At 46.1% G+C, this 258,997-nt stretch overlaps 1 protein-coding gene across 1 annotated transcript; it reads left to right on the plus strand.

The window, feature by feature from the left end:
• The first annotated feature begins 15,970 nt into the window (after positions 1 to 15,970).
• On the plus strand, positions 15,971 to 164,090 carry ARNT2 (aryl hydrocarbon receptor nuclear translocator 2). The gene is made up of 18 exons (XM_052659662.1): positions 15,971 to 16,083; positions 23,578 to 23,625; positions 34,111 to 34,324; positions 39,460 to 39,673; positions 75,580 to 75,682; positions 78,305 to 78,370; positions 78,894 to 78,979; positions 113,731 to 113,807; positions 123,660 to 123,794; positions 127,501 to 127,575; positions 134,104 to 134,255; positions 143,773 to 143,845; positions 145,071 to 145,194; positions 149,912 to 150,011; positions 152,615 to 152,753; positions 153,463 to 153,628; positions 161,526 to 161,662; positions 163,992 to 164,090. The coding sequence occupies exons 1-18, from the start codon at positions 15,971 to 15,973 to the stop codon at positions 164,088 to 164,090; spliced, it is 2,121 nt and encodes a 706-aa protein (XP_052515622.1).
• The last annotated feature ends 94,907 nt before the right edge of the window (positions 164,091 to 258,997 follow it).

Below are 258,997 nucleotides of genomic sequence, written 5' to 3' on the forward strand. Positions count from 1 at the left end.
AACTAATTCCACCATGAGGGCTTCATCCTTACGACCTTATGACCTCCCAAAGACCCCACCTCCAAGTACTGTTCCATTAGGTTTTAGAGTTTCAACATGACTTCCAAAGGGACACCCTTCAATCCCTAGCATTAGCACAAAATTATTTTTAGGATATGCACGTGAGTTTCATCAAGTCCGACTCTGCAACCCCCTGGACTGTAGGCCACAAGGCTCCTCTGTCCGTGGCATGTTCCAGGCAAGAATACTAGAGTGGGTTGCTATTTCCTCCTCCAGGGGATCTTCCCGACCCAGGGATCCAACCCACGTCTCCTGTGTCTCCTGCATTGGCAGGTGGATTCTTTACCTACTGAGTCATTGAGAAGCTTATTATAGTGATCCGTGTTTGGGGTGATAAGATCCTAGACTCCGGTGGAAAAAGTGAGAAGAGGACACCTGACCTGCAAGGTGGGGCTCTGTGGCTGTGGTTGTTCTGCTGAGACTTGAGCGTGTGTGCTTTGTGTCCCTGTCCGCCTCTCTTCTGAGACATTTAAGAGTGACTTCTTGGTTCACTGCTCAAATTGATTCTGCATTGAACCACCCCACTCCATTCTCGTTTGTGGCAGTGACTGGTGGTACCTGATAGAAGACGGGTGCTCAGAAAACCCTAGCGGAAGGAAAACAGGGAGTTTTGAGCCTCAAGACTGAAAACAAGTGAGGTTCTGCTGATGGAAAGACTGGAAATCAGCTTACCAGATGGTCTGGGAAGGAAAAACGGAGTTCCATTTTAGATTATGGAAGTGTGAATTGAAAGTTGCTCAGTCGTGTCCTACTCTTTCCGATCCCATGGACTGTAGCCCGCCAGACTTCTCTGTCTATGGAATTCTCTAGGCAAGAATACTGGGTTGGGTTGCCATGCTCTTCTGTAGGGGACCTTCCTGACCCAGGGATCGGACCTGGGCTTCCTGCATTGCAGGCGGACTCTTTGTCATCTGAGGCACTGGGGAAGCCCTTGAAGCACGGAGACTGAGGTTAGCTGTGATGCTGCTGTGGTGGTGGTGGTCTAGTTGCTAAGCTGTATCCAACTCTGTGAGATCCCGTGGACTGTAACCCGCCAGGCTCCTCTGTCCATAGGATTCCCCAGGCAAGAATACTGGAGTGGGTTGCCATTTCCTCGTCCAGGGGATTTTCCCGACCCAGGGTTTGAACCCTCATCTCCTGCATTGCAGGCAGATTCTTTACCACTGAGTCACCTCTATACATTATTGCCAAGTAGGTGAAGATCACATAGTCATACATCTTAGGAAGATAAAAGTCCTTTGTTTTAACCCTGTAGTCATGGCAGGGATCGCCAGGATAAAAGTGTGGCCCCATAGCACTCCGAGCCCTGCTTGGCACTCTCTTGGCGACTTGATCATTTATAAGGCATTAGACAGTCCCATCCTGTCTCATGGAATGTTCTCTGCTGCTCTTCAATTCTACTACAATTCCCCCTTATTCGTGAATCTGTCTTCTGAGGGATTGCAGTCTGCATCTATTAATAGCTTGGGTTTTCGCTGTTGCTCACGGGTGGGAGCTACTCTCTAGTTATGGTGCATTGGCTTCTCGTTGCGGTGGCTTCTCTTGAGCACAGACTCAAGAGCACGGGCTCAATAGTTGTGGGGCTTAGTTGCCACTTGGCATGTAGGGTCTTCCCGCAGCAGGGATCTAACATGTATTCCTTGCATTGGCAAGTGGATTCTTAACCACTGGACCACCAAGGAAGCCCCATATATCTTATCAGGAGATTTTCAACCTTAGCTCATCTAGAATGCCTGTGTACGTTTGAAACTGAATATTTGGAGAACAATAAGTTCGTGTGGCATGCCTTGTCTTGGGATTGCTGTTACTATAGTATCAATGTAGATATGATGATGACCCATGTGATCGTAGGGTCATTGATCACCCACAAGTTCAAGGATGCCAGAAATGATCCTGAAATAGGTATTTCACTGCTTGACTATTCAAAGGTTGAGCCATTCATTCAGAAGCCAGGGCCAGATGCTAGGGCAAATATTGTAAAGCTGAATTTCATCGGATCCCTGACATCTATGTCTGCCTCTAAGCTTTTGTATCCTGCCCTACCTACTAATGTACCCTGAGCATTTTCCTGTGGCAGTATTCTTTAAAATCGTGATATTTAATGGCTGAGTGATTTTTATCTGTGTGGGTGTTCCATAATTTATTAGCTTTTAACTTTATGTCAGATGTTTTAGTTCATTTGGTTTCTGTTCGACTTCAAACTGTATTTGGACAGTGAGCATGCATCTGAGTCATTCATTTTCCCCTTCTCCTTCATATCCTTGGCCACCATGTCAAGGCCTTGGCAATAATCAAGAAGTGGCCTCTTTTGCTTTATACAGGAAGGTGTCTTGCATGTTTGAAGACAGTTTCATGTCTCCTTCTGCCTCAAGGACTCTTCTTCAACCTGGGTTTTTAGCGAGGCTCCCTCTAAGACCCTCTCAGTGCAACCTGTCCATTGATTGACCCTGAGCCTGCAACCCAGGTGACCTGCCCTGTATTCTGCCCGACCCATGAGACCCACTTTCCTCTGATGGTCTCCGGCTGTTGATTTGACTCAAGCATGAGATGATCCATGGTGGAGGCCCCCCTGGGGTTAAAGACATGGGCCTTTGTTTGTTGTCTCCCAGAGGGGGCAGATTTGAGTGCTGAGTTCACACTCAACTGTCTTCCTCTAGAGTTGTTACCTTACCAGTGACCTCCCGACTTTTCTTCTGCCGTTATTGGTTACCTGTCTTCTCCCTGGGGCTCTGGGTTTTGCCCTTTTTATAAAGTTCAAGGTGAGCTTGGACAGAGCAGCAATACAAGTGCTGACACCCTAGTAGACTCTGGTCAATGTCCGCATTCCAAAGGGCACAGCACAGCCCAGGCGGGCCAGGGAGCAGGGCTCTGCATAAGCAAGCATCATTAGCTGAGATGGGAGGCCATCTCCCAAGGCTGCCTTGGGAATGGTTCCAGTTCCCTAACACCAAACCTGCCTGCCAGCGAGAAGTGACTCAGGCCTGCAGCCAGGGCTCTGTGTCCAGGTGGGAGGCATCAGCTGATGGAGGCAGGACTGGCCTCTTCTTCTTCTCCTGGGTCCGTTGGCCATCTCTTACCCTGTCCAGCACCTCCTGCCCTGCTGCAGAGAGCACCTTCCCCACTCCCTCCCACCCCCCGCACTATTGCCTGTTTGTGGATGAAGGCTGCCTTACAGAGGATGTACAACAGGTTAAAGTCTAGAAAGGGCCTGGAGTTAGAGTTCCTTGCCTCTCAGTCTGATGGCTTTTCTGTACATTGTTTTTGTTTTGTTTTGTTTTGTGGCCACACCTTGAGGCCTGCAGAATCGTCCCGGACCAGGGATTGAACCCATGCCCCCTCCATTGGAAGTGCAGTGTCTTTTAACCACTGAACTGCTAGGGAAGTAAGTCCCTTTTCTATGTTGCGCTGTGCTTAGTCACTCAGTTGTGTCTGACTCTTTGTGATCCCATGGACTGTAGCCTGCCAGGCTCTTCTGTCCATGGGGATTCTCCAGGCAAGAATACTGGAGTGGGTTGCCACACCCTCCTCTAGGGGAGCTCCCCATCTCAGGGATCAAACACAGGTCTCCCACATTGTAGGGAAGTTCTTTACTATCTGAGCCACCAGGGAGGCCCAAGAGTTCTGGAGTAGATAGCCTATCCCTTCTCCAGGGGATCTTCCCAATCCAGGAATTGAACCTGGGTCTCCTGCATTGCAGGTGGATTCTTTACCAGCTGAGACACCAGGGGAGCACCCCTTTTCTATACATTGTGCTATAAAAATCCCACCCTCCAGAGGATCTTTGGGAGTTCTGTGCCTTGCCTTCCTTCCAGAAGTGGAAGGGACCCTTTCTCCCTTGCTTGCTAGGAGTACTCCTTTTTGATCTCTCGCTGAAATATTTTGATAACAATCTAGAGATTTCAGTATAGACTGTGGTTGCACAAGAAATCCAAGTCACCAATTTTTCAGAACCTAAGCAGTTAACATTAGAAATTTTGCTGCAAATAAATTGATCAGTATGCAAGACAGTTGTCACGGCTGAATCATGGTCCACAGTTAAGGTAAACAGATCTGTGATGACATTTTCTGAGCGGAATACAAATGTAACTCATTTCCTCCCAGAGCTTTCTGACATTTCTTCTACACGGATAACAGATTCTCCCAAGAAGGTGTTGGTCACAAGGAAGAAAGATCTTTGTTTAATCCCTCTGTAAAGGTATGGCTGTGATATTTGATATGCTTTCTTTGAAAAAAAAAATTGTTCTAAGAGAGATGAATAGTGGGGAGAGCATTTTTCTCTGGTTAGCTGCCCCTCACTCCCTCCCAATCATGGGGGGAACCCTTTTGGGTTTTTGCTTATTTGAATGGTTATTAAAATATTACATTGTCGTATTGTGAAAGTTTGCATGTCATTAATCTTTTTTTTTGCAATGTGACAATCAAGGGATATTTTTCCTTATTTAGATTCATATGAAATAGTAGTGAGGGGAGACGAAACAGAATGTTTTCCCATTTTCTCACGTTCTTTTCATCTGTAATGCTCTCAAGTTTCACATTTTCCCCCAGGTTTTCGCTGCCTATACTGTGTTTTAGAAATTCTGTACACCGCCTCTGCATTTGAAATGTGAAATAGTCCTTAGCTAGATGCTGCATCGTAAGCCAGCTCTGTGTTCTGTGTTATGATGAAGCTTTCAAAAGCCTCAGCTTGTGCTGATGTTGAAATAAGCTGAAAACCTGCAGCTCTGGGTAAGGGCGGGCAGAGAGTCATTCCACTCCTGTATGTAACAGGAATCAGAGTTTCCTGGGGTGGGGGGATGGATATTGGCATTTGGGGTGAGGTTGCTCTGGATAGAGCTGTGCATGTCTGTCTGTGCATTCATCGTCGGCTACGACCAGAGATCCTGAGCGAGGAGCTATGCCGGAGGGTTGCATTTGAGCTGGGGGTTTCATTCTAGATCCTGTTGGGAGTTGCATTTGGGAGAAAATACCTGAAAAGATGTGAACAAGAGGGCATGCCCCTCAAAGCAGGGGCATGAGTGAGTCTGCTTAGAAATTATGGGGCAATAGAAGGAATCCATTTGGGAAAAGGTCATCTTTCACACCATGCTTCATTCCTTCCCGAAACATTTACAGTCCTTGGCCAGGATAGCGCAGGTGCAACCTCCTCCAGGAAGCCTTCTTGGATCTCCCTGGCCATTCCCACCACCCAGGGTCCAGTCTTTTGCACAACTCACAGCTCTCAGTGTGAAATTACCCGGCTGTGTGTCGTCACACTCAGGACTGAACTTGTCAGTGGCAGGATGGGGTCTTTTCGTCTCCAGCTTTCCCACCTGAAGCACAGTTCCTGGCTCAAAATCAGAGCTTTGCAAATGCTGTTTGTAGTGGGTACAGGCCCTGTTTTCTTACAGCAGCTTCTGCATAAAGAAGGGATGTCCTGATTAACCCCATTTCTTAGTTGAAGAATAGATGGGGAAACTGAGTCTCATGGCAATGAAGCCAGAACTGGAAGCAGATGCCTCTTGAGTGCGGAGGAAGGTGTAGACGCTCATGTCTCCACTTTTCTCCAGAGTCCCCACATATCAAGTGCATGGAGTGGTTGATGTAAATATGCGACCGAACCAACCACATTTTTCTTCCTCCTCCAGAAATTTTTTGCCCTGTGCAGTCTCAGTGTAGGAGGATCAGGTGACCAAGGCTTTTTAGAATCTTCCTTTCTGGGCTCTGACGATGACACATCATGTATTCTGAGGCATTGACATCATCTCCTTCCTCCTGAATGCCCTCTTGGTGGCTCCATCATTCAAGCTCTGTCATCTTTCACCTGGACCATCGTGACCTTCATTCATTCACAGGAGAAGTGCAGGTACAAGAAGAATGAATCACCAGGGACCAGACCTAGAATGGGAGGGGCAGGGACTGGCCAAGGACAAGCTTCCTTGGAAAAGTGACGTTTGAGCCGAATCTGAATGAGTGTTCGGAGTTAGCTTGGTGAAGAGAGAACTTTCTGGCCACAGGACACAGCGCATGCAAAGGCCCTGAGGTGGGAGGGAATGTGGTGTGTTCATAAAACCGATGGGGCAGTGCGGCCAGAGCCCACGAGGCAGGCAGGAGAGGTGGACGGCAGTCTGACCACCCAGGGACTGGCTGGGAGCTCCACATTTGTGCTGAGAGCAGAGAGAAACTGCTGGGGGACAGAAAGAAGCAAAGGCTGGACCGGTCAGCTCCAGCTCCCCTGTGAATGATGCGGGGGAAGAATAGAAGCAGAAAGGCCAAGGGAGGAGGCCCTGCGACAGGCCAGCAGCAGAACCCAGGGACAGAGGGGCTGCGGGGACGTGACGGCATGCCTTGATGGCTGGGTTTGGGAATTGCCGTTGAAGAGATGGTATTGATGCCACTGCCTGCGTGAGCTCACCTAGAGAGAGAGCAGAGCAGAGGGGGCTGTGGAAGCGCCTGGAGGCCTAGAGGAGGGGCAACTGGCTGAGAGGAGGAGGGGCCTGCGAGGCTGCAGGGAGAGGATGCGGCCCCTGGCAACCAGGAGAGTCTGGTGATGGAGTGGGCAGCCGCGCCCCGCAGAGAAGGGCAGGGGTGGAGATGAGACCCCCATGATGATGGCAGCTCCCTAGCAGCGTGACAGAGACACAGGCCTGATGGAGGGGGATTGAAAGGAGCCTGGGGGGTGAGGAGATCCTGAGGGGCACGCGACGGGGAGCAGTGACTTTGCCCCGTGTGACAACTCTTACTCTGACGAGTTCTTCATCTGCTTTTAGAGTCGATTTGCATTTTGATATGTGGTGTTTTGGTCAGTAGGACGCGTTCATGTTTCTGTGGCACTCAAGCCTCTCAGTTTAGAAATTTATTTATGTATTTGACTGCGCAGGGTCTTTGTTGCGGCTTGCAGGATCTTTAGTTTTTCTCCGTGTCCACGAGGAGGAAAGAAGTTTTCACTACTCCTAACCTGGTTACATTGTCTGTTTATTTGGCTGCACCGGGTTTTAGTTGCGGCACTTGGATCTTTAGTTGTGGCCTGGGCACTCTTAGTTGCAGCCCATGGGATCTAGTTCCTCAACAAGGGATGGAACCTGGGCCCCTGCACTGGGAGCCTGGAATCTTAGCCACTACCCTGGACGTTCAGCAGGGGAGTCCCAAGCCTCTGGTTTTTCTTTTTTCAAGGTGCTGACCATGACCTCCATACACTTCTCAGTGGAGTTCCTTTGCCGGTGCCCGCTTGGGACACCCAAAGAAAACGAGAGTGGGAAGGATGTAGATGGTTCACCCAGGATATCTGGGCTCCCCTGCTGGGCTGTGTGAACCCTTTGAAGGCCGAGTAGAGCTGTGTAGGGCCGTGGGGTTCCAGGGCTGTGAGAGGGGCACGTGCACCTCTTCAGGTGAGGCTCTCATGGTTGAGAGCATGGCGTCACCAGGAGGGAGTCGTGTCCACATTGGTTCAGGGTGGAGGGTGCGTGGGTGAAGTCCTGCAGGGACCTTGGGAGAGTGGAAGTTGGGGGCAGCCAGTGGACGTACTCTCGGGGCCTGTCTGCTGACCCTCCCCTGGGGTATGGGGCAGGCCAGCCAGGTTAAAGGCAGAACTCTGGGTAGGAAGCTGGTGTAAGGTCAGTGAAGGACAAGAATCCCAGCTCAGGCCCCCGGGGCTGTGGCAGCCCCTCTTGGCCTCCCTTTGCACGGGCATCACCCTGGAGACACTTTGTGTGGGGGCTGCAGAGGAGTCAGTCGTATGGCCAACTCCCTTCTGTGGCCACTGTCCCCTTTCCTGCACTCCTGTGAGACATAGCCATAAAAACCAGATTGCAGAAGTGATCTAACTCCTTACAGAAAGAAGTTATACTAAGTTTTGTTAGTGTCCATGTATATGTTACCTGGCTTCCCAAGTGGCACTAGTGATACGGAATCCGCCTGCCAGCAGAGGAGATGTGGGTTCAATCCCTGGTCTGGGAAGATCCCCTGGAGAAGAAGGAAGTGGCGGCCCACTCCAGTGTTCTTGCCTGGGAAATCCCATGGACAGAGGAGCCTGGCGGGCTACAGTCCGTGGGGTCGCAGAGTCAGACACGGCTGAGTAGCTGAGCATGTGCACGTGTGTGTCTCAGCGAGCGCTTAGACGTCCTTTTGTGCTCCAGACATTATGCTAAGTGCTTTACAGATGTTAGCTTTTTAATCGTCATAGCAGTGTCAGTGTCGTGAGGAATTTACTGCTCATTATTATGGCCATTTTCTAGACAGAAGACTGAGGTATAGAGAAGCTAAGTTTCGCTCAAGGGTTCTGGAAAAGTACAGTCACGCACACACAATATCTGCTTTAAAAAGCATTCTTGTCTTGGGGGGAAGTAAAAGGAGAAGAGGGACCATACCGTCTGCCAGGTATCTGACATAAGGGATCTTCCTTAAGCGCCACAGTAACTGTGGATAATGTGGGCCTTTTCGTTATTTATAGACGAGGAGTCTGTTGCTTAGGGGATGATGGCCGCAGGGCCATCTGCAGGGCCGCAGGGCACTCTTGCCTGTGGCCGCAGAGTGACCCCAAAGCATGGACACTTTCTGCACGTCACACCATGTCCACCTGGCTCTGTGATTTAGAGGCTGGATGTTACGATGCCTCCTGTTGCCCCCCCTCCCCTGCCTGGGAAAGGGTCTGCTGGCTGCCCAGCCTCTGCCTGGGCGCCTTGAGGAGGCGAGGGCCCTGCAGGGGTGGGACTGACCATGAGAGCTCACTATCCCCCTTCACAGCCCTGTAGCTGGGGCATGGCACTGACTTCTCTCTGCCCCAACTCCCTCGCGTAAAATGGGCTGATTTATGCCTCTCTTGTATGCTGGATGGAAAGCTCATGTGGAGATTAGAACAGAGGAAGCACCTAATGTAAATCTTTTAGGGAGATCTGTACCTATTAGCTATAGGCATACATTTAGCCCCTCCTTTCGGGATTTCCTTCCCATTTTGGTCACCATAGAGCGCTGAGAAGCTTCCTGCGCTGTACAGTAGGTTCTCATTAGCTATTGATTTCATACACAGTGAAAGTAAAAGGGAAGTCGCTCAGTCGTGTCCAGTTCTTTGCGACCCCACGGACTGTAGCCTCCCAGGGTCCTCCGTCCGTGGGATTTTCCAGGCAAGAGTACTGGAGTGGGTTGCCATTTCCTCCTCCAGGGGATCTCCCTGACCCAGGGATTGAACCCGGCTCTCCTGCATTGCAGGCAGACGCTTTACCGTCTGAGCCACCAGGGAAGCCCTAGTAAGTGTATATATGTTGATGTTTATCGTCATCATTAAGCCAACCCATTCCATTGTTGGACTCTCTTTCTATTAAAAAGTCATCCTCTTCCTTTGACTCGTTTGTGCACTGCTTCCAGCTCTCCAGCTGTAGATGCTTTCCAATGTGTCTTACAGTGAAACCCTTTAAAAATATTTATTTCTCTATTTGTGGTCATTAAATTAACACATCATTTGATTATTGTTAAATTAGCACAAGTTATTTGGGAAAAAAATCCTAGTATATTCAAAAATAAAAAGAGCTTTTAGGAGAAAATTAAACCCACCTATAATTCCCACAACAAAAATAGCCAAGTTTAACACATTGGTGTACTTGTATCTGCCTTCCAGTCTTTTTCTGTACATATAGCAAGTACACACACACACACATACACACACACACACACACACACACTGCCCTCGCATCCTCTTGTATATGCATGCTCAGTTGCTTCAGTCACGTCTGACTCTTTGAGATCCTGTGGACTGTAGCCCACCAGGCTCCTCTGCCCATGGGATTCTCCAGGCAAGCATACAGGAGTGAGTTGCCATGCCCGTGTGCAGGGGATCTTCCGGACCCAGAGATGGAGTCCTCATACTCCTGTGGTTCCTGCATTGCAGGCAGGTTCTTTACCGCTGAGCCACCAGGTCAGCCCTTGTGAGGCATCAGTAATTTGATGTCTCTTGATACATACTGCCAAGTCCTCCTACACAGAGGCTGTGTTCATGCACACCTCAGGGTATGACTGTGGCCAGGTCGTCACCTGTTAGGTATCTGATGCTATTGCCTGTCTGCCCAGTGCTATAGTCAAGGTTCCACTTTACTTCCTTTTGAAATGAAATTCAGAAACCCTGCACATCAATAGTGTACTCACAGGACTGCTTTCCATCTAATTGAATAGCATTTTCTATTCCACTTAAAACCTTGCTCTGCCTTGGAGACCCTCACCTCTGACACCAGGTGAGTGAACTTTCTCTGCCCACTTTTCCTGATAGATGTCCTAGGAGCTTTGCTAACTTATATTCAGATCATATGGAGAAGTTGCCAGGTTTAGGGAGCAGGTAGTCACTTATCCAAAGAAGGCTAACAGCGGAACAGTTGGTAGATATGGATGTAGGTTATAGATGAGAGAGATGTATTTTTTATATTTTTATTTGAATGTATTAAGAGTGGTTTTAAAAGACGTTAGAGAAAAGTTTAACCTTTCAAGTGAATTTTGGTCTCATTGATTGCATATTTCACTTGGTTTGTTTGGTATCTAAAACACTATGTTAGTTACCACAATGATATTTGGTAAAATGAGACATCCATTCCATGAATCAGTTAAGAAATAGGAACAGCAGCAGATTTCCTTGACGTCATAAAGTGTGTTTGTCTTAAACCCGCAATTATATTCAAAGACCAAGCAAGTTTACTTACCATCACCATAATCATGATCATTTTAATCATTGCTGCTTGAGAGTTTTTTCCCTTCCCAGACACTGTTTGAGGCTCTTTATAAACACTATCCTTAATTTTTCAAGTGATCCTTTAAAGTAGATTATTATTAAGAAGTTTTTGGGTTGTAATTTTAAAGCAGATATGTTTCACTGCAGAACCCCATGGCCTTTCTGTTCCCACTTACTGGTCATTATTATCAAATATCTTGGAAACTCTGGCCAATGAAACAAGACTTGAAAAGAAATCAAACATTTAACTATTTAAAGTGAGAAAATAGTATTATTTGTAGCCCAAAGGCTTGGTAAAATTAGAAAATTCATAAGACTTTATAACATTATTAGAGCAAATGTGAAAATTTGGTGAAATGGCAGGACACATGGCAATGGCCCTAGAAACTCTTTATCCAGGAATTCAGATTTTGAAAGGATAATACATACACAGAACAGCAAGGGAGGGGAGGGCAGCACCTCTCTTAGCTGCTGGTCAAATCGGTTGACATCACTTGCAAAGAGTTACCGCAGCACCGTTGTCGTCATAGCTACTAAGCAATCAGAAAGTATCTGGGAAAGGTGATCTCATTCACACTGGTAGCAGTGACCACAATACACAATACCGTGTCACATCATAGTAACATCGTAAAGTAGAAATAAACTGGATGCTGGGACTTCCCTGGTGGGCCAGGGGCAAAGACTTTGAGCTCCCAATGCAGGGGTCCCAGGTTTGATTCCTGGTCGGAGCTAGACCCCACGTTGCCACAAGTAAGAGTTCGCATGCTGCAACTCTAGATCCCATATGCTGCAACTAAGACCTGAAGCAGCCAAATCAGTACGTAAATAGAATGAAAGTGTTAAAGAAGTTAGTCATTATTTAAAAAGAAAAAAAAAAAACCTTATGGGGAAAAGGAGGGACTAGAATAAATGAGGTTAGGACAATTGACCTTTTCTTCTGCTGTGGACTGAATTGTATCTTCCCAAAATTCGTTTGTTGAAGCCTTAACACCCCAGTTGACTGTTTTGAAGATAGAGCTTATGGCAGGTAGTTAAGGTTAAATGAGGTTATGAGGTCATGGGTCTAGTGCCCTAGGATTGGTGGTCTTATAAGAAGAGAAAATGTGACAACATGGAGGGAAGGTGGCAGTCTGCAATCCAGCAAGAGGGTCCTTACTGCAACCAGTTTGGCTGGCACCTTCATCTTGGACTTCCCATTCTCCAGACTGTGTGGAAATACATTTCTTTTGTTCAGGCTGCTCAGTGTATGGTATTTTGTTATGGCAACTGGAGCTGACCAATACATTTTAAACTCTACCTCTTAAGGCTTTATCTAGTGTTAAAAAATCTTTCAACCTAAAAGAGCAAGCAACAAATAGGAGAAAGATTGTTAAGTATTTTCAGAAAATTTGGCAAAGCTTCAGTATCTGTCATAAAAAGCATCTTACAACTAGATGAGAAAGAACACCTGAAACTTAGAAGAGAAATGGATATAAGATATACAAATGCAGAGGGGTGGGGGGGTCCAAGAGGGAGGGGAAATATGTATACCTGTGGCTGATTCATTTCATTGTACAGAAAAATGGATGCAACATTGTGAAGCAGTTATCCTTCCATCTAAAAAAATAGAGATAAAATAAAAAAATATACAAATGCAATTTACAAGAGAAAAGTAGAACTAGAATGAGCCACATTTTCTTAGAAATGCTTCTTGAAAATGAGAAAGAAATCTAAAACAGAGGGGATATGTGTATACATATAAGTGATTCAGTTTGCCCTACAGCAGAAATTTAACAATATTGTAAAGCAACTACATTCCAATAAAAACTAATTAAAAAAGAAATGCTTCTCGAGTTGGGGAGGGGGTAGTTTTGGCCATTGTGGCGGGTGAGCCGACATCCATCTGTATTGTTTGGGTAGCCCTCTTTGCTGGGGATGCGTTTGTGCCTCTCAGTCTTCAAATTCTGTTAATGTATTTGCTCCCTTGCTCCTCTCCCCCTAAAGCCACCATGCTGTGGCTTTATGACACACTCATGTCACATGTAAAGATTGCAGCCGACTCAGCGTGTCTGTCAGGTGACCTTCATGAAGCACACGCTTTCTCCCTGGTAGAAACTACTTGTGTCTACCTGCCAACTTACATTTGGCATCTTGCACCACGCTGGGAGGGCACAAGAATATACCCAGTGGGCGTTGATGGAGGCAAGCTGGTTGTGGACCTGTCCTCACTGGCCCTTCTTCTGGGCCAATGAAACTTAATCATGGGAAATGGTCACTCAGAATAAGATGACAGCAAGTCTGGGCCCTCCCCGTGGCCCGGCCCCTGGTCCAGGGGACGCACCTCGGCAAGTCACTGAATCTCTCTTTCCTTGCATCCCTCATCTCTCTGAGGAAAGGACTGGAATTCCCAAACTCCTCTGCCCTTGCTCCATAGACAGGGTTTCTGTGGAGCATTACAGTCCACAACTTTGTTTTCCCTACATAGAATGGGACAAATATCATCTTCTTTCCTAACTGCACATTGTCTTCCGTTTTCCACTCCTTCCTCCTCCTTGCCAACCTTTGAGCCAGAAGGTGACTGCAGGTGGGCCTTTCCAAGTCTGCAGACATGGGTGAAGATCTCTCACAGCTTGACATGTCCTTAGTTCAAAGGCAGGAACGAGGTAGTTGACTTTAAAAAACTAGTCACATGAAACATTATTTGTTCAGAAAGTGCATTTTAGGAGTCTCCACATGGACTTCCCTAGTGGTCCAGTGGTTAAGAATCTGCCTGCCAATGCAGGGAATACTGCGTGGGTTCGATCCCTGATTTAGGAAGATCCCACACGCAGCAGACAGAGCAACTGAGCCCGTGCGCCAGAACTCCTGAGCCCGTGCGCCAGAACTCCTGAGCCTGCCCGCAACAAGAGAAGCCTCTGCAGTGAGAGGCCCGCACACCACAACAGAGTAGCCCCTACTCGCTACAGCTGGAGGAAGCCTGTGAGCAGCAATGAAGACCCGGTGCAGCCCCCCAAATTAATTAATTAATTGATAAACATTAATTAGAGACCTTTATGGTATCCTGGGATAGTCACAGTTAAATAAATGTCCTCCTATTAGGACTTCTCAGTCTATTTTGGGGGAACTTTGGAATCTTGGAGAAGGGAATAAGGGTGTGGCTTTTTCCTCGCCTGTTTGACCACGGAACCCTCTTCTTGGAAAATCTTAAGGGCCTGATGTTCTGTGGGACTTACTTTGGGAAGTGGTGACTTGTTTTTGCCCGTGTTTGCACGGGCAGTGACTCAGCCTTCAGTTTGAGGCCTTAATGGACCTAACCTGGTTTAGCCTCCATTTCAGGAAAAAACACAAATTTCTTATCAGAAGCAGGCAGATGTCAGATTATGAGGTCGTTGCTGGTCGTACTGCCTAGCTGTCACAAATACAGTACAGTCACTGTCTACAGTGGAGAGGATCGCATTAGTTGAAAGAAAAACCTGATAGCTCTCAAACTTGTGTGAATCTAGTGGAGTAGCTAAATTAAGATTATGCCTGTTAGTACTGTGAGATTCTTCTTCAGAAGTTTCGAGGGGACTAGTTCAAGTTGACCTTAGAATATCTGTATTAAACACAATGTCTTTGGGCATAACTGAGGATCAGATGCCTCTGTGATTTCTGGGAGGAGACAGAGCTGTAACTTCTGAGTATCACCAGCATTCCTTCACTGACAAGGGTCCAGATTTTCATATTTATCCGAGACTGTCTTTCTGAAATAAGTTTTGTAGACTCTTGCTTCCCTTCTGCCCTGGATAAGAGTCGGGCTGAGAAAATCGAGCCCTGTGCAAGTCATTCACAAGAGCAATAAACAGGATCAGAGAGGCCACTGGAGGATTGCTCTTGCCATTTAATGGTCTGAGGACAGGGCGTCTGAGTTCACAAGCTTGCCACAAAGTGGGAAGGAGAAATTCTTTAACTGTGGTTTCTTTGAAATGTAGAATGCTGATCATTGCCTTAACAAGCTTCCAAAAGTTTCTAGCTTGTAAGAAATAATATATCATGGTAACGAAGCACAGGGAAGGCACTCTCATCTAATGACAGACCTACTTACGCTTTAAATTAAGATTTCTGCCTCGGAAGGCATGGCTGTAGAGAGCCGCCGTCACTGACTTACCGTGCAGCCTGTTGTTGTTCAGTCTCTAAGCTGTGTCTGACTCTTTGCGACCCCAGGGACTGCAGCACACCAGGGTTCCCTATCCTTCACTATCTCCCGGAGCTTGCTCAAACTCACGTCCATTGAGTCGATGATGCCATCCATCCTCTGTTGCCCACTTCTCCTCCTGCCCTCAATCTTTCTCCGCATCAGGGTCTTTCTAATGAGTTCACATCAGGTGGCCGAAGTATTGGAGCTTCAGTTTCAGCATCAGTCCTCCCAATGAATATTCAGGGTTGATTTCCTTTAGGACTAATTGGCTTGATCTCCTTGCAGTCCAAGGGACTCTCAAGAGTCTTCTCTGGCACCACAACTCAAAAGCATCAGTTCTTCAGTGCTCAGCCTCCTTTATGGTCCAGTTCTCACATCCATACATCCCTACTGGAAAAACCATAGCTTTGATGATATGGACCTTTGTCAGCAAAGAGATGTCTCTGCTTGTTAATACACTCTCTAGGTTTGTCATAGTTTTCCTTTCTTGTGGCCTGAGGGGGTGTTTTTAAGGCCCTGGGACCTCACGGTCCTCATCATGAATGGAGGGCCAGGAAGGACTCTATAGTCAGGGATTCTGAGTCAAGATTTAAGCGGGGAGCAGAGTTTCTGCTTGAACACGGATGCCCAGCGTGAGGTCGGAGCATCTGTGATGCTGCTGCAGGAGACTGGCTTTCTAGGTTTGCCCCAGTGGGCTACCAGTATTTGGGACCAGCAGTGGTTCTTTCCCTGTAAGCTTTTGCCATGTGCCTGAACTTCTGAACATCTTACCTGCCTCCAGGTGACAGGAAACAAGAGTTCTTTATCAATGCTGTTAGCTGTGAGAACTTTTTTTCTTTTAACCACTGAAACTAAATACAGGCATGCTGCCTGGCATGTTGTTTTCCAGAGGAGAAAGGCAGAGCCCAGACTAGGGAAGGGCTCAGTCGGGTCACATGACTAAGGAAGGGCCAGTACCCAGGTCCCCTGGTTCTCCTCCCAGGTGGTGCTTTTGGTCAGCCGGACAATTTTTCTGCTCATTCCTGGACTTCTCTGTCATTAACAGAACTTCTCTTTGCCGAATTACAGAAATGGCTTCAGACATCCCTGGCTCAGTGACGTTGCCCGTCGCCCCCATGGCAGCCACTGGACAGGTGAGGATGGCGGGGGCCATGCCCGCCCGAGGAGGAAAGCGGCGATCCGGGTAAGCCCCCTCGGCATTTCTGGGAACCGCGTTGGATATGCGTTGCACAACATTCTTGACCTGTTAGGAAAATATTGTCTCTCCCTGTCCCGGAGAGTAAGAGCTCAGCAGTTTGCATCCTGTTTATTAGATTCCGCGGGATTCCTAACCAGGCATGTGATCGCCTCTAAGTGTTTTTGGGCCTCGGCACCCAGCTGGGGACTTCTGTTTGCTTGTCCTTGCTGTGAGAACGGCTCTGTAGTCCTGCTGGGCCTTGCTCCAGCCATCGCTCTCAGGGAGGGGGCTCACCCATCCGTCCACCTGAGCCCACCAGCCAGAGGCAGCCCTGAGGGTCGAGCTTCAGCTCCTGTGGGCAGCAAGGATCCCTCTGGTGCTTTCTGTTCTTTGCTCTGGCTACCAGTCTTTGCCAGGTGCTGTGCAGGAATTCCTCTCAAAAAAAAAAAAAAAAAAGAAAAAGAAAAAACCTGGCTCTAGTACAGCATCTAAAGGCTGGGCAGCTTCCACTGTAACCTACTCTGCCCGTAACGTTGGTAAGAGTGATGGTGGGACCAGAAAGACCATCACTCTTGAGCCGATGGAACCCAAAACAGTGTCTACTCATTATGTACCACATCTGTAACTGAGTTACAGCCATCACAGATCCTGCAAGAAGAGCACAGTCTACATTGTCAGACTCTTGTTTATCAACCAGCTCCTTTTCTTCATTGAATCAACTTCATTTTCAATGAAATATTCGAGATACAGAGTTTCTCACGTAGAGTCAGTTTGTCCTATGAATGCATTTTCCCACAACACAGGTTCTCCCCAGGAAGACAAGGCTCCTAATTTGTAAAATGGTCCAGCATTTTAAACCCTAGAGTTTCCTCTTAACCACTGTAATTCTTAAAGGCGCCTGGGCTGGCCCCAGCAGGGGTGGAGTTGGGGGGCAGGTGTGTTTTGAGGGTCTAGAATGGAATAGGGTAGGATGAAAAAGCGCCTTCAGTGTTATCATTTCAGATGGTGAAAAGACTGCTGCCTGTGTGCTGGTCTTCAAAAGAGGGGCTAAAATTTTGGTGATTATGGAGGGGGTTATGGAGCCTGGTTCCCCACTTTCCCTTGGTTCAGCTCCCTCCCACCCCTAAATGCAGCCAGAGTTCCATATTTACGGTGGGACCCACTGAGCTGTTGTGATCATTGGGGTGCTTGGGGCCACACTCCTCAGATCAGCCTGCCTCCAGGGCTTACTGCAAACCCAGATATCCTCCTTTAACCAGCTCTTCTTTCTAACTAGGTGCTAAGCTCAGTGGAGTCTGGGTTGTTAAAAGAATGCACTTGCTGTCAACATATCAGCTTACCGCATGTTTTTCTTTTAAAGAATCCAGGTCTTTAAAAAATTATTTTAAATGCCTTTGCTCTCTCACATCCATTCCCTGGGGACAGAGCCTCAGTGCAGGCCCGGTCCTTTTTAAGAAGCCGGCACAGGACTCTCTGATGCAGGAAGGTAGGGCTGGGCCAGGCACCAGGCAGAGGTTGGAGCCCAGTATTGCGGGGAGGGAAGTGGTCTCTGAGAGACTCTGCCAGGAGTCTGTGCCACTCCCGCCCCCACCCTTGCAGGGTGTGTGCTAGGCTTCAGGGAACTGAAGCTACTCCCCTCCTCTGTCCCCTAGTTCCTGGCCCCGGCCTGACGTCTGGACCCTGACTTCTGCTGGCTCCCTGAGGTGATGATCGGTCAGTGGACTCAGGCTTCTTTGTGAAGGAGTCCTCCCAGCTGCCCCTTTCCCTCCCGGATCACGTATACTCAGTGTGACTCTGGAGGTGGAGGCGGACCTTGGTGGGGCAAGACTGAGACACAGCCTAGAGCAGGGGTCCCCAACCTGCTGGGTCCCCCACGGTACTGGTCCGTGACCCATTAGGAACTGGGCTGCAGAGCAGGAGGTGAGCAGCAGTGAGCAATGCAGTGAAACTTCATCTGTGCTTGTATCCACTCCGCGTCACTCACGTCACCACCTCAACTCCACCTCCTGTTGGATTGGCGGCGGCATTAGATTCTCACAGGAGCTCAAACTCTGCAGTGAACTGCACATGCAAGGGTTCTGGGTTGCCTCACTCCTTATGAGAATCATCCTGAAACCTCCCCCTGGCCCCATCGGCGGAAAAATTGTCTTCCATGAAGCCGATCCCCAAAAAGGTGCCAGAAAGGTTGGGGACTGCTGGCCTAGAGTTCTACTCCACTTAGAACCAAGGAAGCCCAACGCCAAGCAAAAATACCAGAGGTTCAAGGGGATGAGCAGCAATTGCTGGCACACCCTCCCAAGCAGGAGGAGGAGGACGCACACCCCCGGAGGCAGATCAGGGAGCCAGCCGCCTCCCGGAGGCCTGTCCTTCATTTTCTTCATTCTTGGAGCCCTACACCTGCCTCCATTTCCCGCTTCAGAGGGAGCAGCCAGAAAACTGTGCTTCCTTCTGCTAAGCCCCTGGGACTCACGGGGGCAGCTCTGTGTCTCAGCCAAGAAACCTTCCTTTTCACAGGGAGGTTTCCAGAGTAATTCTTACCTCTGATATTGTTACACGTTTTGCTGAAATTCTGTGATGGAGGCCATCGCTGTTGTAGAGTAGCCACAGCAGTGATAAGGCTCCTCTGCTCTCAGCCCCCGTGCTTGTACCAAGGAGACCCCTATGGAAGTCACATTCCTCAAATAGCGGGTCACCCCACTCGGGGTCCCCACCCGCGAACTGTGGCGCATTTACACATGCTTCCCCATCTCTGCCATCTTGCCCCCATCCTCCTTCTCTCCTAGAGTGTTTGGCACAGTTGGAGACGCAGGGAGGGGGAGAAAAAGAGAGGAGAGGTAGGCTGTGTTGTTGTTCAGCCGCTCAGTCGTGTCCAACTCCTTGTGACCCCAGGGACCGCGGCATGCCTGGCTTCTCTGTCCTTCACTCTCTCCTGGAGTTGCCCAAACATGTCCAGTATTCTTGCCTGAAAAATCCCATGGACAGAGGAGCCAGGTGGGCTACCGTCCATGGGGTTGCAGAAAGTTGAACATGACTGATGTGACAGCATGTTAGCACACATGTCCACTGAGTCGGTGATGCCATCCAACCATCTCATCCTCTGTTGCCCCCTTCTCCTTCTGCCTTCAGTCTTTCCCAGAATCAGGGTCTTTTCCAATAAGTTCGCTCTTCGCATCAGGTGGGCAAAGTCTTGGAGCTTCAGCTTCAGCATCAGTCCTTCCAGTGAATATTTAGGGTTGGTTTCCTTTAGGACTGACTGGTTTGATCTCCTTGCTGTCCAAGAGGTGGAAAGGTCCTTCCTCCTGCTCCTCTTCCCTACCCAGGTCTTCCCACTCTGACTTGGTTATTCTGGTGGAGGAACTTGTCCCAATTCCCAGGATAACTACCCAGCCCTGGGGTTTCAGAGCCAAGTAGAACTGACCCCTAGCGGGTTTGGCTCCCCTGGCCACATGCCTGGCTGGGTGCCGAGGATCCTCTGGCCCGAATGTTCCCTCCACTCCCCTGACAGCCTCCCCAGTACACGTCTTAGCAAGCTCCGTGCTCTGCGGGCAGTGGGGACACGAGGTGAAGGTTCAGAAGTTTCAGATTCTTTGCAAAGTGATTCCACATGTGTGGGAGAAGGAAGCAGAAGCCAGTCACCTGGGCTGCATTTTTGTAGAGAACTCCCTGATCCTGGTGAGGGGGTGGGATGGGGCTGGGGGGCACCCACAGGGCACACTGGGTTCTTTTCAAAAGACAGGGGAGTGGGCTCTCATCAGGTTGTGCCCACTCCGGAGTCAGCCCCTGTTGGGAAGGGGAGGTAAGGGTGGTGGGGACCAGGAGTCCTAGCCCCTTCCTGCTGCCTTGGAGTCAGATGCTGGGCTTCTAAAACATCATCATCGAGGAGAATGATTTCCAAATCGAGTGCAGCCAGTACACCGGCGTCTCCCTGCAGCGTAAGCCCATGGCTCCTGGGATGTGGTGAAATAAAAGGCATATTACATAAGTACATGTTTCCCTTGGTTCGGATTTATGCAGTAGTGATGCTGTCATCTGGCATTTGCTGGCACCCATGTCCCCTCTTCACCTTTTGTCAAGAGCAGCTTCGAGCTGGCCCAGGGTTGCTCCTCTGGTGAGCTCTGCAAGCAGCCTAGCGGGCGCGGCCTGTCATCTTTTCTCATAAGAGCGAAAGTGGATTCTTTGATGACTCATAGTGGATGATGCATGATTATTATTACACAACCGCTGTGAGGCCGATTCACACTGCTCACTCTGAACCAGATGCAAGCTCAAAAGTGGCTTTCACGACTTTTTATTGAGGGTAGAAATCATGCTCAGAACAGGAAAGTGAGGCAAAAGGCATTTTCAGCCCACCTTTGGAGGACTCTTACCTCATCCACTGATGGTACCAAATTCTTCAAAGTGAACACAATAGGACTTAAACGTCATGTTTTGATTTCTCTCCTTTATTATCCAGATGCTGTGGTATAATAGAGATACATAAAAGATATAAAACAAGGATGATTTACTTGGCGTTTTTATAGCAGGAGAAATAAACAGAGCTATGGGAGTCGTATTTAAAGTGGAGCATTTGAGTTGGTGGCAGAAGACCCAGAGGCAGGGTCTTGGCAAGGAGTCCTCCAAAAGATCCTTCTGTCCTCAGAAGTTGCAAGTTTTCTGTGTGGCTGATGAGCAGTTAGTCGTTTTGGGGTCACGTGAGTTACCCTGAGGGTCTGAACAGTCGTTTGTGTCCTGTTTTTTCTCCTGAGTTCACCCCTACACAATACGTTTCACAATTCCTACATGTGATTGCAGCTTATATGTGATCACACACCTGCATGGGTAGAAAGGTACAGATTTGTGGTCCCTGAATTTTCATAGAGAAGTCCTGTTTCCTCAGTTTTCAGCAGGCTTCAGAAAACTGCCTCCAGAGCGTGGCACTCCGTCTCTTACACTCTGCTTGATTGGGTTGACGTGGTCCAGACTGGGACCATTTACCGTAAGGCTCTCCTCTCTACCCGTCTACTGCTTGAGGATGGGGTAAGGAACTGAGCTGTCCTTATGAAAACGAGGGTGACGAATAGTTCTGGTTGGCCCGGGGCTTCTCCGGTTTCAGCACTGAAGTCCTGTACCCCCACGGATCCCCTCCTTCTGGGAAAATCAGGACGATGGGTCACCCTCAATACCCCAAAGATCCTGCAGGCTGAGGAGGGCCGGCTGACTAAAAAATGGCATCTTGCAGGAGCCAGATGATCACACTCCTATCAACTGGAGCTGAAAGGCATTTTAAAGATAACTGATCATCTCACACCCACTTGAGGTTTTTCTAAATGCTTGCATAAATCCATTGGAATTCTGAAAATGCAATTTTTTTTTCTTAACCACTGAGCTGTTTTTGACAGCCCAGGGGTGTTAAGTAACCTTTCTGTCTGCAGCAAGTCGCTCTTACCCATGATGAACACTAGGTGACAGTGTGGTTCTGCAGCGCTGCAGAAGCCCAGAGACAGGCTTTTTGGTGCTTTCTTCTCCCAGATGTCGGAGAAGGCAGTGGCACCCCACTCCAGTACTCTTGCCTGGAAAATCCCATGGACAGAGGAGCCTGGAAGGCTGCAGTCCATGGGGTCGCTGAGGGTCGGACACAACTGAGCGACTTCACTTTCACTTTTCACTTTCATGCATTGGAAAAGGAAATGGCAACCCACTCCACTGTTCTTGCCTGGGGAATCCCAGGGACGAGGGAGTCTGGTGGGCTGCCGTCTATGGGGTCTCCCAGATGTAATTTTCAGGAAAGGTGAGACGAAGCCTTAGTAGCTAAGCAGCATATAGGTGACTTTCCTTCATTTAGAAAGTTGTGCATTCAGCCTTCATTTTCCCACAACGTAGACAACTCTGCTGCTGCTGTCTGGTACCCTGTTACATACTCTGCATTGTGGGGGGTCCTCGTCTCTCTCTTCCAGGGATGTTTTAATTCTATTTTTCCTTTCTTATAATTTTTCTTCCCTGCCTCCCCTCCTCTAATTGTGCACAAGTATTTTTGTTATCGTTACCATCATCTCTTCAGTTATATAACTCCTTTTGTTCCTTTAGTCTGAATGCAAGCCCTCATGTCTGGAAATTGGGGGTTCTAAATGGGCATAAAACCCATCAGGTCATCTCAGATCAGAACTCTGGTCACACTGCTCATAAAACAAGATAAAAATAAACAAGTGATTGTAAAAAAAAGACAGTGTTCCTTTGCCCTGTGTCATCCTAGTCCTTTGGTTCCCCAAGTAAACCCAAAGCCTCGAGAGTTTACTTCTTTAGAGGCCTCTCCCATGTGCTTGTGGAGTGATAGCTCTTCCCTTGAAAGTTGGCCTGGGAGCCCCGAGCCCTCCCTATATCACCACTACCCCCTGCGCCCCAGCCTGAGAGCTGCAGGTGGGGTCATATCCCCCATGAAGCCAGCAGCCGTGGCACCTGTAGTGTGGTTCTGGAGCACACCCGCCATTCTTGTGGCAAGCTGCTGGCCACCAGGCAGGCTGGACTCCCTTCTGCCTGGGGTCCATGGGAACTGTGTCCCACTCAATCCATCAGGCCCCCTAAGAACAAGATGGGGAGTGCAGAATGCCTGAGAAGTTCTTCCCCAAGGAAGCCCACTCCCCGTGAATGTCCGGGAGAGTCAAAACATCTGTACTGTTTCTATTTTGTTCCCAAAGACTCTGGGTACACCTCGTACTAATTAACTGTTCTGCCCTAACATCTTCAAGGAGTAAAATTAATTGACATTAGAGAGGGCTGCTTTGTTGTTTTTTTTTGAGAAGGAGAGTTTGGGATATCAGCTAAACAAATATCAGTCATAACTTTTCTATGTTTGTTTGGAGAGACCCAGTAAAGTGGGAATCCGAGTATGTCTTGGGTGAGTTTCCATAAGCAGACGGCCATTCTGACTAGCTCAGGCACTAAACAACTATATCTCCTCCCACGTCCATTTACTTGGACCCAGAGTTTATAGGGTAATGGCCTTAAATGCCTTTTCACTTAGACTCATCGAGGCCAGCCAAGTCGTCACATGGCACAACCAGCAGTGTATCTTCTTTGCCTCTAAAGCTTCTTGTTTCCAAGCTCCCTGGAGCTCTCTCCATCTGTTAATATACCACTAGATAGTCAAAGGAGGAAGTCCAGTGTTGATACACGACGTGGAGGGGTGCACGTGTCCCCAGAGATGGTGGGGGATAAGGGGTGCTGACTTTTCCAACGCAGCAGCCTGTAAAGGGTTCTTGAAGGGTTGAGTCAGTATTTCAGCACTGTGCAGAAGCCCTCAACCATGTGATTAATGATGCTGGTACCGTAGACCTTTCATTTTGCCTTTTCTTGTCCCAAACCTATTTGAGGACTGTGTAGAGATACTGTTTATTGCACTGTCAAGGGCTGGGATTGTTGGAGAGCAGTCTGACCAAATCAACCCCACTCTGAGGCAACAGCTCATATGTCCAGTTAAATGTTCTACTTCTAATGAACGCTCACTTGTGAACTTGACTTTTCCAGAATGGACTTTGATGATGAAGATGGCGAAGGTCCCAGCAAGTTTTCAAGGTGAGTTTCCTTTATGTTCCCTAGATTTAAAGAAGCCCAAACAACCAGTTATCACCTTATTGAAATGTATATGGGTTTGGATGTCTTTTGTCATTGGAAAAAACCATTGCCTGTTACATGGCATGGGAGGGGAGTTTGGGGGGAGAATGGATATGTGTATATGTATGGCTGAGTCCCTTCTCTGTGCACCTAAAACTCACACTGTTAAATGGCTGTACTCCAATACAAAATAATTTTTAAAACTTTAAAAAAATAAGAAAAAAGCCATTGCCTGTAGCTTGACGGCCTTGTCCTTCATTCTGTGCTTGGCTCAGGGACAGGTAACTCTTAGCAAAACCTGCCATATCCCAGCCTAGATTTTCAAAAGTTAAGTATTAACAAGTGATTGACTCTGTTAGCTTTTTAAATTAAACAGACTGCCAGTTTTAATGGATCCCTTTTTAAAAGACAGGCCTAGAGTTCAAGTTTAGAAAAACAATCAAGATAAAGCCTCTTTTTCTACCATGGGAAATAAAGAGAAATATGAGAAACCTGGGTGGCCCTGTTCTAGATGCAGAAAACTGGACCTTAAGTTCCTAGGATCTACGTCACTTGCTGGCCACGTGACAGCATCTCCATCTAGGCTCTGCAGGGCTGTCTGGAGTGCAGACTGCCTTCCAGAAGGATGCTAGCCCGTGGGTGCTGTGATGGTAGGTGCATCACTTACATGAAGGGTGAGGCATGCCCTGTCCCATGGCTCTTTATTATTATTATTATTATTATCTTGTTTTAAGTTACGGGAGAAAGTTTGGCAATGTTGAGAAAAAGAGCAAAGATCATTCCATCAATCTTAGCAAACTTCCCATCTACTTCTGTTTACTTATGAAAGAACCTGCCTTGACATTCCTCTCCCCTCCACCCCCCCACCCCCACCACTGCCCAAGAATTCCTAATTCTTGGTTGCTGATGAAATTGAAAACCTACCCCGGGTGATGTGTACCTTTCTCTGGTATGCACAGCCCACAGTTTGGACTGACAGCCTCAGTTATTTTATAAAAGTTTTTGAGGACTTCCCTGGTGGTCCAGAGGCTAAAACTTCACCTTCCAATGCAGGGGTGTGGGTTCGATCCCTGTTCAGGGAGCTAAGATCCCGCATGCCTCGTGGTCAAAAAACCAAAACATAAAACAGAAGCAGGATTAGCAGTATTGTAACAAATTCAATAAAGGCTTTAAAAATGGCCCACATTAAAAAAAAAAAAAAAAAAAAAAACCTTAAAAAAATTATTTAGAAGAATGATGTCTGTATTGAACCTTGTACCCATGGCCTCCCCGTTTGCTCCTTCTCATGGAAGTCACTTTTGGTTGGGTTCCTTTTACCTGTATTATAGGTGTGAATTGAGCATCCTTTCCCCAAACCCAAGAGGAACAGGCCACTAGTTCCTATTCCTGGGCTTCCCCGGACTCTTCAGGTCCATGAAAGTCTCGACCTTGATTCACTTTCCTCCCTGAAAACTGAGTTCCATCCTCCACTCAGTTCTGGTGAGACAGGAGCGAGAAAGTGGAACCCTCTTTGATGTCTGATGACCCTTCTAATCAAATCAAGACACAGGTTTCAACAACAAGAGCATGTATTATTTTCCCCTGGGTGCAGACAGAACCCAAGCTTGGATGCCCACCTCTTTCATAGGATACATATGAATAGCAGGGAGCACTGTGTTCCTGAAAGGAAGCTGGCCTGGGAAATAAGGGCACATGTCACCCCAGCTTGGTTTGTGCCAGCCTTACACAGCCTCCCTTGTGAGGAAACAAAGCCTTGTGATTCCTCTGGATCAGTATTCCCCTGGAGATAACGTTCCATAGCATGTTGACCTCAGGAAGCAACGGTTCCTGGGTCTCAGAACAGAAGGAGGAAGAGAGAGATGAGGAGTGACATTGGCTTGACATGGAAGATCAGTGTCAGTGCTGAAATAACAGTGCAGGGACACAGAGCACTCATTGTCCGGGGTCCCACCAGGAAGAAACAGAAATCCTAGACTCTGCTGTAAGCCTGCCCTTGAGTCAGGTTGTACATAAGTCAGGGTTCAAACCTGGACTTTTGTGAACCACATCCTTCCCCCTCCCCACTCATGAAAAATAAGAGGGAAAGATGAGGTGAGCTTACAACATATGTTGGTGCCGGTGGGAGCCTGGGGCCGCTTCAGTCTGACAGCAGAAGGGTTGATGGACCCGTCGGCTGCTGGGGACATCTGAGCTGCTCCCAGCTGGGGAAACCACTGAGTCCACCCCTGCCTTCGCTTTGCCAGCTGCACTGGCCACCATCCAGAGGCAGGCCAGAGAGACTGCTGCAGGCTCTCTCCCTAGGCGGCAGGCATGGCATGCCTTGGGGCGGCTTCTGTTTCCTCCTCCTGTGTTCACAGTCAGCCGAGGGAGCCCTCAGGCCAGGTGTCGGAAGAGAGAGGGGCTGAGAGGCAGGCGTCTTGCCAGCAGAGTTTGCTGTCTCAGAACACAGGCAGCACGCTAGGTCATGGTTTGTGTCACCCTGAGCTACCCTGGTGGCTCAGACGGTAAAGATACCCCCTGCAGTGCATGAGACATAGGAGACATGAGTTTGATCCCTGGGTCCAGAAGATCCCCTATACGAGGGCATAGTAACCCACTCTAGTATTCTTGCCTGGAGAATCCCATGGACAGAGGAGCTTGGTAGGCTACAGTCCGCGGGGTCGCAAACAGTCGGACACGACTGAGTGAACCAGTAGTAGTATATGTGTGTGCAGCCAGCTTTCCCAGCTTCTCTTGAGGGTGGTCCCAAATTCAAATGTCCCACCTGCTATCAGAGGTCATGTCTCAGTTTTGGATTTGGGGAATAGGGTCACATTCACATAGGAGGTACATTGTAGCCAATTAGATTTGCTTCCTATGTTCTCACAGCAGGTCTCAGATGTTAAGCTGCTTGCAGATCACACAGATGTGCACATATGCATTTTTAAATAGATAAAAGAGGATTTATTTATATATGTGTGTGTGTGCTAAGTCTCTTCAGCCATGTCTGACTTTTCGACCCCACGGCTATAGCCCTTAAGGGATGGGATCCTCCAGAATACTGGAGTGGGTTGCCATTTCCTCCCCCAGGGGATCTTCGCAACCCGGGGACTGAACCCATGTCTCTTGTCTCTTGCGTTGGCAGGTAGGTTCTTTACCACTATCGCCACCTGAGAAGCATATATACATATATATATATATATATATATATATATATATATATATCCCCTGCCTTGATCCAAAAAATCCTGATGGTGGCTTAAAAAGGGATTGCAAAAAGTTTTTTAAAAGCTTATTTATTTTATTTGGCTGTGATGGGTTTCACTGCTGTGGGCAGGCTTTTCTAGTTGCAGCCAGCAGGGACTACTCTGTTGTGATGCGTGGGCTTCTCATTGTGGTGGTTTCTCTTGTTGCCACCACCATGAGAGAAGGGCTTGTGGGCTCTAGGCATGCAGGCTTCAGTAGTTGTGGTGCATGGGTTTAGCTGCTCCGAGGCACATGGGATCTCCCCAGACCAGGGGTGGAACGGGTGTCCCCTGTGTTGGCAGGCAGATTCTTAACCACCAGGGCAACCCCAAGTAACTTTCTTGAAAAATGTTCAAAGTCTTAAAAAAATTACTCTTCCCCTAGAGCTAGCTGCTTCCAAACTTAATATTTTGCATGTTTTCTCTCTCTTGCTTGGTGACTATATTTGCTTCTTCTTTCTGCAGTTGTCGTCTTATAGCTGATCTTTGCTGATTTGTCAACAGATGTTTTACTTTCAGTTTCACCAGTTCTGGAGGAACTGTGTAGGGGTACTCAGCTGCTGGGCACATGTACACACCTATGCACACGCAATGGTGCACACACAATGCCAGGGCCAGAAATGCCCCGAGACTCACTTCATCATCCCTGTCTCAGACTTCCCTCCCACATGCAGTTGATGCTGCTCTGGGAGCTGTGACATGCAGGACAGGGCTCTGCTGACCAACGTGCTCCCCTCCCCACACACAAAGTCAAGGGCAACCTGAGGGGCAGAAGCCGGTCTGCAGGGGCCAAGGAGTAGACTGGGGATGAGGAACCGAAGACCAGAGGGGACAGTTTATTGAGCAGTTTGTGTCCAGTTCAGTCACTGAGTGGCGTCCGATTCTTTATGACCCCATGCACTATAGCCTGCCAGGCTCTTCTGTCCATAGGATTTCCCAGGCAAGTATACTAGAGTGGGTTGGCATTTCCTCCTCCAGAGGATCTTCCCAACCCAGGGATCGAACCTGGGTTTCCTGTGGCTCCTGCATCGGCAGGCAGATTCTTCACTGCTGAGCCACATGTATTGTGTAGTGGTCATTAGAACAGAAGAGTGGACACATGAAATAGAGACATTCTTCAATGTTGGGCTTACTTTTTCTTTAATCTTTGGCCGTGCTGGGTCTTCCTTGTGGTGCTCAGGCTTCTCTAGTCACGTGGGCTTTAGTTGCCCCCCTGGCATGAGGGATCTTAGTTCCCCGACCAGGGCTCAAACCCCGGTCCCCTGCATTGGAAGGTGGATTCTCAACCACTGGACCACTAGGGAAGTCTCTAAATTTGGAGTTTATATCTTAGGAACACCCAAGTGCTCACTCCCAAACCTTTCATTTTTGTTGCTATGTGCTATCACCCTGATTTTTTGCTGAGTTCCCACTCATTCTGCATCCTTTCTCAGAAGACTCAGAAGGTCTGGGAAGGAGTTCTCATACCTGTTGCTCTGAATAGTGCATGGGGCCATCTACAAACCTGGAATCAAAAGACCTGGATGGGTTTTATTAGCCTCTCTTCCACCCCTTCCTTCACCCTTCACCTTTTGAGGATCGTCTCTGACCTTCCCAGGGTTCCACCTTTAATCTGTATGACTTTCCACTGTTCCCTTGGACATGGTCGAACCCAGTGGCATTAGTCCATAAGGGGTCGTGATATTTTGCAGGGTTTCGCCAGTGAACTGCTAACATTATCTAAAAGTAAAGCTATCCATGATAGGAAGGTTTCCACAGGATTTTTTCCTTTTTTGTCACACCCATTTTGACATTTTCCTCTTGGTTTTATGCAGTATTTATGCTTGTGGACATTTTTTTTTCCCTGTCTCTCTGGGTTATGATGGTATTTTCATCTTCCCCCCTGAATTTATTTAGAGCTAAATTTATTTAGAGCTTTGACCATCAAAACCCCATTGATAAGGGGGAAACATGCAATGTGGGTGTGTCCTTCATTTCCTTCCTGGCAGAAAAAAGAACAAGATTGTCATTTCACAGAATTCTCAGTGTGCGTCTTAGCTTAGAGAACCAGGCATTTTGTTTCAAGGTGGGGGATGTCCAGAGTACTTCTGATGCAGAGAGGATGGCCAGGAGGGAGCAAGGATTACCCTCATCTCATCAGTCACCTTGTGGGGGACATCCTGACTTGGCCATGTGGATTCTGTTTAGAGTAAGGAGAATTTCAGCTGAGCCTTCTGACACTGCCGAATAAACACCCAAATGAGCACTCTCAGCCTTTCCAGACACTCTCCCTGCCTCGACAGCCTTCATTCCCGTTTTTTTTCACTGTGATTTTTTTCTTTCCTTTTTTTAATTGGAATATAGTTGCTGCACAATGTTGTGTTAGTTTCTGCTGTACAGCAAAGTGAGTCACTATACGTTTATCCCTTCTTTTTTGGATTTCCTTCCCATTTCAGTCACCACAGAGCACTGAGTAGAGGTCCCTGAGCTATGCAGTAGGTTCTCATTGCTGCTGCTGCTGCGGCTAAGTCGCCTCAGTCATCTGTTTTATACACAGTGTCAATAGTGCATATGTGTCAATCCCAGTTTCCCAGTTCATGCCACTCCCCTCCTGCCTTGGTAATTAACAAACTTGGTAAGTTTGTTCTCTGCATCTGTGACTTGAATTCTGCTTTCCAAGTAAGTTCATCTCTACCATTTTTCTAGATTTCACTTGTAAGCAGCATTAGAGAACCTGCCTGTCAATGCAGGAGATGTAGGAGATGTGGGTTTGATCTCCGGGTTGGGACAATCCCCTGGAGGAGGGCACAGCAGCCCACTCCAGCATTCTTGCCTGGAGAATCCCCATGGACAGAGGAACCTGGCTGGCTGCAGTCCGTAGGGTCACAAAGAATTGAACATGACTGAGCGACTTTGCAAGCACATACAACATTTGTTTTTCTCTTTCTGACTGTCTTCACTCTGTATGACAATCTCTAGGCCCATCCATGTCTCTGCAAATAGTACAGTTCTGCTCCTTTTTATGGCTGAGTAGTATTCCACTGTATGTATGTACCACAGCTTTATCCATTCCTCTGTTGATGGACATTTAGGTTGCTTCCATGTTCTGGCTATTGTAAACAGTGTTGCAATGAACATCAGGGTGCATATGTCCTTTAGAATTATGGTTTTCTCCAGGTATATGTCCAGGAGTGGTACTGCTGGGTCATATATAGCTCTGTTGTTAGTCTTTTAAAGAACCTCCACAGTGTTCTCCATAGTGGCTTTGTCAGCCTTAGTTCTTATGAACCAGAGAAGTCTGGCAGAGAACCTGGGTGTAGTTCTCTGAGGAACAGTGTAGCCTGTGAGGAACCAAATTACCAGGGGAGATAGCTTGAGACAGTCTTGTCGTTTCGGTGGGCTAGAGCTGAGATTAGGGCTGGAAGCTGTGGGATTAATGCTGTGTCGAGTGGAGACAGTCCTCTGCCATCAGGCCTGTCTGAGTCAGTGACCTCTTCACAGCTGTTTGACTCTCATGTCATCAGCTTCAATTCTGATGTCCTTCTCTCCTTGTTCAGCGACCCCAGTTCCTTCTGTTCTCCTGCAGAGGTTAACCTTGATGTGAAGTGACCCGCATCTCCTGCACTAAAGGCGGATTCTTTGCCCGCTGAGCCACTGGGGAAGCCAACAGTCCTGCATAACCCCAGGCTTTGTGGGGAAGAGGGGATCGTTTCTGGAAGCATAAGTGGCCCCAAGCTGTGTCTGTAGAAGCTACCAGGCTTCTCTTCCCCGTCGAGCCTTAGGTGTCTCTGCCTGTCTGTCTCCCCAGTGTTCCAGCTCTGACTATGGGACCAGACAACGCTCTGCTGGGGAGCTGAGTTCTAGTCCTGGTAAATTAGTCCCTCTCTGAGCCCCAGGGTCGTCCTCCACAAAGGACATTCCTGAAGACAGTGTGGGATGGACTTGGATCCCACTCTCTGGCTTCCTTTTGCAGACCTCCGGACACTGAGTTGGCAGAGAAGCCCAAGGCAGCGTGCAGCTGCAGCTCCTCCTCCTTGCCCTTGGCTTCCGCAGCTGTGTTCCCGGGCCAGGCGGTGGGCCCTCTGGTCCCAGCGGAGGGGGCACGGCTGATGCTGTGCTGTGTCCCCAGCGGTCACTGCTGCAGGGCCCCCGCCCTGGCGCCCATGTGCAGAGGGGCTCATTGCTTTATTGATGCTGCATGTGGGGCCCACGGAACTCAAATGCTAAGTTCACAGGCTGCCCCTGCAACTGCTCCAAGCAGGTCCCCATTGCTCCGCACCCTGTGGAGGAGGTGGCTTTGGTCCTGGAGACACTTCCTTCTGTTTTCACAAGATGGCATTGTTCCTGTTTCTTGCCTCCATTACCCTTCAAAGGAACTATATATATATATATACATATTTCATTCAAAATGAAACCATATATATACATATTTTACATATATTTTAATATATTCAGTAGCTATACTCACTTGTTTATCAGATCCTGTTGCTAGGTAATTTGCAGCTCTTCTTCATTTTGACCTTCTGTTGGTAACTCTTTCAGTCTCATTTCATGAAGTAGAGCGTTTTCTGCACTAGCCAGTCAATACTGTTTTAAACAGTTGTCCTCGTGTCTCCCTCAAGCCCCTGTTCTCGTGAGTTGGGTTGAATCAGCACGGTGATGAAATTGCTTTAGATCCATTTTAAGAATGTCACAAAGACTCTTCTCAGATGTTTTACAAAACAAGTTGGTCTGTGGGTCTTTTGCAAATGGGATCAGAAGTAGGCATGCCCTAGTCCTGCCTTGGGGTGGTCGCCGTGGTAACCAGCAGGAAGTGGGGAGGGAGGGGGCTTGGACTCTACCCTGTATATTTGGGGCATGCCTGAAGGAATGGAGAGGAAGGTCTGGGTCTGCGTTTTTAGGAATATCCACAGGATCACAGCACACAGACTGAATTGAGGGCCTGTCTGCTCCTGCCCAAAGGCTTCACCCCAATTCCAGCCCTTTCTTTGATCCCACTGATGCTCTTCCCATAGTGCACCCCCTTTACCTACTGCCAGGTCAGGGCCAACTGCCTCTCAGCTCCTCCTCCACCCTCTCAGCCCCTGTCACCCCCAGGACCACCTCCTCCTCTCCTCCCTTACTCTCTCCTGTGGGCTTTACTTTCCATGTGCCTCTCAGAGCATTTGATCACTTCTGCCTTCATTTCCACTCTTCATGTTTTAATGTCCTGACCAAACACTTCGCTCCTGTAGAACAGGAGCGGGACATTCCTTGGTTCCTTTGGCCTGTCCTCTCTGGGCACCTGGCTCAGTGCTTTCCGTACAGAGGTGCTCACCAGGCCTACCCAGGTCCACTCACTTCAGGCTTTTATTTTTTTAACATTTATTTACTTATACTTATTTGGCTGCACAGAGTTTTGGTTGTGGCACACAGGATTTTTAGTTGAGGCATGTGGGCTCTAGTTCCCGGACCAGGGATGGAACCTGGGCCCCCAACATTGGGAGTGCCGAGTCTTAGTCACTGGACCACCGGGGAAATTCCCTCACCACAGTCTCACTCCCGCCGTTTTGTTAGTGTGTTCATGTGAGACCTGCCCGCAATCAGGCCCACTTGGCATCTGCTCCTGGCCTGGAGGGCAGGCTGTGCAAAGTCCCGTGAATGCCAGTGGCGTGTGAGGCAGCCTTGCCCAGGGCTCTTCCTTCCTTGCTCTCACCGTCACCTTCATGCTATAGGCACCGTTGAAGCCCTAAATCCCGCCGCAGGCATGTGCTGTGTTTTTAGACAAGTCTTTTACCCCACGTGACAGCCTTGTCTCCGTGTCGTGGAACTGGGTTGGCTGTTACTCCCTGTCAAGCCTAGAGGTGATCATTTCGAGACAGAAACACTTTCCTGTCCCTTCTGTTCGTTTTTCATCTTAAACACGCCCCTGAGTGTCGCTCTCAGAATTCCTGGCAGTGCTGGGATTTTTTACTTGACTCCGTTGTTGGAGAGCAGGTACACATACTCTGTTACTAGGCTGTAGAAAATGTGCTGTCGAGCAGGGGCTTGTTCACAACGTGATGGGATGTGGGTCTATGGCGTGGCTGTCTGCTTAGGGATGCCAGGAATGGTGAGGAGGCTAGACGTGTTTCTCATTGTGGGTCAAAGTAAACCATTTGTTTAAGTCGGTGGTAACTATTACGTTCAATGTGTGTGTGGATATTTGTGCAAGCCTAGCATTCGTGGGCGCACTTGGAAAGTGTGTTTGGTTCAGTCTGGACACCTGAAGGGTCATGTCTTCATTCTTTATGCTTATTAAAAAGTATTAATACCTAGGTACATGGGAACAGTGAAAGCTTTGAGAACATATTTAGAGATGAGACTGAGGTATCTGTGGAAGTCTGTTCCCACCCCATGCCCTGAGACAGAAGCTTGCTAAGGTGTCCAGAAGCTGCTCTAAGATGTCTTCACAGCATGAAGATTCCTTAAAAAAAGTAAAAATAGAACTGCCATATGACCCAGCAGTATGACTGGGCATGTACCCAGAGAAAACCATAATTCAGAAATACATACACTCCCCAGTGCTCATTGCAGCACGATCTGCAATAGCCAGGACGTGGAAACAAGCCGGATGTGCATTCACAGAGGAGTGGATAAAGAAGACTGGTACATATGTGCAGTGCAATATTACTTGGTTATAAAAAGGAACGAGACTGGGTCACTTATAGAGATGTGGATGGATCTAGCCTGTATACAGAGTGAAGTCAGAGAAACAAATATGTATGCATGGAATATATATGAACACATATATGTGGAATCTAGAAAAATGGTACAGATGAGCCTATTTGCAGGGAAGGAATAGAGATGCAGACACAGAGAATGGGCTTGTGGGGAGGTGGGACGAACTGAGAGAGCAGGACTGACATACATCCACTTCCCGTGTGAAACAGATGGCTGGTGGGAAGCTGCGGTATAGCACAGGGAACTCAGCTTGGGGCTCCGTGATGACCTAGAGGGGTGGCATGGGGGATGGGTTGGGAGGGAGGCCCAAGAAGGAGGGGACATATGTATACATATGGCTGATTCACATGGTTGTACAGCGGAAATGAGCACCACATTGTAAAGCAACTATATACCCCACCAACACACACACATGAGGCATTGAGTGAGCCATCTCGAGTTCGTCTTTTGGCGACTTCGTGTGCCGTTTTACGCCATTTGATAGTAAGCCCTGGTCTGATCCGTCTCTCTTCCCCCACCCTGATCTCGTGCTTTCGGGAAGAGAGAACCACAGTGAGATCGAGAGGCGGCGGCGGAACAAGATGACTCAGTACATCACCGAACTCTCGGACATGGTCCCCACGTGCAGTGCGCTGGCCCGGAAGCCCGACAAGCTCACCATCCTGCGCATGGCCGTCTCTCACATGAAGTCCATGCGGGGCACCGGGAACAAGTCCACGGACGGCGCCTACAAGCCTTCGTTCCTGACGGAACAGGTACCCGTTCACTCCTCGTCTGTGGTGCTTGCTCCCCTGGTAACCACATTCCTGGGAGGGCAGAGAGTGGCGGGAATGACAGTGTCACCAAGGTGAGATAAACTGCGTGGGGTGAAAGGCTGAGGTGGGGACGAAAGCAGGAACTCTCATCCCTACGCTTCTCTAGGAAACTCTCTTCTGGGGACTGTCTTTCTGAGTTTGCATCCTCTGCTTTCTTCCCCCACCATGTACCTTAATAAGACAGGCTTCCCTGATGGCTCAGTGGTGAAGAACCTGCCTGCCAGTGCAGGAGATGCAGGTTTGATCCCTCAGTTGGGAAGATCCCCTGGAGGAGAAAATGGCCACCCACTCCAGTATCCTTACCTGAAGAATCCCATGGTCAGCGGAGCCTGGCTGGCTACAGTCCGTGGGATCGCAGAAGAGTCTGACACAACTGAGTGACTGAACAACAACCACCTTAGTAAGACATCACTCAAAGCAAAAAGAGATATTGTGCTTAGCACATGCTCACCCAGGAAAAAGGCAGCAAACCCAGTTCTTCTGTGCTAGACTAGCAGTGACGGTCGTCATCATGATGAAAGTTTTGGTAGCTGTCACAGCAGTCATAGTGACAAGGACTTAACAGGCAGCACGTAGCCGGCCTCTGCCCTGAGCCCAGTTGAAGTCATGTCCTTTCTGTGCAGGATTTCATTGAGTCCTTATTCTGGCTCAAGGAGGAAGCTGCTGTTATTCATCCCTGCTTTAGAGATGAAGAAGTGGAGGCTTCGAAAGTGTCTGCTGCTCAGTGCAGACCAGGAGTTGACACAGGGTGGTCAGACCCCAGAACCATGTATTTTAACAGCTATCCTGGTCTTTGCAGAGTTGGAAATAGTGAACCCGAGAGGTGGCCTGTGGGAAGTATTGATATATTGTAATTTGACCATTCCACGCCCTGGAAGGCCTGTATTCTGGGTCCTTGTTCTTCCCCATGCTGGTCAGACATTGTCAGCTTGTGTTCACTCATCTGTAGACAAACAGGAGCTTTCTGCCCTCCTGACCCTGAGGGCTTCTGCAGGATAAAGGGGACAATGGACTTGGTGCCGGCAGGGGGACGGGGAAGTGATGTGTCGTCAGGGACACAGGCAGGAAGAAGTGTTCAGGCTCGTCAGCGGCTGCCCGGGACAGAGTCAGCGCTGGCCTGCTGGGAGGGAGCCCCACATATGCACAGAAAGAGAGCAGAGGAAGGGGTTCCACATGGGGAGACTTGGGAAACCGGTGAGAACAGAGCCTTGGAGGAAGGGGTGAGAAGGTGTGTCCAGAGACAGAATCGTGTGTTTTGCTGGAGTGAGGAATCTAAGTATTAGGTTTAGAAAAAGAGCAAGGATAGAGGAGCTCACATGAATTCCTGTGTGGCAGTCTTTTTAGCAAGGGACTTTTGTCATCCCATTGCCCATGTGCTCTTCACCTCAAGGTGTGAAGAGGTGTGGCAGTGGGGTGACCCTCTCTGGGAGCCGTGGAACACGGTAGTCCAGGGCAGAATGCCCAACCCATTTCCACCTCTGTAAAAGGGTTAAGGTTAACACAGCGATGGCTCTCACCTGGCAGGGTTGTGGAGACAGGTAAGGGAGGAAGCAGAGTAGAGTGTTTAACACGGGGCTGAAGTGGAATGAAGGATGACTAGCTGGTGGATAGTGTGAAAATAGTGTTAATCGTTTGGTCATGTCGGACTCTCTGTGACCCCATGGACTATAGCCTACGAGACTCCTCTGTCCTTGGAATTCTCCAGGAAAGAATGCTGGAGTGGGTTGCCATGCTCTCCTCTAGGGGATCTTCTCGAGCCAGGGATTGAACCCACGGTCTCCTGCATTGGCAGGCGGGTTCTTTACCATCTGAACCACCAGGGAAGCCTAGCTGGCAAGTAAGCAGACAGAAATGCATTACACACGTCCTGACCACTAGGGTTAGTAAAAGGCTTTTCCTCTACATTTCTTTAATCCTTATAACAAACCCTGTTGGGATCCATATTCGACATTAATCTCTTTAAGTGACTAGGGATTAAAAACGTGGAGGGACTTTCCTGGTGGTCCAGTGGCTAAAGACTCTGTGCTCCCAATGCAGGGGGCCCAGATTTGATCCCTGGTCAGGGAACTAGATCCCGCATGCCCTAACTAAGAGTTTGCAGGCTACAACTGAAGATCCCACATGCCACAACTAAGACCTGGTGCAGCCAAATTAATAAATATATTTTAAAAATGCATTTTCAGAAAGAAAGAAAATGGAGAGAAGAGAGAAGGCAGTTATGCAGGCCACATGCATCCTCTCCCCCCATTCATCTCTTGGTTCCTTGGTAGGCTGTTGATAATGACAACAGCCACATATGTTAAGTACCTACTGTTCGCCAAGCCCTTACTGAGTCCTTCACATTCAAGATCTCATTTAACCTCACAAAATCTTCCCCCCGACCGCAAGAAAAAGACATGAAAACAAAACAAAACAAAAAAAACAGAAGCCAAAGATAATATGTCTGGAGCCCAGACTTGCACAGTGAAGTGGAAGAGCTGGAGTTGGTGGTCTCCTTTGACTCCACCATCTGTGCTTTTAGACCTTCCTGTTGGCTTAACTGGAGGATAGGGGCAAGGCTGCTTCTGGATTCAGGGCACAAGACCTTGGTCATGAGTGGGGTGCTCCCAGAAGATGAAAACCAGAGGGGAGGGTGTAGAAAGAGGGGCTCGTGAGGAGGGTGAGCTCTGGCCCATAAGCCCTTCCCACAGTCCCTAAAAAGGGCTGAAACTGTGAAAACATAAATGGAGTCAACTTGTCCACTTCCTCTCCTTCGGAGACACAGAATTCTCTACTTTCCCAGACAACCTGTTTTGTGTGTTACAGTCCTTCCTGTTGGGAAGACCATCTCAACACTGAAAATAAAACTGCTGACCCAGTCTTCTAAACTAAGTCATCATCAAGAGGGATGGCACAGCGGAAGTGCGAAGCAAGACAAAGGGGGAAAAGAAACGTTTCTTTAAAAAATGATTGTATAGACTGCTTCCGCACCCAATTCCCAGGCAAAGGATGTTAGAGTTCTGACTCAGCCGAGGGCTCGGAGACCTCCCTGGGTTCTGCTGACTCACGTTTCCTAGTCTTTGAGCTTTTGGGCGCCCTCAGGTCGGGCACTAAGGGTGGGGCCGGATGCTCCAGGCTCCACACAGGTGGCCCTTGCTCTGTTACAGCAGGGCTCCCGCCTACAATTTTTGTTGTTGTTTAGTCGCCCAGTCGTTTCCAACTCTTTGTGACCCTATGGGCTCCTCTGTGTCTGCCAGGCTCCTCTGTCCTTGGGGATTCTCCAGGCAAGAATACTAGAGCGGGTTGCCACTTCCTACTCCAGGGGATCTTCCCAAGTCAGGGATCGAACCTGAGTCTCCTGCTTTGGCAGATGGATTCTTTACCACTGGAGCCACCAGGGAAGCCCAACTGCAGTTACACAGAAGCAAGGAATTTGGGGCTTCCCAGGTGGCTCAGTGGCAAAGAATCCGCCTGCCAGTGCAGGAGGTGCAAGAGCTGTGGGTTCAGTCTGTGGACAGTCCATGGACAGAGGAGGCTGGCGGGCTACAATCCGTGGGGTCACAAGAGTCGGACACAGTTTAACAACTAAACAACCAAACAGCAAAGAATTCCCAGCAAGAATTGTTTGCCAACCGCTGACCGGAAGAATCCCATTTTCCTTTGGGGCCTGAGCAGTGTGTGAGGTGGATGAGAGCTGGCTGTGGACTCCGGCACACGTGGAAGAGTCGGTCCCCAAGTCCTGCAAGGACGGAGCCCCTTGCGTTCAGCAGGAAAGGGGCCCTGAGCCTGACGGGGGAGACAGCTGCGCCTGGGCTGCCTGAAGGCACTGCAAAGAAAAGGCATCTCATTTGGACAGAGTTGATCCTGCCCACTCTGCATCCCTCTCGGGACGTTGAGGGCTTCCTGCAGCCCATTCATCCTTCCTGCCGGCACCAGCAGTCATGAGCTCTGTGAGTCAGCGTGACCCCAGGGCTGGCACAGCTAAACACTCTTCTCACCGCCAAGGGACACGGACAATGTTGGTATCCCTGCCACCTCCTGGGATTACCCTGGGACTCTCTTGAGATGCCGGCTGTCACAGAGTTCTGGGAGTTTGGCAGACAGTGTAAAGTGGTGCCCTGATATCCACTGCCAGCACTCAGCTCAGACAGGAAGAGAAGAGGAGTGAGAGCGCTGGCAGCATGGCAGGCGGTGGCTGGGGAGACGCCTGGAGCCTTTCCTTCTCGCTCCCCACGTTCCCGTGGGCCTCCCCTCCCTTCCTGGACCATCTTGTGCTCCAGTGACATGACTGCAGTTTGAAAATGTAGGAGAGGCCATTCGCACCTCTGGGACCCAATACCTTCTGATTCCACTGGGCTGGGAATTTCCTGTTTCCTTAAGAGAGAGCAAGTTAAGGGACTTCCTTGGTGGTCCAGTGATAGAGACTTCGCCTTCTAATGCAGGGGCTGCGAGTTTGATCCCTGGGCAGGGAGCTAAGATGCCACATGCCTCATGGCCAAATAAAAGCATATTTTAAGAAATTCAGTGAAGACTTTTAAAAATGATCCACATTTTTTAAAAGATCATAAAAAAGAGGACTAGTTAAAGACAGTTAACTGTGTCTGGAGCAGCTGTACCTTAGAGCTTAGTATAAGCTTTCTGAACTTCTTTTAAAAAAATAACCTGCTCATTTATTTTTGGCTACACTGGGTCTTCGTTGCTGAGTGGACTTTCTCTCGTTGTGAACAGCAGGGAGTACTCTTCTTGTGGTGTGGGGGCTTCTCACTGCAGTGGCTTCTGTTGTTAACGGAGCATGGGCGCTAGGCGCATGGGCTTCAGAGTTATGGCGCACAAGCTTAGTTGCTCCTTGGCATGTGAAACCTTCCTGGGCCAGGGATTGAACCCGTGTCCCCTGCATTGGGAGGCAGATTCTTATCCTCTGTACCTCCAGGGAAGTCTGCTTTGTGCACTTTTAAAGCTCATTTTCCGGAAAAAAAAGAGTTCCCCAAAGCCTTTGTGTATCAGAATGAGCTTCTGAATGAAAGTTGAAGGTTGCTAATAAGACTGTTTACCTGGTTTGTCCATGTCGGGTCCTCATCGTGATCTTCTCTTCCCAGGAACTGAAGCATCTCATCCTTGAAGCGGCTGATGGGTTTCTGTTTGTAGTGGCAGCAGAGACGGGCAGAGTGATCTACGTGTCCGACTCTGTCACCCCTGTGCTGAATCAACCCCAGTCAGAGTGGTTCGGGAGCACCCTCTATGAGCAGGTGCATCCTGACGACGTGGAGAAGCTGAGAGAGCAGCTGTGCACCTCAGAAAACTCAATGACAGGTCAGTGTTGCTCTCTCCATGGAGCTTTCTCCCTAGAGAAAATCTTCCTTCCTTCAACATACCAAGGAATAACACTGGAACAAATATATTACCATATGTAAAATAGATAGCCTGTGGGAGTTTGATGATGATGAAGGGCACCCAAAGCTGGTGCTCTGTGACAGCCTGGAGGAATGGGGTGGGGAGGGAGGTTGGGGGGGGGGTGTACAGAATAGAGGGGATGCAGGTATGCCTACGGCAGATTCACCCTGATGTATGGCAGAAACTATCACAATATTGTAAAGTAATTATCCTCCAGTTAAAATAAGTAAATTTTAAAAGTAGTGGGAAGTTTGAGGTCAGAAAATGTTGCCTACAGGTGAAGGATATATTTGACTTAGCTTGTTTAATAGCTTCATTTATCCTGTAACATGTTAAAATTTAATTTTTAATGCATGATTTTTTTCCTATATTTTACCTCCAATTATGGGATGTTGCCACTAGGAGGCATTGTTGACACGTTAGCCACAACCCACTCAAGTGTGTGATTATTTGTGAACCTAATCATAGGTGTTGATTTTCCAGGCCTTACTTATGGGAAGTGAAATTTCTTATTGAGACATTTAAATACAGTTAGCTCTGCTATACCACAAAATAATGTGTTATAAAAATCACTGCAAGAAACAAAATCATGAAATAAAAACCACAGGGCTTGGGAGGGGAAAGTGGGCTAACCATGACACTAAAAATTTGTCAGGGACAAAATGTTTAGATAAGAACAAAACTAGGAACCTAATAAAAATGAGAGCATTGCTTGACACATTAAGTGGTTAAGAAATTTATGGCACTTGACCTTGAAACCCAACTTGAAGTTGACTTGTGTAGTAAGAGAGCATCAGAACTTGGGTGTTGGTGTGAAAATGGTCCAAGGACCATCGTATGAAATCAGGCAGAAATCAAGAACTGTAACATAATACGTGGATAGTGGTGGCTCATAACACACGTGGTAAATCAAGGCAGCCTCTGTGTGCCACAGTGTGTACATTTTGTGAATTCCTGTGTGGCTCTCTTCAGCTGGGTGCAGTTTCTGTGTTCATGTAGTACTTCTTACAGATAAAATCAAGCGTAAGCAAACACAAAATTCGCATTCTGATCAAACTGTCACCCAATGTATCTGTGGCACTGGAGCAGAATTGCATTTTTAAGTATTTTGTTTATTTATTGGGCTGTGCTGTGTCTTAGTTGCAGCGTGTAGATTCTTCGTTGTGTCATGCGGAATCTTCTGTTGCAGTGCACAGACTCTCTAGTTGTGGCTTGAAGGCTCAATAGTTGCAGCCCGTGGGCTTAGTTGCTCTTTGGCCTGTGGGGTTTCAATTCCCCAACTAGGGAATGAACTGCCTGTGGGGTTTCAATTCCCCGACTAGGGAATGAACTCGTGTCCCCCTGCATTGCAAGGTGGACTCTTCACTGCCGGACCACCTGGGAAGTCCCAAGATTTGCTTTTTCAAAAAAGCATTATAGTAGAGCCGAGTATACCATGATAGGGCTTCCCTGGTGGCTCAGACAGTAAAGAATCTGCCTGCAATGCAGAAGACCCAGGTTTGATCCCTGGGTCTGGAAGATACTCTGGAGAAGAGAATGGCTACCCACTCCAGTATTCTTGCCTGGAGAATTCCATGGACAGCGGAGCCTGGGGGGCTCTAGTCCATGAGGTTGCAAAGAGTTGGACGTGATTGAGCAACTAACACTTCATACCATGAGCCCTCCATTCCACTTTATGACAGATCTGTTTGTGCAGCGTGTTCTTCCTGCCACACTGAGAGCCACTGGAGTCTCATTTTCTTCTGTGTCTGCCTAAAGTACCTCCTTCAATGCTCGGCACACAGTAGGTGTTCAGCAGAAGCCTGGTGAACAGTGAGGCAGTGCTTTTGTACTGTAGTAATCTGCTAGGGTTGACATAACGAAACACCACAGACTGGGTGGCTTAAACCCCTGTCATTTATTTTCTCACAGTTTTGGAGGCTGGAAGTCCAAGATCAAGGTGTTGACAGGTTTGGTTTCTGGTAAGAGCTCTCTCCTGGGCTGCAGACAGCCACCTTCTCACTCTGTGTTAGGGTTAGTTTCTCAGTTGCGTCTGACTCTCTGCAGCCCCATGGCCTAGAGCCCACCAGGCTCCTCTGTCTATGAGATTCTCCAGTGAGAATACTGGAGTGGGTTGCCATTCCCTTCTCCAAGGGATCTTCCCGACCCAAGGATCAAACCTGGGTCTCCTACGTTGCAGGTGGGTTTTTTACCGTTAGAGCCACCGGAGAAGCCCCTCCCTCCAAAGGGCCCAAATCTCTGGATAAGAGTCCCATGTCCAATCTTCTCACCACTCAGGATGATCTGGGTCTATACTATACTCCAATAAACCAAACTATACCCCAATAAAATTAATTTTTAAAATGTTTTTAAAAAGTGACAGGAGTACCGCTATTTCTGAACAATAATAGTAATTTTCTCAGTGTTGGTTATCAGTGACACACACAAAGGAGGAAGATAATGAAGGATTAAGGTATGTGGACAGTCTACGATGTACGGGGATGAGCTCTCCGTATGCGTAAAACAACGGTGCTGAAACAGACTCAGAGAAAGACATGGTCTGCCATCGCACAGCTGGGACTGAATGAGAGAACTCCCTACAGACATCGTAGGGGACACGCCTTGGGAAGTTAACGATCTTGGAAGGGATGTGAAAGGGGGAATACATCAGCCAGGAAGTGTTGGTTTGACAGCTGAAATCACCTTCCCTGAAAAGAGCTGTCTTTTTTTTCCCCGACTCCAGTATGTGAACACAGGATGTGGCTTTATGAAAGCAGTCAGGAGACCCAGCTGGGGCAGTCAGTGGGTGGGGGAAGTGATGGTCAAAGGCAGGTCAGTTTCCGGATCAAGGGTTTAACAAACCAGCTCGCCAGAGTTGGGTGGACACGTCTGTCTGTGGGAAGTCTTAATGTGTGTGGCAGTGTTGAAAGGGGCAGCGTGAACACATTTGGAAAGAAAGGTCCCTGGAGTGGACGCTGGATGGTGGCCTTGGCAGCAAGAGCTGGTATAGTGGAGTGAGTCCTCCAAGACGCCAGAGAAGAGCCAGTGAACCCCGAGTGGCTGGGCTCCATGAGGTCGGGTGGAGAAGGGTGGTGAAGGGGACTGGGTCTCTCCTGGATCCAGAGAGCATGCAATGCGAATCTCCCAGGACACACAATGTAAAAGCGTATTGATCCAGTGCCGGAAGCTTGGGATAGCTCACTGCAGCCAGGCTGCCGCTGGCCTCAGGGTTTTGCTGGACCAAGGACTGGAAGGGAGCTGGGCTTCGTAGCCAACCAAAGTGCAGATGTAATGAAAACTAGTAATAAAAAGCCACAGGGATGATATGATGCCTTCAGTGATTGGACTAGGGTTTCTCAACCCTCCTGTCTTTAGGCATGGTGGGTTTCAGGCCCGGAGAGAGATGACATGGCCCATTGGATGGGGCATCAGAGTGGGAGGCAGAGTGTGGGGGCAAGGAGCCAGGCAAGGACTGCTGGGGGGGGAGCTGGTTTAATCAGGGCAGCCTGGAACACTTGACCCAATGAAGTTCCCCTTCTCTGAGCCTCCCAGTCAGTAAAGAGTCCCTGTTCCATGCATAGGTTTTGCAGGGCGGCCTGGACTGAGCATGTGGGGCCTTGCATGTGCGTGGTGACCGGGGGACAAGACACCGAATGACAGTGGGGCCCGCAGACGCCCATGCTGATTTGAGGATCCCAGAAAAACAATGCTTGCACAGAATTGCAGTCCTGAGGGTGGTGGAGATGAGGGAGTTCTTCTTTGTGGAATTAAAATTTTCCCCCTGGCTGGAGGAGTGGTGACAAAGAGTGGGAGGAAGATTCACAGAGTCTCCTTAGAATGGAAACCAGGCGTCATGGAATTGTTCAGTTGCTAAGTGGTGTCGGACTCTTTCTGACCCCATGGACTGCAGCACGCCAGCCTTCCCTGTCCTCCAGTATCTTGGAGTTTGCTCAGATTCATGTCCATTGAATTGGTGATGCCACCCAACCATCTCATGGAGTGGTATGGACCAATGCAATGATGTGACTTGTCTGTGAATAAAAGCTGGGGTTTATCCATGTGAGGCGGGGCTAGGGGAACCCTCACCTAGCAGCAGCAACGCTGCTCATAAAGTGCTGGGAGGGCCTTGGGAGCCCCTTGCTGGTTTGCACTCTGCGATCTTGGCTGGTTCCTTTCTTCTCTGCCTCTTGTTCTCCTTATCTCAGCCTAGGACACTGCTAGGCCCCTTCTAGCTCTATTCTACGCTCTTGCCCAAGGCCCCGGTATAGAATCTAATCCACCGATTGGAGAAATGGTAGGAGGTTGGAGAAGAGGAACTAAAAGCTGCCACCAGGTTCCTGGCTCAGGGCCACACCCACAGGCCCCTCTGGGCCCCATTCCCATGAATGCTTCCTTGTAGGCTGTCACAGCCTGGTGGGCAGGATGGCAACATTGGCCCTGGAAACCCAAGAGCTATGCAGAACACAGGACATCAAAAGTAAGTGGGGAAATGTTTTCAGATATCTAAGAAAAAGTTAATTGAATCTTAGCTTTCCATGAAAATTAAAATTATACTTTAAGTATTATTTTTAAATATTGTTTTAAAAATGCTACACAGAGACATGCATCATGTAATAAGGGTGGAGTTTTCTGTCTCTGAACAGTTATATAAGTGGATTTTGAGTAGAAGGAAAAGAGGTCGAGAAATGACTGAAACTGTGTGCATGCCGAGTCTCTCAGTCGTGTCTGACTCTTTCTGACCATATGGACTGCAGCCTGCCAGGTTCCTCTTTCCATGGGATGCTCCAGGAGAGGGTTGCCATGACTTCCTCCAAGGTATCTTCCCGAGTCAGGGATTGAACCCACGTCTGTTATGTCTCCTGCATTGGAGGGTGGGTTCTTTACCACTAGCGCCACCTGGGAAGCCTGGCTGAAACTATAAAGGAATTCTCAATGGCTAGTATCCAATCAGTTGAAATTGGATAGCCAGTAACCAGGAGATTTTGCACATCCAGCTTCTTAGGTTCGAATCAATAAAGTTCCCAAAGGGAAAAAGAAGAGCCATAGAGAAAGCATATTCATTCTCCAGGACTCGGATTGGCTGTAGCTTGAGGGGGATCCTGCTGAGGAGTGTTTACTCACAAGAAGAACCCAGCTCCTTGTGAGAGCTTGTCTTGGTAGGAGGGTCAAAGGGATCTGTCATCTCATGCTGAGTGACTCTGGATGTAAACCTGGAAAATCTCTTCGCAAACAATGCCTGGGGGCTGGGGGCAGGCGGTGCTGAACTTTCCCTTTGCAGGGGTCATGGGGATGTTGAGGGTTCTAAGGCTAATGAGAGGGAACCAGTGCCTTTCTCTCAGAGACCTGAGTGTCAATAGCAAAGAGCAGCCATGGAACCGGCCTGGTCCAAGTGACAGAAGATCAGCTCCAGGGAATTGAGTGAAAAAGGAAATTCAGTGGCTCGTGGAACTGAAAGGGATGTGTTGGCTTCAGGCTCAGAAGGATCCAGGTGATTTGAACCCTGCTAGCGAAAGCACAGTCAGTCTCTGTTATTCGCACATTCAGTGTGGATGAATTTGAGAGTAGCAAAATTTACTTGTAACCCCAACATCAATACCCACGAAGTGTTAGAGATCATTGGAGGACTGGCACAGAGGCCAGGGTCACACGGGATGACACCTTGCCTTCTGGTCTTAGCCCTCATAACTAGAAACACGTGCTCTTATGTTTTGTGCTGTGATGTTTGGTCTCTTCGTGCTTTCTGTCGGTAATTTTGCTGTTTAACGTGACCCTCTAGAGCAGTGCTGAAGTCTCTCTAGTATCCTTAAGCACAGGGCTGTAATGTGCCCTCCGGAGAGAAGACATGTGTTGGATAAACCTCGTTCAGGCATGAGTCATAAGTGCTGTTGACTGTGAGTTCAGTGTTATGAATCAAAATATGTTAAAGAAAGTGTCTTTAAATAGCAACACAGAAAATAAGACTCTGTGTCCATTGATTAATAAGAGTGTTGTGACCAGAGGCTGGCGGGAACATAACCCTCAATCTCCCTTAGGAGCAATGGTTCAGTGTTTGCTCATTCACTATTTGCAGTGACTTCACAGAACAGAACTACTGCGAATGGTGAGAATCAGCTGTGTGTCTTTTCTCCTAGCTTTTATTGTTTTTAAAGCTTTATTGAGGTGCAATTGATATACCGAAGATTGCACATATTAAATGTATACAATTTGATGAGTTTGGACTTAGGCCCACACCCATGATACCATTACTAGCTTCAAGGTATTAAACATAACCTTCACCTCCAAAACTGGAGAAGAGAATGGCTACCCACTCCAGTATTGTTGCCTGAAAAATCCCATGGACAGAGTAGCCTAAAAGGCTACAGTCCACAGGGTTGCAAAGTCAGTCAGACACGACTTAGTAACTGAACAACAAAGCTTTATAACACCAGCAGAAATAGGTTGCCTCTTCAATACTTCCAGCAGAAATCCTAGGACTGGCTCTCCTGGATCAGCTTGGGCCACCTGCCTTGCCCAATTTCAGTGGCCAGGGAGGCTGAGCTGGCCTATGAGGCCAGCATCTCCACCCAAGAGTAGGGGACCCAAGAGTAGGGGAGATGTGATTTCCTGGAGGAAGTTAGTGCAGTCACTCAAAGGAAGAGGGGAATGCCGAGCAGGCAGACCACAAGTTGGCGCTGGCTGGGAGAGCCAGGCTCACGGTGATGCTCCTGGGGAGGGGTGGGTGTTCTCCCAGAGAATGGGGAGCACCTCCTCTTACTGGGAATGCTGGGGACACTGGGGTGACAGGATTCTGAGCTGAAGATGGAGCGAGTGTCAGGTATGAAGGAGGGCATACTTGGTCAGGTAGAAGTCTGATGGAGGGAGGGGCCCTCCATCAGAAATAATTATTATGGATCTCAGAGTGACCTGAGCCCCAGCTCACTGTGTGGAGGGAGAGCAACCAAGGAGAGGTCCAGTGGTACCAGAGTCTGTGACTAACAGGATGCGCCCGAGGGGTGGGGCTCAGAGGGCCAGCAGTGCAGCCAGCTGCCCAGGAGAGCACAGAGCGGGCAAGCCCTTCTCTGTGTCTTACACCATGTAGCCCAAGACCCCTCCCATCCCCCAACCCTATCCCCCGACCCTGTCCCTGTGGGTACTGAAATCTGGACAGCCCTGGTCCTGGCTAGCAGACACTGGAGACTCCTGCTCAGTGACCTCGAGCACTGCGCTGTGAAGGAAGTGCCTGGATCCATGGACTTGTCAGACTAGGTTTATCGGTCCCTTTCCCCACTTTGATTTTCTGTGGCTCTGTTTCTGCTTGGCTCTTCCTTCATTCAGAGAATTGGGTCAGCCTTTTGGTTCAATATAAGAAAAACTTTGCAGTTGTTAAAAGTGTCCAAAGGCAGAGAGTATAAGCAAGGCTGGATTATCTTTCTTCTTCCCTCCTTCGTTCTTTCTTTTCCTGTCTTCCCTTCTTTCCTTCCTCCTCTCCCTCCCTTCTTCCCTTTCTCTCTCTCTTCCTCCTCCTTCCCTTCCTTTCCTTCCCTTGTCTTCCTTCCTTCTTTCCTCTCTCCCTCTCTTTCTTTATCTAGTCATTACTTTTTAAAAGTCATGTATGTGGGACTTCCCTGGTGGTCCAGTGGTTAAGACTTGGTCTTCCAATACAGGGAGTGCAGGTTCGATCCCTTGTCAGGGAGCCAAGATCCCACATGCCTTGTGGTCAAAAAATCAAAACAGAACAGAAACAGTATTGTAACAAATTCAGTAAAAGCTTTAAAATTTAAACCATGTATTCATTCATTCATTCATTCAACAAATACTTGTTCTGCACGGTTGTAGAAAGCTCATCTTGGACACAGCCTCTCCTCTCATCACCGACAGGTGTTTCCAGCTGTTGTTGGATGAATGGACCCCCATTTCCTAACTGTTCCGAATGATTTGTGATAATCTGGGGCGAGCCCCAGCAGGGTTGCTCCCCAAAGGCGTTAGCCGGAAAGCTCCCGTGCGTGATTCACATGTCCCAGTCAGCTGTGGTTAAGCTTCCCTATCCTCCCGAGAGCTTTGCCGAAGTCCAGAGATGCTTTCAGTCTTGGATCACCGGGTTTGGCCGGGCCGCGGTCGGGCCACAGGGAGCAGCTCCCCGGGAAGCCTACTCAGCCAGCTCGGCTTGAGGACCTGTCATCACACCGCTCCTGGGAGGGGTTAGGATGCTACGTAGGCTCTGCAGTCTCCCTGCTCGTCTGCGGGAGGGGATGACGCCTGCGGGACTCGGTGCTCGTTTCACTTTTCTTTTCTCACCCAACCCCAACAGTGAACTATTCATGCTGCTGCTGCTGCTAAGTCGCTTTAGTCGTGGCCGACTCTGTGCGACTCCATAGACGGCAGCCCACCAGGCTCCCCCGTCCCTGGGATTCTCCAGGCAAGAACACTGGAGTGGGTTGCCATTTCCTTCTCCAATGCATGAAAGTGAAAGTGAAGTTGCTATAGCAAACTCTTTTACCTTTTTAAATTAATTAATTAGCTAATTGATGTATTGTTTTTGGTCATGCTGGGTCTTACTTTCTGAGCACGGGGTTTTCTCTAGTTGAGACGACTGGGGGATACTTCCTAGTTGTGGTGGCTTCTCTTTGTGGAGCACGGGCTCTAGAGCATGCAATCTCTAGAATGTTGTGGCACACAGGCTTAGTTGCTTCGGGGTGTGCGGAATCTTCCCGGACCAGAAGTCAAATGTGTCCCTGCATTGGCAGGCGGATTCTTAACCACTGGACCACCGGGAAAGCCCCTGTCTTACATTCGTATAGCACGTTTCTACCCTATGTTAGTAGAAACGTGCTGCAGATTAGACCCAATCATGTGAGGAGAGGTGACCAATACACCTGCCCAGGACTGGGGGAAGGTGTTGGCACTGGTACTTTATAAAAGCTTTCTGGTGACTCTGATGCACAGGTGGGCTTCAGAACCCTCACTCCTCTGGGCCTGAGTGCAGTTCTGTTCAAGGAGCGAGGGCAGGGGGTGGTGGTGTGGAACTTATTTCGCAGGTGAGGAGCATGGTGCTTGATGTCAGTGGGAGCTTCCCAGGACCACACAGCTGAGGCCCAGCAGCTCCTACAGACGGAGCTCGTCCTCAGTGCAGACAAAGCGTCTGTTTCTTCGGAGGCGTTGAGATACAAAGAAGCCTGGAAAGCCTTGGCCTGGCCTGATGCAGCACACGCAGAGCAGTCCAAGCCTGGACTCTGGGCCCTGCTCAGAGGGAAGACAGGGCAGCAGTCCAGTTCAGGGCCGCATGAGTTGAAGATGGTGTCAGAGCTTTGCGACCACACTCAGATTCCCCAGGGGTCTCCAGGGTCCCCTGGTCTAGCACGGTGGTTCTCAAAGTGTGGTCCCTGGTCCAACTGTGTGAGCATCACTTGTGAACTTGTTAGAGATGTCAATTGTGGGCTGAACCCCAGACCTACTGAATCAGAGGGTCCGGGGGCCCAATTATCTGTATTTTTTCCCACCCTCCACATCATTCTGATGCATGCTGAAATCTGAGAATCACTGGTTTCCAGAAACCATCCTGGAACTTGAGTTCAAGTCACCCGGATTGAGTCCACCTCTATTTTGACCTTGTCAAGCTCTTTGATGTCTTGAGTTTAGCATTCCTCCTCAGAAAGATGGGGATACATGGTTTTATAAAGTGTCTTATGAACAATGAACCTGAAGGCACATGCGTATTTGACCTTGGAAGGTAGACTCTAGTAAGATGTAGTAAGTGTGCTCTGTGAACCAGCAGCACCTTTGTCTCCTGGGAGCTTCTTAGAAATGCAGTCCTAGGCCCTATCCTGAGCCTGCCAACTCAGAGTCTATTGGGTTGGTCAAAAAGTTCATCTGGGTTTTTCTGTATGATGTTATGGAAAAACACGAACAAACCTTTTGGCCATCCTAATACATTTTAGTGAAATGTCCAGGGGATTTATGTGCATAGTCTAGACTGAGAAGCCCAGAACTAAAGAATTCAGCAAGTTGTGGTTGGGGGCTTGCAGCAGCTGGGCTCAGGGGCATCCTCTGACTGCTAGCATGGCTGGGTGCTGGCAGGAAGTGGTGGAATTGGCCCCAGCAACTGTTTTTTTTTTAAGGCTTTTTTGATGTGGACCATTTTTAAAGTCTTTATTGAATTTGTTACAGCATTGTTTCTGTTTTATGTTCTGGCTTTTTGGTCCTGAGACATGTGGGATCTTAGCTCCCTGAGCAGGTATTGAACTCACACCCCCTGCATTGGAATGCAGAGTCTTAACCATTGAACCACCAGGGAAGTCCTGGCCCCAGCAATTTCTGCTGACCAGCTTGGATTTGCCCAGCTCTGGGATCCAAGGCCAGGCCTTCAGGGAGAGCAGTTGGAGGAGCAGCCTTTGGAGGTTTGCAGCCCTGGGGCCTCACTCAGTAATCCACACATGGCAGACTCTCCATCAGTGTGAGGAGGTTCGCAGGGTCGGTGGTTAGCGTCCTCCACCGGGGAAGAGGAGGGGAGCAAGGAGATGAGGATGGCCTGTGAGGACCCGGGCTAGAGCAGAAGCAAACCCAGTTATGAATGACGCCACAGATGACAGCAGGCACACCTGGGAAAACAGCCAATGGTTGTCAGCATTGAGCCTCACCCACCGAGCCAGCTGGGCCTCCTTCATGACACTTTGCATGGGAGGGCGAGGACAAAATTGTGTCAGACTCAGCTACACAGTTGGGTCCTTCAGGGAAGAATGTCAGGCTGATAATTGGTCCCACAGGGGTCCCTGAACTAGGAAGTCCACCCTGGTGGTATCAGTTCTGGAGAAAGATGGTCTGTTTCCAAATGCCAATCATAAAGGTAACTTCATGAAAACCAGACTTGAAAATCTATAGCTTATTTTCCTTGGAATACCCAAACTTCATCTTTGGACTGATGCCAGACCCTGAAATCCTAAACATCTTCAGCAGTCTATCTGTTTGTTGCCATATTAGGTAATGTCAATACATGTGCCCCCTGCCAAGAAAAAAAAATCCCCACTTTATCCAAGTCAACTATGAGCACTGTTATAGCATTCTGTTGTTTGAAATCAAAATAAAGTGTGTTAGTGGCAAGGAAACCATGTTTATTTGATTCCAGCTCCTTAGAAATTGCCCACTTGTGTAATAAACACTTAGGCCACTGGAAAAAGCGTTTAGAGTTGGGTCGCCAGAGGTGCTTGGTGCATGTACGTGAGAGTGAAATCTGAACCTCGCGGGCTGGCTGTTTTCAGGGCTTCCTAGTGCCTTTCCCACTGGAAACCACAGCCTGCTTAGATGTGTTACCCCAGATGTCTCTCTGGCGCCTGTTCAGTTCTTTCTAATTGTTAATATTTATACAACCTGCCTTGTTTTGCTTTCCTGTGTCCGTAGCTTGCTGATGCTCCTCAAACATTGGTGTGTTTCTCTCCTGTTTATGGTGAAAGTTATTTCATGAATCTGGACAGGTTTCCAACTGGGGCTGCTGGGTTCATTATCACTGTGGTGTCACAGCAGATAAAGGGCTCGGGCAGTGTTTGCACATACATCCACATATTGTGGCTGGAGAGTCAACTTCTCCGCCAGCAGGGAGAGCAGAGAGAGCTCCCCCAGCCCGCGTGTGTGCTCAGCAGGGTGGCTGGAGGATGACGGGGGTGGGCATGGGGGTGAGGCGAGGCCCCTGGGGCTCATGGAAGGCTCCCTGCATGTGGAGTCGGATGCACCTGGCGACAGTCATGGTTCATGAGCCTTTATTTTGGTGAGTGACTTAACCCTCCTGGGCTGAGTTCCTCACCTGTACATACAGACCTACAGGACTGTGGTGAGGTTTGCATGACATGACACACGCATGCGTGCTAAGTCACTTCAGTCATGTCTGACTGTGACGCTATGGACTGTAGCCCGCCAGGCTCCTCTGTCTGTGGGATTCTCCAGGCAAGAATATTGGAGTGGGCTGTCATTCTCTTCTCCAGGGGATCTTCCTGACCCAGGGACCGAACCCGCATCTCTTATATTGCCTGCATGAGCAGGTCGGTTCTTGACTACTGGAGCCACCTGGGAAGCCTGACATGACACGTGGGATAGCATTAGTGATTGCATTTGAGAACTGGGGAGATTTCGCTCACTTTAAAAAAATCACTTATTTACTCATTTTTGGCTGTGCTGGGTCTTTGCTGCTGCACGTGGGCTTTTTCTGGTTGTGGCATGCAGGGGCTACTTTCTAGTTGCGGTGCTCGGGCTTCTCATTACAGTGGCTCCTCTTGCTGCAGAGCAGCAACTCCAGAGCACAGGCTCAGTAGTCGTGGCACAGGGATTTAATTGCCCTGAGCCATGTGGAATCTTCCCGGACCAGGGATTGAACCCACGTCCCCTGCATTGGCAGGTGGGTTCTTAACCGTTGGACCACCGTGGAAGTCCTCATTCACTTTTAAATAATTGAAAATTAGATTCAAACATCTATCTGAATCAGTGGTTTTCCAGAGTGCCTTGCTTGCTTTATTCCTCTTCTTGCCCCAGGAAAGGGTCACTTAGGATTTTGGCACTGTTGACAAGGGAAGGCAGGTAGACTGTGATCTTCCTGAGTTTTGTCCAGCTCTGAAAGGATGGCTTCCTCCTCCCACCCTGTGCGCGAGATCATCTATTGGGCATTCAGGAGGAGGGGGTGTGAAGATGTGCATGCTCTCTTTCTCTCTTTGTTCTGCTGATTAATTCGTTCATCCAGCACGTATTTATTGAGTACCTGCTCACTTTGTGCAAGATGCTGTGCTGAGTGTTGGGGATACACGTGTGATCTGTTGCTTCAGTCGTGTCCCACTCTTTGCGACCCCAAGGTCTGTAGCCCACGAGGCTCCTCTGTCCATGGGATTCTCTGGGCAAGAATACTGGAATGGGTTGCCATGCCTTCCTCCAGGGGATCTTCCCAACCCAGGGATCGAGCTTGTGTCTCTTACATCTCCTTCAGTGGCAGGCGGGTTCTTTACCAGTAGCACCACCTGGGAAGCCCCACGAAACTGATGCAGTCTGTAGCAGACTGACGCTCTCATGGGGGTTACAGTTCAGTGGGGAAGAGAAACAGCAAAGAAATGATCACTCGCAACACACTATGACAAGTGTTAAGAAGGCAGAGGCCGGGGGTCAGGGAGAATGAATAATAAAGGATCTGGATCATCGGGGCAGGCTGGAGTGGGCTCCTGTGAGTGTGTGAGGCTTTGGGAGACCTGGCAAGGAAGCTGAAGGCTACCCATGGAGAGGGTGGTGGAGGGTGAGGAGCGTGGATACTTATTCCCAGAGCAGTACATACCCAGGTCACTGTAGGTCTTTAACCAGAAGAGTCCTGGCTTCCATATTGCTTCTGAGAAGCTCATTGCAGCTACAGAGTGGAGAACATGTAGGGAAGCCAGCCTGGGGTGTGGGAGGAGTCACGGTAATGAGGGTGTTGGAATTGTCCAGGGGAGGTGAAGGAGGCAGGGGTTAGGATGGTGTCCTTGAGTTGCAGTCACAAATCACCACAAACTGAGCAGCTTAAAACAACAGAAATTGACTGTCTCCCAGTTCTGGAGGTCAGGAGTCCAGAATCAGGATGTCAGCAGGGCTGAGTCCTTCTGTAAGCTATGAGGAGACTGTACCAGGCCTCTCTCCTGCTTCTGGTGGTGGCCAGCAATCCTGACATTCCTTGACTTGCAGACAGTCACTCCCATCTCTGCCTCCATCATCAAATGCTTGTATGTCTCCACGTCCACATTTCTTCTTCCTATAAGGATGCCGATTGTATTGAATTAGGAGTCTCCATGATAAGAGGATGACCTCATTTTAACTTGGTTATAGCTTGATTGGGCTTCCCCAGTGGCTCCGACAGTAAAGAATCTGCCTGCGATGCAGGAGACCTGGGTTCGATCCCTGGGTCTGGAAGATCCCCTGGAGAAGGAACTGGCAACCTACTCCAGTCTTCTTGCCTGGAGAATTCCATGGCAGAGGAGCCTGGTGGGCTACAGTCCATGGGGTCACAAAGAGTTGGGCACGACTGAGCAGCTAAACAACAACAACACAACAGTACGTTTTCCATCCCATTAGAAAAGCATGTGAATTAGACTTGAGAACTCTGAATCTTGCTTCAAATTCACTCTGAGATTTCACCACATAAAAGGACCACTGGTGCATTTCTTTGAAACTCAGATCACCTCCTAAAGATCTGTTTTCTACAGGCCCATTTTTGTATCCTGGCTTTTCTTGAACCGAGGAACAGGAAGTGCTTGAAACACAACCACTTTGTAAATACATTTTTAAAATTCCCAGCTCCTGAAACAGTGGTTCTCAAATCTCCATGCACATCAGAATTTCACTGGATATTTCAACAATTGTGATATCAGGTCTTCACCCCATTTCTCTGGATTCCACTGTGTCAAGCCCCGCATCTGTTTGTAAAAGCAGTCCTGGTGATTTCAGCATGAACTAGATGCTGCACCCTGGGGCATCTCCTGCCAGATAAAACCCCATCTAATCAAATAATACAGCCTCATCTGCTTTACACCAGGAGAGAGAGTTCAGCAAGATCAAACCCACAAGGAAACAAAATATTAAAAATGTAAGCAGTTAGCAACACCATTGAAAAATGAGCAACTCCAGCATTTTTGAACCTCTTTGCAAGAGTCTTGATTTCCTTTTATTTTTTAATGATTTTTTTTCTTTTTTTTGGCTGCGCCAGGTCTTCATTGCTGAGCTCGGGCTGTATCTCACTGTGGCAAGCAGGGTCTGCTCTGTATTTGTGGTATGTGGGCTTCTCAGTGCAGTGGCGTCTCTTCTCGCGGAGCACAGACTCTAGGTGAGCGGGCTTCAGTAGTTGCAGACATAGGCTCAGTAGTTGTGGCCCTGGACTTAGTTGCTCCAAGGCATGTGGAATCTTCCCAGACCAGGGATGGAACCCGGGTCCCCTGCATTGGCAGGTGGATTCATATCCACTGGACCACCACAGAAGTATTTCTTAATGAAGTATCTTTTGTCCTAACTTTGTGTCTTTTTTCTTAAATGTATTTATTTGGCTGCAGGAGGTGTTCGTTGCGTCATGCAGGATCTTTAGCTTTGGCATGTGAACTCTTAGTTGCCGCATATGGGATCTAGTTCCCTGACCAGGGATTGAAACCAGGCCCCCAGCACTGGGAGAATGGAGTCCTAACCACTAGACCATCTGGGGAGTCCCTTTTGTCCTAACTTTGATGCTCAAGAAATACAGACAAGGACCCTTTTCCCCCTCCATTGTATCAATATAAGAGGTAAATGTAAAAAAAAATAACCCAGAGTAGCATTGTTTTTGGACAGATGAAATTATCTGGACTCATCGCTTCCTGCTGGTATGATTTCAGTTTCAGTAATATTCTCACGTGATGGTCATATTTTGTAATGCTTTGGTTAAAAATAACTCAGTTGCAAAAACCCCAGTGTGATCAAGAAAATTAAAATAGTTTCCTTTCACTTCACTAAAAAAAAGAGACACATTCCCCTCTGAAAGGTTGTGACTCACGCCTAACGGTTAAAGAAAAATGCACATTTAGCACTGATCTTTCCTGTTTGTTGCTTGCTCAGGAGACGTTAGTTGAGGAAAACATCTGCATACAGTTTTCCCGTTATTTTTGTAGATTCTTTTCTTATCCTCCAGTTTTCTCAGGCAGCCATCCGGGTTTCAGTTCTCTGCTCTCTGGTGATGACGTGAATTACTCTCCAGTGAGTAGCTGACAGTGTCATTCTTTAACCTTGAGGTGAAGGCTTGTATGCTGGGGACCTAGAGTCACCAGAGCAGTGTGCTGTGTGGACCCCAGAAGTCACAAGGCCGACATTTCTCTGGGTCACACTGTGCCTTCCAGAACACACCTGACTCTTTGAGGAGTGTCCACAGGGGCAGAGCTGACGGCCTCGGCCGTCAGTCCCATCTGCTTTGGAATAATATTCTTGTGCTCAGCCAGTTTGGTCACCCCTGTGGTGGTGGTTTAGTTGCTACGTCGTGTCTGACTCTTTGTGACCCCACGGACAATAGCCTGCCAGGTTCCTCTATCCGTGGGATTCTCCAGGCAAGAATACTGGAGTGAGTAGCCATTTCCTTCTCCAGGGGATTTTCCCAACCCAGGGATTGAACCTGCGTCTACTGCATTGACAGGTGGGTTCTTTGCCACTGAGTCATCTGGGAAGCCCTAGGGCCTGGAGTGGCAAGCATTCCCTAGCCATGGGACTGACATGTGCAAAGGCCCTGTGGCACGGAAGCTGCTGTAGGGTTTGGGGAGGTGAATAAGGCCATGCAGTGTGATGAGGGGAAAGACCAGGCCACGGTAGCCCCCTGGAGGACAGTTATGCACTAGAATTCAAACCATGTGCAAGAAATGGTCCCTGAAAGCACATTCACATAATCTGTTCTTCATGTTTATGCCTTTTTTTGCTCCAGGGAAGGAAATGGTTTCATTTGGAATCCAAGAATGAAGGGAACTAATATATAGAGAGATGCTCTGTGAAGTAACTTCACAAATATTTCTCATTTAATCCTCATGACAAGATGTGGATTTTGGAGGTTGGTTTTCTTTTTTTTGCATATGGATATCCAGTTGTACTTTGGTCGCCCGATGTGAAGAGCTGACTCATTGGAAAAGACCTTGGTGCTGGGAAAGACTAAAGGCATGAGAAGAGGGTAACAGAGGATGAGATGGTTGGATGGCATCACCAGCTCAGTGGATATGAGTTTGAGCAAGCTCCAAAAGACAGAGCAGGACAGGGAAGCCTGGCGTGCTATATAGTCCACGGGGTCGCGGACTTGGACTTGGCAGAGTGACTGAACGACAGCAATCCATCTGCTCTAGCGCCTTTGTGGAGAAGATTGTCCCTTTTCTACTGAATTTTCATATAGTTTTTTTTTTTTTTAATGTGGGCCATTTTTAGGCTTTATTTAACTTGTCACTGTATTGTTTCTATTCTGTGTTGGTCTTCTCTGTCAACTCTGTTTTGCAGTTCCTGCAATGATCTCCTGATGATTCCCGCAAAATGTTAGATGTTGGCTTGTCACACTCACCTCCTTTTTCTGTTTTTCCTATAACTTCTGGGAAAATTTCTCAGTGGGTCCTTCTAATTCATCGATTGAGCTTTCCGCAAGGTCACTCTGTACTGCCTCCACTTGAGTTTTCAATGCCGAAATCGTGTTTTTCATCTAAAACTAATCTTTTCTGGTCTTAGGTTGTTCCCTTTTTTATTTATAGAAGATCTCCTCAAATATCACTGAGATTTGGTATTCTGAAATATTGTTTTCTTTCTCAGAATGTGTTTCTTGGAGTGGCATGGTATCCTTCTAACTTTTCAGATCAACTTCCTTCCTTTTGGAGTATAATTTTTTCATCTTTTAACGATTTTCATCTATTAAGCTAACCTTGCCCACTCCCTCACCTTTTTAATCCTGGATTCCTAACATTTATTAAGACTTGAAATGATTCAAGTCACTGTATATTTCTTTGAAACTTTATTTGTTTAGGTTGAGGGCCTGGCTGTCTCGGAAGGGCTGAGGTTTTGCAGGCAGCGGCAGCTATGTGCACTGGGCAGCCATAAGCTGGCAAGAGCGTCGCCCACTGCTCTAAACAAAATGCTGCCCCTTGGAAGCAGCCTCTGCTCTTTATGGGGTAGGTGGCTGCTGTAAGTCAAGGTAGTGTGAGAGCTCTGCCCTTGGCCTTTCTGGGTCCAGACCCTGGGCGACCTCTCCTCTGCTTTCTGACCCCCTGTCCCTTTCCTGCTTGCAGAATTTGTTGTTGGTCAGTCACTAAGTCGTGTCTGACTCTTTGCAACCCCATGGACTGCAGCACGCCAGGCTTCCCTGTCCTTCACTATCTCCCACAGTATGCTCAAACTCATGTCCATTGAATCGGTGATGTCATCCAACCATCTCATCCTGTCACCCCCTTCTCTTTCTGCCCTCAATCTTTCCAAGCATCAGGGTCTTTTCCATAGAGGCTTCTATTAGGGAACTCTTTCACATCCTTCTCAGGCAGCCCATTCCTTTGCAATTGTTGGACTACAAGACTGCTCATATCCATTCCCATCACATCCTTAGATGTACAGTTTCTTGTAGAAATCCCTCCATGTTTCGGATCCCTCCATGTTTCAAGGCCCCTTCCACTGTTTTTCTACATAGGTGCAATTTTCCCCTGCTACTTTTTTTTTCCCCTTAGGTTTTTTTTTTTAAATTTTTGTTGGTGTATAATTGCTTTACAATGTTATTTTGGTTTCTGCTGTACAGCAAAGTGAATCGGTTATATGTATACATATACATTCATGCATGCATGCTCAGTTGCCTCAGTTGTGTCCGACTCTTTTGAGACCCCGTAGACGGTAGCCCACCAGGCTTCTTTGTTTTGGGGATTCTCCAGGCAAGCATATTGGAGTGGCTTGCCATTTCCTCCTCCAGGGGATTTTTTGGACCCAGGAATCGAACCCAGCATCTGCTGTATTGCAGGCAGATTCTTTATTACTGAAGCCCATACGTATACACATATGCCCTCTCTTTAGATTTCCTTCTTATTTAAGTCACCACAGATCGCTGAGTAGACTTCCCTGTGCTGTACAGTAAGTTCTCTTGTTATCTGTTTTATACATACTGATGCATATATGTCAATCCCAATCTCCCAATTCCTCCCACCACCACCACCTTACCCCTTGGTGTCCATACCTTTGCACCCTGCATCTGTGTCTCTATTTCTGCTTTGCAAATAAGATCATCTGTACCAATTTTCTAGATTCCACATAAAAGTGACAGTTGTTTTTTTCTGACTTACTTCAATCTGTATGACAGCCTCTGGGTCCGTCCATGCTCCTTTTGTACTTCTCTCATCATTTCAGGAGCAAGTTTCAGGGCAGGTGATGCATGACCTGCATTTGCCTTCTTGAACTGCGTGTCAGCCTGGGCTCTGTTCACACCCCAGGCAGAACCTTCTCCAGCCGAGGACAGAGAGTAGGGTTAATCATTCCCCCTTGGGCTTGCATTTCTGGCATTTTTGTAGCATGATACCCTGAGAGGAATGTATTTCTTTAAATCACACTCCAGCATATTCCAAACAGGATGAGGAATTTGTACTTTGTCTGCAGATTAAATAGCAGAAGAGATTCTGGCTGCAGGGGGGCTGAGGGGTGACGATTTTATAATGAATAGCAGAGCCTGGGCTGAGCACGAGGCACTCATGTGATTCATGTTTGGAATGCAAGCACTGGAGAAAGTGGTCAGGCTCTTCGTCTTTTCAGGGACTTCTGAGAACTGTTATTCGGGTGACTGAGGTTGATGTGGCTAGTCACTGGTGTGGAGCTCTGTGCTTTGGATTTACCCCAGATGTTCTGGTCTTGGGCTTGTTGTTGTTGTTGTTCAGTAGCTAAGTCATGTCCAACTCTTTGAGACCCCATGGACTGCAGCATGCCAGGCTTCCCTGTCCTTCACTATCTCCTGGAGCTTGCTCAAACTCTTGTCCATTGAGTCAGTGATGCCATCCAACCATCTTATCTGCTGTTGCTTCCTTTTCTTCCTGCCTTTGTTTTTTCCCAGCATCAGGGTCTTTTCCAGTGAGTCAGCTCTTCACATCAGGTAGCAAAAATATTGGAGCTTCAGCTTCAGCATCAGTCCTTCCAATGAATATTCAGGGTTGATTTCCTTTAAGATTGACTGGTTTGATCTCCTTCTTGTCCAGAGGATTCTCAAGAGTCATCTCCAGCACCATAGTTCAAAGGCATCAATTCTTCAAGCACTCAGCCTTCTTTATGATCCAACTCTCACATCTGTACATGACTACGAGAAAAACCATAGCTTTGACTATGTGGACCTTTGTTGGAAAAATGATGTCTCTGCTTTTTAATATGCTATCTAGGTTTTTCATAGCTTTTCTTCCAAGGAGTCTTAATTTCATGGCTGCAGTCACCATCTGCAGTGATTTTGGAGCCCAAGAAAATAAAGTCTGTCACTGTTTCCATTGTTTCCCCATCTATTTGCCATGAAGTGATGGGACCAGATGCCATGATCTTAGTTTTTTGAATGTTGAATTTTAAGCCAGCTTTTTTACTTTTCTCATTGCACACAGTGACTATCCCTTTGATGCCCTCCTTTTGCAGAGATGTCACCTACTCCCGCCTAGTTAGTGGCTCATTAGCACCTTCCCCAGATGGTGGGGTGGGGGGAAACAGAAAGACTGACATGAAAACCAGACTGCCTGGCAGGGAGGCTCCTTCTCGGTGTCTGCTCGGAGCCTCTTAGTTACTGCGCTCAGTCCTTTTTGCCAGCTCTAGTCAAGGGTTCCCATGAGCCCTTTTTTTAATCTCCCTGTTTCACAGCTACAGGCTAGAGTTATAACCCAAACTCAGTCACTAGTTCCCTCAGTCCAGAAAAGCTAGAGGGCTCAGAGGATCGATGTTACCCCTCAAAACTATCTCTGCTCCTGAAAGCAGTCCACTCTGGGGCTGCCCAGGAGATGGTTCTGCTCAGTGGACATTGTTCCTGTTGCCAGTTACTTCTCAATGTTGATTTAGGAAAAAAACACAACTTAAAGGTGAGAGTTATGTTTTATCCAAGTACCTTACTGAGAACTATGGCCTGGGAATCAGCCACTCAGATTGCTCTGAGGAACTCCTCCAAAGACATAAGGGGCGAGGCAAGATAATCAGGTGCTCCTGTGCTCAGGCACTAACTTGTGTCTGACTCTCTGTAACCCCATGGGCTGTAGCCCGCCAGGCTCCTCTGTCCGTGGGATTCTCCAAGCAAGAATACTGGAGTGGGTAGCCATTTCCTTCTCCAGGGGATCTCCTCAACCCAGGGATAGAACTTGCATCTCCTGCGTTGGTAGATGGATTCTTTACCACTGGGCCACCAGGGAAGCCCCGGATATATAGGAGTTTTTGCTAAAAACAAAAACAAATGCAGCCAGATAGTTGAACATGCAAACATTTTCATTAATCACAAGAAACAGACATCTCAAAGATGTTAGTCCTTTCTTTGTATGGGAAGATGCAAGAGTCTTGGCTTAATGAAACCATTACCTCTGATCACATCTCCACTATCTGGGGCCAGTATCCTGTTTCTCTCCATCCTGAATCCCCTCAGGGCACACCATCAGGCGGCTGCAGATGCTGATGGCTTGATGGCAGGCAACATTTGTTGTTTACCTGAAAGACAGGCGACAATTTTCTGTCTACACCAGCCAGCTTTTTCACTGCAGACTGAATGCTGTCTGTGGAGAGCTGGGGCCATGAATCCCCAAGTCTGGCATCTCTCTTTCCCTGAGTGGCAGAGGTGGGCAACATTAGAGAGTCATGCTCGCCTTACAAGTTTTTTGCTTCTGAAATCGAAACAATTGTTATTCTTGCACTTAAAGTATAAATCACATGAGTTTCCCCAGGCAGTTCTGGGGCAGTTAGAAGGTTTTCTTTTTCAGTATGATGTGGCCTTTGCAAAGCATGTTCAGTATCTGTTGCCAGCAACATCAGAGCATGGGTGGGTCTGTACGAAGCACATTTCCTAAAATCTGGCAACTCTGGCTCCTCTGCCTCTGTGTGAGAGATGGTGGAACAGCCCCGAAGGCTGGGCTTCTCTGTTCGCTCCTGTTCATGCCTTCCTGGCCCCTATGGCTGGGCCTCAGCCTCTCACATTGAGGTCCATCTGGACAGGACTGCAGCCCTTTTGCAGCCCCTCAGTCCACTATCCCTGGGCTTGGGGCATCCCGCCTCTCCAGCTCCACCTCTCTGGACTTCCAGGGCTCCTCTTCACACCGCCTCTTCCAGGAAGCTTCCCTTGATACCCCTTGGTGCTCTCTGACATGAAACACTCTCTGCTCTGTGCTGCCCTTGCATTGTCTGTCTGCCTTGTCTGGACTGTTCCTCCTTAGTTGAGTCGGTTGAGTAGCTGGATGAGAATGGTGTCTTGTCTCCCCCTAACTGTGAGCCTGCTGAAACCTGCACTTGGAAGTTTCCATCAAGTGGAGCCGACTTGTAGATTCCTGCTCTCTGTGAGCTTCTAGGTGTTCATGCGCTTTCACGCACCTTCTGTTGACAATATTATTTTGACAAAAAACTACTGTGTGGTTTATTTCCATTTTTGGGTAATTGGGCTGCCTTTTGTAGTCCATTCCTGTCCCAAACTCATTGGATGGCTACCGCCCTCCTCTCACCTCCTTCTGTGAGTTGTGAACACTGGATGTGATGTGGGAGAGCCTGCACAGCACATGGTCTCTATGGGCAGCGTGTAACTCTAGCTGGGTAGAATGGCCTCCCTTGGTTGCTGCCATTAAACCACATGTCCTTTCTCATAAAACACCTTCCAGAGTCAAGTGGCAGTGTTCCCAGCAGATAAATAGCTCTGAATGGGCTAGTGTGACACTCATAGCCTGCCATTTACTGGAGAAGCGGGTTTGAAGGAGATACAGCTTTGATCCCTGGGTCAGGAAGATTCCCTGTGGGAGGAAATGGCAACCTGTCCCAGTATTCTTGCGTGGGAAATGCGGACTTCCCTGGTGGTTCAAAAGGTAAAGAATCCACCTGCAGTGCAGGAGATACAAGAGACAGGGTTCTATCCCTGGGTTGGGAAAAGCCCCTGGAGAAGGAAATGGCAACCCACTCCAGTATTCTTACCTGGAGAATGCCACAGACAGAGGAGCCTGGTGGGCTACAGTCCATGGGGTCGCAAAGAGTCAGATATGGCTGAGCACCCGCACATCCAAAGCTTTGTTCTCAACCATTCCCTGAGCTGTAGGGGATTCCTGGAGGAATAAGACAGTGTCCCTTGTGACTTCCCTGGTGGTCCAATGGTTAGGACTTCTCCTGCCAAAGCAGGGGGTGCAGGTTTGATCCCTGTTCTGGGAGCTGAGTCGGACATGACTGAGCGCACGTACACACGGAAGCTAAGATTCCCCACATGCCTTGCAGTCAAAAAACCAAAACATTAAACAGAAGCTATGTTGGAGCAAATTCAATAAAGACTTTCAAAATGATCTACATTAAAAAAAAAAAAAAAAGTCCCTGTCCTGAGAAGCCTGAAGGCTGTCATCACTAGTAAATGATTGCATGTGGATTTGAAAGAGTAGAGCAGTGTTACAGATGAGATAATTATGAATGTATTCTTGATGAGAAAAAAAAATGTGGAAAAGAAAAGTCTTCTTTCCAGAGCAAGAATTTTAGAGATGAGGGGAAAGGGAAGCACTCTCTGATACATTTCCTCTCGTAGCTTCAGCTTCATGTTCATCTCCAAGCATTTGCAACATCAGACCCCTGAGTGTGTCGGGCAGTGCTTCTGGGTGGCGTTAACCTGGCATCGTTCGGAGCAGAGCAGCAGGAACCCAGTCAGCCACTCCTCCCGGGCCCCCAGAGGCTTCTCTAGAGAGAGCTTTCTCACTCTCCTTTCCCAAACCCGAATGAGCTTTTACTCTTTGTGAACCTGTCCCACTGAACCGTGAACTGCATGCTAGCCCACCCTATTCTCTGAGAGGCTCTTGGAGAACTGCCCTCTGTTCCTAAAGACAAACGGAAACCTAGTTTTTAAAGGAATCTCCACGCTGTTCTCCATAGTGGCCGTTTACATTCTCATCAACAGTGCAGGAGGGTTCCCTTTTCTCCACATCCTCTCCAGCATTTATTGTTTGTAGACTTTTTGACGATGGCTATTCTAGCTGGTGTGAGGTGATACCTCATTGTAGTTTTGATTTGCATTTCTCTAATAATGGGCAAGTTGAGCATCTTTTCATGTTTATTGACCATCTCTACCATATGACCCAGTAATCCCACTGTTGGGCATGTACCCTGAGATCACAATTCTGAAAGACACGTGTACCCCAATGTTCACTGCAGCACTATTTATAATAGCCAGGACATGGAAGCAACTAGATGTCCATCGGCAGATGAATGGATAAAGAAGCTGTAGGGCATATATACAGTGGATTATTACTCAGCCATAAAAAGAAACAAATTTGAGTGAGTTGTAGTGAGGTAGATGAACCTAGAGCCTTATAAGAGGCAAAGTAGTCAGAAAGAAAAAAACAAATATCATATATTAAGGCATGTATATGGACTCTAGAAAAATGGTACTGATAAACCTAGTAGAGAAGAGACTTGTGGATACAGTGGGGAAGGTAAGGGCAGGACAAACTGAGAGAGTAGCATTGATATATATACACTATCATGTGTAAAACAGATAGCTAGTGGGAAGTTCCTAAATAATAGAGGGAGCCCAGCCCAGTGCTCTGCGATGACCTAGAGGGGTATGGTGAGGGGAGGAGAGGGAGGCTCAGGAGGGAAGGCATATATGGAGATATATATAATGTGACTGATTCATGTTGCTGTCAGGCAGAAACCAACACAAAATGGTAAAGCAATTTTCCACCAATTAAAAAAAAAGGGAAACCTGTCCAGGAGCAGAGGGGCCAGAGCGTGGGACCGGAGGGCTAGGTAGCCTCAAATGTAGCCAAGTTTCTCCGTCTTCCTAGGTAGGGTAGGATCCGTCTCTCACCCTGATTTCTTCTGAGGTCACCTGTAAAGAGAGACCGTATGTATAGAGTCTGTCATCCAAACGTGGACACTTTGAGAGTGAAAAGAGGCCCCACTAATAACCATGCTGGGTCATTAGGCAAAAGCTGGCATGTGCAGGTGTGGTCATTCTAACCACACCTGCCCTGTGGGGTACTGCCCCTTCCAGAACTCCATCCAAATACAGATGTAAATCCCTTCCAGTGGTGTCCTTGGGATGACTGAGATGGGCTAGCATGATCTACAGGTCTCTAAAACCACAAGGAAGAGCTGAAAAGCAGTAAACACATGATAAGAATTACAAGGGGGAAAAAAACTGGCATTTTCCCAGTCTACGTTTCTGATCCTGAAACAGCTACTGGCTAGCTACCATCCCCTGCAGGTGGCTGACCTCCTGTCCCCTCACTGCCCATCTGCTTCTGCTTGGTGGGTGCTATCTTGTTTTCTGCTGAGGGAAGTATGCTGTGAAGAGCACAGACTTTAGATCAGATCCTGACTCCCTACTCCCCTGTGATGAGGCCCATCTTGGCTGGGTTTTTCAGTATCTTTGGGCTTCAGTTTCCCCATGGGAACAATGCAGTCCTCCCAGGGGCTAGCAAGAAGAGGATGTTGTTGTGGGTCTCTGCCCAGGGTGCCAGGAATAAAGGGCTGCATTGTTTATAGAGAATTACAAAACACATGTAGAGAATGGACTTGTGGACTCAAGGCAGGAAGGAGAGGGTGGGATGAAGTGAGAGAGTAGCATTGACATATATACACTGCCAGGTATGAAATAGCCAGCTAGTGGGAAGCTGCGCTGTCACACAGGGAGCTCAGCTCGGTGCTCTGTGATGACCTGGAGGAATGGGATGGCGTGGCTCAAGAGGAAGGGGATACATGTATGCATATAGCTGATTCATGTTGTTTTATAGCAGAAACTATAGCAACATTGTAAAGAAATTTTGTTGGAGGGGGGTGGAATAAAGCCTAGTAAAAGTTAATGGCTGTTTGTGATCACCCTGTATCAGCAGTTCTTGACAATATCAGTGGTAAAATATTTCTCTACTCTGAGGCTGATGGCTCCCAACACTCTTCTCCCCAGTCTAACTTGGTACACCACTATGACCTAATTCTTCAGGTTGTGATGCAGATCAAACAAGTAATGCACAGAAAATGCTTAATAATATTTTATGATGATAACCGGCCCTTAGTAAAATCCTCTAAAAGTTAATCCTTTGTCCTTCCTTTTCTGTCCAAAGTCAGAGATGGTTGTATTGATCTGGACTATTTGGTTGCACGCTTTAGTTGTGTCCGACTTTTTGCGACTCTATGGACTGTAGCCCTCCAGGCTACTCTGTCCATGGGATTCTCCAGGCCAGTGACAGAAATTAAAATTGAACTAGTTTAAGCATTAAAAGAGGGAACTTTCTGGCACCAATGATTTGAACACTGAGAGGGGTACTCTTTCACTGGTTTATGTTTTCATTGCTTTCTTAGAATCAGCTTCATTGTCTTAGATCCAATTCTCCATGAAGTTGGACTCATTACTGCTGAAAAAATCATATTCAGATTCCTAAAGAAAAAGAGGAGTGGTGGAAGTGGTCATATTTTTACCTTTGGAGGATTCTGATTGACGTGGCTGGATCATGTCCTAGTCTTCCGGCCAATCACTAAGGAAGGAGAAGTGAGGTATGGTGACTGGTCCAGCTTATGTCAGGTTGCCCTGCCCTCACCCAATCACTATGGGCATAAGGTGGATGAGGTGCTAGGATTGGCCTAGCTTGTGTCATTTGCTCAGTCCTCAGCCAGTCACCATGGACATAGGGTGGATGAGGTACTATGATTGGTTCAACTTGTGTTAGGTACCCAACACTCAACCCAATCATTGTAGCCTGGGAGATGGGATCTTACAAGATGACCGCTTCTTGTTTGACTTTCATAATAATGGAATATAATACTTGTTAGTTGCTCAATCATGTCCAACTCTTTGTAATCCCATAGACAGTAGCCTGCCAGGCTCCTCTGTCCATGGAATTCTCCAGGCTAGAATACTGGAGTGGGTTGTCATTCCCTTCTCCAGGAGATCTTTCCAACCCAGGGATTGAACCCAGGTCTCTCGCACTGTAGGCAGATTCTTACCCATCTGAGCTACCAGGGAAGCCAATAATGGAATAGCACAAGGTAACCAACAAGGACCTACTGTATAGCATAGGGAACTCGACCCAATATTCTGTGGTAAAACCTATATGAGGCAAGAGTGTTAAAAAGAATGAATATATGTATATGTGTATGTATAACAGATGGACTTCCCAGGTGGTGCTAGTGGTAAAGAACACACCTGCCAGTACAGGAGATGTAAGAGACCTGGGTTTGTCCCTGAGACAGGAAGATCCCCTGGAGAAGGAAATGGCAACCCACTCCAGTGTTCTTGCCTGGAAAATCCCATGGACAGAGGAGCCTGGCAGGCTATATATAGTCCATGGGGTCACAGAGAGCTGGATACAACTGAGGAGATCGTGCATGTATAACTGAATCACTTTGCTGTACACCTGAAACGAACGCAATGTTGTAAATCAACTACAATAAAATAAAACTTTTTTTTTTAAGAGAATAGTACAAAAGCATTGTGGTGGAGGAAGTTCTGGGTAGGCGGAGAAACAGATGTCCTTAGTAACTCTACTGCCCAGACACCCTCCTCTTCTAGTTTGAGAGGAAAATAGTTTGGCTACAACTTGAGTACTGAAGAAGAATCTTGAGGGTTCCTTGGAAAACAAGGAGATCAAGCCAGTCAATCCTAAAGGAAATCAATCTTGACTATTCATTGGAAGGACCTGAAGCTGAAGTACCAATACCTTGGCCACCTAATGTGAAGAGCTGACTCATTGGAAAAGATCCTGATGCTGGGAAAGATTGAAGGCAGGTGGAGAAGGGGGTGGCAGAGGATGAGATGGTTGGATGGCATCACCGATTCAATGGACATAAGTTTGAGCAAACTCCAGGAGATGGTGAGGGACAGGGAAGTCTGGTGTGCTGCAGTCCAAGGGGCCGCAAAGAGTCGGACGCGATACGACTGACTGAACAACAATAGCAACAACTTGAGAATTGGTGTATTTGTACCCTTTGGCTGTGCCAACACCTGGTAGAGATAGTGAACTGTGAAGAAGATGCATCCGCCTCAGTGGCAGAAGGGCGGCTCTCCCAGGCCCCAGAGATGCAGATCACGGTCTGGAGCAGGCTTGGCGCACACTGCTTAGATTCCTGTGTTGTGGAGGTGGGGTGGGGGGTGCTGTGTGTTCCTGTGTGCACAGCTGCTCTCGTGGCTGGGCTCAGCCTCTTGAGAATGAGGACACATTGTCACTGGAACAGCAACAGAAGTCTCTTCCAGCCCCTGGGCTCCCCTTTCAGGGGCCACACATTTTTGGAACAACATCAAATGTTGTCCATCATGGAGCCATCACTGTGCTTTGGTTGCTAATCATTTTCTCTTGTTTTCCTCCCTTTTAAACCAAGATAAGATGTTTCCAGTTTTCTTAAGGATTCTTTTGATGAAATAATTCTAATTTATATTTGTATTTCTGTGGTAGCCTGGGGAGCTGTTTTATGAGCACAAAGCTTTCTTTTGTGATCTTATCCAAGACAAACTTAGGATCCTTCTTTGTTTCAAAAAGTTACTACCGACCAAAATAGTACTTAAAAAATCAGCTTACTGAAAACAATTATAGAAGGGCCCTCTGCCCATAGAAAAGGCTACTCTCTTGTTGGAATCGTTATAATCATTGCTCTTCTAATGTAAGAGTCAGCAAATGTTTTTTTGTAAAGGATCAGATAGGAAATATTTTTGGCTTTGTGAGCCATGTATTTATTCTCTTTCACAATTAATTACTCAATTCTGCCTTCATAGCCTGGAAGCAACCATAGGCAGTAAATAAGTGAATGGCCAGGGCTGTGTTCCAATAAATATTTAAAAACCAGAGACTGAGCCAGCTGTGGGTCATAGGTCAGAGTTTGCCAACTCTTGTTCTAAAGCATCTTTTCTTTTTAACTGTCTTTGAAAAATTGTAGTTAAAATCTGAGATGCGTCATAATTCTTTCCATTCCATGGAATGGAAACCCTGAATATTGGTCAATGTGTTGACCATAGGGTTCACTAGGAGCTGGTATTAAGAGCCTTAAATTTTTTTTCATTTGATGCAGTAATTCCATTTTCAGGAACCTGTCCTAAGATGATACGGCTATCTTTTCCTATATAGTTATTTACCACTGCATATTTGCTGTGGAAAACCTAGGAATGACTTAATGTCCAATAATAAATTCTCTACTCAAAATAATACCACAGAGCCTTTCAAATAACATTGATGATTAAATCCTTATGAGTTTATATTGTAATATAAAGTGGAAAAATATACACCATGAAACCTCATTTAGTCAAAAGAAATGAGCAGACACGCATAGAAAAAAGATTGACAGAAAATATGCCTAAGTGTTGATATTGGATTGGTCAAAAACGTGCTTTGGGTTTTCCTGTACAATGTGATGGAAAAATCTGAACGAACTTTCTGGTAACTCAATAGTTTATAGAGAGGAAGATTATCTGGGCTTTTACTGTATGTATGGTTGCTTGATTTTTTTTTTTTAAAGATCACTTTAGTTTTAGAGGCTTTCCTGGTGGCTCAGACAGTAAAGAATATGCCTGCAATGTGGGAGACTCAGGTTCAATCCCTGGGTCGGGAAGACACCCTGGAGAAGGGAAAGGCAACCCACTCCAGTATTCTTGCCTGAAGAATTCCATGGACAGAGGAGCCTGGTGGGCTACAGTTCATGGGGTCGCAAAGAGTGACTAACACTTTAGTTTTATAATTTAAAACAATTTAATTTTAAGGAAAAAAGTAAGGAGTTCTTCAGCCTTTTAGCCTGAGACAGTGTTGTGTGCATTATTCTAGAACCTTCCTTAGCGAAGCCAAGAGGCAGGGGCTGGGCCAACTCTAAGAGAGCTTCTCAGACCTTTGCTCTGTATTTCAACACAGTTATCTTAAAGCTCACAAAGTGGCTGCCTGGAGCCTGCCAGTCACTTATATTCTAATTCTCAAAGGAGGTTATTGAGCTCCTCTGTTTAAGTCTTTGAATCCCCACAGAACCGTCAAAGCAGGCAAATCTGATGCTGTTTCCAGTGAAGGAGACCAAACACAGAGAAAGGAGGTGACCTGCTCCTCTCCCACACTTGCACACACAGGAGCTGTGACTCCTATTGCTGCTGCCCTGTTCACTTTGAAATACCAAACCCAGACAGTATGTTAAAAAGCAAAGCCATCGCTTTGCTGACAAAGGTTCATATAGTCAAGTCTATAGTCTTTCCAGTAGTCATGCATGGTTGTGATAACTGGGCCATAAAGAAGGCTGAGTGCTGTAGAACTGGTGCTTTTGAACTGTGGGGCTGGAGAAGACTCTTGAGAGTCCCTTGGACAGCAAGGAGATCAAACTAGTCAATCTTAAGTGAAATAAACCCTGAATACTCATTGGATGGACTGATGCTAAAGCTGAAACTCCAGTATTTTGGCCACCTGATGTGAAGCGCTGACTCATAGGAAAAGATCCTGATGCTGGGAAAGATTGAAGGCAGAAAGAGAAGAGGGCAACAGAGGACGAGATGGTTGGATGGTATCATCAACTCAACTGACATGAGTTTGAGCAAGTTCCAGGAGATGGTGAGGGACAGGGAAGCCTGGTGTGCTGCAGTCCATGGAATCACAAAGAATTGGACATGACTGAGTGACTGAACAACAACTTCAGATTTGGGCTATGTCATCAAATCTCTCCCAGATTTGGGCTGTGTCATGAACAGTTCTCTTTCGTACATTGAATTCAGACAAAATACCTGCTTCCATAGCTGCCTGTTATGTGGAACATTTCTGGGCTTCTTTGGCAAAGGGGCCATTGTGTAATGTGAGCCCTCTACCCTGGTGACCAGTTTAGAGAAAAGCTTGTGGCTTTTGCCCTAAAAGAAGGAAGCTGATCGGGTGGGAGGCTTTGGGCACTGGACTGACTGCGTTCACAGAACGATGAAGCCAGAGAGCCAGAGTGAAGGGACTAGTGGATGTGGGAGTTGTGGTCCAGAAGGGGATATCTGAATGTAAAGCCTCAGAGGGAGCAGTTGTGGATGCCTGTGAGTTCCACAAAGTGGTGGTGGGTGTACTGTGCCATGGAGTGGGGGAGCATGCTCAGAGTTGAGGAGGGCAAGGACAGAGGCAGCGAGGTTGGGTGGATCCTTCACATGAATGCTGAGCCCATCCATGGTGGTAGCAGGTCTTGGGGGCAAACAGAAAGAGTATGAGTGGTGTGCTGATGTCTAAAATGAAAGAAGAGAGTGACCCTGAGGTTGGAAGACTACAGAGACCATGAGGGCTTGTGGGTGGATGAGGCTGACCTGGTGCGTCTGGGAGGAGCCAGGGTTATGTGAGAGGAGTGCTGACTTGGAAGGGCTCTGGATGCCCAGGAAGATGGCAGACCTGCCTCTGAGCCCATAACGCACAGGATATGGGAGAACAGGTTTCTTCTGAGTAGTGATGCCACCAAGGAAGGAGAAGGTCAGGCTTTCTGAAAGGAGTTGAGGATGTAACAGTTGTTTATTTCAGAGTGGACGTTCCAGAGGGCACCCTGGAGGAGATTAGGGAGGAGAGGAGCAGGGGGCTGGGATGGCGGGAATGAGGACAGAGAGGAGAAGTGACCGGAGTGGCCAGGAGCTTAGGCACTGGCTGCAGGAAAGCAGGATGGGATTCATGGTAGGATCAGAAAGTGATGGCATTGACAAGGAGGGAGTCCTCCTGACCCAGTGGATGAGGTTGGGGGTGGGAAGAGATTCTGGAAAGGGTGGCCTGGTTGATGGTGCTTCTTAGGGACCCACTGGGGACCTGCCCTAGAAATCCAGACCCCTGGTTCAAGACAGAACCGAGGTTCCTGTGGGTCAGGAAAGAAGTAAAAGAAGTGTGTGTGTGTGTGTGTGTGTGTGTGTGTGTGCGCTCAGTCATATCTAACTCTTTGTGATCTCATGGACAGTAGCCCACCAGGCTCCTCTCTCCATGGGATTCTCCAGGCAAAAATACTGGAGTGGGTTGCCATTTCCTACTCCAGGGGATCTTTCCAACCCAGGGATCAAACCTGTGTCTCTTGTGTCTCCTGCCTTGGCAGCTGGGTTCTTTACCACTTGTGCCACCTGGGAAGAGCAGTATAAATAGTAGCTATGTCTCCATATTCTGGGGAACCCTATCATAAGTAAACCCAATTCCCAGGTGTCCATGGGATAGGGAGTGATTCTCAGTCTATCATGCTGGGACTCACTGCCCAGGGCCAGGGGTTGGTCTCATACCTCCATACATCTTCCCTGCTATTAAATCTGTCAAAAATCTAGTTTCCATAAGCCCTTCAGGAACACACCTACTGCAGAAAGTAGGCATGCTTTCCATTCCTAAGGAGCCTGGAAAGGGGGTTCATTGTGCCAGAGGAAATTGTAGAAGCTCACAGAGAAATAAACTCCGAAGGAGTCATCCCTCAGGGTCATGACAGCAGACCGTGGAAGTGTGTTCTCATTTCCTCATGTTCCAGGGCTCATATGCTTCGCAGCTGTGATTTATTTTCAGAGCACACTTTGGAATTTGACAGACTCTCAAGCTGGCCTTCTTCTCAGCTGAAGCCGTTTGCCATTTGGTAGATGACAAGGCCAGTGACAATTTCCACTAAAACAGCCTTGAAAAGAAGACATCTGATAGACAGGTGTCAAACCTGGGATGCAGATAGCACTGAATCGCTGACAGACACCGAGGGTCTCCACTGCATGGGAAGTGCCAGAGTCTCTCCCACCCCCGACCAGCAGACTGAGAGCTGGGCCCCTGATGGGCTTGAATTCTGGGGTACATGTCCTGCTTAAATATGTGTGGCTTTGTAGTGGGCATGATGTGATTGCTGGTGTTTAGAGAGCTGAGTGTCCCACACCCTACAGAGCCCTGGTCCACATGGAGTTTGAAGGCTGCAGGGTCCCAGCTGCTGCAGCAGAAGGTAATGGGGATAGAGAGCTGATCCCGCCATTCAAAGCCCCTGCTGCCTCTTCTCTGCTTGGGGCAGTGCAAGCCATTTTGGCTAGGGGGTGCCTTCTTCAAGGACCTTTTGATTTCAAGTGATAGAAACCCATTCAGGGACTTCCCTGGTGGTCCAGCGGCTGGGACTTTGACTTCCACTGAGGTAGAGGGTGGTGTGGGGTGGTATGGGTTTGATCCCTGGTTGGGGAGCTGGGATTTCACATGTCTCATGGTCAAAGGACCAAAAAACTTGGAGCAGAAGGGTTATCGTGGTAGACTCAATGAAAGAAAAAAGTGTTAGTTGCTTGGTCGTGTGCAACTCTTTGTGACCCCATGTTCTGTAGCCCACCAGGCTCCTCTGTCCATGGGATTCTCTAGGCAAGAATACTGGAGCGGATAGCCATTTCCTCCTCCAGGGGTTCTTCCCGACCCAGGGGTTGAACCCTTCTCTCCTGCAGTTCCTGCATTGGCAGGTGGATTCTTTACCACTGAACTGTCTGGGAAGCCCCATACTAGCATGTTACTTAATGCCAGTTGTGTTAAAGAGTCCTTTTGTGGATTGGTAAAAATGACTCAGTCCAACTAGCATATATAGTCCTGCCTCAGAGCCCATGCAGGACCTGACAGAAAGCAAAATCCACAGAGGCTCAAATCTATGAAATGGGGTACTATCTCTTACATAAAATCGTATAGCATTTGTACATATCCTTGGCTGTGCCTCACATCACATAGGGTCTTAGCTCCCCAATCAGAGATCAAACCTTTGCGCCCTGCAGTGGAAGCTTAGAGTCTTACCCACTGGACTGCTTAGAGAAGTCCCCCTCCTGTACACTTTAATTCATTTCTTGATTACTTGTAACAGCTATATGTAATAACAGTATAAATGTATGTGCGTGTGTACTGGGTCACTTCAGTCATGTCCAACTCCTTGGGAGGAAGGAAGGAAGAAAGGGAGTGAGGAAAGAAGGGAAGAAGGAAGAAACAGATATGAAGCTCTACATGAAGAACCTAGAAAAGATTTCCCAGAGGCTGCGCTGTATGAAGTGGTCCTGAAGGATAAGTTCACCAGGACAACAGCTTGTGTGGAACAGGGAGAGAATTTCTGGCAGGAATGACCACATCTGCAAATGTGAGAGGGCACAGGGCACTTATAGAAACACCTGCCTGCTAAGGGCTCTGATGAGGCCACGGCCCACAGAGCTGCTCCCTGTACTGTGTGGAAGTCTCTAACCACATCTGGTTACTGAGCACCCAAAACGGGGCTAGTCGGAATTGAAATGTGCTGCTCTTGTAAAATACACACCTGTTTCAAAGTTATAGTATGAGAAAAACCGACATAGCCCATTAATAATTTTTGCATGAATTACATGTTGAAAGGATAATATTTGGGGTATATTTTTAGAAGTAATTTTACCCATTTCTTTTAACTTTTTAAAAACTGCTTCTGCTAGAACATTTAAAATTACATAGGTGGCTCTTAGTATGTTTCTCTTGGACAGGAGACTCGGAAGTGTAGGGGAAATGAGGTTGAGTGGCAGACAGGGACCAAAGACTCTCTAAGGAGCTCCTGTAAGCAGTGCAGTCTTTAAATTTTTTATTTTATATTGGAGTACAGTTGTTTTTCAATGTTGTATTAGTTTCAGATGTACAGCAACGTGATTTAGTTACACATGTATCTGGGCTGCTCTGGTGGTGCAACAGTAAAGAATCACCTGTCAATGTAGGAGACATAGCGGATACAAGTTCTACTCCTGGGTCGGGAAGACCCTGTAGAGTAGGAAATGGCAACCCACTCCAGTATTCTTGCCTGGAAAACTCCATGGACAGGAGAGCCTGGCGGGCTACAGTCCATGGAGTTGCAGAGTTGGTTATGAGTGAGCAGCCGAACAACAAATACATGTATCTATTCTTTTTCAGATTCTTTTCTCTATAGGCTATTACAGAGTATTGAGTAGAGCTCCCTGTGCTTTACGGTAGGGATACATGAAGAGGTCGGGATATATACACCACTATATGGAGCTTCTCTGATGGCTCAGATGGTAAAGAATCACGTACAGTGCAAGAGACCCAGGTTCGATCCCTGGGTTGGGAAGATCCCCTGGAGAAGGGAGTGACAGCTCACCCCAGTATTCTTGCCTGGAAAACCCCATGGACAGAGGAGCCTGGTGGGCTACAGTCCATGGGGGTCTCAAAGAGTTGGATGTGATGGAGTGGCTAATACACACACACACCATATAAAATAAATAATCAACAGGGACCTTCATCTAGCAATGCAGTTTTAAGCCAAGAGGTGCACAGTCAGATATGTATTGTCTAAACAGCCATCAGCCATGTGAAAGGTGAATCAAGGAGATAGGATGCTGAGGGCTGGAAGTGAGACTCCCTTGAGGAATAAATGATGAGCCAAACAAGATGGCGAGACTGAATGTGCAGGAGGTGAGGTGAAATGACGTTTAGAATTCTGACTTCGATTGTTGTTGGCTGGAGATGCTTTAGCTGGTGTCTGGGTGGGGTTGATGCTGCCTTTGAGGTGTGCAGTCATCCACTGGTGGTTTAGACCTTGGTGCTGGAGGTGTAGATGTAGGTTCGTTAGGGTAGAGGTGATCCTCAAAACCTTGGAGTGGCTAAAATCACATAGGACAGTGGTCTCCAACCTTTTTGGCAACAGGGACCAATTTCATGGAAGACAGTTTTTCCGCAGACTGGGGAGGGGTGGAAGGATGGTTTCGGGATGATTTAAATACATTACATTTCTTGTACACTTTATTTCTGACCTGCTGCTGCTGCTGATCTGACTGGAGGGACCAGTCCATGGCCCAAAGGTTGGGGACTCCTGGCAGAAGGGAAACATAGAACAAGAAGAGAAGATGGCTGAGGTTGGAGCCTCTGGGAGAGGGAGGAGCCTCTGGGGGAGGCGAGTGGAGAGTGTTGTCAGAAGCCAAGGGGAGGGAGGATTTTCAAGAATCATTGTGCCTCAGCAAAAGCAGTCAGATAAGTCAAAGGGAAAGCATGTTTTGGATTTAGCAATAAGAATGTCGTTAGTGTCCTTGGTGAACGCCGTTTCCATGAAGACAAAGCTGAACTGGGGGGACTTGTGATGGAATTGGACAAAGCAGAGACGGCGGGTGTGGACCACTCTTTGAGAAAACAAAGCGTTAGGATTGTGTGGATTTCATTGCTTTAAGAATGTTGGGAATTCCAAGAAACAATTTGCATGGCCCCATGTGTTTTCACTTGGAGAGCTCTCCCCTCACCTGCACCCCACAATCAAAGACAGAGGTTCATGCAAATGTCTTTCCTCTCTCTCTGTCTCTGTCTCAGGCCGGATCTTGGACCTGAAGACCGGGACAGTCAAGAAAGAAGGGCAGCAGTCATCCATGAGGATGTGCATGGGTTCCCGGAGGTCCTTCATCTGCAGGATGAGGTCTGTTTGGGGCAGCAGTGGGCTGGGGCTCTGGTGGGGCTACTCCCTTCCCCCTGCTGCTGAGCATCCTGGGCGGCTCTCAGATCACACCTTCACCCTGGTGATGTCACCTCCTGACTGCAGCCCCACGTCATCTCCTTCTTGGTCTGTCTCACCGGTAAATGGAGAAGAGGAGTCGGCAGTTGGACATAGAATTCTGGAATTCATGGGAGAGCTTGGGGCTGAAGATACAGAGTTGAGGGTTGACATCAGTGAGATTGGAAAAGACCCTGATGCTGAGGGCAGGAGGAGAAGGGGGCAACAAAGGATGAGATGGTTGGATGGCATCACAGACTCCTTGGATGTGAGTTTGAGCAAACTCCGGGAGATGGTGAAGGACAGGGAAGCCTGGTGTGCTGCAGTCCATGGGGTTACAAAGAATCAGACACAACTGGGCAACCTAACAGCTGCACAGACTGTCTTCCCTCTGTTCAGCCGGCAGGGAGAAGCTGAGTGGCTCAGACTCACATGCATTAGTGTCCACCCAGGGACAAAATGCATCAGTTAGTGCAGTCCAGCACAGCAAGGGCTTTCCTCAGTGCTTTGGCCAGTAGAGTAAATGCCCGTCCTAGCTAGAAGGACATTCAGTGTAGCACAGCAAGGTGGATTCTTCATTGTGCCATCTAAGAAGTTGCCTTGTGCATAAATTTATTGGAAGCATCAAGTATTCCATTCCTAAGTAGCCTCCAATGCCCTTATTTAATTAATTTATTTTTCTGTGCTGGGTCTTAGTTATAGCACGCAGGATATTTGATCTTCATTGTAGCATGCGGAATCTTTAGTTGCAGCATGCAAACTATTAATTGAGGCATGTGGGATTTAGTTCCCTGACTAGGGATTGACCCCGGGCCCCCTGCATTGGGAACACAGAGTCTCAGCCACTGGACCACCAGGGAAGTCTCTCTAGTACCATTACTGTGCTGTGCTTAGTTGCCTAGTCGTCTCCAGCTCTTTACAACCCCATGGACTAGAGCCTGAATTTTCCAGGCAGGAATACTGGAGTGGGTTGCCGTTTCCTCCTCCATGAGATCTTCCCGACCCAGGGATCGAACCCCGGTCTCCTGCATTGGCAGGCAGATTCTTTATCACTGTGCCACCTGGGAAGCCCTCCAATACCATTATCACTGACCTATTGACCAGAACCAGGTGGTCCCCTCCCTGCCTTGGTACCTCTGGGTTGCTTTTCCCAGTGCCACACCCACACTACCTGGATTTACCTGTGAGGCAAGGAGCACTGCCATCTGCTGAGAGCATGGCCTTCCCCTCCAAACAAAGCAGCTCAATTTCAGGAAGACACCGGGCACAGCCTGCCAGAGGGCAGAGGGCTGTGCCAGCATCCCTAGGCGGCTACCTCTTGGATGGATCCTGCTATGAAAATATGCCCATTCTGGCAGCTGCCCCAGGCCTCAGAGTGTAATTGGACTCTTGTCTTTGCTGCACTGAATACTGAGGCATTGAGGACATCATCTACTGTGAAGCTGGGAAATGGAAGTGCGAACTGAGAACACAGGTCAGAGGTTGGCCACAGTGCAGGCTGTGGATGCTTGGAGCCTGGGATGCAGAGACAGTTATGGAGCAGGGAGGCAGAAAAGATGCTGCTTGAAAGGGCAATGGGACACCTCACACCCCCTGCCTCCCAGAGAAGGACCCATAGAAAGATCCGATTCCAGACTCGTCCTTCTCCTGTCCCCAGTTTGTCCGTTGCCATCCGCAGGCTCACAGTGGTCTGCTCATTCCTAGTGCCAGAACATTGCCGGGGAGGAGGGACTTTCTACACTGTGAATCTGAAGCCTGAGAAGATGATTCTGTTAGTCAACTGGTAACATCTGTTTTGAGTTGATGCCTTTGCTCAGGCCTGAAGAGACACTGTAGCTGTCATCACCACCCTTCCCTTGTTCCCTGAAAGCCCCCAAATTACACTGAAATGATCTGCAGGGTGGAGCATGGCCAAGGTCCTCCAAGTGTCTGTCCATAGTTCTCTGGCTTCTGGGCTGGACCGGAGACCGTCTACCTGTGCACTGAAGAATGGGTCCCCTCCCTTGCCTTCGGTGATGATAGGAATTCATCGACATGCAGCCCTGCTTCTGCACTTTGGAAAGAAATTAGCTATATGGCTCACCTGAGTAAGTGTGGTCACATTAGATAAGGTCCATATACTTGCCTTAAGAGTTGATTGGATTGCAAGGAGGTCAAACCAGTCAGTCCTAAAGGAAATCAACCCTGAATATTTGTTGGAAGGACTGATGCTAAAACTGAAGCTTTAGTACTTTGGTCACCTGTTGCGGAGAGACAACTCATTGGGAAAGACCCTGATGCTGGGAAAGACTGAGGGCAGGAGGAGAAGGGGCCGGCAGAGGATGAGGTGGTTGGATGACATCACTGACTCAATGGACATGAGTTTGATCAAACTTCAGGAGATAGTGAAGGACAGGAAGGCCTGGTGTGCTGCAGTCCAAAGAGGGTCGCAAAGAGTCAGACATGACTGAGTGACCGAACAGCAACAAATATACTTGCCTGCAGCGCTGTGGGGTTTATATGCTTGGCTGGCTCTTCACTCGTTCTAATGTGTTTCTCACATCTTAGGTGTGGAAATGCTCCTTTGGACCATCTTCCTCTAAACAGACTAACCACCATGAGGAAGAGGTTCAGGTCAGTAGGCCTTTCAGTTTTTATCTTTATTTTTAAAAATATTTATTTATTCGGCTGTGCTGGGTCTTAGATGTGGCACATGGGATCTTTAGTTGCAGCACGTGGGATCTAGTTTCCTGACCAAGGATCAAATCTGGGCCCCCTGCACTGGGAGCACAGAGTACTAGTCACTGGACCACCAGGAAAGCCCCAGTAGGCATGATGGATGTTTTGGGGCTATGCCAGTAGATAGCTTCAATGCACTAAGCTAAGGAATAGCTGAACTTAAAGGCAAGCTTAGCTGTAGAAAGCACCAAGAGACTCACACATCAGAGTTACTGTGGCTCAGCTGAGAAAGGTGTTGGGTAGATTTATTTTGGACATGCATACTATGAGGGAGGAGGGAAAGGGGGATGGTGGGAAGTGAAGATGCAGAAACACAAGGTCAACAGGTGAACCCAGAAGCTTAGGTACTAAAGGAGTCATGGGCATCCTTGCCTCACCCCTAGGTGCTGAAAGTAGGCTCATGATATTCTTTCTCTAGGAATGGCCTTGGCCCTGTGAAGGAAGGAGAAGCCCAGTATGCTGTGGTCCACTGCACAGGCTACATCAAGGCTTGGCCACCAGCAGGTAAGGAGAACCTGCATCTTCATTCCCAGGGGATTGAATGCTGGTTCACGTCACCATGGTATCCTGTTAGAAATGCATTCTTATAGAAAGAGACTGGAAAATACTCTTATTTTCCATTGCAGTTAGAATGTAATGGTCTTTGTAATGGAAAAAAGTCTTGCTACTTGAAACAAAGGTTTGTAAAAGAGCAATCCTGCACAGGTGATTGGCGCCTCACAAATCCTTTCTGTGATCTTTCACTGAGAGCACTCTGGAAAGTCAGAGGGACATTTGAAATGATAATTGTATTCAAGTCACTAGAGACATGCAAATCAAAACACAATGATGAAATACCTCTCACACTCATTAGTATGGTTAAAATAGACAATAATGCATGTTGGTAAGGGTTTGGAGCAACTGGAACCCTCATCCTTTGCTTGTAGGGGTGTAAAATGAAGCAGCTGCTTTGGAAAACAGTCTGGAAGCTCCTCAAAATGTCGAGCCTAGAGTTGCCGTATGACTCAGCAGTTTCACTCCAAGGCATATACTCAAGAGAACTGAAAGCATATGTTCACAAAGAAAATTGTACCTGAATGTTCATAGCAACATTATTCATGGTGGCCAAAATGTGGAATCAAATTACACATGTACATTTATGGATAAATAAAAAGTGGTATACCCATATGATAGCTTCAATGCACTAAGCTAAGCTAATAATAATTCAGCAATAAAAAGCAGTGAAGGAGAAGGACAGGGTGGGACAAATTGAGAGAGTAGCATTGATATATACATTAATACAATACCATGTGTAAAATAGCTAGCTAGTAGAAAGCTGCTATATAGCACAAGGAGCTCAATTCAGTATTCTGTGATGACCTAGAAGGGTGTGATGGTGGGAGTGGGAGGCAGGCTCAAGAGGGAGGGGGGTTATATGTATACTTAGAGCTGATTCACATTGTTTACAGAAGAAACTTACACAACACTGTAAAGAAATTGGCTGGCAGATGCCAGGGCTGGAGAGGGGGGAAAAAAAGCAATGAAGTACAGATTGATGCTATAATATGGGTGAACCTTGAAAACATCATGCTAAGTAAAAGAAAGTTAGACACAAAAGGCCACATTACAGTTCCATGTATGTGAAACATCCAGAATAGGCAAATCCATTGAAACAAAAAGTAGATTTGTGGTCTCCAGGTTCTGGGGGGAGAGGAAAATTGGGAGTGACTGCTAATGGTTTGTTGTTGTTGTTGTTCAGTTGCTAAGTCGTGTCCTACTCTGTAACCCCATGAATTGCAGTATGCCAAGCCCCTCTGTCCTCCACTATCTCCCGGAGTTTGCTCAAATTCCTGTCCATTGAGTTGGTGATGCCATCCAGTCATCTCATCTTCTGCTGCCCCCTTCTCTTTTTGCCTTCAATCTTTCCCAGCACAGGGTCTTTTTCAATGAGTAGGGTCTTCTCGTCAGGTGGCCAAAGAATTGGATCTTCAGCTTCAGCATCAGTTCTTTCAATGAATATTCAGGGTTGTGTTTCCTTCTGAGGTGACAAAAATGTTCTAAATTTAGATAGTAGTAATAGCTGTACAACTGTGCAAATCTACTAAAACCCACTGAATTGTATTCTTTAAGATGGCAAATTTTATAGTATGTGAATATTTTATTTTGCCTTAATTATATTCCTTCTCTGATGCTCTTTCTTCCTTTGTGGAGATCTGAGTTTCTGATCTGTATCATTTCCTTCTTCGTGAAGACCTTGTTTTTAACATTCCTTGCAGGACAACTCTGCTGGTGATAAATTCTCACCATTTTTGTTTTTCATAGAAAGTTATTATTTCTCCTTCACACTTGGAGGACAGTTTCTCTGGATATAGAATTTTAGGTTGGTGGTTATTTTCTATCCACACTTTAAATATTCACTTCACTTTCTTGTTTGCGTGGTTTCTGATGAGAAGTCTATATGATTCTTATCCTCATTTTTCTGTATGTAGTGTGGGACTTTTTTTCTGGCTTCTTTCAAGATTTTTCTTTGTTTTTGCATTTTTGAAGTTTGAATATGATAGTATAATTTGTTTAGTTTTTGTGGGATTTTTTGGTTATTATTGTTGTTGTTTTTTTAGTCCCTGAATTGTGTCCAACTCTTTGCAACCCCATGGACTGTAGCCCACTAGGCTCCCCTGTCCATGGGATTCTCTAGGCAAGACTACTAGAGTGGGTTGCCATCTCCTTCTCCAGGGGATCGCTCCAACTTGGGGACTGAACCCGCATCTCCTTCTTGGCAGATGGATTCTTTACCACTGAGCCACCAGGGAAGCCCCATTGATTATTTGTACTGGTTGGTATTTTTTCTGAGCTTCTTGGGTCTGTGGTTTGGGGTCCGTCATTAATTTTGGAAAATTCTTGGACATTATTTCTTCAAATATTTCTTTTGTTTCATTCTCTTCTCCTTTTGGTATTCCAATTACATGTATATCTTTTGAAACTGGACTACAGTTTGGGGGTATTCTGTTCTGGGCTTTTTATTCTTTTTGTCTTTGCATTTCAGTTTTGGAAATGCCAGTTGCTATCTCTGCAAGCTCACTGATTCTTTTCTTGACTATGTCCAGTCTACTGATGAGACTGTCAAAGGCACTGTTTTCTGTTACAGTGTTTTTTTGTTTTTCTACCATTTCCTTTTTATTCTTTCTTAGAGTTTCCATTTCTCTGTTTACATTACCCATATGTTCTTTATTTTATCTACTTCTTCCACTAGTGCTTTGAACATATTAATCATAGTTATTTTAAATTCCCAGCCTAGTCATTTCAAAATCCATGTCGTATCTGAGTCTGGTTCTGATATTTAATTGTCTCTTTGAGCTATGTTTGTTCCTGCCTTTTAGCATATCTTGTAAATCTTGGTTGAAACCCAAGTGTGATATATCAGGTAATAAGAACTGAGGTAAATAGGTCTGTACTGTGAGGTTTTATATTAATCTTGCAATAAGTTGGCAATGTTTAATGTTTGAGATATAGACAGACAGGTATCAACATCAGTTTCATGGTATATCTTATTTGTATATGTTTTTCTACTTAGACCATGCTCATGCCTGTGCTCAGTTGCTCAGTCCTGTCCTACTCTTTTCGACCCTATGGCTGGTAGCCCACCAGGCTCCTCTGTCCATGGAGTTTTCCAGGCAAGAGTACTAGAATGGGTTGCCATTCCCTTCTCCAGGAGATCTTCCCAGCCCAGTGATAGAATCTGCATCTCTTGTGTATCCTGTATTGGCAGGCAGATTCTTTACTACTGCACCACCTAGGAAGCCCATACTTAGATCATAATGCATAAAATCAGGTGTTGCTTGCCTTAAGGTTGGGCTCAAGGACAGAAACTCAGAAGGCAGTGATTCATTTACAGTGTCCAGAGCCTGGACCTTAGCTTTGTGGATCCATAGTCTTGACCATGCTGCACAACTCTTCAGACCCAGGGTTCTTAGAGACAGTCCTCCAAAGCTGACGTGTTAATCAGGTACAACTCTGTGATGCCCTGGGGCTTCCTCGTCACTGGCGTGGATGCCCATGGCTATTGTCCAGGAAATCTATGAGGTTTGAAAGTACTTGAGACAACAGATTTGTGCTGGAAGGTTGTTTGATGAGAAGCAAAGAAGAGCAAAGGGCTGTGGGCAGCCTGGTGAAAGACTTCTAGCCGTGGCTCACTGGGACACGTGATGGCCTCATCCATGCCATCTGCTGAGCAAGGCTCTGGGGCACTAGACAGAGGCCCAGCCCTTGGGGAATGCAAAGATGTGTTGGTGGGGGACAAGCAGGTACACAGATGACTCCAGGAGAGTGTGGGCAGGAAGTCAGCCCTGTGGATGGAGGTGGGGTCCTTCACCTGCCCCAGGGTCAGGAGAGGCTCCCCAGATGAGACTCTGTAGAAAGCTACCCCAGTCCTGCCAAATTCAGCCTCTGGACCAGCAGATCATCTCCTTCTTGATGCTTTCCTCATTTGAATTCATCGTCCTTATTATACCAGGCAAACTTCTCTTCCCATTTCTGGCCTCAAAGTGCTCTTTTTCTACCATTTTATTTGACTGCCATGCCTGCCTATCACAGGAAAGGAGGCTGAGGACCAAGGTGCAGGCAGATGACTGCATCCAGAGAGTCTGCTAGGAGGATTCAGGGCAAGACTTCCCTGGTGGTCCAGTGGTTAAGATTCCACTCTTCCAATGCAGGGGACGTGGGTTCGACCCTTGGTTGGGGAGCTAAGATTCCACTTGTCATGTAGCCAAAAAGAAAAATTCTAAAAAAGTGATTCAGAGCCGGCTTTTCTGGAGTCCTGTGGAGTTCTATACATGAGAGGGCTGAAGGGTACAGGCTAACAGGGCGGAAGGAGTTGTGAGGCATTACATCTCCAACAACCGCCCTTGAAACTTTGCCACATAAGAAACAGTTGAAGGAGCCGGGAGTGTTTATCTTGGAGAAAGCAAGACATGATTTTTGTCTTCAAGTATTTGAGGGGGTGTCATATGAAGGAGGAATTAAACTTACTTAGGATAGTTCCAGAGGGCACAATTTGGACCAAAAGGCGGATTTTCACTGAATAGGAAGAAATGAGCAAAAGCTCTGAACAGGGTGTTACATACATTTACAAATATGAATACACACACATGGTAAGCATCTGGAAGGAATTCAGCCTCCTGTTCATCAGAACTGCAAGTTAAAATAATTTTATACCATCTTCTCTTACCTATCAAGTAGCAAAATATTTATAAGACAAAATACACAGTATTGGGAAGGTTCAGGAAAATGGACACTTTTGTGTTCTGCTGTGCCTGTGTGCTCAGTCGATTCAGTCATGTCCGACTGTTTGCAACCCTATGGGCTGTAGCCCGCCAGGCTTCTCTGTCCATGGAATTACCAGGCAGGAATACTGGAGTGGGTTGCCATGCCCTCCCCAGGGGATCTTCCTGACCCAGGGATCGAACCTGTGTCTCATTAAGTTTCCTGCATGGCAGGCTGATTCTGTACCCACCTGGGAAGATCAATGTTCTGCTGATGGGAATTTAAATCAGTACAAACCTTCTGTAAAATAACTTGAGAGTATATATTAAATGCCTTAAAATGTGCAATCAATATATAGGAATTAATCAGAGATGTGTGTATTGTATGGTTAAACATTGTTGTGAAAACCTTGAATTGTTTTAAATTTCAAAGTCTAAATATTGTAAATATCTAAATTTCAACGATAAAGAATTGGCTAAAACTAGCATGTAATGTCTATATGATAGGATACCGTGCTGTGTGCTATGCTTAGTTGCTTTAGTTGTGACTAACATCCAAGTCTATGCCCCAACCAGTAACGCTGAAGAAGCTGAAGTTGAACGGTTTTATGAAGACCTACAAGACCTTTTAGAACTAACACCCAAAAAAGATGTCCTTTTCATTATAGGGGACTGCAATGCAAAAGCAGGAAGTCAAGAAACACCTGGAGTAACAGGCAAATTTGGCCTTGGAATGCGGAATGAAGCAGGGCAAAGACTAATAGAGTTTTGCCAAGAAAATGCACTGGTCATAGCAAACACCCTCTTCCAACAACACAAGAGAAGACTCTACACATGGACATCACCAGATGGTCAACACCGCAATCAAATTGATTATGTTCTTTTGCAGCCAAAGATGGAGAAGCTCTATACAGTCAACAAAAACAAGACCAGGAGCTGACTGTGGCTCAGATCATGAACTCCTTATTACCACATTCAGACTCAAATTGAAAAAAGTAGGGAAAACCACTAGACCATTCAGGTATGACCTAAATCAAATCCCTTATGATTATACAGTGGAAGTGAGAAATAGATTTAAGGGCCTAGATCTGATAGATAGAGTGCCTGATGAACTATGGAATGAGGTTCGTGACATTGTACAGGAGACAGGGATCAAGACCATCCCCATGGAACAGAAATTCAAAAAAAACAAAATGGCTGTCTGGGGAGGCCTTGCAAATAGCTGTGAAAAGAAGAGAAGCAAAAAGCAAAGGAGAAAAGGAAAGATATACACATCTGTATACAGAGTTCCAAAGAATAGCAAGAAGAGATAAGAAAGCCTTCTTCAGTGATCAATGCAAAGAAATAGAGGAAAACAACAGAATGAGAAAGACTAGAGATCTCTTCAAGAAAATTAGAGATACCAAGGGAACATTTCATGGAAAGATGGGCTCGATAAAGGACAGAAATGGTATGGACCTAACAGAAGCAGAAGATATTAAGAAGAGGTGGCAAGAATACACAGAAAAACTTAACAAAAAAGATCTTCACGACCCAGATAATCATGATGGTGTGATCACTAATCTAGAGCCAGACATCCTGAAATGTGAAGTCAAGTGGGCCTTGGAAAGCATCGCTAGGAACAAAGCTAGTGGAGGTGATGGAATTCCAGTTGAGCTGTTTCAAATCCTGAAAGATGATGCTGTGAAAGTGCTGCATTCAATATGCCAGCAAATTTGGAAAACTCAGCAGTGGCCACAGGACTGGAAAAGGTGTGTTTTCATTCCAATCCCAAAGAAAGGCAATGCCAAAGAATGCTCAGCTACCGCACAATTGCACTCATCTCACATGCTAGTAAAGTAATGCTCAAAATTCTCCAAGCCAGGCTTCAGCGATACGTGAACCGTGAACTTCCTAATGTTCAAGCTGGTTTTAGAAAAGGCAGAGGAACCAGAGATCAAATTGCCAACATGTGCTGGATCATGGAAAAAGCAAGAGAGTTCCAGAAAAACATCTATTTCTGCTTTATTGACTATGCCAAAGCCTTTGACTGTGTGGATCACAATAAACTGTGGAAAATTCTTCAAGAGATGGGAATACCAGACAACCTGATCTGCCTCTTAAGAAATCTGTATGCAGGTCAGGAAGCAACAGTTAGAACTGGACATGGAACAACAGACTGGTTCCAAGTAGGAAAAGGAGTATGTCAAGGCTGTATATTGTCACCCTGCTTTTATTTAACTTATATGCAGAGTACATCATGAGAAACGCTGGGCTAGAAGAAACAGAAACTGGAATCAAGATTGCTGGGAGAGATATCAATAACCTCAGCTATGCAGATGACACCACCCTTATGGCAGAAAGTGAAGAGGAACTAAAAAGCCTCTTGATGAAAGTGAAAGAGGAGAGTGAAAAAGTTGGCTTAAAGCTCAACATTCAGAAAACGAAGATCATGGCATCTGGTCCCATCACTTCATGGGAAATAGATGGGGAAACAATGGAAACAATGTCAGACTTTATTTTTCTGGGCTCCAAAATCACTGCAGATGGTGACTGCAGCCATGAAATTAAAAGACGCTTCCTCCTTGGAAGAAAAGTTATGACCAACCTGGATAGTATATTCAAAAGCAGAGACATTACTTTGCTGACTAAGGTCCGTCTAGTCAAGGCTATGGTCATGTATGGATATGAGAGTTGGACTGTGAAGAAAGCTGAGTGCTGAAGAATTGATGCTTTTGAACTGTGGTGTTGGAGAAGACTCTTGAGACGCCCTTGGACTGCAAGGAGATCCAACCAGTCTATTCTGAAGGAGATCAGCCTTGGGATTTCTTTGGAAGGAATGATGCTAAAGCTGAAACTCCAGTATTTTGGCCACCTCATGCGACGAGTTGACTCATTGGAAAAGACTCTGTTGCTGGGAGGGATTGGGGGCAGGAGGAGAAGGGGACGACAGAGGATGAGATGGCTAGATGGCATCACTGACTCCATGGACGTGAGTCTGAGTGAACTCTGGGAGTTGGTGATGGACAGGGAGGCCTGGTGCGCTGGGATTCATGGGGTCACAAAGAGTCGGACACGACTGAGAGACTGAACTGAACTGAACTGAACTGAACTGAACTGAACTCTTTGTGACTCTATGAACCGTAGCCCACCAGGCTCCTCTGTCTTGGGGATTCTCCAGGCAAGAATACTGGAGTGGGTTGCCATGCCTTCCTCCATCGGATCTTCCAAACCCAGGGATGGAACCCTGGTCTTCTGCATCTCAGGCGGAGTCTTTCCCGTCTGAGCCTCCAGGGAAGCCATGATGGGATACTAGACCACCATTGAGCAGGCGTGCTTTCAGAAGGCACTTGAGAATGGAGCATGAGACTCCCCTCATGGTCTAGAGACTAAGATCCTGCTCCCAGTGCAGGGGGCCTGGGTTCAATCTCTGGTCAGGGAACTAGGTTCCACATGCTACAGCTAGGAATTCACGTGCTGCAGTTAAAAGATTCTGTATGCCAAAATGATAAAAGATCAAAGATCCCACATGCCATAGGCAAAAAAAACAAATAAATCTTAAAAAGAAAAAGAGTGAAGCAAAGTGCTAAGAAGTATTAAAAAGAATGACTGACAGATTATGCAGTCATGATCCCAATTTTATTTTTAGATTGAGTGAATGGTGTATCTACGTGTTGAAAATTTGTACATAGAATAGTAATCATATTTCTGTGTAGTTGATTGTTGGTTACTTTTTTCTTCTGTCTTCGGTCTTGCATTTTCCAAATTTTTACATGACTTTCATCATCAGAGAAAATGGCATTTTTAGACAATCAAGCAGAATTTTCTAAACAGCATTTCATACCACTGGATTGAGTGGTTTGCTATGAATTCAGAAATTGTGTCTTTCTTTTTTTTTTGGTTTGGTTGTTGTACTTAGTGGCTGTGTTTCTATAAAGATGGAAGTTCTGGAAGTTAAGCTTGTATGCACACATGACGATTCAGTTGTACCTCCAGCACCCTGAATTGATATGTATCTTGTTCCATGGCTGTTAATACTCTTTCTTGATTAATAACTCCATTCTTTTTTCTATTTGAACTTTTTTTTAATATATTGGAGTATAGCCAAGTAACAATGTTGTGATAGTTTCAGGTGCACAGCAGAGTAACAGCTATTTTTATACTTGTACCCATTCTCCCCCAAACTCCTCTCCCGTCCAGGCTGCCACATAACATTTTACAGAATTCTCTGTGCTATACTACTCTAAGTCCTTGTTGGTTATCCATTTTAGACATAGCGTGGATTATATTTACTTGATTCATAACTCCATTCATTACACATATCTCACACTATTTTGCACTTACATTTTGAGCTCTCAAGACCAAATGCATGCTTCATTTTCTCATCCCAGTGGTGAGCTCAGACCTGGCATGTAAAATGTATTACACTACACACAGTCTCCAGGAGATTGTGATGGACAGGGAAGCCTGGTGCGCTGCAGTCCATGGGGTCACAAAGAGTCGGACATGACTGTGTAACTGAACAACAACAGACCAGATGGGTGGATGGATGTGTGAAAAGAAAGAAGAAGAGTCTGCCTCAATTAAAAAAAAAAAAAGTTGTTAACCTAAGGGGAATGGGTTTTGAAAGAATTCTTTGCCAGAATTTCCAAAGATGTTTATAGAATCCACTTTCCCAGAAATCTTCTGAGATGGCACAGACAGTCATCTGACACAGATGAGGTGGCTGGAATGAGGTCATTGGCACACTTACTCTATAATAAGGTCATGGTACCGGAGCACTGGAACAGCCACTCATTTGATGCTTGAATGATGCCTTGTAAATGTCCATGAGGAATGCTGTCCCTGCTTGCTCATGGGCTCAAACTCCTTAATTATAAACAGTGACTTGGTCAGGAGGTATGAAGGTGCCTCAGCACCGAAGTTGCTCAGAATACCTACAGGCGACCTGAGCAGTCTCTAAAGGTGAGTAGAAGCAGTAGAGTTTGTGAGGCAAGCAAGGACCTTATGAAGAATTCTTTGATAGCCCGCTGGCAACACTTGTGCTTATTTCTGCACCAACAAGTTGTGCAGGCAAACTTTTACCTGGTACCTGTTGACTCCATCGAAAACACAGACGTCCCCCAAAATTCTGCTGTATTCCAGAAACCCTTTCTATTACACAGTGACTTTCCCAATTAGCCTCACAGCATTGCATACCCTGTGCAAGTGAAATGTTTGTTGCTCAGTCGTATCTGACTCTTTTCAACCCCATGGACTGTAGCCCACCAGGCTCCTCTCTCCATGGAATTCTCCAGGCAAGAATTCTGGAGTGGGTTGTCATTGCCTTCTCCAGGGGATCTTCTGACTCAGGGATTGAACCCGGGTGTCCTGCACTGCAGGCAGATTCTTTACCATCTGAACCACCAAGTATACTGTATAAGCTTCATTTAAAATATTTGAGCTAGGGACTTCCCTGGTGGTCCAATGGTTAAGAATCTGTGCTTCCACTGCAGGGGGCACAGGTTCCATCCCTGGTTGGGGAACTAAGATTCTGGCATGCTACATGGTGCAGCTAAAAAAAAAAAATCTGGTGTATGACTAAAGGAAAAACAGAGTTCTACAGCTGCTCTGTCTAATCCTTCCTTCTAAAGAAGTCGGTATTCTGTGTTCAACATAGCAAAGGAGACATCACCCTTGGTGCAGAAGAGATCACCCACGGCAGGTTGCATTTTCCAGTTTGTGAGGTATGCTCAGAGTCCAGGGGTAGCTTTGAAATTCTGAAGATGGGAATTGCCTCCACCCTATGGTCACTGCCCCAGCACCTTGCATTTTTCAGATTGGCATCCTGCTTTGAGCCAAACTCCATGTCTATCACAGGGACCTCTCCTCTACTCATCATCATCTGATGTGCTTGTTCATCACCACAGAGTAATCCGTGGAAAATGTCTGATTAACTGGCTGCGTGTCTGCACAGGAGAGCCAGGATCTGCCCTGGTGGAGGGGGTGTGCTTGACTAAGATCAGGTTACCTCCCTCTGGGACCATCCTGATCAGGAAGAGGCTTGGTTCTTGGCAGCCTCTGGTGCTTTCTCATTGGCGAGGCTGATGCTTTCCTTCACGATGCTGCTGGACTTTCAGTAAGCCTCGGCCACAGCATGCCAGAGGCCTGAGGTTATTTCGGGATTTTGGCTAGAGTCTGCAGTGGTCAGACCAGTGTTGCCGCTTCGCCAGACAGCTCAGCCCCACCGTGAGCTCATCCACAACAGCGCCACGCTTCTCACAGTTTGCTGGTTGAACACAGTGTGTGTTTTTTCCCCTTCATTTGAAAGTCTCCAAAGGCTGCTCTTCTGTGTGGAAGCCATGCACCCACAAGGCTGGATTCCTTCCTCTCACCAACGCTCAGCCATTCTGTCCTGCCCAAGCTGGACATATTGATGTTTGATATTCTGGTTGGACATCAGAGCCATGACCTTAACTTGTGAGATGGATCATTGGCCACCTCTTCCGTCCTCCTCATTCTCAGGCAGGGCAAAGCCACTCTTCCATTTCTTTTAGTGGATACTTTCTGAGCACCAGCCATGGGCCAGTTACTTTCCTAGTTCCTGGGGACCCTAGGGGGAGTCTGATATAGCACCTGCCCTTTAGGAGGTCACAGTGTGGACTTCCCTTGTGGTCCATTGCTTAAGAATCCGCCTGCCAATGCAAGGGACACTGGTTCGATCCCTGGTCTGGGAAGGTCCCACATGTCTTGGGGTAATTAAGCCTGTGCACCACAACTACTGAAGCCTGTGCTCTACAACAAGAGAAACCACTGCAATGAGAACCCTATGCTCCACAAGAGCGTGACCCCACCTCACAGCTGCTGTAGAAAGCCTGCACACAGCAGTGAAGACCCAGCACAGCCAAAATAAGTAAACAAGTTAATAGTTAGTTAAAGTCACAGCACAGTGGAGGAGACAGTTAGGCATGTAGGTCATTGCAAAGCCCTAGATCAAGGGTCACACAGAGGACTCATGAGAGAAGCACATGGACAAGAGATCCCATCTACTGGGAGTGTCAAGGTTGTCTACTCTCTCCTATGCTCTGTGGCCAAGCCTCTCTGAAAGCCTAATAGGTAGAAAGTAACGTTTGAGCTGAAACATGAACATAAAGGAGTTTTCTAGGTGGAAAAAGTTGCTTTCTAGGCATACAGAGTTGAGTTGGTGAGTGTAGAGGAAGTATGTAATGATCACAGTCTTCAGAGTGCTCACAATGTGCGAATCACTGTGCCAAGGACTCTGTGCATTGTGCTTCAGTGTTTGTGAAAGTGTTTGGTCGCTCAGTTGTGTCTGACTCTTTGCAACCTGATGGACTATAACCTTCTTCTGTAGGCTCCTCTGTTTGTGGGATTTTCCAGGAAAGAATACTGAAGTGGGTTGCCTTGCCCTTCTCCAGGGCATCTTGCCAAACTGGGGATTGAACCCAGGTTTCCTACATTGCAGGCAGATTCTTTAACATCTGAGCCACCAGGGAAGCCCACTTCAGTGTTCACAACAACTCTCATAAGGTCCAGGCTTTGTAATTACCTCCATCCTGCAGGTGACACGCTGGAGGGTCAGCATAGCAACTTAATCAGCCCAGTTCACACCGTTAGTAAGCAGCCAAGTCTGGGAATGAATCTAGGCCTTACTGATGCTCTGATGTCGGGTAGAAGAGAGGTTGCTGCCTTGGGAATCGTGTGTGATTGACTGTGGCTGGAGGGAGTGTGGCCAGACAGGTGGGTAGAATCAGATCCTGGAGGCGAGGCCTTGTATGCTAAGCCTGGGGGTTTGGACCCTCCTCTGCTCTCTATGGAGTGTTACTAAAAGCCACTGAAAGTTCTTAAAGATCATTCTAGAAGTTGGATTGAAGTGAGAGGAGGGGCAAAGATAGGCTTGACGGTGGGGGGCCCATAGAGGGCTGACTCAGGAGAAACTGTGAGGCCTGAACAAAGGCAGTGGCCGTGCAGGTGGAGAGGTACATGTTGAGTGTACGGACAGCGGGGAGATGTGAGCTGATGGGAGAAAACGGGTAAGGGCTGGGCCATGCTGGGTACACAACTGGTGGGTGAGGAGGCTGGAGTTCAACCCCTTGGAGGCCATACCGCAGAGTCCATGTGTTTTAAGAACTATGAGAGATGGCCTACCCCACCCCCGCCAATTAATGTGTAAATAACATGGGACTTTGGATCTGCAATTTAGATTTTAGATATATTGTTGTTGTTGTTGTTCAGTCGCTCAGTCATGTCTGACTCTTTGTGACCCCATGAACTGCAGCATGTCGTCATTATTTTATATTATTCATCTGTCTTTCAAGAAACAGGTTTGCCATTTGCAGTCAAATCCAGGACTCTGTTACTGACAATTCTTCCATCTTCCTGGTTTACTTGCTCACCTCTTCTGGCTTCTGGACTTTGTTTCCTCCATATCTGATATCACGTCTTAGTGCCAGGTAGGCCCTTTCAGTTTGCAGACTTAAGCCCGTCCTGTGTGCATGCTCAGTTGCTGAGTGTATCTGATTCTTTGCAAACCCTTGGACTATAGCCTGCCAGGTTCCTCTGTCCATGGGATTCTCCAGGCAAGAATACTCGAGTGGGTTGCCATTTCTTCCTCCAGGGGATTTTCCTGACTTAGGGATCAAACCCACATCTTCTGCATTGGCAGGCAGATTCTTTACCACCTGGAAGGGTCGTTCCCTCAAGACTTGCCCCCATTCTTGCTACTGTCAAGCCAAAGCAGTTCTGAGCTTATAGTTTGGTCTTGCTGGGGTCCCTTCCACAGCCTCCCTTATCCTTCATGTGTAGCTTCCTCAGCACTTCCCTTCACCCCATCTTGCCCAAACAGTCCTCCCTGGTTTCTGGTATTGAGATGTTCATCTCTCATTTCAGACTCTGGGAGTTTCCACAGTAACTTGGGAGGGACAGGTAGTTACTCATGTGGTCTCAGGTTGCTCTTTTGACCTCAAAGCACCTGTTGTACTTCTGAGCTCTCCTTTGTAAAGTGGGAGAGCCAGGTCTTTAAGGTCACCAGCAGGAACCCTGAAATGCAAAACACCTATAAGTCAGCATTTCCTAAAGTGTGTCCTGAGATCTCAGTCTCAGAGATACTTCATAAAGAAAGGAGTCCCTGGTCAATAATTAGGGTACCTTTCTCTCTCTTAGAGACTCATACTCCGAAGTTCTGTGTTTCCTGAGCATGCCTACAATGATGACACTTTTTTGTCTTTGTTTAAATGATGTTTCCCAAATGTATTTGGCCAGAGAATCATTTTTTTCCCCTAAAACTTTTTACTGTCTCCCAGAGAATACTTTGGAAACAGGCTATGAACAAGTGGCTGTTTTTTTAAGGTCTTAATTCTCATGTGAAGATGTGAGTCCCAGAATAGACTCCACCCAGCATTATTGAAAAACAACCCAACTTTCCGTGAATCTTTGCACAGGGTTAATGCAACCCTTTAGTTAAACATGAAGAAGTCTTTCTGGCCAACAACTCTAAGCTTCATCTGAGACAGCAGTCTCCAGTTACATCTCACTTGTGTGTTGTTTGTATGACTTAGGGGTTTATTTAGACCTGGCGTTAGTAGAGCATGTTTCCAAAGAAAAGGTAATTGAATGTGGGGCAATACGGGCTTGTGAAACCAATTAGGAAATCATTGAGATCTGTTTAAATGGCTGGAATTATTCCGTTCCTATTAAAAACCACTTTGAGAAATGCTGAGGTTCCTGCCAGGAAGCATTCCCTTCTGACACCATCCCTGCCAGCCCTGGCATCCAGCCTTGGCCACCCGCCCTTCCTCAGAGCAGCCTGTTCTTTTCTCTGTTGTAACACTAACCACCTGGCATTGTAATGCTCTGGTTCTCTGCTTCCCCCACCTGCTGGCAACTCCTTGAGAGCAGGAGCTGGTGGCATGCACGCTGAATCCCTTACTGTCAGGCACTTAACAGGTGATCAACAGGTATGTCAAACTGATACCATGGCCAAACTCTGAGCTGATGTCTGGCCAAGAAAGTTAGAGTCAAAAAGGACCTTCAGCATTACCCCAAGCCAGCCCCTCCTCTCCATAGAGGGGGAATCTAAAATCCTGTAAGACTACGCATCTCAGCTGACCCCAGCACTTCTCCCCTCCCCTTGACTACAGCCTAGACCCTACAGGGGAAACCTGCAGCCAGGCAGAGTTCAGATGCCAAGAGGCCAGCTCAGGAATGTGATAATTCTGTGTCTATTGACTAGTGCTGGGGAAGCCTTCACCAGCATCATAGCAAAAACTAGAGCTGGACATATTGAGCCCCATCTGCCAGTTGTTGTTATTGTTCAGTTGCTAAGTCATGTCTGACTCTGCGACCCCACCGGCCCTGAAATTGGTGACCATTGGGGAGCCTTTGAGGTGTTTTGGAAAAGGAGCTTGAAATATGGTTGAGGCTGTGCTTTGGCGAAATGGAAAGTAGCAATAGCACAGGGAGAGGTGGGGCCAAGGAGGGAAGATGGTTGGAGTGCGTGCTAGAAGAGGGGATGTTTGAGCACTTGTAACAGGGAAGATGGTTGGAGTGCGTGCTAGAAGAGGGGATGTTTGAGCTCCTGTAACAGGGAAGATGGTTGGAGTGCGTGCTAGAAGAGGAGATGTTTGAGCACCTGTAACAGGAGGGTCAGGCTCACCCGGTGGTCCAGGAAGAATACGCCTGTGCAGGAGTGCAGGAGATGCTGGTTCGATCCCTGGGTTGGAAAGACCCCCTGAAGGCAGGCATGGCAGCTCATTCCAGTATTCTTGCCTAGAGAATGCCATGGACAGAAGAGCCTGGCAGACTACAGTCCATAGCGTCGCAAAGAGTCGGACACGACTAAAGCAACTGAGCATGCACGCAACAGTAGGGTTGTGTGAAGGCAGTGTCTGGAAGGGTCCAGTGTCCGTGACCGGGGGCTGTTGGAAGAAGGAACATCCTCTCCTGGGGAGGGGGTCACAGTCAGGGAGATGGAAGCACCCAGATCGCAGAGCCCATGAGATGCAGACAGCCACGGATGCCAGTCTTCAACTACAAAGGATGAAGTTCCCAAGGATCACGTAGAAGGAGGTTATTTGGGAGCTAGTTACTTTGAGACAAGTTACTTTGAGCAAGGCCAGGTGGAGGCTGGTCTTCATTGGAAAGGAATGTGAAGCAGAAAGCAGCAAGACACTGATGGTGGTGAGAAATGACAGCAGAATCAGGATGTGAGTGTTACTGGGGGACTGACTACAATGCGTGGTGAGTTGTCATCATGGCAGAACTCTTGGTGCTAGCCAGTGCCCAGCCTGCCCAAGACAGAAGTATTGCGACCAGAAGCTGGAGAGACAGTGTAGCCCCAGAGCAGGGATGGGTGATAGGTGGGCTGTTGGACACAGCCCTACCTTTTAGATGCAAGTTCTGCACCAGTGAGGATTTATAGCTTCTAGGAGCTAGAAATGGGGGAGAAGTCAATCAGTGAAGCATGTTATTTATTTCTGAACTTTGTATGTGCCTGCATGCTAAGTCCCTTCAGTCATGTCTGACTCTGTGTCACACCATGGACTGTAGCCCACCAGGCAACTCTGTTTGTGGGGATTCTCCAGGCAAGAATACTGCAGTGGGTTGCCATGCCCTTCTCCAGGGCATCTTCCTGACCCAGGGATTGAACCTGAGTCTCCTACTTTGCCAGGCAGATTCTGTACCGTCTGAGCCTGAACTTTCTATAACTGAAAGCTAAAGATAGCAGGGAAGAGCCACAGCTAAGCCACCAAGAGAATGAGAGAGTCAGTCTTCTGAGCTTCCTTTGGAAAACAGTCCACTGCTTTCCAATGGCATCCCTCTTCTGTCAGGGGGAGATAACAGGGACTCAAGAGTCTCGAGGTGGGCAGGAAAACTAGGGGAGCCTTGTGGCCCATTCCTCTCTATACCCCTGGTGAGACTCAGGCTTGGAAAGGGCAGTCCTTGTGCCCCCTAATTTCTTTTTTCCTGACATCCTGCTGGACCCCAGTGTGGCTTTATTGTTACAGGCCCTTAGCCCTTTGTTTATAGATGACGCCTTTCTGGAAATGAAGGTCTATCTTCTGAGTCCAAGTTTATACAAGAAATACTCATTTACAGCCTTCCCTTTAGGCGCAAGAAGATGGCGTGTTAATTTTCATGATTCAATGGCAGTTAATTTGGAAATAAATGTTGCATCTCTGCCAAATATTTGACAATTAAACATCCAGCATCATCATGTGCATTTTCCCTCAATTTGGTAATAAGGAGCAGGATTCTAAAGGCTGGATTTAAGTACAACATGTTCATGTTTCTGACATGGTTGGAGAATGAGGTGTGAACTGGGAAAATTCCCCAGGTGTATGAAGCCCACCTTTTTAAATACAAACATCACAGGCCAGCCTTTTTCCTTAATCATTTTTTATTATTATTACTATGAAACAGCCCATCTTATTAAATTTAGAAGTCTATAAAACATTAAAAAATAAAATTCACCTAAAACCCTTTTTTAAAATTTATTTATTTTTATTTTTACTTTATTTTACTTTACAATACTGTATTGGTTTTGCCATACATTGACATGAATCCACCACGGGTGTATACAAGCTCCCAATCCTGAATCCCCCTCCCACCTCCCACCCCATATCATCTCTCTGGATCATCCCCATGCACCAGCCCCAAGCATCCTGTATCCTACATCAAACATAGACTGGCACTTTGTTTCTTACATGATAGTATACATGTTTCAGTGCCATTCTCCCAAATCATCCCACCCTCTCCCTCTCCCTCAGAGTCCAAAAGTCCGTTCTATACAGATGTATAAAACCCATTTTTTAACAGATTTTTTTTGTTGCAGACCTTTCTTAAAGTCTTTATTGAATTTGTTACAGTATTGCTCCTGTTTTTATGTTTTGGATTTTTGGCCATGAGGCATGTGGGATCTTAGTTTTCCAACCAGGGAATCGAATCCACACTCCCTTGAATTGGAAATCAAAGTCTTAACCACTGGACTGCTGGGGAAGTCCACTGAAAACCCATTTGAAAAAAATTTTAATGTATTCTGAAGTAAAAAAGAAGTTTCCCTTTCCACCCTGGTTCTATTCTGCTGCTGCTGCTGCTGCTAAGTCGCTTCAGTCGTGTCCAACTCTGTGCGACCCCATAGACAGGGGCCCACTGTCTCTGGGATTCTCCAGGCAAGAACACTGGAGTGGGTTCTATTCTAGACATTTTAAACTTTTCATGGGCATCATAAATGTTTCCAAGTTAGTACTGAAACGGCGCAATCCCTGGTAACTCAGACGGTAAAGCGTCTGCCTACAATGCCAAAGACCCAGGTTTGATCCCTGGATCAGTAAGATCCCCTGGAGAAGGAAATGGCAACCCACTCCAGTGTTCTTGCCTAGAAAATCCTATAGACTGAGGAGCCTGGTAGGCTACAGTCTATGGGGTCGCAAAGAGTCGGACACGACTGAGTGACTTCATTTTCACCTACTTAATTCTTTTAAATGACTGCATAGTATTCCATCAGCTGCTCCCCAAATTGGAATGTTAAAATGGTTTTCAGGGACTTCTCTGACAGTCCAATTGTTGGGACCACCTTCTAATGCAAGGGACACAGCTTCAATCCTTAGTCAGGGAACTAAGATCCTACATACTGAAAGGTATGGCCAAAAATTAAAGATAAATCAAAAAATTTTTTTGAAGATTGTTTTCAGTTTGGGGCTCTTGCAAAGAGTACCATAGTGGATGTCCTTGCACATGATTCTTTTCCCATGAGCACTTCCGTTTCTGCAGGATGGTCTCAGAAGTGGAATGAGATGATGCAAGTACATTTTAATAGATGTTATCAAATTACCTTACAAGGCAGATTGCAAGTGGGTCCATTTTTCCCCTCTCCTCCCAACTCTGAATGTTTTCATTCTTTTGTAAGTTTTGCCAATCTGAAAAGTATTCTGGGGGGGTGAGGGGAGATGATGTATTTTAAATTGGATTGTCTTCATTAGTGAAATCGAGCATCTTTCTGGATATATCAACTATCTGTACTTTACTGTGAGTTGCTTGTCCATGGTATATATGCACATTTTCCTGTGGAGTGATCTGTGCTTTCCTTATTTACTTGTCCAGATGTTAGTTGCTCAGTCATAGCCGACTCTCTGTGACCCCATGGGCTGTAGTCCTCCAGACTCTCCTGTCCTTGGGATTCTGCAGGCAAGAGTACTGCAGTGGGTTACCATTACTTGTAGGGTGTCTTGATAATATTATGAATAATACACCTTTGTCTACTGTATGTTGCAAATCTTTTCTTCCAGGCTATTGTTTCTCTTCTCGTTTTGTTTGTATTATCTTTCATCGCACAGAATTTCTCATCTGCTTACATAAGGGGCCCAGAACATGCTCTTGTCTTTTCCCCTAATAATTCAGAGTTGGCTTGACAAATGTCTAGAGCTGGATGAGAATTGAAAAGATAATTCAAAGGTGTCCTCAAGGTTTTTCAGCTCACTGCTGTCTCCCTGTGGCTATTGTTTTTTTGTGTGTGGGTTGTTGTTTGTTCCTTTTTACGCTCCGTAAGGATTCCCTGTCTTCAATTCACCTGCTGGTAAATAACTTCATTCTTTCCAGGTGTCTCTTTTTATACTGTGCTGTCCAATCACAGATTTCTGGTTCTCATCCTTTCTGATCTAAGCCAGGGGTCTCCAGCCTCTGGGATCTAAAGCCTGATCATCTGAGGTGGAGCTGATTGATGTCCCAGGTGGCGTAGTGGTGAAGAATCTGCCTGCAAACACAGGAGATGCAGGTTCAATCCCTGGGTTGGGAAGATCCTTGGAGGAAGAAATGACAACCCACTCCAGTATTCTTGCCTGGGAGATCCCATGGACAGAGGAGCCTGGCGGGCCACAGTCCATGGGATCACAAACAGTTGGACATAACTGAGTACGCATGCCACGCCATCCTTCATGGTATAGACCAGGGGTCCCCAACCTCTGGAATCTAATGCTTGATGATCTGGGGTGTAGCTGATGTAATACTAATAGATATAAAGTGCACAATAAATGCAATGGGCTTGAATCGTCCTGAAACCATCCCCACTGCCTTGCATGAAAAAATTGTCTTCCACAAAACTGATCCCCATTGCCAAAAAGATTGAGGACTACTGGTCTAGACCAGTAGTAACTTGTTGGTACTATGGGCAGAAGGAATGAAATAGACTGTGAGTGGGGCTGACAGCCTTTCCTGAGAGCGAAGTGCCCAGACTGTAGTGAATGACCTTTGAGATCTCTGTTAGGGCTAGTAGAGACCTTGTTCTGGTTTGCTGAGACTGATAAACATAAATTTGTTCACGGAGGAGGTGGCTTTTGTAGGCTTTTTTCTTACTTATTTGGTGCCTTGGCCTTGACTGCATGGGACTCAGAACTGTGATGCTGTAAAGGAACTGTGCTAGACTTGTTAAGACACCTCCTTCCCCTGACACATCCCCAGAGACATCTTTCTCTGGCCAACGCTGGTCCCACCAGACACAGAGACACACCCGACTCTGATGAACCCTTGGCTATAAAGCCTTCAGGAGTATTCTGCCAACAACTTCCCAGCCAAGAGGTGTGTCATATGGTACTTCTTGTTATAGATATTTTGCATCTGTTTGTCTCTGCTGCTTATGACAGGACCAGATCATATGCATTGCTGTATTATTTAAGCTACTGAGCACAGGGCTTAGATCATAGAGGGGCCCCAGTGAGTGTTTGGTGACTGAGTTTCTCTTCCATCTCCTGCTTATGCACCCTGCAGAACCTACCTAGAAGGAACCCAGGTTTACTAATACCACTGTTTAACACTGTTATTTAGTCATTGCTATGGAAAGAATTTGTGAACGTTTATAATAAAACACTAAGCTAAGAAAACAGAAGCAGCAAACAGGTTTTATTTTATGGCCTGCTGTGATGAACTGTTTTGTGTCTGCTTCAGTAACTGGTCTGGTGGTCCAGTGGTTAAAACTCCAGGTTAGAGTAGGACTTCCCTGGTGGCTCAGAGGTTAAAGCATCTGCCTCTGATGCGGGAGACCCTGGTTCGATCCCTGGGTTGGGAAGATCCGCTGGAGAAGGAAATGGTAACCCACTCCAGTATTCTTGCCTAGAGAATCCCATGGACAGAGAAGCCTGGTAGGCTAGGTCCACGGGGTCGCAAAGAGTTGGACACGACTGAGCGACTTCACTTTCACTTTCACTTTCAGTAACTGGTGGGAGGGATATCCCTGGTGGTCCAGTGGTACAAGATCCACCTTGCCAATCAGAGGACAAGGGTTTGATCCCCGGTCAGGGAACTAAGATCCCACATCTCTCAGAGCAACTAAGCCCACACACAGCAAGTATTGAGCTACCTGCTCTGGAGCCCACTTGCCACAACTAGAGAGGCTGTGCATCACATCAAAAGATCCCACATGTGACTAAGACCTGATGCAGCCAAATGAATGAATGAATAGATGGATAAAATAACTTGGAGGGGGGAAATATGGCATTATATATTAGTGATTAGTGATGCTTATCTTGGGTACAGAAAGGGGGTGTCTCAGTTCACATGTTAGATCTGTGTCATGGCTAACCTATATGTTAAAAAATGAACATGTAGAACATTCACAGAGGTGTTATGGGTTGGAATGAGTTCCCTACAGAATTCATGGGTTGAAGCCCAGTATTTCAGAATGTGACCTTATTTGGCAGTAGAGCCCTTGCAGATGTAATCAAGTTAAGATGAGATCATACTGGTGCTGTGTGGGTCCCTAATCCAGTACGACTTATGTCCTTATGAAAGGGTAAACCAGCTACTACCTTTGTGCAAAGAAACCTATCTTTGAAGGGTGGAAATCAAAATTAAACTCTCATTACAGACTATTTTGTAATTAAAAACTATGGCCCCATTCCATATCAAGACTTCATGGATGTGACCAAAACACTGCTTATAGGAAAGCTGTGGTTTGAAGTGATTTTCTTATTAAATGTGGGAAAACTAGGATTTGCCTTATGAATTAGAAATTTAACTTATGAAAATAGAATTTATTTAACTTACAAAAATAGAATAACAAAATGACATGAGCAAACTAAAAGGATAGAATTAATGAACAAATATAAATGAAAAAGATTAAATTAGAAAACACAATTATTATCCTGTTGATAATAGTTATTCATCAAGATTGGTAAAAGAAAACCTATAGGGGTGGGATGGGATGGAGAAGATGGGAAGGAGGCTCAGGAGGGAGGGGATATATATGTACATATATGGCTGATGCATGCTATTGTACAGCAGAAACTAACACAACATTGTAAAGTAATTATACTTCAACTGTAAATAAATCGGTTCAGTTCAGTTCAGTTGTTCACTCAACTCTGACTCTTTGCACCCCATGGACTGGAGCACGCCAGGCCTCCCTGTCCATCACCAACTCCCAGAGCTTACTCAAGCTCATCTGCACTGAGTCGGTGATGCCATCCAACCATCTCATCCTCTGTCATCCCCTTCTCCTCTTGCCCTCAATCTTTCCCAGCATCAGGGTCTTTTCAAATGAGTCAGCTCTTTGCATCAGGTGGCCAAAATATTGGAGTTTCAGCATCAGTCCTTCCAATGAACACCCAGGACTGATCTCCTTTAGGATGGACTGGTTGGATCTCCTTGCAGTCCAAGGGACTCTCAAGAGTCTTCTCCAACACCACAGTTCAAAAGCATCAATTCTTTGGCACTCAGCTTTCTTTATAGTCCAACTCATATCCATACATGACTACTGGAAAAACCATAGCTTTGACTAGATGGATCTTTGTTGGCAAAGTAATATCTCTGCTTTTTAATATGCTCTCTAGGTTGATCATAACTTTCCTTCCAAGGAGCAAGCGTCTTTTAAATTTCATGGCTGCAGTCACCATCTGCAGTGATTTTCGAGCCCCCAAAAATAAAGTCTTTCACTGTTTCCACTGTTTCCCCATCTATTTGCCATGAAGTGATGGGACCAGATGCCATGATCTTAGTTTTCTGAATGTTGAGTTTTAAGCCAACTTTTTCACTCTCCTCTTTCACTTTCATCAAAAGGCTCTTTGGTTCTTCTTTGCTTTCTGCCATAAGGGTGGTGTCATCTGCATATCTGAGGTTATTGATATTTCTCCCGGCAATCTTGATTCTAGCTTATGCTTCATCCAGTTCAGCATTTCTCATGATGTACTCTGCATGTAAGTTAAATAAGCAAGGTTACCATATACAGCCTTCATGTACTCCTTTCTCGATTCCGAACTAGTCTGCTGTTCCTTGTCCAGCTATAACTGTTGCTTCTTGACCTATATACAGATTTCCCAGGAAGCAGGTCAGGTGGTCTTGTGTTCCCACTTCTTTAAGAATTTTCCATAGTTTGTTATGGTCCACACAGTCAAAGACTTTGGCATAGTCATTAAAGCAGAAGTAGATGTTATTATTGAACTCTCTTGCTTTTTCGATGATCCAGCGGATGTTGGCAATTTGTTCTGTGGTTCCTCTGCCTTTTCTAAATCCAGCTTGAACATCTGGAAGTTCACGGTTCACCTACTGTTGAAGCCTGGCTTGGAGAATTTTGAGCATTACTTTGCTAGTGTGTGAGATGAGTAAATAAATAAAGACTGGTAAAAGAGAAAACTTCTAATAAGTCTAATCCTTATTTTTTAAAAAAGAAAATAAATGCATGTTAATGGTAAAGAGATTTATCAAAGAAAGTTTAAAACCTTATAAACATAGTGTGCATAATTTAAATTTATACATGTTAAAATCTCTGGGAAGAAAGTTAATTTCTGGGAAAATTGAATCAAAGAAAGGTCTTTTTTTTTTTTTTTAATGAGAGGAAATCAAAACTAGGCAATAACTTGAAAAAGCTATTTTTTCAAGAACAAAGTACAGCTCTCCCAATGGTGCCAGGCCTCAAGATTTTATGAGCAAATTATTTAAACACTTACAAAGCATAGGAAGACAGCAAGTGTTTGGCTTTGTTTCTTAAAGTTCCCAAAACTTTAATACAAAACCTGACAAGGGCACTTCAAAAAGGAAAGCAATGAACCCAACTTCATTTATGAACATACAGGTGCTAAATACAACATTAGCATATTAAATTATATATTTATTAATTATAAGACTACTTGAATGGTTTAATATTAAGAGATCTTTTAATATAATTAATTAATGGAGGGGAGTGAATTAATTTTATCTATTAATGTTTTTAAATAAGTATTTATAAACCAATAATAGAAATATGTTTTCTTAGTGCAGACAATACAAATATCTGAAACAATAATCAATATCTTACAGACTGGTGAAATATTAGAAGGGTTTTTATCAAAATGAAGACTATAAGAGGAATGTTCACTACTACCTCTATTAATCAGCATTTGTGTTGGAATTTTTACTCCAGGCACTAAAATAAGAAAAAGAAATAAAGCATAATTACTTGAAAGGGAGAAAAGAAAGAAAAGTATAGAATTAACATTACTTGCAGATAATATGATTACCTAAAATATAAATCAAATCTAAAAATATTTTAGAGAATTGGGTACAAAGCCATTTATAAAACACTAATAAAATCAGTAACACATTCCAAAATAAAATGTGAAAAGAATACTCATCTATAAAAATAGCAACACTTTATATATAAAAAACTATAAAACACTGATGAAAGAAATCAAAGATGACATGATAGAAGGAGAAATATATCATGTTCATGGATCAGAAGAATCAGTATAGTGAAAATGAGTATACTACCCAAAGCAATCTGTAGATTCAATGCAATCCCTATCAAGCTACCAACGGTATTTTTCACAGAACTAGAACAAATTATTTCACAATTCGTATGGAAATACAAAACACCTCAAATAACCAAAGCAATCTTGAGAAAGAAGAATGGAACTGGAGGAATCAACCTGCCTAACTTCAGACTATACTACAAAGAAACAGTCATCAAGACAGTATGGTGCTGGCACAAAGACAGAACTATAGATCAGTGGATCAAAATAAAAAGCCCAGATATAAATCCACACCCCTGTGGACACCTTATCTTTGACAAAGGAGGCGAGAATATACAGTGGAGAAAAGAGAATCTCTTTAAGAAGATGACACCACTCTTCTGGCAGAATGTGAAGAACTAAAGAGCCTTTTAATGAAAGTGAAAGAGGAGAGTGAAAAGTTGGCTTAAAGCTCAACTATTCAGAAAACTAAGATCATGGTATCCGGTCCCATCACTTCATGGCAAATAAATGGGGAAACAGTGGAAACAATGGCTGACTTTATTTTTGGGGGCTCCAAAATCACTGCAGATGGCGATTGCAGCCGTGAAATTAAAAGACGCTTGCTCCTTGGAAGCAAACCTAGAGAGCATATTAAAAAGCAGAGACATTACTTTGCCAACAAAGATCCGTCTAGTCAAAGCTATGGTTTTTCCAGTAGTCATGTATGGATATGAGTTGGACTATAAAGAAAGCTGAGTGCCAAAGAATTGATGCTTTTGAACTGTGGTGTTGGAGAAGACTCCTGAGAGTCCCTTGGACTGCAAGGAGATCCAACCAGTCCATCCTAAAGGAGATCAGTCCTGGGTGTTCATTGGAAGGACTGATGCTGAAGCTGAAACTCCAATATTTTGGCCACCTGATGCAAAGAGCTGACTCATTTGAAAAGACCCTGATGCTGGGAAAGATTGAGGGCAAGAGGAGAAGGGGATGACAGAGGATGAGATGGTTGGATGGCATCACCGACTCAGTGCAGATGAGTTTGAGTAAGCTCTGGGAGTTGGTGATGGATAGGGAGGCCTGTTGTGCTGCAGTTCATGGGGTCATAGTCAGACACGACTGAGTGACTGAGCTGAACTGAACTGAATTTAACAGGTGGTGCTGGGAAAACTCGTCAAACACTTGTCAAAGAATGAAACTAGAACACTTTTTAACACCATACACAAAAAATAAACTCAAATGGATTAAAAATATAAATGTAAGACCAGAAAATATAAAACTCCTAGAGGAAAACATAGGCAAAACACTCTCTGACATAAATCACAGCAGGATCCTCTATGACCCACCTCCCAGAGTAATGGAAATAAAAGCAAAATTAAACAAATGGGACCTAATTAAACTTAAAAGCTTCTGCACAACAAAGAAAACTGTAAGCAAGGTGAAAAGACAGCCTTCAGAATGGGAGAAGATGAAGGCAAACAAAGCAACTGACAGAATTAATCTCAAAATTACACAAGCAGCTCAGGCAGCTCAATTCCAGAAAAATAAGCAACCGAATTTAAAAATGAGCCAAACAACTAAACAAACATTTCTCCAAAGAAGACATACAGATGGCTAACACATGAAAAGATGCTCAACACCACTCATTATCAGAGAAATGCAAATCAAAACCACAAAGAGGTACCATCTCACGCTGGTCAGAATGGCTGCTAACCAAAAGTCTACACACAATAAATGCTGGAGAGGGTGTGGAGAAAAGGGAACCCTCTTACACTGTTGGTGGGAATGCAAACTAGTACAGCCACTATGGAGAACAATGTGGAGATTCCTTAAAAAACTGGAAATAGAACTACCGTATGACCCAGCCATCCCACTGCTGGGCATACACACTGAGGAAACCAGAATTGAAAGAGACACATGTACCCCAATGTTCATCACAGCACTGTTTACAATAGCCAGGATGTAGAAGCAACCTAGATGTCCATTGGCAGATGAATGAATAAGAAAGCTGTGGTATATACACACAATGGAATATTACTCAGCTATTAAAAAGAATGCACTTGAGTCAGTCCTAATGAGATGGATGAAACTGGCCTATTATACAGAGTGAAGTAAGTCAGGAAGGAAAACACCAATACAGTACATTAACGCATATATATGGAATTTAGAAAGATGGTAATGATGACCCTATATGTGAGACAGCAGAAGAGACACAGAGATAAAGCATAGTCTTTTGGACTCTGTGGGAGAAGGGGAGGGTGGGATGATTTGAGAGAATAGCACTGAAACACGTATATTACCATATGTGAAATAGATCACCAGTCCAGGCTCAATGCATGAGACAGGGCTCTCAGGGCCGGGGCACTGGGACGACCCTGAGGGATGGGATTGGGAGGGAGGTGGGTGGGGGGTTCAGGATGGGGGACACATGTACACCCATGGCTGATTCATGTCAATGTATGGCAAAAACCACTACAATATAGTAATTAGCCTCCAATTAAAATAAATTAATTTAAAAAATAGCAACACTTTAAAACGCATGTTAGTAACCTTAACATGAAATGCAAAATGTTTCTTAAACTACAAAATAATATTGAGGGATATGAATGTAACTAATATGTGAATTATGTATGAATATAGCTAAGTGGAGAGTTGTGTATTCTTTGATATAAAGGCTTAGTATTACAAAGATTTCAGTTTTTTCTAAACCAATCTATATGTTTAATACAATTTTAATAACTGTCCCAGTGGAATTTCTTTTAAAAGAAAGTTAATTCTGAAATTTGTGTAGTTCACTAAATATAAAAGTAGCTAATAAAATTTTCATTAACAGTACTTGGGAGTAATTGCCTTATGATATGTGAAAATATCTTTTAAAGCCTAACTAATTAAGATGTGATCAATGAACTTTCTAAATCCAATTACTGAACAAACATAAAAGACCTAAAACAGACCCAAGTAGACATGTGGTGTTTGCCAGTCAGAATGGCTGCAATCCAAAAGTCTTCAAGCAATAAATGCTGGAGAGGGTGTGGAGAAAAGGGAACCCTCTTACACTGTTGGTAGGAATGCAAACTAGTATAGCCACTATGGAGAACAGTGTGGAGATTCCTTAAAAAATTACAAATAGAACTGCCTATGACCCAGCAATCCCACTGCTGGGCATACACACTGAGAAAACCAGAAGTGAAAGAGACACGTGTACCCCAGTGTTCATCGCAACACTGTTTATAATAGCCAGGACATGGAAACAACCTAGATGTCCATCAGCAGATGAATGGATAAGAAAGCTGTGGTACATATACACAATGGAGTATTACTCAGCCATTAAAAAGAATGCATTTGAATCATTTCTAATGAGGTGGATGAAACTGGAGCCTATTATACAGAGTGAGGTAAGCCAGAAAGAAAAACAGCAATACAGTATACTAACACATATATATGGAATTTAGAAAGATGGTAATGATAACCCTATATGCGAGAGAGCAAAAGAGACACAGATGTATAGAACGGACTTTTGGACTTTGTGGGAGAGGGAGAGGATGGGATGATTTGGGAGAATGGCATTGAAACATGTATACTATCATGTAAGAAACGAATCACCAGTCTATGTTCGATACAGGATACAGGATGCTTGGGGCTGGTGCACGGGGAAGATCCAGAGAGATGATATGGGGTGGGAGGTGGGAGGGGGGTTCAGGATTGGGAACTCATGTACACCCGTGGTGGATTCATGTCAATGTATGGCAAAACCAATACAGTATTGTAAAGCAAAATAAAGTAAAAATTAAAAAAAGAAAAAGAAATGTGGTATTTGATGAGGGAAGCATTTTCAAAAGGAAAAAGTAGTGTGCAGTTTGAGGACAACTGATCATTTGTAAAACTATGAGATATAGCATATCAAAAATTTCAGATTTATTAAAGGTAAATGAAACTATAAAGTGCTATATGAAAATATGAGTGAATATTTTACGTGATCTTGGGGTAGAGATTGTACTTTTCAAAGAATGACCCCCAAAGGCAAAAACCAGAGTTAAAACTGACAGTTTTGATGATCTATACTTTAATAATGCTGTAGAAATAAATGAAGAAAACACTTTAAAGGAAAGAAAAACATAAAAAATAACTTAAATGAGACCCACATATATTCTTTAAAAAAAAAAAAACTATTTTGTATTGAGTATAGCCAGTTAACAGTGTATTGATGGTTTCAGGTGGACTGCAGAGGGACTCAGCCATACGTATACATGTATCCGCTCTCCCCCAAACTTCCCTCCCATGCAGGCTGCCATGTAACACTGAGCAGAGTTCCCTGTGCTGTACGCAGTTCCCTGTGCTGTACACAGTAGCTCTGGTTGGTTATCCGTTTTAAATACGGCAGTGTTCACATGCCCATTCCAAACTCCCTATCTCTTCCCCCATCCTTCCCCCTGCCCCAGCCACCATAAGCTCATTCTTTAAGTCTGTGAGAGACCCACCTATATTCTTAATACATCACAAAACTTTTTAAAAAAATGAGGAAAAAACCCACAAACAGAACTTTTGTATTGCAAAATTGTGTGCAGGCTGTCCATAAAAGACCAAATGGAAAACAAATATATGTTCAAAGAAAAGCAAGTATAACTAATAATAAAATACCATGTATACTCTCTGAGATGGCAGTTTCATTCCAAGGATTTATATGCTAAAGAAATCATTGATATGCTCTAAGATGCTGTGTAGAAGGATGCATGGGATTGTATTTCTTGTGCGTGTGAAAAACTGGGGGAAAATAAAAGGCACTAGTATCAGAGAGATGGGGTTACAGAAATCACAGCACAGCCATACAGAGGAGAGATGAAAACACATAAATGTTTCTCAGGAAGCCGAAAAGTTTCCAAAGCAGGTTATAAAACAATAGAAGAAGAAAAAGACATTTTATTACACACATATACACACAGTAAAGGACATAAGGATTGTACTGTAATCAAGGTTAATTTTAATGCTTATCTTTTTATTTATCTATAGTTTTCTAGGGTCTTTCCTGAGATCCAGTGGTTTACTCTGTGTGTCCACTGCAGGGGACATGGATTCTGTCCCCATATCTATCCCCATGGTGTGGCCAAAATAAAAAATGGTATCATATAGTCTTCTAAATTTGCTTCAAAAAGACTGGCCAGAAATATACCAAGACATCATTTTTTTATATTCTTTTGGTAGGTAGCTTTTTACTCCCTTTATTTATACCCCCCCTTTTTTTTCAAAATATTGTTTATATACCAGCTGCATTGAAATATAATTCATGTATCACAAAGTGTACAAATTAAAATGTACCATTCAGTGGTTTGGAGTGTATTCACATAGTTTTACAACTATATCATTGCAGTTAGTTTTAAAATATATTCGTTATCCCAGAAAGAAATTGCACACCTATTAGCAGTTAGCAGTTACTCCTGTTTCCCCCCAAATCCTAGACAACCACTAATCTACTTGTTTGATTTTACGGAATCGCCTGTTCTGGACATTTCACATAAATAGACTCATGTCATATGTGACTTTCTGTGATGGACTTCTTTCACTTAGCATGATATTGTCAAGATTTATCCATATTGTAACAGGTGTCAGTATTTTCTTTTTTATTGCTCAATAATATACTAGTATCTGGATCTGCCACATTTTGTTTATTCATTCATCTCTTAACAGATATCATAGTTGTTTCCACTTTGGGGCTGTTGTTGCTGTGAACATCTATGTCCACATGGACATATGTTAGTGGACATATGTTTTCATTTCTCTCGGGTGCACACCTAGGAGTGGAATTTCTGGGGTATATGGTAGCTCAATGTTTAGCCCTTTGAGGAACTGCCAGATTGTTTTCCAAACCGACTGCACCATTTTACATTCCCGCCAGCAGTATATGATGGTTCGTTTCTCCGCATCTTCACCAGCACTTGTTATTGCATTTTTAAAAAATTGTAGCCCATCCTAATGGATATGAAGTACTCTCATTATGGTAGTGACTTGCATTTCCCTGATGACTAACGATGTTGAGTATCTTTCCATATGCTTACTAACCATTTGTATACTTCCTTTGGAGTAATGTTCACATCCTTTGCCCTTTTGTTAATTAGGGCTATATTTGTCTTTTTATTGATGAGTACTAACTGTCAAAACCATTTTAAAAGATCATCTGTTACTTGAGAATATTACCCAAACGTTTGGAAAATAGAGAACATCCAGATATCTGGATGATAATCTGGAGATTACACATCACTTCCCTGTCAGAGGCTTTTGGTCAGAAAAGCATGTGAGAGCTTGATCCTGAATCCTTTCCGCCAGCTGGTGCCGGAGCCCACCCCTGCCTTCCTGTGGTCACCCACAGCCTCCTCCGGACCCTGGTAGTCTGAGCAGTGATGATCACAGCTTCCTTGGCCCTGGGGTCCCTACAGCTGCTCGTGGGCTTGTGTCAGATCCACCTATGCAAATATTCAGCCCCAGTGTTTCAGGCGCCAGTCCTTCCATGGGAAAACTGAGCCCAGCATCCTGAGGAGAACCTTGAGACAGGCACATAAATAAATTTCTTTAAGGAAGTTTGGGTTTACTGAAGAATTTTCTGGATATTTCACAAACACTTAATTGGCTCTCATTCACAACTAAAGATTACCTGCCCACATTAAGACCAAAACTATTTATTTAATAAGTTACAACTTTCCACTTCATTTCTGCAAAGCCAAATTCAGTTTAGTTCAGTTCAGTCACTCAGTCCTGTCTGACTCTTTGCAACCCCATGAATCGCAGCACGCCAGGCCTCCCTGTCCATCACCAACTCCCGGAGTTCACTCAGACTCACGTCCATCGAGTCAGTGATGCCATCCAGCCGTCTCATCCTCTGTCATCCCCTTCTCCTCCTGCCCTTAGTCCCTCTCGTAACATAATTTTAGCTGGTGTATTAACATGCATTCTTACAAAGGAGCCAATTTATACACTTCAGTTCAGTTCAGTCACTCAGTCGTGTCCAACTCTTTGTGACCCCATGGACTGTAGCACTCCAGGCTTCCCTGTCCATCACCAACTCCCGGAGCTTGCTCAAACTCACGTCCATCGAATTGGTGATGCCATCCAACCATCTCATCCTCTGTCATCCTCTTCTCCTCCTGCCTTCAATCTTTCCCAGCATCAGAGTCTTTTTCAGTGAGTCAGTTCTTCCCATCAGGTGGCCCAAGTATTGGAGCTTCAGCTTCAGAATCAGTTCTTCCAATGAATATTCAGGACTGATTTCCTTTACGATTGACTGGTTTGATCTCCTTGCAGTCCAAGGGATTAAGAGTCGTCTCCAACACCACAGTTCAAAAGCATGAATTCTTCTGCACTCAGACTTCTTTATAGTCCAATTATCACATCCATACATGACTACTGGAAAAACCATAGCTTTGACTAGATAGACCTTTGTCAGCAAAGTAATGTCTCTACTTTCTAGGTTGCTCTAGATGCTGTCTAGGTCGGTCATGGTTTTTCTTCCAAGGAGCATCTTCTCATTTCAAGGCTCTGGTCACCAACTGCAGTGATTTTGGAGCCCAAGAAAATAAAGTCTGTCACTCTTTTTATTGTTTCCCCATCTATTTGCCACGAAGAGATGGGACCGGATGCCATGATCTTTGATTTTTGAATGTTAAGTTTTAAGTCAGCTTTTTCACTTTCCTCTTTCACTTTTATCAAGAGGCTATTCAGTTCCTCTTTGCTTTCTGCCATAAGGGTGGTGTCATCTGCATATCTGAGGTCATTGATATTTCTCCCAGCAATCTTGATTTCAGCTTGTCCAGCCAGCATTTAGCATAATGTACTCTTTATACACTTTCTAATATATATTATACATACATATATATATATATATGATGTACTTTTTATACATTTAAAGGACTTGTATCTTTGGCTCCCGTTAAGTCTTCTTCTCTGCACGTCTAGGCTGATGCACCTTCTTTTTTTTTTAATTTTTAAAATAATAATATCTATTTCTTTATCAACTGCACCACGTAGCCTGTGGGATCTTGGTTCCTTGGCCAGAGACTGAACACAAGCTCCCTGCACTGGAAGGCAGAGTCTTAACTGGACCACTGGAGAATTCCTGATGCAGCTTCTAATTGAGACATTTTATTTTGATGATAAAACAGGGCTTCCCAGGTGGCACTAGTGGTAAAGACCCTGCCTGCCAATGCAGGAGATGTAAGAGATGCAGGTTCGATCTCTGGACTGGGGAGATGCTCTGGAGGAGGGCATGGCAACCCACTCCAGTATTCTTGCCTGGAGAATCCCATGGACAGAGGAGTCTGGTGGCCTACGGTTCATGGGGTCACAAAGAGTCGGACATGACTGAAGCGACTTAGCACACACGCTTACATTTTGTTGATAAAACCACCACCATTTTATTATACTCAGATTCTGTGGGCTAGGGGTGGAGACAGGGTGCAATATGGATGACCTGCCTCTGCTCCACAATGTCTGGGGCTTATTGTCTAGAAGCCAAAGAGCATCACTTCCACGTATTTCATTGATCAAAGTAGTCTCAAGGAAATTGAACTTCAAGTCTTGATAGAAGGTACATAAAGAGCATGTGTGACTACTTTTTAAAATATACAAAACCTCTCACACAACACTGGTGGGGTGAAGAATGAATCAGCAAATGAACTGTTGAATTTTTTCAACTCCTCCATCCATGGTATTTTCTAGGCAAGAGTACTGGAGTGGGTTGCCATTTCCTTCTCCAGGAAATGAGCAAAGGACTGGTTAATTCGTTGACTGATCCCACAGGCTACGTGGTGCAGTTGATAAAGAAAAAAATGTAATTATTTTAAAAATTAAAAAAAAAGAAGGTGCATCAGCCTAGACGTGCAGAGAAGACTTAACGGGAGCCAAAGATACAAGTCCTTTAAGTGTATAAAAAGTACGTCATATATACATATATGTATGTATAATATATATTAGAAAGTGTATAAAGAGTACATTATGCTAAATGCATTATGCTAAAGGCAGATGGTCTCAGGGATCAGCCAGTGACAGCCTCGCCCTGCAGAATCCCTCCTTCCACAGGGTTAGAACAGAAAAACATGATTTTTTCATCCTGACTGGATTCAAGGATTCTTCCCACCACTCACTGTCTCCTCTGCTTCCTGTTCTGGACTGCAGCATAGCACCTTCATCCTTAGTGTGGCAAAAGTGTATCTGAACCCACTGTTCTCTTTGTCCACAAATACACTGTGCATGCGTGCTCAGTCGCCTAATTCATGTCCAAATCTTTGCAACCCCATGGACTGTGGCCTACCAGGCTCCTCTGTCCATGGGATTTCCCAAGCAAGAATACTGGAGTAGGTTGCTGTGCTCTCCTCCAGGGCATCTTCCCAACCCAGGGGATCGAACCTGTGTCTCCTGCATCTCCTGAATTGGCAGGTGGATTCTTTACCACTGAGCCACTGGGGAACCCCACAAATATACCTGCTACCAGCAGTTGGGGAGTAAAGTCAGGGAAGTGAAAAAGAAGCTGATATTTGGGTCTTGGGCTGAGGGAGGTTCCCCACCATCCTCTCATTCAAGCCTCACAGCAAGCGATGGACTATATCATACCCTTTTGGACCTCAGTTTTAATGCAGGCTGAGATGGAGCTTGGCTCAGTGGTGAAGAATCTGCCTGCCAATGCAGGAGATCCAAGAGACGCAGGTTTGATCGCTAGGTCAGGAAGATCCCCTGAAGGAAAAATGGCAACCCACTCCATAATTTGAAGTGTCCGTATATACTTCTTACCAAACTTTCCCTTAAAACCAAGTGTTTTAGCCAAGTTTTGCAAATTTATACATGAATAATTTGTTTCATCTTCCTTCAGTTTTCAGCATCTTCCATAGATGCTGATGATAATGTGCCATGAAATTATCAAAAGAGGGACTTCTCTGGTGGTTCAGTGGTTAAGACTTCACCTTCCAGGGCAGGAGGTGCAGGTTCCATCCCTGGTGAGGGAGCTAAGATCAGACAGGCTGCAATGAGCAGTTCGAATTCTTCAACTAAAAAAGATCCCATGTGAAAGATCCTGCGTGCCTCAGGGCCAAAACATAAAATAGAAGCAATAGTGCGACAGATTGAATAAGGACTTTAAAATGGTCCACACCAAAAAAAAAAAATCTTAGAAAAACAAATTATCAAAAGACATCAAGCAGAGAGCTGAGCAGGAAATGAGCAAGTGAAAGTGAAGTCGCTCAGTCGTGTCCAACTCTTTGTGACCCCATGGACACCAGGCTCCTCCGTCCTGAAAATGTAAGTAAAATGGACACCTGTACATCTTTTCAAGTCACCCTGGACATGTTGCTGACTCTGGCATCTTTCATTTCAGGAATGACTATACCTGAAGAAGATGCCGATGTGGGACAAGGCAGTAAATATTGCCTGGTGGCAATTGGACGACTCCAGGTAAGAAGGAGGTCACTGCCTTTTTAATCTCCAAGGAGGGCTTGCTATTGCAGCGAGCAAGAGTCTGTGGTCTGGATGACTTTTTCCATCTCCCGTGTGCTCAGCATTGATGAGTTCCGTGTCTTACCTTACGGAAAAGATGAGGCTGAATCTGGAAGAAGAATGGGGAGACTGTGACCTGTAAGTGGCAGTTCTCACTTCAATGAAAGTCTGTGTCAGCCCATCCTGATATGCACCAGTTATTGCAAAGTTGAGCTCTGCTCACATCACACCCATTTTTTTTTATTGAAGTATAGTGAATTAACAATTTCATGTTTGTTTCTGCTATACAGCAAAGTGAATCAGCTCTATGTATAGAAATATCCCCTCTTCTTTAGGTTTCCTTCCCGTCACCACAGAGCATTGAGTAGACTTCCTTTTGCTGGACAGTAGGTTCTCATTAGTGATCTATTTTATACATAGTACTGGGCTTCCTAGGTGGTGCTAGTGGTCAAGAACCCGCCTGCCAATGAGGGAGACACAAGAGATGTGGTTTTGATCCCTGGGTGGAGAAGATCTCCTGGAGGAGGGCATGGCAACCCACTCCAGTATTCTTGCCTGGAGAATCTCATGGTCAGAGGAGCCTGGTGGGCTATAGTCCATAGGGTCGTAAAGAGTCAGACATGACTGAAGCGATTTAGCACATCAGTAATATATATATGTCAATCCCAGTTTCCCAATGCATTCCACCCCACTTGGTGTCCATAAGTTTGTTGTCTACTTCTGTCTCTATTTCTGTTTTGCAAATAAGTTCATCTGTACCACTTTTCTGGATTCTACGTATTTGTTTTTGTTTAGTTGCTAAGTCATGTCTAATTCTTTGTGACTCCATGGACTGCAGCACACCAGGCTCCTCTGCCCTTCATTATCTCTCAGAGTTTGTTCACATTCATATCCATTGAGTTGGTGATGCTATCCAGCCATCTCAACCTCTGTTGTCCCCTTCTTCTCCTGCCCCCAATCCTTCCCAGCATCAAGGTCTTTCCAATGAGTTGACTCTTTGCATCAGGTGGCCAAAATATTGGAGCTTCAGCTTCAGCATCAGTCCTTCTAATTGATATTCGGGGTTGATTTCCTTTAGGATTGACTGCTTGGATCTCCTTGCTGTCCTAGAGATTCTCAAGAGTCTTTTCCCAGCACCACAGTTCGAAAGCATCCACATATAAGTGATATTGTATATATTTTTTTCTAATTATTTTCCATTGTAGGTTATTACAGATACTGAATATAGTTCCCTGTACTATATATTGGGGCTTCCCTTGTACTATATATACCGTCAGTACTTGTTGTTTCACACCCATGTCTAGTCACTGTGAGTGTTTCCTTGTGGTCTGCAGGATAAAGCACCCACTCACCTTACAACCCTGTCTCCTCCCTCCCATCTCTCATGCCTTATTCCCAAACCACATCTTCCCCTTTCCACAAGCCTGCCATGCACATGCCCACCATTGTGGACATCCACAGGCTGTTACTTCTGCTTGTTGTTAAAGGAGGCTCCTTAAACAGGAGAACTCCTTCTCCTCTTGTTTACTTCTGTTTCCTCATCTTTCAAGATCCATTGAAACAACTCCCTTATCTGCTTAGTCAAAGTGAATCACTCGCCTCCCTACTCACCCAGCATCGAGTTTACATGTCAGTTAAGTTTCTTCCTTATCTGTTTTCATATAGTTAGTTGAGAGTAAGGCCCTTCCTTGCAGATTCCTCAAGGGCAGGAAATGTGTCTTTTTCATCTTTTGAGAATTAGATATTCTGAATAATGTGTTAATGCATAAATCCCACTGGCTTGATGTCTGGCGCACCCAGTAGCCACTAAGTCTTTCTTCCTGTGGCATTGAGGGCCTTCCAGGTTCTGATGGTGAGGCCGTAGTAGATGTAGTTGAGAGAACACTGATACTGCATGTCTGTGGCTTCCTGGATCTCACCGTTTTCAGACAGATGAATAAGCTGTTTCATTAACACATGATAAGCATTGTTTATTCATTGCAAACAGGGAAAGAAAGAATACTTGAGTGAATTCAGTTCACAAATGTAGAATTTCCAAACAGTGTAATCAGTTCCTTAGACTTCTTTGGACTTCCTTGGTGGTTCAATGGTAAAGAATCCACCTGCCAATGCAGGAGAAGTGGATTCAATCCCTGGTCCCTAAAGATCCCATGGAGAAGGAAATGGCTACCCGCTCCAGTATTCTTGCCTGGGAAAGCCCATGGGCAGAGGAGCATGGTGGACTCCAGTCCATGGGGTCGCAAAAGAAGCTCAGAAGTGTAGAGAAAGTGGTCCACTGTTCCAGTTAGTCCAAAGTATGACCAGGGCAGTTTCAAACATTTTATTTATTTTTAAAATTAATTTTAAGTCCCTTGGCCTGCAAGGAGATCCAACCAGTCCATCCTAAAGGAGATCAGTCCTGGGTGTTCACTGGAAGGATTGATGCTAAAGCTGAAACTCCAGTACTTTGGCCACCTCATGTGAAGAGTTGACTCCTTGGAAAAGACCCTGATGCTGGGAGGGATTGGGGGCAGGAGGAGAAGGGGACGACAGAGGATGAGATGGCTGGATGGCATCACCAACTCAATGGACATGAGTTTGAGTGAACTCTGGGAGTTGATGATGACCAGGGAGGCCTGGCATGCTACAATTCATGGGGTCACAAAGAGTCGGACACGACTGAGCGACTGAACTGAACTGAACTGAACTGATGGTTGCTTTCAGGTAACGTTGTGTTAGTTTTGCTGTACAGCGAAGTGAATCAGCTACACATATACATATATCTCCTCCTTTTTAGATTTCCTTACTGTTTAGGTCATCACAGAGCAGTGAGTATCATTTCCTGTGCTATACAATTCTCATTAGTTATCTATTGTATACATAGTATGAATAGTGTATAAGTGTCAGTCGCAATCTCCCAATCCATCCCACTCTCCCTTCCCTGCCTTGATCTCCGTATGTTTGTTCTCTACATCTGTGTCGCTATTTCCGTTTTGCTAGAAAGCGTGTCTGTACCATTTTTCTAGATTCCACAGATAAGCGATATTATATAGTATTTGTTCTTCTCTTTCTGACTTACTTCACTCTGTGTAACAGTCTCTAGGTCCATCCACCTCCCTAAATGGCACAATTTCATTCCTTTTTATGGCTGAGTAATATTTTGTTGTATACATGTACCATATCTTCTTTATTCATTCCTCTGTTAATGGACATTTAGCTTCCATGTCCCCGCTATCATAAGTAGTGCTGCAGTGGACAGTGGGATGCATGTATCTTTTTAAAAAATTTATTTTAATTGAAGGCTAAGTACTTTACAATACTGTGGTGGTTTTTGCCATACATTCACATGAATCAGCCATGGGTGTACATGTGTTCCCCATCCTGACCCTCCCTCCCCATACCATCCCTCAGGGTCATCCCAGTGCACCAGCCCTGAGCACCCTGTCTCATGCATCAAACCTGGACTGGTGATCTATTTCACATATGATAATATACATGTTTCAATGCTATTCTCTCAGATCATCCCACCCTTGCCTTCTCCCACAGAGTCCAAAAGTCTGTTCTTTACATCTGTGTCTCTTTTGCTCTCTCACATATAGGGTCATCGTTACACCATCTTTCTAAATTTCATATATGTGTGTCAATATACTGTATTGGTGTTTTTCTTTCTGACTTACTTCACTCTGTATAATAGGCTCCAGTTTCATCTACCTCATTAGAACTGATTCAAATGCATTCTTTTTAATGGCTGAGTAATACTCCATTGTGTGTATATACCACAGCTTTCTTATTCATTCATCTGCCGATGGATATCTAGGTTGCTTCCATGTCCTGGCTATTGTAAACAGTGCTGTGATGAACATTGGGGTACATGTGTCTCTTTCACTTCTGGTTTCCTCAGTGTGTATGCCCAGCAGTAGGATTGCTGGGTCATATGACAGTTCTATTTCCAGTTTTTTAAGGAATCTCCACACTGTTCTCCATAGTGGCTGTACTAGTTTGCATTCCCACCAACAGTGTAAGAGGGTTCCCTTTTCTCCACACCCTCTCTAGCATTTATTGTGTGTAGACTTTTGGATAGCAGCCATTCTGACTGGCGTGAGATGGTACCTCATTGTGGTTTTGATTTGCATTTCTCTGATAATGAGTGATGTTGAGCATCTTTTCATGTGTTTGTTAGCCATCTGTATGTCTTCTTTAGAGAAATGTCTGTTTAGTTCTTTGGCTTATTTTTTGATTGGGTTGCTTATTTTTCTGGAATTGAGCTGCAGGTGTTGCTTGTATGTTTTTGATAATAATTCTTTGTCAGTTGCTTCATTGGCTATTATTTTCTCCCATTCTGAAGGCTGTCTTTTCACCTTGCTTACAGTTTCCTTCATTGTGCAGAAGCTTTTAAGTTTAATTAGGACCCATTTGTTTAATTTTGCTTTTATTTCCATTACTCTGGGAGTTGGGTCATTGAGGATCCTGCTATGATTTATGTCAGAGAGTGTTTTGCCTATGTTTTCCTCTAGGAGTTTTATAGTTTCTGGTCTTACATTTAGTTCTTAATCCATTTTGAGTTTATTTTTGTGTATGGTGTTAGAAAGTGTTCTAGTTTCATTCTTTGACAAGCGGTTGACCAGTTTTCCCAGCACCACTTGTTAAAGAGATTGTCTTTTCTCCATTGTATATTCTTGCCTCCTTTGTCAAAGATAAAGTTTCCATAGGTGCGTGGATTTATCTCTGGGCTTTCTATTCTGTTCCACTGATCTATGTTTCTGTCTTTGTGCCAGTACCATACTGTCTTGATGACTGTTTCTTTGTAGTATAGTCTGAAGTCAGGCAGGTTGATTCCTCCAGTTCCATTCTTCTTTTTCAAGATTGCTTTGGCTATTTGAGGTATTTTGTATTTCCATACAAATTGTGGAATTATTTGTTCTAGTTCTCTGAAAAATACTGTCGGTATCTTGGTAAGTATTGCATTAAATCTATAGATTGCTTTGAGTAGTATACTCATTTTCACTATATTGATTCTTCTAATCTCTGATATTTCTTCATCTATTTGTGTCATCTTTGATATCTTTCATCAGTGTTTTATAGTTTTCTGTATATAGGTCTTTTGTTTCTTTAGGTAGATTTATTCCTAAGTATTTTTTTCTTTTCGTTGCAATGGTGAATGGAATTGTTTCCTTAATTTCTTTTTCTGTTTTCTCATTGTTAGTGTATAGGAATGCAAGGGGTTTCTGTGTGTTAATTTTATATCCTGAGACTTTACTGTATTCATTGATTAGCTTTAGGAATTTTCTGGTGGAGTCTTTAGGGTTTTCTATAATCTTTTTAATATGTTGTTGGATTCTGTTTGCTAGAATTTTGTTAAGGATTTTTGCATCTGTGTTCATCAGTGATATTGGCCTGTAGTTTTCCTTTTTTGTGGCATCTTTGTCTGGTTTTGATATTAGGTGATTGTGGCCTCATAAAATGAGTTTGGAAGTTTACCTTCCTCTGAAATTTTCTGCAAGACTTTGAGTAGGATCGGTGTTAGCTCTTCTCTAAATTTTTGGTAGAATTAATCTGTGAAGCCATCAGGTCCTGGGCTTTTGTTTGTTGGAAGATTTCTGATTACAGTTTCGATTTCTGTGCTTGTGATGAGTCTGTTAAGATTTTCTATTTCTTCCTGGTTCAGTTTTGGAAAGTTATACTTTTCTAAGAATTTGTCCATTTCTTCCAAGTTGTCCATTTTATTGGCATATCATTGCTGATCGTAGTCTCTTATAATCCTTTGTATTTCTGTGTTGTCTGTTGTGATTTCTCCGTTTTCATTTCTAATTCTGTTGATTTGATTCTTCTCCCTTTTTTTCTTGATGAGTCTGGCTAATGGTTTGTCTATTTTATTTATCTTCTCAAAGAACCGGCTTTTAGCTTCGTTGATTTTGGCTATGATCTCCTTTGTTTCTTTTGCATTTATTTCTGCCCTAATTTTTATGATTTATTTCCTTCTACTGACCCTGGGGTGCTTCATTTCTTCCTTTTCTAGTTGCTTTACATATAGTGTTAGGTTATTTATTTGATTTCTCTCCTGTTTCTTGAGGTAGGCTTGTATTGCTGTGAACCTTCCCCTTAGCACTGCTTTTACTGAGTGCCATAGATTTGGGGTTGTTGTGTTTCATTTTCATTCATTTCTATGCATATTTTGATTTCTCTTTTGATTTCTTCTGTGATTTGTTGGCTGTTCAGAAGTGTGTTATTTAGCCTCCTTATATTTGTATTTATAATAGTTTTTTTCCTTTTCAGTTCAGTTCAGTCACTCAGTTGTGTCCGACTCTTTGTGACCCCATGAATTGCAGCACGCCAGGCCTCCCTGGCCATCACCAACTCCCAGAGTTCACTCAAACTCATGTCCATCGTGTTGGTGATGCCATCCAGCCATCTCATCCTCTGTCATCCCCTTCTCCTCCTGCCCCCAATCCCTCCCAGCATCAGGGTCTTTTCCAAGGAGTCAACTCTTCGCATGAGGTGGCCAAAGTATTGGAGTTTCAGCTTTAGCATCAGTCCTTCCGATGAACACCCACCCAGGACTGATCTCCTTTAGGATGGACAGGTTGGATCTCCTTGCAGTCCAAGGGACTCTCAAGAGTCTTCTCCAACACCACAGTTCAAAAGCATCAATTCTTCGGTGCTCAGCTTTCTTCACAGTCCAACTCTCACATCCATACATGACCACTGGAAAAACCATAGCCTTGACTAGACAGACCTTTGTTGGCAAAGTAATGTCTCTGCTTTTGAATATGCTATCTAGGTTGGTCATAACTTTCCTTCCAAGGAGTAAGCATCTTTTAATTTCATGGCTGCAATCACCATCTGCAGTGATTTTGGAGCCCCAAAAAATAAAGTCTGACACTGTTTCCACTGTTTCCCCATCTATTTGCCATGAAGTGATGGGACCAGATGCCATGATCTTCGTTTTCTGAATGTTGAGCTTTAAGCCAACTTTTCCACTTTCCTCTTTCACTTTCAACAAGAGGTTTTTTAGTTCCTCTTCACTTTCTGCCATAAGAGTGGTGTCGTCTGCATACCTAAGGTGATTGATATTTCTCCCGGCAATCTTGATTCCAGCTTGTTCTTCTTCCACCTCAGTGTTTCCTGTAGTTGACATCTAATCTTACTGCATTGTGATCAGAAAAGATTCTTGAGATGATTTCAATTTTTCTGAATTTACCAAGGCTAGATTTATGGCCCAGGATGTGATCTATCCTGGAGAAGGTTCCGTGTGCACTTGAGAAAAAGGTGAAATTCATTGTTTTAAGGTGAAATGTCCTATAGATATCAATTAGGTCTAACCGGTCCATTGTATCATTTAAAGTTTGTGTTTCCTTGCTAATTTTCTGTTTAGTTGATCTATCCATAGGTGTGAATGGGGTATTAAAGTCTCCCACTATTATTGTGTTACTGTTAATTTCCCCTTTCATACTTGTTAGCATTTGCCTTACATTTTGCAGTGCTTCTATGTTAGGTGCATATATATTTATAATTGTTATGTCTTCTTCTTGGATTTATCCTTTGATCATTATGTAGTGTCCTTCTTTGTCTCTTTTCACAGCCTTTGTTTCAAAGTCTATTTTATCTGATATGAGTATTGCTACTCCTGCTTTCTTTTGGTCTCCATTTGCGTGAAATATCTTTTTCCAGCCCTTCACTTTCAGTCTATATGTGTCCCTTGGTTTGAAGTGGGTCTCTTGTAGACAGCATATATAGGGGTCTTGCTTTTGTATCCATTCAGCCAGTCTTTGTCTTTTGGTTGGGGCATTCAACCCATTTACATTAAAGGTAATTATTGATAAATATGATCCTGTTGCCATTTGCTTTGTTGTTTTGGGTTCGAGTTTATAAACCTTTCCTGGGTTTCCTGTCTAGAGAAGATCCTTTAGTATTTGTTGACGAGCTGGTTTGGTGGTGCTGAATTCTCTCAGCTTTTGCTTGTCTGTAAAGCTTTTGATTTCTCCTTCATATTTGAATGAGATCCTTGCTGGGTACAGTAATTGGGGTTGTAGGTTTTCCTCTTTCATCACTTTAAGTATGTCCTGCCATTCCCTTCTGGCCTGAAGAGTTTCTATAGAAAGATCAGCTGTTATCCTTATGGGGATACCCTTGTGAGTTATTTATTGTTTTCCCCTTGCTGCTTTTAATATTTTTTCTTTGTGTTTGATCTTTGTTAATTTGATTAATATGTGTCTTGGAGTGTTTCGCCTTGGGTTTATCCTGTTTGGGACTCTCTGGGTTTCTTGGACTTGGGTGGCTATTTCCTTTCCCATTTTAGGGAAGTTTTCAACTATTATCTCCTCAAGTATTTTCTCATGGACTTTCTTTTGGTCTTCTTCTGGGTCTCCTATGATTCGAATGTTGGGGTGTTTAACATTGTCCCAGAGGTTTCTGAGGTTGTCCTCATTTCTTTTAATTCTTTTTTCTTTTATCCTCTCTGCTTCATTTATTTCCACCATTCTATCTTCCACCTCACTTATCCTATCTTCTGCCTCTGTTATTCTACTGTTGATTCCCTCCAGAGTGCTTTTGATCTCAGTTATTGTATTATTCATTATTGATTGACTTTTGTATTTCTTCTAGGTCCTTGTTAAACTTTTTTTGCATCTTCTCAATCCTTATCTCCAGACTATGTGTCTATAACTCCATTTTGTTTTCAAGATTTGGATCATTTTTACTATCATTACTCTCAATTCTTTTTCAGGTAGACTCCCTATCTCCTCCTCTTCTGTTTGGTTTGGTGGGCTTTTATCATGTCCCTTTACCTGCTGAATATTTCTCTGCCTTTTCATCTTGTTTAGGTTGCTCTGTTTGGGGTGGCCTTTCTGTATGCTGGAAGTTTGTGGTTCCTCTTTATTGTGGAGTTTCCTCCCTGTGGATGGGGTTGGAGGAGTGGCTTGTCAAGGCTTTATGGTTAGGGAAGCTTGTGTTGGTGTTCTGGTGGGTGGAGCTGGATCTCTTCTCTCTGGAGTGCAGTGAAGTGTCCAGTAGTGAGTTTTGAGGTATCTATGGGTTTTGTGTGACTTTTGGCCGTCTGTATTTTTGTGCTCAGGGTTATGTACCTGCATTGTTGGAGAGTTAGCTTGATATGTCTTGCTCTGAAACTTGTTGGCTCTTGGGTGGAACTTGGTTTCAGTGTAGGTATGGAGGCTTTTGGATGAGCTCTTGTCAATTAATGTTCCCTGGAGTCAGGAGTTTTCTGGTGTTCTCAAGTTTTGGATTTAAGCCTCCTGTCTCTGGCTTTCAGTCTTATTCTTACAGTAGCCTCAAGACTTCTCCATCCATATAGCACCAATGATAAAACATCTAGGTTAATGGTGAAAAGATTCTCCACAGTGAGGGACACCCAGAGAGGTTCACAGAGTTACATAGAGAAGAGAAGAGGGAGGAGGGAGATAGAGGTGACCAGGAGGAGAACAGGGGGAATCAAAAGGGGAGAGAGCAATCTAGCCGGTAATCAATTCCCTATTTGCTCTCCACTGCATGTATCTTTTGAATTATGGTTTTCTCAGGGTATATGCCCAGGAGTGGGATTCCTGGGTCATACGGTAGTTTTAGTTTTAGTTTTTTTAAGGAACCTCCCTACTGCTCTCTGTAGTGTTTGCACCAATTTACATTCCCACCAACAATGTAGGAGGGTTTCCTTTTCTCCACACCGTCTCCTGCATTTATTGTCAAACATTTTGAACTCATTGTACTCATGACCTGGAAGGATCTGTGAAACTAAATCCACGTGGATTGTTCTCTAACTCAGTCTCCATCACTGTCTCTGTCTGTGTTAAAACTGCCTCCCTGTGGATTTCTCCATTCCAGGTGACCAGCTCTCCTGTGTGCATGGACATGAGTGGGATGTCAGTGCCCACGGAATTCTTATCACGGCATAACTCTGATGGGATCATCACGTTTGTGGACCCAAGGTGCATCAGTGTGATTGGCTACCAGCCTCAGGTAGGTGGTTTTGAGCTCATGGAGTCGGCTGGAGATTTAGTTTAATTTAAAATGTACCTGGGCTTCCCTGGTGGCTCAGATGGTAAAGAATCTACTTGCACTGCAGGACACCTGGGTTCAATCCCTGGGTTAAGAAGATCCCCTGGAGAAGGGCATGGCAACCCAATCCAGTATTCTTCCCTGAAGAATCCCATGGAGAAGACCCTGGCAGGCTACAGACAATGGGGTCACAAAGAGTCGGACATGACTGATCGATTAACACTTTCACTTTCAAAATTCACCTACCTCATTTGTTAAAGATATAATACAGGGACGATACAGGGAAAAACAGCATAAAAATCCATCTCCTTGCCTGGGTAATGGCCTTCCAAAGCAAAAAAGGTTATTGTATGCAACTGCACTGCTTAAAATTAACTCAGTTTTTTGTGCTAACCATTTTGTTTAATCTAGCTCTAGATTTTTCTCAAACTAGAATTAAGATGTTCTATGAAAAAGAGACTCTCTTATCAATTAATTTTGATGAATACCAAATAGGAAATCTCCTTAGAAACTTTAAAAGTATATTCATGTGAAAGACCCTGAAATGTCTTAAAGATGTTCCCTGAATTTTGTCTCACCATTGTTTCTCAAATGTATATGGATCCTCTTTTTACAGGATTTTCAAGGTCTTTTTTTTTTTTTAAGTGAAAAACACAAAAATCACAAAAAATATCAAAAGTCAGGAGTTCAGTTCAGTTCAGTTCAGTCGCTCAGTTGTGTCCGACTCTTTGTGACCCCATGAATCGCAGCACACCAGGTCTTCCTGTCCATCACCAACTCCCGGAGTTCACTCAGACTCACGTCCATGGAGTCAGTGATGCCCTCCAGCCATCTCATCCTCTGTTGTCCCCTTCTCCTCCTGCCCCCAATCCCTCCCAGCATCAGAGTCTTTTCCAGTGAGTCAACTCTTCGCATGAGGTAGCCAAAGAACTAGAGTTTCAGCTTTAGCATCATTCCCTCCAAAAAAATCCCAGGGCTGATCTCCTTCAGAATGGACTGGTTGGATCTCCTTGCAGTCCAAGGGACTCTCAAGAGTCTTCTTCAACACCACAGTTCAAACTCATCAATTCTTTGGCACTCAGCCTTCTTCACAGTCCAACTCTCACATCCATACATGACTACTGGAAAAACCATAGCTTTGACTAGACGGACCTTAGTCGGCAACGTAATATCTCTGCTTTTGAATATGCTATCTAGGTTGGTCATAACTTTTCTTCCAAGGAGTAAGCGTCTTTTAATTTCATGGTTGCAGTCACCATCTGCAGTGATTTTGGAGCCCAAAAAAATAAAGTCTTTCACTGTTTCCACTATTTCCCCATCTATTTCCCATGAAGTGATGGGACCGGATGCCATGATCTTCATTTTCTGAATGTTGAGCTTTAAGCCAACTTTTTCACTCTCCACTTTCACTTTCATCAAGAGGCTTTTTAGTTCCTCTTCACTTTCTGCCATAAGGGTGGTGTCATCTGCATAGCTGAGGTTATTGATATTTCTCCCAGCAATCTTGATTTCAGCTTGTGCTTCTTCCAGTCCAGCATTTCTCATGATGCACTCTGCATATAAGTTAAATAAGCAGGGTGACAATATACAGCCTTGATGTACTCCTTTTCCCATTTGGAACCAGTCTGTTGTTCCATGTCCAGTTCTAACTGTTGCTTCCTGACCTGCATACAGATTTCTCAAGAGGCAGGTCAGGTGGTCTGGTATTCCCATCTCTTTCAGAATTTTCCACAGTATATTGTGATCCACACAGTCAAAGCCTTTGGCATAGTCAAGAAATCAGAAATAGATGTTTTTCTGGAACTCTCTCGCTTTTTCCATGATCCAGCGCATGTTGGCAATTTGATCTCTGGTTTTTCTGCCTTTTCTAAAACCAGCTTGAACATCAGGAAGTTCACGGTTCATGTATTGCTGAAGCCTGGCTTGGAGAGATTGTTCCAAATTAAGATAAACCAAAGAGATAAAATAACAGTATGCAACGTAAAAGCCTTCCTTGGGTCCTCAGCCTGAAGATGTATAGCTATAAAGGACAACTGGGAGACAAGTGAGGAAATGTTGATGTTAGGTGATTTTATCAAATAATTATTGATTTTTAAGGTATAATATGGTACATTATGGATTTGTAAGAAAATGTCATTTATATGGGGCTTCCCTGGTAGCACAGATGCTAAAAATTCTGCCTGCAATGCAGGAGACCCTGGTTCAATTCCCTGGGTCAGGAAGATCCCCTGGAGAAGGGAACAGCAATCTACTCCACTGTTCTTGCCTAGAAAATTCCATGGATAGACCATGGGGTCGCAAAAAGACACATATTTCATATATGAGGAGCATCGTGATTCCTGCTAATTGTTTTCAAATGATTCAACAAAAAAATTAAATATATAAACATATTTTAAATATAATTTAAAATAAGATATGTAAATATATTTTAGATATATTTGTGCATAGGTATGATATTTCATTTGTATTTACTTTTATGTTTCTTATATATTTATAGTTGCATATATATGAAAGAAAGAGAAAAATGCAAATATGGCAAAATACTGACAGTTGATGAATCCAGTTAAAACGACCCACAGGTGTGAATTACACTACCCTTTCAACTTTTCTGTAGATTTAAATTTCTTCCAATATAAAAAGCATTGGAACAAACAAGAAAGAAGAAAAAGAATCTTTGTTCTGAGAAACAGAGTTTGGGTGACATTGATGGGGGGTTTTTTAATTACATGTCTGTTTTATAACTAGAAACAGACTAAATTGAAATATGGGAACCATTCATTGAATTCTTCATCTCTAGACTGATGTAAACCTCAGAATTCTGGGATGGAATGAAGGGGAAAATTAATCTCTTTCCAAATTCACTGTGACCTCTGATGACTTGTCTTTCCAGCCTGATTCATTTATCCGCCGGCCACCTTCCATGGGCATCTGGATCTAGGTGTTTCTTGGCACAGATAAGAGTCCTTTCCCCTGCCAGCGTCAGCACCCACTGAGGCCATTTGCTGATTTGGGTTCTGATCGATGACTTTGTTGAAACTCTTTGCTGCTGAAGATACTTCCAACTGGACCAGTTTCCTATAACCCATTTGCTTTTGGACGGTTTCTCTCATTCCAGTTGGTTTCATTGCAAAACACTTTTGTTTGGGGTTATTGCTGGGTCCTTTGAATAAAACATAGATGAACGAAGGTAGGTAGTCAACAGACTTAACAAGTTTAGTTATTTTATGATAACTGCTTTTCTCCAGGCACAAGAGAGCTGCAGTTCCCCCCATTTAAACAATTCCAGGTTTCATAGGCTACACATCCATCTTCATGCTACCACTTGTGTTCTTTTTATGTTTATTAAAATGTTTATTAGAGCTCGACTGTACAGTCTGCCTTTCCAAGGCAAACAGAAATAAAATTGCATTCTGAAGCTGCTGCTCTAGTTCCTTAGCAAAATTAGAAGTCCGTACTGAACATGCCAGAGGCACTGAGGATGGGGCACCAGATGCCAGCTCCTTAATCACGCAAGGAAAACATTTCCATCCACTTTTTTCCCCCTTATGATGGTGTGCGCTAAAGGAGATGAGTTGAAGGGGATGTATGTGAACACTCTTGTCTAACAGTGATATATAAACAATGAAACGTGGGGTTGGGGAGTATTAAAGCTTGTCTCTCTCTCTAGGATCTTCTAGGAAAGGACATTTTGGAGTTCTGCCACTCCGAGGATCAGAGCCATCTTCGGGAGAGTTTCCAGCAGGTACCATGAATGTTCATTTCCAGCTGATGTAGAAACTGGGTACACATGGATGTGGTCCTTCCATGTGCCAGGCAAGCAGCAGGGACCCCCTCTCCAAGGCATCAGAGGCCCCTGGAATGAAGGAGCTCGCAGTCCAGTGGGGAGGGCAGGCCATCAGTAAGGAATTTCTGTGTCTTGAGAGAAGAGCAGAGGAGGACAAGGTTGACAGGGTGAGGAACAGTCTCTGAGGGGAGGCAACAATCAGGATGGGTCTTAACAGATGAGCAGAGAAGAAATGACAGAACATTCTAGACAAGGGGCCAGCACCAGAGATGCAAAGAAGAGCACAGCCTGTTGGGAGAGTTTTAAGTAGTTCCTCATGGCTACAGCGACACTGGCCGCCTTGTCGGGAGGAGGTGGGCAGTGGTCAAAGAAGAGGCCGATGAGGCCAGATTCTGAAGGGCCTCATATGCCATCACCGGGAACTTAAATTCTCTCCTGAGTCGTTTAAGTAAGGATTCCCTTGAGGATTTGAAGTGGAGCGATGTTTTGAAAAACCCAGGTATGGCAGCCCAGGTATGTGGAAGAGACAAGGATGCGAAATAAATGGAACAAAAGACAAATCAGAAGGCTGCTTCGGTTGCCCTGGTGATGAGACAGAACTGGGGCAGGAGCAGCAGAGGAGGTGGTTGCTGGGTCACGATGCTGACAATGTGAACAGAGACAGTGAAGGAGAGAGAAGGACCGAGGGTGACCGTGGAGGTCTGAGAGAAAGGCCACTATGCTCACTGCATCCAGAGCGTCGTTAGAACTAGATGCTGTTTACTGAGCACCTACTATGTGCCAGGCAGTGTGGAAACCCCTTTTGCACACACTGCTTTCCTGAAACTTCACAACAGTCACAGGAGTGGGTGTTATTATCCTCACGCTACAGGCGAGTCGAGTGAAGCTTCGTGAAGGAATTCCATAAGGTCACATTGGTAGGGAGTGAGAGAAGCAGGACTGTCACTGCGGACCTGCCCCCTCTTGAGTATGGGTCCACCTGGGAGCAGAGAGAGAGCCAGTTCCTCAAAGGGTTCCAAGGACTCGCTTCAGCCCCTGCAGGGAAAAGGATGGGTAATGTTACAGAAGGGCCTTTGAATTGCTTTTTAAGAGGGAATCATGGTTTGTCATTCATCTGAGAGAATAAGTCCTTGACATTCTGCTTTGCAAGTGGATCAGAATGAGTGCCTCCACACTGAGCTCTCCTGTGAAAGGCATGGAGCTGTCTGCACGCACAGACCTAGGGCTCCAGTTATACCACACCTGTGCATGCAGATCACATGACCCGACTTGTGCCCTGCTGCTCTGTTCTTCCCAAATAGCACCAGCTCCTGGTTACCTTTCCACCTGTTAGGCTGCTTTGTTGTCCATCCTTCATCTCTGCCTGCATCTCCAAGCCGTGATACTCTGAGGCTCTGTTCCTGGCACCTTCTCTCCTTCTCTCTAGTATTCGGGTGATTGTACCTACTGGATGAGTTCAGTCCATATCGTCACCTGTGGATGTGCAGATACCTAGCCCACACCTGCACTTGAGTGCCCACGAACCTTCCAACACAGTGCTCCACTCTCATCTCACAGCCCCCAGTCTCCTTTGTACCACTGGTCTTCTGGATACAAAGGTCAGAAACCAAGAAAAAGTCTTCATTCTTCCCTTGATCTCCCACATCTTGCCCGATCGGTCCTCCTGACTCCAGCCCCCCTCAAAGGACACCAGTAACCTGCCCTCTTCTCCCTCTCTTGTTCTTACTGACCTTGCCCAGGCCACGCGTCCATGTATTTTGAGTGTTGCAACAGCTTCCTTGGGCTTCCCAGGTGGCTCAGTGGCAAAGAATCTGCCTGCCAATGCAGGAGACATGAGTTTGATCCATGGGTTGGAAAGATCCCCTGGAGAAGGAAATGGAAATGCACTCCAGTTCTCTTGCCTGGGAAATCCCGTGGACAGAGGAGCCTGACAGGCTGTAGTCCATGGAATCGCACTCAGACACGACTTAGCAACTGAACAACAATGGACCCTTCGTCACACATATTTTATCCTGTATAATCCTCGATCCTTCGCAATATCTTATCATTCCTACTTTTTGCAGTGAAAACCAGGACTTAGAGAGGTTCAGTCACTTGCTCCAAGTCACACAGCAAGGTGATAACAGAACTGGAATCAGAGCCTGCCTCCTTCCGAAGTGTCCGCCTCCATCCCCAAACTCCCCACACAGACCTCTCCATCTGACAGCACCTCAGAGATTTAAAACTGCTGACACTATCAGAACCTGGTTAGTTTAGAAAAGAAAGAGAAGGAGTAAAACATCGATCCCACCCCAGGATTCTGCTTAAGTAACCCTGGCTCTGAGAGCAGCCACCTCATTCCTGGGGCAGGAGGTGAAACCAAAGCAGCCCCATCCGATAGCCGGCAGCCAGGGTGGGTCACCTGGCTCAGCAGGCAGCAACCAGCAGCCACACGGACGCGCTGAAGAGCCAGGCCAGGGCTCCTTGCCTGTGTTCATTGGGTTCCAGCCACCAGCGGTCAGGGTGGAGGACAAATGTTGATAAAAGGAAGTGACTTATTTTTGCAAAAAGCCCAGAGGAGGCTGTGTGAGTTCAGAGCAAGTCCTTGAACTCTGGATTTAAACAGACATTTTGAATGATCCAGATATGAGACTTTAGTGTGGGATCACGAGTTTGTGAGGAATTTGTGGTTGGTGGGATGACAGCATGCCAGACGGGGCCCCAATGGGGTGGGAATCCCGAGTCTGCTCTGGACTCTGATGCCCTGTCTGGATCCCAGGTGACCTGGATGTCAGATGGAAGAGTGGGACCCAGGGAGATTAAGGCAGGCTCCTCCTTCTCTCTGCTCAGATGTCTTCCACAGTGATGGTGGTGGTGGTGGTGGTGGCGGTGGTGGTGGTGGTGGTGAGTAAAGGTGTTTGCAGGAACAGCTGGGCTGGGCTGGCTTTATACCTGGCCTTGTTGGTCTCGAGTACTAGCATCATACCTGAAGAAAGCACAGGTGAATGCACCAGCCTTGTCTCCAGGCCTGGACTGTGACACCTCTACTGCCTTACATGCGTGGTCCCACCCACATAGCACCTTAGGTCTCCCCACCCCCAGACATGTGCTCATCTGCGCCCTCTGCCCCAGGGAAACCCTCTCCAAAGCTTTGTCATTGTTCAGTCACTCAGTCGTGTCCAACTCTTTGCAACCCCATGGACTGCAGCATGCCAGGGTTCCCTGTCCTTTACTATCTCCCAGTTTGCTCAAACTCATGTCCATGGAGTTGGTGATGCCATCCAACCATCTCATCCTCTGTCAACTACTTCTGCCCTCAATCTTCCCCAGCATCAAGAGGCTTTAACAGTGAGTCAGTTCTTCGCATCATGGGGCCAGAGTACTGGAGTTTCAGTTTCAGCCAGAGCTTTACCAGCCAGCATGTCACCCAAACCCACCTCCCTCCAGGAACCCTTTCTGGATCCTGAGAAAGCCTGTCCCTGACTTCCTGGTAACCCATGGCACCTGATCCTATGTTTCTGTCGTGTTTGCTCTCCGAGTTACAGTTACCCACGCACCCACCCCTCCTGTGCTGGTGAGAGGCTCTCTGGGGACGACACAACGGTTCTGTCTCACCTCTAGCGCGTCGGGGAAAGACAGAGGTCAGGTAGACGTGGGGTCCCATCCTGCCTCTGCTCCTCCTCAGTCATGAGGCTTTGGCAGGAGAGTTCCCTATTTTCGTTGTTGTTGTTCAGTCGCTCAGTCAGGTCCAACTCCTTGCGACCCCATGAACTACATAATAGCACACCAGGTTTCCCCATGCTTCACTAGCTCCCTTAGTTTGCTCAGACTCATGTCCATTGAGTCGACGATGCCGTTCAAGTGCCCTGTGTTATATCTTTTTTAGTTCTCTAATACTTCAGAGATCCTTGGCCAGATGCAATGGAGGCTAATTGTTTCTTGGGACTTTCCTGGTGGTGCAGTGGTTAAGACTCTGAGCTTCCAATGCGTGGGACCCGGGTTTCATCCCTGGTCAGGGAACTAGATCCCACATGCCACAACTAAGACCCAGCACAGTCAAATAAATAAATAAAAAGAAACTAACCTTTCCTTTCATGGTGCCCAATGGGCAGAATCAGATTTCTCTCCCATGAGAATGGGATGAATGGGGCTCTTTTCATTTCCAAGCTGAAGACAGCAGACCTTTAGTTTTGAGATTAACCTCCTCTGTCACAAGGCTTTGGCAGGAGAGTTCCCTCCTTTGAGGTTCAGCTTCCAGATACACCAGGCACTGTTGTGAGGACCACGGGAGGTGACACGCACAAGATATTTGTAAGTCAGCCCCTGGCAGGTGCAAGGCTGGGCTCCCTCCCGCCCTTGCTCTTTACCCATGGCTCCAGGGGCCAAGGGGCTTCCTTGGTGGCTTAGATGGTATAAAGAATCTGCCTGCAATGCAGAAGACGCGGGTTCAATCCCTGAGTCAGGAAGATCCCCTAGAGAAGGAAATGGCAACCCACTCCAGTATTCTTGTCTGGAGAATCTCATGGACAGAGGAACCTGGCAGGCTACAGTCCATGGGGTCACAAAAAGTTGGACACGACTGAGCGACTAACAGCAGGGGCTGAGCTCTCACACAGTCGGTGCCTGAGAGTGTGTGTTCCATGGAATCAAAAAATTTCACACCATCTCAGGCATCCTGGTTAGAGGAAGCAGGAAAAGGCACCATCCTCAAGCTTCAGAACACAGTAGACATGGTCTCACCACGGGGGCGCTGCCTGCATCCCAGGTGCTTTGTGCAAATTCAGAGAACCCCCTTGGAAAACGGCCCTGAAGAGCACATGGCCTTGACCTCTGGCCGGCTTCCTGTTGAGGCTGCAGTTTTGCTAGCGGGCACCCCTGGGCGTCCTGGCCTGGCCTCCCCCCACCATACTGAAGTGTTGAGTCAGCTCAGGAAATGGGCTTGAGGCGCTTAACTCTCTGCCGGGTCCTGGGCTGAGGGTGCAGGCTCTCGGCGACCATGGGGTCCCTGACCCCGGCTGCTGCTGACGTTCAACCAGAATAAAGTACAAGTGCCAAGGGTTAGGGGCAAGGACCCGGGTCCCAGTTCTTATCTCTGGTCACATTGTGATCCTCAGTCAGGAGGCTGGTTGCCTCCCAGCCCCAGGATCTGGGATGCGCAGACCAGGAGGGGGCGCTCCTGTTCCCCTTGCTTTGTCCTGGAGGCATCATCACACCCAGTCCTGAACCCACCGGCCTTCTGTATCCTTTCTCCTTCTTTCCTGATTCAGCTGAGAACTGCCCCTGGTGTCACCTTCTTGCACCTGCACCCTGCCATCCAGTCTCAGCATCTTGGGGTTTCTGCATGTGATAGATTGTGTGTGTGCATAAAGCTGGAAAGCCAGCTATGTGTCCCCTGAAACATACTCGTGGTTTGGAAATAAGATTTTGGTTCCTGTCCCAGGTTTTCTACCTAAGTTGTCTGATCTCGGACAACTTATTTTATTTCTGTGATGCTGAGCATTATCTTTATAAATAGTAAAAGCCCACCTCTTCAAGTTCCTGTGAGGGATTACATTGAGAAGTATCTTGGAAACTGTACTGCAACATAAAAGTCATAATAGAGGAGCTTCCCTAGCAGTCCAATGGTTAAGATTCCCATTGCAGGGGGCATCCCTGGTCAGGGGACTAAAATCTCGTATGCCTCATTGAGGGGGCCACAAAGAAGTAGTAATAGATAATGCATAGAAATTTGTTATTTTATTGTATCTCCTCCCAGAGAGTATATTTAATCCAATCTGCAATGTTAAATGGAGTTTAAGAATTTCTTAATGTGAAGCATGAAGGAATAAACCCACGAGTACAACGTCACTACGTACCTGAGTTAACTGTATCAGGGCATGGGCACCAAGCTCAGAGTGCCCTGGTAGCCAAGACAAAAAGGGAAACCCTCCAGCTTATAGAGTTTTCGTCGTCTGATTTCTAAAAGCTAAAATGTTCTGATATAAAATGGGCTTTGAAGGGGTAGGTGGAACAAATTGGGAGAGTAGCATTGACATATATCCACTACCATGTGTGAAACAGCTAGTGAATGGGAGGTGCTGTATAGCACACGGGGCTCAGCTTGGTGCTCTGTGATGACCTAGATGGGTGGGATGGGGCGTGAGACGGAGGGAGGCTCAAGAGGGCACGGGATATATGTTTATGTACAGCTGGTTCACGTTGCTGTACAGCAGAAACTAACACAACATTGTAAAGCAATTATACGCCAGTATTTTAAAAAGGGCATTGACTAATTGGTTTCTCACAGGGTGGTGGCAGAACGACCCAAGTGCAGGGTCCCATCTCAAGGGGGAGTGGACCGAGCTTCCCCTGAGGGTGACCGCCCTCCCTCTGTGCCTGTCTGTGGCCACGATGCTCCTGTTCTGGGCTCCCGCTGGCCCCCGCCAAGCCTGCACTGCTTGCTGCCTCCCCGCTCTGTCTGGCATCTTCCTTCCTCCCGCTGACTTCCTTCTCCAAATGTTTGCTCAGGTGGTGAAGCTGAAAGGCCAAGTGCTGTCGGTCATGTATCGGTTCCGCACCAAGAACCGCGAGTGGGTGTTGATCCGCACCAGCAGCTTCACCTTCCAGAACCCTTATTCCGATGAGATAGAGTACATCATCTGCACCAACACCAACGTCAAGTATGTACCCGCCCGCCCCTCCCCAGGTCCCAGCCGGCGCTAGTGTTCCGTGACGCTCTCCTCCCTGCAGGCTCTGGCTCTGCCGGCAGCTGCAGATCCCTGCAGGAGACTAAGGAGCAGGAGGAAGCAACACTGGCCCCTCTTCACTGTCTCCTCCCAGGTCCCCCTTCTCAAGGCCCTCCTGATTGGGAGCCCTCAGTGCTGACTGGTGACCCTGGTGGTACTCCCTCTCCATCACACGGTTGGTTGGTTCAGGATGCTCTGGTTTCCATGATCTCCCTGAGTGCAGAGCCCAGCAGAGTGGAGCTGGGGGCTTCCTTGGGGCTCCCTGCTGTGCCAGCTGAAGCCAGGAGGTGGAGGAGTGAGGCTGAGCCTCTTGGCAGTTCTGGGGCATGGGGGCCAGGCAGCACAGGGATGAGCACCTTAGGGTCACAGGGCTTCTTGGCTGTCCAGTCACTGACGCAGTCCTCCGAGATCCCTGCTGGCTTTGCTGCTGTACCCTACGTGTGTTAACACACAGACCTGAGCTCCAGTCGTGGCCCCCGATTCCCTGCTGTGTGACCTTGACTGTGCCCCTTCATCTCTCAGCCTTCATTCCCCATTGGTGGAAGGGGTGATAACAACTCTCTCTCAGGTTTCCCGGAGGGTATGATGAGGTCGGGCTTCTAGATACAGACAGGTCATGCCTCCTCTCTGGACTTATTCTTGAGGAAATATCAGCAGTCCAAAGAACCAACATGGACAAAGGCAAAATGATGTCCACAGGCACGGGAGCACGTGGAAGCCGTGCCCAGTTTTTGGGGTGGGGGGCGCGCAGTCTGCAGGGCGTGAGACGAGCATACATGGTGGGAACTGTGCCCATGCGTCCCCGTGTCTCCGGTCAGCGGCACTGCTGCCCTCCACTTTCCCAGGTTCCACACTAAGCTGTGGAGTCTGTCCCCACCCTGGCCATCTCCCCGTCCTCATCTATGACCACCCTCCTCCCCAGACACCAGCACCTCCAGGCCGTAACTGTGAGTGACCTTCTGGCTTGCCCAGAGCTCTCCATTGCCATTGCAGGCTCCCTGAGTTTGGCGGTTCCCTTCTGGGTCCCCGGAAGCAGCCTCCTTTCTAGCACCACACTGAGTGTCTCGGCTTTGGCCCTGCTGCTGGACCACAAGGCACAGAGCTGGACAGATGGGTCCACACAAGACCCTCAGAGGACCGGTGACCTGGGCTTCAGTCCCAGCTCCCACCTGGGCAAGTCACCTGCTCTTTCAAAGCCTCAGTTGCTCATCTGTAAAATGGGGAGAATGACAGGCCCCACCCACCACCCACCCTTGGATCCTCAGTGTAGATGGTGCTTTTGCATCTCTCTGGTGGTGCAGCAGCCCTGGGCGGTGGGATGAGGGGTCTCCAGTGGTCATTACTGACTTAATGGAGGCAGCTACATCCCCCCTGCCAGGGGGCACAGCTGCATGGCAGTTTCTTGGCTTGTTCTCTACCAGTTCCATCAGATTGGCTAAGCACGTGCTTGCTTCTAACTCTGGGCACATTGTATTGTCTTCCAGCGAACAGGGAAGCCAGGGCCGTCTGCATGAACCCCTCCTTGTTCATGTGGGTCTGTCTAGTCCCCTCCTCTCCTGCTCTGCTGGCGGCCAGCCAGGGCGAGGCCACCCCTCCAGGACCGAGCCCTCCACTTTCCTTCTAGCTCCTGGTACATCCTGTCTCCCATGGGCGGTACTCACCCAGTCGCGCTGCAGGTTTCCTCCAGAGGCCCTCACCTGGGGACATGCCTCCTCATCTTAGAAAACCCCTCTGTTGCCACCTGCTTGCTTCCCTTCCTGCCCTGCCACGTGTTTGTATTGGACTCCCTCGCTGTTCATCTCTCCTTGACCGCCGAGAACCTGGTGTGGTACCAGCTCTGCTAACTTGCTCTCGCAGAAGCCACCAGGGGACCCCCATCAATAACCCGTTCTCACTGGTCATTTTTCCCTGTCAAGCCATCTCCTCTCTCTTTACATCTTACCCCTTGACTGACCTGATGCTCTGATTCTTCTTACACCTCCTTCTCCTAGTCAAGACTTTCAGTGGTAAGAATAGCAGGAGTAACTCTAGTTAAGTTGTAGATCCACTAATGCAAAAAGGTAACTTTTTTTTTTGCTGGGCCTGTGCCATGTGGGATCTTATTTCCCTGACCAGGGATTGAACCTGCACCCCCTTGACCACAGTGGAAGCATAGAGTCTTAACCATTGGACCACCAGGCAAGTCCCATATCTTTGTTATTTTTTAATATCTGACTGTGTCTAGTCACTGCTTGGTAAACTCAGTCCAGTGAAGGCGTTTTTGCCTCTCCCACTCTTCCCGACTTGGGCAGGAGAGGGAGCAGAGTGGTGCCTGTTAGTGCTGGGCCTGTGTCCTGGCCTGGCCTTGGAGAAAATGACGAAGCTTGAGAAACAGGAGGAAGAGTGAGATACGTAGGGTGTAGAATCTCGAAGCTCCTTCTTTGTTCAGCAGTGGGGGGTGTAGAGGTGAGACACAGGCCAGACCTGAAGGGCTTCTAGGAGGAAGTAACAGGTGGGCTCATTGACGTGGAGCTGGGTTTGGGCAGTGGGAGCCCCAGGGGATAAGGCTGAACCGAACAAGAGAGTAGGTCTGCTCAGCATCTGTTCAAACTGCAGCTCATCTGCAGGCTCACCTCACCTGTCCCAGCCCCACCAGCTACCTGTGCCCAAAGCTATGGAGATGGGCCAGCCTACCACCATGCCAGGCCCCGGGCAGCATCCTAGAACGTCCACCGTTTTGGTGCCAGTGTATTAACCAGCTCTTAGTGATAGCTACCTCCTTCTATGATCCTTCCCCTCCTCTCTTCTGTTCACCTGTCTGCCTTCCTCCCCACACCTGGGCTCTCTCCTGGTCCTCGCTCTGTGTGTGTGATGCCTGGTGTCTATGGCCTGATCCAGGGAACCTCGGAGGGTGTGATGGAAGCAGCCCGCCTGTCACTGAAGCCACTTACATGCAGGCCGTGCTCAGCAGTAGAGAGCAGGGTCCCAGGCTGGGGATAGGCAGAGTCCTCTGGATTTGGGGCAGAAGAACAGACTGAAGCTCCCCTTTTGGGGGTTTTTGGTTGTCTTATATTTACGACTGTTCTTTTGTTTGTTTGGTTCTCTGCATCTTCGTTGCTCTGCACGGGCTTTCTTTAGTTGTGGTGTGCAGGCTTCTTATTGCAGTGGCTTCTCTTGTTGCAGAGCACGAGCTCCAGAACTCAAGCTTCAGTAGTTGTGGTGCACAGGCTTAGGTGCCCCGAGGCATGTGAGATCTTCCCAGACCCCTGTCCGGGGACTGAAACCGTGTCCTCTGCATTGGCAGGTGGATTCTTAACCACTGGACCACCGGGGAAGTCCTCACCATGCTTCATTCACTTCCAACATGAATACAAGCTTCAGCACTCACAGTTGCATGCTTTGTTGTGATGCAACACAATGGATGGTCACTGAGCACCTGTGCCAGGCGTCCAGTACTCTCAGGATGCCTCTGCTCTGGTCCCTGCCACCCCAGGTGTCTCCCATCACATGGAGAGCGTGAGAAGTGAGTGGCAGGAGGGAGGAAACACAGGAGGGAGTAAAAGGCCACAAGGAGGGCACAGGGGAGGCAAAGAATCAACAACTTACACCCAGGGCCTCTGAGAACGCATCCCTAGCAGGTAGTGTCACAGAGGGGCCTGGAAGGAAAGGAAAGCTCCCTCCTCCTAAAAGCAGCCACAGGCAGAGGCTCTGACCTATTTTCCTGGAAGTCAGGCATCACGGACAAAACAGAACACTCTGTCCCGGGGGTGTCCTTACATCTCTTTTCAGAACGATCACTACCCGCAGCTCACTGAGACTGGACAGAGTGAGGAGCCCCCCCCCCCCCCGCCCCCCACCACACACACACACACACACACACACGGACTCACAGCAGAGGCTGATTTAAGGGCCTCTGGGTGAGGATGTAGCAAATGTTGCCTGTGGACAGCAGAGGGCAGTGACAGCCATCGTGTGAACAGTCCGGCTCCCAGTTTGTACCCGACTGTCCTCGCCAGCAATAGGCAGACTTGTTGTGGAAAGGTTCTTTGATGCTCTCTGCCTGTGGGGGAAAGGGGGAATTGCAAACCCAGTTGCATTCTGTCCAGAGCATCCAAAAGAAACATCCCAGGGAAACAGAGTGTGAATGGTTAGCATTGGAAGCTGCTGAAAGGGAGGCCTCTTTGTCCCCTGCTTGCCTGTTTTCCTATCACATCGAGGCAGGAAAAGGGAAAGTCCAGAAAACATAGGCTCCCATTTTACATGCTGGAGGCCCAGCTTTGAAAAGTGCCCGTCAGTGTCGGGGATGGACACCGTCAGGGAGACACACTGTGGGCTGCCGCTGAGCAGGAGTCGTTTGCACGACCCAGGCACTGTGCCTTCCTATGCACCCCCCTCCTTAATGGGGGATAGAAAGCATTCCTGTGCATCTGCTGGGGCTGAGCACGCACCCTCCTGTGCGACCACCCCTTACAGAGTCACTGTGTGTCTACATGACCACAGCTACATGTTGTGCTGGTGTGTATGTGTGTCCCTGAAACTCCACGGTCCCCATGTCTTCCGGGATGGCTTCCTGGTGGGCCCAGCCCACCTGGCCGCTAGTTGGCAGGATGTGTGAACAGAGAGTAAAAGGAAGCAAAGAAAACCTACAGGGAAGGCGTCGTTCCTGGTCTGTGCAGAGTTTAGAGTCAGGAAGGAGCCGAAACACCTTGTCAAATCACCAAGCCCCATCTTATCTTGGGTCCACCTCTCGTCCACCTGCAGCAGACAGCTGGCAGAGAGCTGGGGCCCACAGATTCTGTCTGGGGTCCTCTCTGGCCCACTTCCTCCTCCTCTGCCTCTGCCTCCATCAAGGCTTCGCCATCTCCCGGGTGACCATCCGTCATCCCCACTGGCCGGTGCTCCCTGCCTTCCATCTGGCCCTGGAAGCATCTCTCTAAAACCGCACTCAGGCTGCTCCCTGTCCTGGATCATACCAGTTCCGAACCCTTTCACAGGCACCCAGAGCCCTTCGCAGGGGGCATGCAGATGGTGCTCGATCCATGGGGGTGAGGGGACAGGATATTATCCTTGCTCTGGTCAGCTGAGCTTGCCCGCCCCCTCGCCCCCACCACCCTGATGGCTGTGAGTTGGATTCCTGTTACTCCCAGGGGTACGATAGCAGGCTGCCCCCGACTGCCCCCTTAATGGCTGGTTGCTCACTTACTCTGGCTGAGTAAAAACCTCTGTCCTGGGAGCATCAGAGATAATTGACAGCATCTGCCAGCATGCTGCACCTCCTGATGCAGAGAGGCCACTCTGACAGGAAGCCTGTGCTTGATGTGTCTGTTTGCTGATCATTAGCTCTGGGCCCCAGCTAATGGGTGGTGGGCGGGGGCGGCAGTCTGTGGAACGAGATCCGGTTCCCTCCCGTGTGCTATCGGTCAGCTTTCAGCCCAGCCACCGTGTTTCTCCCTCTCTGGAATTTGCAAGCACACCAAGGTTTATTTTCATTCCATTGCCATGAAATGTCCGAGAAAGCTCCTCGGACCGCTTCTCATGATGGGGCAGCCCGCGGATCAGCACTTCTTCCCCGCACGCTCAGCTGCGGAAGCGGAAACCAAAGGCCCAGACTGAGCATCTCATGTCCAGACCACAGGGACGGTGAGGTTGGCATCCTGGATCTTTGCCAGCCAGGCCTGAGACTTTGTTTTCTTTCTACATCCCAGAGAAGGTCACTGTCTGTGGTCTCAGAGCCCCCAGAGCTCAACAGAGCAGAGAGCAGACACCCGTTGTAACACCTCTGGCTCTGATCACGTCTGGTCATGCTTCTGTGCTAACTAAAGCCCTCGCCCTCCTCCATGCATCACAGACACACCCCAGGGCGCAGAGCTGGGCAAGTGGAAAGGGCTGGGTTTCTGCCCTGTTCACCCCACGCACCAAGCCCCCCGGCACAGCATCACAGCTGCTCACTCATCAAGATTCTGTGCTTGGGCTGGACACCAGGGCTGCACCACGAGTTAGTAGTGGTCCTTATTTCCTGGAAAACCTCTTCTGTGTTCAAGGTTGAGCGTCTGAAAGCTTATGAAAGGAAGGAGGGAGTGATCCATGGATTCCTGCCCTGGAGGGGAGCTCACTGCTACAAAAATTCCACAAAAATCCCAAAGCACAGAGTTTTGTTTTCTCCTGCCTGGTGGCTCAGGATGGTGTCTTGGGCTCACAGCTCTTGGGATGGGACATGTAGAAAGGTGGTTCCTGTACACCTTTCGGATGGAGTTCAGGGGCTGATGCCAGACACACTTGGTTTTGAATCCTGGGTTTGCCGTACTGACCAGTGTCACCCTGGGCACGTCACTGAACTCTCTGAGCCTCAATTTCTTTATCTGTAAAATGGGTCATTTTTCAGAGATGTGAAAACGTTGATGAGGTTCTGGCTGTGAGTACCACACTTGGATTTTAGAGGGCATGCCAATGAGAGATGAGGGTGCCCACAGGATGTAAATCAAAGTAAAACAGCAAAGCTGTCAAGTCAGAATCAGAAAATACAGAAAGCTGTCATTTTTCAATAGACGATTTTATCAATTCTTTAAAATGTTTTTGAAATGTCCTTTTTTTTTTGAAAATTATTTTTAGTGCTCCTGTTTCCTGGTGTTGCTGGGCTTAGGCTGCCTGGTGGGCAGTCACATGGTGCTGGTTTTATTGTTAAGCTTTTCTCCAGGCTCTGATGCCAAGGTTGGGAGATATACTGTGGGCTTCCATGATGGCTCAGTGGTAAAGATTCCATCTGTCAGTGCAGGAGACACTGGTTCCATCCCTGGGTAGGGAAGATCCCCTGGAGAAGGAAATGGGAACCCACTCCAGTATTCTTTCCTGGAGAATCCCATGGACAGAGGAGCCTGGCGGGCTACAATCCACAGGGTCACAAAGACTCAGACACGACTGAGAGACTAACACTTTCACACTTTTCACTTTCAGATAGAAAGTCCTCCCTTCTTCCTGTGTTGTGATCCCTAACTCAGCATACTGCCTTTGTTTTTACCAACTTACCTGTCTGCCCCTGGAGGCTGTCAACTCCCCAAGGCCAGAGACCACATAGGTTCTGGGTTATCTTGTCTCTCCAGTGCCTGGCAGACACTTGGCATAGATAGCTCAGCACACTTCACTGAAGACATGGCTCACCTGGGCTTAGTACTTTTTCTTTCTTTTTCTTTTCTCTGGCTGCACTTGGAGGCATGTGGGATCTTACTTCTGACTCTATGCGACCCTGTAGACGGCAGCCCACCAGGCTCCCCTGTCCCTGCATTGAAAGCTCGGTGTCTTAACCACTAAGCCACCAGGGAAGTCCTGCCGGCTTTAGTTTTAAATAAACTATTCACTGGGTCTTCCAACTGGGTGGGGTCCTCTTTTAAGATGTCTTCCCTTGTGGGGGACATATACACTAGGGGCCCTGATTAAAAGGCGTGGCTGGAGGAGTGAACAATGTTCAGATTGTACACCTCTGAATGCTGAGGAAAAGAGTTGAGAACCACAATTCAAGTTATTTTGTATTTCTCCAAAGCAGAATTGGAACTCAAACTGGGAGGCGTAGGGAGGTGCGTGCATGCTAAGTCGCTTCAGTTGTCTCCAACTCTTGCAAACCCATGGATTATATCCTGCCAGGCTCCTCGGTCCATGAGATTTCCCAGGCAAGAATACTGGAGTGGGTAGCCAGTCCCTCCTCCAGGGGATTTTACCAATCTAGCGATTGAACCCGGGTCTCCTGCATTGGCAGCAGATTCTTCACCGTCTAAGCCACCTGGGAGTTTTAAACATAAAGGGTGTTTTAAATATCTCTACCCCAAGGGCTGTGTGCTTACAGTGTGAGGCTAACGTGGTCCATATGAATGCAGACTCTGAGCAGAAAGGGCAGGGTGAATACCAGCATCTTTGCCCTCCCCCAGACCCAATCACACCACTCTCTGGGGAGCCCTCCAGGTCCTCAGATGCTGATTCAGGTTGCAACTGTTCAGCAGCGGCCCCTCTGCAGGGACCTGCTCCCTGACTGAGCTGGTCCACAGCTGTGCATCCTCTCCAGGGAGGGCCTCACAGGCTCTCCTCCATACATCTCAGGCCGCAAGTGAAGAGGGCAGGGGATCTGTGAGCCGTTGTCCTGCCTGCCACCTTCCTGTCCAGGGATGACAAAGGGACACCCTAGCATCATTCATACTTTCATAGTGAAAATGAACACAGAAAGTCTTTCCAGTTAATGCAAACACTTAAGATACTTTTTTTTCCATGTTCCAAATCTCACTCACCCACACAGGACATACCATTTGTAGTTGTAGTCACAGCATCCGTAACATTTGGTGCTGAACTTTTCCGCACACTCTTGTCACACCTTGTGGTGGTTCCAGTCTTCACTGTGGCCACCGCTGCTGACCGTGTTTACTCAGCAAATGAATAGATGTGGTTTACAAAGCCGCTCCCCTGTCACAGTCAGCTGTGCGGGGACAGCTCTTGTTTCCTGCCCTTGATTCATTTCCTTAGCACAGCCCCTACTGCAGGGCGACCACCTGCAAGGCTGTGACCGCAGCCGCCCCTTCTGATGTGGCCACCATCCTGTTTTCCGAGAAGACTGCATCCACACAGGCTTCTCGCAGGGTGTGAGCGGGATAGTTTCAGTACCATGCCAGCACGCTGAGCACGCTTTACCAACTTAGTAGGTGAAAAATTGTACTTTGGGATTATTTTAATTTGTGCTTATTTTGCTTATTTTAATGGTGAAAATATTCCCCTAACTACTTGCTCATTATATGTGTGTATATATATATATATATATATATATATATATATATATATACACATATATATTTTATGTATTTTTGTTGTTTAGTCATGAAGCCATGTCTGACTCTTTTGCCACCCCATGGACTGTAGCCCTCTAGGCGCCTCTGTCCATGGGCTTTCCCAGCAAGAAAACCCATTTCCTTCTCTAGGAGATCTTCCTAACCCAGGGATCAAACCTGTGTCTCTTGCGTGTCATGTGTTAGCAGACAGGTTCTTTACCAGCTGAGCCACCAGGGAAACAAAAGCAACTATACTCAATAAAACTGACTTTTTGAAAAAACCCACTTATTTCCTAAATATTGTCAACCTAAGCTGGGTTTGATCCCTGGGTCAGGAAGACCTACCCCACCCCAGAGGAGGAAATGGCAACACTCCAGTATTCTTGCCTGGAGAATCCCATGGACAGAGGGACCTGGCAGGCTACAGTCCACGGGGTCGCAAAGAGTCAGACACCACTGATCGACTAACACTTTCACTTTCCAACTTAAAATATAAGACTTGGAGCCTTGATTTGGAACATGAAGAAATAAAATCAATCAAAACTGAAAACGATTTAGAGATCCAACAGGTGTTACCCGCTGTGCCACTGGGGAGCAAGGGACATTCAGGCTGCACCCTGTCACCCCCACGTCTATTTTTCCTGACTCTCTGCTGACCCCTTGTTTCACAGGCAGCTCCAGCAGCAGCAGGCAGAGCTGGAAGTGCACCAGAGAGACGGGCTGTCATCGTACGACTTGTCCCAGGTGAATTTCTGGAAAACCCTTTCCCAGTTAGAACTGTCTCCAACCAAAGGACTGCAGACTAAATCCCCTCAGCCCAGCAGGTGCTGTTGCTCCCTCCACCCACAGTGCAGAAAGCATTTTGGCCCCCATAGAGAGTGTGTGTGCAGTGGAGGTCTACTGTGCCTCTCCCATGCAGAGCTGAGCCATGCCAAGTGTAGAACAGAAGCCTTGCGAGCTGTGGGCAGCCAGTACAGTAAGTCCCTTCCATGCGAAGTTCAGGCTGTGAGCTTTCAAAGGTGCAAATGTGGCTTTGCATATCCAATCACAGGAGTGAGTTCTCGTGTCTGGCGTACACTGTCACGTGCGTACAGCCTGTATAAATGGTTGTGCTCGTGTGTATTTTACTGTACAGTACTATATAGAGGACAGCAGTGCAGTGTCTTTTTCAAGCCCAGTGTGTCGGGAAGCAAGCATGAGAGCAGTGATGATGTAGCTGGTGCTCCTGTACTTTTTAAGGTACTGTACTGTAAGATTAAAAATGTTCTCTTAATCTTTTTGTGTTCATTTTTTGGTGCAGATATGTATGAGAAGTAGTATAAACCTATGAGAGTAAAGTACTATATAGCCGAGTGTGTTAGTTGGGCACCTAGGCTAACTTTGTCAGACTTACAAACAAATTGGTCTTGTGAACATGCTCTCGAAATGGAACTGGTTCGTATGTAAGGGACTTACTGGTACTGAGATCCAGAGGCTATGTGGGAACTTGGAGACCACCCAGCTCTGAACCTTGTCAGCTCTGCAGCCTCCATACTGCCCCTCCCACCTTTCATCTGCACCCTGATGTTCTCAGGGGACCTCTTCCTGGCCATCTCCTCAGGCCCCCCTCCTTCCCTACTCCTTTCTTCTCTTCTCACTGCTTCTGGCCTTAGAGAAACTGAAGCTTGTGTTGGTACTTGGCGTCTCTCTCCAATTAAACTTTATGTTCACTTTCCCTGATACTTAGACTAAGTTGATCATTTTTATTTCTCTCTCTCCAAGTGATCGGTGGAACTCCAGTCAGCCTTCTGTGACCCCTTGTTCACACCCACACCTGTGTGTTCTATCTAGGCTTTCACATATACAAAAGCTCCCTGCCCTACCCAGCACCCCAGGCCTGAGATGCCAGCGATTCTGAGGGAGAGGGATCTGGTGTGTCTGTTCTGCCCCTCACACCCAGGGATGCTGTTGTGTTTTCATGTGCAAACAGGTGCCTGTCCCCAACCTACCAGCTGGAGTTCATGATGCAGGGAAGTCCGTGGAGAAGGCAGATGCAATCTTTTCCCAGGAAAGAGATCCGCGGTTTGCCGAAATGTTTGCAGGAATCAGTGCATGTAAGTTCCCAAAGAGTGCTGACGTGGTGAGATGGTGGGGTTTATAGTTGCCACCAGCCAGCTGGAGGCAGCCACCCTTGAGGGTGAATTTACTGCAATGTGTAAAAGGAACACCAAATTCAGGGGTCCTAATGAGTCCTCTATATTTTCAAACTCGCCTCTCATTTACCTGTTACCTGGGGCAACCACCTGACATCTCATGGGCCTCTGACATCTCATCTTCAACATTTGAGGACTTGGAGTAAATGAGCTCTGTTCATCATGGTACAGTTTAGTATTATCAAGCCAAGGAGATGTCCCTATTTAAAAAAAAATCTTAACCTCTAATGTAGAGAGGACCATATTTGAAAATAAAAATATGCATAAAAAGGAAAATAAAAATGATCCAGTATCCTACCACCTAGATTTAATCTTTTTTAACTTTTTAAAGCTTGTCCTTTTTGTCTTTCTACACGTTGTTGTTCAGTTGCTAAGTTGTGTCTGACTCTGCAATCTTATGGGCTGCAGCACACCAGGCTTCCCTGTCCTTCACTATCTCCCAGAGTTTGCTCAAACTCATGTCCATTGAGTCAGTGATGCCATCCAACCATCTCATCCTCCATCTCCTGCTTCTCCTCCTGGCCTCAACCTTTCCCGGCATCAGGGACTTTTCCAGTGTGTCGGCTCTTCATATCAGGTGGCCAAAGTATTGGAGCTTCAGTTTCGACATCAGTCCTTCCAATGGATATTCAGGGTTGCTTTTCTTTAGGGTTGACTGGCTTGATCTTCTTGATGTTCAAGGTCAAACAACTAACATGGAGGGAGCACAGCGCCCCCCACCCCCGACCCCGCAGGAGGAGACAGTTGGGTTAAAGATTTACTGAGCATGACCCTGACCACTAGAGCAAGACCATTTTCTACACATATGAATTCTTTTTATATACAGAATTGAGCTCATACTGTTTGGTAGCTTACTTTTTCACGTGTCTATTACAAACATCTTTCTAGGTTATTAAGTAATCTGCATTGTTATTGCCTGCATAGCGTTCCATTGTATGAGTGTTCATAAGTCACCCTTTGCATCCACCTGTGTTAGTGTCACTATTAGAGAAGGTGGTACCATTCATGGGACTTCCCTGATGTCCAGTGGTTAGGGCTCTGTGCTTGCACCACAAGGGTTGCAGGTTCAATCCCTGGTCAGGGAACTAATCCCTACTTGCCGCATGGCGCAGCCAAAAAAGTAAATAAATAATAAAACAATATAAGAAATTTTATAAGGAAATGAAATGGTGCTGTCCAAAGTTCAGGTGTCACATGGAACCCACCCACTCAGACTGCCACAGAGATCAACAACACATAAAACTTGGAAATGTTGTTGTCAAATCCAAAATTCAGGAAAACAGATTCCATTTTCCTGTGATCAGTGAAATACAGCACAACTGGGATGAGTTTAGGGAGATACTAGCTGACTCATGCCACAGAATCGCGGGGAATGCAGTAAAGGGCCGGGACCCCCAGGACCATCCTCCCAGGACCAAGGAACGGGGGCAGCGTGGCCTCGGGGAGGACCGAGAGGCCCTAAGCAGCATGGCCTCCGGGAGGACAGAGAGGCCCTAAGCAGATCCCAGTCCTCCTGCTGTCAGCTCGTGGGGTGGAAGACCCAGCCCTGTTCCCACGCTGCCAGGAACCGGATGCTAGGAAAGCAGTAAGCTGCCTGAACTGGTGGCTCAGACGGTAGAGATTCCACCTGCAATGCAGGAGACCTGGGTTCGATCCCTGCGTTGAAAAGATCCCTGGAGGAGGGCATGGCAACCCACTCCAGCATTCTTGCCTGGAGAACCCCATGGACAGAGGCGCCTTGGCGGTCTATAGTCCATGGGGTCACAAAGAGTCGGACACGACTGACCGACTAAGCACAGCACAGCCTGAGCTGAGGGCAGCAGGTGCCAGCGCAGTCCAGCGTCTGGCTCAGAGCAGAGGACAGACCTGTTGGCACGACTCGAGGGCTCCCTGCTGGTGCTCCCCCTCCTCCCCGTCACCAGTCATCCACATGTGCCAGCTGCCCACAACAGTATTTCTTCCACTTTCATGGAGAGATGTGGTTTCATCCAGCAAGAGGAAACAATCCCATCTCACTGGTTCCTCTTCCTCTCAGATAATCCTGAAATATTTGGCCACACCCACAGCATTTCTGGGAAATCCATTTGAAATTTTAATATTATACAGATATAGACATCTTCCCATAGAGATGACAAAATAGAAAAAAAAAAAAAGTTAACAGAAAAGGAAAAAAAGGAAAGAAAATAAGTAATCTCAAATTTTTTCCACCAACCAAGCTGGTTTCCTATATGAAAAAGCAACAGAGAGTTGGTTCAGTGGTTAAGAATCTGCCTTTCCATGCAGGGGACATGGGTTTGATCCCTGGTCAGGGAACTAAGATCCCACACACAACGGAGCAGCTAAGCCCACGTACTAGAAATACTGAGCCCTCACACTCCGGAGTTTGTGCTCCACAATAAGAGAAGCCCTAGTCCCTCAACTAGAGAAAAAACCCACACATCACAAGGAAGACCCAGTGCAGCCAAAAAAAGAAAAAAAGGAACAGAAGGACCTTCTCAGATATGTGCCATCTACTTACACTTCCTGGAAAAAATCGCTTGCAGAAGTCATTGTGAAATGAATTAAAATACAGTACCCAAGATTGGAAATGATAGGTTGGAAAAGTAGGAGCATTGAAAAAGTGAAACTAGTGACATGTAGAATTAATATAGAAATTGTTAGAAGATACAAAAGATATTTAAAAAATAAAAACCCAAGTCAAATCAGTTCAGCAAAAGTACATACTTTGGGTGAGGGTACTAGGAACAGAAATTTCTCATCAGTCTATGCTATTTTTATCTCTGACATTTACAAAGATATATAACTTCAAGTATTAAAAACATAACTACTAATGAATGATTTTTGAAAAAAAGGAAAGGAAAGAGATCTCACTTCCAGATCATTTCCAAGAAAAGACAAGGACATTTTTAGCAACTTGCAAAATACTCAGAAGAAAAATAAAGTGAAATAGAAACTATGAATAGTACGAGTAGTGCAATAAGTTGATGTCCAAGGGCTCCTGATTTCTAATTCTGGAATGGTATGCCCCCAAAATACAAAGTGAAACTATTTAACCTGAGAGAGTAGATGGTGATGATGCTCCAAAACCAAGGAGGAAAGCAGAGGTGTTGACCTTGCTGCACAAAGAAAAGTTAGAGCATTCAGTGGGGAAAGAAGCTTGTTTTATATAGATAAAAGGTGGAACCTAAAAATGAAGATACATCTTGAACATTGAAATGTGAAATCCAAAAATAGTTTGAAACACAAGAGATCCTGATAAAGCCAAATTGCAGTAGAAGATTTCAATATGCCTTTCTTCATCTCTAACAACTCATGTAGCTCAAAGTAGTAAGAAAGACATAGAAGATTTAAAATTACACACACACATATATATATATAATTTTATGTGCATGCGTGCTCAGTTGCGTCTGACTCTTTGCGACCCCATGGACGATAGCCCACTAGACTCCTCTGTCCATGGGATTTCCCAGACAGAAATACTGGAGTGGATTGTCATTTCCTCCTCCAGGGGATCTTCCCCACCCAGGGATCGAACCCACGTCTTCTTATTGGCAGGCAGATTTTTTACCACTGAGCCACCGGAGAAGCCTCTGTGATTTTATAGACATATGTAATTTTGTACCCCACAAACATCCTGGAGCATTGAGAAAAATAAATGTTTCTTATTTAACCAACAACCAAAAATCTTAAATACGTGAGAAAAAAAATGGCTTGTTTATAGTCAAGAAAAATTCAGAAGTCTCTCTTACTTCTGCAACTTTTAATTTTATTTATTTTTTGGCAACCCCATGTGGCTTGCAGGATCTTAGTTCCCTGACCAGGGATCAAACCTGTGCCCCCAGCAGTGGGAGCATAGAATTTAACCACTGGACCCCCAGGGAAGTCCCCCTCCTGCAACTTTTAGCCTCGTCTCTTTCTCTCCAAGATCCAAGGCCTTGTGATTAGGTTAGAAATACACACACCCAAGAGTCCGATCTCTTTCCATCCTGTAGGGATTTCCCACTGAGCAACATCATCATCACAGCAAAAAGACAACGGAGCAGTAAAACTGCGCAGTGCCTCCGTGTTTGTAAAAACATCATGGAGGTTTGTTGACACGTGTGGGAGATTTAGCCATGGTCCCTTTAGCCCAATCCCTGGGCCCCAAGTCCGGGATCCTGAGTGTCCATCACTGCTCATGGTCACCCAGGGAAGGATCTGCCTGCTCTGCCCACCTCCCCAGCAGCAAGCCAGAGACAGGTGCAGATGTGGGGTCTGTCCAGGCACAGAATAGCTGCCATGTAACTCATCTGCATCTCCTTTATTCTGGTATCTCACTGCAAGTGGAGATGTTAGAGATTATAGGAATAAGATGCAAATGGAGTCTTTGAGCTTCTGGGGAAATGGGAGGGTGCTTTGGGGGAGCCCTGGGCCCCTCAATTACAAGAGAGAGTGAGAGAGCTCCCATCCTCACTGCTGTTTCTCAAACTACCACACTCTTGCTCATGTCAGATCTAAAGTCCCAGCTGGGGTTTGAGCCCATTTCTTTAGCCTCTCTGTGTGGGTGCTCGGGGCTCCCTGCCCTGGAGTCTGTAGGGCGGGAACTCCTCCAGGGTGACCCTTGCTCTACTTTTCGCAGCGGAGAAGAAGATGATGAGCTCAGCTTCTGCGGCAGGAACACAGCAGATCTACTCCCAAGGAAGCCCGTTCCCTGCTGGACACTCGGGAAAGGCCTTCAGGTACAAGCTGGGAGTGCGGGGCATGGGGCAGGGGTGGGCAAGAGGGCAGGAAGAGGCCCCTACTCAGTGAAGCCCTGGGTCTCAGAGTCTAACTCTGTGTACAGCAAATACTGCCAACCTCACTTAGTGCTTACCCATTCGAATGCCCGGGCTTCCCAGATGGCTCAGTGGTAAAAAACCTACCTGCCAGTGCAGGAGATGTGGGTTCAATCCCTGGGTCAGGAAGATCCCCTGGAGAAGTAAGTGGCACCCCACTCCAGTATTCTTGCCTGGAGAATCCCATGGACAGAGGAGCCTGACGGGCTGTAGTCCATGGGGTCGCAGAGAGTCAGAGATGACTGAGCACACACACACACATTGGTATGCCAGGGCCAGGCTGAGGGGTCCGGGAGCTCCAGTTCTGACCTGCAAGCCCTTGATGAGCCACCATAAGTACAAAGTGTCGGCTACTCTTTCTTGGATGTGAAAGGTGCCAGCCGCTGTGTTTGCAGAGGTGCCTGCCATGGAGAAGGGAGTGAGGTGGCTCTAGCCAGGACAGACCTAGGGACACCTGGCAAGGCAGCAGAAAGTACCCTGTCCCTGGGTTTCTAGAGGCCACAGCGAACTCCAAGGGGGAGAGGACCACTCCATCACGCCTGTGGTCTCAGCCTAAAGGGCTGCTCATGGGAGGCATAAGTCAGATGTTGTGCTTCCGGGGGTTGGTTCTTAGCATCAGGGGTCTCTTGTAAGTCACTGAGGAAGCCAGCAACACCACCAGGGATGGGGCCTGGCTCCAGGGGCTCCCAGGGCAGCAGGAGCAGGGGTTGAGGAGCTCGGCTAGGGCACAGACACCTTCAGGGAGGGTGGTGGGCAGTTGTGGGAGCCATCGGGTACCCCCAGACCCACTAGGAGAAGCATCTCAGACCCATGCCTGGTGGGATGGGGCTCCCCAGGCAGCCCAGCCTCTGGCTGACTCGGCCAGAGCTGAAAGTCCAGTTGAGGATCAGGCAGGGACCAAGACTGGGCAGGTGGACCAGCCACCCCAGGGAGAGGTCCCAGCCGGGATGGCCCTCACCAAGGGTCAGTGGACCGACCTCAGGGGAGGCAGCAGGTGGTCAGCAGGTGAGACATCAACCCCTGAGGTCACGGAGTAGCTCTGCCAGCCCCGCAGCTGGGCTGTAGTAGATGGTGACTTGTTCTCAGTCTCTGGGGAGCTCTGTCCTGGAGCAGCTACTCTCTAGACTGGGGATGGGAGGACAAGATGGTGGCCCCCTGTGAGCTGCCCCTGAGACATAATCCCTGCTGCTTGCCTGGCTCTGCGGAGCACTGGCCAAGGCTCCAGGCTCTTCCCCTGCTGCTGGTTACTCACCCACTCAGCACATGGCGAGCTGCTGTAGTTCCATGCCAGGCCTGCCTAGGCCTGTGTTCATCGAGTCCTTGTAACACTTGCTGCTTCCCCCTCTCCCTCCCTTCCCCCTGCCATCTGGACAGAGGGCAGCCAGGATGGAGCAGAGGCCAGAGGTGAGGAGGGCTAGCCAGGCACAGCATGGTAAGGGCAGGGGTAGGGGGAGGCTCAGAAGCAAAAAATCAGATGGCCACCTGCTGCAAGGGTAGGTGCACAGGCATCAGGATTGTGCTGATGTCCAGGGACAGGAGACACGGAGACTCCTGGAGTCTGGGAGGAAAAGAATGAAATGAATACAGGAGTCTTTTCTACTGTGCTCGACTTGGGAGTTTGGACTCATCACTGGGACGACTCAAGCCCCAGAAGAGGGGCTTGAGGAAACGAGGTCCTGGAGAAAGTTTGTGATGACAGGGGTGTCGGGTGGAGAGGAGGAGTGAGGCTGCAGGCAGGTGCTTAGAACAGATGGTCCAGCTGGAGATGCTGAGTCTGCACCAGCTGTTGTCACTGAAACAGAAGAGGGAGGGCCAGTCCCCTTGTGGAGCCTGGCATTGGGGAGGCTCTCACTAGGTCACTGGTCTGTAGAACGAATGGGTTAATTAGTTAAAAGAGTGCCACGAAGCTGTAAGCTTGTAGGATGGCCAGTTTCCTGTACATCTGCAGGGCCTGAGCTGGATTGAGTGGGAAGGGACATGGGATGAGTGGCACTGAGCCCTTGGCAGGATGGCACAGCTGTGGCTGCACATCCCGAAGTTTGTCCCCCACCCGAGTCCTGCTGTGGTCCCACGGGCCCTGTGCACCTATCCTGGGGTCCACAGCATTCCTGCCAACTCTCCAGTCAGTGCTGTGAGGGCAGCCAGGGCCAAGGGATGGAGGAGATCCCCGCCACCCCAGTAGAGAACAGTGATCAGAAAAGGCCCCGAGGTCACTTACACACATCAAGAGGGAGATGGGAAAGGAGCCCTGTGTTAAGTGAGGAAGGGATCTCGGGAGTGAAGTTCCTCTTGATCACGGTTAGTGCAGGAACTTTTGTGTGGCTGTGCTGTGTCTTCACTGTGGCGCTCTGGCATCTCTAGCTGTGGCACACAGGCTTAGTTGCCCCTGGGCACGTGGGATCTTAGTTTCCCGGCCAGGGATGGGACCTGAGCCCCCTGTGTTGGAAGGTGGAGTCTTACCGCTGGATCACCAGGAAAGTCCCATGGTGCTCTTTCTTCCTTTGCAGCTCTGCCGTGGTGCATGTGCCTGGAGTGAACGACATCCAGTCCTCATCCTCAACAAGTCAGAACATGTCCCAGATCTCCAGGCAGCTCAACCAGAGTCAGGTGGCCTGGACAGGAAGCCGGCCGCCCTTTCCAGGACAGGTATGTGCGTCAGCAAGGGTGTTGCCCCCAGGTCCCCAGAGGGCGCAGAGCACCTGAGCTGTGCTCTCTGGGGATCCCGGCTCTGAGAACAGGTCAGCGCATGGAGCTGGAGCTGACCGCCTCAACCACGGCCGGGCTCCTAGGAGCACGGGGCAAAGGGTACTTTGAGAACCAGGTGCCCATCAATGGTACCAGGTCTGGTTTCACAGCCTTTTCTCCCAGCTGGAGGCAGCTCTGGGGAACCCAGGGGAGGGGACAGGCACTCAGAGACCCTCCATCAGGAGCAAGCCCCTCACCACTCAGGACCTCGGTTCCCTTGGCCCAGGAGTACATGAGGACATCAACCTGGGGACGCGCCTGGCTCCCTGTCTTCACTGTGGGAACATCTGTATCCTGGCTGGTAGAGTCCTTGCCAAGGTCCCCTAAGCGGAAGGCAGAGGACTTAGATCACTGAATCCCTGGAGGGCAATTTCAACCAGACCCTGAAGATCCAGGACCTGAGTCCTGTTTCCTGGGCCAGCACATGTTGGCCTGATCCTGGGCATGGCACCCAGCAGGCCAGGAGGCCACTGGAGTCACTATCAGCCCAGAGCAGGGCTGCCAGTGCAGACTGGACCTGCGCGTGACAGTGACCAACCGGGGCCATGGAGGGTGGGGGAGGGGGCCTGCTGGTGATGCTGGCCCTCTTTTCGCTCTGTCCTGATTGTAGCAAATCCCCTCGCAGTCCAGCAAGACTCAGTCTTCTCCCTTTGGGATCGGAACGAGCCACACATATCCCGCAGACCCCTCGTCCTACAGCCCTCTCTCCAGTCCGGCTACCTCCTCACCCAGCGGGAACGCCTACTCCAGCCTGGCCAACAGGACTCCAGGCTTCGGTAGGTGGGGACGGAGGGGAGGAATTCCTGGGAGAGCCAGTTAAGATAATTTCTGAACATTCTGGGTTTGGGGGTCTGAGCCCTAGGCTCTCAAAACCCTGGTACCAGGTCTGGAGATTTCCAAATTCTCTTCTCTCTGGCCATCAGGAGGCCAGTGGTGTCCCTAAGAGACTTGCTGCCTAGACCTCGGCTTTGTAGATTGACTTTATCATTGTCAAGGCTCTGGGTCTCCTATGCAGTGATGTCATCTGAGTTCTATTTTAACCATTTATGGCCCTTGGCAAGGACTTTTAGATGAACCAAAAAAACCCTATACAGTAAGTCCCTTACTTATGAATGAATTCTGTTCCAAGAGTGCATTAGTAAGTCCAACAAAGTTAGCCTAGATATCCAACTAACACAACTGGCTATATAGTACTGTACTGCCATAGATTTATAATACTTTCCACACAAATAATACATTAAAAAAAAGCAAGCATTTTTAATCTTACAGTTCCATTCCTTGAAAAGTGCAGTAGTGCAGTACAATAGCTGGGCATATTCGCATCTTTGGAAGTTTTTATATAGGGAACTTACTGTGATCTTGTTTCAAAAAGCTGAGGAAGTATGGGTCATAGGGATGATGCATTGCGTCAATAAATTGTGTAAATGATAAACATCATAAAGTTCTCTCTCTCTTTAATATTACAAGAGGGATCCTATCCCATGGAAGAACACCTTGCTTAGCTTTGTTTGCACAACTTCAGGCCCTAGAGGGTTAACCGTCTGCTCCCTCTGGTGGACTTCCCAGGAGCCTCTGCCACTGCTCACCTTGCGGGTGTTTAAATGACCCACTCCGCGTGTCTGCCAGGGTCTGAGTCCCATGTCACAGAGCAGGAACTTAAAAAGCATCCTGGTGCCGGCAAGAAGCCTGAGCTGGTGTTCAGCTGCAAGAAGCTGAACCTTCTTGCAGGGCTGTCTGTGGAGACAGTCAGGCTCAGGGAGCATTTCCTTTGCAGAATGGATCATTCTCAGGCAAGCGTGAAGCAGAGTCCGAACACCTGAGTTTCCATTTGAGCTGCAAGTGTCCTTTTAGGGCTATGTCAGCTTTAGGAAGCATGCGGTGCCTTGCCCCTGGCCCACACCTGAGTTGTCAGCTGCCCCCACCCCCTGTCCAACCCCACCGCTAATAGCAGCACTTCTGGCCCTGCAGCCCCAGGTCTGGGGGTTGGGCCAGCATTTCTCAACCCTTTATCTGTCCCTCCCCCTCAGATTCAGGTGTCTTTCTGTGTGAATCCCATAGACTTGTAGCAGGCTGTCACACTCAGCCTTTAAATATCCTTGCCAGATGATTCAGTGAGTTTAGAAGCACAGCCCCCTGTTTCAGGAAGGAGAGGCCCTTCCTGAAAGGCAGCTGCTTTCAAGCCAGCCAGGAGTTCAACTTAGACCCACCCTGAGGTTAGAGGTCCCTGGTTCCCAGGAGGGCCCCCTGCTTGCTGCGTGTGGAGAGACACCGCCCCCACTACCGATCTCAGCACACTCGGCCTGCAGGCACCTAGTCCTTCCTGGGAGCACAGGGCCCACTGGGCACTGACCTACTCGCTGGCCCTCCTGATGCCAGGCCCTGTGCTGAGCCCTTGGAGGAGACTCGGCTCTGACCGGGTAGAAGGTCACAGTGCAGACACCGAGGCAGGGGAGACAGACAGGTACAGGGAGGCGGACAAGCCAATGCTGGAGGTGCAGCAGCCAAGTCTGTTGGAAGCAAGTGGGGGAGTCAAGAGAGGCTCCCAGGAGAGTCAGCATTCCCCCTGGTATGGCCTAGAGGCATCTCAAGGCGGCCTTAACAAGAAATGAGGGGACGCCACCCCTTGCCCCAGTGACTAGAGCCTTTAGCTCTGTGCCTCTGTCTGGTCTCCACTTACCAAATGCTGGGCTCTGAAGTGCAAATGGAGGTGGAACAGGAAGGACAGAGCCAGGGGCTGAGGCTGCCACACAACTCGCTGACCAAGAGCAGGACTGCACAAACGGGGCTCCAGGCTGAGCAGACAGTTACAGCTGCCATGTAGCTAGCTTACTTCGGATGATGATAATATTGTAATAATTATGATAGCAGCTCACTCATACCACATACTTACTTTGTGCTCAATGCTTTACACACTTGAATTTATTTAAAGCTCGTGGAGGGCTTCCCAGGTGGTGCTAGTGGTAAAGAACCCACCCGCCTGCCATTGCAGGAGACATAAGAGAAACAAGTTCAATCCCTGAGTTGGGAAGATCCCCTGGAGAAGGAAATGACTACCCACTCCAGTTTTCTTGCCTGGGAAGTCCCGTGGACAGAGGAGCCTGGCAGGCTGCAGTCCACAGGGTCACAAAGAGTGAGGCACGACTTAGTGACTGAGCGCGCACACACATATGCCTTCTGAGGTGGCCCGCGCCCTGTCTGTGAAGTGTGTCTCTCTAAAAAGGTCTACTTCTTACCTATCAGAAAAGAAAGAAATGTCTCTAGACGTTGCCAAATGTCCCTTCAGGATGGGGGCTAAGGGCAAAATCACCCATGCCTGAGAACCAGAGCTAAACCCAACCACTTAGGACCTCTGAATGGGACTTCAGGTAAACCTTGAGTCTTAGGGCACTTTCCAAATCAAATGAATCTCACCAAAATTATTAGCTAGCAAAAGCTGAAAAGAGAACATTGAGTGCCAACAATTTTTTTAAGGAGGTTGTCATCCCCTTTGTCTACAGTCTAGAAATTGACAAGCCCCCCCAAGATTCCGACTCTTGTTGTGAAAGCCCACCCAGTCGGCCCAGATGGTAGCAACCTCCTCGTATATTCTGTTTGGAATCCCTGGGCTGGCAGGTGGCCCAGGCATCCAGCCAGGGGATATAGCAGCCTCGGTCTTATGCAGGCGGCCCGCAGAGCACAAGAAGCACGGCATGGCTGGAACCCACGGTTAAGGTTTGCAGTCACATACGTGGCTTTTGGATCGATGAGGCAACATGAGGATTTTGATTACCACTGGGGCTTTTTCCAGAAAGAGGCTTGTAGGTACATATCCTGGGAGCAGGCCACAAACATGCCCTGTTTATGGTCTGTGGTACTGGTCAGTCGGGGCCAGGGTTTAGTCTAAGACCCCACAGGGCTGTATCATCCTGGGGAGGTTACGTTGTAGTTATTACTCATTCTTTAATGGGAGAGGTCACTGATGCAACCTCAGAAAAAAAGGTCAGGAGCAGAGACTGCATGGAGGGCTTTCCCCTTTAACTGTCCCACCACATGACGGGTGAGGTCATCTTCTAGATCGTCGATGAATATAACTTCCTCCAGGAAGATGCAGATTGAGTTAAGTCTCACAGCCCTGTCCTTCCAATTGCCTGTGCTTCCCTTATAAGCAGTCTTAACAGTTTCAATTGGGCTTCACTGCTGGCTCAGCAATGCAGAATCCACCTGCCATGCAGGAGACCTGGATTCAATCCCTGTGTTGGGAAGATCCCCTGGAGAAGGAAATGGCAGCCCACTCCAGTATTCTTGCCTGGGAAATCCCATGGACAGAAGAGACTGGCAGGCTACAGTCCATGGCGTTGCAGACTCGGACACGACTGAGCGACTAAACAAACAACAATTCCAGTTGCCTAGTTACTCATCTGTCTTTCTCAATGAATTGGGCCATTGCAACCCCCTGTATCCCTAGCCACTGCTCAGGGTCGGGTACACAGCATTCACTATGAAAACTATTTATCAAATGAATGCACATGGGCTTCAGCATCAGATGCTATGCTATGCTAAGTCACTTCAGTCACGTCCGACTCTGTGCGATCCCATATATGGCAGCCCACCAGGCTTCCCTGTCCCTGGGATTCTCCAGGCAAGAACACTGGAGTGGTTGCCATTTCCTTCTCCAATGCCTGAAAGTGAAAAGTGGAAGTGAAGTCACTCAGTCGTGTCCAACCCTCAGCGACCCCATGGACTGCAGCCTACCAGGGTCCTCCATCAGATAGATCTCGGTTCAAACCCTGGCTCTGGTATTTATAAGCTAAATGAGTTGGGCATGTTTCCTGACATCTTTGAGCCCCAGTCCCTTCACCTGAAAAACGTGGAAGATGGACTCATCTCTTAGAGTGAAGAAGAAATTAAAGAATGTCTAAAAAGTATCGTGAAGGATGCCTAGCACCTAGTCAGTACTCCAGAAATAGCAAGCCTTCTCCCTGCTTCCTTAGCTATAGCTTTTGCTGTTTCTAAAGCAAACCAGGTCTTCCCTGGTGGTCCAGTGGTTAAGACTCCACGTGCCCAGTGCAGGAAGCATGGGCTTGATCCCTGATTGAGGAGCTAAGATCTCCCGTGCCACGCAGCAGGGTCATAAATAAATAGGCATACCCTATCGCAGTGTTAACTGTTCAGTCCTCATGTTGTACTTTACATCCCTATAAAAATAAAAAAATGAATAAAGCAATCCAGTTCATTAATTTTTTTTCTATTGCACACAGTTAAGAAAAGCACTTCCCTTCCCAGAAGTTTAAGAATTTTTTTCTGAAATCTTGTCTTGTTCATGAATACAACCACCCCCAGACACAAGTTGGGGAAGCTAGTCTTCCTCTAATCCTTCCCCTCCATCCGTCTCCCCTGGCTCTGGGTGTCACCAAGGAAGACTGATGAGAAGATGGCTATTAGCTTCATTATAAGTTGGTGATACCCAGGAAGCCTCCAATGGGAATAGAAGTGATGTATAGAGTGTTCTTATTTCTTCCTCCTTTGCTCCTCTTTCCTTCCTTCATTCTTGCCTTCAGCAGATACTTTTTTTTTTATTTGGCTGTGTAGGATCTTAGTTGTGGCATGTGGGATCTAGTTCCCTGACCAGGGATTGAACCTGGACCCCCTGCATTGGGAATGCAGACTCTCAGCCACTGGACTACCAGGGAAGTCCCAGCAGATACTTCTGCTTTATTCCAGGCACTGTACTCAGTGAGGCCTGGAACAGACATTTTAATAGATAAGGTCCCTGGCCTTAAGTTATTCACATCTGGGGATAAGTTATCTTAGTGTGATGGACACCATCCTGAGAGACAATGCAAGTGCCACAGGCCAGCTGAGGAGAGAGCATGGAGTCAGTCATTCAAGGTCACATTCGATCAGGCCTCGGAGTACGAGTAGAATCCTGCAGGCACAGAGCATGGGGAGGACACACACGCCAGAGAGAACACAGGTATGGTGGCACCAAGCCAGTCATCCCTGAACACATGAGGACAGCCCTCATGGTCTGCACCAGCCCCACCTTCAGCAGAGGTGCCTGTGTCCATCCGTCCTCTGTCCCAGCAGCAGATGGCCCAGCTTGTGCTCAACCTCGGGGCCTCCAGGATGGGGTGGGTATCTGACCAGTGGGGCTCCCATCACTGCTCCAGCTGGGGCTGCTGCACATTTCATCTTTTTTTAAGGATTTTATTTATTTATTTATTGCTGTGCTGTGTCTGTTGCCGCATGTGGGCTTTCTCTAGTTGGAGCAAGCAGGGGCTACTCTTTAGTTGCAATGCACAGGCTTCTCATTGCAGTGGCTTCTCTCGTTTTGGAGCAGAGTCGCTAATGTGCACGGGCTTCAGTGGTTGTGGGCCTGTGGCATGGGGGATCTTCCCGGACCAGGGATCAAAGCCGGTTCCCCTGTACTAGCAGGCAGATTCTTAACCACTGGACACCCAGGGAAGTCCTACACATTTAATATTGCTACAGTTTTGAACCAGGACTGTTCTAGATTGTTCTATTCACAAATCATGGCAACCCACTCCAGTGTTCTTGCCTGGGAGATCCTATGGACAGAGGAGCCTGGCAGGCTACAGTTCATGGGGTCGCCAGAGTCAGACACGACTTAGCAACTAAACCACCACCATTCCCAAATTGGGCCAGGGACATGATTCTATGAAAAAGTTGTCCCTGGCCCATGGAATATCATGAGAGAGTGTTCGGGAAAGGCATTTCAGCAAAGCCAGATGCGTTTGTTTAAACAACAGAATCCTGCATGCACAGTAGATTTAACTCCTTCTTGTGTGCAATAGGGAACTGTATCCTTACCTGAGTTCCTGGATCCCTTTACCAACTGTGGTCATGTGCAGCTTGAAAGGTACCATGGTGAACCACTCAAGGGAGTATATGTTTTATTAAAGCCCTTCATGTCTCAGGCAGTAGGTGAGATGTGAGAGAGAAAGGGATTGACTCTTCCCTTTGAACACCATCTAACCTTCCACCCGAGATGAACCCAGTGCCCACTCATCAGGCAGGGAGTGGGGTTGCCCATGGTCAGAACAACTGTTGAAGAACAAGTAGGGCCAAGATGGGACCTGTTCTGCTATCCAGAGCTGGACAGTGAGCCCATTGCCTCCAAAATGTCATTGAATGGTTTGGAACAAGGAAAAGTGCCTGCAGGTTTTAATATGCCTTAGGATAAACGAACCCTGGTAGACTTAAAAAATATTCACACCCTGAAAGTTGAGAGTTATGTTTTATTTGTTGGGACTGGGCTTCCCTGGTGGTTCAATGATAAAGAATCCTCCTGGCAATGCAGGAGACCAGGGTTGGATCCCTGGGTTGAGAAGATCCCCTAGAGTAGGAAATGGCAACTCCAGTATTCTTGCCTGGAAAATTCCATGGACAGAGGAGCCTAGCAGGCTACAGTCCATGGGGTCGCAAAGAGTCAGACATGACTGAGCATGCACAGGATTTAGGACTTCAAGCCTGTGAGGCAGCATCTCAAGTAACCCTTAGAGAATTGCTCAGAGGAGGCGAGGGGAGAAGCCAGGTGATATAGAAGTTTTGCAACAAAGGGCAGGTAGTCTGAACATCGAAAGATTATTGTTAAAGAAGACCAGGTTAAGGAATTTAGCACTTTTCCATGTATGGGAAGATACAAGAGTCTGGGCTCACTGAAATCATTCCTTTGATATACACCTCACCTATCTGGGGCCAGCATCCTATGTTTTCACATCCTGAGTTTCCTCAAGGCTCCCAGTAGGGAGTGGCTGCAGACCGATGGCTGCTGGATGGCAGGTATTCTTTTCTTCCTCGGTTCCCTCAGGGCTCACCAGCTCCCCATCCGTGGTGTCTGCAATTGCTGATGACTGTGACATCCTTGTTTATTGATATGGCAGGAAATATTCCCTTTCTTGCCCCTTGGGTTAATCTTTAAAATGTTTTAGGCAAAATTCTGCTCTTTTTTCTGAGTTTTGTTTTTCCACCAGGTATTTTTTGTAAATTGTGGACAGAAGCAAGGTCGCTCTTGTTCACAAATTAATCTGGCAATTCCCACAAAGAGACCTATCTCCTTGTCTAAGCTGTACCCAAATGCCTTTCCTCTCAAACTAGTGGTGCTGAGAAACACTCTGCTAAAGAGACGGGCAGAAAGAGCCATGGCTCTTGGCCCCCATGGAAGGACCCTCATGGAATGCCATGTGTGGCTTCAGCTGAGTTACCCACAAGGCAGTGAGGCTGGTGGAGATCAAGTTTTGCTGAGAGAGGCTCTTCTACTGGCAGGACAGGGTTCCTTTAAAGAGCAGCCTGTGAGCTGGGGTATCTGGAGTGGCAGAGACTGCACATTTAGGAGATGGCTTCTCTCGGCCACAAACATGCCTCCAGCAGTGATCATGAAGCACTGAGGGCTGTAAGACTTTACCCTGGCAGGTGCGCCCAGGGAGAACCACCCTCACTGCCCAGTACCCGCACCATCTGGCAGAGAGCTCCTGTTTCTGTTTCACCCACCCAGCTCTCGGGTGCCAAACCAGCTTCTTATCTGTCAGCCAGCATGAGGCAGAGGGAGACAGTGAGCACTGTCAGCCTGCTCTGGATGGAGTGCGGGGGTCCTCTGGGCTGTAGTGGTTCTTGGGTCTCCCGAAGTCATGGGCTGGCTTTTAAAGGAAGTGTCCTCTACGTCGGATCTTTCAGCTGAGAGCGGACAGAGTAGCGGGCAGTTCCAAGGGCGGCCCTCGGAAGTTTGGTCGCAGTGGCAAAGCCAGCACCACGGACAGCAGAGCGGTGAGCCGCACTCCCACCAGCAGCCCGGTCAGACTGAAGTGTTCCAGGTAAATCAGCGAGCACCGCCTTCTCGTAGGTACCCGCGCCTTCTCTCTGCTTCCTTTCCCCCTCGGTCTCTGCCTCCCTGCTGTAGCACCGACTGCTGATAGAGATTGTGAGTTCTGGCCCCTCCCGGGAAGGTCGTAGCCCCGACTCCTGGGGCTCCAGGAGGAGAAAGAGGCGAGGCTCCCTTCTCGAGCCCCACTCACGTATTGCTGATTGAAGCTGCCTGGGCGCCTTGCAAGTCCTCCGTTGTTTGATCCAGCTGTCCTCAACTATTTTGGCACCAGGAACCAGTTTTGTGGAAGACGGTTTTTCCACGGATAGTGGGAGGGGATGGTTTCGGAATGATTTAAGTGCATTACATTTATCATGCATTTTATTTCTATTGTTATTACATCAGCTCCACTTCAGATCATCAGGCTTTAGATCCCGGAGATTGGGGACCCCCGGTTTGAGCCATTCCCTAAGTGTGCAGCAGTAACAGATATCACTGGCATACCACAGGGCAGGACTCAGCCCCCTTGGGTGTCAGAGCCCCACTTTCAGCCAGGAAAGTTCTCACTGGGAAGAGGCTCCAAATGGGAGTGTGTCCCATCCACCCCACCAGGTCTTCATGAGGGAGAAACACCCGATAACAAGAGCCCCAAATGCCTTCTGTCACATTCAAAAGAGCCTGCCCCGCAAGGCATAGCTGGAGTAAGGCGCACCTGGGACCCACAGGACTATAAAGCTCTCATGGGAGAGCTCTCCATTTACCCCACCCTCACCCCAAGCTGGGGCTTCCCTAGTGGCTCAGTGGAAAAGAATTCGCCTGCCAATGCAAGCGACGCGAGTTTGATCCCTGGGTCGGGAAGATCTCTTGGAGGAGGAAATGGCAACCCACTCCAATATTCTTGCCTGGGAAATGCCGTGAACAGAGAGCCTGGCGGGCCACAGTCCATGGGGTCACAAAGAGCCGGACATGACTTAGTGACTAAACAGCAGCAACGCCTCAAGCTCCTTTCCCACCAGTTCAAGCAGCACCTTCACAGGCAAAGTTGTAGAACCCAGGTCCCCAAAGAGACAGAATCCTTTTATACTTGCAGAGAGGTGCCTCACCCAGGCCCTCACCTGACCACCCGTGACTCATGATCACTATCCCCCCTTCCTCCATCCGTCATTCTGAGAGCCCTGGCCCATCCTTGTGCCTCACAGTCACCATGTAAAGCAGATTTCCCTAACCTGGCTCTTCATGGTCATGATGCTGAAAGGAATTTTTGGTCAAATACATTTGTGAGACATGAGTAAACAGTTATTCAGTTTCTTTTTTAAAAAATTATGATATAATTGCTTTACAATGTTGTGTTCATTTCTGCTGTACAACAAAGTGAATCCGCCATATGTTCACGTGTATCTCCTTCCTCTTGAGCCTCCCTCCCAGCCTGCCATCCCACTGCTTTAGGTCATCACAGAGCACTGAGCTGAGCTTCCGGTGCTATGTGGCAGCTTCCCACTAGCTCTGTTTTACACGTGGTGGTGTACACAGGTCAGCGCTGTCTGAGTTTGTCCCATCTCCTTCCCCTGCTCCGCCTGAGCATCTGTTCTCTATATCTGCATCTCTATTCCTGCCCTGCGGATAGCCTCATCTGTATGACTACAGGACTTAACAGAGCTTTTATGTACTAATGATGACTGAGGGTTTACAGAAGGGCAACAAAGTACACCTCGTTTCCCAAACTCATTTGTCTGCAGAATTCTTTTCTCCCACAGTGTCTCGTGGGCCAAGAATTGGACACAGCACACTTTGGGGAAATTGCCATAAAGGATTGAAATATAGCTCTGCCCATTTTCTGGATGGGTAGTCTGAGTCCCAGAGAACTTGAAGGACTCGTGAAAGGGGAAGTCTAACCCCACAGGGATTTGGCCTTGTCCTTGATGTACACAGTGAAGACGGACCACTCAGCTCTCCTTACACGCAGCCCTCCTGCCCTTCCCTGCATTGCAGTGCTGTTGTGTCTTGATTGTCGGTTGGGTGTATAACTTGCTTGGTACCAAACTGGTACCAGTGGGCCTCTTGTCCACCCTGTGGCCTGGCTAGGCTTTAAATAGACAGAGCTTCCTGCTGCAATGACATCTCCCAGGACAGCAAAGCTACCCAGGGTCTCTGACATTGGAGGAACCCAGCAGAGCATCTGTCAGATGGTGGGGGCGGAGAGGGAGGGTACGTGTTCCCAGGCTGCCCTGTTGGAGAGATGCCGTGAGGGTGGCGGGCAGGCTGGGCTCCTGGGATGTGCCACTGCCCGGGAGAATGAGGGATGAGCCGACTCCCCTGCGCTCTTTTCCTCTTTCCTGCAGGACATGCTGCCCATGCCCGGAGATCCAACCCAGGGGACCGGCAACTATAACATTGAAGATTTTGCCGACCTGGGCATGTTCCCGCCGTTTTCGGAGTAGCTGCGGGCAAAGCCAGGCTTCACAGAGCAGTGTCCCCCCTGCTGTGATGTCGACGCCATCGTGAACGGGGGGCCCCCATTGCCCTGCTTGTCCTGTGGCAGGACCCCCTCCAGCAGAAGACACCTCATTCCCCTCTGCCTCCACCGTGTTCCCCCTGCCACCGTCGCATTGCTCAGCTTCTAACCCTCAGCAGTGGCTGCTCTGCCACCAAACAGGAGCCTGGTAGACGTTGGGGGTGGGTTTATTTATTGTATTTTACTTGTGTGTGCTTGGGAGGCTGACCCACTGGGTTCCTAAAATCTGGTTGTGAATAATCTCCTATCGGACAGTTTATGTCTATGAAAAGTTCACTTACAGCCCAGAGAGCCCAAGCAGCATGCCCAGGCCTGCCCTGGAAGCTGGAATCTGGTTTCTCCTGGCTTTTAACTTCTGTGTCCGTGTGGGGCTCAGGGAGTAGGGGGGAGAGAGGGCACACGGCCTGTGTTCTCAGAGCTGGAGGTGAGCAGCCGGGGACCCCCAGGTGGACGCCGGCTCCTCTGTCTCCTGGCTCAGCCACATCCGTCCGTCCATGTTGCCATGAGACGTGTACTTTGTGCCGTGTGATGTGAATCCTTGTCTTGATGGGTGTGTTGTGCCTGTGTCTGTCGTGTGTGGCAAGAGCGAGTGTCTAGAATCCAGGGTGAGTGGCAGAGGTGGAGCCCGGCCAAGCTGAGGAGGACACCCTGACCAGAGGGAGCCAGGCCCGGGGCCTGGGCGCCAGGCAGGCAGGCTGAACTGAGCAGGTGGGCCCTCGACAGCGATGCCAGGAGTGCCGGCCCAGAGCTGCTTCCTCTGCTGGGTCAGTTCTTTGGTCCAGGCAGGGGACAGCGGCTTCTCAGGAGGGGCAGAGGGCGGGTCTTCGAGGGAGAGAACTTGGGCTCCAGTTCTGGTTTTGCCACACACCCCCCACCCCAGGGCCTTGAATCCCTCAGTTTGTCTCAAGACAGAGTGAGAGCTGACTTCTAGAAGCTTGCCTGGCTAACTTCTGAGCCCCTGGTCCCTGGCTTGCTGTCTCAGATCTGAGATGATTCCCCACTTTTACTTACCACCACTCCATCCCATGCCCTTTACAGTAAGGAAAGAAACTCCTGTGTCCTCTTCTTTTCCCTATGGTCTCCCTCCTGTCTTGCCTCCCCATCCCATCAGCTCACCAACACCCATGGGGAATCACGCTACCTACCCGTGGCCACCTCGCGGCAGACAGAGGAGCCCATGCCCCCTGCAGGCGCCTGGCTCGGAGCAATCGTTGTACCCCTCCTCCTGGGGTTCTGAGGGGCCCGGCGGAGTGGAGTCGCTTCTAGGCTACCCGAGCCGGGAGTGAGCCCCGTCTGCAGGAAGGAGCCACGTGGAGAGTGTTTGCTCTCATCCTCTGAAAACTCTGCATCAACCCTAGCACTGGCCAGCATCCAGAGCGGATGGGCGTTCATTCTGGCCTGGGAAGCTCCAGCTGTTAAAGTCCAGCATTGTTCACGAGCTTACCCTTGGCTGGTAGCCAGCTTTGTGTGATCCCAGGTCATGGGCTCTAAATTAAAACTGACCTGACAGTTTCTAGAGTGGCTTTTAATCTTCGTGTATATAGTGGCGATTGGATTTGGGGTTTAGATGCACAGGATGTCATTTTTAACCTTTAGAAGCCTTTTGGTTCCTGGGAAAATGGCAGGTGGCTGAACGTCCCCCGACCCTGACAGAACCAAGACCCAGAAGGGGCCTCCCGTGGGTGTGCCCCGCCCCTGGGGTCACCTCTGCACCCCCTGCAGCCTTGAACTTGTCCCAGATGGTAAACTTAATTATTTCCCAAGAAGAGGCACCAAAATAGCTTTTGGATCAAAGAATGGGTTCTCGGTGAAATGAAAACAGACTTCTTGTGACTTTGAGCCTATAAGTTTGAAAGTTTGAGAGGGGAGGTATGTTTGTCTCTTCTGGTTTTGGAGGGAGTTTGGGGGTTTTCTGAGGTCCACACACTGATTGGCATGCTGACTGGGAGTCTGCCACCCACCCAGGCTTTACTGGGTGCTGAGGGGATGCAGAAGGACAGAGGAAAACAATCTTGCCCCCGGGACCTTTCGTCTACTTACACAATGTCTAGGATGAGGACCTCTCAGTTCTTAGTCCTAGTAGGCAAGGATTCATGAGCGAATGAAAGCCAGATGTAATGGGAGAGCATCATAACTAAACAGCCCCAACCTGACTTCTCTGGTGGTCCAGTGGTTAAGACTCTGAGCTTTCACTCCTGGGGCCTGAATTCGATCCCTGGTTGGGGAACTAAGATCCTACACACAGCACAGTGTGGCCAAAGTAAATAAATAAGCCTACCTGCCCCTCCAGCTGTGTCCCAGGAGCCCTGGAGGGGCGTGTGGCTGCAGTGTGACTGGCAATTTGAGTTTTCTGTTTCCTGTATTCCCCATTCCATGCTTTGATTATGAGTGTTAGAAGCCACCATGTGGCCACTCAGAAAACAGGGAGCACCCAGAGGACCACATGTCTGAGGGATTCTTCCCCCCACCCCCCCTACACAGAAGGAATTTTGAGATGAATGAGCATTAAAGTCCTAGACAGCCTAGTAATGCCAGTTTGTAGAAGCCCCTCCCTCTGGTCCTGCCCAGCCAGGAAGCCAGGATGCCCACGGACCCTGCGTCGGTGTGGCCTTCAGCTCAACTTCCTTTCCTACTGGAGATGGACGAAAAGCTGGATTGGGAAGGGGAACAGCACTGGGACTTTGGCTCCAGGACTCTCTTCCTCGTTCACACCTCATCTTGCATCTCCCAGGCCTTCCAGTGGCTTCCTTTGGCTGAGCAAGCAGAAGGCTCTTCCCCAAAAAGAGCCATGTGGTGGCTGCCTGAACCATTGGTGAGCAGACAGACACAGCCACGCTGAGGCTTGGCCAAGGCTGGGTTAGTGACTGCGACAGTGGCTACAGGGGTTCTAGAACATTCTGCCTCTATACCCCTCCCACTGGCTTCATCTTTAGTTTTGGTTTCAGGGAGCAACAGAGCCATCACAGACACCCGCATTCTCCTCTGCATCCCAGTTGATCAAATTCACCCTTTTGTTGTTTCGTGAATGCCTGTTGCAATGAGAATACTGATAGTTGATGGGACTGACGTTGAAGAGCATGACTCTCCTGAGTCCATAGGAGACTGTCCCCCAGACCAGCCACTGTCAGTGCTGTGACCAGGCTCAGTCTAGAGATGAGTCAGGCCCCAGGGAAGTGACCGTGTTCCCTTCCCTCTACGTCAGCACCTGGACTAGCAGATGAGCCCTGAATCTCTACCCCTGGCGCCCCTCACTGACGTACCTGCTCCCTAACATTTATGACATAAGCAGGACCATGCTGGTCACTTAACAGCCATAGCTGGTCATGAGTCAGGGTGGAAATGCTCTTTCTTTTACTGGGAAGTACGGGTTTGATCGTTAAGTCGCTGTGTCCCGACTTGCCAGGGACAACCCAACTTGTCCGTTCAGCCTTCTCTCCTGGCCAGATCCTCATCTTGGGTATGAAGGGATCTGACTGTCCTTTTTCTTGCTGCCTGGGGGCTGGAACAGCTTGAGAGGCATCTTGCTGGAATACCGGCATCTCTTCACACTTAGGTAGATGTGCCTGGGTCTTGGGGCCAAAGACCGTGGAGCCGTGACCATGAGGGTGGAAAGAGGGAGGTTTTTTGGGAACGAGGCAGCCTGCTTCCGGTTAACAATCTCGTTTTCCTCCAAAAACAAGAGAATTCCCAGATGAGCTTCAGAGGACAGTTTCAGCACTTAATCGTTTCTCTTTTAACCTTTCTTCTTATGAATGTGAACCGTGCTGTGGATAAATCATTTGTATTTCTTGAATGTTCTCTATGACTAACAGTTATTAAGTCAGTTGTGTATATGTGTAACTAATGGAACTGCCTTTTAAAATTTCATTACAATAAAAATGACTTTGCTCTGAACACTGAATAGCCCAGGCCAGCTTTGTCACTGAGCGATTCATAGAACCTGCTCTTGAAGTTGGGTAGATGCTCTCATATTACTCTTCCTAAGGGCTGTGTTTTGTTGTCCCCAGGAAAGAGTGTAGAAAGCATGTATGCTTAAGAGCGACTCTGTCAGGGGGTCTGCATCATAAAATTTTAAAAGAAGCTAATAATTCTCAGCTTTGTGTGTTAGGCAAGGCTCTCTGGAAAGCTCTTTGCAAATGCTGTTTTTGTGACCATTATTAAACTCTGCGATGTGGATATTAGTCCTGGTTTATCGATTCAGAAACTGGGACTCGGAGAAGTTAAGTGACTTATCTAAGAACACAAAAGGTTGATCTTAGGTCTCATGACAAGCCTTGTACCTGTTGTACTCTTCACACTCTGTTTCTTTCTTAAATTCTCCCAGGGACTTTCCTGGCAGTCCAGTGGTGGTCCCATGTTTAAGACTTCACCTTACAATGCAAGGGGTGCAGGTTCCATCCCTGGTTGGGGAACTAAGATCCCACATGCCTTGTGGCCAAAAATCAAAATATAAAATAGCAAGTATTGCAGCAAATTCAATAAAACCTTTTTTAAATGGCCTATATTTTTCTTTTAAAAGAAGATGTGGGATTGGCATAAAGAAAACTAGATCAGTAGAACACCATAAAGAATCTGAACGTACGCACATGTTCAGAAAGGAGAATATTTGGTATGTGCACCGCTGAAGCAAGCCAAAGCTGTTATTTACAAGAGTCAGCATTACAAATCACAGGACCAGACAGACTTCCAATAAATGGTGCCAGGGAAAAGCACATGGGAAAAGAAGCAACTGTACCCTTATCTTACACAATGTACAAAAGATAAATTCCCCACAGATGAAAACATCCGAGTGTTGAAAAGCACTATAGGTAAAATCTTCAGAAAAAAATCTGGGAAAGTATATTGATGAAATCAGTAAGGAAGGAGATTTTAAACTGGGCACAAAGACCACAAACCATATAGAAATTTTTAAAAAGTTTTGTTTGGGGTCACTAAAAAATAATCAGCTGAAAGAAATGGACAAGACAGCCAATAAACTGGTAGAAATATTTGCAGTGTATGTACCTAACAGAGTGGTATTCACATCATTGAGAGAGACTATTCTGAATATAAGGATTCATAAAAACGAATGACAAATACAGCTCAATAAATAAGTGACCAGAGGCTTCCCTGGTGGTCCAGTTGTTAGGAAGTTGCCTTCCCTTGCAGGGGGTGCAGGCTCAATCCTTGGTCCAGGAGCTCACTTCCCTAGAAACCGAAACATAAAGCAGAAACACGATTGTAACAAATTCAATAAATACTTTAAAAATGGTCCATGTCAAAAAAACAAAAAGAATTGTTTTTAACAGGTAAATGATCAGAGTTTGAATTGCCAGTTCATAGAAACTCAGTGGCATTAGATGTGTGAGAAAAGACTGAACCCCCCTAGTAATGAAAGGAAATGCAAAATTAAAGCAAGATAAGGTCTATCACTCAGATGTACCAGGTCTGATAACTCAATTGTTATGACATATGGGGAAACAGGACAGACACTCTGGGAAGGGTTACACAATATCCCGACACGTCAAAGATGTACAAACCCTATGACTCAGTGAATCCAAGTGTCTGTCCTAGGAAACCTCCCACATGTGTGCGACAAGGCAGGTGAAAGGACACCTACTGCACTGCCTGTTGTAGTGAAAAACTGGGAAACTGTCTAAGCATCCTTTAGTAAAGAAATGACTCAACTGATTGATGTAGGCCCACAAAATGTGTGTGCCACACTTAAAATGATTTTGTAGAAGTGTGCGCACCTTCTAAAAACATACTATTACATTTAAAAGATTGTACATATTTTATAACTCAAGGCAATTATGTGTCATGTTTCTGCATAAGTAGATATGCAGCAAACATTTTTTAAAACGAATCTCCTGGACGGATAGGTACAACTGTGAGCAGAGAGAGGAAGGGTGGGCAGAGTGACTTGTGCGGTTGAATTCCTTAAAGCAGATGAAGGAGGAAAGAAAGAGGTGTTGATTGAAATAAAGAGAAATACATGGTATTCGTTTTCCCCTTTTTGTGTTTTTCTGTTTTCTCTTACTTCCCTCTGCGTGAGAGTCTGTGAGTCCATGCATGTCTCTACAAATGATCCAGTTCTGTTCCTTTTGATGGCCGAGTGATACTCCATTGGGCATATGTACCATATCTTCTTTATACATTCATCTGGAGAAAAAGTATCTGAAGCAGTTACGGCAAAATGTTAAACAGCTACTTCATCTTGGTGATGAGCATATGGTATACTTTTCTCAAATTCGCTGTATAGTCAAAAAAGTGTTAGTCACTCAGTCATGTCCAACTCTATGTGTCCCCATAGACTGTAGCCTACCAGGCTCCTCTGTTGATTGGATTTCCCAGGCAAGAATACTGGAGTGGGTTGCCATTTCCTTCTCCACAGATCTTCCTGACCCAGGAATGTTCCATTGCGTTGATATAAAATTCTGTGTGCATTTATATTCATGAAAGATGAAACTCTAGTAACCTATCTCCACATGATAGAACCTCAAGTGAATTTACATTTTATGTAATTTTTTTTAAAAAAATATTTTTTTGCTTACTTGAGTGCACCCCATCATAGCTGCAACATCTAGTTCCCTGAAAAGGGAATTGAACCTGGGTCCCCTGCATTGGGAGCTCAGAGTCTAAGCCACTGGACCACCAGGGAAGTCCCTATCCTTGTAATTTTTAATGTTATTTGTTTTACGAAGAACGTATATTACTTACAAAGTCTTGAAAAATAATGAAAAGCAAATCACTTGTCAGAATAAGAAAATAAATGACTTAGCCACACTACCTTGAAATCATTGGATCCGTCATCGAGGAATTAAGATCCTGCATGCTACCTAGCGAGGCCAAATAATTTGTTTGAACCTTGAAACTTTGAACTTAAAAAGGAAAAAAAGAAAGAGCCATAGCTGGACACAGCTCTGTCAGACCAGGCAGAGCAGGAATTGCCAGGTAAGTTCAGAGAAGAAATAGTGAAAAAGGCCCAAACAGTTGCCAGGACATGGCTTCACCTGCATCCTCCCTTTCATTTCTCCCCCAGCGATAGGCAACTAGATAAAAATACGCTCTCATCATAGACAGAGCAATAGTAACTCTTTGCCTGATGTTACTGATGATGTGCACTCATTATTTTTAAGAGTATAGCATATAGAAAAGCATAAAGAATAAAAGATTGTATTCTGGTTCAGGTTACTGATGAGGGGCCCAATGAACAGTGAAAGGCGATGGGGATGAAGCACAGGGGTGTGGAAGCGTGAGGCTGCTCAGGTTGGGAGGGGGAATAAAGCAAGAAGAGCATCGGCCGGCTTCTCACGGTGCTCCCTCCACTTCCAAGACCCACCTCCCAACCTCCGCTCCCAACAGCTCCTTATCTTCCTCTGGGAGGAAAACAAGGTCATCTCCCTGTTAACCATGTTGAAGCCCAACAGTTATGAAGTTAATTCTCCCGCAAACCCTCTCAAGCGTGCTCTTTCCATAAACACGTGCTGCACACAGGGCTGGAGCTACACAGTGAAGACGCAACCCCACCCCTAGAATATGAGGTTCCTAACTTATGGCTCCTGGGGGAAGGATGGAGGAAGGGGTAGTTAGGGAGTTTGGGATGCTATATTTAAACTGGATTACCAACAAGGACCTACCGTACAGCACAGGGAACTCTGCTTAGTGTTATGCAGCAGCCTGGATGGGAAAGGGGTTTAGGGGAGAATGGATACATGTATATGTATGGCTGAGTCCCTTTGCTGTGCGCCTGAAACTATCACAACTTTGATAATCAGCTATACCCTAGTACAAAATAAAAAGTTCTAAAAAACGCATTCGAAGTTTTTTTAAAACCTTGATATGAAATATCTGAAATTATTGTCGTATTTGTGATGGGATGTTTTATAATTACTGCTCTAACTTTATCTTCGTCTCATCCAATGTCGACACGACCGACGCGACTTAGCAGCAGCAGGAGCAGCAGGCACTTGATACGGCTTCCCAGGTGGCGCAGTGGTAAAGAATCCACCTGCAAATGCAGGAGACATGGGTTTGATCCCTGGGTTGTGACAATCCCTTGGTGAAGGAAATGGCTACCCACTCCAGTATTCTTGCCTGGAAAATCCCATGGACAGAGGAGCCTGGTGTACTACAGTCCATGGGGTCGCAAAGAGTCAGACACCACTTAGCAACTAAACAACAACAGCAATAAGGCGCTTAATGTGTTTGAATTAACAAATGATATTATTTAGTTGTTATGATTGAATGACATTATTGAATGTCATTAATGCATGACAAATGTCATTTTAAAATGCCCATTTTGATTGCTAATATGAAGTAAAAAATTCTATTGTGGTTATATTAATAAAAGGAAATCTTTACATGAAGAAATAAAGCAAAATGGATAACCGACAAGGTCCTACTGTAGAGCCCAGGGAATTCTGCTTAATGTTATGTGGCAGCCTGGATGCGAAAGGAATTTGGGAGAGAACGGATACATGTATATGTATGGCTGAGTCCCTTTGCTGTGTACCTGAAACTGTCACAACATTGTCAATTGGTTATACTCCAATATAAAATATAAGTGCTAAGGGTTTAGGTGGAGAGCACCCACCCTGCAGATGGACAAGGGGAGGTTGGTTGGGGGAAGAACTCAGAAGGCTGTGATTCACATGACTTTGCCAACAGGTCCCAACAGATGGGGCCCATCAGAAGCAGAGCCTCCCCACCGGGCGCCCAGCTTGTTGGCTCAGCTTTTGCAGAAAGTGCTTAATGGGTTCCCGTCTCCAAGCCCAAGACCCTTATAAATCATGAAATAGGTACGCCGCCCCTCAGCAGGACACCGGATTAAAATGCCTGGAATGCAGCTGGCCTCTGGTTCTACAGCCCAGCTCCTAATTCTTCCCACACATTTCAGTTAAGACTCAAATAAAAATGCCAAAAACAAAGAAACGTGACCTGGCGCTGACAGGGAAAAGAAAAAACACTTCATCACAGCGGTTTATCAGTGTGTGAGCCCTGCCATTCCACCAGGGCCCTTGACAGCAAAAGCCGTGCTGGCTCATGTTTCTCGTGAGGTCTCCACATTCCTAGAGGGCTGCCATGTCTTCATCATGGCCACACTGGGGCACAAGCTGGACCCACAGGACTGAGTCCCATCGTGATGGCATCACACATGGGTTACTGGGAACCTTGGTGATCCATCAGACTCCCAGCCAGTCTTCTGAGACCTGCCTTTGGAAGCCATGGAAGGTCACCTTGTCACATCAGCTCAGCAAGCAGCCAGGACCCCGAACACTAATAAGATGCTAGAAACCTTGGAGTTATGTTTTCTTAGGTTCACTTCCCACTGGCAGAATGAGGTGTTAATGCGCTTCCAAGTCACCACGTAAGAGGGTGTGGAGGAGACTTTTGTCTTAGGCATGGGTGCTCACACACTTCCTGTGTGGCCTCTTCCAGGGGCCGGCTCCCTGGAAGGTGGGACAGAAGAGAGAAATGATCCAGGGTGTGGTCCTGAGGAGGCTTTCAGTGGGGGCTTCTTCAGGCTTTCTGTTCACCAGTCTCCGTGCAATACATCGGACAGTACATGAAACTCAGCGAATGGTCTTTAAATGATAAGCAATTCCTTTGCTGGACAGCTGAAACTAACACAACATTGTAAATCAACTCAACTCCAATATAAAATAAAAATTAATTTTCTCTGGAAAAACTATAAGAAATTCATTTTGCTCTAAGTCACAAGCATTGGACAGAGGAGGCAGAGGCAGGTTCCTCGATTGTCCAGGTCCACAGTGAGTTCATCACAACTGCTGGCAGCTTGAGAGGTTTCTGGATAGGTCTCAGACCCTGTGTCCGAGCCAGGGATGGGTGTACACACTTGTATTGTCATTCCTGTCTGCCTCAGGGAGATGGAACGCATGGAGAGCAGAGAGCTGGGATGAGACGCGGTTAGCACTGGGTCATGATGAAAACTGGCCGAGCTCAAGTGAGAGGGATGGGCTGGGGTTGGGGGCAAAGGGAAAGAGGACCAAGATCAGGAGGACTGGGGAAGTAAGAGCTTCAACTCTGGAATCTTCGAGCTTTGCCCCTGACTTTGAGTGGGTCTCCTACAATTTTGTGGGTATGTGGCCAGGGAGAAAGTGTGAGGAGGTGCGAAGAGTAGTAAGTGAGGGGTGGAATTCAGCCTAATCTGAACCAGGATCAGCAAGGATTTCTAAAAAACAACATACAGGAAACATTTGAGAACCCAAGGGTGAAGGCACTTCCTGTTGCCTGAGAAGACAGCTTCATGATGCTGGAGCTAGGTGATAGAGAAATGGCATGTTCCAAACAGACAGCCTGAAGATAAAGAAGAAAGGGCAGAGGTGGTGGTCCAGTGGCTAAGAATCCACCCTCCAGTGCAGGGGGTATGGGTTCGATCCCTGGTCTGGGAGCTAAGATCCCACATGCCTTGTGGCCAAAAAACCAAAACATTAAGAAAAAAAAAAAAACAGAAGCAGTATTGTAACATGTTCAATAAAGACTTTGAAAATAGTCCCCATTAAAAAAAGATGAAGAAGAAGAAAAAGTTAAAGTAATGGGAGAGAGACAGAAAGTCAAGCTGTGTGGCAAGGGCCAAGATGGGAATGTTGGTCCTCAGTGTGCCCAGGGTCTTCCAGTCCTGGAGATGGCCTGATGTCCAAAGGAACTGAACCCCAGCATGACTTCAGACCTTCTGAGCAGACTACAGAGATCCCTGGGACTCTGTTATTCTGCTGGGGAGAAGAAAGTGGCTGCCCAGGGACCTTCATCCAGGTTCACACACCCCAGCTCTCAGCTTTCACTTTAAGGCACCAGAATCTGGGTCCCCTTATTGAAGGGCTGTCCTCAGCCTGCTGGATTCTACTTTGCAGAAGCATACAGAGCCCAAGTGCCTCAGATTTTTACATCTGCCAAGGTCAGCCCTTTACCAGTGATCAGTGACAGTCCTATAACAAATACTACACTGCAGCAAAGAATGGGGACAGCCACACTTCATGTTCCTGTCAGAAAAACAAGCAATTCAAAAATATTGTTAAAGCTATGCCTGCAAAGAATTTCACCTTTCCTTTTCAATAAAAATAAATCTTAACTTATGCAGCTCAATTCCAGAAAAATAAATGACCCAATCAAAAAATGGGCCAAAGAACTAAATAGACATTTCTCCAAAGAAGACATACGGATGGCTAACAAACACATGAAAAGATGCTCAGCATCACTCATTATCAGAGAAATGCAAATCAAGACCACAATGAGGTACCATTTCACACCAGTCAGAATGGCTGCTATCCAAAAGTCTACAAGCAGTAAATGCTAGAGAGGGTGTGGAGAAAAGGGAACCCTCTTACACTGTTGGTGGGAATGCAAACTAGTACAGCCACTATGGAGAACAGTGTGGAGATTCCTTAAAAAAACTGCAAATAGAACTGCCTTATGACCCAGAAATCCCACTGCTGGGCATACACACCGAGGAAACCAGAATTGAAAGAGACACCTGTACCCCAATGTTCATTGCAGCACTGTTTATAATAGCCAGGACATGGAAACAACCTAGATGTCCATCAGCAGATGAATGGATAAGAAAGCTGTGGTACATATACACAATGGAGTATTACTCAGCCATTAAAAAGAATACATTTGAATCAGTTCTAATGAGGTGGATGAAACTGGAGCCTATTATACAGAGTGAAGTAAGCCAGAAAGAAAAACAGCAATACAGTATACTAACACATATATATGGAATTTAGAAAGATGGTAATGATGACCCTGTATGCGAGAGAGCAAAAGAGACACAGATGTATAGAACGGACTTTTGGACTCTGTGGGAGAGGGAGAGGGTGGGATGATTTGGGAGAATGGCATTGAAACATGTATACTATCATGTAAGAAATAAATCGCCAGTCTAGGTTCGATACAGGATACAGGATGCTTGGGGCTGGTGCACTGGGATGACCCAGAGAGATGATATGGGGAGGGTGATGGGAGGGGGGGTTCAGGATTGAGAACTCATGTATACCCATGGCAGACTCATGTCAATGTATGGCAAAACCAATACAGTATTGTAAAGTAAAAAAAAAAAAAAAAAAAAAAATTAATAAGTAAAAAATAAAGAGCAAAAAAATAAATAAATCTTAAATTTTAGAAATATTTGATAGTGTAAATGTGGAAAGGACTTGGTCTACAAAGGAACCTGTTTTTCAGAACTTCCCTTTTGGTCTAGTGGTTGAGAATCTGCCTGCCAGTGCAGGGGACACTGGTTTGATCCCTGGTCTGGGAGCTAAGATCCACATGCCGTGGCCCAGGTGCCACAACTACTGAAACCCACACACCCCAGAGCCTGTGCTCTGCAACAAGAAGCCATCGCAATGAGAAGCCGGCACACTGCAACCAGAGAGGAGCCCCTGCTCACTGCACACAGCAACCAAGACCCGACCCAGTGCAGCCAAAACTAAATTGACTGATTAATTAAAAAACAAGAATGAGGAAGAAAGTGGTCATCTTAAAAAAAAAAAAAAAAAAAAGGTCTATTTTCCCCAGGACTAGGGAAATCTACTCATCCTGGTTGATCTGAGACTTTCCCCTTTTTAGCACTGAAAGTCCTATGTCCCAGAAATGAAGAAAACCAGGACATCTGGTCACCTACCCAGGACCTCAACATTTCCTGACAAAGACAGAACCCCTGAAGAGGAAGGAAGATGCTGACTGGGTTTTATGGAACCACAGAAGTTTAATGCTGGAGGGAATTTCAGTAATAGATGAGGAAAAAGGAATTCCAAAGTTTATTCTGTTTCCCAGAAGCGTGGGCAATAGAGGAAACTTATCTCAGCCTGATTCTTCTAGATGAACGAGTCCAAAAATCACACCCACAAGGAGCCCGTGAGAAGCTGGTGACTAGGTGGCGCAGTGGTAAAGAACCCACCTGCCAATGCCGGAGACACAAGAGATGAGGGTTCGATCCCTGGGTGGGGAAGATCCCCTGGAGGAGGGCACAGCAACCCATCCCAGTATTCTTGCCTGGAGAATCCCATGGACAGAGGAGCCTGGCAGGCTACAGTCCATGGGGTCACAAAGAGTGAGGCACAACTGAAGCAAAACATTGTTCTTCTCTCCGTCACATTCAACGTGACAGGTGAATGGAGAATGACCCTTCCACTTTGACCTGAAAAAGGCTGACCAGGTCATATGTGCACATTCTACCCGAGTCCGCCTCATAAAAGGAGTAGCAGCTGAACACAAATCTGGCTGGGCAGTTTGGCTCACAGACGAAAACCCTGAGTTTTTTAGTTTTTTTTTTTTTTAATTTTAATGTCTTTTATAACTTTTGTTTAAGGTTCTCATCAGTTATCTATTTTACAATAGTGTATATTTGCACAGTATCAACAGTGTATATATGTCAATCCCAATCTCCCAATTCATCGCACCCAACCCTAAGTTTTTGAGGTTGAATTTCTGAGAAGGGGCTTCCCTGGTGGCTCAGAGGGTAAAGAATCTGCCTGCAACGTAGAAGGCCTGGGTTCCATCCCTGGGTCAGGGGCATCCCCTGGAGAAGGCAATGGCAACCCACTCCTGTATTCTTGCCTGGAGAATCCTCTGGGCAGGGGAGCCTGGCTGGCTATAGTCTATGGGGTCGCAAAGAGTCGGACACGACTAAGAAACAGCAGGTAGGCAGGACGATCAACCCGTGACATAAGGCAAAGGGTGGGCGGAGAGTTCTACTTGCCTGGTCTTCCACCAGAACACGCAGGAATGCAGACTTGCTGTCTCAGACATGTGATGGTTTAAACGGAATATCCAGAAGTGCCTGAAGCAACACGGAACGTCCCTGCTACCAACACGGCAGCCAAGGAAAGCACGTCGGGTCCTGAAGAAGCACTTGGACAAGCAGAGACAACAGCTGCGTGAGCTGGAATGACTGGTGGATCTGATGCGGAAACAGCAGGCCCAGGAGTGATGTCAAACAGCTGGGCATCCTCAGTGCCAGATGGTGGTCATCCTGGACTCCCACTGCCAGACAGCACTGACCAAGCGCGAGGGTTCTGCCTCTTCCCTGAGACCCTCCTTTCAAGCACGTCCATCTGCCACCACTGCCACACCACTATTGCACAGATCTAGAAGACGTGTGCTGAAGCTGAAGCTCCAATACTTTGGTCACCTGATCAGAAGAGCCAGCTCATTGTGAAAGACCCTGATGCTGGGAAACATTGAAGGCAGGAGGAGAAGGGGACAACAGAGGATGAGATGGTTGGATGGCATCACCGACTCAATAGGCATGAGTCTGAGCACACTCTGGGAGATGGTGAAGGACAGGAAAGCCTGGCGTGCTGCAGTCCATGAAGCTGGAAAAGAGTCGGACATGACTGAGCAACTGAACAACAACAGCGAAGAAGATGTAGTGCTTTCAGAAGCCTCGGGACAGCTGACCCCAATCCCCAGGGCACAGACTCCTCACCCCAGCAGGAGGGAGGAAAGGGAAGGTCTCCAGCAGAGAGGCGGTTCTCAGGATGCTGAGAATTAACTGCACTCTCTCTAAGAATAGAGTGGACTCACTGAGAAATGAAAGATGGAAGAGGAGACCATTTCTGGAGAGGCAGCTCCCAGCTCTCTAATTTTTTTTGTTTTTTTGTAATTTATAAAATAATTTATTTATTATTTTTAAAAGTTACTACTTATTATTTTTCTTCTGGTTGCGCTGGATCTTTGTCAAGCCTGTGTACAGCCTTTCTTTAGTTGTGGCACGCAGGCTTCCATTGTTGCAGAGCACAGGCTTAGTTGCCTCATAGTACGTGGGATCTTACCTCCCTGATCAGAATTGGAACCTGCATCCCCTGCACTGGAAGGCGGATTCCCAACCACTGGACCACGAGGGAAGTCCCCCAGCTCTGTAATTTGTTGGGACAAAAGGAAGGCAGAAATTATGGCGAGGTTAAAGAAACAGGGCAGTGGAGACCCCTGACAGGACGGGAGCAAATGGCACAAGCCCCTAAAACCGGGACTGTCTCTTCTTGCCCAGCCATCTCCATCAGAGAAGGTAGTGTGGGAGAAAAAAAAATCATGTACCACAGAGATGAAGACCAACTGTTCTCAAAAATGTGAATCCACATGTTTTGATTTTCTTTAAAAATAGCATCTCTTTATTTTATTTATTTGTTTTGGCCACTCCACGGAGTATTCAGGATCTTAGTTCCCCAACCAAGAATTGAACCTGGGCCCCCTGCACTGGGGGCTCAGAGTCTTAACCATCAGATCACCAGAGAAGTCCCTGAATCCACATGGTCTGAGACTAACAAATAGGTTCACTGACAAAGGTTAGGGATTTGGGGTTTGTTTTTTTTTCTTTGTTTTATTTTGCATTAGAAATGTTGCATTCTTATCTTTCTGAAATCTTTTTTCCTAGGAGGCCAAGATTATGCTCCAGAAATACCCTAGAATAGATAGAGGCCTAGGATGCAGTATGGGTATATTCATTCATCTCTGTATCTCTACCTTCCAACACAATGTCTGGAAAAGTGATCAAGCATGTTTTTAGATGGATTGAATATGAAGAAATACATCCAAGGGCCATGATAAATTTGCCCACTGATAAATTTGGCCTGGAAATAATGGTGACATACTCACAAAAACAGAGACTACAGGGGGTTGACCTAAACTTGCAATTACAACTCTGACTTTTAGGGGGTTATCATTCATGCAAAAGGGTGGAACGTATCCCAGAGAAATTCCCAGTGGAGCCTGGAGATTCCTAGATGATTATGGATCAATGGCAAATGTTGAGTAGGAAGAAGTTCAAAGGCGGGGCTGGATGTCCGCATGTTGATCTCTGGACGGTGGCTCATCTCCAGTGCCTTTAGTGACTGCTGCCTGACCCAGCCTCTTTGAGTCTGATGAGATGCTCAGTCCTGGGATTTTCCAAGAGGGACCCCACACAGGAGCGCCTGGGATAGGGCAGGGCCTGGACCTGGAAGTGTTGTTCAGAGACTCAGTCTGTGTGTGAGTCTGTAAAGCACAGACTGTTGCTCCTATTTATTTACATTATGTGTACTTTTTGCTTCCATATGGGCCTATCTGATTTGCGTTGGGATCTGAAGAGTACAAGAAGAGAGGAGCACAGTTTTGGGAGGAACAGTCAGATGGTGAGTCTAATTGAGCTTAGAAAGAGGGGAATCCACTCAGATTTCAGAGATAAGGTCCTTTGTCCTTCAGCTGGGTTTTCCTGGTGGCTCAGACAGTAAAGAATCTGCTGCATTGCAGGAGGCCAAGCTCTGATCCCTGGGTGGGAAAGATCCCCTGGAGAAGGGAATGGCTACCCACTCTAGTATTCCTGTCTGGAGAAGCCCATGGACAGAGTAGCCTGGTAAGCTACAGTCCTTGGTGTCAATGGTCCTTTATCAGTAGTAGAGGGTATTTGGGGAAAGCTAGGTCACAGCTACCATGCTGAGTCTGCGGCTCGGAGCATCTGTGGAGATGAGATCAGCGTGGTGGGGTAGAGTGTGATGTGTGTGTGGACAGGGTTCAGCTCCAGTTCAGATACACACAATCTCCAGCTGCCATGTTTGCGTTTCTCAGCATCAGTGATGTCTGTGAAGGTGCTTCTATCATGGGGTGAACGAAGGGTGGAAAATGGTATTTCCAACTCAAACAAGATGAAGATGGAGGTATTCTGGAGCAACATAGGAGATGTCCATGCTGACATAAGATACCAAGAGGACCCAAGATAGCAAGACCCATACCCATTCCAGGCATGGGTCAAAGGCAAAAGCAACTGTGCAAGAAGCATGGAGCTAGAGAACACTGCCTTTTCGGAATGGGTACACCAGCCAATGCTATCTTACCTCTTTTTCTGTTCATAAAGAAATACAAAAATACAGGAGAGAGTGTGTTTTAGGAGGAGGATTATTCTGGAAAAGGATGGCGATTACATTTGTTGAAATTCTTCCAGTGACACGTGTTGCATTTTTCAAGTGGAGATAAAATTCACATAGCATGTTCCATTGTCCAATGCGGTAGTTTCAGCCTATAAACAAGGTTGTGCAACCATCATGACTAAGTCCAGAACATTTCATCACCCCATAAGGAAACCCCATACCCCTCCTCTTCCCCTCCTCCCTTCAACCCCTGCAGCCACTAATCTCCTTTCTGTCTGGATGGATTTGCTTGTTCTGTACATTTCATATAAATGGAATCCTACTGAATGAGGCCTGTTGTGTCTGGCTTCTGTCATTTAGCCATAAGGGTTTCAAAGTTCATCCATGTTGTGGCGTGTATCAGTACTTTAATCCCTTTTATTGCCAAATAACATTCCTTTGTATTAACATGCCACTTCATTCTCTTAACAGCCTTTCGAAAAGCAAACTTCTTTAATTTTACCCAAGTCCCAGTGATTAATCTTTGTTTTTGTGGACGTGCTTTTGGTGTTCCTAAGCTAAGAAATCTCTAACTCAGGATCACCATGGCTACCTCTATGTTTTTCTACTAGATATTTTATCATTTTTTAAAGATACTTTAAACCAAGATTTAATTTTTAATTTTTAACATTTATTTATTTCCAGCTGAGCTGGGTCCTCGTTACTGTGTCCTCGTCTCTATCTTCTGCGTGGGCTTCTCACTGGGGCAGCTTCCCTTGTCGCAGTGCACAGGCTTCAGGGCGTGTGGGCCAGTAGCTGTGGCTCCTGGGCTCTAGAGCATAGGCTCAGGAGTTGTTGGTCCGCAGAGCGTGGGATCTTCCCAGATCAGGGATGGAACACGTCTCCTGCACTGGCAGGTGAATTCTTTACCACTGAGCCACCTGGGAAGCCCTGATCATTTTAAGTTTTATCTTAAGTTTTATCATTTTAAGTTTTATCTTATTCTTGGGTACTCTCTCTTCATATGTGTTGCTTCAAGGGGTTTATTTCATCTTTGTTTTTTGTTTCATCTTTCTAATTTTGGAGGAGGGCAACGTCCCCAGCTCCGTGAGATTGGGGATCTCTGTTAGTTCACTGATCTCCCCTACAGCTGGGAACGTTACCTGTCACACAGTGGATACATGATGTTTGATAAATGAATTAATTATTCCTGAATTTCCCTCTCCCGTTTGCCAGAAGCACCTCTGCTTCCTCGTCCTACTGGGTGAGAACTTCTACTTCACATTCTTCTTCCTACACAATGGACTGCATTGTCCTAGGTGTGAGCCACCCTCCCGTTCCTCGAGTTTGTAATGACAGAAAGGCCTACAGAAGGAACATATCCAGGGACCTCCCTGGTGGTCCAGTGATTAAGAACCCGCCTTCCAGTGCAGAAGATATGAGTTCAGTCCCTGGTCAGGGAATTAAGATCTTACATGCCACCAGGCTACTGATTCCTTGCCCTGCAGAGCCTGTGCTCTGCAACAAGAGAGGCCCACGTGCCACAGCAAGGGCCCGGTGTGGCCAAAATTTAAAAAGAAGAAAGAACCTATCCTAATTACTAAGAGAGAAAAGACATTAGAATGCATATCAAAAATGCTTTCCACACTACTTTAGGCATTGTGGTTGTTGCAACAGAAGATTTATTTGATTTAGATTATTTTAGAGTTACAAGGGAAGCCTTTCCTATCAACAGTATGAAGCCTTTACATATCGGGGAATTAGGTAAAGTAAAACTACAGTGAGACATCATTCCCATACATCAGAATGGCTGAAATGAAAAACAGTGACAACACCAGACACTGGCAAGGATGTGGAGAAGACAGATGGCTCAAACATTGCTGGTGAGGATGCAAAAGAGTACAGCCACTCTGAAAAGTAGTTTCGCAACTCCTTTCAAAACTAAAGAAGTGGACTTACCATACAACTCGGTAATGGCCCTCTTGGGGATTTATCTTAGGAAAAGGGAGACTTATTTTTCACTCAAGAAATTGTAAACATTTTAAAAAATTGTCAGTGAATGCTCATAACAGCTTGTAGCACAGGGGGAAAAAGAAGCTAAAGTTAACTTAAAGTTAACCTTTAAAATGCATTTCAATATGCAGTACATGCTAAGTTGCTTTAGTCGTGTCTGATTTTTGTGACCCTATATGCAGTACATACAGACAAATACTACTTGATTCTACTTATACGAGGTACCTAGAACAGTCAAATTCATAGTCAGAAAATACATTGGTAGATGCCAGGGACCAGGGGAAGGAGGGGAGGAGGAAAAGGGAGTTAGGGTTTAATGGGGACAGAGTTTCAGTTCAGGAAGGTGGAAAATTCAGGAGATGGATGATGGTGAGAGCTGCACAACAGTGGAATGTACTTAGTGTTACTGAACTGTGCAGTTAAATATGGTTAAAATAGTATGTTTTACATTATGTGACTTTTACCACAATAAAAAGATATTTTAAAAAAATAACAGACTATTGATTCATGTAATAGCTTGGGTGAGCTTTGAGAAAAGCCATTCTCAAAAGGATACATGCTACTTGATTCCATTAATGTGAAAGTCATCATGAAATAACATCATTACAGAGACAGAGAGGGGATTAGTGGTTGCCAGGGGTTAAGGAGGGACAGATGGGTGTGGGTAGAGAAGGTAACATGAGAGGGCCTTGTGGAGACGTTACAATATCTGCACTGTGGTGGTGGTTCTGCAAGGCTACACACACACACACACACACACACGTCTTGCATAAAGCTACACACACATGCACACACATACAAGTGAATATAGAACTGGTAACATCTGAATAATTTGTGTGGATGGCACCAATGCCAATTTCATGGGTTTGCAGTCATCTAAGCTGTGAAAGGGGCTTCCCTGGTGGCTCAACAGTAAAGAATCCACTTGCCAATGCAGGAGACACAGGAGACCTGGGTCCGATCCCTGGGTCAGGAAGATCCCCTGGAAGAGGGCGTGGCAACCCACTTCAGTGTTCTTGCCTGGAGAATTCCATGGACAGAGGAGGCTGATGGGCTACAGTTCATGAAGTCACAAAGAGCTGGATACGACTGAAGTGACGGAACTGCACATGCAAGCTATGAAAGAGGGAAACAAGGGGGCAGAGAAGACAGGAAAAGGATGCCTGGGACTTCCCTGTACATTTCTCCACAGCCTCCTATGAAGCTATCATTATTTCAAAATAATTTTTTTTTAATGAGTCTTTCATTTCAGTTCAGTTCAGTTCAGTTCAGTCGCTCAGTCATGTCCGACTCTTTGCGACCCCATGAATTGCAGCACACCAGGCCTCCCTGTCCATCACCAACTTCCGGAGCTCACCCAAACTCATGTGCACTGAGTCAATGATGCCATCCAGCCATCTCATCCTCTGTCGTCCCCTTCTCCTCCTGCCCCCAATCCCTCCCAGCATCAGAGTCTTTTCCAATGAGTCAACTCTTCGCATGAGGTGGCCAAAGTACTGGAGTTTCAGCTTTAGCATCATTCCTTCCAAAGAACACCCAGGCCTGATCTCCTTTAGAATGGACTGGTTGGATGTCCTTGCAGTCCAAGGGACTCTCAAGAGTCTTCTCCAACACCACAGTTCAAAAGCATCAATTCTTTGGTGCTCAGCTTTCTTCACAGTCCAACTCTCACATCCATACATGACCATAGCCTTGACTAGATAGACCTTTGTTGGCAAAGTAATGTCTCTGCTTTTCAATATGCTATCTAGGTTGGTCATAACTTTTCTTCCAAGGAGTAAGCATCTTTTAATTTCATGGCTGCAATCACCATCTGCAGTGATTTTGGAGCCCCCAAAAATAAAGTCTGACACCGTTTCCACTGTTTCCCCATCTATTTCCCATGAAGTGATGGGACCAGATGCCACGATCTTCATTTTCTGAATGTTGAGCTTTAAGCCAAGTTTTTCACTCTCCTCTTTCACTTTCATCAAGAGGCTTTTTAGTTCCTCTTCACTTTCTGCCATAAGGGTGGTGTCATCTGCATATCTAAGGTTATTGATATTTCTCCTGGCAATCTTGATTCCAGCTTGTGCTTCTTCCAGCCCAGTGTTTCTCAGGATGTACTCTGCATATTTAAGTACAGTATATTTCTAATGTTTTTCTAGTTATGCCAATATGAACTTGTGTCCAACCTTCAAGAAAGCCTAAAGGGAACCATTTTTTTTTTTTTTAACAGACATGTATTAAGGAAGAACCGTCAGCAGTGTCAAATGACACAGCTGTCAAGTAATATCCGGCCTGGAAAGTGTTCATTGACCTTGGAGCTTAGGAGTCACTGGGGACCCAGCCAGAGCAAGGCCAGTGGTGTAGCCAAGGCAGGATCCAGGTGCCCTTTCTGTGAAGACTAGCCCCCAAGGGCACAGACTCCAGGAAAAGAGAGGGCCCCAGACCTCAATCACAAGGCAACACCCAGCTTTCAGAAAAACTCAGTGAATGAAACAAGCATCTAGTTGACCTGATAGTTTTGGGCAGAGCCAGCAGGTGAGGTCGTGAGGTCCAGAGGTCCCGGGAGCACGCAGAGAGCCAGGGGGCAGGGAGATGGGAGGCCCTGATGGACACTTTTTATTGTACAGGCACATGTTCAAGGTCATTTAAGGATTGTAACTGGAATACTCACCCAGGCTGCGCCCGTGCCAGCTGTACATGCCGGCCTTAGATGAGTCTTAAGAATAAAAGATGGGACCTATGTGCGCTGTCCTTCCTCCACTAAGTGGTCATTATTGATCTTGGGGATACAGCGTTGGTCTCATGAGGCTGGAAAACACAGTTGCGAGTTTCTGTCATTCAGTCATAGACCCTCGGCCATACAGAGCCATGTGCAGACCTTCTGATCCATTCTCTCAGAAGCTGGGAATTTATTACATCAAATTTACTCAACATAAGGAAGTTAAACCCACAGAATTCTTTATTTCAGTTATATTTCTGTATTAAGTAATGATTTAATATTAAACTATGAATATTTCATTCCCTCTGTCCTCTCCTGCCCTTCCCAGCCTCCACTCAGGGAGCAGGAAGAGCCCCTATCTTGGGAACAGAAAGCACCTCTTTAAAAAGTATTTATTCATTTGGCTGTGTTATGTCTTAGCTGCGTCATGCAGAGTCTTCCAATTGCAGTGTGTGGGCCCAGTAGTTTCAGTGGGTAGGCTTAGATGCTCTGTGGCACATGGGGTCTTTGATCTACAACCTGGGATCTCCTGCTTTGCAAGGTGGATTCTTAATCATTGGAACAACAGGAAACTCCCAGAAAGCACCTTTAAAAAGAGAGATTATATATAGATGCAGAGAAAATGCTGAAGAGACTTTGCAAGATTCAGCCTGTACTAAAAGTTTGAAAGCATTTTCTAGGCATCCTAGGATCTAGACACAAAAAACGCAAAGCCAAGATTGGAGAGCTGAGGGGAGTTTTTACTTCCCTTTAGGTACAGAAGACTCATGATGGCCTAATAATGATCTTTTTGCCTGTAAGGGTTCAGAATATGTCACCTCCAAATATGCCATTTTGGCATAGTGATTATTTTTAATTAAAGATATTTGAGAAACAGCCCGTGCAGGATGCACAATCTGACCCTCTTTTGCCCCCTGAAAGCAGAAGATAAATCTCCCATGAAATTGCCCTCCAATTCCTGTCTGGGAAATCCCCTGGGCAGAGGAGCCTGACGGGCTACAGTCTATGAGGTCTCGAAAGAGTTGGACATGACTTACCCACTAAACAACAACCAGGAGGGTAGAAGGCAACCTTATCACCAGAGACAGGGAGTTAAGGGCTGAAAAGGCAGTAGAAAAATATCTTGTTACTTTTTTATCATCTTACTATACTGAGCCCCAGTTATTTTTCTGTCAATTCTTCACAAATGTTTCTTTTTTAAGACTTCATTTTATTTTTAATTGGAGAATAATTACTTTACAATGTTGTGATGGTTTCTGCAATATATCAACATGAATCAGCCATAGGTATACATGTTTTTTTAATCTGAAAGGGATAAACCTGTTCTGGTCACTTCTTTGAGTTTCATATTTAGTGGGACTCCTGTTTATACAGCCTTAATCCAACTTGTTTGTCTTTTTTTTTTTTAATCTCCTATATTTTATTTCTTTTCTTTTATTTTTTTTTCAATTATTTTTATTTTTTTTTGGCTTAGGTATGATTTTTTTTTAATTTTTATTTTTATTTTACTTTACAATCTGTATTGGTTTTGCCATACATTGACATGAATCCACCACGGGTGTACATGCGTTCCCAAAGATGAACCCCCCTCCCACCTCCCTCCCCATAACATCTCTCTGGGTCATCACCGTGCACCAGCCCCAAGCATGCTGTTTCCTGCATCGGACATAGACTGGCGATTCGATTCTTACATGATAGTATACATGTTACAATGCCATTCTCCCAAATCATCCCACCCTCTCCCCCTCCCTCTGAGTCCAAAAGTCCGTTATACACATCTGTGTCTTTTTTGCTGTCTTGCATATAGGGTTGTCATTGCCATCTTTCTAAATTCCATATATATGTGTTAGTATACTGTATTGCTGTTTTTCTTTCTGGCTTACTTCACTCTGTATAATCGGCTCCAGTTTCATCCATCTCATCAGAACTGATTCAAATGTATTCTTTTTAACGGCTGAGTAATACTCCATTGTGTATATGTACCACAGCTTTCTTATCCATTCATCTGCTGATGGACATCTAGGTTGTTTCCATGTCCTGGCTATTATAAACAGTGCTGCGATGAACATTGGGGTACATGTGTCTCTTATATTACATGTTTGTAATATACATGTTTGTATGTATACATGTAATGTACATGTTTGTCTTATATTAATCTGTCTTTTTACTACAAGTTTGGGAGCCACGTGCTCATTTAAAACAGGAAAGTGAAAGTGCTATTCACTTCTGTTGTGTCCAACTCTTTGCAACCCTGTGGACTGTAGCCCACCAGGCTCCTCTGCCTATGGGATTTCCCAGGCAACAATACTGGAGTGGGTTGCCTTTTCCTCCTCCAGGGGATTTTCCAGACCCAGGGATTGAATCTACATCTCCTAAGGCTCCTGCATTGCAGATGGATTCTTTACCACTGAGCAACCAGAGAAGTCCATCCTGGTCAATATCAGCACCCAGTGTCTGATCCTGAATCAATACAACACACAGTATCTGATCCCAGGTCAATACTAACCCCCAGTGTCCAATCCTGGGTTTGCCCACAACAGAAAGTGGCAAGGTCAGAGGATGTCACCAACAAGAGAAGCAGCCCCTGCTAATGTCTAGGGATCAAGACTTCTCTTAATCCCCTAGAAATTAGACCACCTTCAGGGAGCTGAAAAGTGGAGCAAAAGTGAAAGGAGAGTCCCAGATTTAATTCCAAAGGGACTAACTTTTAAAGCAGAGTTGAGTGAAAGAAAAAGTTTCCTACCATCTACAGAACTAACCTGAGTCCAGTCACAGAAAAATAAAGTCGTATTGACACACAAGAGAGGTATGGCTATACCTTGTTGCCATGCCTCCAGGACAGCAGGGGAAACTTGAACAGGAGGGACTGTTTGGCAGCCACAGAAATCATCTCTGTGAAGAGGCTGGAGCAGCCTGACTGAATGTGGGCATAGCCTTGACAGAAGCAAAGAACTTAAAATGTGTCTGTTTGTTTCGGATGCAGTGCTGTGTGGCTTTGTGTGGATGGGGAATTAAAGAATTTGGTGGTAAAGAATCCACCTGCTAATGCAGGAGATCTGGATTCAAGCCCTGGTCCAGGAAGATCCCACATGTATCAGAGCAACTAAGCCTGTGTGCCACAGCTACCGAGCCTGTGCTCTGAAGCCCAGAAGCTGTAACCACTCGGTCTACATGCTGCACCTACTTAAACCCAGAGCCCTAGAGCCCATGCTCCACAGCAAGAGAAGCCACTGCAAAGAGAAACTCGAGCACGGCAACTAGGGAATAGCTCCCGCTCACTGAGACTAGAGAAAAGCCCGCAGAGCAACGAAGATCCAGCACAGCCAAAAATAATGGAATCAGAAAAGAAAAAGGAACACCAGCTTTCTGGGATTTCCTAGAAGGGAGATGCTAAGCTCAAAGTGTGTCTTTAGGGAAAAGAGATGTGCTGTGTTAGTCACTCAGTCATGTCCCACTATTTGCAACCCCATAGCTCGACAGGCTCTTCTGTCCATGGGGTTCTCCAAGCAAGAGTACTGGAGTGGGTTGCCATTCCCTTCTCCAGGGGATCTTCCTGACCCAGGGATCGAACCCAGGTCTCTCACATTGCAGGCAGACCCTTTACTGTGCGAGCCACCAGCGGAGCGCAGGGAAAAGAGGCAGGGGTCCTAAACCGACAGTGGGAGTGTCTCTCTCTTTCAAGCAGCCCCATTACTGAACAGACTGCTGGATACCCCCTCAGATGTACAGCCTTTGAGGAAATCTGTCTCAGTGTTTGACCACCAAGCTACAGCGATGCCGGTGTCCCCCGGGAGCCCCCACAGACCTGTCCAAGAGGTGTGAGGTCCCATCTGGGAAGTAGGGAAAGCAAGGCTGGACTTAGACACCTGCTTCTCCCTCTGTGTCTCACAACCAGATGAACAGCACAGCATCCTCAGCCAGGTGGTTGATAGAAAGGCGTATCCTCCTCCAAGGACGTGTGTGTGTGTGTCTGTGTGTGTGTGTGTGTGCATACGGCAGGGGGCTGGAGCTTGTGAAGCAGAGAACCACCGCCTTCCACCCCCTCACCCCGTTTTGTAGACTGCTGCCCTTCTTCTAAAGCCAACCCAGCTATGAGCGGGAGCTTGCTGACCCCTATGGCTCCATTGCTGGAAAGAGAAAAGAGGAGCGTTCTTGTTACCGTATTCAGCAAGACTAGAATTGCCTCTCAGCCCATGTTGACTAGAGAAATCATACCATCAGAATGGTCACCCCTCTGGGCCGACCTGAGATCCTCTCACCCAACCCCTAACTTGTATTCATCACTAGATCAACCTCTGAAAGACTCCGGATTTTCTCTGAAGTCCCGGGTACATATTGTAGCTGCTATGCAGTGTGGCCCTACTTGTTTGGTTTATTATTCTTTAAGAGTCCTGGAAGTCAAAAATCCAAACCTAGTCTCACTGTGCTCTAAAACTAAGGTGTCTGCAACTGGCTCTCTTCAGGTGGTTCCGGGAGAAATTCCTTTCCTTTCCATTTCCAGCTTCCTCGGGCTGCCTGCACTCCTTCACTCAAGGCCCCTCCCTCCAATAACTCCAACCTTTTCTTTTCACAGTCAAGCATCTTCAACTACCAATTCCAATCCTCCCGCCTCCCTTATATAGGGTTCGTGATTCCCTTGGTCCACCCAGATAATCCAGGGTCATCTCCCATCTCAAGATTCTTAATTTCATCAAATCTGTAAGGTCTCTTTTACCATATAAAGTTCCAGGATGCAGGCATAAGCACGTGGACCTCTTTGGGAGGCATTGTTCAGCCTACCACACCTCCCAAGGGTACTAGAGTCTCATTCAATCAGAGGTGTCGTGGTTCTCAAAAAGCAGCCGTGTTGGGACTTCCCTGGTGGTCCAGTGGTTAGGACTTCTCCTTCCAATGCAGGAGGTGCGGATTTGATCCCTGGTCAGGGAGCTAAGATGCCACATGCCTCCTGGCCAAAAAAACAGAAACAATATATAGTGAATTCAATAAAGACTATAAAAATGGCCCACACCAAAAAATTTTTTAAAAAAAGCAGTCATGTTACAATATGGTCTGTTCTCAAGAGCTGCCTCGCAACACACCAAGAGCCCTGGACTGTCAGGAGCCCTGCATTTGAGCCTTTAGGGTGTTTTCTACTCCACATTCTCATCCTTTGGTGTTCCTGGGTATTAATATAAAAGGCAGTAACATGGGACTTCCCTAATGGTTCCACGGTAAAGAACCCGTCTGCCAATGCAGGAGACCCAAGAGACACGGATTCCATCCTGGAATCAGGAAGATCCCCTGGAGGAGGAAATAGCAACCCACTCCAGTATCTTGCCTGGAGAATTCTATGGACAGAGGAGCCCGGTAGGCTACAGTTCATGAGGTCACAAAGGGTTGGACATGACTTATTGACTCAACAACAACAACCATCCAAGGCTGCTGTGCAGATGCCTGGAGATGACGCATGCGGGCAACGCTCCCCGTGCACCTGGGAAATCTGCCTCCTGTCCTTCATGTGCCCCTCCCGACTTAACACGTCCCGCTCTCTCGTGCCTGTGACGCCTACAAGTGCTGAATTTGACCATGATGAAGTCGGCTCCGTGACAGGAACCATTTTTCCTCTGCTGGCAGAATTCAGTGAGGGCCTCTGCGATTCAAAATGCAAATGACTCACATCTGATGGATGTGCAGCATAATTCAAGCATGTCTGGGTTCTCTGTCACTGTCAAGGTTGGTGGAAACTCCCTTTTAACAGATATACACACACACTCACGTACATTCACCACCCAGGATACTAGGGTCTACTGATACAACTTCCTGCTAAGTCAACAAACATTGAGTGACCCTGGTCCCTACCATGAGGACATGACCCGGGCAGATAGATGGTGGGGACCCCGAAGGAAAGGAGAAGTGGTCACCGCTCTCCCGGTGCCTCTGCAGCCTCTCAGCACCTCCCAGCCCAGGCTCCCGCCCTCTAGCTGGTCTTCCACACTGTGGCTCACAAAGTATCTGTTTAAAAGTGCGAATCTGGGGCTTCCCTGGTAGTCCAGTGGTTAAGAATCCTCCTGCCAACACAGGGGACGCAGGTTCACTGCCTGGTCTGGGAAGATCCCACATGCCACCGAGCAGCTAAGCCCATGTGCCACAGCTCCTGAGCCTGTGCTCTAGGGCCCTAAAACTGCAACTACTGAAGCCCGCACGCCCTGGAGCCCATGCTCCGCAACAAGAGAAGCCACCGCTCGTCATAACTTGAGAAAGCCCATGCTCAGCAATGGGGAACCAGCACAGCAAAACAAATAATAAAAATTAATTAATTTAGAAAAGATTAACATCCAAATCTGATTGATGCTTCTCTTCCTAAAACCCTGTATGGTTCCCCCCTGGCAGAATCCATGCTTTGGCACATGGCCTTCAAGCTCTGCCTTAAGGCCCAGCCTACCCGTCACTCCAGCTTCATTGTCCGCTGTTGCTTCCCTCATCCACTGGCCTCCACTTGGCTGCTCCTGCAGCCTGTCTCTGGCCCCCTTGTCTTTGACTTTGCAGCAACTTTGTTTTTGATGCCCAAGTCCTTAACTAACGTTCCTTCCAAATTTAGCTCAGGCCTGACCCCTCCAGGAAGCCTTCTCTGGGCCCCTGGCCTGATGAGGCGTTCCTACCCCCAGGCTCATATCTGCGGCAGGGGCCACTTTGCATGGAACAGCTGTGGGTATTTCTCAACAGATGGTCCTCTTAAGGACAGTGGCTGCCCTGCTCACTTCCGTATCTCCAAAGCCTCATACAGTGCCCAGCACGCAGTAGGAGAAGAGGATTAGAATGAATTCAACTGGGACTTCTATGGTGGTCCCACAAGACTCCCAGTGCAGGGGGCCAGGGTCAACCCCTGGCCAGGAAACGAGATCCCACGTGTGACAACTAACCGAAACCAAAAAGATCCTTCATGCCACAGTTAAAAATGCTTCATGCATGCCACAAGGAAGATGGAGGATCCTGAGTGCTGCAACTAACACCCGGCACAGCTGAATAAATAAGGGACTTCCCAGGTGGCTCAGTGGATAAAGAAGCCACCTGTAATGCAGGAGACACAGGAGACCCAGGGTTGATCCCTGGGTCAGGAAGATCTCCTGGAAGAGGACATGGCAACCCACTCCAACATTCTTGCCTGGGAAATCCCATGGACAGAGGAGCCTAGTGGGCTACAGTCTATGGGGTCACAGTCAGACACAAATGAGCGACTGAGCAAGCACACACTGGTGGTCCAGTGGTTAAGACTTCCCCTTCCAACGAAGAGGGTTTGGATTCGATCCCCGGTCAGGGAGCAAAAATCCCATACCCTTGTGGCCAAAAAACCAAAGCATAAAGTAGAGGCAATATTGTAACAAATTCAATAAAGACTTTAAAAATGGTCCACATTAAAAAAACTTTAAAATAAACTAATAATTTATGAATAAGCAAACAAATAAAATGAATTCAAGAAATGTTCATCCCAGCCGAAGATGTTAAGCTACCCTATTTTGTGCTCTTTTCAAAGTGGCTCAGCTCCCAGTGTCGGTAAAGCTGCCCGTTGATGCTGCAGTTTATAAAAATCTCCCTTGGTGGCAGTAAACCATTAAACCAGCAAGTCCAGCACTTCAGAAACTCCCAGGAAAGGACGAATGTGACGGAAGCTGGCATTCATTACTCACCACCAACATTTGTTTTTCCACCAGATGTGATTCTTGATTAATGCTTTTGTAAAACATTTGGGAAAAATAGTAGAAAACAATTAATGTGATGTTCTCTGATTCCCATATCCCTGTCTACCATCATCAGCAATATATTACCCTCAGGCATCTGGTGAGCATCTCTCCTCCTGCTCAACCCTTTGGAGTTGCGGGGAGAGATTCAACAACCCCAGTTGAAGCAACCATGTCGATGAGTGACACATTGATGTCACTGACCCCAGGAAGATGGTGACACAGAACAGTCACCATCTCCTGCCTGAACGCTGACGTGTGATCCAAGAGAGCTATTTTATTTATTTCTTCATTTCCTCCATTCCCTGCCCTCACATGATTTTGGGGAAAAAAATTTTTTTTCCAACCAAGATTTGGACTCCACTGATATAGAAGGCAATCAGCAACTGACGAAGATTTCTTGTAATAATTGTTCAACAACAGTTACCTCTGGTTGCCACTAAATGTGCTGTCGTTTTCCCCTAACAGGATCTCGGTTTCATAATGACCAGCCTCACACTTTACAGACGTGGGAGCTGAGTGACACTCATCTTAACTTTTTATTTATTTATTTTTGGTTTCGCTGGGTCTCTGTTGCTATTCAGAGGCTTTTCTCTAGTTGTGGTGCAAGGCCTTCTCATTGCAGTGGTTTCTCTTGTTGTGGAGCACAGGCTCTAGGGTGTGCCGGCTCAGTAATTGTTGCCACTGGCTTAGCTGCCCCACGGCTTGTGGGATCTTCCCACCTGTGCCCCTTGCTTAGGCAGGCGAATTCTTAACCAGTGGACCACCAGGAAAGTCCCTCATCTTAATCATTGACCAGAGACGTATTACTATGTGTTTTGTTATTCGAACATTTCTGGCCAGAGACTTATCAATCTGCCAGAGAGAGACACTACTAATATCACTACAGGAAGTTGTTAAAGCTTCAGATTGATCTAGTGTTCATTATCAACATATGATTGTCATAATCACTCACATTTTGTTACATTAGGTTTTTGTTCCAACCTTGTGTATATCATCAATGTAAAATTTCAAAAATGATGCATCCTGAAATTTTGAGTGAAGTTTTTCGTGATTTTATACTTTCTCTGATTGTCCGAATGATATATGCACTAGCATCTCAGAAGATGATAGTTCTTCAGAACATAGTTCTGATTCAGATGATGTGAATATTAGACCAACAAAAAGACAAAAAACCTTAGTGATTGATTCTGATACAGAAAGCAAACATTTAACTCACTGTACTGGAGAAGGCTCCTTTGCGTCAATCCTTTGCTTTGGGTTGAAGACAACATTTCATGAAAATTAGAAGGCTTTACAGGTGTGTCAGGTATAACTATTGAATGTAATAACCTGCAAATTGCTAGTGAAATAACAGAATTAATTTGGGGGCCAGCCAAAATAAAAACCACCATAGGCGTTAGTTTCTGCAAAAATCCCCCAGTCAACAGTGAGTTTAACTTTACCAAATGACTCAATCAGTAAGTGACTGAGCCTGAGGCTTGACCTTAGGACAGCTCTGACACCAAAGCCCATGCTCTGAGCTCCTGCCTTCAGTGTGTGTGTGTGTGTGCAGTCACTAAGTGGAGTCTGACTCTTTTCGACCCAATGGACTGTAGCCCTCCAGGCTCCTCTGTCCTTGGAATTCTCCAGACAAGAATGTTGGAATGGGTTGCCATTTCCTACTCCAGGAGATCTTCCTGACCCAGGGATCTAATCCACGTCTCATACATTGGCAGGCAGATTCTTTACCGCTGTGTCACCTGGGAGACATTCAGTGTCTGAGGGGTCGAACTCTGCCCCCAAATCCATGAGTTCTGATTCCGACAATCCTAGCAGCCAGAGGCCATCGGACCCACCACTCTCTTATCGCTCACGTAATTTCTGCTAAAGCAGTGAACTCATTGCCTCCCAAGATGGTCGGTTGGGTTCTGCTCAGCAAACATTGTGAGGTGAGCCTTCCCCATGCAAGTTCAAAGCTATTATCCCTCCACCCATTCACAGTAGTTTGACTCTGGGACCTCATAGAACCATCTTTTGCAGGACGGCCCATGGGATATCTGGAGACATTAATCCCTTTCTTAGGGTCTATCAGGACACAGAATGGAGCCCAGGGACTGTCCAAGGGGCCAGCACAGAAGTTGAATTGAGAGAGGGGACTGATCTTGAAGAGGTTATTGGCACTCAGAATTGCTGGAATGACACGTAAGGTCTTCCCAAATTCTCCATCTGCCAAATGGAGCCGAACTTAGACTTCTTCTGCCCTGGAGATGAGGACAGCAATGGCTGCTGCCGTAAGGGTGGTCCAGAGGCACACCGAGTGACAAGGAAGGGCCGTAGCAGGGTGAGATGATGCAGCGGCAGGGCAGTCGCCAGGCCTGGCCCATCCCTCATGGCACCCAAGGCCCCCCTTGTGGAAACACAGTGGCCAGATCTAAGTAGTGATTCCCAAGCTCTAATCCTGTCTGACCAGCTGGACTCCCCATCTTAGAGGGGATGGTTGTGACTTGCCTCTCCTCTGTTCCTTTCTCTTCTTTTGCTACTGCAGTCTCTGAAAAAGAGTTGAATACTGGGGCTTCCCTGGTGGCTCAGTGGTAAAGAATCCACCTGCCAATGCAGGAGACACCATTTCAACCCCTGATCCAGGAAGATCCCACATGCTGTGGGGCAACTAAGCCTGTGCACCACGATGGCTAAGCCTGTGCTCTAGAGGCTAGGAGCCCCAACTCCTGAGCCACGAGCCATAGCTACTGAAGCCTGCCCACCCTTAAGAGAAGCCACCAAAATGAGAAAAGTACCCCGAACACCACAGTGAACAGTAGGCCCCAATTACCACAACTAGAGAAAGCTCCCAAAGTCGATGATGAATGGCATCAACAACTCAATGGACACGAGTCTGAGCAAACTCCAGGAGGTGGTGAAGGACAGGGAAGCCTGGCGTGCTGCAGTCCATGGCATTGCAAAGAGTTGGACAAGACTGAGGGACTGAACAGCAACAACAGAGAAACCCCTTTCAGCAACAAAGACCAAGCAGAGCCATAATATATAAATAAATAAAATCATTTTAAAAAGCAACTGGAGAAAAAAAAAAAAAAGAAAAGAAAAAAAAATAAAAAAATAAAAAGCAACTGGATATGAGGATAGCAGACTTTCTCTGCAGAGGGCCAGAGAGTAAATATTTCAGGCTCCTGTGGGCCATACAGTCTCTGATACTACTCAGCTCTTCTAACACAATAAGAAAGCAGCCATAGACACAGGCACAGGTCAGTGGCTGTGGTGGTATGCAGCAAAACTTTAATTTTAGACACTGAAACTTTAATTGTACACCATTTTAATGTCAAGAATATTACTTAATTTTTTTTTCAAATATTTAAAAATCACTTGAAGCTTGCTAGTCATACAAAAATAGGCAGGGGTCCTATTTGGCCCAGAGCCCATAGTTTTCTGACCCTTGGTCTAGAATGTTTACTGATGCCAGGTGTCAACTGGGGTGAGAGACTCTGGACCATAGGATTTCCCAAGGGCTTTGACCCAGGACTCTGAACTTGAGCCATGTGCAGTTAAATCCCGATGACTCTCCTGGAAATAATGTGGATCCTGGCTCCGCGTGGATCCTCCCCTGCAGCTTCTCTGCCCAGGGCTGTGCCAAGTCCAACATCAAGTGCCTTGTCACATCCGTTTGCGTCTTCACTTTGTGGTGTCACTCCTTGGAAGGCTTGGCCTGCACAAGAGGAATACTTGACAACTGCCTGGAGCTTTGGCTCATTGCTGAAAAGGGGCCTGAGGGAAGAAATACGATCAAGAGGAAACGTGAAGGCTTCAGGACGATAGTAGTTTGACAGGAAAGCAGGCACTTGGGGAAGCAGGAATGAACGAAGATTTGGGGTAGGCTACTGAGTGGATCAGCTGAGTTGCTTCATTCATGTCCAATTCTTTGCTACCACATGAAGTGTTACCCTACAGGCTCCTCTGTCCATGGGATTCTCCAGGCAAGAATACTGGAGTGGGTTGCCATACTCTCCTCCCGCGGGATCTTTTTAACCCAGAGATCGAACCCGGGTCTCATTATGTCTCCTTCACTGGCAGGCAGGTTCTTTACCACTAGCGACACTTGGGAAGCTCCAGTCAGTGGAGGATTCAGTACTTATGCTTCCTGGAGCTGAAAATTTCTATTTTCCCATCATAAAAACATTTCTTAAACTTGATGTACCTTTTTTGGGGTGCTGTGATGAGAGAGTTTCTAGTAAAAAAGAAAAAATACAGCTAATTTTAGTATCTTCCGTTGTTTGTAGCAAGTTGTTTTCTTAATCTGAACTTGGGGGCTTTGAGTTCTGTTAAATATTGTTATTTCTTTTAAATCCTTTGTTTGTGTTAGGAAAGTCCCAGGGCTCTTATTCCCGTTTGCGTGTTGACTTGCTCGCCAAAACCACTGTGTTCAATTCTGTTCTGTCCTGTTTTCTGTGCCACCTGGGGAAATGAAGACCACATGGTTAGAATGGAAGTAGCAGGACCAGAGTCAGAAGACAGAGGCTATCACTAACCAACACGTCAAAGGACTCACCTTCTATGCTCATTGCTCCTTGCCCCAGGAACGAGCATGAAACTCCCCAGGCACTGTGTCGTGAAGGTGGGTGAGAGGTACAGAGTAGACACAAGAGTCAGGTCTTACTGCTCACAGGAAAAGTCCAAGGTAGGATAAGTCTGCTACATACAAACCTTCAAGCTGCAAAATTTCAAAGATGCTAATATGCATCACTGGATCATTTTTTCAAGAGGGTAGAGAGAATTGAATCCAGCAAGGAATCAGAACCTGTGCCATCAATATCAGGCATGAGTGACATCTCAGCTTGCCCTCCATCTCCTGTTGCTGACGACCCTTCTGCTCCACCATCTCCCACCTCCTCTCCCTCCTCCAGTCAGTGACTCTTCTTGCCTGTCCACTCGATGCCAGCCCGTGTGCCAGCTGTTGTACTGTACTCCTGTACTTCTCAAGGTTCTGTACTGTAAGATTAAAAATATTTCCTTTATTTGTTGTGTTTGATTTTATATGTATTATTTGTGTGAAAAGTATTATAAACTTACTACAGTACAGTACTATATAGCAGATTGTGTTATTGGGTAACTAGGCTGACCTTGTTGGACTTAGAAACAAATTGGACTTATGAACACGCTCCCAGAATGGAACTTGTTTGTATGTAGGGAACTTACTGTACTTTTGCCAGTCAAGTTCTGACCCACTCCCCAAGGAAGGAAATGAGACATTTCCAAGTGGTCAGCAGAGTGATTACGTGAACCACATGTTGAAGCCATTGTAAATATCTATTAGTTCACAGATTATGGGACATGTTGATGGGTTCTGAGAACATATGATTTCACTTATGTGACGTATCAAGTGTAATCAAATTAAAGACAGAAAGTAGGGTAGAGGTGACTAGGGCCTGGAGGAAGAGGGGACCATGCAATCAGTGTTAATTGGAGACCTAGTTTCACTTTGGGAAGATGAAGTTCTGAATATGGATGCTGATGAAAGCAAAGTGAGTGTACTTAATGCCACTTAAAAATGAATAAAATGGCAAATTTTATGTCTATTTTACCACAATGAAAAAGTTATCCATTCACAAAAGAAATACAGGGCTTCCCTGGTGGCTCAGTGGTAAAGAATCTGCCTACCAATGCAGGAGACACAGGTTCAATCCCCTGTCTGGGAAGATCCCACAGGCCAAGGAACAACTACACCCATGCACCAAAACTACTGAGTCTGTGTTCTAGAGCCCAGTAGCCACAACTACTGAAGCCAGCATGCCCTAGAGCCCATGCTCCACAACAAGAGAAGCCACTGCAATGAGAAGCCCACACGCGGAAATAAAGAGTAGCTCCCGCTCACTGCAAGTAGAGAAAAACCCACACGGCAATGAAGACCTAGCACAGCCAAAAATAAATAAAATTATTTTTTTTAATGCAAAACATACACTCCAAAACCTATAAAACATTGTTCAAAGAAATTCTAGAAGACCTAATAAGTGGAAAGACATCCCATGTTCTCAGATTGTAGGACCCAGTTCTGCTAAGCTGCTGCTAAGTCGTGTCTGACTCTTTGTGACCCCATAGACAGCAGCCCACCAGGCTCCTCAGTCCATGGGATTCTCCAGGCAAGAATACTGGAGTGGCTTGCCATTTCCTTCTCCCAGTTCTATTTAGATGGCAATACAAATAGAGCTACAGATTCAATGCAATCCCTCTCAAAATTCCTCTTAGTTTCTTTGCGGACATTGACAAGCTGATTCTGAAATATATACGGAAGGCAGTTCCCTGGTGTTCTAGTGGTTAGGATTCTGGGCTTTCACTGCTAGAGCCCAGGTTCAATCCCTGCTCAGGGAACCGAGATCTTGCAAGTCTTGCTGCATGGCTATATATACATATATACGGAAATTCAAGGGACTCAAGTTAGTTAAACTTTCTTTAAAAGAAAACATAAAATTGGAGGACTCATACTTCCTAATTTCAAACTTACTGCAAAAATGTAATTACGGAGACTTTCCTGAGGGTCCAGTGGCTAAGACTCTGCACTATCAATGCAGGGGGCGTGGGTGCTATGCCTGATCTAGGAACTAGATCCTGCACACCACAACTAAGACCCAGACACAGTCAAAGAAGTAGAGATATATATAGTTTTATATATATATATAAGGCTGCAATTATAGAGAAGCCAGTGTGATCGCAGTATAAGGTTAGACGTATAGATCAATAGGATTGAGCTGAAAGCTCAGAAATAAACCTCACATTTAGTCAATTGATTTTCCACAAGAGTGCCAAGACCATTCAATGGAGAATGAATAGTCTTTTCAACAAAATGGTTTTGGACAACTGTATATCCACATGCAAAAGAAAAACGTTGGACGCACTACCTCATATGGGGTATGAGTTAGGGGGTCCAACTTCATGTGCAAAATTTAACTTCAGTTCAGTTCAGTCGCTCAGTTGTGTCCGACTCCTTGCAACCCCATGAATTGCAGCACGCCAGGCCTCCCTGTCCATCACCAACTCCCGGAGTTCACTCAGACTCACATCCATCGACTCAGTGATGCCATCCAGCCATCTCATCCTCTGTCTTCCCCTTCTCCTCCTGCCCCCAATCCCTCCCAGCATCAGAGTCTTTTCCAATGAGTCAACTTTTCACATGAGGTCACCAAAGTACTGGAGTTTCAGCTTTAGCATCATTCCTTCCAAAGAAATCCCAGGGCTGATCTCCTTCAGAATGGACTGGTTGGATCTCCTTGCAGTCCAAGGGACTCTCAAGAGTCTTCTCCAACACCACAGTTCAAAAGCATCAATTTTTCAGCGCTCAGCTTTCTTCACAGTCCAACTCTCACATCCATACATGACCACTGGAAAAACCATAGCCTTGACTAGATGGACCTTTGTTGGCAAACTAATGTCTCTGCTTTTAAATATGCTATCTAGGTTGGTCATAACTTTCCTTCCAAGGAGCAAGCGTCTTTTAATTTCATGGCTGCAATCACCATCTGCAGTGATTTTGGAGTCCAAAAAAATAAAGTCTTTCACTGTTTCCACTGTTCCCCCATCTATTTCCCATGAAGTGATGGGACCGGATGCCATGATCTTAGTTTTCTGAATGTTGAGCTTTAAGCCAACTCTTTCACTCTCCTCTTTCACTTTCATCAAGAGGCTTTTTAGTTCTTCTTCACTTTCTGCCATAAGGGTGGTGTCATCTGCATATCTTAGGTTACTGATATTTCTCCCGACAATCTTGATTCCAGCTTGTGTTCCTTCCAGCCCAGCGTTTCTCATGATGTACTCTGCATAAAAGTTAAATAAGCAGGGTGACAATATACAGCCTTGATGTACTCCTTTTCCTATTTAGAACCATAACTTAACATGGATCAAAAGATTAAATGTAAGAACTAAAATAAAACCCCAGACACTGCTGGTGGGATTATAAAATGGTGCAAACACTTAGGAAAACTGCTGGGCAGCTCCTCAAAAGACAGACAGCAATTCCACTCTTATGAATATACTCAAGAGAAACACAAAGATGTATTCACACAGAAACTTGTACAATAATATTCATAGCTGTGCTATTCTTAGTCACTCAGTCATGTCCGTCTCTTTGCGACCCCATGGACTATAGCCCGCCAGGCTCCTCTGTCCATGGGGATTCTTGAGGCAAGAATACTAGAATGGGTAGCCTACCCCTTCTGCAGGGGATCTTCCCAACCCAGGAATCAAACCAGGGTTTCCTGTATTGCAGGCGGATTCTTTACCAGCTGAGCTACCAGGGGAGCCTAATATTCATAGCAGCATTATAACCAGAAGTGGAAACAACTCAACTATCAAGCAACTGATGAATGAATAAGGAAAATCATGTGATATATCTATATGATAGAATATTGAAAGTGAAAGTTGCTTAATCGTGTCCGACTCTTTGTGACCCCGTGGACTATACAGTCCATGGAATTCTCCAGGCCAGAATACAGGAATGGGTAGCCTTTCCCTTCTCCAGGGGATCTTCCCAACCCAGGGATCAAACCCAGGTCTCCCACATTGCAAGCAGGTTCTTTGCCAGCTGAGCCACAAGGGAAGCCCAAGAATACTGGAGTGGGTAGCCTATCCCTTCTTCAGCAGATCTTCCCAACCCAGGAATCACAACCAGGATCTCCTGCCTTACAGGCAGATTCTTTACCAACTAAGCTATAAGGGAAGCCTGATAGAATATTATTCAATCATAAATAAAAGAGGAAGGACTACAAGGAGATCAAACCAGTCAATTCTAAAGGAAATCAGTCTTGAATATTCATTGGAAGGACTGAAGCTGCAACTCCAATAGTTTGGTCACCTGATGTGAAGAACTGACTCATTGGAAAAGACCCTGATGCTGGGAAACATTGAACGCAGGAAGAAAAGAACACGACAGAGGATGAGATGGTTGGATGGCTTCACCAACTCAATGGAAATGAATTTGAGCAAGCTCCAGGAGTTGGTGATGGACAGGGAGGCCTGGTGTGTTGCAGTCCATGGGGTTGCAAACAGTTGGGCACAACTGAGCGACTAAACTGAACTGAACTGATTCAAGTTACAGCATGGATAAAACTAAAAAAAACATTATTTTAACTCTATTGTATTCTAAATAAAAAGGACCACATATGTTTTATTTCAGTTGCATAAAATACATTAAATAGACAAGTTTAGAGAGACAAAGATGACCTGTGGTTGGCTAAGGCTGAGGGGCAGTGCCTGCTAATTGCTACCATTTCTTTTTAGGGGGATAAAAAAGTTGCAAAATTGATTGTGGTGATGACTGCACAACTTTATGAATATACTAAAACCATTGAATTGTGTATTCTAAATGGATGACTTTTATAGTATATGAATGGTATCTCAAAAAAGCCATTACAAAAAAAATAATCCATAATCATCGTTAGTCTTTATGGCCTTTCCCCCACATATTTTATTAAACACATTTATTTATTGATTTTTGGCCACACCCTGTGTATTATGTGGAATCCTAGCTCATACCATAAGGTGTAAAGGGTGTAGTGCCCCTCACAGGGATCCTTGGGAGGCTGGGGTTCTCTGTTCCTCCCACACAGCTCCCTAGATGCTCTACTGGTCTCCCCAGACTACTGGTTTTTCCAGTAAGTCACATACAGATATGAGAGGTGGACCATAAAGAAGGCTGAGCACCAAAGAATTGATGCTTTTGAATTGTGGTGCTAGAGAAGACTCTTGAAAGTCCACTTGGATGGCAAGGAGATCAAATCAGTCCATCCTAAAGGAAATCAACCCTGAATATTCACTGAAAGGACTGATGTTGAAGCTGAAGCTCCAATTCTCTGTCTACCTGATGCAAAGAGCCAACTCATTGGAAAAGACCTTGATGCTGGTAGATCGAAGACAAAGGAGAAGGGCATGGCAGAGAATGAGATGGCTGGATGGCATCACTGACTCAGTGGACATGAGTTTGGGCAAACTCTGGGAGATAGTGAAGGACAGGGAAGCCTAGTGTGCTGCAGTCCATGGGGTCCCAAAAACGGAACATGACTGAGCAACTGAACAACAAGATGCTCCACAGATGCCTCAGAAGCAATGGGGATAGGGTAGCAGGTGCCAGCTTTAGTCCATTTTTGCTTCTCTGAGTCACACAACAGTGAATGTTTGTTACTCACTGTCACTGAGCTCAGTACTTTATGGTGAACCTGGTCACTTATATCTTCATCAGTCCCACATGATAGACATGGTCTTTGCTTTACAGATGAGAAAACGGAGGAAGTTTACGTCGTTGTCTGAGGGTACAGAGAAATCTGTCACCAACCCCTGCCTTCTCAGATCACACTGTGAAATGTGGGAAACCCAGAGATAAGGCTCCATCTGATTTTGAGATCCTGTGGTGTACATCCTGCATTGTGGGCAAACATCTATTGAAACCCTGCTTTGCTCACAGCAGGTCCTGCGTATGGCTGTTGTAGGCAGATGGGTAATATTGAATACAAGATCCCTGTCTTTAGGAAGGTCACTGCTCGCTTAGTCCCTTAGAGAATAAATGCAGCTTCATTTTGCCTATTCCTTTTTTTTTTTTTTTGATTGCACAGCATATGGGATCCTAGTTGCCTGACCAGAGATCAAACTCATGCCTTTGCTTTAGAAGCACAGAGTCTTTAACCACTGGACCTCCAAAGAAGTCTCTTGCCTATCTCTCACCTGATGAAACCTCCTTGTCCTTTTTTAATCTATTGTAGCAGAAACCTTGATAAGCTTTTCTTACACCTCTTCACAGGCCAATGGTAAAATGCCTCTGACGTCCCCTAGTCTTTGGACAAGGAGGGCTAAGGGAGCCATCTACCTATGTCTAGGCTCAGTCTTCATTCCTTTGGATGCCAGCCCCTCCCCACCGGTGGTCAGTCTCCATGGTGACGGGATAGGCACTTGAAACTGCCCCCAGGGAGCTGGTAATGGCTTTGCTTCTTGCTCCCCGCCCCCTATCCACTTACCCTTGGCCCTGGGAGCAGGAGGGTGAGTGGTGATGGGGGAGGGCTGTAAGGATTCACAGTCTGCTCCTGGGGCTGCAGAACTCCCAGGGCATATTCAAGGTAGAAGCACTGTACTGAAGCATCAGACATTCACTGTGCATGCTGTCCTCTGGGTGGGAACTGCTATCTGTAAGAAATTAAGACAGACTGGCTTCAACCAAACCCAGCCCATTCTGAGGAAGGAAGTTAACCAGGAACTGACGCTGGTGTATTTTTAATCAAAGTGTGGTTCTCTGACCAGCAACAGTAGTGTCTTCCGGGAACTTGTAAGAGGGGCAAGTTCTTTCCCCCCAGCACCCTCCTCCCAAGGTAGACCTACTAAGTCAGAAGCTGAGGGTGGGGCAGACACAGTGAAATCATTTGGTGTCATTTCAGGGGGCCTCCAGAGAGCTCTGGTACCATCGTCATCATTTATGTCTCAGCACAGAAAAGAATTCAGTAAGAGACAAAATGATAGATAAAAAGTGGTTTATTAGAATAGGACACTTGTGAGGTTTATAGGCAGACAAACGAGAAATGCCACACCCTGGGAACATACTGGACTGGGCTAGTTTTATAATGAAAGGAAAAGTGGAGCAGATGAAGAGAACTCCTTTGTCTTTCTTGAGTAGACGCCATGCTTCCATCATCACTCCTCCTCCAGGTTGGGCAGGCAAGTTTTCTTGTCCCTACAGATCAAGCTAGGTCCACAAATTACTGTTTTTCATGTGTGCAAAGAGCGTGTCCTAGGGATCATTAACTTGCTGAGCTCACTGGGCAGGATGTGGGGCTCACACCACCACTGTTTTACTGTTTGGGGGCGTGTCTCCTGCTTCTGCTGCATGGTTTTGTTGCTAAGCAAGCCTGCTTGGTTCCATGGTTAAGCAAACCTGCTTTCTTGAGTAATCATTAACTTACAGGTATCCCATATTTATTCTACTTATAATCCCTTGTGCTAAGTCCATTCTGAAGGAGATCAACCCTGGGATTTCTTTAGAAGGAATGATGCTAAAGCTGAAACTCCAGTACCTTGGCCACCTCATGCAAAGAGTTGACGCATTGGAAAAGACTTTGATGCTGGGAGGGATTGGGGGCAGGAGAAGAAGGGGACAACAGAGGATGAGATGGCTGGATGGCATCACTGACTCGATGAATGCAAGTCTGAGTGGACTCCGGGAGTTGGTGATGGACAGGGAGGCCTGGTGTGCTGCGATTCATGGGGTCGCAAAGAGTCGGACACGACTGAGCTACTGAACTGAACTGAATTGAACTGAAGTCACTTCAGTCATATCTGACTCTGCGACTTGATGGACTGTAGCCCGCCAGGCTCCTCTGTCCATGGGTTTCTCAAGGCAAGAATACTGGAGTGAGTTGCCATTCCCTTCTCTACTGACCCAGGGATCCAGCCCAGGTCTACCTGCATTGCAGGCAGGTTCTTTACCCCTGACAGGGGAAGTCCCCATAAACCCCTACTGGGGTTAACTATTTAATCCCTACTTTGTCCCTTTATTCTGTCCCTATCACAGTAGTCTGTGTTTCATCAAGCCCCCCACATGATCCCAGAGTATGTTAAAATTTGAGAGCTGTTGTTCTAAAGCAGTGGAATTCAAATTTATCTGCACTTTGGACTCAACTGGAAGCTTCAAAGGGGGCTTCCCAGGCTGCCTGTAGTACAAGAGATGAAGTAGACAAGGGTTCGATCCTGGAGAAGAAAATGGCAACCCACTCCAGGATTCTTGCCTGCAGAATCCCATGGGCAAAAGAACCTGGTGGGCTACAGTCCATGGGGTCACAAGAGTCAGACACGACTGAGCATGCAGCATGCAGACATGCCCGTCCCCATAGAGGGCTGCAGCCAGCTTGCACCAGCTTGCAGGATCTGGATACAGGGAGTTGATTACAAAAGCACTGAAAAGGCCAGAGAAGCAGAAAAATAAATGGAATGAGCTCTACAGGAGAGAGCTGACAGGGAGCAGGTGCTGGAGTCTGGGATCTAGACAGTCCTGAGTGGCAGCTTGCACCCCTACCACTGCCAACACTTTGGTGTTCCAGGAAGTCAACGCCTACATTCCTGCCACATCACGGCAACCTGAAATGGAATGCAGGAGTCCAGCCTCCCCACTGCTGCTGCAGGAACAACAGCTAGGAAAGCCTCCTAGTGTCCCCCAGGCCAGCACCTAAATGCATTGTGTAGGGCCCAGCCTCCCATCACAGAAGGGAGTGCATGGAGAAATGGAAAGAGGGCTGAGTGCCAAAATGACCAGCACAGAATGAATGGGGGAGACTCTCATGACCTAAGGTACTTAAACAGGAAAATACAGTAAGTTCCTTATACACGAACCTTCAAGCTGCAAACTCTCAAAGATTCGAATGTGAGTTCACATGTCCAATCATGTAAGTTAGTTCACGTGTCTGGCATACATTGCCATGTGCTTGCATCCTCTACAAGTGGTTGTGATGTAGGAGATAGGTGGACTCCAGGTTAGACAGTTACAACTAGCCTCCTGTTTGCATTTTTTGGGGCACGAAGAAGTGGGCTTCAGGCTGGACACTTAGAACTGTTAGCATTCTTGAGACAAGAGATAGGTGGGCTCCAGTTAAGGCATTTACAATCAGCCTCCTGTTTGCCCTCTGAAATGAAAGTAGCAGAAACAAGGTAAATAGCCGATGTTTGTCTCTTGTAAACACCTTAATAAAATAGTCATGGTAAGAGTCAAGGTAATAGTCATGGTAATAGTCAAGGTAATAGTCATGGTAATAGTCATGGTAATAGTCATGGTAAGGACAAAGAGGCAAATCCTGTTTGAGTAAAGGATTAAGGGATCTCCGTTCCTCCATTCTGGGGACAAGGAAGACATTATACATGCGCAAAAAATGGCTCCGTGTGGATCAAAAGTCAGGGGACAATGCCAGGCTGTAATGAGTCTTTTTCCTCCCAGAAACCTTCACTTCAAATCCATCTTGGCTGAGGGATGCATATGTGCCCAGGGGAGGATCCCAGGGTAGGTCAGGTGTAGAAAGGAAACCGGACAATTGGTCTGCAGGAAGACAATGACCCAAAGAATGGACGTATTAGATGACTTGATCACCTCTTTACTGTGCTCCTCTTCACTAGGGGGACACCCCATACCCTTCTCTCCACGTGTGCCAGCTGCCTTGCTTCTGTCTTAACTAAACAAACGATTTCTCTGTGTATTCTCCTACTTGTTCTTGTGCTATGTCTGTAATAATAAACTTTGTACCTGCATTTATAGTTTCTGCCTCTGTGATAAGTGCATTATTCACTGGAGGCAAAATCTAGGGGAAAATAGCTTCTAGCCTCTAACCATTGCAGGCCTGGTAGCTAGGATTTCTGGCTCTTTAGTCTATGCAGGTTCAACTCCCAGACAGGGAATTAACATTTCACCTCATGCCACCTCTCACTACTGCCTCGCTGAGATCAGTTGTGTTTGTGTGTATTTTACTGTACAGTCGTGCACAGTACACAACAGCATAGCATCTTTATTTCAAGCCCAGAATGTCTGGAAGCAAACATAAAAGCTGCCCTGGTGTAACCAGTCCTGCTGTACTTTTCAAGGTGCTGTACTGTAAGATTTAAAATGTTTTCTTGGGACTTCCCTGGCAATTCAGTGGTTCAGTTCAGACAGTTGCTCAGTCGTGTCTGACTCTGTGACCCCATGAATTGCAGCAGGCCAGGCATCCCTGTCCATCACCAATTCCTGGAGTTCACCCAAAATCATGTCTATCGAGTCGATGATACCATCCAGCCATCTCATTCTCTGTCGTCACTTTCTCCTCCTGCCCCTAATCCGACCCAGCATCAGAGTCTTTTCCAATGAGGCAACTCTTCGCATGAGGTGGCCAAAGTACTGGAGTTTCACCTCCAACATCAGTCCTTCCAATGAACAACCAGGACTGATCTCCTTTAGGATGGACTTGGTTCTTCTTGCAGTCCAGGGGACTCTCAAGAGTCTTCTCCAACACCACAGTTCAAAAGCATCAATTCTTCAGTGCTCAGCTTTCTTCACAGTCCAACTCTCACATCCATACATGACCACTGGAAAAACCATAGCCTTGACTAGATGGACCTTTGTTGGCAAACTAATGTCTCTGCTTTTAAATATGCTATCTAGGTTGGTCATAATTTTCCTTCCAAAGAGTAAGCATCTTTTAATTTCATGGCAGCAGTCACCATCTGCAGTGATTTTGGAGCCCAAAAAATAAAGTCTGACACTGTTTCCACTGTTCCCCCATCTATTTCCCAGGAAGTGATGGGACCAGATGCCATGATCTTCGTTTTCTGAATGTTGAGCTTTAAGCCAACTCTTTCACTCTCCTCTTTCACTTTCATCAAGAGGCTTTTTAGTTCCTCTTCACTTTCTGCCATAAGGGTGGTGTCATCTGCATATCTGAGGTTACTGATATTTCTCCCAACAATCTTGATTCCAGCTTGTGCTTCTTCCAGCCCAGCATTTCTCATGATGTACTCTGCATATAAGTTAAATAAGCAGGGTGACAATATACAGCCTTGACGCACTCCTTTTCCTATTTGGAACCAGTCTGTTCTTCCATGTCCAGTTCTAACTGTTGCTTCCTGACCTGCATACAGGTTTCTCAAGAGGCAGGTCAGGTGGTCTGGTATTCCCATCTCCTTCAGAATATTCCAGTTTATTGTGATCCACACAGTCAAAGGCTTTGGCATAGTCAATAAAGCAGAAATAGATGTTTTTTGGAACTCTCTTGCTTTTTCAATAACCCAGCGGCTGTTGGCAATTTGATCTCTGGTTCCTCTGCCTTTTCTAAAACCAGCTTGAACATTTGGAAGTTCACAGTTCATGTATTCCTGAAGCCTGGCTTGGAGAATTTTGAGCATTACTTTGCTAGTGTGTGAGATGAGTGCAATTGTGCAATAGTTTGAGCATTCTTTAGCATTGCCTTTCTTCGAGATTGGAATGAAAACTGACCTTTTCCAGTCCTGTGGGCACTGTTGAGTTTTCCAAATTTGCTGGCATATTGAGTGCAGCACTTTCACAGCATCATCTTTCAGGATTTGAAATAGCTCAACTGGAATTCTGGAGAAGGCAATGGCAACCCACTCCAGTACTCTTGCCTGGAAAATCCCATGGATAGAGGAGCCTGGAAGGCTGCAGCCCATGGGGTCATACAGAGTTGGACACGACTGAAGTGACTTAGCAGCAGCAGCAACTGGAATTCCATCACCTCCACTAGCTTTGTTCAGAGTGATGCTTTCTAAGGCCTACTTGACTTTAAATTCCAGGATGTCTGGCTCTAGGTGAGTAATCACACCATCATGATTTTCTGGGTCATGAAAATCTTTTTCATACAGTTCTTCTGTGTATTCTTGCCACCTCTTCTTAATATCTTCTGCTTCTGTTAGGTCCATACCATTTCTGTCCTTTATCGAGCCCATCTTTGCATGAAATGTTCCCTTGGTATCTCTAATTTTCTTGAAGAGATCTCTAGTCTTTCTCATTCTGTTGTTTTCCTCTATTTCTTTGCACTGATCACTGAAGTAGTGGCTGCACTGAGTAGCGGCTGCATGGTGCAGAAGCTACTCCAAATTCAAGGTCAGGAGGGGCGGCCGTGAAGAGATATCCCTCGTCCAAGGTAAGGAGCAGAGGCTGCGCTTTGCTGGAGCAGCTGTGAAGAGATATCCCATGTCCAAGGTAAGAGAAACCCAAGTAAGATGGTAGGTGTTGTGAGAGGGCGTCAGAGGGCAGACACACTGAAACCATAATCACAGAAAACTAGCCAATCTGATCACATAGACCACAGCCTTGTCTAACTCAATGAAACTAAGCCATGTTGTGTGGGACCACCCAAGACATACAGGTCATGGTGGAGAGGTCTGACAGAATGTGGTCCACTGGAGAAGGGAATGGCAAACCACTTCAGTATTCTTGCCTTGAGAACCCCATGAACAGTATGAAAGGCAAAATGATAGGATACTGAAAGAGGAACTCCCCAGGTTGGTAGGTGCCCAATATGCTACTGGAGATCAGTGGAGAAATAACTCCAGAAAGAATGAAGGGATGGAGCCAAAGCAAAAACGATACTCAGCTGTGGATGTGACTGATGATAGAAGCAAGGTCCAATGCTGTAAAGAGCAATATTGCATAGGAACCTGGAATGTCAGGTCCATGAATCAGGGCAAATTGGAAGTGGTCAAACAGGAGATGGCAAGAATGAAGATCAACATTCCAGGAATCAGCGAACTAAAATGGACTGGAATGGGTGAATTTAACTCAGATGACCATTATATCTACTACTGTGGGCAGGAATCCCTTAGAAGAAATGGAGTAACCATCATGGTCAACAAAAGAGTCTGAAATGCAGTACTTGGATGCAATCTCAAAAATGACAGAATGATCTCTGTTCGTTTCCAAGGCAAACCATTCAATATCACAGTAATCCAAGTCTATGCCCCAACCAGTAATGCTGAAGAAGATGAACAGTTCTATGACGACCTACAAGACCTTTTAGAACTAACACTGCAAAAAGATGTCCTTTTCATTATAGGGGACTGGAATGCAAAAGTAGGAAGTCAGGAAACACCTGGAGTAACAGGCAAATTTGGCCTTGGAGAACAGAATGAAGCAGGACAAAGGCTAACAGAGTTTTGCCAAGAGAACACACTGGTCATAGCAAATAACCTCTTCCAACAACACAAGAGAAGACTCTACACATGGACATCACCAGATGGTCAACATCAAAATCAGATTGATTATATTCCTTGCAGCCAAAGATGGAAAAGCTCTATACAGTCAGCAGAAACAAGACTGGGAGCTGACTGTGGCTCAGATCATGAACTCCTTATTGCCAAATTCAGACTTATATTGAAGAAAGTGGGGAAAACCACTAGACCATTCAGGTATGACCTAAATCAACCCCCTTATGATTATACAGTGGAATTGAGAAATAGATTTAAGGGACTGGATCTGATAGACAGAGTGCCTGATGAACTATAGACAGAGGTTCATGACATTGTACAGGAGACAGGTATCAAGACCATCCCCATGGAAAAGAAATGCAAAAAAGCAAAGTGGCTGTCTGAGAAGGCCTTGGAAATAGTTGTAAAAAGAAGAGAAGCAAAAAGCAAAGGAGAAAAGGAAAGATATTCCCATCTGAATGCAGAGTTCCAAAGAATTCAGTGGTTAGGACTCTTCATTCCCAATGTAGGGTTCATGGGTTCGATCCCTGGTCAGGGAACTAAGATCCCGAATGCCACATGATGTGACCAAATAAAAATTTAATTTAAAAAAATGTTTTCTTCAGTTTTTGTGTTTGTTTTTCATGTGTTATTTGTGTGAAAATTATTATAAGCCTATGGCAGTACAGTACTATTAATATATAGCTGACTGTGTTAGTTGGGTACCGAGGCTAAGTTTGTTGGACTTAACAAACAAATTGGACTTATGATCTCTCTCTGTCAGAATGAGACTTGTTTATATGTAGGGGACTGACTGTGTCTCAATTGCACCCCAGGCTGAGTATCAGCTCGCAGTGAATTTCTCTCACAAAAACAGATTTGTTTGTCCATTCTCTTATTCACTCATGCATTCACAAGCATGTTCATTTAGTTATTCGTTAATCCAGCAAAAATCCAGCCAACAGTGAGTGACTGAAGCGTCCCTCCTTCCCTCTTTTACACCCTACTGACTCCAAGTTTCTGTGTGGGCTTTGAGGATTCCCTGTAACCATTTGTCCTGCACAGAAAGTGGAACGGGTGAGGGCACCCTGCCAGGCACCTCTCACAGGCTCACAAAGCTGGCGCTGTGATTCCTCCTGTTTTGCCACTGCTCTTGGTTCAGTGTGTTAGCGCAAATATGTGCCTGACACACAGTGATGCCAAGCACACCAAAACATCAGAGTTTGGGGCAGGGAAAGGTTTATTGCAGGGCCATGCAAGGAGATGGATGCTTGCAAGCTCAGTCCTTCATGCCCTAAAAAGCCCCAAGCTCTCTGAAGTGTTTCAACAAAGCACTTTTAAAATCCACTGAGGCAGGGGGTCGAAGGGTCTGTGATCAGGTTATGCACAATTCTCTGATTGATGGTGAGCTAACATGGGGGTCACAGGAGTGAACTTAGGCTCCAAGAGGCCTGGGGCTGTGTGCTCAGGGTCTTCAAGTAGTTAGCCTCTTCCATTTGGTTGGGGGGTTTCACATCTGCAGAACGTCTCAGGAAATTTGCATCAAATACTATTTGTATCCCTGGAGAAGGGCAAGGCAACCTACTGCAGTATCCTTGCCTGGAGAGTACCCGCAGACAGAGGAACCTAGTGGGCTACAGTCCTTGGGGCCGCAAAGAGTCAGATATAACTGAGTGACTGAGGGACTAAACACTGTATGTGTCAAATACTATTCAGAGAGGAGCTAAAGCAGAGGATATGGGGAAAGGCCTGTCCTGGGAAGGCCCCGGAGGGTCCCACTTGGTTACAAGTTTACCCCCAGGAGAGCAAAGAGAGCTTTCACATCAGTCTTTCTATTAAAGAGGCAGAAGCATACCTTCTCCTTGAGGGAGCGGGCCTTTCTTTGGCACTGAATTCTAAACAAAATCTGTTGAGTGGAGCTTTCTAAGACAAACTGGCCAGGCAAAGTCCATTTGACCACTTCCAGTGGTGGCATCAGAGAGAAGCCGAGGGACCAACTGGAGTCCTCTGCGTCGAGAGTACCGGCTCCCACAGGCACTTGGGAGTTTGGGGGAAGAGCATGTATTCTGGGGGGTGGGTATCTGTGATGAGATGAGGCCCCCTGGTGCCCTCCAACCTCAGCTTTTGCTGATCACAACCACCTAGCAGAGCCACCCTTGGGTTGGTATAAGCAGAGGGTGCATCCACCGGGGAGGGTCACTGTCCTGCTGAGTTGTCTCCTGCTTCCCATCGAAGCCTGCTGGGGGAGGGGAGGCTGACGATGGTGGGAAATGGCCCTCACCCTCACCCAAGCCAATCCCCCCTTTTAAAAATCACCCTTCCAACTCCTCTGGCAAGAGCCTTACCGAGAATCAGGGGAGCCTCTGTGTGAGTTGATCAGGGACAGTCTGAGGGGAGGAGCGAAAGTACCTGAGGACAAGGATGCCCTGCAGGCTAGAGTGTTGCTGTTGTTCAGTTTCTCAGCTGTGTCTGACCCTTTGTGACCCCATGGACTGCAGCACGCCAGGCTTCCCTGTCCTTCACTATCTATCTCCTGGAGTTTGCTCAAACTTACATCCGTCGAGTCAGTGATGTCATCCAACTATCTCGTCCTCTGTCATCCCCTTCTCCTCCTGTCCTCAATCTCTCCCAGCATCTGGGTCTTTTCCACCGACTCTTTGCATCAGGTGGCCAAAGGATTAAAGCTTCATCTTCAGCATCAGTCCTTCCAGTGAATATTCAGGCTTGATTTCCTTTAGGATTTATCTCCTTGCATTTGAAAAGACTCTCAAGAATCTTCTCCAGCACAACTTCAAAAAATCAGTTCTTTGGTGCTCAGTTTTCTTTACAGTCCAACTCTCACATCCGTCCGTGACTACTGGAAAAGCCATAGCTTTGACTATACAGACCTTTGTTGGCAAAGTGATGTCTCTGCTTCTTAATACACTGTCTGGGCTTGTCATAGCTTTTCTTGTCATAGCAGGTCACGGTGGCCCCAGTGAATAGATGTGGCAGTTCCAGAGAGGAGATTCTGGTGCAGCTGAACAGGTCTTGGTGAGCCACCCTGGGTGGGGTGGGCATGGAAACAAGAGGAAATGTGAGGTTGAGTCTCAAGGAGAAAGCAAAAGACAGAAAAAGGAATTTGACATGAAGGATAAACAAAGTGAATGAGCAATACATAGAGTAAGAGGTGACAGATAAAAATTGGCACTTGTCACGGGCACGTGCCATCTACTTCTACAAGGGTTAAATCACGTGATGCTGTGGCTTCTGACTTTTAACACCCCCTGGAAGGAGTTCTGGGTGGAGAGCAGGAAGAGGAACTCTGTGCTTTGGGAAAAATGGGCAGAACAGGCCTTTGAATAGTTGAATATTTTCAGAAGCTGATTTTTATGAGCCTTAGGAGTTAGAAGGGCTTCAGTTTAGGTGTTTACAAGAGACAAACACTGGCTATTTACCCTGTTTTTGCTGTTATTTCCATTTTGGAGGGCAAAGAGGAGGCTGATTGTAAATTCCTCAACTGGAGCCCACCTATCTCTCGTTTCAGGAAATGCAAACCGGAAACAAGTTATAAGTGTCCAGCCTGAAGCCCACTTCTTCGTGTCCCATGACATGCAAACAGAAGGGCAGTTGTAAATGTCTAAACTAGAGCCCATCTAACTCCTACCTCAAGCCCAATTTATGTATCTTCTCAGATCTAAAATCCTTCATGGTGATGACTGCTCCTCAGGACTAGCAGAAACCTTCTATAAATATATGTGCTTGATTGCATGTATTCCCCCTTCACCAAAGGGCTTCCCAGGTGGCGCACTGGTAAAGAATCCACCTGCTAATGCAGAAGGTACAAGAGATGCAGGCTTGATCCCTGGCTCGGGAAGTTCCCCTGGAGAAGGAAATGGCTATCCACTCCAGCATTCTTGCCTGGGAAATCCCAGGGGCAGAGGAGCTTGGTGGGCTACAGTCTATGGTGTTGCAAACAGTCAGACATGATTTAGCAACTAAACAGCAGCAGCCTGTAGGAGAAACCATGGTGTCTCCACCCAGAGGGTCAAAAGGCTGGTCGGCACATTTCTACTGTTCTTGGCTATGACGTTCTGTGGCCAGAGTGACCCGGATGCAGAGGCTCAGCAGGAAGAGGAAAGCCATCATCGCATGCAACTTGACGTTCTCGTGGCAGGAAGTTAGTAAGTTATATGAGAATTCTCTAGAGGTCAAGTTGACAGTCTCATTGTGTTTTGTAGAGATAGCAAGGGAAATATTTCATTTCCTGTTTGGTATGTGTCATTTTGCCATCTGGAGCTGACATTGACTTAGTGGAATTGACCTTGATGGAGTCGTCTTCCAAACCCAAGAGGCCAGTAGCCTATCAGAAGGCACCTGGTGATCAGCCCGTGAAAGGAAGAGCATCTCAGTGACCATGAAGCCGATCACATATGGAGGCACCTGTCAGCACTAGGCATGAACCGAACTGTTCTCATGGTGGGAACTACCAGAGGGCCGTAAATGTGTAGAGATAGATTGGTGATGAAATCCAGGTGAGCTATGTCTCAAGGACACTGGGCCCTTGGGTCTTACCCTTCTGTATGCTACTTATTAATATTTTTTTTTTTTGGCCAAGTAGCATGTGGGATCTTAGCTTCCGAACCAGGGACTGAACCCCTGTCCCCTGCTTTGGAAGCTGGGAGTTTTAACTTTTGGATTATCAGGTAAGTCCCTGTGTGCTGCTTATTGATCCATCCTTCTATTTGCTGCTTAACAGAGCTGGAGAAGAGACTCTGCCAACTCCATTTCTTGGATGCACTTGCCAGAGGGAGTCCTTTTAGAATTTGCCAAAAAAGAAGCATTAGAGAGAAACTGAAGAGAGGGAAGGGGAAGAGGGACACCCCCCCCCCCCCCCGTTTTTCCCTGTTCTTGGGCAAATTGCTCCAGCACAGCATCTCTGGGTGTCCCCCAGGACCAGACACCTGTGGAATGCCAGGTCTGGAGTGAATATAAAGGTATTTCTTTAAGAAGGTCTAGAATGTCATCCAAAATATGTTCAGCAGCTTCTGAAAGAAGACGAGGGCAAATACTAGCATAGTGGGCAAGAACAAGTCCAGAAAGCCAGGTTCCTCCCTGGTTATGGAGGATGAAGCATTCGGAGACGATTCAAGGAGAAAAAGCTACAAGCTGTTAAAATAAAACATAATACAATCATGCACATACACAAATGTTCAACTCCACCAGTAATTTTTTTTTTTAAATGGAACAAAGAATCAGTAGTGAAATGCCATCTTCTACTTGTGTAGACAGTTTAATGTAGATGATAAACATTGATTCTCAGGAAATAATTATTGTTAGGCACAAAATAAATTATGTAGTGGCTTCTCTACTGATATGTTATTTATGACAGTGAAAAAGTTAAGACTATATACCTAATAGAATGGTGTTAGTCAATTATTGTAACTTGACAATATGAAATACTATTTTGACATTTAAAGGTCTAAATCATACATTTAGAGTATATGAAATGTACTATGTAGGCTAAGTCTACTATATAGAATAGTACCTTTAAAATGTCTAAGTTAAAATAATCCTGTAAATAAGAATCTATTGACATATAAAAATGCTTGCAGAATAACATTACTTAATAAAATAGAAAAAGCAAAGTTAATAACAAGTAGTATAGGGATTTTTCTGTCAGTCCAGTTGTTAAGACTTCACCTTCCAATGCAGGGGGTTTAGGTTCGATCCCTGGTCAGAGAGCTATGATCCCACATGCCTTATGGCCAAAGAACCAGAATATAAACAACAGAACCAACATTGTAAAAATTAAATAAAGACTTTAAAAATGGTCCACATCAAAAAAACAAACGTTCACTATGATCCCATTGAGCGAAATACATGCGTGTATGTGTATGCATGTAAAAGAAATTTCTTTAGAGGGAAATTTTTCAAAGTCCTCTTGCCCAAGTCCCACCCCAAACCAATTAAATCATGATAATAATTTATTGGGGGACTTCCCTGGTGGCCAATGCAGGGGACATGGATTCGATCCCTGGTCTTGGAACTAGATCCCATGAGCCATGGTCCAACTAAGCCCATGCACCACAACTACTGAGCCTGATTTCTGGAGCCCACAAGCTGCAACTACTGGAGCCCACTTGCCTAAAGCCTGTGCTCTGCAACTACAGAGTAGCCCTGCCCACCACAACTAGAGAAAGCCCTAGTGCAGCAACGAAGACCCAGTGCAGCCAAAAATAAAAACAGCAAATTTTTTTTTAAAAGTACTTAGTGGTACTCAGGCCTCAGTAACACCTCAGGAGATTACCACGTACAGTCAGGATTGCAAAACAGTGCTGTAAACACACCTTGTCTTAATCTACGCACTCTTCTCTATACCTCTAAATAAAGTGCTATTTCAATTTTTTTATTAAATTGGTTTGATTTAATTAATTTCATCAAAATTTGGTTCCTTCTGATGAATTTATTCTTTTCTAATTTAATTTTTGATGAATTCCATTGGATCCCAGTTGATTTTTTTTCTGTGTGTGAACATTTGGTCTTTAGGAAAACAGACTGGGACAGGCTTGTGGCAGAGAAGTTTGGAGCACTTTGCTGGGTTGAGGTGTCTTGAATGTCTCTGTAGCCATCCTGACCTCACCTGGGTAAGCCATTTTCCCCGCTCCCCATCTGAAGAACAAACTGTCTATCTGTTTATTCCACCATGCTTTTTTATTATTTTTTTTCTATGTTTTGGCAGTGCCACACAGCACCCAGGATCTTAGTTTCCCAACTAGGGATCGAATCTGTTCCCCCTGCATTAAAAGCGTAGAGTCTTAACTTTTGGACCAGCAGGGAAATTCCCACCACCAAGCTTTTTTTAAAGGAGTAAGGGGTCAGGTGGATCACAGCATAGCCAAGGGGACTGAGCTGTCTAGTGGACTCTCACCTTTGCAAGGAGGTGGATCCAAATGTTTTCAAACATAAAAAATGGCATTGAACACCTCAGCAAATTCAACATGTAGGGCCAACAGTAGGTTGGAAGCCTCCTGAAGAGCCCCATCCGGCTCCACCCAGCTTGGTCCAACTTTCGGGACCCCTCCCATCACTCAGGGTCTGTCTGGACTTACCACCTGCTTCCTGTCTGTGTTTCCATGGAGACTCTGTTGCTAAAGGGGAGGAAAATGAATTTTCTCTCTACTCTTCTAGGTTCTGTGGCTGACATCCTGTATGCAGTAAAATATTCACAAGGGAAAATAAATTTAATAACATAAATATACACCTTGTGGATGGGTTTCCCTGGTGGCTCAGCGGTAAAGAATCCTCTTGCCAGCGAGGGTTCCCTCTCTAGGTCAGAAAGATCCCCTGGAGAAGGAAATGGCAACCCACTCTAGTATTCTTGCCTGGAGAATTCCATGGACAGAGGAGCCTCGTGGGCTGCAGTCTATGGGGTCAAAAAAAGTCGGACACGACTGAGCGACTAAACAACAACAACAATATGAGCCCCACATTCTGCCCAATGAGCTCAGTAAGTTAATGATCCCTGGGACATGCTTTCTGCACACATAAGAAACAATAATTTGTGGACTCAGCTTGACCATGTAGGGACAAGAAAACTCTCCTGCCCATCCTGGAGGAGGAGCTGATGATGAAAACGTGATGTCTACTCAAGAAAGACAAAGAAGTTCTTTTCCCCTTTTCCATTTTTTTCTCTGATTATAAAACTGTAGCCCAATAAATTATCAGGGCATGGCATTTCTCACCTAACTGCCTGTAAACTTCACAAGCGTCCTATTCTAATAAATCACTTCTTATCCATCACCTTTCTCTTGCTGAATTCTTTTCTGTGCTTAGACATAAAGGACTAAGGTACCAGAGCTCTTTGGAACCCCCAAAAGGACACCTAATGGTTTCTGAGTTTGAGAAACACTTGTCCTTCCTGGGAACTTGTTAGAAGTATCAACTACTGAGTCTCACTTCAGGCTTAGGAATTAGTGACTCAAGTATTTTTTAACATGCTCTCCAGATGATTCTTGGAGTGAAAAAATGGGAGAACTGCTATTTCTTTTTTTTTAATCAAGCGCATAGCAGTTCTTTTTTATTGGAGTGAAGTTGTTTTACAATGTGATGCTAGTGTCTTCTATACAGCAATGTGAATCAGCTATATGCATCCGTATATCCCATCCTTTTTGGATTTCCTTCCCCTGCTGTTTGAAAACAATGGTTTTAAAACCTTACTGTTCAGTAGAACTGGTAAGGGAGACTTAGTTTGAAAGCAGTACTGAAGCTTAGGCCTCAGAAGGTGATCCCCATTCAGTCGCTCGAAGTGAGGTCCAGTCATTGGTTATTTTTGTTTTGTTTTGTTTTGTTTTAAGTTTTCCTGGTGATTCTAATGCCACCAGGTCAGAAAATCTTGGTTTTTAAATTTTTTAATTGAAGGATAATTACAATATTGTGTTGGTTCCTGCCATATATCATCATGGATCAGCCATGGGTATATATACATATGTCCCCTCCCTCTAGAGCCTCCCTCCCACCACTCACCCCATCCCACCCCTCTAGATTGTCGCAGAGCCCTGGTTTGAGTTCCCTGAGACATATGAAAACCTTAGTTTTAAAAAGAAAGGTGGTCTTGAGCAGAATCCTCTAGAAGGAGCATGGACACACACACACACACACACACACACACAGATGCATACACACACACCCACACACACACACACACACACAGCAGGAGCTCCAGCTGGCCCAGCAGAGTTGCAGCATCTTTAATGTTTATAACGCAATTAAATTCATGTCTTTCGTTAGCGACCTTTGGTTAGGTTGAATCACTTCCTTTGGAAATAAGAGAAAATGCCTCCATTGTTTTTAACAAGGTCTCTTCATCTTTGAAAACATTTTACAAAACGACTTTTGTCCGATTTGGAAGCCTCCAACTTTCTCTAGATTTTGTCTCTACTGACCTAAGCAGACAACCACATAATGTCGTTGGGAAAATGCTTGCTTTAATGGGGATATTTTTTACATCAGAGTTGCAAGTGCTCTTCAACTTCAGCCACTGTGATCCACCTACCCTGCCCCCACCCCATTTTATGGCGAGGATGCTGAGACCCAGAGAGCCTCCAGATATCTCGTTGGGAGTGAACAGAACATTTACAGCTGAGCTGGGAGCAGGGCCAAGCCCTTGCCACCCACCCCAGGTTTATTTTTTCCAGATGACACTATATGGGCAGTAAACATTTCACTGGAACTTTTCCTAGTGCAATCAGAAAGTGCAGGGCCTCTGGGCATCAGCATTCCCAGGTTCGAATCCTAGCTCAACTAGATGCCAGCTGTGAGAATTTTAACAAGTGACTTCCTCGCTCTGTGCCTCAGTTTCCTCATCTGTAAAATGGGGATTGGGACTTCCCTGGTGGTCCAGTGGTTGAGAATCTGCCTGCCAATGCAGGGGGACATGAGTTTGATCCCCCATCTGGGAAGATCCCACATGCTGTGGAGCAACTAAGCCTGTGAGCCACAACTATTGAGCATGTGTTTAGAGCCTGGGAGCTGCAGCTACTGCTCCTGCCCTAGAGCCCATCTCAGCAACAAGAGAAGCCACTGCAATGAGAAGCCTCTACACTGCAGCTAGAGAGTAGCCCCCACTTGCTGCAACTACAGAAAGCCCTTGCAGCAACAAAGACTCAGGGCAGCCAAAAATAATAAATAAATAAATTTTAATGGGGATGCACAGAGTTCTTGTGGGAATTAAAAGTAAGGCACACAGAATGAGCTTGCATGTAAGCAAGTGACAGTCCTTCCTATGGTCCATGAGGTGCTTTGCCCCATTGTTTCTGCACCAGCTTCCAGCCCTTCTCTCACTTTGGCCTTACGTCCCCCTCCCGGTGCTCTGTTTCTCTGTCCTGGGGGTCTGTGTGCTAAGCCAAAAAGCCTGGACCCTCACACCCCAATAGTGGGAAATGCTGCTTAGTAAAGTGAGTAGGTAGAAGTTTGGGATCCGGGAGTAGAGGAGGGCGCCTGAAATGAGGATTTTTGAGTACTCTTGCTCGGAGCACAGACATATTGGTATACCCAGGCCATCAGCAAACCTTGCCAACTGGGCTGCTTGGGATGATGACCTTGGTCCAGGAGAAGCTTGAGCCCTTTCAACAGCGATCCAAGAATTCTCCAACATCAGAGACTTGGCCTGGAGCATGGAGACTGCTGTGGCCATGGTTTGGCCCCTGATGGGCCATATGACATCTGGCTGGACACCGGGCTTCTCTGACCCATTCTTCTCCTTGGCCCAGCAGGTACAGACAGCTTCCACCGGTTATACAGTGCTATGACCTTGTGGCGATTAATCCTTGCAATGACTGGTAGTGGGGGCAGATATTGTTACCCCATGTGATGAAAGGAGAAGCCGACTCTCAGGAAAACTTGCCCAAGGTTGTGGTGTAATACAAGGAAGAGGTACAGAAGAAGCAGCCCCCAGCCACCCAGTGCCACCCTGTTTTCTTCTGTCCACCTCCATGGGCTGACCTCATGCCCCCATCTCTCCCCCCAACCATCCTGGCCAACCAGCCTGGGCTTCTTTCCTCAGTCCTTCCTTTTCCATGGAAGTTTACCTTTTTTCTCCACCAGGGCCTAGTTTAAGGCTAGACTTAAAAAAAAAAAAATTGTTGAATATAGATAGTTGATTTAAAATGTTGTGTTGGTATAAGGCAATATATATTGTTCCAATACTTTGGCCACCTAATGCAAAGAGTTGACTCATTGGAAAAGACCCTGATGCTGGGAAATATGGCAGGAGGGAAAGGGGGCAACAGAGGATGAGATGGTTGGATGACATCACCAACTCAATGGATATGAGTTTGAGCAAACGCTGGGAGATAGTGAAAGACAAGGAAGCCTGGAGTGCTGCAGTCCATGGAATTGCAAAGAGCTGGACATGACTTAGCCACTTAACAACAATTATATATATATATTCTTTTTTAGATTTTTTGCTATTATAGGTTATTACAAGATATTAACCCTATGATAGTAGGCCCTGTTGGTTCTCTAGTTTATAAATAGTAGTGTGTATATTTTTAATCCCAGACTCTGATTTATCCCCCAACCCGATTTCCCTTTCAGAAACCACAAGTTTATTTTCTATGTCTGTGAGTCTGTTTCTGTTTTACAAATAAGTTCATTTGTATCTAAGGTTTAGATTCCACAAATGTGAATATTTGTCTGTCAGACTTACTTCACTTGGTATCTTGATCTCTAGTTGCATATATATTACTGAAAATGGCATTATTTCATTCTTTTTTATGGCTGAGTAGTATTCCATTGTCGGAGAAGGCAATGGCACCCCACTCCAGTACTCTTGTCTGGCAAATCCCATGAATGGAGGAGCCTTGTGGGCTGCCGTCCATGGGGTCGCACAAAGTCGGACATGACTGAAGGGACTTAGCAGCAGCAGTAGTACTCCATTGTATATATGTCCTACATCTCATTTATACATTCATCTGTCAATGGACATTTAGGTTGCTTCCATGTCTTGGCTGTTGTAAATAGTGCTGCTATGGACATACGGGTGCGAGTATCTTTTCAATTTATAGTTTTCTCTGGATATACGCCCAGGAGTGGGATTACTGGATCACATGGTAGCGCTACTTTTAGTTTTTTAAATGAGGCTAGATTTTAGACAAAGTGATCCAGTCTGGCCCACGATGGGTTCATGCTTTATCAGTGCCAGGAAACTAAACAAATATTTAGCAAGACTTACTCAGACGAAATGTCAGTCCGGAAGAGAATGACTGACTCATGCATGACAGAGACTTCCGGTACCTTGGCAGGTCAGAGAGACAGCTGCTGCTGTTGATGGAGCTGGCCCCTGAAGGGTGGAAGGGACACGGAACTAAGGAAGAACTGAGAGGCTAACCATCGGGTGTACTGCACTCCACTTTCTGACCTCAGCTTCTCCGTCTGTACCGAAGGTGAATCTAGGTGCTGGCTGATGCAACATGCGGCTCCGGTGTTCCCATCCTCCTTAACATCTCAGCACACATTGCTGTGGGTCTGTGTATTCATAGGATATGCTGGTGTTTCCCCCTCCACTTCCCTACCTCCCTTATGAGGAATTACAAGTTCTCTAAAAAGTCTCCAACCCCACTGTCTCTCTTCCAATAGCTTTGACACACTTCAGGCCTTTCCAACTTCACCCAGGCTTTCACCATCCTGTTTGCATCTTGCAGACAGAGAAACTAGAAACAGGAAAGCAAAATGTTGGATTCAGAATCTTTCCTGGTGGTCCAATGGTTGAGAATCCAACTTACAATATAGGAGACATCGGTTCAATCCCTAGTCGCGGAACTAAGATCCCACATGCTGTGGGGCAACTGAGCCTGAACTCTCTGGAGCCAAGATCCTGTTTGCTACAACTAAGAAATGAAGCAGCTAAAAATAAATAAATACTTTTTAAAATAATTGTTGGCTTCATCAAATAAAACTTTAGTAGCATTTGGCTGTCAGACTTGTGGAGTGAGTACAAAGTGGGTGGGATCTTGTTCTCTCCTTCAAGGCCCCAGATTAAGAGACAGTCGGCAGTGGAGCCAGATGAGGGCCGCTGGAGGGGAGGAACCAAGAACCGGAGGGGTTTGGAGGAAGGAATTTTGCTCAGTGTGGAGACACCCAGCCAGTCAGGAGCTGGCAGAGTCTATCCTGAGTGGCAGGTCCAGTAAGCAAGGAAAAGTGGGTCACTGTGGAGTGTTGGTCTTCCTTTTCGTTTATTGTACAAACAAATAAAACAGCAACAATAGAAATCAGGGGAAAAAAATAAAACAACCACAATTTTTTCCCCTTAACACATCAGATGTTTCTATTTTTCCAAGTCCTTTTCCAGGCCCTGGTGACATTTATACAAAAATGCTTTGTTGCACTAAACACAGCAGGGCCTGACTCTGAACTCGGCTGTTCCCACTCAGCCTCATGTACGGGCACGCTTCCATGTTGCTACACAAACTTCACCAGTTTAATAGCTGCACCGTGCATCACCAGATGCTTCGCCAATGCCTCCAACAATAGATGAGTTGTATGGTTTCCTGAAGCTAGTGCAATTATTAACGGGATTCAAAAGGTTTACTCAATTATTCAACACTGAACTTCATGTTATATTTTTCTCATTTCCTTGATAATTTGGAAGGTGAAATATGTATCAATTCTTTTATTGTCAGATTGTATCTCCTTGTGAACCAACTACTGCAAGAAGGTTAAATTATCTCACTTCTTCATACAGAGAAGGAGAAATGTGGTATGACATCCCTTATTTGTAGAATCTTAAAAGAAATGATACAAATGTAAGACAAAAAGAGACTCACAGACTTAGAGAAAGAACTTATGGTTGCATGTGTCCAACTCTTTGCAGCCCCATGGACTGTAGCCCGCCAGGCTCCTCTATCCATAGGATTCTCCAGGCAAGAATATTGGAGCTGGTTTGCCAGTCCATTCTCTCCAGGGAATCTTTGCCTGTACACACTGCTATATTTAAAATGGGTAGCCAACAAGGACATCAAGGAACTCGCTCAATGTCATGTGGCAGCCTGGATGGAAGGGGAGTTTGGAGGAGAATGGATTCATGTATATGTATGGCTGAATCCCTTCACTGTCCACCTGAGACTATCAAACATTGTTGATTGGCGATACTCCAATACAAAATAAAGTTTAAAAAAATATTATCTCACTTCTGTGAATGAAAAATGTTGCTGCCAAATCAGTAAAGAAATACTGTTGTAGCCATCCATTCATCACATTATAATGGCCCCAACAATGGGCCCTGAGGGGACTCAGGAGGAGAAAATACAGGATGCTGGCCCCAGACAGTTAGGATGCATATAAAAGGAATGCTTTTCAGTGAGCCTACTCTCATCTTCCCATACATGCTCCTGCTAAGTTGCTTCAGTGATACCCAACTCTTCGCCACCCTATGGACGTAGCCCTCCACGCTCCTCTGTCCATAGGATTCTCCAGGCGAGGATACCGGAGTGGGTTGCCATTTCTTTCTCCATCCCACAAGTAGAAAAGTGCTAAATTCGTTAGCTTGAGAGGTCTGGTTTCTTTAATTAGCGGTAATCTCTCTCTCTCTCTCTCTTTTTTTAACCCATAATGGGAACATGATTAACCTAACAATATAAAATAATTACATACAATTTGGTGGGTCAAGCAGAATGATGGGGTAAGTGGAAGTGCATGCATGCACATGTTTTCATCTGCTCAGCCAGTCTATGTCTTTTGGTTGGAGTATTTAATTTATTTACATTCAAAGCGAAAGTGAAAGTGAAGTTGCTTAGTAGTGTCCAACTCTTTTCAACCCCATGGACTGTAACCCACCAGATTCCTCCATCCATGGAATTTTCCAGGCAAGAGTACTGGAGGGTTGTCATTTCCTTCTCCAATTTACATTTAAGTTAATTATCAATATGTATGATCCTATTACCGTTTTCTTAATTTGGGGGGTTTATTTTCTGTGGGTAGGGCTTTTCCTTCTCTTGTTTTCTGCCTAGAGAAGTTCCTTCAGCATTTGTTGTGAAGCTGGTTTGGTGGAATTCTCTTAATTTTTGCTTGTCTGGAAATCTTTTGATATTCCGACTACCTGGTCTTTGTTGCAAAAACTCCTATGTATCCTGGCTCCTCCCTTGCCTCTTTGGAGCAGAACCTCAGATTGTTCTCAGAGTTCTGCATCTCCTTGGCTTTCAGTTCAGTTCAGTCGCTCAGTTGTGTCTGACTCTTTGCGACCCCATGAATCGCAGCACGCCAGGCCTCCCTGTCCATCACCAACTCTTGGGGTTTACCCAAACTCCTGTGCATCGAGTCAGTGATGCCATCCAGCTATCTCATCCTCTGTCATTCCCTTCTCCTCCTGCCCCCAATCCCTCCCAGCATTAGGGTCTTTTCCAATGAGTCAACTCTTTGCATGAGGTGGCCAAAGTATTGGAATTTCAGCTTCAGCATCAGTCCTTCCAATGAATACTCAGGACTGATCTCCTTTAGGATGGACTGGGTGGATCTCCTTGCAGTCCAAGAGACTCTCAAGAGTCTTCTCCAACACCACAGTTCCAAAGCATCAATTCTTCGGTGCTCAGCTTTCTTCACAGTCCAACTCTCACATCCATACATGACTACTGGAGAAACCACAGAGCTGACTAGATGGACCTTTGTTGGCAAAGTAATGTCTCTGCTTTTTAATATCCTTGGCTTTAACTCCTTAAAATTTCCACCGAATAAAACATAACACTCAACATTTAGGTTGTGCTTTTTTTTTTTTCAGTTGACAGTTTGTCATCCCAACACCCTCTGCTTTATACGTAGAGAAACAGGGCCTCTGAGCACTTAAGTAAGTTGCCCAGGGACTTTCCTTGTGGTCCGGTGGTTAAGACTCCGCCTTCCAGCGCAGGGGGTGCAGTTCGATCCCTGGTCGGGGAACTAAGATCCCACATGTCTCATGGCCAAAGAACCAAAACATATAACAGAATGATATTGCAACACATTCAATAAAGACTTAAAGGAAAAGAAAATTGCCCAAATGACACAGGGCATGAGGGGCTGAGACAGCTGGCCACAGAACCTGGAATTGCCTTGCTCTATGAGGAGCTGGATGCTGATGGGAAGTTGAACCATGGACACTGGAGATCAGCTTTTCTTAATTTTCAAATTCTGTCACGTGCTGACTCTTCGTACACTGACATCATCCTCACAATGTCTGTGGCTTCTGGAGCTGGAGAGAGAATTTTGCTTCTTGGGAGGCCCCTGAGAGCCTCTGTCACCCTGAGTGTAGGTGACACCATCGGCTGGTGACCACACAGGTGCCAGTAATGAGCGAGTGGCTGTGCCCACATACAGGTGCCCTGTCTTGCCGCTTCCTCAAGCTTATCAGCCAAGGTGCTGCAGACCCTAGCAAGCACAGGTCAGGCTTGGAGGGACTGGCGTTGTGTTCTAGACAGGGTTTGACCGAGAGGAGTGTGTGCACTGTGTCTGTCTGGGTGTGTATGCTGGGGCAGGTGGTGCCTCCAGGCCTGGTGCTGGGCAGCCAACCCTCTCATCCCACCGCATCTGGACCAAACACTGAGCATCAGTTCAGATGGAGGCTCCTGCAAACACGGCCTGTCAGTCCCCACACAGTGTCTCCCTGGGCTGGTAGGCAGCCTCCAGCTTCCTGCCTGGGTACAGCACCCTGGTTGATAAGCTTGAGTACACAGGGTATCCAGTTATAAAAACTGAATTTATCATCTCTCTGCATGCGTGCTAAGTCATTTCAGTCATGTCCAATTCTTTCGCACCCTATGGACTGTAGCCCACCAGGCTCCTCTGTCCTTGGGGATTCTCCGGGCAAGAATCATCTCTCTAGATTTAACTAATTATAGCAATTTTAAGGTTGACTTCTGAATTTTTAATTTTATATTGCTCATTTATTATAGAGGCACAATAAATATAGTTTCTCTTTTTTTCTTGTGTTGTTTCTTCTTAGTTCCCTACAGTCTTTTTTTTTTAATTTTTGGCCTCGCTGGGTCTTTGTTGTTGCATACAGGCTCTCTCTAATTGCAGTGCTTGGGCTTCTTATAGCAGTGGCTTCTCTTGTTGAGGAGCCCAGGCTCTAGAGTGCAGGCTTACTAGCTGTGATGCACGGGCTTAGTTTCTCTGGGGCTTGTGGGATCTTCCTGGACCAGGGATTGAACCTGTGTCCCCGACATTGCAAGGCAGATTCTTAACCACTGGGCCACCAGGGAAACCCCCAATATATTTTGTATTTTAAAAAGTGTAACAAAGCACTCTACAAGTAACCCTCACAAGGTCCCTGGTGGCAGGTGAGTATGGCTACTCAGAGCTGGTTTATCCTCTCTCTCCTTTGGGTTCTGTGCTCCTGGTAATGAAAATTAAAGCCACATTGCCTTTTAAATATTTATTTATTTATGATCTCACCTGCAGGGCTTGTGGGATCTCAGTTCCCCAAGCAGGGATCGAACTCAAGGCTCCTGCATAGGAAGCATAGAATCTTAACCACTGGACCTCCAGGGAAGTCCCACATCACCTTTTTTTAAGCCACTGAAAGCCTAGAGTGAGTTCCATTGTTGTTCAGCCGCTCAGTTGTGTCCGACTCTTTGCGACCCCATGGACAGCAGCAGCACGTCAGGTTTCCCTGTCTTTCATCATCTCCCAGAGTTTGCTCAAACTCATGTCCAATGAGTTGGTGACGCCATCCAACCATTTCATCCTCTGTTGTCGCCTTCTCCTCTTGCCTTCAATCTCTCCCAGGATCAGGGTTTTTTCCAAAGAGTGAGTTCAGAGGGGAATGATAAGGAGGGTGAGGGGCCTCAAAAGAGTCTCCTCTCTGAGCTCACAGGAGACACAGACCACGGAGGACCTACCGGGGCAGTGAGAACCACCCTGCAGGGCTCTGCCAGGCCAGACAGATGTTTGGATGTCCTCAGGGGCCAGTGCAGGGCATCCAGGGGCCCCTTGTGAAGCAGTAGCACTGGCCAGGGGGTTGGAATTGGGGACAGGACTCAAAACGCTTGAACTGAATGAGAAATGCATGCTGGGGAGTTTGCACCCTCAGGATAAGGCAGAGGGTGGCTGAGCCAGCTCCCCTTAGATGCTGTTCTGCTAGAGAGTCTGTGCCTGGATGAGAATGTTGTCAAAAGGATGTCACCCTGGGTCAAGAAGATCCCCTGGAGAAGGTTATGGCAACCCAATCCAGTATTCTTGCCTGGAAAATCCCCTGGATGGAAGAGCCTGGCAGGCTACAGTGCATGGGGTTGCAAAGAGTCGGACACAACTAAATAGCAAAACAACATAAGCAAAAGTGCCTGGTGTGGCGGGCCTGCCTGGGATAATTTGCAATCCACACGGTTTTCACGACCTTCTCCAGGTTTTCTCCCTTCAGCCTCCAGGGGATAGAATGGGAATGAGTAATTGCATCTGACTCCACTATGACCTCAACTGGCACATCTTCTCAAGAAGACTTTTGTCTGCTGACTGCCCTTCAGGGGAGTGTGTTTATATTTATGTCTCGTTTATTCTCCTCCTCAGTGGGTTGTGGTTTTCCGGGAGAGAAGTACATTTCGCTTTAGGATAAAATGGAAAATCCGATTGTTCAATACTCGATAAATCCCATTTCCTCTCCTTTTTTTTTCTTTTGAAAGATGAGCTGTTCAGGCACGTGAGGGATGATGACTGCTTGAGAAATACAAGGCTTCCGGTATTGGTGCCTGGTCAGTTTCTGTGGTATCTTGGCCTTTTCATTTTAGTGACATGAATCTTCTCTGCCCTTAGGTTCATCTCACCAGAGCATCCGTCTGTGTCCATTGAGCACTCAGATTTTTACTGACAGGCCCCAGCATGCACTTTGTCACTTTCCACTCACATGCCTTCTGCTTTGGAAATATTGGATTATGTTAGCAGCTTCCAGAGATGCTGTGCTCCTCCCAGGTCTTCACACGTGCTTCTGGCATTGCAAAGAATGCTTTATTTTCATTACCTACCTGGACCACTCCTCTGCATTCTTTAAGCATGAGGTTAGGATATTCCTGCTGGCACAGTGGATAAGAATATGCCGGCCAATGAAAGGGATGTGGGTCCTCAATCCCTAGTCCAGGAAGATGCCACCCGTGTGCCACAACTATTGGAGTCCAAGAGCCCTAACACTCGAGTGCCACACTAACGCTCGAGAAGCCCGGGCACCTAGACCTGTGCTCTGCAACAAGAGAAGCCGCCGACAGCACAGAATCTGCCCCCAATTCCCGAGACCTGAGTTCGATCCTTAGGTGGGGAGTACTCCCTGGAAAAGGCAATGGCAACCCACTGCAGTATTATTGCCTGAGAAATCCCATGGACAGAGGAGCCTGGTGGGCTACAGTCCATGCGATCCCAAAGAGTTGGACACAACTGAGTGATTTTCCCTTTTTCACTTCCACAAAGGTCAAATATACACCAGCTTTCAAAGACTTAGTAGATAAAGAAGACTGTGAAATATTTCAGTCATGATTTCAATGTCGATTGTCTGTTTATGGTTGAGACGCCTTACTCTCACTGCCGTAGACATGGGTTCAATCCCAGGTCAGAGAAGCTCCACATACCATGCAGTGTGGCCAAAAAAAGTGGATAGATGTACATGTATAACTGATTCACTTTGCTGTACACCTGAAACTAACAAAACATTATAAATCAACCATACTTCAATAAAAAATTTTTCTAAAAAGATTTCTTATTTGATCCCCATTGTCTCTTAACGAGGCATTTCTCCTTCCTCCCTCACTCCCTCCCTCCCAACACCAGCTCCTTGTATCTCATTCCATCTGAGAATCTGACCCGCCCACTGTCTTCCCTGTCACTCCTCCCATATTCATGAAGTCCCCTTGGCTCTCTGCCTTCCTCTCCACCCTCACTCCTGCCTTCGTCCTTGTTAACTCCAGTATCTAAGCTTCTTACCTCCAACCCAGCGCAGCCCTTCTCTCCCCATTATCACCCTCCTGCCTAGGACTGCTGATACCATTTCAAGCATCTTGCTCTCCTTTCAACTTACTTTCTACCCCCCAATCTAATAATTCTTTGACCTGAATCCCTCAATTCCTCTCCCTCTTTTCCCCATTAAAATTCCAAAATCCCTTTACTTCCCTCGTATCTTTGTGGGTCATTATCACAATCTATTCTTTAAAATATCTTCACTTCGCTTGTTCTTCCTTCCTCTGTCATCATTCCCTGGCAAAACTCCCATTCCGGTGGATTCCACCCCGTGGTTTTCCTTGTCCTTGCTCCTGATGTCCTGAATGTCACTGGAGGAAAGCTCACAATCTAGATTTCTGCTCCACTTTGCTTATTTGTTTATCTGGTTGCACTAGGTCTTTGTTGCTGCGCTCAGGCTTTCTCTAGCTGAGGTGTTCGCGGGCTACTCTAGTTGCCATACCCAAGGCTTTTCACTGTGGTGGCTTCTTTTGTTGCTGAGCCTGGGTGGGGGCTTCAGTAGTTATGGTGCACGAGCTTAGTTGCCCTGCAGTATGTGGGATCTTCCCGGACCAGGGATCAAACCTGTGCCCCCAAGAATTGGCAGGCAGATTCTTATCCTTTGGACCACCAAGGAAGCCTGACTAGTTCACTTTAAAAGTCATAACCGCAAGCTGGAACAGGCAGGCAACACCCTGTGGCAAGTCCTTTTTTTTTTTTTTTTTAAGTAAATCTGCTTTTCTCTTCCTCAAGATGACAATTTTATTAAGTCAGGCTACTTCCCCCTCCATGTGCATCTGAGGACCAGATGTCCACTGAGAGGCTGTGTCTTCCCTTAGTACTGTTTTCAGGACCACCCGTGAGTGTCCCTGTGGGGACAGCAGTCTGTTTTAGGCTAGAACCAACATGCGGAGCTGATTGATTCATGCATGACCCAAGCAATGGTTTTTCCTTCCTCCCTCAGCTAGGAGTAGAGAACCTCCTTCAGGACGCTGTGGGTGAGAGCTAATGCCTTGATGCATCATCTCAGGACTTCCCTGGTGCTTCAGTGGCTGGTACTCTGTGCTTCCACTGCAGGTGGCAGAGGTTCAATTCCTGGTCAGGGAACTAAGATCCCACATGCCGTGTGGTGTGGCCAAAAAATAACAATAATAAATAAAATGCAATAATTTTAAAAAAATCTTAAAGAAAGAAATGTATCATCTCAGTACAGCACAGAGATTATAGCCAATATCTTACAATAAATTTAAATGGAGTATAATCAATAAAAGAGCTTCTCTGGTGGCTCAGACAGTAAAGAATCTACCTGCAATGCAGGAAACCCAGGTTCAGTCCCTGGTTTGGGAAGAAAGGAATGGCTGGAGAAGGGAACAGCTACTCACTCCAGTATTCTTGCCTGGAGAATTCCATGGACAGAGGAGCCTGGTGAGCTACAGCCCATGGGGTTGTGAACAGCATTGAATCAGTATGTTGCACACCCGAAATAATATAATACTGTAATTCAACTGTACTTCAATAGAAAGAAAGGCATAAAAGAAGACAGTAAGAAAGAAAGGAACGAAGGAAGAAAAAGGAAGGGAGGAAGACAGCGTTTCAGATCGTGGCTAGACCTACTGAAACAATGTACGTGCTAAGTTGTATTTGACTCTTTGAGACCCTGTGGACTGTAACCGACCAGACTTCTTTGTCCATGGGATTCTCCAGGCAAGAATACTGGAGTGTGTAGCCATTTCCTCCTCCAGGGGATCTTCCCAACCCAGGGATTGAACCCGAGTCTCCTGCATTGCAGGCTGATTCTTTGCCACAGAGCCACTTGGGAATTTGAAACAGAAGCCACCTTATAGTAGGATCCCCCAGGTGAGTCCAGTACACACTAAAGTTTGAGAAGCAGTTATATAAAACATGCTATTCTGCTTTTAGATTAAAAGAAAGCAATCCATTTTTATTATGGAGGGCTGTTGATAATGGCAGGAATTGTGACTTCAAGTTGGTAGCCTTTATGTTTTCATTAAATTACTATTATATATCTGTAATGCTATTTTCTCAGTTTTATTGTGACTGTATTTCTGAATGGTTATGAACTCTCTATTTATACACTTGATTGAAAAGTCTCTGGAGAAACAGTTCTAAATCTCTTTCCATTCCTTTCTCTCCAGCTTTAAATGGTACTGACCCTCTGTTTGGGCTTCCCAGGTGGTGCTAGTGGTAAAGAATCTGGCTGCTAATGCAAGAGACATAAGAGGGCTTGGTTCCATCCCTGGGTTGGGAAACCCCCTGGGGGAGGGCATGGCAACTCACTCCAGTATTCTTTTCAAATTTTTTTTTTTTTTTTTTACTTTTTAATTGAAGGATAACTGCTTTACAAAATTTTGCTTTCTGTCAAACCTTACTCCAGTGTTCTTGCACGGAGAATCCCATGAACAGAGGAGCCTGGCGAGCTACAGTCCTTGGAACCACAGTCAGACACGGCTGAAGCAACTTAGCACACACACATGAGCCTTTGTAACAAAATGAAGCTTTGTTTTTCACATTCAATCAGCAGACTTCCTGAGGATTTACACTGTGAGTGATGTGGGAGGGTGAGATGGGGAATAAAAAACTACTGACATAGTTCCTGTCTTCAGGGGGCTTACAGTTTGTAGCAGAAAGCTAATACACCCATCCAAGCAGCCACAGAACCAAGGAGAATGTGGGTCATGGAATGAGAATGCTTAGACAAAGTGTCGTGTGATTCAGAGATGGGAGTGGTCACTTCCTGCTCCTGGGGTGGAGGGAAGCTGTTTTTATAGGAGAGGACACAGACACAGTAGCTGATGGGGCTTTAATCATTAGGGTGATGCTGATGTGTCTTAATTAAGAGATTTGGTTGTCAGGGGCAGAAACTCAACCCACTTCCTCACTAAGGCAGAAAAGGAGATTTTTGGCTCATGGAATTCATAGATTTTTAAAATTTCATTTTTATTTATTTATCTGTTTTTGGCTGTGCTGGGTTGTCGTAGCTGCGTGCAGGCAGAAAGCAGGGTTTCCTCTTTGCTGTGGAGTTCTGGCTTTGTCACTGTGGTGACTTCCCTTGTTGTGGAGCATGAGCTCTAGGTGCAGGACAACCTTAAGGCATGAGGGCCATTCAAAATCTGTTGTTTTACATACTTTTTTTTAAAAAAAGTCTTTATTAAATTTGTTACAATACTGCTTCTGTTTTACGCCTTTGTTTCTTTGGTCACAAGTTCTCTGCATCAGAGACTGAACGGGCACCTCCTGCACTGGAAGGTGAAGTCTTCACCACTGGATTGCCAGGGAAGTCCCTCAAAATCTGGTCTTCAATCAATTTTCTGGGGGAGGGCCGAGCCACACAGCTTGCAGGATCTTAGTTCCTCAACTAGGGACTGAAAGCAGGTGCCCTGCAGTGGAAGCTCAGTCTTAACCACTGAAACACCAAGGAAGTCCCCAGTTAAAAAAAAAATTAAAGCTTCTTTCTGTTTGTACCCACTTGGGTCTATACATCAGATATTTATTCTTCTATACTTCTGCCTATGCTGCTTCTCCCATATGAACGTATTGGCCGAATTCTACAATTTTGAACTTAAAACCAACCTCCTTCCTAAAATATCCCCTCCCTTCCCCAGCAGCGCTCATTCTTCTAGGTGCTATCTTACACACGCTTGGAGTTCAACACTTGTAACACCACTCAGGGATGACCTTTGCACATCTGCATCCTCTGACCCCCACACAGAAACCCAGTTGCAATCACAATGAGTGTTTCCCCTGTACCTAAAATAATGATTAAATGTCTCAATGAATTTGAAAGCTATGACACAAAGTAGGCTGTTTTGATTACAAGGGATCCCCAAACTCCCATTCTGCCAACTATTGAAGATAAAGTTTGATATAATCAGATGCTGTGAGAGGACACTCTGTTCTAACACCACCCATCCAGCTTTTCCAGAGCCCTGATGTGGTTCTCCCTTTGACTGACCCCTGAATCCTGCTCTCTGCCATCCATGCCCACGGAGTCCAAATTCTAGCCCTTGGAACTTCCGAAAAGTACAATCAGACTTCCCAAGTTGGCCCTCGTGATTTGTTCTTCAGACTCAATATCGAGCATTCTTTCAAGAGCTCTTCAGAAGGCAGGATGTGAGGCTGTGAGCGTGCTTCAGCCTGTCTGGAGCAATCTGGGTATGTGGCTCCAAAATGGCACGTAGCACCCAGGTGTGGTCGGACTGGGACAAGGACATCGACAAGGAATGAGCAAGAATAATCACCAGTGGTATTGAGGGCACAGTTGAGATTTCGTTCACGTGCTGTAGTTAGTCATAGCAGTGTTCAGCAGCCCATGACCAAGAATGGGACAGGTGTTTGTGTTTATCCAGGGCTGGAGACTGGCAAGGACAGAGTCCTCGGACAGAAGAGGACTCCCTGGTGGTCCAGTGATTAGGTCTCTGAGGGGCACAGGCTTAGTCCCTGGTTGGGGAGCTAAGATTCCACAAGCCATATGGCATGGCTAAAAAAAAGGTGAATTTGTTCAGGCTTTCCTCTCTACATTCTCAGGACAGTTCAGTTCAGTTCATTCGCTCAGTCGTGTCCGACTCTTTGCGACCCCATGAATCGCAGCACGCCAGGCCTCCCTGTCCATCACCATCTCCCGGAGTTCACTCAGACTCACGTCCATCGAGTCCATGATGCCATCCAGCCATCTCGTCCTGGGTCGTCCCCTTCTCCTCCTGCCTCCAATCTCTCCCAGCATCTATTTCTCCTCCTTATTTGGCACAGCAAGTGATAAGACACCTTCCACATTATTTTCCTTATAATATGTCGCTTAAAATTGGATACATTCATGATCCCTTTAACAGAGACTGCACAAGAGGACATAATAAACTTTGTCTCCTCAGACTTCCAGAACTGAAGTGGAGTTTCTAAGTCATCTATGACTAGGGCTCTTCTGCAAGTGTGTGAGATTCAGGCTCCCAGGTTGGGTGCCATGAAGGATAGGAATGGGCCTTCTAGACCTCTACTCTCAGGTGGAAGAATATGGGGGGTGGGGACTGGCATGCATATGTAAAACCCTCCCTTACTAGATTGACCATTTCAAAGAAAAAGAATGGTGAAAATTAAAGCAGGAGTAATTTGTTCATCATAAAGGAAAAATGTCTGACTATCAGCGTCTTTAAACAACATCACAACAAAGCCAAACATTGACCTTCTTTGAAAAAGCAAACTGCACCTGACTAGGAAATAATGCCCCTCAAGAGGGTGAGACCACTACATATGTCACAGGGACAGTATGACCAGATCAGAGGGCTTTTGACTGAATTTAGAAGAGGGAGATGGAGTTTCTGGCGGTCTAGTGGTTAGGAATCCACGCTTTCACCACAGAGGGCTCAAGGAAATAAAATCCTACAAGCTCTGTGGTGCAGCCGAAAAAATAAATCAATGATAATTTTAAAAAAAGAAGAAGAGGGAGACAAAAACAGAAAACCCGTGAAAGCAGTTACTGTGGAAGACAGGTTCACGTATACAGAAAGAGCCATGTGATTTACATGAGACTATTATTTGAAAGATTTTATGTGGTATTGGAGAAGACTCTTGAGAGCCCCTTGGACAGAAAGAAAATCAAACCAGTCATTCCTAAAGGAAATCAATTCTGAATATTCATTGGAATTACTGTTGTTGAAGCTGAAGCTCCAATACTTTGGCCACCTGATGCAAAGAGCTGACTCATTGGAAAAGACCCTGATGCTGGGCAAGATTGAGGGCAGAAGGAGAAGGCAGCAACAGAGGGTGAGATGATTGTGTGGAATCACTGACTCGATGGACATGAATCTGAGAAAACTCCAGGAGATGGTGAAGGACAGGGAAGCCTGGCGTGCTGCAGTTCATAGGGTTACAAAGAGTTGGAAATGAGCTAGCAACGGAACAACAATCGCTAAGTTATGTCCAGCTCTTGTGACCCCACGGACTGTTACCTGCCAGGTTCCTTTGTCCATGGAATTTCCCAGGCAAAAACACTGGAATGGTTTAATATTTCCTCCCCAGGGGATCTTCCCAGCCCAGGGATTGAACCTGAATCTCCAACGTCTAATGCATTAATAGGCAGACTCTTTACCACTGAGCCACCTGGGAAGACTCGATATGGATCACAGTGGAGTGTAATGAATGCAACCTTGCAAGAATAGGGTGATTTGGTGTGATAGGAACTCAAGATAGGAATATGAAGATTCAAAAGCATATACACTCTTTAATTGACCGTTTATATGGGAAATTGGACTAGTGCTACAAACTCACAGAGCATGACCATAGACTGAGGGCCAGGAACTGCACCGGGCCCTGAAGATATGATGATGTTTGAGACAAACAGGGTTCCCACCCTCTTGGAGGTTCCAGGCTAGTGGGGCTGAAGGTAGAGAGGGTAGCGTATTTAAGGAATTGAGAGAAGATTCTCATGAGGTAGGGCATGATTAGAGACAACATTAGAGAAGATAAAGAACTCAGAGGCCATATGAAGGAGTTTAGACCTCACTCTCAAGCTGGAAGGCAAGGAGCTGCTACAGTCTCAGCCCCAGAGATGGCATCTTCCACCAAACTGTGAGCAGGCTCCCAGCTACTAACCTCGTCTTCCTGAGATCCTGGATGGTTGACATCTGCCAGGAGGGTCACAGCCTGAGATCAGCTCTCCAGAGGAAACCTACAGCGGTGCTCTCGCAGCTCACATGGGAAACCGAGTGGTTGGGACTGGGGATGTGATTAAGACGCTCAGCCCACCTGGGACAGTGCACTCACCAAGCACTTGGTTGCCTGAGCTGCTCTGACCTGGGAAGGGCAAAAAACACACACCCAACCCACAGAGACTGAACCAGACTGTATCTGAGTGTCTCCTGTGGAGGTACGGGCCAGCAGTGGCTTACTGCAAGGGCTCTGGGTACAGCAGACCTGGGTATGGCATAAGCCCTCTCGGAGGAGGTCAACATTAACTCCACCATTGAACCACCGAACTAACACAGGACTGACTCTTGGAGGGCATACACAAAACCTTGTGCACACCAGGACCCAGGAGAAAGGAGCAGTGATGCCACAAGAGGCTGACCCAGACATGCCCATGAGTGTCCAGGAGTCTCCAGCGGAGGTGTCTGTCGGCAGTGGCCTGCTTCAGGGTCAGGGGCACTGAGTGTTGCAGTTGTGCCTGGGACCTTTTGAAGGAGGTTGCCATTATCTTCATTACCTCCATCATAGTTTGGCCTCAGGTCAAGCAACAGGGAGGGAACACAGCCCCGCCCATCAACAGAAAATTGGATTAAAGATTTGCTGAGCATGGCCCATAATCCAAGTCTATGCCCCAACCAATAATGCTGAAGAAGCTGTAGTTGAACAGTTCTATGAAGACCTACAAGACCTTTTAGAACTAACACCCAAAAAAGATGTCCTTTTCATTATAGGGGACTGCAATGCAAAAATAGGAAGTCAAGAAACACCTGCAGTAACAGGCAAATTTGGCCTTGGAATGCGGAATGAAGCAGGGCAAAGACTAATAGAGTTTTGCCAAGAAAATGCACTGGTCATAGCAAACACCCTCTTCCTACAACACAAGAGAAGACTCTACATATGGACATCACCAGATGGTCAACATCGAAATCAGACTGATTATATTCTTTGCAGCCAAAGATGGAGAAGCTCTCAGTCAGCAAAAACAAGACCAGGAGCTGACTGTGGCTCAGATCATGAACTCCTTATTGCCAAATTCAGAATGAAATTGAAGAAAGTAGGGAAAACCACTAGATCATTCAGGTATGACCTAAATCAAATCCCTTATGATTATACAGTGGAATTGAGAAATAGATTTAAGGGCCTAGATCTGATAGATAGAGGGCCTGATGAACTATGGAATGAGATTCATGACATTGTACCGGAGACAGGGATCAAGACCATCCCCATGGAAAAGAAATGCAAGAAAGCAAAATGGCTGTCTGGGGAGGCCTTACAAATAGCTGTGAAAAAAGAGAAGTGAAAAGCAAAGGAGAAAAGGAAAGATATAAGCATCTGAATGCAGAGTTCCAAAGAACAGCAAGAAGAGATAAGAAAGCCTTCTTCAGCAATCAACACAAAGAAACAGAGGAAAAGAACAGAATGGGAAAGACTAGAGATCTCTTCAAGAAAATTAGAGATACCAAGGGAACATTTCATGCAAAGATGGGCTCGATAAAGGACAGAAATGGTATGGACCTAACAGAAGCAGAAGATATTAAGAAGAGGTGGCAAGAATACACAGAAGAACTGTACAAAAAAGATCTTCATGACCCGGATAATCACGACGGTGTGATCACTCATCTAGAGCCAGACATCCTGGAATGTGAAGTCAACTGGGCCTCAGAAAGCATCACTACGAACAAAGCTAGTGGAGGTGATGGAATTCCAGTGGCATTTCAAATCCTGAAAGATGATGCTGTGAAAGTGCTGCACTCAATATGCTAGCACATTTGGAAAACTCAGCTGTAGCCACAGGACTGGAAAAGGTCAGTTTTCATTCCAATCCCAAAGAAAGGCAATGCCAAAGAATGCTCAAACTACCACACAATTGCACTCATCTCACATGCTAGTAAAGTTATGCTCTAAATTCTCCAAGCCAGGCTTCAACAATATGTGAACCGTGAACTTCCTGATGTTCAAGCTGGTTTCAGAAAAGGCAAAGGCACCAGAGACCAAATTGCCAACATCTGCTGGATCATGGAAAAAGCAAGAGAGTTTCAGAAAAACATCTATTTCTGCTTTATTGACTATGCCAAAGCCTTTGACTGTGTGGATCACAAGAAACTGTGGAAAATTCTGAAAGAGATGGGAATACCAGACCACCTGACCTGCCTCTTGAGAAATCTGTATGCAGGTCAGGAAGCAACAGTTAGAACTGGACATGGAAGAACAGACAGGTTCCAAATAGGAAAAGGAGTGTGTCAAGGCTGTATATTGTCACCCTGCTTATTTAACTTATATGCAGAGTACATCATGAGAAACGCTGGACTGGAAGAAACACAAGCTGGAATCAAGATTGTCGGGAGAAATATAAATAACCTCAGATATGCAGATGACACCACCCTTATGGCAGAAAGTGAAGAGGAACTAAAAAGCCTCTTGATGAAAGTGAAAGAGGAGAGTGAAAGAGTTGGCTTAAAGCTCAACATTCAGAAAACTAAGATCATGGCATCTGGTCCCATCACTTCCTGGGAAATAGATGGGGGAACAGTGGAAACAGTGTCAGACTTTATTTTTTGGGGCTCCAAAATCACTGCAGATGGTGATTGAAGCCATGAAATTAAAAGATGCTTACTCCTTGGAAGGAAAATTATGACCAACCTAGATAGCATATTCAAAAGCAGAGACATTACTTTGCCGATTAAGGTCTGCCTAGTCAAGGCTATGGTTTTTCCAGTAGTCATGTATGGATGTGAGAGTTGGACTGTGAAGAAGGCTGAGTGCTGAAGAATTGATGCTTTTGAACTGTGGTGTTGGAGAAGACTCTTGAGAGTCCCTTGGACTGCAAGGAGATCCAACCAGTCCATTCTGAAGGAGATCAGCCCTGGGATTTCTTTGGAAGGAATGATGCTAAAGCTGAAACTCCAGTACTTTGGCCACCTCATGTGAGGAGTTGACTCATTGGAAAATACTCTGATTCTGGGAGGGATTGGGGGCAGGAGAAGGGGACAACAGAGGATGAGATGGCTGGATGGCATCACTGACTCGATGGACGTGAGTCTGAGTGAACTCTGGGAGTTCGTGATGGACAGGGAGGCCAGGCGTGCTGCGATTCATGGGGTTGCAAGGAGTCAGACATGACTGAGCGACTGAACTGAACTGAGCATGGCCCCGTCCATCAGAACAAGATCCAGTTTCCCCCTCAGTCATCTCTCCCATCAGGAAGATTTCATAAGCCTCTTATCCTTATTTATAGGAGGGCAGACAGAATGAAAATCACCATCACAGAACACTTTCCAAACTGATCACACTGACCACAGCCTTGTCTAGCTCAGTGAAACTATGAGCCATGCCATGGAGGGCCACCCAAGACAGACAGGTCATGGTGGAGAGTTCTGACAAAACGTGGTCCAATGGAGAAGGGAATGGCAAACCATTTCACTATCTTGCCTTGACAACCGCACGAGCAGTATGAAAAGGCAAAAAGGTGCTTGGCCTTAGCACCATCTTTTGAGAAACCTCTGCACCATGAGAGTGAAGTGGAGGAAGAAGCGAATGCGCAGGCTGAAGCGCAAAAGAAGAAAGATGAGGCAGAGGTCCAAGTAAACTTGTCCTCCCGTGGAAGCCACAGAAGCAGAATCAAGGGAAGCCAGAGGCCAGGGACGCTGGTACAAATTGTGGACTGCATGCCTACTATCTAGAACTTCTCAATGGATCTGGAACATCTATGGCCATTTTGATCGCCTTGACCACCTTTGAGAGACCTACCTTGCTCATATCAAAGCCATTCCTTTTGGTCCTTTGCCCTGGACCTGTGATAACTATGGACTAGTTCTCTTCTCAGTTGTGGCTGAATGTAAAGTGTACAATAAATCATCTCTTTTGTTGTCTTAGCTGAAGAAAAAAAAAGAAAAGGCAAAAAGGTGTGACACTGAAAGATGAATTCCTCAGGTCAGTAGCAGCCCAATATGCTGCTGGAGAAGAGTGGAGAAATAACTTCAGGAAGAATGAAGGGATGAAGCCAAAGCAAAAACAACACCCAGTTGTAGATGTGACGGGTGATGGAAACCAAGTCCTATGCTATAAAGAGCAATATTGCATAGGAACCTGGAATGTTAGATCCATGAATCAGGGCAAATTGAAAGAGGTCAAACAGGAGATGGCAAGAGTGAACGTCGACATTTTAGGAATCAGTGAACTAAAGTGGACTGGAATGGGTGAATTTAACTCAGATGACCGTTATATCTACCACTATGGGCAAGAATCCCTTAGAAGAAACAGAGTAGCCATCACAGTCAACAAAAGAGTCTGAAATGCAGTACTTGGATGCAATCTCAAAAAGACAGAATGATCTCTGTTCACTTTCAAGGCAAACCATTCAATATCACAGTAATCCAAGTCTATGCTCCGACCAGTAGTGTTGAAGAAGCTGAAGCTGAATTGTTTTATGAAGACCTACAAGACCTCCTAGAACTAACACTCCAAAAAGATATCCTTTTCATTATAGAGGACTGGAATACAAAAGTAGGAAGTCAAGAGCTACCTGGAGTAAAAGGCAAATTTGGCTCTGGAGTACAAAATGAAGCAGGTCAAAGGCTAACAAAGTTTTGCCAAGAGAATGCACTGGTCATAGCAAACACCCTCTTCCTACAACACAAGAGAAGACTCTACACAATGGACATCACCAGATGGTCAATACTGAAATCAGATTGATTATATTCTTTGCAGCCAAAGATGGAGAAGCTCTAAAACAGTCAGCAAAAACAAGACCGGGAGCTGACTGTGACTCAGATCATGAACTCCTTATTGCCAAATTCTGACTTGAATTGAAGAAAGTAAGGAAAACCACTAGACCATTCACGTATGACCTAAATCAAATCCCTTACAATTATACAGTGGAAATGACAAATAGATACAAGGGATTAGATCTGATAGACGAGTACCCGAAGAACTATAGACAGAAGTTCGTGACATTGTACAGGAGGCAGTGATCAAGACCATCCCCAAGAAAAAGAAATGCAAAAAGGCAAAATGGTTGTTTGAGGAGGCCCTACAAATAGCTGACAAAAGAAGAGAAGCTAAAGGCAAAGGAGAAAAGGAAAGAAATACCCATCTGAATGCAGAGTTCCAAAGAATAGCAAGGAGAGATAAGAAAGCCTTCCTCAGTGATCAAGGTAAAGAAATAGAGGAAAACAATAAAATGGAAAAGACTAGAGATCTCTTCAAGAAAATCAGAGATACCAAGGGAACATATCATGCAAAGATGGGCACAATAAAGGATAGAAATGGTATGGACCTAATAGAAGCAGAAGATATTAAGAAGAGGTGACAAGAATATGTAGAAGAACTATACAAAAAAGATCTTCATGACCCAGATAACCATGATGGTGTGATCACTCACCTAGAGCCAGACATCCTGGAATGCAAAGTCAAGTGGGCCTTAGGAAGCATCACTACAAACAAAGCTAGTAGAGGTGATGGAATTCCAGTTAAGCTATTTCAAATCCTAAAAGATGGTGCTGTGAAAGTGCTTCACTCAATATGACAGCACATTTGGAAAACTCAGCAGTGGCCACAGGACTGGAAAAGGTCAGTTTTCATTCCAATCCCAAGAAAATGCAATGCCAAAGAATGCTCAAACTACCGCACAATTGCACTCATCACACACGCTAGCAAAGTAATGCCCCAAATTCTCCAAGCCAGGCTTCAATAGTACATGACCATGAACTTCCAGATGTTCAAGCTGGATTTAGAAAAGGCAGAGGAACCAGAGATAAAATTGCCAACATCCATTAGATCATCGAAAAAGCAAGAGAGTTCCAGAAAAATATGTATTTCTGCTTCATTGACTGCACCAAAGCCTTTGACTGTGTGGATCACAATAAACTGTGGAAAATTCTTCAAGAGATGGGAATACCAGACCACCTGACCTGCTTCCTGAGAAATCTGTATGCAGGCCAAGAAGCAACAGTTAGAACTGGACTTGGAACAACAGACTAGTTCCAAATAGGGAAAGGAGTACATCAAGCCTATATATTGTCACCTTTCTTATTTAACTTACATGCAAAGTACATCATGTGAAATGCCAGGCTGCATAAAGCACAAGCTGGAATCAAGATTGCCAGGAGAAATATCAATAACCTCAGAGATACAGATGTCACCATCCTTATGGTAGAAAGTGAAGAACAGCTAAAGAGCCTTTGGATGAAAGTGAAAGAGGAGAGTGAAAAAGTTAGCTTAAAACTCAACATTCAGAAAACTAAGATCACAGCATCCAGTGCCATCACTTCATGGCAAATAGATGGGGAAACAATGGAAACTGAGAGACTTTCCTTTTGGGGCTCGAAAATGACTGCAGATGGTGACTGCAGCCATGAAATTAAAAGATGATTGCTCCTTGGAAGAAAAGCTATGACCAAGCTAGATAGCATGCTAAAAAGCAGAGACATTACTTTAAAAACAAATGTCTGTGTAGTCAAAGCTATGTTTTTTCCAGTAGTCATGTATGGATGTGAGAGTTGGACTATAAAGAAAGCTGAGTGCTGAAGAATTGATACTTTTGAACTGTGGTGTTGGAGAAGACTCTTAGAACCTTAAACACCAAGGAGATCCACCCAGTCAATCCTAAAAGAAATCAGTCCTGAATATTCATTGGAAGGATTGATGCTGAAGCTGAAACTCCAATACTTTGGCCACCTGATGTGAAGAACCGACTCACTGGAAAAAACTGATGCTGGGAAAGATTGAAGGTGAGAGGAGAAGGGGGCAAGAGAGAATGTGATGGTTGGATGGCATCACTGATGCAATGGACATTAGTTTGAGTAGGCTGCCGGAGTTGGTGATGGACAGGGAAACCTGGCATGCTGCAGTCCTTTGGGTTGCAAAGCATTAGACACGACTGACCGCCTGAACTAAACTGAGCTCATGTCAAGGGGATATCACCAAAGATTCAAAGCAGGGATATGACATGACCAAATTTTATATGGGACAAGAAATGAAGCAGAGGCTAGAAGCTGAGATGGCAGCTAGGCAAGAAAGGATTATAGCCTGGGTTCACAAGCTGGAATCAAGATTGCCGGGAGAAATATCAATAACCTCAGATATGCAGATGACACCATCCTTATGGCAGAAAATGAAGAGGAACTAAAAAGCCTCTTGATGAAAGTGAAAGAGGAGGGTGAAAAAGTTGGCTTAAAACTCAACATTCAGAAAACCAAGATCATGGCATCTGGTCCCATCACTTCATGGCAAATAGATGGGAAAACAGTGTCAGGCTTTATTTTTTTGGTCTCCAAAATCACTGCAGATGGTGATTGCAGCCATGAAATTAAAAGATGCTTACTCCTTGGAAGGAAAGTTATGACCAAACTAGATAGCATATTCAAAAGCAGAGACATTACTTTGCCAACAAAGGTCTGTCTAGCCAAGGGTATGGTTTTTCCAGTAGTCATGTACGGATGTGAGAGTTGGACTGTGAAGAAAGCTGAGCACCAAAGAATTGATGCTTTTGAACTGTGGTGTTGGAGAAGACTCTTGAGAGTCCCTTGGACTGCAAGGAGATCCAACCAGTCCATTCTGAAGGAGATCAGCCCTGGGATTTCTTTGGAAGAAATGATGCTAAAGCTGAAACTCTAGTACTTTGGCCACCTCATGTGAAGAGTTGACTCATTGGAAAAGACTCTGATGCTGGGAGGGATTGGGGGCAGGAGGAGAAGGGGACGACAGAGGATGAGATGGCTGGATGGCATCACTGACTCGATGGACGTGAATCTGAGTGAACTCCGGGAGTTGGTGATGGACAGGGAGGCCTGGTGTGCTGCGATTCATGGGGTCGCAAAGAGTCGGACACGACTGAGCGACTGAACTGAACTGAGCATGGCCCCATCCATCAGAACAAGATCCAGTTTCCCCCTCAGTCATCTCTCCCATCAGGAAGAGCAACTGAACTGAACTGAACTAAGGTGGGGCTAATGAGAAATTAGATTTGGCAATACCCAGGTCACTTACTAATAGAAAGTGAAAAAGAAGAAGGAATCAAAGAAAATATCAAAATTTCTGGCTCTGGCTTCTTGCCTGTGCCATTCACGATGTTGAGAATATAAGAGGAGTACTGGCTCAGTGGAATGGGGGCCTGGGGAAAAACTGAGCTCAGTTGTGGACACGTTGACTGGAAAGGCTCTATGGATCAATCAGATGGAGATGTTTGGAAGGCAAGGGAAAGAGCAGTTTAAAGATGTGAGGTGAGCAGTGGACTAGTGTTCAAGACTATCCAGAAGCTGCCAGAATGATAGTAGGCATTTGCCTATGTCTGTGAAAGAGAATTGGAAGCAGATTGCACAGTAGGTACCTTTTTAAAAAAAATTCTGTTTTGGCCGTGTTGTCTTAGTTGCAGCATGAAGGAACTTTAGTTGCAATGCACCTCTCTAACTGTGGCACACAGGCTTCAGAGCACTCAAGTTCAGTTCCCCACCCCCCACCATCTGGGATCTTAGTTTCCTGACCAGGAACTAAACCTGGGAACTTTGCACTGCAGGGCAGATTCTTAACCTCTGGACCACCACGGAAGTCTCAAGTAGGTACCTATTTTAATATTAATTCTATTCATACTCATTCCACAACACTTTTTGCTTTAATTTTTAAAAATGTTATTAATTTATTTCTTTATTTTTGCACCATGCCAGCATGTGAGAACTCTCCCAGGGATCAAACCTGTGCCCTTGCAGTAAGAGCACAGATTGTTAACCACTGGACCACCAGGGAAGCCCCAACCTTTTTGTTTTTTTTTTTTTAAATAAATAAATCTATAAGGGTTCAGTGTTCTGGAGGTTTTAGTCTGCCAAATTAAGAACATAATTGCCTTCTTGGGGGACATTGCCAGCATCAAGAGCTAAACAGAGAATGGGGGTGTCTATCAGTATTTCAACGGAAGTTGATATCATTATTATAAATATTGGTGTCCCAGTTATTGATGGAGAAATGATGGACCTTGAAAGTGTATATCCCTGGCTCTTTATTTTTCTTTCTCTTCTATTCAGGTTGGGGAAAATCTTTTCCTAGCATTTTCACGCACATAGATTTTCAGAGACCCAAGGAACTGCAGACGATCTAGCCTCTCTCTCTGTCTCTTTTTTTTTCAGTTGCAGCACCCTAACCACTGGACCATCAGGGAAGTCCCTCCAGTCTCTCTTAGAACTGCCAATTGGCAATAAGTTCACATGCTCTAAAGACAAGACACAGCGCTCGGGTCAAGAAATTCTCTTGACGTATCAAGACTCTTAAGAATGCATCTCATGGTCTCCTGGGTTTAAGCTGTATCTCAGAAATTAGTGGCATGCAAATTATTTGACTTGGCTGTTTGCACGAAATGTCCTTGCCATACTTCAGGGCATACCAGATACAATCATACCATAATTACAGGGGAGCTCTGGGGACTGGCTTCAATTAACCAAGCTGCTTCTCAGTTATCATTATATTATCCATATTTATAGCATTTGACATTTCCACAGTGCTCTTTAATCATATTGCATGTGGGTTGCCTTAATCTAAATCTTTCCGCATACTTGGGATGCTGGCTGTTCCTGTTCTCTGTATCTTCCAGATGGAGAAAGTAGGCAAGGACCAGTATCCAGTGATAGAACCAGAGAGCTGCAGCCTCAGGTCTTCTGGGCAGGCCAGTGGTGGTTATGCATTTATTCTGAACTTCAGAGGCCTGCTGGATAAGGTTGGGTAGGTCAGTGGGATGATAAGACACTGAACTAAAGGCAAAGACACTGTCTTTATTCATTTTTAAAATACTGATTTCTATGTATGTATTTGATCGTGGTGGGTCTCTGTTGCTGCAGACTGGCTTTCTCTAGTTGGGGCGAGCAGGGGCTCTGCTCTAGTTTCAGTGCACAGACTCCTCATCGCTGTGGCCTTTCTAGTAGCAGAGCGTGGGCTCTAGGTGAGTTGGCTTCGGGAGTTGTAGTACATGGGCTCAGTATGTGGTTCAGAGGCTCTAGAATACAGGCCCAGTGGTTGTGGCACACGGGCTTCCTTGCTCCATGGCACGCAGGATTTTCCCAGACCAGGGGTGGAACTGGTGTCTCTTGCATTCCAAGGCAGATTCTTAACCACCGGACCACCAGGGAAGCCCAAAGACATGGTCTTTAGTCCAAAGGTCTGAGGACTGGACTTGCCTAGAGCAATGCGATCTTTAAAGCTGAGTGTCCTAGCAACCACTGTTCTATCAAGACAAGAGTCGTAGGGTTTCTGCTACTGCCAAGTTGAGTTAACTCCAACTTCTGTGGGTCTAAAGGTTCTCTAGTCTCTCTTGGTTGGACAATTTAGCTTGGGCAGGGCAGAGAGGGTTGTCTGAAGTGGAGATACCAAATATAGGACCCCACCCTCTTCTGCCTGCTGCTTCCTCCCACAGCTTGAGCCTGGACTCTAACTGCAGAGATTCTGACAGTCTTCTATCTGTTCATGAACGGATAATGTTACCACTCTGATCTGCATGCAGCAGCCCCATAGAAAACACTGACGCTACTCACAGCACACAGTTGTCACACGGCGTTTGATGTGCATACTTTTGCATGTAGATCTATGATTGTCTTCGGCCAGTTTCCTCCAGATCCATCTAGAAATGACTTCCCTCTGTCATTCCACATCAGATTCACAAAGAAGACAACCACTCCTCTCAGCTCTCCAGCATTTCTCCGTTTTCACTGTAAATCACAAATCTCTCATCTAAGTTTATAGATATAGAAATCATTTGATTACAGGGATGAATTTGTTAGAAAGATCTCTTTGCACTGAATGTGAAACCAAATGAATGTTAAAGTGTGTGATTTCCCCACCCTACCCTCCCCCGATTTATTTAACATTATGCTTAAGTTTTGTTTTCTCTCACTAGATGAGTAATTTTAAAGAAGAATAACCTGTCTGAGATTCCTTCCTAAAGCTCAGTGTTTGATCAGGCACTACAGGCTCATTTTACAAAGGCATTACTCAGTCAAGTGTTTTTTTTTCAGTGAATGGCTTTCCCAGAACCTAACCAGGTCCTCACTTGACCTATAGTCATACACTGTCACACACTCCAAGGCCATGTTCCAAATCTCAGCATTCTTTATTTTCTTTATCTTTAATTGGAGGATAAATGCTTTACAATGTTGTTTGGTTTCTGCTGTACAACAAGGTGAATCAGCCATAAGTATACATATATCCCCTCCCTCGAGTCTCTATCCCACCCCCAGCTTTCCTTATTAACCCATTGAATCCTTTGGAGGAAGATAACCACCAGCAAAACTTACTGACCAGCTGAAGACCTCCTTCAACCCATCTACTCATGACCTCACACTCTTCACGTAAATACATTTCCTCTCTCATTTACAGCTGATCTTGCAGGTGAAATATCCTTGGTCAAGCCTGGTCCTCTCTTTGTGTTCTTGATTCTCCTCTGCACTCAACCTCCTTTTCTAGTAGTCATGTACGGATGTGAGAGTTGGACCATTAAGAAGGCTGAGCGCCGAAGAATTGATGCTTTTGAACTGTGGTGTTGGAGAAGACTCTTGAGAGTCCCCTGGACTGCAAGGAAATCAAATCAAGCACTCCTAAAGGAAATCGGTGCTGAATATTCATTGGAAGGACTGTTGTTGAAGCTGAAGCTCCAATACTTTGGCCACCTGATGTGAAGAGCTAACTCATTGGAAAAGACCCTGCTGCTGGAAAAGATTGAAGGTAGGAGAAGGGGACAACAGAGGATGAGATGGTTGGATGGCATCACCGACTTGATGGACATAAGTTTGAGCAAGCTCCGGGAAATAGTGGAGGACAGGGAAGCCTAGGGTGCTGCAGTTCATGGGGTCACAAAGAGTTGGGACACAACTGAGCAGCTGAACAACAAAGACTGCGTCACAGACCAACTTCTCCTTTTGTCCAATTTGATGTCCTTCATAGTTCTTGATTCCAAGCGCTCTCCCTGACAGACTTCCCACATGTGAACCTCAACTCACAATCAGCTTCCCAGGCAACACAACCTGCGGCAAGTCCTTATTTACTGGCTGGCATGGAGGTAGGGCTTTATAAATGGGAATTCTCTCCCTCCAGATGCTGATTGACTTCTGGGTTGCAACTACAATTGCCTGTCCCTATATATTCAGGATATTTTCTCTTGCTCAAAAGTCACCTTCCTGGGTACTTCCTTAGCAGCCTGGTGACTAAGACTCTGTGTTTTCACTGCTGAGGGCCTGGGTTCAATTCTGGGTTGGGAAACTAAGATTCCACAAGCAGTGTGGTAAGACGAAAAAAAAAAGCCACCTCCTCCCTGAAGTCTTTCCTGATTGCCTGCTTCATGGGGGTGGAGTTTGCTTGCTTCCCTGTTGATTCACAGCATTTTCTATTTGCCTCTATTAGCACTTGCCTGACTGGGCTGGCACAGAACAGGAACTGAATGGATGCTGAGTGACTAAGCGAGTTCTGCCTGTCCAGCAGGACATTCCCCTGTTGTCAGAAACTAGGGCCACCCACTTGGAGCCCATCCCAGATTGGAGAATGTGTATCATTTATGGTTTCCAGGCCCTGTCTCCACTTTGTTTATTATGTCTCTCTAAATCCATTTATCTAATGAATACAAAGTTCCAGTTTTATTAGACGCCATGGTGTGGAAGGAGTATAGGTATCTGGTAAGATGGTTCTTTGGGACACTATTCCACCACCCTCTTGGTCTGCTGGCTTTCAAAATAAAGTTGTTCCTTGCCCCTACAACTCCTCTCTCGATTTATTAGCCTTTCAGGTGGCAAGCTGCATGAGCTTGGGCTCGGTAAAAAAACAGTTTTTAAAGTGGTTAGATCTTGACATCCCAGCTCTTTACTGATCTACATGGCAGAGTAGAGGCTCAATAATATTTTGCTAAACATTTGTTCTAACCAGGAAAGTGAAAGTGAAAGTGTTAGTCATTCAGTAAGCAGTGTCTGACTCTTCGCAACCCCATGGACTGTATAGCCTTCCAGGCTCCTCTGTCCATGGAATTCTCCAGGCAAGGTTACTGGAGTGGGTAGCCATTCCCTTCTCTAGGGGATCTTGCTGACCCAGGGATCAAACCCAGGGTCTTTTGCATTGCAGGAAGATTCTTTACTGTCTAACCAGGAAAGAGGGTTAGCAAGTGGGCACAGCAGAGAGATAATACATATGATGAAGGTTGCATATTAAGGTTTCAATGAGAAGATTATTGACATGACTCACTGTCCATAAGACCAAGGTCAGGGAAATTCTCAGTGGTTAGGACTCTGCACTTCCACTGCTAGGGGCCTAGGTTCAATCCCTGATTGGGGAACTAAGATCCCTCATGCTGCAAAGCCAAAAGAAAGAAGAAAAAAAAAGAAAGGACCAAGGTCAGGACAAGCATTCTCAGTTCAGTTCAGTTCAGTCGCTCAGTCGTGTCCGACTCTTTGTGACCCCATGAATCACAGCACGCCAGGCCTTCCTGTCCATCACTAACTCCCGGAGTTCACTCAAACTCATGTCCATCGAGTCCGTGATGCCATCCAGCCATCTCATCCTCTGTCTTCCCCTTCTCCTCCTGCCCACAATCCCTCCCAGCATCAGAGTCTTTCCCAATGAGTCAACTCTTTGCATGAGGTGACCAAAGTATTGGAGTTTCAGCTTCAGCATCAGTCATTCCAGTGAACATCCAGGACTGATCTTTAGGATGGACTGGTTGGATCTCCTTGCAGTCCAAGGGACTCTCAAGAGTCTTCTCCAACACCACAGTTCAAAAGCATCAATTCTTCGGCACTAGCTTTCTTCACAGTCCAACTCTCACATCCATACATGACCACTGGAAAAACCATAGCCTTGACTAGACGGACCTTTGTTGGCAAAGTAATGTCTCTGCTTTTCAATATGCTATCTAGGTTGGTCATAACTTTCCTTCCAAGGAGTAAGCGTCTTTTAATTTCATGGCTGCAATCACCATCTGCAGTGATTTTGGGGCTCATAGGCTGTCCAATCAAAGGAGTGGGTAACAAGAGAATTTGCAAGAGTTTCAATGAGAGGAAAGAAGAGAGGTGACAGAATAGAAAACTGTAATCAGAAAAGGGAATTATAATTTCCAGGGAATGACACAGTCCATATGATAACAAGGTCCAGGTAGTGACAAAGTTTGTGTATAGTTCAGAGGAGAAGAAATGAAAACATAAGAGGTGTGAGGCAACAGAGAATTGTAAAGTCAGGCTCTTTACCTGGTGGGGCCTCACTGAGAGAAATGACTGCCTCATTTTTAAGGAAAGGAAGGTAGAGAAGGGAGGAGAAGGAGAAGGTAAGCACACTGTAAAAAACAAAAAACAAAACAAAACACTCCTAGCAGAAAAGCACATTCCTGCGCTAGGAAAGTAGCAACATTGTGAAAGCCCAGGCAGCCAGATACTATAGACTCCAAGAGAGAAGAGGATGGTCCTTGAAGGGGGGGTGTGAGCTATTTTGTTAATCTTTGCATTTTCTGCAGAAACCACCACACTTCTGGCACATAGTAAGTCTTGGTAGAGCTTTGCTCAACTCAATTATGGTAAAATTACTTCATCCTCATGTGAATGAGAAATTATCTTTAGGAAGTTAATTTTTGAAGAATCTCCAAGTATACAGAAGAACATCTTCATTATTCTAAAATACTTTCTTTCCTCTTTTTTTTTTTTGGTTTGGTTGATAATAACTTATTCATTTTAAATTATAAAATAATATACACCTAGAACTTAAAGAATATGCTCAGAAACAACCAACGAAACCCAAACCCTCAAAATCTCTTTCATCAGTGATTTTTTTTTTTCTGGGTTTAAACTTTTAAAGTATATTTATTGATACATGTTGTACATATTTTGTGTTGTTTTCACTAGACATAGTGAATATTTTCCTATGATAACAAATATGGCTCTTTCATCTCGGTTTTAATGGCACATATTGGTCTATTGTCTGGGTGTGCTATCATTTTCTTTCTTAGACTCTGATGTTTTCAATTTTTTGTTTTGCTTTATTTGCCATTACAAACTGTACTGTTACAAACATCCTAGTATTTAAAATCTATGTGCAAAATGGATGATTTCCTTAGGCTAAATTTCAACTTGAATTACTTGATTACAAGTTTGACATATTTTAAGTCTTCTGGTATATAGTGAAGTTTCTTTCCAGAAGGTTTTCCCAATTAGTATTTCCACCAGAAAGTTCTATCTGAGTTCTATGTATCTATCTATCTTACTTTTCTAAATCATGTCCAACAGAGCCCTAGTGGTTTTTATTCCATTAAAAAAAAAAAAAAACTGGGGTCAGTGCAAGAAAGTTAAAAATAAATTTTTAAAATTTGCTTTTAAAACTGAATCTAAACTTTTTCTCACAAACTTATTGGTTATTTGTACTCCTTTTTTATAAGGTGCTTGTTCATATATTTTATCCATTTTCCCCATTGGGGTGTTTTTCTTTTTAAATGAATTGATGGTAAATACTTTGGCCTAGAGTTTCTCAAAATCCTAAAAATGAAAAAAAAATGTACATTTTTTATTATGGAAAAGTTTTAATATATACAAGAGTAGAGAGAATTGCATATGAAACTCCCATGAAACCCTCCATCAACTCAAGGCCCAGATTCAACAATTATCAAGTCCTTATTAATCAATCTTGTTCCCTTTTTTTGGCAGCAAGTCCTCAACATCATCTCATTTCATCTATAAATTAATTTCAGTATATAGAAGATTGAAAATTATGTGGTCAAATCACTAACTTTTTCCTATGTGGTTTCTGCCTTTGGTATTTTGCTCAAAGATATATACATCTTTATCTATATTTTCCAGCTGTCTTTTGGTTTCCTTTAAAAAAAATCTTTGATTTTTTTAATCTATCAGAATTGAACTTTATCTTTTTTCAAATACTTAGCTAATTGCTGAAATAAGTTAGTATAATCCGACCAATTTGAAACATCAAATTTATTACATGTGAAATATTCACAGACAGCTAGATTTGTCTGATCTTATGCCAATATTACTGTTTTTTGAGTATGTCCTTAACATTCATTATTGTAAATTCCCTGGAATAACACTACAGATCAATCATTCATGGACAGTTTTCATGTGCAGCTATCTGAACTTCAAAAAAAAAAAAAACCTTAAAATTGAAGCTGTATTGTTGATTATCACCACAAAACTAAATTTGCAAGCTCAGCATATAAAAGGCTGTGACTTCTCACTTCCCATTTAAAAAAAATCACTTCTATAACCTATTACATGTTTGCACATGAAACAAGCATTTAGAGATTATTAGAAATTGAATTCCAATAACCAGTTAAGTCTGTTTAGAGTTCCTATTATGTGCTAGGACATAAGGTTTTATGCTGATTGTGCAGGGGAAACAAGTTCTTATCTTCAAGCAGCTCATCAAGTCCAAATTCTGAGATAGATTTTGGGGACTCTGGCCCTCCCATTAAGAATCCGTGAATAGGAGAAGACTAGTAAGAAATGTGGTCTGAGGACATAATCATCCGTGTCAAGAATGGAACTTGAAAGCACCTATCTGTGGGTGGTTGGTGTTTGATTTCTCTCAATTCTTATTTCTCTGGTGCTTTCTCAGCATTTCATGGGTCTCTGAGCTCTCCCCAGCTGGGGCTCCAGTCACCTCATTTATAACACTCTTGATACGAGCCCTCAGGCTGAGAGGTTCTGGGAAAAAGATACTTCACCTCCAAAAGCTTTCAGTTGAATGGCAGGCCCTTACCCTAATGAGCACTGGCTCAGATTTCCCAGAATGGCCGCCAATGTCAACTATGCTATCTTCAAAATTATCGGCTTGATTTTCTTCACTTTTCCAAAGGATTTGTTTAATAGATAACTTCTCAAAAATCTACCCCATCTTTAGTCATACTTTAATAATTTTTTTAAATGGAGGAAAAAGCAGCCATAGCTATTCCACTGTTAACAACAAAATATTCTTTGACTTTATTGAGAAAGCAGTTAAGAACAATGTTTGGATCTTTCATTTCTGTTTCCTGAATCAGATTTCTAACTATTGCATTAGGCTACAGGTAACAAAATACTCAACTATAATAGAGTTACATAAAGTGACTTATTGTTCTCATTTAACAAAAAGCTCAGGGACTTCCCTGGTGGTCCAGTGGTTAAGACTTCAGCCTTCCAATGCAGGAGGTGCAGGTTTAGCCCCTGGTTGGGGAACTAAGATCCCACATGCCTTGTGGACAAAAACCCAAAATACAAAAGAGAAGCAATATTGTAACACATTCAGTAAAGACTTAAAGTAAAAAGCCCAGGTGAAGGCAAAGCTGGGCAGTTGTTCAGCAATGTCCTGAAGGGCCTAGACTTTTCTCTTTCTACTCCACCATCTTCAACTGTGAAATTCACCCTCACTGTGGCAAGGTGGCTCTCATAGCTCTAGTAATAATAATGCCGGCAACCCAAGTGGGAATTAAGGGACAGGAAACGAGAAACATGCCAGATGAGTTCGGTTCTGTTAAGTCTTTCTAGAAGCTCCGAAAAACACGTCACTTAAAGACTATTGGCCAGAACTGTGTCCTGTGGCCATCTTCACAGCAGGGGAGGCCAGGTGACTATGTGTCTTAATTGGGAGCATTGTTGCCCAGAACAAACCCGATCACTGTTATCAATAGTAAGAAATATTAATGGGGAGAATGCCACAACTCCTTAGCCAGCGGACATGTGTAGTCTATTCCTAGGGGGATGCTGGCATGGACTTGGGCTTCTTTGTGTCTTTCTCAAAGCCTGTACTCGGACAATACTGTCTGAAAGAGAAGGAATAACCTTGGTCTTGATGCATTCACTAAATCACTCACTCATTCTTTAATTGATGATTTAATTAATATTTGATGAGCATCTTCTTTAAACGAGGCATGGAGGAAACAGTGACCAAAACAGACATCATCCTAGCCTTCACAGAGCATTCAGTCCTAAATTTAAAGAAAGAAAAATAAAACAGGGCACTCTTTCCCCCCCCCTCTAATTTGGTCATGTTGCTCAGCTTGTGGATTGAACCTGGGCCCTGCAGTGAAAGTGCCAAGTCCTAACTACTGGACCACCAGGGAATTCCCAGGGGTCGATGTATCTTCGATCTCTCTTTACCTTCCACTGAAACAACCATGTGCTTCAATTTTGAAGCATAAATATCCTCTGATGGTCAGTGAAAAATGCTGACACAAGTGGGGTGATCTTGAGCAACTCAGAATCAGGCAGACTAATCTGGAAGAAAAATTCAATGTGCAAAAAGCCAATATTAATAATAGAGACCAGTGCATTTAACTACTTGGAATACTGCTCAGTTTACCTACCCAGAATGGCTTAGGAGGATGCAGAGTTATTCCGTGTAGCAAATCGTTCAGTGAGCTTGTTGAGGGCAGGAGGAGCTGTCTTAGCCACTTCTGCATTCCACAGATAGACTCAGTGACCAACTCACGGTAAGTACTTAGTAACTATGTCTGCTGACCCAGACTCGAAGTTTTACCTTTCTCTACTAAAATGCAGAAAGAGCCAAACAGACATTCTTTAAGATCAAAGTGATCAGTTAGTAATCCCTGACCTTTCAAAATATATTTGCAAATATATAGGGCAAATTTATTCTTCCTGGGCTGCATGTTGAAGTTCTGCAACCAGTAGGCCAAGGCAGGCTGCCACCTTTGTCGTGGGTGTGAGAGGTGTGGCAGAGATTATTAAACTCTCCCTCCTGGGGAGGGGCATTGTGTTGAGGGGCTACATAAATTTGACTATGACTAGAAGAGGCATGAGGTGAGAAAGTTTTGGGGGCTCTATTCTACAGCATACACAAAAACTTTGGCTTGGGGTAAAACTTCACCAAGTGTGAATAACTTAAAAATAGACTTCAAATACATAGTCTGAACTGTCTTGTCAACCAGATTTTCTTTAGCTAACTTTTGGATAGCTCAAAAACATCTAAAAACCACTTTTGTGAAGACAGTCTTTTGAAGCCAGGTCCGAAAGGTTACTGGAATCAGTATGGGCAAATTCATTTAAAAGAGGGTCTCAATTTAATATTCCCACAAACCTAAACCAACATACCATCCAGGGAAATAAATATTCTTTGAATCCACCTCTGTGTAATCTTCTAAGAGGATGAAAATAAAAACCAGGCTTTTATTTACTTATGTGGAGAAGGAAATGGCAGCCCACTCCAGTAGTCTTGCCTGGAGAATTCCATGGATGGAGGAGCCTGGTAGGCTACAGTCCACGTGGTCACAGGGAGTTGGACACGACTGAGTGACTTCACTTTCTCTCTTTCTATAGTTTCTTTTGGGGAGGGAAATGGCAACCCACTTCGGTGTTCTTGCCTGGAGAGTCTCATGGACGGAGGGGCCTGGTGGGCTGCGGTCTATGGGGTTGCAAAGAGTCGGACACGACTAAGCAACTAACACATGTATTTATTGATATTACACTGCATGACGCTCCACAAATCCTTTAGGAATATAAATAAACAAATATTTTTCTTTTTGCCTGGGAGCAAGTAGGATCTTAGCTCCCCAACCAGTGATTGAACCTGTACCCCATCCCACCCCCCGCCCTGCCTTAACCACTGGACCACCAGGAAAGTCCTCCAAATTCTATTCTAATCTTGAAAAGATTAGAGAGTGACACACTTGGCTAATCATCTTAACTTCCCACAGAAATATCACCACTGAATCAGGATTCAAAACCATTTCCTTGGCTTTTGTTCTCTCTCTCTCTCTTTTTTTTTTAAAATTCACAGGGAAAGTGTTCTGAGTCTTCTGCCAATACTCTAATTAAATTATAAGGTGTTTGAAAGCCTGGACTGTCTTCTCTTTATAGCTTCAGCCCCAAAGTTCTAACATCTCAGGTACTGTGAGCATAAGAAACATTACATCAATAGAAGCTGAATACAAACAGTATTTTTGTATCCAGTAGCAAGTTATACACCTTTTTAAAAAGGGAAACCTAACCTTCAGAAGATAAAAATTTGGTTTTGGGGCCTTCCCTGGGGTCGCAGAGTCCAACACAACTGAGTGACAACAATTGGTGGTTCAGTGGTTAAGATTCCTCAATTACAATGCAGGAAGTCTCATCCCTGATTGAGGAAGTAAATACCACATGCTTCAGCTAGCCAAATAAATTAAAAGAAAGAAAAGAATTGGTTTTGGGTGAAAGGTCACCAAGTGTGAATAACTTTAAAATAGACTTCAAATATTTAATCTGAACAAACTTTGCTAACCAAGTTTTCTTTAGCCAATTTCTTGGATAGTTTCAACAACATTTAAAATTTATTTTAGTGAACAAATAATCTTTTCAAACCTGGTCCTGAAGGTTACTGAAATCAGGATGGGCAAATTCATTTAGATGAGGGTGCTCAAAAATAACACCTTCCACAAAAGCCAGGAGGAAAGTTTAAATTCTCCTGGACATCTGTGAGTTAACACAAGAGACCCAGAGTGGTGATGCTGCCAATTTCCTTGTCTCTAGCTGCCCTGCTGGCAATCAGGAAGGGTATCTCCTGTCAGTTCCTGAAAGGGAATTCAGCTGCCAAATCAGGAAGAAAAAGGAAGTTGTGGAAGGCTCTGTGAAATTGGCACCAGAGCCTACTCAGTTTCAAGGCACCGAGAGTAATATTTGAAAAAAAAAAAAAAATCACTTAAAGGTGAATGCCAAGTTTACAAAGGATTTAAATCATTGTAAAATCTTTCCTGATTAAGACCATTAAAATGGATTCCAGAAACAAGTCTAGAGGAACTAGGGCTGTAAAGGACACCCAGTTACCACTAGAAAATCTACTGCCCTTGAGATGAGAAACGACAGTGGCAACGTAGCATAATACTAAATATGCAGAGTGGCCCTGTTATAATGGCTGACTTTTATGGACACAGGGATTTACTGAAGGCCCAGTCATGCCCCTAGGAGAGTAATACTGTGGCTGTAGTTTAGTTGGTAAGTTGTGTCTGACTCTTTGTGACCCTATGGACTGGGGCCCGCCAGGCTCCTCTGATTCTCCAGGCACGAATACTGGAGTGGGCTGCCATTTCCTACTCCAGGGTATCTTCCCCACCCAGGGATCAAACCTGGGTCTCTGCACTGGCAGGCGAATCCTTTACCACTGAGCCACCAGGGAAGCTCAATGCTGTAGCTACATAGGCAGAAAAAACTCCTGTAACAGGGAGATGCAGCGATCCACCGGCGCTCTATCCTACACCACCAGTTCGCCTGATGGTCCTGAGACTTCGGGAAGAGCCAGCTCAGAAAGCACCAATGGACACAAAGAGCCAAGAATTTCAGGTTCAAGTCTCTTTCACTCGTTAATTCTTCAACAAATCCCCAAGAATCTCCACGCATGAGAAAACTTGGATTTAGGGAAGGGAATTCCTGGGAGTGGGGAGAGAGAGGGGAAGAGTCCGATTCGGGAGTATACCTGCTCCCCTTCCATTGTCCCCACCCTCCACCGTCCCCCGATCGGCCCACGTGCCCCCATGCCAAACCCGGAGCGCTCCGCTGCTTCGGGCCTCTGCGCTCCCGGAAAGGCCCTGTCGGCCTCGGGTCTTGCTTCCCAGGGGGGCAAAGGTGCCCGCGTGCCCTCGCGAAACCCCTCTGGGGATCTACCCACCTGCCCCTGCATACAGGCCCTAAGCCGGGGCGCCCCCCTGCTCCGGGCGCCTGGGCGTCCCGGGGAGGAGGACGCGCTTCCCAGGCCAGAGCAGGTGCCCGCGCCCCCGCGCGCGGAGTCGGGGGTAGGCGGCCGGGCAGCCCCGCCCGGACCCCGGCCCGGCCCGGCCCGGGTCCCGGCGGGGGCGCGGGCCCGCGGTAACCCGGAA

This window comes from Budorcas taxicolor, chromosome 21 (assembly GCF_023091745.1).
Source record: "Budorcas taxicolor isolate Tak-1 chromosome 21, Takin1.1, whole genome shotgun sequence".
NCBI lineage: Eukaryota > Metazoa > Chordata > Mammalia > Artiodactyla > Bovidae > Budorcas > Budorcas taxicolor.

Coding starts and splice junctions, on each gene's coding strand:
- ARNT2 (XM_052659662.1), top strand. CDS start 15,971: ATGGCTTCAGACATCCCTGGCTCAGTGACGTTGCCCGTCGCCCCCATG. Junction 78,371..78,893: donor ACCATGAGGAAGAGGTTCAG/GTCAGTAGGCCT, acceptor TTCTTTCTCTAG/GAATGGCCTTGGCCCTGTGA. Junction 161,663..163,991: donor GTCAGACTGAAGTGTTCCAG/GTAAATCAGCGA, acceptor TCTTTCCTGCAG/GACATGCTGCCCATGCCCGG.